The sequence below is a fragment of the Mustela nivalis genome, assembly GCF_964662115.1.
Source record: "Mustela nivalis genome assembly, chromosome: 5".
Taxonomy (NCBI): domain Eukaryota; kingdom Metazoa; phylum Chordata; class Mammalia; order Carnivora; family Mustelidae; genus Mustela; species Mustela nivalis.
The window spans coordinates 45,547,578-45,791,370 of NC_139024.1; the positions used below are offsets into that span (position 1 = coordinate 45,547,578).

The 243,793-nt window shown below is 37.6% G+C and overlaps 2 protein-coding genes, 1 long non-coding RNA gene and 1 pseudogene across 5 annotated transcripts; 2 read left to right on the forward strand and 2 right to left on the reverse strand.

Moving 5' to 3' along the window:
* Nucleotides 1–17,519: 17,519 nt before the first annotated feature.
* Nucleotides 17,520–63,639, reverse strand: LOC309865405 (chromobox protein homolog 3-like). 2 transcript variants are annotated; one of them, XM_082731708.1, is made up of 5 exons: nucleotides 63,182–63,639; nucleotides 57,175–57,221; nucleotides 36,797–36,946; nucleotides 23,137–23,251; nucleotides 17,520–18,256 (listed from the first exon to the last, which is right to left on the reverse strand). In XM_082731708.1, exon 5 carries the CDS (start codon nucleotides 18,144–18,146, stop codon nucleotides 17,778–17,780), a length of 369 nt encoding a protein of 122 aa, XP_082587834.1. In that variant the 5' UTR covers nucleotides 18,147–18,256; nucleotides 23,137–23,251; nucleotides 36,797–36,946; nucleotides 57,175–57,221; nucleotides 63,182–63,639; the 3' UTR covers nucleotides 17,520–17,777. The 2 variants fall into 2 exon arrangements, with proteins under 2 accessions (XP_082587834.1, XP_082587835.1); XM_082731709.1 differs by lacking the exons at nucleotides 36,797–36,946; nucleotides 57,175–57,221 and having other exon boundaries at nucleotides 18,148–18,256.
* On the forward strand, nucleotides 49,421–58,417 carry LOC309865133 (acyl-protein thioesterase 1 pseudogene; annotated as a pseudogene). Its single transcript has 3 exons — nucleotides 49,421–49,486; nucleotides 51,105–51,179; nucleotides 57,756–58,417. The product of its transcript is annotated as an acyl-protein thioesterase 1 pseudogene (transcript).
* Nucleotides 58,546–62,279, reverse strand: LOC309865407. Its single transcript, XR_014312074.1, has 3 exons — nucleotides 62,192–62,279; nucleotides 59,618–59,777; nucleotides 58,546–58,783 (listed from the first exon to the last, which is right to left on the reverse strand). It is a non-coding gene; the product is annotated as an uncharacterized lncRNA (long non-coding RNA).
* On the forward strand, nucleotides 62,164–243,296 carry ME1 (malic enzyme 1). Its single transcript, XM_082731694.1, has 14 exons — nucleotides 62,164–62,825; nucleotides 85,863–85,996; nucleotides 90,375–90,524; nucleotides 127,727–127,802; nucleotides 133,208–133,369; nucleotides 149,491–149,594; nucleotides 195,997–196,106; nucleotides 210,052–210,149; nucleotides 212,349–212,462; nucleotides 225,148–225,253; nucleotides 226,348–226,490; nucleotides 229,408–229,581; nucleotides 237,248–237,346; nucleotides 241,696–243,296. Exons 1-14 carry the CDS (start codon nucleotides 62,514–62,516, stop codon nucleotides 241,864–241,866), a joined length of 1,953 nt encoding a protein of 650 aa, XP_082587820.1. The 5' UTR covers nucleotides 62,164–62,513; the 3' UTR covers nucleotides 241,867–243,296.
* Nucleotides 243,297–243,793: the final 497 nt, after the last annotated feature.

Here is a 243,793-nt window from a genome sequence, read left to right on the forward strand (position 1 = left end):
TTTCTCCCCCCTATTTTAGCCATTCTATTATATTAACTTGGGATGTGTTGATGATCTAGGGAATGAATCACTAACTCAAAAACCTTGTGCACCAAAATTCACAGTCATATTTCGTAACTTTATGCTTCTGCATTGTGATTATAAATTTTGCTATGTGAAACTCTGGCTTCCCACTACAGAGCATGTGGTCCATATGTATAGATATGTATGTGTACGTGTGTGTGAGTGCGTATGTGTGTTTGCATATGTGCATGTGTTGTGTGTATGTGTGTGCATGGACATATGTGTGTGTACGTGCCTGCCTTTAGAGTGTGCCATGTGAATGTTGCCTGAAGTCCTAAGTAAAGAACTTTAATAGCATATTTCATAACTTCATTATATCTCTTCATTAATTTCTCAGTACAGTGAAGTAATCTGTTAAATGACAGCGTAATGGCCTATCCAAAGAAATGGTTCTGTCAAACCATTTTAACTTATAGGTCAAAATTTAACTCAGGTGTTTGAAGAAAATAGTTGTATCTTCGTAAAATATCTCCAGGGGCAGATATGAGTGATGTCCTAATTTAATTCAGTATATAGTGCCAAAAAAATCTTGTGAAATTCATGAAAGCCATGGCACGGTGACATGTCTGCCACCCCTGTCACCAGAGAAACATAGACTTGTTTCATTTTTTTGTGGAATTTTTCTTTTTTCACTGATTTCTTTTTTTTTTTTTTCAAAGATTTTGTTTATTTATTTGACAGACAGAGATCACAAGGAGGCAGAGAGGCAGGCAGAGAGAGAGGGGAAGCAGGCTCCCTGCTGAGCAGAGGCCCAATTCGGGGCTCAATCCCAGGACCCTGACACCATGACCTGAGCCAAAGGCAGAGGCTTTAACCCACTGAGCCACCCAGGTGCCCCTTTTCACTGATTTCTTAAGAAAACACCTTCCTCTCCCTCTGGTGATGTGGACAAACTTTGTTTGGAATGCTTCAGGGGGAGAGAGACTTTAGGAAAGGTTTGGGGCAGGCAGCCTAGAGGAACTCGGGGACTGACACTGTCGAGGCTGGCAGCACTCAGGTCTGACGCAAGGCTGTGCATGTGTGGAGACTGTGTTTAACCAAGGGTTTGTTTGCCGAAATGGTGAAACTAAACTTTGGGGAATTTTGAGAAATAATTTGTGAAACATAATTGTAACGAAGGTCTATTTGTTGTGGCTGAGGTCTTCTTTAGCAGCAGGAGTTACAGTCATTTCTTTTACCTTGATTTGGCACTGTGAGATAGACAAAAATATATATGCATTTAATAGTTGAATCCATGATTTTTTTTAAAAGGTTTTATTTATTTGATAGAGAGAGACACAGCAAGAGAGGGAACACAAGAAGGGAGAGTGGGAGAGGGAGAAGCAGACTCCCTGCTGAGCAGGGAGCTCGACATGGGGCTCGATCCCAGGACACTGGGATCATGACCTGAGCCAAAGGCAGATGCTTAACGACTGAGCCACCCAGGTGTCCCAAATCCACGATTTTTAAATACGTGTAGTGCTAGGTATTCTGCCTGGTCCCATGGGTAATCTGAAAGGTCAGAGTCCAAATGAGTGCTGCCAAAGACACGGTTAAGTTGAAGGAGCTACAATATGAACACAAATAATTGTAGGGTAGGGTAGGAACTGACATGAACCTGAATTTCTGGAAAAGATTATTTTCATCAGAGGCTAGGATAGGTCAAAGAATGCTTCGAGAAGGAGGTGATATTGAGATGTACCTAAAGGATCAGTGGAATCTGACAGGTACTATCAAGTTTGATAGAATTGGATGGCATTGAAGGTATCATCAGAGGTAGACACATGGCCAAAGGTATAGTGATGGGTTTAGGGAAAAAAAGAACAATTCTGTTTTGTTGGTACATAAGGTAGTAAGAGAATAGGGAAGTAGTAAGAGAAACTCAGAAAAGAGAAGATAGACCACACCAAAGTATGTTAAATGCCAAGCTCTCATTATTACTAATTAAGCAATCAATTTTTTCTAATTTCCTTTATAATATGTTCAAAATAGGAATAACTGCTATGCAGAAATTCAGAAGAATAAAAATTACATGGTCTGTATGTGCACAGGAAATAAAATACAGTTCCCCCCAATTTAAATTATCTCTGTTCTTTTCAACTTTATAAACATTCCGTTTTTTAAAAATGCTTTGTTTATACCTATATTCAGTTATTGTTCTATTTAACTTTGTATTTATATTAGATTTATATTTACCTATCATTTACAATTGCATTAATTGGAAAGCTGGTTCAAATAGCAAAATAGTTTTCTGTTGATCTGCCTGTGGCTGCCTTTGTCAGTAACACGTGCCTGTGGTAGCTCTTACTGACTGAACTTCAGTCGGCCAAGATCACAGAGATTTCCATGGCCCTTGTTTTCTTCCCCCAAGTCTTAAGCATTCGGGACTTCATGAGCCAGATATACTAGCCCATCTTTAACATTAAACTTCAAGGACAAACATGTCTACCACTTGGCAATTCCCCTCGTGTTGACGTTCTATTCTATGTTCTCCCTCCATAATTCAGTCTGTGGTAGGTGGAATTTGGTTCTCTAAATCCATAACTCCTGGTACACATGCACTCTCTTCCAGTGATTGAATAAAGCCCTAATCTAGGTTTCACTAGAAAAGAATTCTGCAGTTGTAATATAAGGTCCCAAATCAGCTGACCCTAAAATGGAAAGATTGTCTGAGTGGGCCTGACCTAATCATATCCATCCTTTAGATCTGGCTCTAGAGGTAAGAGAAGAAGTCAGATTTAAAATACAAGAGGAATTTAACAGGGGAGAAAATCTCAGTTGGTGGCTTTGAAAACAGAGGGGGTGATGTGGCATGGAATACAGGTGGTCTCTAGGAGCCAAGAGTAGCCCCCTGGCTGGTAGCCAGCAAGGGAAAAGGGGACCTCTGTCCTGCAACCTGAATGAGCTTAGAAGAGAATTCTTCCCCAGAGCCTCCAGACATGAACTCCGTCTAACCAACACTTTGATCTTAGCCTTTGAGATCCTGAGCAGAGAACCCAGCCATCCTATGCCTAGACTTCTGACCCAGAAGACTATGAGCTATGGGTGCTGTTTAATGGGTGTTTAATGAAATGGGTGTTGCTTAATTGGGGGACTTTAATTTTTTAATATATATCTTATTGAAGTATAATTAACATACAGTCTTATGTTAGTTTCAGATGGACAATATAATGATTCAACAATTCTATATATCACTCAGTACTCACCATACACATAGTCACCACTTGTCACCAATGTCACTACAATATTATTGACTATATTCCCTATGCTGTACTTTTCATTCCTGTGACTTATTAATTTTAAAAGTGGAAATTGGTACCTCTTAATTCCCATAATCTATTTCATCCAACCGACACCAACCTCCCCTCTGGCAACACTGGTTTGTTCTTCACATTTAAGAGTCAGGTTTTTGTTTGTTTGTTGTCTCTTTGTTTGTGTATTTGTTTTATATTTTAGATGCCGCATATAAGTAAAATAATATGGTGTTTGTCTTTTTCTGTTGGACTTATTTCACTCAACTTAGTGTCCTTTAGATCCACCCATGTTTTTTCAAATGGTAAGATCTCATCCTTTATAATGGCTGAATAATATTCCTAATCTAATATAGAGGTGTATCTATACCTCATCTTCTTTATCTCTTCATCTTTTGATGGACACTCAGGTTACTTCCTTATCTTAACTATTGTAAGTAATGTTGCAATAAACCCCTATAAAAATACAAGTGAGTATATTTTTGAATTTGTATTTTTGTTTTCTTTGGGTAAATATCCAGCAGTAGAATTACTGGATCATACAGTAATCCTGTTTTTAATTTTTTGAGGAATGTCCATACTATGATCCACATTCCCTCCAACAGTGCATGAGGGCTCCTCTTTCTCCATGTCCTCTCCAACACTTGTTATTTCTTGTCTTTTTGATTCTAGCCATTCTGACAGGGGTAAGGTGATATCTTCTTGTGTTCGGACCTGTAGAACTGGGAGCTAATAAATTGGTGTTGTTTTCAACTGCTAAGTTTGTGATAATTTATTATGCAGAAAAGTGGCCCATTTTCCCTGTATCTTCACCTCCTTCTTTGTAGGTACTATTCTCAGAGATAAACAACTTGCTTCCAGACATGTTCATTTTTTATTTTTTTTAAAAGATTTTATTTATTTATTTGACAGAGAGAGAGATCACAAGTAGGCAGAGAGGCAGGCAGAGAGAGAGAGAGGAGGAAGCAGGCTCCCTGCTGAGCAGAGAGCCCAATACAGGACTCAATCCCAGGACCTTGAGATCATGACCTGAGTCCAAGGCAGTGGCTTAACCCACTGAGCCACCCAGGTGCCCCAGACATGTTCATTTTTATCAGGAATATTTTATGGGTATATTTTTTGACTAATGTATCCCCAGCAAAGTATAGTCAGGTTTCTAAATTTTTCCTATTTTTTTTCAAAAGTTCAAAAACATTTCAAGCACAGGAAAAAAGTCTAGAGAATCTAGTAAACCACTTTGTATGCATGATCAGGGTTAAGAAATAAAATATTACTGCCCCATATAAAAACCATGTGTACTCTCCCCAGAGTCCTATTCTCCTCACTTCAGTTACTCACCATCTTTAATTTGATGTTTCTCATTCCACATGTGTTTTTATACTTTTTAAAAACATATATGTATCCATAAATAATATATAATATACTTTTTTGTGTGATTTTTATCTTTACATAAATGACATCATGTTGTCTGTTACTTTCTGCAAACTGGTTTTTGTTTTGTTTTGTTTTGTTTACTCAATATTATGTTTTTGTTAACAGTTTTATTTTATTTTGGTAGCTAATATTCCTGGTTGAAAGCTAGACAGTCCCTCACCCAGGAATTTATAAAGATATTGGAAAGAGTGACACACAGACACCAATGGATATGAAATAAAGCTTATTACTCACACAGAAAGGGCAAAAGGAGTCCCTAAGGAGAAGGGGTCAGGTTCAGTCAGAAGTGAAGAAAGAATGAAGCCAAAAAAATGGATTGGGCTCTTATGCTGGGTAGGAGATGAGACTAGGGAAGAGTTCTTTTGTACAGGCTGAGCTTTGGAAGATCTGAACTGCCCACTGTGCAAAGGGTGAGAGTGGTGTGCTCTAGCTATCTTATCTAGGTTGCCTAGATATGGCACAGACAGAGAAGAGGCATGAGGATCTAAGGGCTGTCAATAGTCAGCCATCAAAAACAGAGGAAGCCTCCACCTCCAGCTCCTGGGTCACCCAAGTTGGTTGGGCCTCCCACTCTTGGTTTTGGCTGGAGTTATGAACCCAGGGTCGTGGGATTGAACCCTGCTGCAAGCTTCTTGGTGGAGTCTGCTTATCCCCACCCCACCCCTCTCTGCTCCTTCCCCTTTTCACATACACACACTCTCACTCTCTCGCTAAAATAAATAAATAAATAAATTTTTAAAATAGAGTAAGCCTTTTTCTTACAGCCATGCTGGGAAATAAAGTTTTTTTTTTTTTTTAAGATTTTATTTATTTGACAGAGAGAGGTCACAAGTAGAGAGAGAGAGGAAGGAGCAGGCTCCCTCCTAGCAGAGAGCCCGATGTGGGACTCGATCCCAGGACCCTGAGATCCTGACCTGAGCTGAAGGCAGAGGTTTAACCCACTGAGCCACCCAGGCAGCCCAGGAAATACAGTTGTACTTAGCTCATTTTCACTGTGTATTTTGTGATTATATCACCATTTATCAGCTCCTCTGTTCATGAATATTTAGGTTATAAAACTTAAAGACTTTTCTATTTATTTATTTGATAGAGAGATAGGGAGAGAAAAAACAAGTGGGGGATGGGGAGAGCAGCAGAGACAGAGGGAGAAGCTGACTCCCCTCTCAGCAGGGACCCCGTCACGGGGTTCCATCCTAGGATCCCAGGATCATGACCTGAACCAAGGACAGACACTCAGCCGACTGAGCCACTTAGGCACCCCTGAATACTTAGGATTTTTTCTAATCCTTAGCTATCTCAAACAAAGCTGCAGAGAATACTTTTTTAATTTTTTTTTACACGAGTCCAGGTATATAGGAGAATTTCTGGGTCATAGGGAAGGCATATTTTCAACTTCTCAAGATACACTCAATTGCTCTCTGAAGTGGCTCTGCAAGGTAGCATTCTTGTTACTTGTGTATGAAGTGCTTGCTTCTTCACATCCTTCCTAATATTTGATATTGTCAGACTTTTAAATTTGTGCAATAGGTGTGAAATAGAAGCTAATTTTTTATTTGCATTTCTTATTTACCAATTACCAATAAGATTAGACATCTTTTCCTATATTGTTCATTCAAATTTCTTATTCTATATATTGACCATCTGTCCTGCCTTTGATCTTTTTTCTATTAGAATATATTTTTAAATTTTATCTGTAGAACTGCTTTTACATGTTTTCACTACTAGTCCTTTATTCTATGCTTTGTAAATAAATTCCTTCACTTTGGGGTTTATCTTGATTTCATTTATAGTGTCTTTTGGTATACAGAATTTTAAAATTTTAATTTAGCCTAATTTATTCATCTTCTTCCTTATGATGTGTAATTTTTAAATCTTATCTAAACCGTCCTTTCCTAACCTAGACTCATAAAGACATTTTTCTATATTTTCTTCTAAAAGTTTTTAAAATTTTTCTGTCCACATTTATATTTTTATTCACCTGAAATTTGTTTTGAGGAAAAATATGAAGTAGAGATTGAGTTTTTTTTCTCTCTCAGTATGGAAAACTAGCTATTCCTGTCCTATCCCCACTTATTTGCAATACCTCCTCTGTTTCATAACAAGCTTCCATATGGAAGTGGAACTATTTATAGGCCTTCCATCAATCTGTTTTATCCCTGAGCTAGTCTTACCTTGTATTAAACTACACTACCCTAAGTACAGTAGCTTTAGAAAGGAAGATTCATGATTTATTTTGAAGAGTGAATCCCCTTGTTCTTCAAAATTATTTTGGCAATTCCTGGTCCTTTATTCATTCAAATGGACTCAAGAATAAGGCTGGTTAACTTTTATCAGAAAAGTCTGTTGGACTTTGGATTTGGGGAGAACAGATGTCTTTATGTTATTGAGACTTCCATCTGTGAACATTTCTTTCTTTATTATCTTTCAAAAGTTTTCTTTTTATTTTTCTGTTATAAAAGCCTTCTACACTTGTTAAAGATTTATTTCTAGATACCATACATGTCTTGTTGTTATATATGTTATATATGTTATTATAAATAACATCTTTAAAATTATATTTTTGAACTATTTGTCATTGGTTTGGAGAGATGTAGTTGGTTTGCATAACCATTTATCTCTTTGTTCCTTTGGATATTTTTGTGTAGAAAATCATATAAGTTGAAAATAATTACAGATTTTGACTTTTTTTGAATCCTTATATCCAATTATACAATATTACTGTATAATATCATTATAACAATATAATATACAATATTACTTAACTATTCAATATTACTATACAATATTACTATATAATATATTACTATATATATTACTGTATAATAAGATATTAACTATATTATACAATATAATAAAATATTACTATGTATAGAACATTACTATATATAATTGTATATATACACTATACAATATTACTATATATATTACTATATAATATAGTATATTGTAGGGTATATTATATACAATATAAGAGTACTATACAATATTACTATATACACTATTATTATTGTGATACAATATTACTATATATAATATAATATACAATATTAACTATATAATATTACTATATATAATATTACTATAATTATACAATATTACTTAAGTATATACTATTACTATACATACTTAACTATACAATATTACTATATATAATAAAGTATATGGTAGAGTATAATATATGATATCAATGTATATACACAGTTGGCTCTTGAACAACATGGATTTGAACTGCATGAGTCCACTTATGTGCAAATTTTTTCCAATAAATATATTATAGTACTTTAAACATGGTTTCTCTTTTTAATGGTTTTCTTTTAATATTTCCTCTAGCTTTATTATAAGAATACAGTATATAATACATATAACATACAAAATATGTGTTATTTGATGTTTTATGTTATTCATAGTGCTTCCAATCAACAGTAGATTATTAGTACTTAAGTTTCGAAGGAGTCAAAAGTTAACGCAGATTTTCAACTACATGGGGATCAACACCCCTGACCTCCATGCTGTTCAAGAGTCAACTACATATAGTATAGACTTAGTATACCCATATGTATGTGCTATTACTATATTATAGCTATATTATATGATAATATGTTATTATATAATATGCCACTTTTATAATTATATATACTAATTATCTAATGTAAATATATCATATAACTATAATAACACCCTGACATTCTTGCTGACAGATCCTATAGGAAGAAAAGATGTTTAACATATAAAGGACTCCCTGATTATTTTTTAGTGAGAAATCCAGGAACTGATTAAGTAGCTCCATTCAATAGTTCACTATGAGAATTAGGCCTGTAAATCCTTTCCAATATTTGCCTGAAATAAAATTGAATATAATGTTTATCAGGATCCATTAGCTTAGGCTCTGCACTTAAAGTCAGTTCTCCAGAAATGGTAATAATTTGTACTTCTCCAATGAACTTTGTTGTTAAGTGTTCCTCAGAACCAAAGACATAACGTTAAGTATAAAGGGATAGTACATTATTCTGTTCAGTCTTCCGTAACAAAATACCAAAGACTGGGTGGCTTAAACAAAACACCACAGACGTTGGTGACTTGAACAATAGAAATTTATTATCCCACACTTCTGGAGGCTAGGAATCCTGCACTGAGGTCCACAGGGTCAGCTTCTGGTGAGGGCCCTCCTCTTGGCTTGTGGATGGCCACTTTCTTGCTGTGCCCTTGCATCATGGAGAGACAGTAAGCTCTAGCTTCTCTTCTCAAAAGGATGCTAATTCTTTCAGATCAGGGCCCCATCCTTAAGACCTCATTTAACTTTTAATTACTTCCTTACTTGACATGCAGTCCTATGGGGGTTAGGCCTTCCACAAATTTTAAGGGGGTAAATTGGTCCTTTCCATTCCCTTTGTAAAAGATGTACATACTTATGACCTGACAACTCATGGCTAGACGCTCATGGCTAGAAGCCTACTCACTAATAGGCCCCACACTACTATTCTCATGTGGTGAATGATGAGCGTCTTAAGAGTCAGTTGTGTTGGGGGCACCTGGGTGGCTCAGTCAATTAAGCATGTCAGAGCCCCGAGTCAGGCTCTCTGCTCAGTGGGGAGCCTGCTTCTCCCTCTGCTGCTCCCCCTGTTTGTGTGTGCTCTCTCTTTGTGTCAGATAAGTAAAATTTTTTTTAAACCTTAAAAAAAAATTTGTGTTGATTCCCAAACTTGTTAATACCTGTTGAACTTGTTATTTTAATTATATTATTTAATCTGCAAACTAATAAGTACAAAAGTGAAAAGAAGTTACTGTAAAAACTCAACTGTCCATTCCTGGAAAGATTCAATAGTTTTAAAAATGTGGTGAAAATACTTGACAAAACAATTATAAAAGATTAGAAAACACTAAAAGTCCAGAATCTGCACCAAGGGTGTTTCAGAAGTGGCTTTAGTTCTCATTCCACTTTCAAGCAACTGAGAGTGGACAGTGTGAAAAATGCAGTATGCGTGTTGTTTGTGTAAATCTGTGGTCCTGGTATCCCTCACATCAGCAGATTCAAAGAACAGATTTCAGTAAGGGCTGACAAGTCATGTGCATTTATATATTTTATGATAAAATAAAATGAGGAGACATGTTTTTATGATTTTGAACTGCCTTTAGCAACCAATTGCTTTTCCTAATCACACCAGTAGAACTCCTCTTTTACTTGTGACACCTGAGTGGCTCAGTAGATTAAGTATCTGCCTGCAGCTCAGGTCATGATCCCAGGGTCCTGGGATTGAGTCTTGCATTGAGCTCTTTGCTCACAGAGGAGTCTGCTTTTCCCTCTGTCTGCTGCTTCCCATGCTTGTAGTCTCTTGCTCTCTTTCTCTCTCTGGCAAAAAAAATACGTAAAATAAAAAAATAATAAAAAATACGTAAAATAACAACAACAAAATGTCTCTTATACTGCTGATCAGGGCTAGATTGGAGCATGATTAGTTCACTAGTGACTGACTCAGAGTAAGCCACAGACTTCAGCACTGTGTCTCTTGCTGGTGTATCTCAATGGCCAGCCACTGACCTGTATACACAGAGAAGGCACATGCACACCAACAGTCAGAAGGCTGTGCTTGTCAATCATGCCATTAATTTTCTTTTCTGAAGATTTTTTATTTATTTATTTGGCTGACAGAGAAAGAGAGCACAAGCAGAGGGAACAGGAAAGGGAGAGGGAGAAGCAGGCCCCCTCCCGAGCAGGGAGCCCACTGGGGGGCTTGACCCAGGACTCTGGGATCATGACCTGAGCCGAAGGCAGCTGCCTAACTGAGCCACCCAGGAGCCCCAGTCATGCCATTAATTTTTGAAACAAGAAGGTAACGTGGTGAGCCTGCTGGCAGATACTGCTCCATAGAACCCCGGAACAAATAACACCAGGGAAAAGTCATCTCTAGGGTATTGCTTTTCCCTTGAGCTATAGTGATGGAAAGAACATTAATTTCTTAACCCTTGCACCTGTGGTGTGTCGCGTGCAGCATGACGGCAAATACTGACAGTGCTTTAGAGGAACACACTATCTTTCATCCAGGAAGTTCATAGTTTTTAACAGATACTTGCCTTCGAGGACGAAGGGGTAAATAGGAGCGAGTTCACATTTTCATTTTCAAAAGAGACATTACACTCAAGAGAAGCTCAACTGTTGACTCAGATCCTCTTGTGATTCTCCCAGTTCCCATCTTACCGAATCTCTTCCAGCAGGCCCGCAGAGTCCGAAAACTCTTGGCGTGGTCAGGGTCCCCACGCCCTATTTGTGACCCTCCACGTGTCAGCCGCCTGAGCTCTCCCTTTGGAGACAATGTTAAACAGCTGTTGGAGCAATGCCTCTCGGGCTATGTCACTACTCCCATGCCTTCCCGGCACAACTGGCAGTTAATCCAAACAGGGCAGAGGTTGTGAGAGTGGGGAGAGCCGCTTGAGCTCAACTCTGACACAGCAATGGTGGCCTTGAACTATGAACTGCTGACCATAATGTTTCCAGACTTTGTGGTGTTACCAGCATCACAGTGACAAATACATTAAGTTGACTGAAAGGGCTCTTTGAATTCTCACCAGAATGGGCAAGTTATATGCAAGAGGGCATGATATGAATTTATGCTCATTAAGGTTAATCTCTGTGACTAGCTCCATTGGATTGTCTAAGTGAAAATGACATGGGCTAATAGCAGGCATAATGAGAGGGAGCGGAAGACAGCGCTGAGAACTTTCTAAATCAGCGTGAAGACAGTGGTAGAATAGAAGATTCTTGGAGCTGGGAGAAAACACTGGAATCCATTTAGTCCAATGGCTTATTTTACAGATTAAGAAATAGCCAACATGTTTCTCATTAGGAATACCACTGGCATTTGGGTGGGACAATTCTTTGCTCTGAGAGGGCATTCTACACATTGTGGGATGTTCATCATCCCTGGCACTTGTCCACTAAATGCCAGTCACCCCTACAGTCATTGTGACAACAAAATGCCCCCACAACCTTCCCAATGTGTCTAAGGGAGTTGTACCTCTCCCTGTTGAAAACCTCTGAGCCACGGTGCTCATAAACAGCCAGGAAGCATGTGGTAATACAAATGATTCACTGATAATGCTTTTTAAAATTTAATGAGTGTGAGAATCAACCAGAAATCTGGTTAAAAACGCAGAGCTGGATTCAACAGTTCTGGGATGGAGCTAGGATTCTGCATTTCTAACCACCTCATAGGTGATGCTAGATCGTTAGGTGATGCTAGATCGTTAGTTCCTGGATCCTGCTTTGAGTAACAATGAACCAGGGATCTAATTAAGAGCATGTCTGAACTGTCTTGGTGTTTTTACTGGTTCATTTCACACCCGGAGTTGTGGCTAAGGAATGCCCCCAAAGGGTATCTGCTCTTCGTATGGGCTTTTCAGGAGATCTGCTCTGGCTTTGCCCTAGAGACTTAGGAACTCTACCTTCATTTGCTCTTCTCCTGGGTGACCTGATGGCAGATTGTCTTTGCCTCCCTGCACAGCAGCCTTTAGACTGTCTTTTCGTTTCCGGAGCCCGACTTTCTGTAAGACACTCTTTTATAGTCCCATGCCCTCATTCATTCAGCTGAGGCTCCTAGAAGCCCTGGTGAGACCAAAACCATGGCCCCTGCTTGCTAAATGAGCTGGCAGAGGTGAATGGGGCCTAGGAGCACCTCTGAACTGTCACTTATATTGGTGACAGAGCTGGCCAGAGTCAGTATTTCCTAACTCCTGGCTTAGAGATCCTCCCCAGTAGCCTCTGTTCTTATTTCCTTTCTAATCCTATCATTAAGTGAAACTATGTATCACACAGTGCATGTATTTAACTTATTAGGAAACTGCCACCCACTGTACTGTGATAACAGGGCTTCTCATAGGTCAGTTTCCTGGTTGAGGCTCAAGTAGGGAAACACTCTTGCAACAGGTAACAAATGGCATTGCTGAAAAATAAGTTCTGGTGGGCACTGTTGTCATTTTCTTTTTCCATTCCTGCCATTTCTGTGCCTCAAAAGGCAATCCACATGACATATGGGAGAGAATATTTGCAAGTTATGTATTTGATAAGGAATTGACATCCAGAATACATAAAGAACTCCTACAACTCAACAACAAAGAAACCAAGTCAATTTAGAAAATGGGCAAAGGTCTTGAATAGGTATTTCTCAAAATATAGACAAATGGCCAAGAAGCACATGAAAAGATGCTGCAAGTATTAAGGACATGTAAATCAAAACTGCAATGAGGGACACCTGGGTGGCTCAGTGCATTAAAGCCTCTGCTTTCAGCTTAGGTCATGATCCCAGAGTCCTGGGATCGAGCCCCACATTGGGCTCTCTGCTCAGCAGGGAGCCTGCTTCTTCCTCTCTCTCTGTCTGCCTCTCTAGCCTACTTGTGATCTCTCTCTGTCAAATAAATAAATAAAATCTTTAAAAAAAAAAAAAACCTGCAATGAGCAGGCGCCTGGGTGTCTCAGTCATTAAGCATCTGCCTTAAGCTCAGGTCATAATCCAGGGTCCTGTTAGGCAGGAAGCCTGCTTCTTCCTCTCCCACTTCCCCTGCCCCTGCTTTGTTCCCTCTCTTGCTGTCTCTCTCTCTCTCTGTCAAATAAATAAAAATCTTTAAAAACAAAACAAAACTGCAATGAGCTACCACCTCACACCTATCAGGAAGATGACTGGGTTAGCTTGCTGGGGCTACAGCAACCATATGCCACAGACTGGGGGACTTAGACAGCAGAAACATATTTTCACATGGTTCTGGAAGCTAGATGTTCCGTTTCTTCTAAAGCCGGACTCTCCCCTTGGCTTGCAGGTGACAGCCTTTCCCCTGTGTGCTCACGTAGCCCTTCCTCTGTGTGCACATACCCCTGGTTTCTCTCCGGATAACCTAATCTCTTCTTATAAGGACACTAGGCAGATCGGATTAGGGCTAACCCTTGTGACCTCATTTTAATTTAATTACGCCTTAAAGGCCTTATCTAAAAATATGGTTACATGGTGATTTACTGGGGATTGGAATTTGAACATATGAATTTTTTTTAAAGACTCTCTTTAAAAATCCCCCCCCCCCCAGGGAGGGGGGAGAAGAGAGTGAGAGAATGCTCAAGTGGGGGGAGGGGCAGAGCAAGGAGCCCAATGTGGGACTCAATCCCAGGACCCTGGGATCATGACCTGAGCTGAAGGCAGAGCTTAACTGATGGAGCCATATAGGCGCCCGAACATACCAATTTTGGGAGGACATAATTCAGTCCATAATGGCTACTACCAGAAAAACAGAAAATAACACGTGTCAGTGAGACTGTGGGGAAATGGGAGCCCTTGTGCACAGCTGATGAAAATGGAAAACGATGCAACTGCTGTGGAAAGCAGTACAGCAGTCTTCAAAAAATTAAAAATAGAATTATCGTCTGATTGAGCAACTCCATTTCTGGATATATACCCCAAAGAGTTGAAAGCAGGAGCTTAAAGAGATGCATGTGCACACATGTTCACAACAGCACTATTCACAATATTCGAAAGGTGGAAGCCATCCAAGTGTCCATCGAGGGGTGAACGGGTAAAGGCAATGTGGTGTATATGCACAATGGAATATTATTCAGCCTTAAAAAAAATTCAGCAAGAAATTCTGACACATATTACAATATGGATGAAGCTTGAGGACATCAGGCAGTCACAAAAAGACAAATACTGTATGATTCCACTTATATGAAGCAGTCAAATTCATAAAGATGGAAAGTAACATGGAGTTGCCAGGGGCAGGTGAGGGAGCCGAGACCAGGGAGCTGTGTTCAATGAGTACAGAGTTTCTATTCTACATGATGAATGAGTTCTGGAGGTTGGTGGCAAAACAATGCAAATCTATTTAGTTAAGATGGGAAATCTTATGTTGTGTATATTTTACTACAGTTAAAAATAAAACAAACAGGGGCACCTGGGTGGCTCAGTGGATTAAAGCCTCTGCCTTCAGCTTGGGTCATGATCCCAGGGTCCTGGGATCGAGCCCCACATTGGGCGCTCTGCTCAGCAGGGAGCCTGCTTCCCCCTCTCTCTCTGCCTGACTCTCTGCCTACTTGTGATCTCTGTCTATCAAATAAATAAATAAAATCTAAAAAAAAAAATTAAAAAAAAAACCAACAAAAAACAGCTTTGGCAATGATAGGAGAGGAAAGCCATCAGAAAATGGGTGAGGGGGCACCTGGTGGGCTCAGTTGGTGGTGCATGAGACTCTTGGTCTCAGGGTTGTGAGTGTGAGTCCCACATTGCATGCAGAGATTACATAAGAATAAAAAAATTGTAAAAAAAAAAAAAAAAAAGAAGAAGTAGAAGAAGGGCACCTGCGTGGTGTAGTTGGTTAAGCATCTGACTCTTTATTTTGGCTCAGGTCATGATCTCAGGGTTGTGAGATGGAGCCCCATGTCACACTCTGCACACAGTGTGGAGCCTGCTTGAGATGCTCTCACCTGGTCCCTCTGCCCCTCAAGATCAGGGTGTGTGTGTCTCTCTCTCTCTTTCTCTCAAATAAATAAATAAATCTTTTTTAAAAAATAAAAAGTAAATGGCTGAGGAGCTAAATGAAAAATTTAAATCCTTATAAAACCATTTCATTACTAAATGGAGATGCTTTCAATGACTTAATTTTGCTGATACAAACCTGTTAATTGTTCCTTTTTGGTTGCGCAGAAATCTGCTGCAAGGCAGGAATGGACTTGGTCAATCCTGACCTCTTCCCCAGACTTTGCTCAGGAGGTCATGCAGCATAATGCTTAGGATTAGACGCTGCTCTCAGTCAGCAGTGACAAGCATTCCTGAGGACTCAGGAGCTCCTCTTGTCCCTGCTGCACAACTGCAGAATTCTCTTTAGGGCAAAACAAAGAGTTTTGTCCAGCTGTGCTTAAACTGTAATGAGAACAGCATAGAGATGTCAACTTGCAAGCTGTTTGATCCGGAGAAGGTTATACTGGTGGTAGCTGTCAACACACTAACTCATAGCTCTAATACTAGAATTGTTTGTTGCCTAACAAGCCATCATCTTTGACATCCACCGGAAACTGAAGTCATTGCTTGTGTAAGGCCATGGGGAAGTAGGAAATGCAAAACCCTTACAAAATTGCTTTACATTCCGAGTAGACTGATTTTTTTCTTTGGGATTTGGCTGATATTCACACCATTTGCCATTTGCCCGTACTATGTGATAGACAATCTATAATCTCCTCCAAGACATAAATGAGAGAGTATGGAATTCACTTTAATTGCATGCTATTCACTTTTAATTAATTAATTAAATTTTATAGGTATGATCAATAAGGCTTTTTCTGAGGGACAAAGTTCTTTTATAATCACCATAATGAATGTTAGCATTTATGAAGAATCTGAAAGAGATGACCAAGTTCAGAATGAGGACAAGAGAAATTTATTTAAATGACAAAAATTTGACACCCTTATAGGTGTTGCTATGTTTTTTTTTCATTTACTCATTTATTGCTTTTTTCATTCTTCACATATTTTAAAGGAATATAAAACTACTTATTGACCATTGTTTACCAGTATTTACAATAAAGTAAACAATATACAGTTGGATACCATTTTGATTACAAAGTTATTGTTTTTCCTGGTTTCTGCTGAACCAGTAAGTAACCCAAATACTGAAAAGATTGAGCCTACATGTCAAGAATGAATTGGGGTAAAGAAAAAATATGCAGGTTAAGAATTTGGATTACAGAAGTCTGTCCACCCATTTATTCCAGCAGGTGCTAAACTGCCAACATCTCTAACCATCTGATTATGATTAGTTTCCATGAACAAAGTCTTAGTTCATGAATCATGAGGTTTTAGTCAATACAGCTCAGAGATTTCAACTTTTTTTTTTTAAGATTTTATTTATTTATTTGACACAGAGAGAGATATCACAAGCAGGCAGAAAGGCAGGCAGAAAGATAGGGAGAAACAGGCTCCCCACAGGACAGAGAGCCCAACATAGAGCTCCATCCCAGGACCCTGAGACCATGACCTGAATTGAAGGCAAGGGTCAACGCTCTGAGCCACCGAGGTGCCCCGAGATTTCACCTTCTTGCAAAGGAATGGTTCACTAGAAGGAACCTTTAAATGTCCATTTAACTAAAGTTTTGCTTACCTAATTAAAACACATGACCAGTCTAGTTTTGTCATTTGGGTGGGAAGGTTGTTGGTGGTGATAAAATTTTCCTTTTAGGGATCTTTAAATACACTTGCATTTATATGACTGTAGATAAGGATATGGATGCTGATATGGCTGTTTTTAAATTATCCAATTTAAATTATTTACATTATATTTAAATTGTCCAATTAATTACAAAATTTGAAAGATTAAGGCTTCAGGAAAAACTTCAGTTTAAATTTAAGTGATTTACTTCTTAAATAGCTGAAAATGATAGCTTCCTGGAACATGGGCTTATCCATGGTTATAAAATGCTGGTTTTGTTTTGGTGAATGTTAAAAGCAAAAACCAAAAACCACTTATATATGTATTTTAAGTATACATACAAAAAAAAACCCTAAATAAATAAAGAACCCAGAATGGTCCTTAGGCATATAGGAGTTAAACACAAATTCTGACTGAGTAATGACTATGAAGATTTCCCCCAACATTTAGAGAAGGTGTTTTCTAATGCAGGGGGATAGTATACCATGGTCTCAAATATTCTTTTCTGATAAAGGAAGCAACTACAGAAAGCTCTTATTTCTTCAAAGTAACCAATGCTATAGATGCAAAAACACCAACAACTCCCCCAATACTACTTCAAAACAAACATATCAAACTTGATTTTCATTAGAATGTTATTTCTTCACACTAATAAATCAAAAAACAAAGACCCAGATTATAGATAGATAGATATAGGTATAGATATAGATATATATCATCTTCTGGACAAGAATGCCAAGTAAATCTCTCTTCACAAAAAGCAATTACAATCTGAGGACACTTCATATTTGCCTCTTTTGCCAGCACCAAGTGTGCATCATCTGACTCTTTCCATTTCATGAGAAACATTAATTTCTCTCTGTCTGTGGCACCAGTTATTCACTCAGGATCAAGACCTCTGGCAAAGCCTTTTGATATCAGCAGCATCTCTGTTCTTTGATTTGCTATCATCAGATTCACTGTCAGATAGAGATTTTCTTTTTTACCATTTTTTTCTTTACCAGCTTTTTGAGAATTAAGAAATGCTTCAATGAACTCTGGACAATCTAAATTTTCTTCAGGCTCCCAAGCATTGTCAGCATCTGTAAATCCCAACCACTTTAGGAAATAATCCACCTTCCCATTCACTACATGTTGGTCCGGTCCTTTTTCCACCATAAATTCTTCAGGCTCTGCCTCTTCTACATTTTTACTTTTTCCATTCTGTTTCTTTCCCATATTTTGCAATGTAGTTTTATTGGAGGCCATTTTTTATAGCAGAATGAAGAGCTATTATTCACCACCTCCGAGCTGCTCCAGGTCCTGGGTCTGCGGCATCTCGGGCCCTGGGTGCCTCAAGCTCCAACCACCTCAAATATCTTTTTTTAAAAAAATTAACATTTAATTAACATATAACAAACATATTATTTGCTACAGGTCTGTGAATCATCAGGCTTACACATTTCACAGCACTCACCATAGCACATAACTCCCCTAACATCCATAACCCAGCCGCCCTATCCCTACCCATTGCCCCCACAGCAACATTCAGTTGGTTTCATGAGATTAAGAGTCCCTTACAGTTTTTCTCCTTCCCCAGTCCCATCTTGTTTCATTTGTTCCTTCTAGTTGCCCCATGACCCCCTGCCCTGCCTCTCAAATTCCTCACATCAGAGAGATCATATGATAAGTGTCTTTCTCTGATTAACTTATTTTGCTTAGCATGATAAACTCAAGTCCCATCCACATCGCCACAAATGGCAAGACTTCGGAGTATTTTCATGGCTGCATAGTATTCCATTGTATATATATATACCACTTCTTCTTTATCCATTCATCAGTTCATGGACATCTAGGTTCTTTCCATAGTTTGGCTATTGCGAACATTGTTGCTACAAACATTCAGGTGCACATGCCTCTTCAGATCACTACATTTGTATCTTTACAGTAAATACCCAGTAGTGTGATTGCTTGGTCATAAGGTAGCTCTATTTTCAACTTTTTGAGGAACCTCCATGCTGTTTTCCAGAATGGCTGCACCAGCTTGCATTCCCACCAACAGTGTAGGAGGGTTCCCCTTTCTCCGCATCCCATCCAACATCTGTCGTTCCCTGACTTGTTAATTTTAGCCATTCTGACTTGTGTGAGGTGGTATCTCATGGTGGTTTTGATTTGTATTTCCCTGATGCCGAGTGATACTGAGCACTTTTTCATGTGTCTCTTGGCCATCTGGATGTCTTCTTTGCAGAAATGTCTGTTTATGTCTTCTTCCCATTTCTTGATTGGATTATTTGTTCTTTGGGTGTTGAGTTTGATAAGTTCTTTATAGATTTTGGATACTAGCCCTTTTTCTGACATGTCATTTGCAAATATTTTCTCCCATTCTGTCAGTTGTCTTTTTGTTTTGTTTTTGTTTTTTGTTTATTTGTTTTTTTGTTTTTGTTTGTTTGTTTGTTTGTTTTTTGATTTTCAAAAGCTTTTGATCTTGATGAAGTCCCAGTAGTTCATTTTAGCCCTTGTTTCCCTTGACTTTGGAGATATTTCTAGGAAGAAGTTGCTATGGCTGAGGTCGAAGTGATTGCTGCCTGTGTTCTCCTCAAGGATTTTGTTGGATTCCTTTCTCACATTGAGGTCTTTCATCCATTTTGAGTCTATTTTTGTGTGTGGTATAAGGAAATGGTCCAATTTCATTCTTCTGCATGTGGCTGTTCAATATGCCCAACACTATTTGTTAAAGAGACTGTCTTTTTTCCATTGGACATTCTTTCCTACTTCGTTGAGAATTAGTTGACCATAGTGTTGAGGGTCTGTTTCAGGTCTCTCTATTCTGTTCTACTTATCTAAGTGTCTACGTTTGTGGTAGTATGATACTGTCTTGATGATTACAGCTTTATAATAGAACTTGAAGTCTGGAATTGTGACACCGCCAACTTTGGTTTTCTTTTTCAACATTCCTCTGGCTATTTGGGGTCTTTCCTGGTTCCATATAAATTTTAGGAGTAATTGTTCCATTTCTTTGAAAAAAATGAATGGTATTTTGACAGGAATTGTGTTAAATGTGTAGATTGCTTTAGGTAGCCTAGATATTTTCACAATATTTATTCTTCCAATCCATGAGCATGGAATGTTTCTCCATTTCTTTATGTCTTCCTCAATTTCTTTCATGAGTACTTTATAGTTTTCTGAGTAGAGATTCTTTGCCTCTTTAGGTTTATTCCTAGGTATCTTATGGTTTCAGGTGCAATTGTAAATGGGATTGACTCCTTAATTTCTCTTTCTTCTGTCTTGCTGTTGGTATATAGAAATGCAACTGATTTCTGTGCACTGATTTTATATTCTGACAATTTACTAAATTCCTGTATGAGTTCTAGGAGTTTTGGAGTGAAGTCTTTTGGGTTTTCCACATAAAGTATCATATCATCTGCAAAGAGTGAGAGTTTGACTTCTTTGCCAATTCGGATGACTTTAATTTCTTTTTGTTGTCTGATTGCTGAGGCTAAGACTTCTAGTACTATGTCGAATAGCAGTGGTGACAGTGGACAGCCCTGCCATGTTCCAGACCTTAGGGAAATAGCCCTCAGTTTTTCCCCCATTGAGAATGATATTCACTGTAGGTTTTTCATAGATGGCTTTGATGATATTGAGGTATGTACCCTCTATCCCTACACTGTGAAGAGTTTTGATCAAGAAAGGATGCTGTACTTTATCAAATGCTTTTTCAGCATCTATTGAAAGTATCATATGGTTGTTGTTTTTTCTTGCATTAATGTAGTGTATCACATTGATTGATTTGCAGATGTTGAACCAAACTTGCAGCCCAGGAATAAATCCCAATTGGTTGTGGTGAATAATCCTTTTAATGTACTGTTGGATCCTATTGGCTAGAATTTTGGTGAGAATTTTTGCATGTCCATCAAGGATATTGGTCTGTAATTCTCCTTTTTGATGGGGTCTTTGTCTGATTTTGGGCCTTATAAAATGCTGGCCTTATAAAATGAATTAGGAAGATTTCCTTCCATTTCTATTTTTTTAAACAGTTTCAGGAGAATAGGTATAAATTCTTCTTTAAATGTTTGGTAAAACTCCCCTGGGAATCCGTCTGGCCCTGGGTTCTTGTTTGTTGGGGGAATTTGATGACTGTTTCAATCTCCTTACTGGCTATGGTTCTGTTCAGGTTTCCTATTTCTTCCTGGTTCAGTTTTGGCAGTTTGTATGTCTCTAGGAATGCATCCAGTTCTTCCAGATTGTCAAATTTGCTGGTGTACAGTTGCTCGTAAATGTTCTTATAAAGGTTTGTATTTCTTTGGTGTTGGTTGTGATCTCTCCTTTTTCATCCATGATTTTATTAATTTGGGTCTTGTCTCATTTATTTTTGATAAGTCTGGCCAGGGGTTTATCAATCTTATTAATTCTCTTAAACAACCCAACTCCTTGTTTCATTGATTTGTTCTACTGTTCTTTTGGTTTTGATTTCATTGATTTCTGCTCTGATTTTTATGATTTCTCTTCTCCTGCTAGGTTTAGGGTTTCTTTGCTGTTCTTTCTTCAGCTCCTTTAGGTGTAGGGTTAGGTTGTTTACTTGAGACATTTCTTGTTTCTTTTCTTCTTCTTTTTTTTTTTTTTTTTTTTAGATTTTATTTATTTATTATTTATTTGACAGACAGAGATCACAAGCAGGCAGAGAGAGAGGAGAAAGCAGGCTCCCCACGGAGCAGAGAGCCCAATGTGGGGCTCGATCCCAGGACCCTGGGATCATGACCTGAGCTGAAGGCAGAGGCTTTAACCCACTGAGCCACCCAGGTGCCCCCCTTTTTTGTTTCTTGAGAAAGGCTTGTATTGCTATATACTTTCCTCTCAGCCTTTGCCATGGCCCCAAATTTTGAACAGTTGTGTTTTAATTTTCATTTATTTCCATGATTTTTTAAAATTCTTCTTTAATTTCCCGGTTGACCCATTTATTCTTTAGTAGGATGCTCTTTAGCCTCCAGGTATTTGAGTTCTTTCCAACTTTCCTCTTGTGATTGAGGTCAAGTTTCAGATTGTTGTGGTCTGAAAATATGCTGGGAATGATCCTAATCTTTTGGTATTGGTTGAGAACTGATTTGTGACCCAGGATGTGATCTATTCTGGAGAATGTTCCATGTGCACTAGAGAAGAATGTTGTTTTGGGATGGAATGTCCTAAATATATCTGTGATGTCCATCTGGCCCTGTGTGTCATTTAAGGCCTTTATTTCCTTGTTGATCTTTTGCTTAGATATTCTGTCCATTTCAGTGAGGGGGGTGTTAAAGTCCCTTATTATTTATTGTATTATTGTTGATGTGTTTCTTTGATTTTGTTAATAATTGGTTTATATAGTTGGCTGCTCCCATGTTAGGGGCATAGATATTTAAAATTGTTAGATCTTCTTGTTGGATATACCCTTTAAGTATGATATACTGTCCTTCCTCATCTCTTATTATGGTCTTTGGCTTAAAATCTAATTGATTTGATATAAGGATTGCCACCCCAACTTTCTTTTGACGTCCATTAGCATGATAAATAGTTTTTCATCTCCTCACTTTAAATCTAGGTCTAAAATGAGTTTCTTGCAGACAGCATATTGATGGGTCTTGCTTTTTTATCCATTCTGATACCTTGTGTCTAAATGGGGCCTTTAGCCCATTTACATTTAGGGTAACTTTTGAAAGACAGGAATTTAGTGTCATTGTATTGCCTGTAAGGTGACTGTTACTGTATATTGTCTCTTCCTTTCTGGTCTGCTACTTTTAGGCTCTCTCTTTCCTTGGAGGACTGCTTTCAATATTTCCTATAGGGCTGTCTTGGGTGTTTGCAAATCCCTTTAGTTTTTGTTTGTCCTGGAAGCTTTTATCTCTCTATTTTCAGTGACAGCCCAGCTCATTTAGTGTTCTGAATATATCATGCCAGTCCTTTCTGGCCTGCCAGGTTAGTGGATAAGTCTGCTGCCAATCTAATATTTCTACCATTGTATGTTACAGACCTCTTGTCCCAAGCTGCTTTCAGGATTTTCTCTTTGCCACTGAGACTTGTAACTTTTACTATTAGATGATGGGGTTTGGACCCATTTTATTGATTCTAAGGGGGTTCTCTTTGCCTCCTGGATTTTGATACTTGTTCCCTTCACCAAATTAGGGAAATTCTCTGCTATAATTGCTCCAATATACCTTCTGTCCCCCTCTCTCTTCTTCTTCTGGGATCCCAATTATTTAATATTGTTTTATCTTATGGTATCACTTACCTCTCGAATTCTCCCCTCGTGGTCCAGTAGTGGTTTGTCTCTTTTTTGCTCAGCTTCTTTATTCTCTGCCATTTGGTCTTCTATATCACTAATTCTGTCTTCTGCCTCTTTTATCCTAACAGTGAGAGCATCCATTTTTTATTGCACTTCATTAATAGCTTTTTCTATTTCAACTTGGTTAGATTTTAGTTCTTTCATTTTTCCAGAAAGGGATTTTATTTCTCCAGAAAGGGATTCTCTAATATCTTCCATGCTTTTTCTGAGTTAGTACCTTGATAATTGTCATTCTGAACTCTAGTTCTGACAAATACTAATGTCTGTATTGATTAGGTCCCTAGCCATCAGTACTGCCTGAGTGGTGAGTTGTTCTGCCTTGTAATTTTACCCAGATACAAATAGATGAATGTGTCACTATGTTTTAAAGCAGTTATTTCAAATGTTCTTTAGCAATTTAGTGTCAAGAAGGTTATCCCCTTTAGCAGAATACAATTTGTGCATAAAAAACAAAATGCAGTTTGATTACTGGCCTTTAAGAGAGACACATAAATATGCTTGACCATTTACAGATAACAGTAACTGTAAAGTAAGGGTCTAGATTCATTTTATGTGATAAATGATTAACGAACCTAAGAATACTACTTAGAGAAAATCTGAGAGATAGGATTTCCATTTTTAAAATATTTGCAGAGAGTCTCCTGGGTGGCTCAGTCATTAAGCATCTGCCTTCGGCAAAGGTCATGATGCCAGAGTCCTGGGATCAAGCCCCTCGTTGGGCTCTCTGCTCAGTGGGAAGCCTGCTTCTCCCTCTTCCACTCACCCTGCTTGTGTTTCTTTTCTTGCCATGTCTCTTTCTGTCAAATAAACAAATAAAATCATAAAAAATAAAATAAAATATTTGCAGAGTTACTGGGTAAAAGATAAGATATATTTGGGGCCCTGGGTGACTCAGTCGGTTAAGTGCCTGACTCTTAATTTCGGCTCAGATCATGATCTCAGGGTCCTGGGATTGAGCCCAGCACAGGGCTCTGCACTCAGGGGAGGCTGCTTGGGATTCTCACTCTTTCTCTCTCTGCTCCTCTCCCCATTCATGCTCTCTTGCTCATAAAAATAAATAAATAAAATTTTTTTTTAAAAAATGGTAAGTTATATTTCCATGGCATAGGGGTGGGGGCAGGGGCAGGGGCAGAAATATGATCACTAGATTAAAAGGAGAGTGGTATATTGAGTATGTTAATATTTTGGTTAATATAAAGCTAAATGTTTCTACAGCCAGTAGGATTTGTAAGTCAAATACGAACATCTACAAAACAATTTCGTTTTTTTTCTACATTTACCAGATGTTTATCTCAAGTTTCCAATTGCAGGGAAAAGGTCCTATCAGTGTAAACTAGGTCAGTTCAAGATTCCCCAGAAGGGGGGCCTTTTCCCCTCTGCAAACACACCAGGCTGTGCAGCATAGCATAGTGCTTAGATAGAAGCCACCAGCTGTGTGTGCCAAGCTGCAGAACCTGTGTGACTATGCTGGGGGTTGGGGGAGGACGCCAGGTGGGTAGGCCTTGGGGACACTCAGCCACACACTTTAGCTTTTTCTTTAACCCCACCTCTTGCCTCCCTCAGTTCAGAGGATCATTATGTATTCTGAGGATGGGAGGAGGCAGGGTAAGCAGGAATTGGGTCACTTATGCATCCAGGTCCTTCTTGAAGAACTGAAAAAATAAATAAAATAGAATAAATAAAATAAAATAATTTGACAGTTTGAAGTGTTGTTTTATCAGAGGTAATGGAAGGTTTAGACTGCAGTTCGAGTGGCCAAATGACTGAGAGTCATGGAGTGAGAGAAATGAGAGGAGAAGCCTTCATGCTGGGCAGTAGCATTTCACCTTACCATTTACAGATGCTCGGTATTGCTGAACATTGCTCACACTTCACATTGAGCGCTCATGACTCATAAGGAGAAAAACAATTTAACTGCGTTTTATAGAGCTTGAAAGTGAGATTTGCAAGATTTACCTCTCCAATAACACAGTTTTATTTTTTATTTTTTAAAGGCTTTATTTATTTATTTGACAGAGAGATAGGGAGAGAGCACAAGTAGGCAAAGGGGCAGGCAGAGGGAGAGGGAGAAGGAGGCTCCCTAGTGAGCAGGGAGCCCCATACAGGGCTTGACCCCAGGACCCTGGGATCATGACCTGAGCAGAAGGCAGACAGTTACCCGACTGAGCTACCCAGGCGCCCTTCCAAAAACACAGTTTTAAAGAATAAAAACTGATATATGAAACCATAACTGATCCAAAGCGTGTGAGTTCTTATTTTTAGTTCTACTCGGTGCCAGACGCTGCTGTACATACCAGGAATACACCAGCTTTAAACGACAACAGCGCTCCCTGAGAATAGACCGAGTTTGAGAATTGAACATTCTTTTTCACTGGAGGCATTTCATCAAGACTAGAAGACCGTGTTGCCGGGATAGTTTCTACTGAAGAGTAATCTGTAGCATTCATTTCAAATAAATAGAACATTAAAGCTTGAAGAAAATAATAATTTCATCCAACCACCCCACAAATGAAAAAGCATAATTTTTTACTCTAATTCCACAAAATGCTTATTAAACTCTGGCTGCACAGTAATATTTATGGAGCTGCTGTCACACACAGAAGGCCACAGAAACTGGGCATGGGTATGCTGAGGCTTGACCTAAAGCCAAGGAGAAAGGCACCTTTCCTAAATTACATCTCCCATACCTGAACAGGGTTAGCAGAATTCTAGAGTGGTCTGACCTGCTGCAGGACAATATACAATCTCATAAAAAGAAGAATTTATTGAAACATATGAGCAGTGGGGATTGGGTATAAGCAGTTATGGCCAAACTGCCTACTGGTTGAGAGGGGCCCAGCCTGATGATCTTTGGGGATGTGTCGGGAAAGGCTTGTTCAATCACGCTGTGATCATGAATGGCGCCGTGAGCCATAGCCTTGGGTGGCCGGTGGGAGCCATTCTGTGTGGAGCTCTTATGCTCCACCCTACTATTTCCATAAGTGAGTGAGGGTGTGGAGTCACTGCATTTACTAGTGTTGATGATGCATAACTCAGGAATGCACCAGGAGATGATGGTTGGCACTTCTGGTCTCCACCTCTTTACCAGGGAGTGCACTGTTTTCAACTTGCAAAATTAATATACACTTTGAGGATTCTGACACCATAAAACATAATGGCAAAGTCTCTCTGTCTTCCCCCATGATATTTTTGGATGTGCCTATGGGTACATTTAACATATAGCATACAAAATGCCCATTTGCAAGACATGGCAACAACTACTATTAAGTGTAACAAATAACACAGACAACTGTATTTCTTCTTCTTCTGCCCATTTGGCTACAATATTCCCACTTTTTGTTCTGTTTTGTGCTCCTCAAATCCTAAAGGTGATGTTCAAATAGCTGAGTACCCCCCCCTTTTTTAAAGATTTTATTTTTTTGTTTGACTCACAGAGAGAGAGAGAGAGAGAGAGAGAGCACTCAAGCAGGGGGAGCCCAGGTAGAGGGAGAAGCAAACTCCATGTTGAGCAGGCAGCCAAGTTCAGGACTTGATCCCAGAAGCTCAGGATCATGACCAGAGCCGAAGGCAAATGCTTAACCAACTGGCCACCCACGGACCCTAAATAGATGAGTTCTAAATATACAGCTCACACTTGAACCCTTGCTGACTCCTAGATGCATATATGCAATGCCTGATTGGTATTTCCTTTTAAAGTTGACTCTTATCTACTTCCCCAAACCTATTTTCCCTCAACATTTCCCTCAAGCTGTAAATGTGCCTTTCTTAATTTCTCATTTTCCAATATCTAATCTATTCAAAAATGAGCTCCCCTCTCAAATACATCCTTAATCTGTTTGTGTCTTTTTGCTCTCTGCTGCTGCCACCATACCGGCCTGGTAAAAACTACCATTACATATGCTCCAGATTTTGCGAAAACCTTCAAAATTGCTCTCCTACGTCCACTCTTCCTGTCTACCATTCTTTTTCACAACAACCAAAATCATTGAAGAGAAAAAATATATAAGGTTTAAAATGTTCTCGAGATCATCCCCCATGTAAAATCTTTCGTGAGGGAGCCTGGGTGGCTCAGTTGTCTAAGCATCTGCCTTCAGCTCAGGTCATGATCCCAGAGTCCTGGATGGAGCCCCGAGTTGGGCTCCTTGCTCAGCAGGGGTTTGTTTCTTCCTCTACCTCTCCTCCTGCTCATGCTCTCTCTCTCACACACTCTCTCAAATAAATAAATAAAATATTTAAAATAAAATAAAAATAAAGTCCTTCATGAGTTTCCATTACACATAGAATAAAATCCAAGCTCCTCATCACTGTCTGTAAGATCCTATGTAACCTGGCTGTCCATCTCAGCCCCATTTCAGACCATTCCCTGCTCTCACATTATGCTCCAGCCACTCTTCTCTGTTCTGCCGACTCACCAAAACTATTTTCACATCAAGACATTTGCACATGTGCCCTCTGTCCAAAATGCCCTTTCCCCTGATCTTTGTAGGACCTTAGGACCACTCAGGTCTGTTTAAATGTCTGCTCAGAAGGTTCCCTGATCTTCACATTTAAAGCAGATTTCCCCCAGCCCATCATACTCTATCACCTTATCTTGTTTGGATTATCCTATAGCAATTTTCTATAAAATTCTAAAAAATTTCTAAAAAAAATTTTCAACTAAAATGGTCTTACTTGTTTTCTAAGTTATAGTCTGTCTCCCACTATTAAAGCATGAACCCCCTAAAAGTAGTGGTCTATCTGTCTTATTCACCACTGTATCCTCAGTGCCTGAAACAGAGACATGAGAGTATGTGGTAGGCACACAATGAATATTTGTTGAAAGATCTGGCTTTTCCTTAGAGCATGAAGCATGTTTCAAGGTAAAATATCTAGGCGGGGTATAAAGTCCATTTGCTTACTTATGATAAAAGATGCAACCCAAAGATTCAGAGACCACCTAGTTTGCTTTTCTAATTAACTCCTTTCTCAGGCTCATTAACATGAATTAAATTTCTGCCTCTTGGACATGAGCGATAATAGACATTGCCAGTTCATCGAGTCTGACCCCTGCTTTTCACAAAAGGCATAAGCCTAGACTATTGGGTATTTTTAAAATAGTAAAAAATTAACGTGTCATTTTATTCTTGGAGAACACTGGTGTCATTGGAGGAACTCTTTATGAATTCTTACAGTCACTGACAAAGTCTCCTTCCTTGCCTAAACTTTCATTAGACTCCTCTGAGTACGGTTCCTAACTAGGCCTCAACCTTTGCCTCTAGAGAACTTGTTGCTTTCAACACAAATGACTTCACCCACCTCCCACATTAAGACTTGAACAAACACAAATATAGTTTTTAGTAGCTCAAATCTGTGTTCGTAGCATGAGGACCCAAGGCCCCTCAAAATGCCGTGCCTGAGAAAACTCAGCATTGCCTAAAGAATTTATTGTTTGTTCTAGACAAAACCTGCCTATAAGCCCCTGACCTCCCTTTTCTTGGAATATTTACTTTAGAAAATACGTGATTGTAAATCTTTTCTCTGTCCTTCAGATTGTGTATTCTACAATCCAGGAATGCCTTTCTCAAGGATATGGGACCATCCTTTTGAAATGTAATCATCAAGAAAGATAGGGTTTTTATCTCCTAGGCTCTGTGGGGGAGTATAACTTCGACCCCCGTTAGCAGACACAGATGGGCTCACCACACTGACCACCCACCTCCCAACACACTGTGTCCTGCAATTCTTTCTTTCTTTCTTTTTCTTTTTCTTTTTCTTTTTTTTTTTTAAACACTCGGGACTTAAAAAGCCTCCTGCCTTCAGTTTGCAGAACTTACCTCAGTTCTATACTGAAGTCTCTCCCATGCTGCAGTAGCTTGGGTAAAATCTGTCTTGCTTCTTTAATAAGAGTCCGGTGAATGGTTTCTCTTTAACATCACGAGCCAGCCAGCACTATGTTTGACGTGTTTGGTTCCATCTCAGTGTAGGAGATTTCTCATAGATGGTGTACTACATCTAGCCAGCATTTTCAGCGCCCCAAGATGATATTCTTCAGGAATAGTTCTTTTTTTCCCCTTAAGTCTTTAATTCCAGTTAGCTAACATACAATGTAATATTAGTTTTAGGTGTACAATACAGTGATTCAACACTTCCATATATCACCCAGTGTTTATCACAGCAGGAGCACTCCTTAACCCCCATCACCCATTTAACCCATACCCCCACCCACCTCCCCTCTGCTAACCATCAGTTAGTTCTCTCTAGTTAAGAGTCTGTTTGTTGGTTTTCATCTCTCTCTTTTTTTTCCCCTTTGCTCATTTGTTTTCTTTCTTAAATTCTACATGTGAGTGAAATCATATGGTGTTTGTCTTTCTCTGAATGACTTATTTCCTTTTGCATACTTTCTAGTTCTTTCATGTCATCACAAATGGTAAGATTTCATTCTTTCACATGGCTGAGTAACATTCCATTTGTGTGTGTGTGTGTCATTTTTTTATCCATTCATCAGTTTAGGGACACTTGGGCTGCTTCCACATCTTGGCTCTTGTAAATAATGCTGTAGTAAACAGGTGCATGTATTCGTTTGAATTAGTGTTCTTGAATTCTTTGGGTAAATACCCACTACTGTAATTGTTGGATCATATGATAGTTCTATTTTTAACTTCTTTTTTCCATTATCTCCATACTGCTTTCCAGAGTGGCTGTAGCAATTTGCATTCCCACCAACAATACACAAGGGTTCCTGTTTCTCTCCATCCTTGCCAATAATTGTGTTGTTGATTTTAGCCATTTTGACAGGTGTAAGGTGATTTCTCATTGTAGTTTTGATTTGCATTTCCCTAAGGATGAATTATGTTGAGTATCTTTTCATGTGTCTGTTGGTCGACTGTATGTCTTCTTTGGAGAAATGTCTATTGATGTGTTCTGCCCTTTTTAAGTTGGATTATTTGGCTTTTGGTGTTGAGTCTTAGAAGTTCTTTATATATCTCAGATACTGACCCTTTACTGGATATGTCATTTGCAAATACTTCCTCCCATCCCATAGGTTGTCTTTTAGCTTCATTGTTTGTTTCCTTCACTGTGCAGAAGCTGTGTATTTTGAGGAAGTCCCAATGGTTTTTTGTTTGTTTGTTTGTTTCTTTTCCCTTGCCTCAGAGGACCCATCTAGAAAGAAGTTGCTATGGCTGATGTCAAAGAAGCTATTGACTGTGTTCTTTTCTAGGATCAGGAGTGTTTCTTAACCCTGTCTTCACTGTGATAGGAAATGGGCTCAAGAAATGTCCTAGGGATGGATCTTTATCTTAAAATTTAAAAAAAAAAAAAAAAAGTAGATTTAGGCCCTGAAGTAATGCCCCGACACCTACATTTCCAAGCCTGTCTGTATCACCTGAATTCAAGCCACCCTGAATTCCTTTTATTATCTTATTTTAGTCTTGCAGTCTTGACTGATTGTGGGAACTACAAGTTCAGCAGATAGTTGGTTATTGGGCCTGGGCTCATGGGATGGATCTGAGCTTGGAGACCCAGAACTAAAGTACTCAACGTTCAGCTGTATATTGAGTAGAGAAGATTACCCACCAAGAATGGGTTAACTGAGAAGAGAGCTAAGGACAGAACCTCTTAGGAAACACCAGTGTGTTCACAAAGGGTGGAGGACCTTACTGCCCAGCTTTTACATATCCGAGCACATATAGAAAATAACATTTGCATGGCACATTGCGGGCAAGTTGTAAGAGATTTAAGGGTTTCTATATGGGCTTGGTAAAATTTTTCATTACTTTCTGTATTCATTTCCTAGGACAGCACAAAAAGTATTGCAGACCAGGTGGCTTTAAACAATAGAGATGTATTGTTTCAGTTCTGGAGACTTTCCGTCCAAAATCAAGATATTGGGAGAGTTGTGATCCTTTTGAAACATGTAGGGGAAATCCTTCCTTGCGTCTTGTGGCTTGCCAGCAATCTTTGTCTTTCTTTGGCTTGCAATGGTATAACTCCAATATCTGCCCTTGTCGTTACATGGCATTCTTCCTTTGAGTCTCCTCTGTCTTCAGTAACCATCTTCTTGCAAGGACACCCGTCATATCGAATCAAAGAGACCACTCTACTCCTGTATGACCTCAACTTCATTAATTGCATCTGTCATGACCCTATTTCCCCATAAGATCATAATCTGAGGCACTGGTGGTTAGGACTTCAACATATCTTTTTTTGGGGGGGGGCAGCACAATGCATTCCAGAATAATTTCTTTTTATTCCATAACTACAATAAGAAAATTAAAAGTATGGGTGCTGGGGCGCCTGGGTGGTTCAGTGGGTTAAAGCCTCTGCCTTCGGCTCAGGTCGTGATCCCAGGGCCCTGGGATCGAGCCCCACATCAGGCTCTCTTTTCCGTGGGGAGCCTGCTTCCTCCTCTCTCTCTGCCTGCCTCTCTGCCTACTTATGATCTCTGTCTGTCCAATAAATAAATAAAATCTTTAAAAAAAAAAGTATGGGTGCTAAATATTGAATTTATATAGTATTGCAACTGACTTTCTAATATCGGATTTTATGTTTGCAATGGAATGGATAAACTTTCTAATAATGTATAATCCCTTCAGATTATTTTTCTCTTCCAAACCCTTCAATTATTTTTCTCTTCCAAATTTCTTTGAATGAAGCTATGAACAGGAGAATATGCAACATGATTCAGAACACAGCATAGCAGGACATAGATAAGGTGATCATTTCAGATAAGACGATCATTTCTCGACATCTTGGGGAAAGAGGTGATCTGTATTTCTTCATAAACACTGTTTTAAAGATGTAACTCATATGATTCTCCAGGAGCTGGAGCCCAAGAGAATGCATTGGGGACCTATCATCATCTGATGGGACATCAGAGGCAGTCTCTAGGGAGAGTTAGGGAGTCAGAGGCTGTAGGAGCGTCTGCCTCTGCCAGGAATGTCAGGCAGTGACAAGCAGCCATGGAAGGCAAGAGGGAATGGCAGCAATGTCTGGTAGCTCTTTTAGCATCTTCATCACAAATATTCAGTGGGATTTAGGTGGTGGCATTGCCACTGGGGCCTGAGAGGCAGAGGGAGACTTCTCCTCCGTGGGGCAGAGAGTGCACCTCTCTGCTTGAAGAGGGAGAGGAGGGCCACTGGGAAGCTAGGAGTGAGGGAGCAAAGGACTTTCACTGACTTGGTGACCTCCGCTGGGCCACAGCTAGGCATTAAGAACAGGTCAAACCCAACCACTTTCAGGAGGAGACGGGGCCTGATCATTGATAGGTTTTAGAAGTTTAAAGCTTTTCTCTACCAAAGTAGCATCCCAGGAAATTACTGAGCTGGAGTAGGAGGTCTTATCAAAAGTATTTTTGCAGGGTGCTTGTGTGGCCCAGTGGGTTAAAGCCTCTGCCTTCAGCTCAGGTCATGATCCCGGGGTCCTGGGATTGAGCCTCACACTGGGCTCTCTGCTCTGTGGAGAGCCTGCTTCCTCTTCTCTCTCTGCCTACTTGTGATTTCTATCTGTCGAATAAATAAATAAAATCTTTAAAAAAAAAAAAAAGAAGAAAGAAAGTGTTTTTGCAACCAATTTAGCACTGCTGCTCTAGGCCAGGATCTTGTTCTTGGAATCCATGGTCCTCGTGACCAGCAGAGTTCTGTTGGAGCTAAACACTGTGGGTGCCATGATTGGGGGCACATTGGCTTGAGAATCAAAGTAGTGAAAAGGTAGACAGAGGTGTTACAGGCTTTAAGGCCTCTCAGCTGGTATATGAGGGAGTCGGGTTCTAGATGCCCACATGCCCTGTCATCTTAAAACAGATGTGGCTATTTTCTTCTGTTCAGAGAAGATTGATTCTCAGATTCTTGATCATCAACATTGGTGAGAAATTTACTTAAATAATTAAAAAAAAAGTAAGGGGGAGCATGTGTAGCTCAGTGGGTTTAGTGTCCAACTCTTGATTTTGGCTCAGGTCAAGATCTCAAGGTCATTAGACTAAGCTCCACACTCAGTGGGGTGTCTGCTTCTCTCCCTCTTCCTCTCCCTTTGGCCCTCCCTTGTTGGCATGTGCATGCTCTCTCTATTTCTTTCTCTAAGATAAATCTTTAAAAAAAGAGAACATTTTTATAAGCACTCAGAAGTTTATGATGTTTAAAACTATATTTAAAGGTATTATCACTCATTTTTTATTGACAAATATAATAGTACATTTCCTGTAAAGATGAGAATGTATTTTGAATCCAATCAAATTTTCTCTTTTCTAGAAAAAAAAAATTTTTTTTAATTTGAGAGAGAGAGAGAGTTCATGAGGAGAGGGAGGGGGAGAGGGAGAGACAGAAAGAGAGAGAATCTCAAGCAGACTCCCTACTGACCATGGAGTCTGACATGAGGCTCAATCTCACAGCCCTGAGATCATGACCTGAGCCAAAGTCAAGAGTCAGTTGCTTAACCACCTGAGCCACCCCAGTGCCCCCCACTCAAGTTTTCTCTTGAATGCATTGTAAGGATAGTTGTCCTGCAACTACCTTGGAGACTACTGGAAGTGTAGGTGGCACTATATATTTGAAGACAGAAGTTGGTCCTTTGCTGCTCCAATGGGAGGGAACCACTTCTACCTTCTCCACCATTATCGTGTTCTACTCTTTTTGGCCTTGCCAACCTAAATAAAGTGACAAACTGAGGCAAGCTAAAAAATGTCAAAAAGGTAAGTTTTTAGGACACAGCAGAGGAATTGCAGTTCAGGACATGTAAATGGTGAAATGGTAAAATGGTAAAAGGCAAGTCCCTTGAGGGTTTGGGGAGGACTGCATTTATGGGCAGGAATGTAAAGAGAAGAGAGCTCAGTTAGAGTCTGTGGAAACCAAAACCAAGTGGAGACCAACTTTGAAAATTCCCGAGAAGACAGAATCAGTCCAGTCACAGAAACAGCTCAAGTCAGCTTATTTTGTGAGACCAGCCTGAGCCGGGTCATTTCTTACCGATGCCTCCCGAAGCCATAACTGGAACTTCCCAAAGTTGATATAGGCAATCCCTGACTAATTCCCTGTCATTTAAGAAAATTCCAATATTATCAGTGTTCTATGAATCAGGCATTTATAGGAAATCGATATCCCAGTCCTTAAGTTTAATATTCCTGCAGACACATGTATGAGATTTTCCCATTTTATATCCTTCAGTTCTATTTTAGACTAAAATTCCTTCTCATGCTATTAAAGTCTATGTGCAACTTGTCCTTTACTTGAGCTACTCAATAGAGCAGTGAGTTCTGTGTGTTGTGGAAAGGAGACACACTTTCTGAAAGGCAGAGAGAGACCATATCTTACAACTTTTACAGTTTATTGTTATAATTGTTCTATTTTATTATTAGTTATTGTTGTTCCTCTCTTTACTGTGCCTAATTTATGAATTAAACTTTATCATATGGGGAAAAATTATATAGAGAGAGTTTGATACTACCTATAGTTTCAGGCATCCTTTGAGGGTCTTAGAACGTATCCACCATGGATAAGTGGGGGCACTACTGTAGGTTGCTGGAACCCAGCTCTACCATTTTAAGCCTAGATGAGGTTTACTTCAGTGTTCAGCCAGAGAAGGAGCATGTTCTAGAGAAAGTGTTCCTAGATAAAAAACTTGCTTTCCTTTCCCATCATATTTTCATGGTAGAGCAGTTAAACTGGGAAATAGACATGTGTAGATTTGAAGTGGTGTCAGGCAAAGCTACATGTAATTACAGTTCTATATCCTTAAATCCTGGAATTGAACCTACCTTTGAAATCAAACCATTTCACTTTGTTCACAGAACTATACGATTACAACTATGTGGACCATTTAATAGTTGGTTTATCTTAAGAAAACATCAAAAACTATTTTTGAATGACTATTTCCACTTTCCAAAAACTGATGTCAGAGTAAAAATGACACCAAGTTAATGTAACTGTCCCTCAGAACAATGTACTGCTTAAAATATAATCTACAAGAAATTATACTAGTTACCAAACATGCTTAGATACAGCCTTAAGAAGAACATGTACTGGCAACAGGCCTCTGGGGGGGAGGACGATATAGGTCCTTGAAGCCAAGCAGCTGGGAATGCCCGGCTTGCTCAGGATGGAGCCCCGCCTGCTTCATTTTCCCGTTATCTCCCCTTGCCCAGAGAGCATCAGCAGTTAGTTAGACAATCCTTTTGTTTGGGTTTTCTCACTGTAGGTCATGTACTAGTGACCAGACGTATCTTGCCTTTCTTCCTACGCATCTACAAGACTCATGGTCACTGTGTAACCTATTCCAGCTTCTCTGTTGGTTGTTAATCACTTTCTAATAAATATGAGACTGAGGAGTTGTTCAGGGTGACAGTCTTTTCTATTGTCGTCCCCTGCCCCCATTCTCTTGCAGCTGATTTCTTTGTGCCTCATTCTTCTCCCGTGTGCTGTCAGGAGGTGGCAGTTAAGTAGGCAAGAAAGACTTTACTCACGCCTGTTGCATTAGGGGAGAGATGTCAGAACTAACTCGGAACTAAAATTCACTGAAGCAGAAAATGTAGGGCTTTTTAAATGCTGGGGTTAGGTAGTGGGAAAGTACTAAAAAACATTTGGGTGGGGATCCATAGGCCATCAGTTTGCTATTTGGCTTTATCCAAAACAATAATAAACTCGTAAACTCGTAATTCTGTAACCTGGAGAAAGGTGCCCATTGAAGTTAGGCTTTGACCCTCCCACTGGAACTGGAAGAGAGGGGTGCTAACTTCTTTGATGATTAATATTTCAAAGAGTTGGCTCCCAAGTCATCGAGAAAGATATTCCTGGGTTGCAAAACCAGGAGAATGCTCTTAAAAGATCTGCCTCAAAGGCTCAATGAAATCATTTACAATTATAAGTTTTCTAAAGAAAATGAGCTAAGAGAAAGGAAGTCAGGGGCTCCAGTGTGAGGAAGAAGACTATCTGAAGATTAGTCAGGCTGAGGAGAAAGGTTAACGGCCATCTCTGTTGTTGGTCACATGATGAATTTTCTTTTTTTTTTTTTTTAAAGATTTTATTTGTTTATTTGACAGACAGAGATCACAAGTAGGCAGAGTGGCAGGGAGAGAGAGAGAGAGGGAAGCAGGCTCCCTGCTGAGCAGAGAGCCTGATGCGGGACTCCATCCCAGTACCCTGAGATCATGACCTGAGCCGAAGGCAGCGGCTTAACCCACTGAGCCACCCAGGCCCCCACATGATGAATTTTCATTTAAAATTGAAATAATATTTGCTCAATCTATTTACTCAGTAGTATGTCAAACTCTATTTTTTGTTTTGTGGAATGAAAGTGCCATCTATTTTAACTTTTGCAAACCTTATGGGGAGAACATTCTGCATAGACTAGAACATTCTGCAATGAGGGGAATGTTCTATAATGCGTGCTGTCCAATCCAGCAGCCACTAGCCCTATGTGCCTACTAAGCACTTGACATGTAGCTAGTGACCCTGTGGGACTGAATTTTTAATTTTAGTTGATTAAATTTAAATAATCACATGTGGCTAGTGGCTGCCATATTGGACAATGCATCCTCCAAATCTATCTCACAATCAGTTTTTCTGCTTCTGTCTTTAAATCGCTTCATCAAATGTAGTGTCTATGACCTGGGCTATCAGTGGAGCACAGGAATACTTACATTCAGTCCGCAGGATGGTGGTGAGAATTAAGATATTGTATGTAAAGTGCCTTCAAAATGCTTCCTACAAAAGAGATAGCCAACAATGCTGGTTTCCTTTTCAGCCTCCTTCAGGGGAGCACAAAATCACTGTGGCAGGGTCTTTACAGTCTAGAACACAATAAACAATAGGGCCTTGGTTAGGTGGATGTTTAGGAACAGATGTGCTCATGTTCCTTGTTTCAAGGCAAAAAGAACTCTTGCTCTTCTGAGATGCACAAGAAGTTAGTTAATCTTGAACACAGTCACCTTCTTTATATTGACTTCAATAAAAAAGTCAGATGTTAAAATCAGAAATTGCAAGCATTTGGGTTACTCTCAATATTGATTTAATATTAATCATCTATTGCATGATATTGATGCACTCTTTCCCATGGAATATTGAAATAAACAAAAGCTAGGTAAAGACTAAATCAGAACATACATTGTCTGAAGTTTCCTCTGATCCAAATAAATGATTTTATATTATATAGATTACATATATATGTGTGTGTTTTTAAAAGAATGTATCTCTTCTACGGACAGTGCATTATACCTTAAAAAATGTGGGATACACAGAAGAGGAAAGGAAAAAAAGCATATATAATGGAGGAAAGAGAATAAATTTGGCAAACAAGTATCAGCAGAGTATGAAGATCTTGGCTACTGCAATTAGCCTTACTCTAAAGGGCAGTTACTATAGCCTAAACCATCAGGAATTCTATTACCAAGCTGTAGATACAAGGCTGGTTTCTCCCAGATACTTTTCTCTCCTATGTGTGATGTGTCCTCCTCTGTTGGTCACTGTCATGTATTGTCACTTGTGTTCAATAGTGTCGTCCCAAATTTCCCTTGGGAATTGTACAGTGATAAGTTGTCCCTAAGAGATGGTAATATTTTTATAACTTGATCGGTGTATTTATATGAAAGAATAATTATTTTGAATAAACTACATTTACCCTTCTGATTCAAGAGTTTGGAATGTTCCATTCAACCAAAAGCAGAATAATGGAGCATCTGATCTCAGATCCCACCACACTGACATGTAAGAATAAATGAATTTAGTAGTTTATTTCAGTGATTTAAATATGCAGATGTCATATACTGCCTTTTTATTCTGAATCTTAATGCCAAGCAGGTATGATCCATTACTCAAGAGCTTAAAGAGTTTCTTTGTTTAAGCAAAATTTACTTAACACAATACAATTTTATACAATATAGAAATGATGAGGCCTGGCTACATATCTCTAAAATAAGTGCTAATAATCCATTTAAGATATTTAGTTTACAAAATAATTATATTTAGGTCACAGAATAAGACACAGCTACAGATGTTCCTCAATTTACAGTGGGATTACATCCCAATAAACCTGCCATCAACTGAAAATATAATAATTTGAAAGTGCATTTAATACAACCTAACCTACTGAACATCCTCACTTAGCCCAGCCTCCCTTAAACTGCTACAAACACTTACATTAGCCTATAGTTGGGCAAAATCATCTAATACAAATCCTATTTTGTGATGAGGTGTTGAATATCTCATGTAATTCACAGAATACTGTACTGAAAGTGAAAAACAATGGTTGTGTGGGTACAGAACGCTTGTCAGCGGATTGGTTATGTTCGCCTGTGATCACGTGGCTGACTAGGAGCCCAGCGGCCCCTGAGCAGGGTCACAATAGAGAATGTGCCACACATCACGAGCCCAGGAAAAGATCAAAAATCAGAATTCTAAGTAGTTTTTACTGAATGTGTATTGCTCTGGTGTCATTGCAAAGTCAAAAAATTGGAAGTCAAATCATCATCAGTCAAGGACCTGTGTGTGCATAACAATGATTCCTTTGCTAGATAAACAGGAAGGAAGGAAACTAAATTTGCCTGGTAAGTTTCCTGTGCTAGGTGCTAGGTCCTATTTTGTGAAGACATTTCTAGTTCCCATCTACCCTGTGCTGAATTCCCTTGACATAACATAACATAAAGTCACCTTTATGTTGTGATGACTGATTAAAAATACTAATATTTTATATTCTACAAATATATAACTTGATTTCACTTTCAATTTCTATACCAATTAAAAAGCAAATTAGTTTCTCACAGATAGCTACTGAACTCAGCATAGACTTTTATGCACATTATCTAGGAATATCCTTATTTATAAGCATTAGAAAGCTAAACAAAAAAAATTAGCAAAGATTGGGAAGTGCTTAAGATTTCAGAAAAAAATTCTGTGACAATGTTAGTCCCTTATAATAATTTAGAAGCCTTGATATATTGTTAACCTCTGATTCATAGATAATCCTTTTGCAGAATATCTTTTGTCCACATATCTAAATGTAACTCCTCTCAACCTGAGTTAATCAATCAATCAAGTAATTAATTAATTGTTCACCAGTATCTGATTTACATTAACCCCTTAAAAGAAACTTCAGGATTTGATTTTTAAAAATTATTTTTTTTGTAATTTCATTTTTTTCAGTGTTCCAAGATTCATTGTTTATGCACCAGACAGAACTCCATGCAATATGTGACCTCCTTAATACCTACCACCAAGCTCACCCAACTCCCCCAATCCCCTTCCCCTCCCAAACCCTCAGTTTGTTTCTCAGAGTCCACAGTCTCTCATGGTTTGTCTCTCCCTCCAATTTCCCCCAATTCACTTTTCTTCTCTACCTCCCAGTGTTTTCCGTGCTATTCCTTATGCTCCACAAGTAAGTGAAACCATATGATAATTGACTCTCTCTGCTTGACTTATTTTACTCAGCGTAATCTCTTCCAGACCTATCTATGTTGATACTAAAGTCGGGTATTCATTCTTTCTGATGGAGGCATAATATTCCATTGTATATATGGACCATATCTTCTTTAACCATTTGTTTGTTGAAGGGCATTTTGACTCTTTCCACAGTTTGATGACTGTGACCATTGCTGCTATGAACACTGGGGTACAGATGGCCCTTCTGTTCACTACATCTGTATCTTTGGGGTAAATACGCAGTAGCACAATTACAGGGTCTTAGGGTAGCTCTAATTTTAATTTCTTATGGAATCTCCACACTGTTTTAAAGTGGCTGTACCAACTTGCATTCCCACCAACAGAGTAAGAGGGTTCCCCTTTCTCCACATCCTCTCCAACATTTGTTGTTTTCTGTCTTATTGATTTTGGCCTTTTTAACTGGTATAAGGTGGTATCTCAATGTGGCTTTGATTTTGATATCCCTGATGGCTAAAGATGACCAAGACCTGATGGATTCCCTGGAGAATTCTACCAAACATTCAAAGAAATATTGAAATATATTTTCATGAAGAAATATATTTTCATGAAGCTGTTTAAAAAAATAGAAACAGAAGGAAGACTTCCAGATTCTTTCTATGAAACCGGCATTACCCTGATCCCCAAACCAGGCAAAGACAGCAACAAAAAGAAGAATTTCAGACCAATATCCCTGATAAATATGGGTGCTAAGATTCTCAACAAGATCCTAGCTAATAGGATCCAATGTACATTAAAAAGATTATCCAGGGGTGCCTGGGTGGCTCAGTGGGTTAGGCCTCTGCCTTTGGCTCAGGTCATGGTCTCAGGGTCCTGGGATTGAGCCCCACATCCGGCTCTCTGCTCAGCAGGGAGCCTGCTTCCCCTTCTCTCTTTCTGCCTGCCTCTATGCCTACTTGTGATCTCTCTCTCTCTCTCTCTGTCAAATAAATAAATAAAATCTGAAAAAAATAAAAATAAAAAAGATTATCCACCATGACCAGCTGGGATTTATCCCTGGGATGCAAGGGTGGTTTAACATTTGCAAATCAATCAATGTGATAGAACAAATCAATAAGAGAAGAGAGAAGAACCACATGGTCCTCTCAATTGATGCAGAAAAAGCATTTGAAAAGATACAGCAGCCATTCCTAATTAAAATGCTTCAAAGTTTAGGGATAGAGGGAACATTCCTCAACTTCATAAAATCTGTCTATGAAAAACACACAGTGAATATCATTCTCAATGGGGAAAAGTTGACAGCTTTTCCTTTGAGATCAGGAACACGACAAGGATGTCCACTCTTGCCACTGTTGTTCAACATAGTATTAGAAGTCCTAGCAACAGAAATCAGACAACAAAAAGAAATTTTAAAAGGTATTCAAACTGGCAAGGAAGAAGTCAAATTCTCTCTCTTCACAGATGACATGAAACTTTATATGGAAAACCCAAAATACTTCACCCCCAAACTACTAGAACTCATACAGCAATTCAGTAATGTGGCAGGACACAAAATCAATGTGGAGAAATCAGTTGCTTTCTTATACACTAACAATGAAAATACAGAAAGGGAAATGAGAGAATTGATTCCATTTACCGTAGCACCAAGAACCATAAGATACCTGGGAATAAATCTAACAAAAGAGGTAAAGGATCTGTACTCGAGGAACTACAGAACAATCATGAAAGAAATTGAAGAAGACACAAAAAGATGGAAGAGCATTCCATGCTCATGGATTAGAAAAGTAAACATTGTTAAAATGTCTATACTGCATAGAGACATCTATACTTTCAATGACATCCTGATTGAAATTCCACTGCATTTTTCAAAGAGCTGGAACAAACAGTCCTAAAAATTGTATGGAACCAGAAGAGACCCTGAATTGCTAAGGAAATGTTGAAAAAGAAAAACAAAACTGGGGGCATCGTGTTGCCTGATTTCAAGCTTTACTACAAAGCTATGATTACCAAGACAGCATGGTACTGGCACAAAAACAGATACATAGACCAGTGGAACAAAGTAGAGCCTAGATATGGACCTGCAACTCTATGGTCAAATAATCTTCGACAAAGCAAGAAAGAATATACAGTGGAAAAAAGACAGTCTCTTTAATAAATGGTGCTGGGAAAATTGGACAGCTATGTGTAGAAGAATGAAACTTGACCATTATCTTACACTATACACAAAGATAAACTCAAAATGGATAAAAAATATCAATGTGAGGCAGGAAGCTATCAAAATCCTAAAGGAGAACATAGGCAGTAACATCTTGGACATTGGCCACAGACAGCTCTTTCAAGACATGTCTCCATCAGCAAAGAAAACAAAAGTGAAAATGAACTTTTGGGACTTCCTCAAGATCAAAAACTGCACAACAAAGGAAACAGTCAGCAAAACAAAGAGACATCCCACGGAATGGGAGAAGATAGCCGCAAAATACACTACAAAGGGCTGATATCCTAGATCTCAACACACTCAACAGATCTCAACAGAACTCAAGAGATCTCAACATTTCAACATACAAACTCAACACACACAAAACAGATAGTCACGTCAAAAAACGGGCAGAAGACATGAACAGACACTTCTCCAAAGAAGACTTGCAAATGGCTACCAGACACATGAAAAAATGTTCGGGGAGGTTCAAATAAAAGAAGATTCTGAATATATTCAAGGTGTAAGGTAACAAGTAGCTCCTATAGAACGTATTCTCATTTGGAGGTGATTTGTATCAGCTAATCCTATCATGGCTAATACTATAATAGTTGGACTAATGCGTTCCAAGAATGACGTCTGGCACATTGCCAATATTCTTTTTTCTTTGTTTGACTCCTTTCACAGTTCATGATATGAACTTTGCTTAGACATTCATATGGAACAATTACCACCACAATCATTGTACAATTTGCTTTCTTCATTGAAAACTTTCCATTTTATAGTTTTGAGGTTTTCGTTTTTATTTTCACTTGCAGATTATAGGAGCAATTGCATTTGCAAACGGGTATATTTCTGTGTGCACTTTCCAAGGCATTCAGCTAGGATTAAGGGATAACGTCTCAGCAATTGTGTGAGTTCACATTCTTGGGTTCCAAGCAATAGTTTCAGAAAAGTTTTCTTTTCTTTTTTGTGATTGCCACATAAAGAAATCCTATTACAGAATCAATTCCTGTCATGAATGGGCTGATTCTATCATAGAATCACAGAATTTTAGAGTTGGATCTAGTCCAGCATCTCACTCAGTTCAAGAATCCATATCTAGCATAATTTAGCACCCTTGATAAATGACCATCTAGCCTTGGCTCAAGTGAGGGAAAGTTCATCTCCATAAAATCCCCCAAATCTTGCTCTGTTTATGGCATAGTACAAATCCCACTGCATTTAGAAACAGGCTGGATTATAATCCCAGTTCAAGCAAGCTGAGGTAGGGCAAAGTTACTTATCTTCTCTGAGCTTTTTTACTTCCTTGCCTATTTCTGTCCTGTAAGTGCTCAAAGGATAGCTAATGATAAACTATGAACATAAAACGAGTTAATATAAAATATGCTTTGTGACTGATACCCCCACCTCTGCTTTTTCTGTCTCCACAGAAAGAAAATTCTTTTTTTCTGGTAAGCCCCAAACTGCCTCTCCATAAGTTAATTCATTCAATAAAGAGTTATAGGAACACTGTCAAGGTACTGTATATAACTGTGAACAAGGTAGAAGGAACCACATTCTCAAGGAAGCTATATTCCAGTGAGAAAACACAGTCCAACAGTCAATAAGTAAATGAATTAAGTTTAAAGGGAAAAAAATCAAATGAATAGAAAGCAATAACATGTTTTACAGAAAATTAAAATAGGGTAACATACTCATTACTAGGTGGCTACTTCAGCCAAGACATTGCTGAGGAAATCTCATTTATGCTGAAATCTGAATGACAATTATACCTCTTGATCCTCCTCATGCTTTCTGGAGCAGCCCACTTAAAAAGAAAGAAAGAAAGAAAAAACCCTTTCAAATTGTTGAAGACAGCTAGAATATCTTCCCTTAGAATTTTTTTTAAAGATAAACATCACCAGTCCCTCCAACTATTTCTTATATCCCATGATTTAAAAAAAAATTTTTTTAACAGGGAAGACTCTGGGTTTATCAAGACTGTCTTTAAATGTGCATGTAGAATGAAAACGATTCTCTAGATGTAGCCTGAAACAAGGGAAATAGAATCCCTTCATCTGGATTCTATGTTTCACCAGTGGTACACAAGCTTGCATTAGCTTTTTTTTTTTTTTTTTTTTTTTTTGTAGCAACTATAGCAAAATGCTGACTTAATTGTCATCAATGAGAAGCGCCTGGTCTTTTCCATAGGATCTCCTCTTTGAACACTGCCTCTTCCCTCAGTGTGCACACTGGTTTCTCTACCAGAGCTTCCCATTTCCTTTTGCTACCATTTATCTTGTTCATTTCAACCTAATTCTTCCAGACTGCAGCGAGTTTTTGAATCTTAGAACTCTCTTCTACCTATTAACTCTTCTTTTAATCTCTATGTCGGTCATCAATTTAGTTAATATGTTGCTAGACCTATCAAATAGATGTTTGGCAAAGGCAAAGCTATTTCAGAGCCATGTTAAATTATTTGAGAAATACAATTTGCCCCTGGGAAGGAAAAGTCACATTACTATCGGTAATTTCCTCTGGTGCTTTCTAAATTATCTGTAGTAAGCATGACCTATTTTTAGAATCAGAATAAAAAGCTATAAATAAAAGACATATCCCATTATTTTTCAAAAGGTGTGCCTTCACATTTTCATCTAAAAAGCTGATGAGTGTTAAAGAATATAGAAAATGATAGAGCCCAGTGACATTCAATTAGAGATTTCCCTCTAAGCTGATTCAAGGCTGTTGATTTACCATCAGGGTTGTTAATTTAATCCAACTCTTCCTGAGCAATAATAACATATGTGTAGTTTTTTCTGTCTTTTTTTTTTTTTTTAAAGATTTTATTTATTTATTTATTTGGCACAGAGGGTGAGAGAGAGATTCAGCACAAGCAGGGGGAGCAACAGAGGGAGAGAGAGAGAGGCTCCCTGCTCAGATCGCTGGACCATGGGATCATGCCTTGAGCCAAAGAAAAACGCTTAATCGACTGAGCCACCCAGGTGCCCCATTTGAATAGTTTATTAGTGTGGTGTGCTAACAACAGAACAATCCAGAAGAAGGCAGGCCTTTGATTCTAAGTCCTCCTATTTGTTACATTCTCAAAACACAAGATTGTCTGGTGGAATTTCTCTTCCTACTTCCTGGTTTAAAAGTATTTTTACCAAAAATTCCTAGAAATAATTATTAACTATTTGAGTCAATTAAGCAGAGAAAAAAATAATGTTCTCTTTTGCGCTAGCACATGCTTAAAAAGCTAAACAAAAGAATTGAGAATCAAAAGTTTGAAACTTGAACTAAAACGAATACTCAAAGGGCCAAGAACACATTTCTGAGTGTGGGAAAACATTTGCCTTTGAGAAAAACTTAGAATCAAAAAGCCATTTTGCTGGGTGTGGGCAGATATTAGGCCTTATTCAGAGAAAAGGCTACATGATGTAATTGTTTTGATACAATATACACACAGAACACATTGACCTTGAGAAGTTCAGTTCTATTCAAATTTTTATCTATCTCTTTATTTCCCTGAAGACCTGACATTTGACTCTGATTCTTTTTTTGTAAAAATTATCTTAAAACTTCATCTGTGTTTTTTTTCTAAGACTTGTCAGTAAAACCAGCAAAAGCAGGGGTCATCCCCTTAATAATATGGTTGTCTTCTCCAGCACCCAGATCACTCACTCATTTTAGGGCAAGAACTGAGGGAGAGCATGATGGGTGAGACTGTTGCACAGGCTGGGGTCAGGGAAGATGGGAAGGGCTGAGATAAAGAAGGACTTTTGGTTACTAAAACATAGCAATGGGTTTCTAACCAGTTTTCCTTGGAAAGAATGCATATGGTCTTGATAAATACATTTCTTACCTCCTATCAGGTCTCATATCAATGACACTCATTGATTTTGACTGAAACCTAAGAGAGAAAACTGCCACTCTGTTTTACCACTTAAAACAGAAGTCAGAGAGAGTCCCGGGGCATGCACAATCCCTGTCTCTTCAAGTGTGCCTCCACAAACATTTACTGACCTCCCGCTGAGCCCCCAAGCATTAAGAATTCAGAAATTAATGAAATGTAAGTCTTGCTCTCAAACAGTTCACAATCAAGAAGCAAAGAGATACACTAAAACAGATGCGACTTGGAGGTGAACCCATAAATGCTCCCATTATTTTATGATCACAAAAGGGGAAACCCTAATCCAGCCCTGCGAGATTCCAGAGGAAATTATACCCTCTAAGTCCAGACAATCCACTTCTCAGAGCAGCAAGCTCATTCCTGCCTCCCTAGAGTTTAGCTCTGGGCCTAGCCCATAGTAAGGGCTTAATAAACAACTGCTGGACTGAACTGAGTGTACTTTATTGACATAAAAAGTTTTATGCAAGACTTGAGGGCTGATTTAAGATGAACTATATATTCCCCTTAATGAGTCAGAGGATTCAGGTATATCCTGCTTATTTTTCCCACAGCACTTGTCCTACCCAATATTGTATATATTAGTGTATTTATTGTCTGCCAGTCCCCTACCCTGAAGAATAGAATATGGCAAAAGTGATGTGATGTCACTTCTGAAATTAGGTTATAAAAGACTGACTTCCATTTTGCTCATATTCTCTTTCTAGATCTTCTTGCTTGCTTGTTCTGACAAAGCAGGCTGCTATGATTGCTCTACCCTATGGAAGGCCTCAAAGAGCAAGCTCGGCCCACCAAGAACTGAATCCTGCTAACACCCTCGAGCTTAGCATCTGATTCTCCCAGGGGGTCGAACCTAGAGATGAAAGCAGCCCTGAGGCCACCTTGACCGCATCCTTGTGAGAGGCCCTGAACCAGGGCTACCATCTAAGCTGCCTTTGGATTCTTGACCTACAAAAGCTGTGAGATAAAAATGCTGTTATTTTAACCACTGTTTTGTGGCAATTTCTTACATATTAGTAGATAACAAGTACACCAAGAACTACCTTATCTACTGCCAGGAACACACTGATGTCATAATTTTTTCTTTCTTTCTTTCTTTCTTTCTTTCTTTCTTTCTTAGATAGAGAATACACTCATAAGAGTGTGGGGGAGGGGTAGAGGGAGAAGGAGAGAGAATCTCAAGCAGACTCCACACCAAGAGCAAAGTCCGACCTGGGGCTGGTATCAGGACTCTGAGATTATGCTCTGAGCTGAAAACAAGAGTTGAATGTTAACTGACTGAGCCACCCAGGCACTCCTCCTCTGTGTTTGACATAGATTTCAAAGTGGCTAATTCTAGCAAATTCATAAAACATTATCTCTTCAGAGGTGTGGGAGGCATATGAAAAAGTGGGATCTTTAGGTACCAGAGAATTAATAATTTGTACAGTGTCTCTCTCTTTCTCTCTCTCTCTGCTACTTTTTAATTTTTCAGAAACTACCACAAAGCTTCAACTGTATGGAGCTTTATTCTTATGTCCTTTTACTTTTTCTTTGTGCAGATTTACTTATGAAGAAAATACATAGATTGAAGAAAGATAATTATGAATAAAAAATTTTATAGACGTGGTGTCTCTCCAACATCAGAAGAATTGCAAGAAAAATGATAGAAAACAAAGTGCAGGTAGTTTAATATCTGTATTAAGTAATATATTTTCTACAATTATAGATCAGTTTCTCTGTAGACAGGGCAAGCAAGTTAAAGTATGAATCAAGGTATGAGTCTCTGGGACTTGACCTGTAAAATGTTCAAACATTTATTCTCCCACAGACCTCGAGCAAGGTCTGAACTTCACTCCAAGCCCTTGAGAGCATTTTGATATACTCCTTTTAACACAGTGATTTTTATAGTTTTGCTCTAAACTTGCCCGTGTTTTTCAATGTTTCCTCCCTTTTTGCTCAGCATGATCTTGTCATTTCTAGCTCCTTATTTTTTTCCGTTGCCTCAAAAGTGGATTCTAAAGCATGAAGAAAGAAGTGTGGGGGATTATTCCTGTCTCCGTCTGGTTCTTGTTTACCTGATAAAACTTAATTCCTGCCCGGCCCTTACGCACCATCACAGTAAGGCCGTGGGTGTGTCGGGGGTGGGGGTTGTGTATAATGGTCTCAGGTCTCTCCAAAGCCCATTTGCATTGCAGGACAGGCAGCCGCCACAGTGTAAGGTGAGGAAGAATCCTCGTTTGAAGCTCTGCTGGCCACAGAAGAGAAACACGCTCTGGGGATGGACATGGGGGGCGGGGTGCAGGACAAATGATCTGACTTCTTTCTCCAGTGGATTTTGTGTATGGTTCTAGCAAAGGATATAGATCTCTAAATCTGAAAGCAAACTATTATATGTGAATTTCCTGGGTCAATATAAATTCTCCTCTAACTGGGAAATCTTGAATGATTACATGGATTTGCGTGGAAAACAAGTACTTAAAGACTGGTTATTTGTTCAAAACCCCAGAATGACTTAATAACTTTGCTACCAAATCCATTCAGTGTTTATCCCCTACCCAAAGATTCCCAATTTCCCTTCAGAATTTGGACCATATGTTCAGAAAAATGGTTTGGTCATGCTGTTTCCACTGTGGCAAGATTTATTTTAGTCCTCAAACTTCCCCTTCGGCCTACGTGCTTTCTCTCGGGTCTCTTCATCTGTCATAAATGAATCTCTTGTATAACTCTTCTGAGTACAGACTTTCATATACATATTCTCCCTCACCCATAAACCAGAGCATCTGGAGCTTGGCCACTGCATTAAGAGCTTCAGCTTCAAGCTAGATTTGAAATACCAAGTTTGTGGTGACATCACAGATTGATAGTTGGTGCCTAATGCCGGCTTAGCTGTATTTCTGGCAGGTCACTGGGTGTTAACCACTAGAGCAGCCCATGGAGCTCAGACTACCAAAGTCAATGTACTTTGAGTTGATCTCCAAAACAAGAATATTCTCACTTAAAATTCCACTTGAGTAAAGCAACTCAACCAGGCTAACTCTTCATGTAGGTGATATTTTGGTTCATTTTTAAAAAAATAATACTTGTTTGAGATATGAAGGCTATTTAATATAGTGTCAGAAACTAATGGCAATTTTAAAGCAATGCCCAGCTATTCCTTCCAAGGAGAAGGTTAAGTAGATTTTTGAAACATTATCTTTTCGCAATTGAAAACCTGACTTGGAGATAAATCATATTTAATGTTTATTTTCTCTAATTGTAACATCAACATTTTCAAAATATGTATAAGATACTGGGAAGTGAAAAGCCATATAATATCACAATTTAGAGAATTCCTATTAACATCATGTTATATCTGAAAATCAATGATTTATTAACTAAATTACATGCAAATCTATTCTGAATGAGACTTGAACTTAAATGGTAAATTTTATCATATATTGTTATGAAAAACGGTTATATTTCTAGAAACTTTTTTAGCTTTAATTTTTTTTAAAAGATTTTATTTATTTATTTGACAGAGAGAAATCACAAGCAGGCAGAGAGGCAGGCAGAGAGAGAGAGAGAGGGGAAGCAGGCTCCCTGCTGAGCAGAGAGCCCGATGCGGGACTCGATCCCAGGACTCTGGGATCTTGACCTGAGCCGAAGGCAGCGGCTTAACCCACTGAGCCACCCAGGCGCCCTAGCTTTAAATTTTTAAGTTTAGATTTTTGGGGGGGGGGTTGTTTTTAGTCTGGCTTTTTCGAAGTAAGAAAAGTAGGGTGGATCTGCACAGGTGTTTGGCAGAATAAGACATTATGAAACTCACCCTCCCTGTCTCAGAGTTGCATTATGTTGTTGGCTCCAGAGCCTACTGGCAAACAGCGACAGATTTTAATGCATCCATACAGCAGAAAGGTAATGAGGCAGGATGCCAAGATATCATCTCTAATAACCTTTGGAGCAAAAGGAAAATAATTGAGGTTCCTAAAATTTTACAGCATGTTGCTTTAATTACATACACTCCCCTGGGTATGTTCCGAGTTTTTCAGGTTTTTTTTTTTTTTTTTTCTGAATATGAGAGTAATATATACTCTTTTTACAAATTTTGAACACTACAGAACAATAAAATGAAACAAACCATCAATAACTTTGGAGCACATTTTTTTCCTATTAAAAAAAATTCTCAAAAAAAAAAAGGAGTTTTCTTTAGTCAGTATTTAGTGTCCATTACTGGTTTCAATATGGTATTCCTACTACAGCTAAATCAGTACATGGTTCTAATAAACCTAAATGCCTTTGGTTTCTAATATACAATTCTTTTACTGTTCTTTGTTAACAGTGTATGACTGAATAATCTCCTAACTAAGATAGTGAAGATACTCCAGAATGGTGTATGAGGGCTAATTTAATATTCTGGCTGAGCACTAACACGTATGTTCTGAAGAGTTGCCATTTTTCAAAGTATTAGAAGAAAACATACCATGTTAAAACACATTGAGAACAACTTAGAAAGCACTTGGGAACCTCTTTGTGTTCAGACTCACCAGTGGCTCCAAAATCTGATGCACCAAAGATGTAGTAAGGGATAGGGCCTGAATGTAAACTGAATTATGAAATACCTCTAAATTTTCTGGAATAAATAATAATAATAAATAATAATAAATAAATACATTTATTTATTTACTATAAATAAATAAAATAATAAATAATAATAAATATATAATAATAATAAATAATATAATAAATAAATAAATTTTCTGGCTTTTCTGGAATAAATTTTTCTCAACTTGTTTACCTATGCATATTTTACATTGGTACCGATAATTTGTCTATGTCGAGTGCACCACCCACTGCCTATTTCAGGCAAACTAATGATATACATGTATATAATGATGAGACTAAATGTAAATAGATCTCTTCACCCATGTGTGGTAGATGGTGTTTTCCAAATGGCTGCAGCACATCTCCTATTCCTGAAGCTCTTCTTGCATGTGACTTTGGCCCTCCTCTTTGGCTTTTGTGACTGTCTGGATACAGAGTATGGGACTATGTGACTTCCAAGGCCAGGTAATCAAAAGGAAAGTCGCTTTCTATCCTGTTTTCTGAAATACTTGTTCTGGAAGTCTTCAAGGTCCACAGAAGTCGCTTCACTGTCCTGAGGTGGCCCCGCTGTGTGTGAGGAGCTCCCACCAGCCCGCAGGGAGAGATCTCACACAGAGAGCCTGAGATTACATGAAAAGGGAGGGAGGGAAAGAGAGGAGAGTGGTCCTTCTACAACCCCCAGCCTCTCCAGGGATACTTTTTCCCAGTCTTAGCTCCTTTTTAATTGCCACCACAGGAGACATCCTGAGCCAGCACCAACCAGCTAAGCCCTTCCCCAATTCTGAACGCACAGAATCCACAAGAGATAACAAAACAGTTATCATTTCTTGCTACTAAGTTTTGGAGCAACATGTTACATATCAATCCCCTACTAGAATACCCTACAAGCTTTTCCAAGTTTTTAGTAATGTAATTTCTTTGCTTCTTGTAGAACCTGAACAGTTCTATCACTCCTCCATTTAAGGAAGACGGCTGGACTGGTGCAGGTACAAGGGGCAATTGCGTGGTGAGCTTCACATGCAGACAGTTAATCGAGATGGATAAAAGATGGATAATGGAAGCTATACTGTGATATCTGGGAAAAACAAAACAAACTTCAAGAACTTCTGTGGATTCACCTGTATTTGCAAGCACCTTCATCTCCAAATTTAAAAACACGAGACTGAGGGGCGCCTGGGTGGCTCAGTGGGTTGGGCCTCTGCCTTCGGCTCAGGTCATGATCCCAGGGGCTTGGGATCGAGTCCCGCATCGGGCTCTCTGCTCAGCGGGGAGCCCGATTCTCCTCATCTCTCTCTCTGTCTGTCTCTCTGCCTATTTGTGATCCCTCTCTGTCAAATAAATAAATAAAATCTTTAAAAAAAAATAAAATAAACAAAATAAAATTAAAAAAAACACGAGACTTAAACAAAATAGGCAATTCCAAATAATATTTATTTACTTATGAGAACAAAAAAATGCAAAGAATCTTGTGCATTAGTTAATACCCCAGGATTAGTATTAACATCCGTCAAGTCTCAATTCTCCCAAAACATCTGTTTGCTGAAATTCTAAGTAAAAATCATATTCTTGGGACACTTAATTTCTTCTAGTGATGGTGAATGGATAGGATTTTCCTTTTCTTTTTTATTTTTTTTAAAGATTTTATTTATTTATTTGACAGAGGGAGATCACAAGTAGGCAGAGAGGCAGGCAGAGAGAGGAGGAAGCAGGCTCCCCGCTGAGCAGAGAGCCCAATGCGGGACTCGATCCCAGGACCCTGAGATCATGACCTGAGCTGAAGGCAGCAGCTTAACCCACTGAGCCACCCAGGCGCCCAGTATTTTCTTTTTAAAAGTTCAAGCTAAGTGTATAGTGTGCCTGATTTCTTTATCCTGTTTGCTTTCATTTGAGAAATATTCATGCAGTGTTAGTGCTAGTGAGAATAAATCACCTGAGGAGACAGAGGTGGTAAGTCATACAACACGGGCAAACAAGCTGGAAGGGGAGAAGCTGGAATAGGAGCCTGGGAAGTCTGGTTCCAGTCTATACATCTATATCCCAAACTACTACTTTTTTTTTTTTTTTTAAAGAAAGAAAGAGAGAGAGTGTGTGTGTGTGTGTGTGTGTGTGCACATGTGCACTCCTGTGCACACAAGCAGGAGTGGGGGGGGGCACAGGGAGAAGGAGAGAGAATCTCAAGGAGGCTCAATCCCAGGATCCTGAGATTATGAACTGGGCAGAATCCAAGAGTCAAATGTTCAACCCACTGGGTCACCCAGGTGCCCTCAAGTTACTACTTTTAACCTCTTTGACAGGAACATTAGTTATTACTTGTATGATTACTTGCGTTTCTCCTTTCATATTTGATGGAATATTTCTTTTTTTTTTTTAAGATGTTTATTTATTTGACACAGAGAGAGAGCATAAGCAAGAAGAGCAACATAGGGAGAGGGAGAAGCAGACTTCCTACTGAGTAGTGAGCTCCGTGTGGGACTCGATCTCAGGACCCTGAAATTATGACCTGAGTGAAAGTGAGACTCTCAACCAACTGAGACACTCAGGTGCCCCAATTAATGGAATATTTCTGGAAATACTCCACTGGGAACAAATCTGCTATACACATGTAACCAAAGCCTTATGATGTTATCTGTAGCGACACCTGAAGAAACACTGTCATTCAGAAATATTCTCAAGTACTTACATAAAAAGCAACCCGAGTGTTATGAAAAGATAGAGTTGAAGAAACATTATAAATATTTAAACTAGTCTTCCTGTTACTGATTGCTGAAGTGCACATTAATTTCTTTCACACTTCATGTTTTGTAATTATCAACTTTTTTACTTGTGTACTAGCTGTTTCTCCTCATAAGTCTATCTCTGTTTATCAGTGCCTAGCCTAAGGCTTAGTATATTAAGTGTTCAATAACCATTTTGAATAAATTAAGGGACAAACGACTATGTGAGGGAATATGACAAAAATATGGATACGTATATTTGACCTCTTCAGTCACTTACAACATTGATTTAAGAACCCAAATGCTTTGGATTACATTTGTGCTAATTTGGTAGCCACTAGCCACATGTAGCTATTAAGCATTTGAAATGTGGTCAGCACAAATGAGACCCTCAATTCAACATTCAAAAACATACCAATGCCTAACAGTTACACAAAACTATGCTCTGTAGCATTAACCATTAGGGAAATGCAAATCAAAACCTTATACCTGTTAAAATGGCTATTATCAAAAAGACTAGAAATAACCAGTGTTGGCAAGGATGTGGAGAAAAGGGAATCCTCTTACACTGCTGGTAGGAGTGCAAATTGGTGCAGCCAATGTGGAAAACAGTATGGAGGTTCCTCAAAAAATTAAAAATTAAAAATAGAGCTACCATGATTCAGCAATTCTACTTCTGGATATTTAGTCACAGAAAATGAAAGAGTAACTTGAAAAGCTTTGTGTATCCCTATGTTCATTGCAGCACTGTTTACAATAGTCAAGATATGGAAACAACCTGTCTCCACTGATGGATGAATGGAAAAAGAGAATGTGGTATTCATATGTATGCATATACAGATAAAATGAAATATTTTTCAGCCATTAAAAAGATGAAATCTTGCCATTTGCAACAACATGGATGGCCCTTGAGGACATTATGGTAAGTGAAATACACCAGACAGAGAAAGACAAATACCATATGATCACTTTTATATGTAGAATCATCAATCAATCAATAAAACCAAGCTTATAGATGTAGGCTAGTGGTTGCCAGAGGTTGGAGTATGTTTATGTGTCTGTAGCGGGGGGGAATGGGTGAACTGTTTTTCTTTGTCTTTTAGTTTAAATAAATTTAATTTTTTAAAAAATCACTCCAACAAATGGGTGAGTTGCTCCACTAAAAACTACTTGCAAGGAATGATACAGATTTATTCATGACAATGATGGGAATCGGTTTTTATCTAGATTTATTTGTTAAAAAAACAGATTTTAGAAAGTAGTAAAATTTTAATTCAGTGAAATCAAATGAAAAAATCACTGAACTGGATCTTTTTCATAATAGTTGTGCTTTTAGGTTTAAATAATATAATAATGCAATTCATGAATAGGTACTTTATTGACAGCAGATGTAACTCTACAGGGTACTAAAACGTTATGTAACTACACAATCCAAATGAATATTGATTGGAGAACAGCCTCAACCAAATTTATGTCATTCTAGAGGAATACTGAAAACACAAAATTTTAAAAAACGTTATTTATTTAAGTAATTGTCTACACCCAACATGGGGCTCAAACTCAGTATCTTGAGATCAAGAGTCACACACTCCTCTGATTGAGCCAGTCAGGCGCTCTGAAAACATCAATTTTTCAAGAATGATTTGAAGTCTAACAACTATTTGAAAGGCTGTTTCACCAGTTATTGCAACAATGAAGTTTCTCTCTCCAATTCTAATGACTCATTAGTTATTTCCAGATAAATCTTTTGCCAAAGAGGACATGATCTGTTCCCTTTATGACTTAAAGGAGACGGTCAAATAAAAATTGTACATGTGAAAGAAGTGTGTATATAAGTAAATAGATTGTGAAATAAGTTAGAAAAGTTGCTTAGGTAGCGTTCAGGAACATAAAAGTGTAAAGTTCTGTAGAAAAGACCAAAATATATTAAATTATCACTGTCAGAGAGTTGACATGTTAGTGGTGGTGGCAGTGAGATGACAAATAATAAGTGAATTGCATTTTATATTTAAATGTGAAAAGTTACATGGAGAAAAGTTAAGTAAGGAAGAATGATAGAGAGTAAAGAAGGTTGGAGAAGGAGGGGTAGCAATTGTCCTGTTACGTGGGATGATTGGTGAAGTCCCAGATGACATTTAGGCAAAGACTTGAAGGGACTGCGGGAGCCATGTAGAGATCTGCGTGAAGAGTGTTCCAGTTATAGGGGACAGCAAAAGCAAAGGCCCTGAGGCAGGAATGTGCTTGTCCTGTTGGGGAGGGGGGTGTCAGTGATAATTGGAACAGAGTAAGAAAGGAGGGGAAAGGTAACAAAGCCACAGAGATAGGGGACTGGGGCAGATCATGGTGGTTCTTGTAAGTCATTAATAACTTTGCTTCTATGCATGAGTGGGGTACCATTGGAAAATTTTGAGCAGAGCACTTAAGTTTAGAATTAGTTGTTTTTAAGTTTAGTAGAGAAAATCTGAACTATATTTTACATTTTGAAATATTCCCGTGGTTTTTTTTTTTTTTTTTAAGATTTTATTTATTTATTTGACAGACAGAGATCACAAGTAGGCAGAGAAACAGGCAGAGAGGAAGCAGAGAGGAGGAAGCAGGCCCCCTGCCGAGCAGAGAGCTGGACGTGGGGCTCGATCCCAGGACCCTGAGATCATGACCGGAGCCCCAAAGGCAGAGGATCAATCCACTGAGTCACCCAGGTGGCCCCCATGGTTTCTTTTTTAATGCAAAGATTGTATGAATGTCCTTTATGTAGTGAGATGAAAACAATTATTTAAAACCAAATGTGATTGTAGTTGATTCTGACTTCTAAAGCAAGTTATATAGTTCACATTTGTTGGAAACTAAATCTTTATATTGCTCATCTATTTTCAGAGAGCATATATAGAAGAGAATTCTACTCATGGAATACTGAGACAAATGGAAATTTGTCTGATATTTTATTCAGAAGCATTTTATTTTATTTAGAAACATCTTATTTTTAAAAACTGCCAGGAAGGGTGTCTAATATCTCAGCCGGTTAAGCATCTAACTTCGGCTTGAGTCATGATCTTGGGGTCCTGGGACCTTGTGCCCTGACAAGCAGTCTGCTTATCCTTCTGCCCCTTCCCCAATTGTGTTTCCCACCCCTCTCAAATACAGGAGGTCTTCAAAAACAAAACAAACAAACAAAAAAACTCTGCAGGGAATCACTCTTTGATTCTTTGTATATTTCTGCCAGTATATGTTAAAGGGGGCATTAAGAGGATACCCTAGAAGCATTTGTTGTATTATTCTATGACAAAATGTAATCTGATTTTTAAATCTTTGGCTTGCATCTGAACTTTGGGAAGCACAATGTATTAACAATCTGAAATTGTACAAACAGGTAGATAGTATTAATGACTGACCTTCAGTAAATAGTCTTTTTTTTTTTTTTAAAGATTTTATTTAACTGACAGTGAAAGAGAGAGCAAAAGGGAACACAAGCACAGGGAATAGGAGAGGGAGAAGCAGGCTTCCTGCAGAGTAGGGAACCCAATGTGGGGGCTCGATCCCAGGACCCAGCGATCACAACCTGATCATGACAAAGCAGACACTTAACAACTGAGCCACCCAGGTGCCCCCTTCAGTAAATAGTCTTAACATGTTTTTCACATAGGAAAAAAAAAATTTTTGTTTGGTTTTAATTTAAATATAAAATGTATACTCAATTTAGTCATTGGAAGCTTTTAAGTTATGTTTGCAACAACTTGGGTATTTGTATCTACTATTTCAACTGTAAAATTTTATAAAGTCTAAGTGCAGAACAAGTATTTCTAATACAAATCTGGTGTCCAAATTGGGATGTGCTATAAGTGTAAAATACACTAGATTTCAAAACAGTCCAAAAAAAAAAAAAAGGTAAAACATCTCACTAATAATTTTTATATTGATAACACTGACATAGTATTTTTGATATATCAGGTTAAATAAAATATACTAAAATATATTTCACCTGTTTCTTTTTACTTTTTAAAAAAGATTTTATTTATTTATTTGAGAGAGCTTGAAAGAGAGAACACAATGAGGGGGAGGGAGAGGGGAAGAGAGAGAAGCCAACTCCCCACTGGGCAGGGAGCCTGATGCAAGGCTTGATCCCAGGACTCTGGGATCATGACCTGAGCTGAAGGCAGACACTTAACTGACTGAGTCACCCAGGCACCTCTCTTTTTATGTTGTTGTTGTTGTTTTATAAAAAAGCTTTATTTTAGTAGGGTAGGGGCAGAGGGAAAGGGAGAGAGTGTCCCAAGTGGACTCCATACTCACCGCAGAGCCAGACTTGGGGCTTGATCCCAAGTACCTGAGATCATGACCTAAAATGAAACCAAGAGTCGGGTGCTTAACCAACTGCACCATTCAGATGCCCCTGTCTCCTTTTACTTTAAAAAAAATATGGCTCCCTGCAAAATTTTAAATTATATATGTGGTTCACATTATGTTTCTGTTGGATAACTAATGGTCCTCAAATGTGGTAACTTGACCATCAACATCACCTGGGAACTTGCTAGAAAAACAAATTATAGACCTTACCTCTGAATTACTGAATCAAATATTCTGAGGGTGGGGCCCTGTTTTAACATACCCTCCAACTGATTTTGATCGATGCAAAAGGTTGAGAACCATTATTTTAGGCCAATGGTTCTCACTTTGGCTGCAAACTAGAATCATCTGGGGGAGCTTGGGGCAAAAATTCCTGGTGCTAAAGCTACAATCCCAGACCACTGAAATCAACAACTCTTTGGCCCACTCAAGAGTGTTTTTTTTAAAGCTCTCCAGATGATTCTCAAATGGGATAAAGATTGAAAACCACTGGTCTAGATCCATGATATTCAAACTGTGCTTTCTAGAGGGGACACAGTTCACAGGCTCCACTTTCCTTCTGGCTTCTCACCAGGCAGTACTATCAATGTCCTAAGACTTCCCACCATGGAGATACTGGGCACGGACGGGCAGGAGACCTTGCAGGTATCAGAAGTTCATGTATCAAATCTATTTACCTACATGTGCCCATTATGCCTATTACATTAACTGTGACCATGGCTATGCCTTCTTGGTTTAACATTATTGGGCTCTCACCAGATTCAAAGGAGGGCCAACCTGGAGTTAGCAGAAAATGTGAAAGCTTTGATAGAACAGGAGTGAAGAATGGCATTCCTTTTACCATTATTATTTGGGGAGGATTTTCTCAGGGCAGAGCTTTATTTTTATGTACTGCTGGACCACACAGCAGAAGCTGGCAGCTATCCCTGTACTCACTGACTTCCCCTGTGGGCTTTCATTCCATGGAGTCCTATCAAAGGCTAACAGATATTTTTATTCTTGTGCCATGGAGATTACCACTCTTTGGTTTCCATAATGGTTGGTTCTCTTACTGTTGGAAGGTAAAAAAAAAAAATTGGTAAATCTAACCAATGTAACCTTAAAAACCTATGAAGGCATGATGCATGGTTCATGTCACCAGGAAATGATAGATATCAAGCAATTCATTGATAAATTTTGTCAACCTTAAAAACAAAATTGTTATTTAACCAGTAAAAAAAATTTTTTTATTTAGGAGTAGCAGAGGAATTGCAATTTGGGATTGCAAATTAGGGCAAACCATAAGGCAAGTCCCAAGAAGGAAGGAAAAAGTATCCCTTTATAGAGAAAAGAAGGAAATTGGGAGCGATTGCTTTGAACAAAAGTTTATCTGAGCAGAGGGAGAATTTGAGGTTGCGAGGGCGTCTTATTGGCTAAGGTCATGTGGTTTCTCACTGGCTGGGCTGTTGCTGGGCGAGAGAATCTTCTGCCTTCCCGCTGAGGTATGCTAAGTAAGCTGCTGGAGTGCCACTGAGTGAGAACTCTCCCTTCATTGTCTCCAGACTCCATTTTAACTCTGTAAAAGGTACACCTGCATCACTTCAGCAACGTATAAACATTTTCATGTGCCCCACCTTGAAACTGCTTATGTTAGTAGTGTTAAAATGTTTTTGTAAATACACACCAATGCTACAAACCAACTGTCTCCTCATGGGAAATATATATTTCTAAGTTTCTATACAAGTACTGTATAACATGATCCAGAATATACTAGTGTTAAAGTAAGTGAAACAGCTGGCATCTTTTTCAAATGCACTTCCACAAGATAAAATATTACAACCAAATTATGTCATTGGAAAATTAATAAAATACTTAATGAAAATTTGTTCAGGTATAAATGAGCAGTTAAGAAATAAATGATCTCTACAAGCTGTGGCTTCGTGTATGGATTTATTCCAGAGTCAACATGCAGTGTCTGTACATACATACAAATATGTGTTTTTGTGATTGTAATGATTGTAGTGCATAGTAAGAATGAGGTGATATTATATTATCTCTAATGGGAATAATGCTTTTAGCTGTTAAAGAGTAAGACCACTTTCCTCAGGGAAAAAAAGAAAACCAAACAGCTCTATAGGGCTCCAGACATTCTGGGGCTTTTGCATATAATTTTGCTTAAAGAATAATATAAAGGTACATCTTTTTAAACATTCTAATGAAATGACTCCTACACCCATTTCACTTACAATACTCAGATACCAATAACTTAGAGCCCGGTACATCAGGGACTCCTCAGAAGCAGCTATAAAACCTAGTGAAGGAAACCAGGGTAGGTCACCCCAAAATAAATATTTTGGGGTAGAGGAATCAGGAAACAAAGCTTACTGTTAGTTTCTTCCCATATATTTACCTTTCTAGTTTGCTGCCTTTGAAAGCCTAAAACTGCTTTCCTTCGTGCTGTCATTTCTCTATAAATGTATTGTTCTTTGCTGAAGATCCCATTTAGACCATAGTTTAAAGCTGCTGCTTTGAGTTATTCTTTGCTTTTGGTTTCTTGGGTGTGATGCACACTGCAAACATTAATAAACTTTTTCTTTTGTTGATGTCCTCTTGTTAAAGAGTGCCACTTGAGAACCTAAGTCATATCCTCACTGCAGAATGCAGGCAAAAAGTCAACTCTTTCCTTGGTTGGCAATTACCCTGGGGCTGGCCATCCCAAGGAAGCAACTGCCTACACTAAATTCTCAAATTTTGGGGTCAGCTCTCCCGGTGGACTTTTTCCTAATAGGCTGAACACTGGAAGTCTCAAATTAAAACCTCAAAAGTTTGAAGGTCTTCCCTTCATGCAGAAACACACCAGGCATCTCGAGGTATTCAACTTAAAAATCACTTATTTAACATAGCAGTAACACGCTTTCTGTATGAATAAGGATCATTTACTTGATATCCTATAGCCACATCTTTCTATCAGACTATCTTTATCCTCATGAAAGTAAAACATTTCCAATGCCTATCTTGAAACTTAACATTCGTGGTGTTAAAATGTTTTGCCAATATGTACCAATAATGTAGACTAATCCTTCTTTGTGGGAGCTGTATGTTCTTTTATGTTTACCACAAAAGTAAAACACTTGAAATGCTGTATATGCTATATTTCCTGAATTTTTTAGTACTTAATCTCAATGATATTAGATCAGAAAACTATAATCCTATTTTAATGACTACAGTTCATTGTGCATCAAATTGGGCAAAAAAAAAATTTATTTTGACTGACAGTGTTCTCACCTGTGTAACAGAAACTTACAGGTTCTAATCCCTTAGTTTGTGAATCTCACCCATTCTTAACATTACCAATTATGAGCTGACTGCACAATTGTAGTTTCATAAAAGGAAAATTAAAACAAGTTTTTTTTTTCTCTTTCCCAAAGTTTTGGGTTTGTTTTGCTTTTACATTAAAAGCTAACCTTACAAACAAGTAAAAAGGACTGAAATTTGATGTTGTGGATAGCATGTGCATGGAAAAAGAGCTTCTCAGTTATCTTAGAACTGCACATGAATATACAAAGTGGCTCCCCCAGTTAGGCCCCATACTGTTAACATTCAAGATGACTGGATTTCCTTTCATAAATTCACATCTCCTGTATGTTTACTTCTCTTTAAATGCACTAACAGGATCTTGTAATTCCTTTGTAGTGATGGTGTGGGGGAAGAGCCCGCATACTTTTTGAGCTTCTCCCTATATTTATGTCAGCTTTCCTATCTGTACATCATACATCATAGAAACAGGAATAGACAGTTAACATAGACAGGTAACTTCTATGTGAGGGGCATTGTAATAAGGTTCCAGTGTACTGACATTTTTGTTTCTTCAGCATCTTATGTTGCTTATTAGGCCTGTAATTAAACTGTTTCTGTTTCTGATAAAGCACTCTAATTGTAACATGCCTCAGTTAACTCCCAGGAGTGAGTTTTGTAAAGCATACCTTTTTCTCAGGTCTCCCAGGTAGGGTGAAATATTTATGGATTGTAGCATTTCTGGTGAAAGGGGTTGCTTAAACGCAAGGAATGTTTTTAAAGAACTCTGATGCCAATTGAATGTTCCTCATTAATAAAATGTTCTCCCTTGAAACCAATGATTCTAAGGAATTCAAAAAACAGGCCCAAGAAGCTTCTGGATGGAAGTGTGGCCCAAAAATACAGTTGTAGCAATCTTTCTGATAAGTATCATAAAACATTAGATGGGTGTCTAGTTTATGGCAATATAAAACGAACCCCTAATTAATCCCTAATACTGTCTTTTGTACGATCATGAGGTAGAAATGAATAGGGCAGAAACTAGTGATCCTATTTACCTAGAAAAGAAACTGGGACACAGAAACCTTTAGCGGTTTTTGCGTGTCACAATCTCCTTTTGGCTTGGTTCCAACTGCCCCTCCATTCCTTGAAACTTCAAGTCTAAATGTCAATAATAACAGAATTCCAGTGCTGGAATATCATTTATTCTGACCCTCTCCTTTGACCAAAGAAGAAACTGAAGCCCTTAAAGATTGAGTTACTCATTAATATTCAGAGAGGTTCATTTAACATCCTGATTTCTTAACTTCACAAAATTATATACAAGATCAATGGAACCGTTCAGTGGACCCAGCACATCTTCATCGGAACACACCTTGACTTTTACTTTAATTATATTAAAATAACATTCCCACTGATTATCTACAGACTCCCTCAGTGTCCCGGCTCCACACTCTCCTTTCTCCTAGTTCTACTCCGGCCTCTGGTTTCTGGGTCAAGGTTGGCTCTGTCCGGCCCCTGGGCGCGGCCGGCCTCGGGATGGGGGGCAGAGCTTCGAAGCCCCCCTAACAGAAAGGGACAGAGCGGTCTGAGTCTCATCAGTCGAGGTGTTCCCCAAACCGCCCCCGAGTCCACTTCGTGAGGGGTCGGTCCCATCCCTTGGTCCCGCAGCCGCTGTGACTGCCTGCACCTCTCCATTTCGCTCCTTCCCAGCTTCCCTGGGGGCTCCCGCTAAGGGCTCCCCTCGGCCAGGGGCGACGGTACCCACAAGGCCACCGGGGCGCGCGGGGGGAACCTGGCCTTGCTGCCCGCGTAGGTCCCGGGGGGTAAGAGCGTTCCCCGAACAACGGAGGCACGCCCCACGCAGCGACGGGCGAGGACGATTGCGACCAGAAGCCCTGCGGGTGGAAGGGAGCGACTGCCGCGGCCGCCTCCCCTCGGGCCCCCGCGGCGCCGCCGGAGCCTCGCTCTTCCTCCTCCTCCTCACTCGCCGGCCCGGCTGATCTCCTGCCATGACTCAGCGATTCTCGCAGGCTGCCCCGGCTGGGGACACCGGCTTCTCGCGGGCTCCTCCCGCCGCGTCCACCCCCTCTCGCCACCCACGCCCGCCCCCGACCGCCGGCTCTTTCCCAGCGCGGCCGCCGCCGCCGCCGCAGTCAGCGCGGGCGCTCCAGCAGCATCCACCGCCGCCTGCACCGCGCGCCGCACGCCCCGGCCCGGCCCCGCAGCCCACCCGCGCACCCGCCATGGAGCCCGCAGCACCCCGCCGCCGCCACACCCACCAGCGCGGCTACGCCGTGACGCGGAACCCCCACCTCAACAAGGTGAGCCCGCCGCCCACCTGGCGGCCCAGCGGCCGCTGGCGCTCAGACGCAGGCCCGCGGAGGGTCCCGGGCTCGGCCTCGCCCCTGTGCCGGCGCTCCCGGCACCCGCGGCCCTCCGTGCGCGCGGAATGGAGGGCCCGCCCGGTAGGCGCCGCGCCCCTCAGTGTGATGGGAGCCCGGTGCTGGTGCACCTCGGCATCCCGTTTGGGGGAAGAAGATGTAACTTGTTTACAGTACTTTTTGGCTTCTCGGGAGCCAAGCCGGAGAAAGTAGTATCAGGCGGAGTGCGTGAACTGCTGTTTGGGTGAAGACAGCAGGTGGGCTGCCAGCTCAGCCTGAACGTGCCACCCACTTACCGGTTCCCCTCAGCGTGGCAATTGCTGGAGGCTGCTCTGGAGAGAAGTGGCCCTGCTGGTGCATCCCGGCAGAAATGCGTTCTGAAAGGCTCCGATCCCATTAACAAGCTCGATGTCAGGGCCTCTTGGTTTCTGGAGCGACACGATGAAGAGGCTGGGAATGCGTGGTGGGTGGCTTCAGCCTTGGACACTTTGCGTGGCCTGGTGCAGAATGCTTCCCTAGACACGGGGCTGTGGGTAAAGCCAGTCCTGTTTTTTGAATCTGGCCTTCTGGAAATTAAAACGTTGTTGTTGTTTTAAAGACCTCTTACTAAAACAGGAATTCAGTGGAGTTTAAAGAACCTTTTTCAGATCCTGGTGACATTTCATTTTTCCTCACTGCTTAGGTAGTGTAAACACCCAATATTTCTCTCAAATGAAAAATACCTAATTTATAATTTTGCTTAGGTAGATACTAAACCGTCACACTTATGTTATAGCCAGGTTTGTCTCTAGATTGTTCTTTTTGTGGACCTGTGCTCTTGACCTATCCTTCTTCTTTAGGATATGCGGAATGGCATCAATCGGCACAGAGATCTCTTTAGTCATTTTGGTCATCTCTATAGTAGATGCTCTTTCTCATTAGAAACTGGACCTCAGCTCTTACCTTCTGGTCGCATTGCTGGTGATTTGTTGATCATTATAAATGGCTTGAAGACTTGTGATTCCTTTTAATTAATTGTAGCTAGTGTGAGTTCTTTTTGGTTTCATGGTAACAGGTAACTTTTACAAAATGGGGCTATTCAATATTTGTGGTCATAAAACGTGAAATTTTGATAGTTTCTACTTTTTTTTTTTCTTCAAAAAAAATTTAATTGCTAGCTTGATTTTTCTTTTTATTATTCTGCAGGTTGGGGTCTATTTTCAGTAGATTAAAAAGGTAAAATCTGATGTGACAGAACAGTTTGTGACTTTCATATGTATCTGCTTCCTGTAATTTATGACCAAATAATGGGTTGTCGCCTAAGAAGGACTGCATGAGTGGTATAACCTGTTTGAATTTCCCAAAGTCATGGGCAAGAGTGTTTCGAGTGGGTAGATGGAATAGGCAATCACTGAGCAAGAGTCATTATGCCTTTACTGTTTGCATCAGGAATGTATGTTCTTGAAATCTTTTTGGCTCCTGTTCACTAAGAAGAATTAACTCCTACTTAACAATAATATCACAGAGATCTTCCACCAAGTTGAAGGGTGCATCATATTATGTTAAGAACACATTTTTGAATTTATAACAGAACTTTATTGTCTGCATAGGTGTCGGATTGGATTTAAAAATCTAGTTCACCAACTCTGGGATGATTAAAGAAATAAGCTTTACTTTTCTTACTCAGTTCTAAGGTAGCTGTGTGGCGCCTCATAGAAGTCACAGAATTGCCTTTCATGTACCATTGAAACTATGGCTGTGGGATGTCTTGATCTGCCGTGCACTGAAGATCTCTTGGCTTTAAAGTTTACTGATAACCCAGGAATTTTTATTGATTTTTATGGGAACTTTGGCAAGTAGATCATGCTCTCTAGAACTCCAGCCTGTCATCTGGCTACACGAAGCCGCCTTCAGCCATATTAACACAGACCTTCATCACCTTACCTGTTGGGTAACTGCAGCAGTTTTGCTGGTTTTATTTTCAGTGTTATGGTCTGTCCTACATGTAGATATGAGAAGCATACCTTCGTCAGTTAGTGTTTTCCTCACATTACTCTTCTGTCATCCAGGGAGTTATAATAGTTCCTATTACACTGAATGTAAAATCAGTCTTGTCAGGTTTACTATCTTATCCAAATTGATCTCATTAGTCCCCCAATTAAGTCTTCCACTTGAAATATATTTGCAAAATCTCTAAATGCTTTCCTTTTTGCCTATGTGTAATTTCCTACAATTAAAATAGCATTAGTTGATTAAATAATGATCTCTCTAGGGAGGACTTTCCTAATTGTCTCAGTTCTATTATCATTACTTGACACCTCTATTTATACGTATCCAGTTGTATCATGTCATTTTGTGTTTTTACTGTATTTTATTTATTTTTTCTGACTTTGATTGTCATAGGTCAGGAATCATAGTACAGAATTTTGCTCATTGGGCTTTGAATAAGTGTTTATTTAATGAATGAATGAACCACTTTTATTTCTTTTGTCTTTTAAACAGTACTCAGCTTTTAAAGCAAAAAGCTTAAAAAATATAAAGCAAAAAGCCTTTAGAGTGGTAGTTTGAACATTTTTTTAAGACATTTATCCTGTTTAATATAATTTCTTGGAAGTAAATTGCACTGAATTCTAAAGCTCAGTTGACTCTTTATACATTATATAGTGTATAATGGATACAGAAGAATAGTTGGAATTTGGTTTAAATCTGATCATCCATGAAATTTTAATTACTTGCTACATAACCTTAAGGAGGTGATTAGTCTTGGTAAAATCAAGGTTAACAGTAGGTGTGATCCAAATTAAAAAAAATTAAAAATTATAAAAACTGAAGAGAAATAAGGTTCTTTATTGGTAATATGATTCTTACTATTTGCTTATACTCAAATTACATAATTTCTGGTAGGATTGCATCATAGTATTTGGGAAAGTACCTCACATTTATGAGATTCAGTATCTTTCTGTACATAGCCCTATCTTTGAGGTGCTTTTCTTTGTGTTAAATGTGCTTATCTAATTTAATGTTTAATGTTAATGATTTTTAAGGATACCTTCTGATTTAGATGAGTTGTATTTCACATTTTTTCTCAGGAATTTTCATCTGACTAATAATGTTTCATAAATCACTCTTCAAAATTAAAATTTTACACATGATAAAAATCACTTGTTTTTTATTTCTGAATGTATTCATTTGCTTTGTTTCTCTAGCATTGGTAGAAAATTCTTATTGATAGTTCTATCATAATTGTGCTTATGTGGTTTTCATGTCTTTAAGATTAAATAATAACATGACCTACAAATCAATCTCCAAAAGATACCACTCTGTTATATATTAGGCATTTTAATCCAGTTTAAGTTAGTGACTTATTGAAGTTTGTTTGGCCAGCAATATTAACTTTTAAATCTAAAAAATGAGCTTCTGGGCAAGTGCATTTGTAGATGTTTGTTTCTCGGCATGTCAAGACCTAGTTGGAGGTGTTGTAGGGAAAAGAGAGAAATGTCTCATGACTATGAGGGAAAGATAACTTAAACCTCCTCTTTTTCTTCAGTGTAAACTATACCAGAGTTAATCATCCAGGAATTTTTACCTACCACAGGTAGGTAGGTATTGCCTCAGCAGTATGAAAAACTGATGTATTATTTAATGGAACCCCACCAATATGAATGCCATTGTGATGTGGATGTACCTATATGCCTCCATACCTGTTACTTTGCTGTACCTCAAACAACAGCGGTAGTATAGGGTAGCATAAAATCAAAATACTGTGCTTGAATGAATAGAAAGATGAGTTTCATCTGAGGACTTTTGAGACCGGTGATATGGAGGATAGGAAATACTGAAGATAGTCTGAGATTTTTCATTTTTGTGTTCTAATTTCCTTCTAACTTTTGGGCAAGTATGAGAAATGCAATGTAGTGCAATGAACATTCTAAGACATTGTATCTAGAGGAAAGAATAAGCCCCAACTCTTCCATTTAGCAGTTGTAAGATTTTGAGTGAGCTTTTCTCAACTGGCTTCAGTTACTGTCCTTACAAAATAAAATGATTAACTTCATTCATTACTTTATATTTTTTTATTTAGAAAATATTTGTTCAGAACCCACTATACTAGGTCAGATTCCGGTTCAAAGAATATAGCAATGAAGAAGATTCTTGTTAGTGCACTTACATTTCTGTTGTAATACAGTTTCTACCTTGCCTCTTCACTCAGATATTCAAAAGATTATTGAGATAGTGAATATTAATTTTTTCTAAATTATATATTCTAAAAACAGGAAGTCTTTTAGTCCTATCATTATTAATACATTACTTTTGTATAGAAAGTCTGAGCTCATAGCTGGAGCAATTATAAAGTACTTATTTTTGTAGTGTACTAACCCCCTTCTCTTGAATTTTGGATGATAGGATTGTGTTCCTTCTTTATTTTGTAGTACAAAACAAAAATATATCTTCTCTCTGGGGAAGGAAGATTTATATTTTACCCTCAGATTCATATAATTGAGCTTGACTGACATCACATGACCTTTGCAATCTTTCATACACTTTCACAGAATGCCAGGTATAAAGCATGTATTTGTGAAGAAATAGAAAAAGAAAAGGTTTTTTGCTTTTCAACACTCTATTCAAAGTATGTAAAGGCTTGGAAGTATGAAAGAACTTGACTTGTTAGAGAAAGGTAGAGGTATGCTTTTCTAGTTAAAATTATTGGGAGAAGAGGGAGTGAATTGCAGAGACAGGAAATTTAGAAGTTCCAGTGGTGTGAAACCAGCCTTTACTTGATTCTGTTTGACTTTGGAAAAAATCGTTACTCTGACAAAACAAATATTTGGACTGTTTTCCAATGGTTTTCAAAATTGACATGACCAAATAATGTGAGAGATTCAAGATAGCCCTGATTTGGCCCATTCGTTACTTCATTATTTTATGTTATTGAACTAACTCAACCAACTTTGATAGTATATAGATCCAGAATAAATCGTAAGATATGTTGCAATTAAGTAGAACAAATTTGGAAATGTTTCCAACCTAAGTGATGAGGAAATTTTCTTAGACGTGGACATGGGGCCTAAATATAAAATGTGGATGTTTGTATTCTTAAAATGATATTTAAAATATTTTATGGCGTATATGTTAGTTTGTCCTGTTTTTAGCTTAATGCATATGAAGTAATACATTTTAAACAAAGGATAATTGTTGTTTTAAGTGAATTTAGAGAATTTAAAACGTCAATATTTTCCCTCGGGCCTTAAAAATATATCTAGGTTAGCCACTGATAAACTGTTAAGATATTTGAGGCCTTTGAGACTTAAGAGAAGAAAGAGACAGTATGGCTTTAAGTGTCTATAGTTTAATCTGGTAGCTTGGGAAATCTATATAATAATGAATCCTAGTCTCTAAAAACATGGAAATATAACTATTAGAGCTTTATACTAATAAACCCAACATCTAAAACACTAAGGTTATTTTTTTAATCAGGTAATGTTGAGTGAGACTATCAACAAAGTACTTACATGTTCAGATGAATTTTCATAATTGCATTATGAGTATCCCTGGGGTAGTTAAATTATAAACTGCCTCAGAAAGGCCTGGAAATCTGGAGACTGATGGAATCCCAAGACTCTATTATAAAATCAGGGATAGGCCCCTTAAGCTTAGAATATATTTAATTCAAATATATTTGAATTGTCTCTTCAGAGTCCTCTAAGGTCTTTTAAAACTTTTTTGATTGTGACCCAGAGCATGCATACATGATGTATATATATATAAGTGAATGTTATGAGCTGAATGACTCCCAAGAGTCATGTAGTGAAGTACTTATCCCTGGTATTTCACAATGTAATGGTATTTGGAGCTAAGATCTTTAAGAGGTAATAAGTTAAAACCAGGTCTTTAAGGTGGGCCTTAATTCAATATGGCTGATGTCTTTACAAGAAGAGGAAGGAAGATGTGAACACCAAGAGAAAAGTCAGTGAGAAAAGCCTCAGAATGTAAGCAACCCTACCAACATCTTGATCTTGGACTTCCAGCCTTCAGAACTGTGAGAAAATAAATTTCTGTTGTTTTAGTCACTTAGTCTGATACTTTGTTATGGCGGCCTTAGCAAACTAATACATACATAATTGGAACAAAGTATCATAATACAATACTTTCCTGCCTTTAGTTCATTCTAGTAGTACCTATTCTATTTCAGTTTTTTTTTTTTTTTTTTCTTAATGTGAGGGGTGTGTAGGTGGCTCAATTGGTTGAGCATTCAGCTCTTGGTTACTGTTCAGACTGTGATTTATGGGTGGTGAGATAGAGCCCCATATTGGGCTCCATGCCCCACAGAGTCTGCTTGAGAGTCTCTCCCTCTGCCCCTCCCCCACTTGTGTACACACTCTCTCTCAAATAAATAAATAAAATCTTTTAAATTAAAGTGAATCACAATCCAGAGTTTAAAAAAATTACGCTGCATAACTTCCTTAAGTAGTGCATTCACTACTATTCACTACTGTTATTAGAGAGTAACTTTCTTTTCACTACTATTTTTAGAGATAACTTTCTTTTCTGTGTCTTAGTGTTGCACATATGAGCCTCTAGTTTGCCTTGGTGGTGCTGGCCCAACCTCCTTCTGTTTTTCTATCTACATGTCCAAATTGAGGTAATCTTTTAAACCAATAATCTTGAAATGATGAGAACATTATTGTTATTGATCGTAGCAGATCTTGGTTAGTTAGCACAACAGTAAGTCCTGACTTGGTTGCTCAGAGCCAGGAAAAACAAAACTTGGTTAATGAGCATTTTTGTAAGCATTTAAAATTTTACTTATTCAAAATCCTGTACTTGATTTGTACATTTGATAACTGTAACATAATGGTGACAGAATTGAGAGTAAACATATTGGTCATATTGTTGTGGGGTTGTCAAACCCAATAGTCAAGAAAAAATTCTTGAGACATTTTATAGTGCTGTTTGGTAAATTTATTTGAGTAGCATGGGGACAGGATCCATGAGCAAAAGAGCTGCGCTTTTAATGTATGAAGCTGATGGTTATATGCTTGGTACTCAAGGGATAGGGGATGTGCAAGAAGTATTAAATCATAAATGTCTTCTTTGACTTTCTGCTCATAAAACTACTTTCACAAGATTTCTCTGGTGTTTATCATTTAGTTTGATATTGACTATTGATGAGATAATCCAGGAAGTCATGAGACCTTTTAAGAATGTAGCAACCAAGGGTGCCTGAGTGGCTTAGTCAGTAAAGCATCTGACTCCTGATTGGGCTCAGGTCATGATCTTATGGTTGCCGGAGTGGAGTGCTGCATCAGGCTACGTGCTCAGCAGGGAGTCTGCTTGACATTCTCCCTCTTCTTCTCCCTTTACCCCTCCCCATTGTGCACATGCATGTGCTCTTTTTCTAAAATATTAAAAAAAAAAAAAAAAAAGAAAAAGAATTTAGCCACCAGCATGTTTTTGATCCTTATTGGAACTATCAATGTTCCAATAGCCTCTGGCAGCAGTATAGACTTCTGGGCTAAACATGAATATTTTAATGTTTCTATCCCTCATCAGTATCAGTAAATATAAATGAGAATAATTCACCTATTAATAAATTTATTTTCAGATCATTTCACAAAGTATAAGCAAATGATGCTATAGATGAGAGGTATATTGAAAACAAAATACTATAAAAAGATAAAAATAAAGACATGGAAAATGCAAACAGGGTTATACCTGACATCAGACAATGTAGAATCCATATCAAAAAACAATAAGTGAGACACAATACTCTCTATAATGCTGAAAAGTACAATTTTGAATGAGATTAAAAAGCAATGAATATCTATGCACCAAATAACAGCAACTACCTTCATAAAAAAAGACCCTGCTATAGGACACGCAAAGAGAAATAAACACTAATACTAGCAGACTTTAAAATACTGTTGTCAGTGCAGGACATATCAAAGGGACAAAAACTGTTTCCCTGTAAGAATTCCTTCCTCAAATTTCTTAGGAAATTTGTTTTACCAAATAATGAGAAAATTCACTTGAGAAATTGGGAAAATGGAAAACAGTATTATAACTATCCTTTGAGAATCAAAGCTTAATTAAAACATACAGATATTACTGGTTAGAAAGATCCAATAGTGTAAGTTAAAAGGAAGAGCTGGAAATAGTGACATACAGAGTCACACATTAAAGTTAACATTTCCTAATCTTTACAGGAACATGCAGGTGAGAGATGGTAATGATCTAATCAATTTAGCTTGTAGCTGTTGTCAGTTTCTGATAATAACTCTTTTAGTTTTTGTCTTTAGACCATTTACACTTAATATAATTATTGGTATGTCTAGATTTCTGTTCACCATTTTATTATTACGTATCTGTTTCCTCTGTCTCATTTCTTTATTTCTCCTTTCCTGTCTTCTTTTATATTGTTTGAATATTTATTCCATTTTAATTTATTTTTGAGTTTTTGACAGTATCTATTTCTATAGTCCTTCTTTGGTACTTGTTCTAAGAATTAAGCTATATATAAGTTTTTGGTCTCCTTAAAATGACCATTTACCAGTTCAATTGGAATGTAGAAACTTTATTATCATGTCTTATTACTATCTTCTGATTATGTTATAGTTGTTACTATTAAATCCACTTAAATTGCCATACGTTACATGGAGTTTTTAAAATTGAGATATAATTGACATATAACATTAAATTTGCTTCAAGTATACAACATAATGAGTTGATATTTGTATATATTGGTTAGCTAGACCACAATAGGTCTAGCTAACATCTGTCATATACATAGTTATGAAAAATGTTTTTCTTGTGATAAGATCTTTTAAGACTTACTCTTTTAGCATCTTTAAAATATGCAATACAGTGTTTACAGTATTATTATTATTTTTTAATTGTATTCTTTAGGTTTTATTTTTTGTTTTTTTTTTCTTTTTAAAATTTTTATTATTTTGATTATTATTATTTTTAAAATTAATTTTTTTTCAGCATAACAGTATTCATTGTTTTTGCACCACACCCAGTGCTCCATGTTTACATTATTATTAACTATAGTCACCATGCTGTACATTCATCCCCATGCCTTGTTTATTTTATGATTGAAAGTTTGTGCTTTTTGAATACTTTTACCCATTTCTTCTACCCACCTACTTCCCAGTTCTGCAAACCAGCAGTCTTTTCCCTGTATCCATGAGCTTGTTTTGTTTTGTTTTGTTTTTAGGTTCCACATGTAAGTAAGACCATATATATTTGTTTTTCTCTGACTTTATTTCACTTAGTGTAATGCTTTCAAGATCCATCCAAGTTGTTGCAAATGGTGAGATTCCCTTCTTTTTTATTATGGCTGAATAAGGTTACGTTACATATATATGTGCCACACTTTATTCATTCACCCATTGATGAACATTTGGGTTGTTTCCATATCTTGGCAATTTTAAGTAATGCTTCCGTGAACATGTGGGTGCACATATCCTTTCCATGTGGTGTTTTTGTTTTCTGTAGATAAAAAACCAGAGGTGGAATTGCTAGATCATATGGTAGTTTTATTTTTAATTTCTGTTCCCAATAACAGTGTGGAATAAAGGGTTCCCTTTTTTCCACATCCTCACTAATACTTGTCATTTCTTGTCTTTTTGATAATAGCCATTCTAACAGGTATGATGTGATTTATTGTGCTTTTGATTTGCATTTTCCTGATGATTACTGATACTGAGATTCTGTTCATGTATCTGTTGTCCATCTGTTTATCTTCTTTGGAAGAATGTCTATTCAGATGCTCTGCCCATTTTTTAATTGGTCTGTTTGTTTTGCTATTGAGTTATTATGAAAAAATTTTTGATGTAATAATTTAATGTTTGTTATCTTTGTCATACATATTTTAAGGAATTTAAGAGGGAAAAGGTAACCTGTTACAGTTACCCAGATATTTGCCATTTTAGGTTTTCCTCAGGTATCATTTCTCTTCCATCTAAAGAATTGCCTTTAACAGGACACCTGGGTGGCTCAGTCGGTTAAGTGCCTGACTCTTGGTTTCAGCTCGGTTCCTGATCTCAGTGTAGTGAGACTGAGCCCTGAGTCAGGCTCCATGCTCAGTGCAGTGGAGTCTGCTTCTCCCTCACCCTCTGCTCCTCCCCTGTTCATTTACATGCTGTCTCTTTCTCTAAAATAAATAAATTTTAAAATTGTTTAAAAAAAATTGCCTTTAGCATTTCTTTTAGAGCAGGTTTGCTGAAGACCAGTTGTCTCAGTTTGCCTTCATCTGCTAATGTCTTTATTCCAATTTTGTTTCCAAAGAGTATTTTTACCAGTTGTAGAATTTTGGGTTGGCAGATGTTTACCTGCAACACTTTAAAAAATGTCATTCCTCAGGGCATCTGGGAGGCTTAGTTGGTTAAGGGTCTGCCTTTGGCTCAGGTCATGGTCCTGGGTTCTTGGGGTCCTGGGATCAAGCCCCGCATCAGGCTCCCTGCTCAGAGGGAAGTCTGCTTCTCTCTCTCCCACTGACTCTACCCCGTGCTCCTGTTCTTATTCTCTCTCATATGAATAAATAAGAAATCTCTAAAAAAATTATCATTCCTTTTCCTTCTGACCTCCCTTGTTTCTGGTGAGAAATCTGCAGTCATTCAAATTGTATATTTGCAATGGGTCATTTTTCCTGGCTCCTTTATGTTTTCTTTGTTTCTAGTTTTTGGCATTTTGAAACAATTTTTCTGGATTTAGGTTTTGTTGTTGCTGTTGTTATTGTTTTTAGATTATCTTCTTGGGGTTTGCTGAGCTTCTTGAATTTGTAAGTTTACATCTTTGGCCAAAATTGGTTAAGTGTTTCGCCATTATTTCTCCAAATATTTTTTTCTTTCTCTCCTTTGGCATTGTGTTGATACAAATGTTGGGTTTTTTGTTACGGTCCCAAGGGTCCCTGGACTCTGACTTCTTTTCCTGTTTTTTTCTTTGTTTTTCAGATTGGTTGATCCATCTTCAAGTTCACTGACTCTTTGCTTTTATATCTCCATTCTGTTCTTGAGCTTATCCTATGAATTTATTATTTTAGTTATTGTATTTTTTATTTCTAAAACTTCCATTTGGTTCTTTATAGCATAACTTCTTGGCTAAGATATTCTATTTCCCACCATTTCAGAAGATTTTGCCCTTATGATTTGGGGTATGATTACAAAAACTTTAAATCGTTGTCTGATAACTCTATTCTCTGTATCATTATTGATTTTCTTTTCCTTTGAAAGTAAACATTTTCCTGTTTCGGTGCTGAGTAATTTTTGCATATAACCTATACATACACATATTATGAGATTTTAGGTTTTGGTTAAACCCCAAAGGGAGTACGGTTTTTTTTAATTTTTAATTTTTAATCTGGTTAGATCGGTTCATAAGGTGGACCCATCTTCTGTGGTTTGTGGTTCCAGTATTCCATTTTCAAAGCCACTTTGTAGTGCCATCTGGATCTGTTCCATCATGTGTACTGCCCAGTGGCCAGGCTAGGTTCTGTGCAGTGATTTACACCATAGTTTAGTTTTCAAATCCTTTGTGAGACTATTTAAGATCAGATCTATACATGTGTAGCTCAGAAGTGAGTTCGGGAGTTCATATACAACTTTATGGGATTGCTCTCTTGAATTCCCTTCTTTCTATGATCTTGCTGATACTTTGTCTCCTTGAGGTCCCCCCTTCCAAGCCCACTAGCCAGAAAATTAGGTCTTTAGTTTCCTTGCTCTGCAGTATGCTTTCTTTACCTGCATTTGTACTTAGGGCCAAGTGACTGGAAGACAGAGAAAAATGCAACAGACATTTGATCCATGATTTTAGGACCATTGCTCTTCTGGTTAAAAAGAATGATTTTCCTTTCTTACAATTTAGACATGTGTGGTGATTGTGCCCCTGTCACTGACTATGGGATTCCCGGGGGGCTGGGGCTGGAGAGAATGAAAGATAATAATGGATTTCCCGCTTCTGAGACCTTTGAGATTCTCCTTTCCTGATTCTTGGGCCAGAAAAAGAAAGCTTCTCTTGGCCCTCTTTCTGTCTGAGCTCAGTTTCACTTCTAGCTTTTGTGCTGTGTTTTAAGTCAAGGCCAGTTGATTACAGATGAGGGTGGGGGGAAGCCAGGCTGCACTGAAAGGCAAAACCAGAAAATTCACTGTTGGTTTGGTAATACCTTGGATTCTGGTCTTCTTGCCCATTTTTATGTTGCCATTTAATTTTCAGTCTTCAGGTAGCTGCCCAGTGCATTCTGTACAAGTTTATAGTTGGGTTCTTGGGGAGAAACAAGAAAAAATATGCTTATACCATCTTGCACAGAACCAGAACCCTTAGATTGTTATTTTTAGGATATGAACATGTGAAACTCAGTATAACTTGGTTTTAGGTTTCAGGGGGATAATCAGGGAAACCTCCTCTCAAATATATATTCTCACCCCCCCCCCATTTACTCGGTACATATTTGCTATAGTAATATTAGTAAGAAAGGTTATTCTGTGGGAAATGTTTTATGTAAAAATAAGAACTCAACATAATCTATAAAATTCCTATATTCTAAGGATTTAGAAAAATACTTGGCCTTTTTTTTCTTTTTCAAAATATTTGTTTATTCATTTGAGAGAAAGAGAGCAGGAGGAGGGGCAGAGGGAGAGAGAATGTTCAAGCAGACTGCCTGCTGAGCAAGGAGCTATATGTGGGGCTCAGTCTCAGCACCCTGAGGTCATGACCTGAGCCAAAATTAAGAGTAAGATCTTAACTGACTCAGCTTCCCAAGCACCCCACTTGGCCTTTTTGGTATGATGTGTTTCACTTTCTGTTTCTTTTTATGCTGTGTTGGAGAAAATACTACAGAAATTACAAGGTTCAAAATTCCTCTGGGGAGGTGGCTTATATCATAGCTTTATCTTTTAATGTAGTTGCCCTTGGGACCTGGGACCTGGAGTATAGTTAGTATACTATAAACGTCTGTTGAATGGGTAAATGAGGGGTATTTGTTGAAGTAACTTTTTATACCTCTATTCTGCCTTTCAGAAGTGTCTATAACCTCTCCAAAGATCACATTCTACGTTGTGGGGTGATTATGCTATTGGGTGTGTGTTGGAGAATCTCTTTCCTTTAGTGGGTATAGGGATGATCGGTATATCACTTAGGATCGAGTTTTGATATATATAACAACACCACCAATAAAAACAAATAGTAGTGACTTGGTTAAAATGTAGCTTGTTTTTCTTGGGTGTATGAAGGAAATCAGAGGTAGACATTTAGGCCTGTTTGGTGGGTCACAGGATCCTCAGGAACATTGCTGCTCTTCCGTCTTCAGGAACACTTTATGGTCTTAACTGACAGTTGGTGTATAGATATCATTTGTGTATTCCAAGCTGGCTTCTGGAAGAAATGAGAGAAACACAAGAATGGCCACTTTCCAGTGAGGTCAGCTCTCTTTAAGGGTCCTTCCCCACATCCCACACATCACTTATACTTACATGTCATTGCTCAGAACTCAGTCACAGGGCCTCATCTAACTTTTGGGTAGTTTGGAATTTTAGTTTTTTAGGTCATACATTACTACCCGAAATAATGTTGGGGTCCTGTTGCTGGGAGAGAGAGGGAGAAACAGATGTTATAGTAGGCAATTAGCAGTCTCTGCCATAGCTAGAACTGTCAGAAACATAAGGATAGAGATTTAACAAATGTAAATAAGTACGGTTATATTATTCTTGGAGATGGAGAGAAATGGTTCTTAATAGTTCTTAATATTTTTCATAGCGTTACAGATTGACTGTATAAAATTAAAAATACAACAAGTGAAAAGTTTGTCTTCCTCCCAATTTGGTACCCCAGCTAGTTAGTTCCCCTTCCTACAGGTAACTATGGTTTCTAGTGATTAGATGTTAACATTATGTATTAGAAGTATTGTATAAAGTATATATATATATATATATATATATATATATATATATATATATATTAAAGATTTTATCTATTTATTTGCAAGAGAGAGAGAGAGAGCAAGCACAAGCTGGAGTAACAACAGGCAGAGGGAGAAGCAGGCTTCCCGCCGAGCTGGGAGCCTGATGCGGACAGGATCCCAGGACCTCGGGGTCATGACCTGAGCCGAAGGCAGACGCTTAACCATCTGAGCCACCAGGTGTCCCTAAAGTATATATTTTCAAAGTTAATTTTCTAAGTTAAAATGTTAATTTTTTTAAGATTTTATTTACTCAAGAGAGAGAGGGAGATCATGTGAGAGAAAGCACACAAGCAGGGGGAGGGGCAGAGGGAGAAACAGACTCCCTGCCCGGATCCCAGGACCCTGGGATCAGGGCCTGAGCCGAAGGCAGACACTTAACCCACTGAGCCACTCAGGTGCCCTAAAACACTGTTGGGGTAGGGCATGGATCAGATCCACCCTTGGTGTGGTGGATAGGAGGTGGTGTTATAAAGACAAGTGATGCAGTTGGGAATATGTAAGTGAATCATACAGAGCCATGGAAGACAGATTGAGAATCATGAGCCCAAGCTGAACCTTCTCATCTGCCTGGTACTCAGAAACTGGTTCTGAAGCACTGTTTTCTCTTTCTTTAACAAGCTAGCCTTCATATGGAGATTCCTCAGCATGGTGAATAACAAACACTGTGGGTGAGCACTGCTGACTCACTTGTAATGTTTTCACAAAATGGCATCACCAATCAGGCAAAGAACTGGGTTTTCCCATTACTCTTAGGATCAAGTTTACTACTTTACTTAGCTAACAAGGACTGGCCTGCTCTGGTTCCTGCCTGTCTTCCCAGGGTCATCTTTCATCATTCTTCTCATAGTTTATGTCTCCTTCCCTATACTCTCTCTAAGAAGCCAAGCTCTTCTGCCCTGGGGTTTGTGCCCCTGCTGTTCCCTCCCGCACAATCACCCTGAACCTTTCACCGGGCTCAACTCCTACTCTTTTTCTTGTCCTTCAGATCTCATTTTAATATCACTGCTTAGTGAACTCTTTTCCTTTTAAGGCCCTAAGTTAAGCTAGATAGGACAATTTCACTTTTCTTACCCCTGTACTTATCACCTTGCTATTTTATAATTATTTGTGTAGCTATTCATGTGATATCCTGTTAAGCTCTCGAGATTGTTAGCTTCATGAGACTGTGGACCATATTTGACATATCCCTCTTTCACTGGCTTTTCTTACAGATGTAAACATTCACTCAGCAAATTTGGTGAAAAATATTTGGTGTGAGTGGGATGAATAATTTTATGTGTCATTTTTAGCTAAGCCACTGGGTGTCCAGACAGTTGGTCAAATATTATTCTAGGTTTGTCTGTGAGGGTGTTTCTGGATGAGATTAACATTGGAATTGGTAGACTGAGGAAAGCAGGCTTCCCTTTCTAATGTGGGTGGGCCTCATCCAGTCAGCTGAAAATCTGAATAGAACAAAAAGGCTGAACCTCTAGTGAGGAAAAGGGAACCCCTCTTCAAGCTGGAACCTCAGTTTTTTTCCTACCTTTGGATTTAGACTGAAAAACTGGCTCTTCCTGGCTCTTAAGCCTGTTGGCCTTTGGACTAGAACTATATTGTCAGCTGTCTTGATTTCTCAGGCCTTTGGGTGTGGATTAGAACTACACTATTGGCTCTCCTGGGTCTCCACCTTGCCAACTTCAAATCTGGAGACTTGTCAGCCTTCATATTTGCATGAGCCAATTCCTTATACTAAATTTCTTCATATATGTGATGTTTATACACACACCCTATTCATTCTGTTTTTCTGGAGACCCTTGACCAATAGCAATGATAATTTCCCATAAAGTAACTAAAAGGAGGTAAAACATTTCTAAAAATCTCAACTGTGGATCTGAAGTAAGAAAGCCATCTTGTGGTGTTTCTGGGAATATCATGTTGATATGTGAAATATATATCCCTTGGAAACTGAAGCACTGATCTCTGCAACAGTTCTGTTTTGTTTTGTTTTTAGGTTTTTACTTAAATTCCAATTAGCTAACATACAGTGTAATATTAGTTTCAGGTATACAATATAGTGATTCAGCACTTCCATACAATTCCCAGTGCTCATCACAAGTATCCGTTTAACCCCCATCACCCATCTAGCCCATGCCCCTCCTCTGTCTCCCCTCTGGTAACCATCAGTTTGTTCACCATAGTTAAGAGTCTGTTTCTTGGTTTGCCTCTCTCTTTTTTCCCCTTGCTTTTTTTTTTCCCCTTACATTTTACATATAAGTGAAATCATGTGGAATTTGTCTTTCTTTGACTTATTTCACTTAGCACTATACACTCTAGTCCATCCATGTCATTGCAAATGGCAAGATTTCATTCTTTTTCCATTGTGTATACGCACACACATGCACACACACACACACACACACACACACACATCTTCCTTATTATTAGTTGGTGGACACTTGGACTGTTTTCATAATATGGCTGTTGTAGATAATGCTTCTATAAACATTGGGATGCATGTATTATTTTGAATTAGTATTTTTGTATCCTTTGGGTAAATACCTAGTAGTGCAATTGCTGGATCATAGAGTAGTTCTACTTTTAACTTTTTGAGGAAACTCCGTATTGTTTTCTAGAGTGGCTGCACTACCAACATTCCCAACAAAAGTACACGAAGTTTCCTTTTTCTCCACATTCTCATCAATACCTGTTACTTCCTGTTTTACTGATTTAGCAATTCTGAGAGGTGTGATTTTCATTTGATTATAGTTTTTTTTTTAAGATTTTATTTATTTATTTGACAGATAGAGATCACAAGTAGGCACAGAGGCAGGCAGAGAGAGAGAGAGAAGAGGAAGCAGGCTCCCCGCAGAGCAGACAGCTCGATGTGGGATTCGATCCCAGGACCCTGGGATCATGACCTGAGCCGAAGGCAGAGGCTTAACACTCTGAGCCACCCAGGCACCCTTGATTATAGTTTTGATTTGGATTTCCCTGATGATCAGTGATGTTGAGTATCTTTTCATGTGTCTGTTGGCCATCTGTATGTCTTTGGAAAAACATCTATTCATGTCTTCTGCCCTGAGACCGTGAACTTAGGCGAAACCAAGAGTCTGACACTTAACGGATTGAGCCAACCAGGCACCCCAAGATGCCCACATCTAAAGACTCCTGAATTATATCTACTAATTCCTTGAGTGTCTGTGATTAGGTCCCTGTGTGAGAGTGATACGCATTCAGTAGAAACTGTATTTCAAATTTTGAATTTTGATATTTGATATTTTCTTGGTCTAATGATAATGTACGATCGTCTCTTGTGGTGCTGGGCAGTGGCAGCAGGCTGCAGGTCCTGGTCAGCCACATGAGGAGTTTGTCGGGATGTGACCCCATTGTAAGCTGAGGAAGAGCTGTACATAGAACAGAACTACATGGAAATGGAAAGTTGTTTCAGATTCATATATTCATCCATTTGCTTACTTAAAACTTATTGAGGCCTTGCTCCATTTTGACATTTTATTGGGGGCTATTCAATTGTGAATATCATAGTACCTGTCCTTAAGAAGCCCCTAGACCTTTGGATAAAACAGCCCTTCAGCAGAAATCATGAAGTATGAGAAGTTGCATGATGGAAGTACTTGATGCTTTGGGAGGACATTGGAGGACGCCTCGCCAGTCCAGAGAGGAAGAGGAAGAGGAAGAGGAAGAGGAAGACGACTCTCCAGTCCTCCTCCTTCTCTTTCAGGAATAGGCAAGGGACATTTACAAATTCATGTGTCATTTAATGTTATGCCATCTAATTTCCATACTCTGTAAATTCTTCGACTAGGTCAAAGAATTGAGAAATCAAAGTCGTAATACATTATCTTCTAATCCTGATGTTTCTGGTTCAGTACATGAATAATCACCATACATGGTACCATGGACATATCTAGAATGTTGTAAATGTGCATGTGATTATTAGGGCCTCTGCTGGCGATTAGTATTACCCATTTGGTTTGGATGAGATCTCACTTTTTTTTTAAATCACTTTGTTCATTGGCATTTCAACCAGTCTGCTCACTACAGTCTGCTTACTTAACTGGTACTTTACTGATTTGGTGACTTTGTGAAATTTACCTTAAAACTTCCTTGGGGCCAGGAAGAATTTTAAATCTTTTTTTTTTTTAAGATTTTATTTGAGGGGGAACAGGGCATGCCTGCATGGGGAGAGGGGCAGAGGGAGAGGAGCCTGACACAGGCCTCAGTCCCAGGACTCCCGAAACTCCACCTCAGTCAAAGACAGATGCTTAACCAGCTGAGCCACCCAGATGCCCCAAGAATTGAAAAATCTTATTAATGATTTTAAGAGCTATGTTTGGAAAATGTATTATTAACATTGACGGTTAACAATTTCTCAGCCTTATAAGGAATCTACAAAGACTAGTAATTGCTAAGTTTTAAGTGAGAAATAATTAAACAATTTAATTAAGCCTCTCATCCAATATTTTAAAAATCCATTTGCTCCCTTAGGTAGAGATGCTCTTTCTTTTCATTAATTAAGCAAACATGTCACTTAAACTACAAAATAGTTATACTTGCTAATATCCTATAATACCTAGATGAAATGATTTCTAGGTGTTATGGTTATGAGATTTTGCTCTAAATTTTAGGGCATCTAGGGCCAACTATATATATGTGTGTGTGTATGTGTGTATATATATATGTTTGTATATAATTTAAATTCAATTAATTAACACTTAGAGGTAGAATTTAGCGACTCATCAGTTGCATTTAACACCCAGTGCTGGGGCACCTGGGTGGCTCAGTGGGTTAAGCCTCTGCTTTCAGCTTGGGTCATGATCTCAGGGTCCTGGGATTGAGCCCCGCACCAGGCTCTCTGCTCAGTAGGGAGCCTGCTTCCCCCTCCCTCTGCCTGCCTCTCTGCCTACTTGTGATCTCTCTCTCTGTCAAATAAATAAAAAAAATCTATTAAAAAACAAACACCCAGTGCCCATTATATCAAGTGCCCTCCTCAATGCCTATCACCCATCGCCCAGTTACCCCATTTTCCCCTGCCTCTAACAACCCTCAGTTTGTTTCCTACAATTAAGAGTCTCTTATGGTTTATCTCCCTCTCTGGTTTCATCTTATTTTATTTTTCCCTCCCTTTAAGACCAAGTATATTTTAGATTTATTTTTGTAATCATTACTTCTACCAGTCTAAATTACTCTATATAAACTATGAGTAAAAATTAATTGCTGTGTAATGACACCAAATGTTTTTCTTAAAGAAGCTGTTGTTAATATATTATTAGTTTTAAATAATTGATTTTCTGCCTTACAGGAGACGATCACTAGAGGATTTGGTTGCACAGCTGAATGCATGCAAAATAATCATTTGAAAACTTTACCTTGGAAATGTGTATCCCATCTGGTTGATTGGTTTTTTGAAGAAATGAGGTTACATACCCCAGGAAAGTTCTAGAAGTCATTTTCTATATAGTTAAACAGCTAATTTCAAAGAACAATAATTTGCAGTCTGGAGGACTTAGGGGAAAGAACCCTTCAATATATGTCCATGACAAATTAGAATAACTTCTCTTTCTATAGGCATAGAATATGCACATAAGCTATAAAACAGTTATATTTATAAAACTATAAAACATTTTAAAATATTGACATTTAAAGCTAAAGCTCGCTTTGATCTCTTTATTTCAGAATAATAAATAATAAAAACAAACATTACAATAAAGGCATTTTACAATGAATTATTCATATATAGATTAAAGAATTTTGTGATTTAGGCAGTGTTTTCCTTTTTGCCGTTCCACTTGATTACTTTGAGTCCTTATTCTGGAAAAAAACAAGGCAAATTACTGAAGCTCATTGCAAACATTAAAGATGATTAGTGTGGAATTCAGGTTGTATCTGTTCTGCTTTTATGGTAATCATTTCTGATAAATTACTCAGGACAAAGTTTCTTTCTCAGGTGCAAACACAATTTCTAATATAGGTCTCTTGTTATGCCAGGAATTTTGTTTCCATTTCTGCTCGATAGTCTCAATTTTCTCAAGAAGATATACATAAAGCAATTAGTAGAGCCCAGAAGAATGGTTGTCCTGTGTGCTGTCCTCCGTGGTGAAATAGCATACCATTCTGCTGTCTAGGGATCTAGTCCAAAAGGTTTTGTGAGGAGGAGGGAAAGTGAAAGAAAGATAGAAAATGAGAAAACCAGGGTTGAACCTAGGGTGTACAAGAAAGCTTTTAGGGAATTAGATTTATAGGTGGTCTGGAAACTTAATATATGTACAGAGGTCTAAACTTTAATGACATGAAAGACTCAGAAGGAATCAAATGAAAGTTAGAAGCTGCATGTATATGTTGGATACACTATCCTTTGTTGGGTAACCCCCACCGCATAACTCTAAGGTAAAAATTCTTTGAAACAGATATTTGTCACATCAGCTTTTAATGAGGAAAATGTATTAAGCTAGTGTTTCGCTGTATTAAGCTAGTGTTTAATAAGGAGAATGTATTAAGTTACTGTGTATGATCTCTGCAAAATATATATGAATATATCTGTTAGTATGAAAAAATGAAGGAGCCAGGATTATTAAATATTTCAAGATTCTACTTACTGTTGCTCTGAATACTTTCTGGGGAGCTGCTGGTTGGTAGGAATCACATTGATGTGTCATTATTAAACACTGGTTTAAGTGAAGTCATAATGTATTTGGCATATTTGTATGCCAAATGTAATTTTAAGTTTTCAGGGATTTTAAGATTTAAGTTTGCTTACTCACTGACTTACCTTTTTTTTTTTTTTTTTTAAATTCATAGAGTAGTAATAGGACCCAATAACTTGGCCTAGTTCCCCAGATTTTTAATCCCAAGTTTTTTTTTTTTTTTTTTAATTTTGTTTTTGGTGGTTATTCTTGTTTAACAGTTGAACTGACACTTTATTATGCCATAGACTATAGGCTAACAGTGTGTAGTGTTTGTAGTTACTAACCATCCAAGGATAGCAAAAGATAGCTAGATGGCATTGTTATTTACATGGCAAAAGATACAGGAGACCTGATAGGTCAGATCAACAATGGGAAATTTATGTAAAAAGAAAGACTAATATACCAATAAATGATTAAGTGCCAATATTAAGTGAATGCAGGAGCATATGTTAGTGCTTTTGATAATAAGCCTTATCCTCAGAATATTGATAATTTTGATTATTATTTTGCAGGCAGATTTTTAAGGCATAATATTTAGGAGTTTACTATTTTTTACATATATTCCTGTATTATTGAGATTTTTTACTGGGAACCACCTGTGCTGAGACATTTGGGGACCTTCTGAGAAGTCAAGATTGTAAGCAGTTTCTTGTCCTGGAGGTTCTCAAGCCACTGGTCCCAGCTAGCCCTTGTTGGAATTTAGAGAGCTCCGCCAGGGGTCTCATTTGACTTTCTTCAGACTGCCCCCGACTCAGGAGTTGAATCAAACATAAAGCTTTCCGCCAGTGACATGAATTAATGGGCCTAAACATATAAAAAATTAGAAGAAACAGTCGTTTGTCTGTTGATTGATCTTCTTCACCTACTTTCTGAGGCTGGTTGTGTTGTCTACCTCCAGGATGAGCCAAATTGTCTTTCTCCCAGAGTAATACTCAGGAGTCACTCTTCTGCCATTGCAGGAAGCTTTCAGGGGCAGAGGAGATGGGTGCAGAATCACCCAGTGCAAATTTAGTGAACACGTTGTACCATCCTGGTTGTCTAAGAAGCAACAGGCACGTTTACAGTGAGTGGACACAATCATCATCATGTTGGCACACTATTGCCAGACCGAGGGGAACAGTCGTCAGTCTACTCAGAGACGCACCCGGCTTTGGTAGCTCCAGGGGGAGTCCTCTCCAGGAGAACTGTACATCCTGTTCTCCCAGATTAATGACTACTGAGGTTTTTCTGCTATTACTTCCCTTCATATTATGTTCCAGCAAATTTCTTTGGTCCATTCTGGATATTTTATTCCACCCATCAGTTATATTTCATTGCTTGGTTTCAAGCCTCAGGTTTTATAAAACAGTCAGTGTTCTTGTAAACAAATAACATAGAATAATAACAGGGTTCTAATGGGCATACTGGGTAAGTCTGGAAGGGCTTTAGAGAAGAGGGAGCATTTGAGGTTAGCTTCAAAGGCAAAAAGCAAGGAAAACATTTTTGTCCATGGTGTCATGAAAGAGTAAAAGACTGCTGTATTCATGCAACAGTGAAAAATTTTGTGTAGCTGAGAGTATAATAAGAATAATAGAAGATGGGCGCCCGGGTGGCTCAGTCAGGTAGCATCTGCTGTTGGCTCAGGTCATGATCTGGGGTCCTGGGATCCAGCCCCTCATTGGGCTCCCTGCTCAGCAGGGAGCCTGCTTCTCCCTCTTCCTCTGCCACTCCTGTGCTTGTGCCCTATGCGTGTGCTCTCTCTCTCATGCATGCGCCCTCTCTCAGATAAATAAATAGCTTATTATATTTAGCTTTCGTTTAGAAACGAAAGATAAATAAATAGAATCAGATAAATAAATAGAATCTTAAAAAAAAAGCGTCAATTTGAAAAAAAGAATAGTAGGAGATAATTTGAGAGACAAGTGTTGGAACAGGTGCCTCAATTATATGTAAGGCATTTTTAAATCTATTTTATAGGGGAAGGCACAGCAGGTTATAGGTAACCTACTCATGTTCATAATTTTAAAATCTCTTATAATTCCTATTTATTTATGTATTAGATAACATTATTAATATTTATATCTTTCATTTGCATATCTTTACATCATTTTCTGAATTACTTAATTTCAAAATTGACAATGTGAATGACACAGATCTGAAAATATTATAGTATTCTAATATTGAAAGATGAGAAACTGAGGTATTGAGAGATAACATGATCTCACAATTGAATGGCCATGTTTAGATAATACCATGTATTTTTAATTCTGATTTTTAATTTTTAATTTCATGTATTTGTTGGACTTTATGTGTATGTATATGTATATAGGTTTTGGGTTTTATTCCCTTCAAATTATTGTGTTTTTCTTTTCTCCATAGGACTTGGCTTTTACCCTGGAAGAGAGACAGCAGTTGAATATTCACGGATTGTTGCCACCTTGCTTCATCGGTCAGGACATCCAGGTTCTTAGAGTAATCAAAAATTTTGAGCGTCTGACCTCTGACTTTGACAGGTAACACATTCCTGAAGATGATTTTTATATTTCTCTTAGGCAGTTGTCTAGTTTATTTTTTTAATGGGATGAGAAAGTTAAAATATTTAGTGATTTGGAAAGAGCAGTTAAGTTTGAGAATTTACCTATAAATACTATGTTTTTTTTTTTTTTTGAAGACTCTATTTATTTGAGAGGGAGCATGAGAGAGTGCAAGAGAGAGAGCTAGCATGAGCGGGGTTGGGGGAGAGGGGGAAGCAGGCTCCCCGCTGAGCAGAGAGCCCGATGCGGGGCTCCAAGCTGGGACCCTGGGATCATGACTTGAGCCAAAGGCAGATGCTCAACCATCCGAGCCACCCAGGCAACCCCTTTTTAAGGATTTTATTTTTTTAGAGAGAGAGAGTGAGAGACCGATCACAAGCAGGGGGAGTAAGAGAGGGAGAGGACGAACCGGACTCCCCGCTGAGCAGGGAGCCCAGTGTGGAACTCAGTCCCACGACCTCAGGATCATGACCTTAGCCAGAGGCAGACACTTAACCAACAGAGCCACCCAGGCGCCCCATAAGTACAATGATGTTTTAACAAAAATTTACCCTTGGTAAGAACATTCGAATAATACAACATTTTCATTTCTAAATATATCCTCAAAGAGACTACTTTTCCCTTGTGATCAGATGGTTACTATGAAGGTGAGTTATCAGGAAATGCCCTTTCACACAGAATAAAACAGGACATAGCAGCTTTTAGTCAAGACTTTAGGTTCATTGTAGATAAAAGTACACTTTTCCCACTTCCAAGCTTGGTTCTAACACTACTGCAGATTTGGGTCAGTTAGTTTTAGAACTCAGTTTCTGTGTTTGCACAAAGATGAAGGTAATACTGTTCCCTACCTAGAACTGGGTAGTCTTCAGTTGAAATTCTGGTTGTGTTTCATGAGGGGCCTTAAGCAAACCACCTATTGCAACCATTGCCATGACTGTTGTCTATTGTGCCCTATACTTGTGGTTTGGCCCTTTCCTATTAAGGCACCGAAACTCTCTAAACCTGAGGTTTTTATTGGTGGATTTAAAGAAATAATAGTTATTTCAAAATATTATTGCAAAGTTTGGAAAAGTTAACAAACCCATGCCTAGAAAGTGTTTGTATTAGGGTTTTCCAGAGAAAAAGACCAAAATATACACATATTCTGCTGGTTCTATGTAAAGAGACTGAGTGACTGACTGACTGATTACTTATTTACTTACTTATTTCTAAGGAATTGGCTCACATGATTATGGAGTTTAGGCAAGTCCTAGATCTGTAGGTGGAGTGGCAGGCTGGAAACCAAGGGATGAGTTGCAGTTCCAGTCCAAACGGAGTCCAGTCCAAAGGCATTCCTTTTTGCTGGGGGTTGAAGATTAATAATAAAAATGGAGTGGATGGGGCACCTGGGTGGCTCACTCCGTTGAGCAGCCGACTCTTGGTTTCAGCTCAGGTCATGATCTCAGGGTCGTGGGATTGAGCACCGCATGGGGCTCCTTGCTCAGCTGGCTGTCTGCTTGAGGATTCTTTCCTTCTGCCCTTCTTCCTGCTTGTGTTGTCTCTTCTTCTCTTTGTGTCTCTCTCTCTAAGATAAATAAATAAATCTTTAAATAATACTAATACTGATGATGATGATGGCGATGAAGTAGCAGTCCAACTTGCCTTTGGTAGTCAGGATCAGTCACCCCATCCAGCACAATAACTCTTTTCTTTGCTTGTTGATTCAGAGGCGTATGGTGGCCAAAGTGGCTAACAGCAGTATTCACCTCCAGTTCAGTGGAGTCATTGTCTCCTGGTAGAAACATTCCTCCCTTTGGAACTAAGACTTCTAGGCCATTAGAGCATAAGTTCATGGGGACAGGGAGCAGAAATTTTGCCAGTGGGTCATGGGGGTTATTGGGAGTGGTGCCACTCTGATTTCCACCTCTCAGTTCTGGCTGTAGGAGAAACAGCACCATATAGCGGACACGGATTCTCTGCATATATGGCATCCTGGAGAACCTCACCCCAGCTCTGCAGGTTGCCACCTACTTGGTGCTATTACTGAGACTTCAGAGGGCCATTCTGCTGTTCTGTCAAGCCAGCTGCTTCAGGATGGTGGGAAACATGGTGAATTCCATGAATATGGGCCCACTGAGTTCTTTGGTTAAAAGCAGTATTGTGTGGAATACCATAATGGTGTTTAAGGCACTCGGTAAATCCTTGGACTGTAGTTTTGGCAGAAGTATTGTTTGCAGGGGAAGCAGATCTGTAACCAGAGTAAGTATCTATTCCAGTAAGAACTAACACCACCCCTTACATGAAGGAAGTAGTCTGCCACCAGGTAGATTGCTGATCACCCCCGTGGTGCCTTATCAGGTGTTCAGCACTGGTCTTTTCTTGCAGATGGAGTGTTCAGGAGTGTCTGTAGCGAGGCTGGCTTTGGTGAATGGAAGTCCATGTTGCTGAGCCCATGGATAACCTCCACCCCTGCCATGGCTACCTTTCATTAGTGAAGACAGAGGCAGCTGGGGAAAGAGGCTGACCTGTGCTTAATGTATATGTTTGCTGCTTCTTAAACTCCTTTATGCTCCTTTTCATTTGTTCCATAAGTCTATCCTTCAGACTCTAGTGTTTTTACTTTATATTCTTTTCCTGGGCTGTTTACCTCTACCTCCTAAGAGCTGGTCACATTCATGTTTTACCACAGGCTATTCCTCAAATATTTATTGAGCATCAACTGACTGACTGTCAGGTGCTCTTTAAGATATTGGGGATTATAGACCATGATCTCTGCCTTCATGGAATTTAGGTAAATTATTTTTTAAAAATTATTAAATGCTAAGTAGTAAAACAGTAAGTTAATATGCTAAAAATTGACAGGTGCTGATGAAAAAAAAAAGTAGGGTAAGAAGCGCTGAGAATGCTGAGGGTTGGGATGGTCAGTTTGTGTTGTTATATTGTTATATCAATCAGGAGAAGACTTCATTGAGAAGATGATTCATTAAGGAATCATCAAAGGCAGGGAGGTAATTAACTATGAGGAAATCTGAGGAACAGGTTCTGCAGCTGGTGTGTTCAGGGGTCAGCAGAAAGCTGAATCTGGAGCAGAATGAGGCAGGGGAGAATGGTAGGTTGGGAGGGGAAGTGGGGAAGACAGATTATGAATGGCTTTGAAGGCCTTTAAGGGACTTTGTTGTTATTCTGGATAAAATGGAAACTATTCAAGGTTTTGAACAGAAGATCAACATGATCTGACTTATATTTCAAGACGACTGTCTGCATGTTGAGAATAGAATGTAGGCCAGAAGAATATTTAGGAGACTATCACATTAATCCAGGTAAGAGGTTAGACCCAGGATGGTAGCAATGAAGGTGTTTAGACTTTGGGTATATGTTAAAGGTAAAGCCAACCTAATTTTCTTATATATTAGATATGGAAGTTAGAGAGCTTTCAGAAAAGAGAAGGAAGCAACAAAGAAACAGGAAAGGAATGACCAGTGATACAGAAGGAAAATCAAGAAAAATATGATGGCCCAGAAGACAAGAGGGTATTGAGCTCCAAGGAAGGGCATCTGTGTCAATGTTTTGACAGGTAAAATAAGATGAGGTCTGAGAATTGATTATTGATTTAGGATTGATGATTTCCACATTACTAAATCAGTTTTAACGTGCCTGTCAGTCATCATCTTCCCAAATGTTTAAGGGTTTGGTACAACCCATCTGTTTGCCAAACATTAGAATCCTTGTATCTCTGACTCTCCATTCTGTGCATTTTCAACTATTCCAGGGAATGGAAATCAACTTAAAAAGGCTAGTAAGATTAAGTACAATTTTGCAAGACTATTTTAAGTTGTAGTGAGCAGTTGGGCTTTATTCTATGAATTATCAAAGGTTAAAGGTAACATGGTAAGCTTAATGTTTAGAAAGAGAACTTTGGGTTAGAAATGCCTCTAGAAAGAAAAAGCCCTTTTGATACAATCAATAAGAACTTGCCTACTTTAGTAATTTTTAGGGTTGGTACTAAATTCCTTATTTTCTACTTGTCATTTCCCTTGGTTATTCAGTATTACAAGTTACAGGATAAAGTCTATTTACTTAGTTAAGTTAATGTTTAAATTATATCCCTAGTGGTATTTTCAATTTAAAATAGGGATAAAGTCTTTCCAGGTATTAAATAAAACTGTGTTGTTTTAGCAATGATTTTAAAGTTTGAATGACAGTTGCTCAGGTTTATGGTTCTTCATTCTTTGAGGTGTTTAAGGGTATTTCTAAAGTCTTTTTTGATCAGTTGTTTTCTATGTGATGTAAAAAATACTTTATTGAAAAATGTTTATATTTCTAAGCATCTGTTTCATGACTTTTGGAATATGGATCTCATTATGTCCAATTTCCACAGGTATCTACTTTTAATGGATCTTCAGGACAGAAACGAAAAGCTCTTTTATAGTGTGCTAATGTCTGACATTGAGAAATTCATGCCTATTGTTTATACCCCCACTGTGGGTCTGGCTTGCCAGCAATATAGTTTAGCATTTCGGAAGCCAAGGTATGTAAACTTTCATGTTAAATACCCTTGTGAATTTATTTTTTTGTAAAGTTTTTGCAATAATTTTAAAAAATTGTTGAATGCATTTTAAGTTTGGAAAAACCCAAGTCAAATTTCATTTCAAAGAAGTTCAGATATAAATATATACAAATACTAAAAAAATAATATTTTCTTTCTAGATTTAAGATCATGGAAAAGTATTACAAATCAATTTAGGTTTCCTTTTATAGACAATAACTGAATTTGTTTTTTGTTTGGAAAGAAAGTAATTGATCATTATTAAGCTTGTCTTAGAGTTTTTAATACCATTATGTGTATGTACATTTTAGAAGTTAAAGCAAGGATTCCAAACCTTTCTGAAAAATGAATGTATTTTCTAAATTAAGAGTTGGCATTAAAGTAACTCTTATGTTGATTTTCCTTTAGAAAATAGTAATAGCCTTTAAGGATGTGTTTTTGAAAAAACGGGATGTGTAAAATATAGAATACAGTTTTTCTAAATCCATAGCTTTACTTTGTTAATTACATTACTTTAAATACTTTTGAAACAGGGATCAATTGAAGTAAATATTAATACTTTTCACAGCAACAACAACCAAAGTTCAAGTTGAATATATTTATGTTACTTGTGCTTCTAACTTTAAAGATAAAAAAAGAAATGTTTATAAGTTTATACTGCAAATATAAAAGCCTATTAAAAGTACTGCCATTGAAAAGAGTACTTCAAGGTTAATATCTGAAAGTTAGATTGAATATGTGGATTTCCCATAGATATATTGATGTAGTGGTATTATTTAGCACATTTGTGCCACATTACTCTCTGTATAAACAAAAGAATTAGGCACATCATCCCTTGTATAAAGAAAGTAATTAGATAAATAGCTGTAGATGGTCACTTAAATTACATTTGTAGCACATATCTAGATTGCATTTATAAAACAGTTTTATTAACAGTGAATACATATTTTATTCATAGAGCAAGAGTGAGAATTTAGCTGGTAATTATATTGTGAAGATAATTTTGGGGGGGCAAAAAAGTGTATTTATTTGTTAATCAGACAAATAATACATACTCATTATTGAAAAATTAGAAAATATGAATATACAGAAAGGAGAAATGTTTTAAAAATACCTAATGTCGTCATACAAGAAAAACCTGTAAATTCAAATACATACTCTTTCCATATATAAGTGATCATACTATATACACTCTTTCTTGCCTATTTTCTCTGAGTGATGTCATGAACATCTCTCCATGTCTATAAAGTATATTTCTACATAAGGAATCTTAGTAAAAGCATGAGCATGCAACACTTGGCTGTTAAAAAAATGTAATTTAAGCATTTTTTGAAATTATAACTTTTTGTGAGATCCTGAGAAATGCTAACAACTATAAGAGATGTAGACAAGTATAGCTCAAAGTATTTGGGTTGAAGTTGACATAAAAGTCTCAATGGAAATAATTATTTTTTCAGCATTTACTATGTACTAGATGATTTTTTAAGGGCTTAGGATGTATTGGTATACATGTAAAATCTAAGAGCAGAAGAGATAGGGAAATAAAAAATAAGTGAATTGTCCAGAATTTTCGAAGGTAGTAAATGTTAAAAAGAAAAACTAGAGCAGGAAAGGGGGATTTGGAGTGCCAGTTACTTTGTGGGGGCGGGGGCAGTTGCAATTTTAAATAAAGTTTACAGTATAGGGCTTAATTGGAAATGATACTGCAAGAGTGAGGGAGTGGTAATGTAGATACAAAAGGAACTGTGTGCCAGGCAGGAGGACTAGTCAGTGCCAAAGCCGTAAGGGAGAACATACCTGGGGACAAGGAGCAGCAGAAAGGCCGTGTGCTGGCAGTGTGAGGGAGGGGAGAGAAGTAGGGGAGGTCATTGATGGAAAATAAATGAGAGGGTACAGAACCTGGAGTTTCTTGTAGGCTAAAGAACACTGGTTCTTACTCTTCGTTAAACGGGTAGAAGAATCAGATAGCTTGGTTAGCAGCCTAGTGCAGTAACCCCAGTGAGAGAGGATGGTGTCTCAGATTAGGGCAGCATTGGAATTAGGGGTTATGGAATTATTCTAGACAGATAAAATCACGAGGATTTCCTGTTGAATTGGAGGCTTCCTGGAGCTGGGATTACAAGTATAGTGTCTGGAGTAGATTGCCTGTTTTCTTTTTCCTTTTTTTATGATTTTATTTATTTATTTGAGAGCAAGAGAATCAGGAGAGAGCATGAGAGAGGAGAGGGTCAGAGAGAGAAGCAGACTCCCTGCTGAGCAGGAAGCCTGATGTAGGACTCAATCCCAGGACTCTAAGATCATGACCTGAGCTGAAGGCAGTCCCTCAACCAGCTGAGCCACCCAGGCACCAAGATTGCCTGTTTTCATTGTACTTGGTTTTGCTACTTGTTTTAGTCTTTAATAAATTATTGACCCTTTGTATGCTCCAGTTTCCTCTGTAACATGGGGATTAAGCTACAGCCCACCATCCTTAATCTACATTTTTAAATTTTAAATTTGAAAGCCAAAATATTAAAAAAATTCTCATTTGGAGTAACACCTGATTTGTCTGAACCCATTCAGTGGCAAGTGGAACTAAATTTAGATACGGGTAGCTATAGCATTTAACTGACTTAGTGTCATCTGTTTTTCTTTAGAACAGTTAATGTATTTGATTACACAGGGATTTCCCAAAAATTAAATTAACTGATACATAAAGGGAAAGGAAAGAGGTAGCGTAACATTTATAGCAGAAGATTCACAATGTTGAATGTAGGTGGAGATATTCATCTTATTGGTTCAACTTTTCCACAGTATTTGAAATTTAGGTAAAGGAATGCTTTACTGACAGAAAAAGTAAAGTTCTTAAAACTATTTCTATATGATCTCTTTATGGCAGTTTTTTGTCATGTTGATTTTTTTTTTTAAGATTTTATTTATTTATTTGAGAGAGAGACAGTGAGAGAGAGCATGAGAGGGGAGAAGGTCAGAGGGAGAAGCAGACTCCCCGTGGAGCTGAGCCCAATGTGGGACTTGATCCCGGGACTCCAGGATCATGACCCAAGCTGAAGGCAGTCGCCCAACCAACTGAGCCACCCAGGCAGCCCTGTCTTGTTGATTTTTAATGTGTATATCTTGCTAAACTTCTGATGATTTTGAAGTTTCTTAATAGATTAATTCTCTTGACTTCTCCCATAACTGTAAAAAAAGGAACCTATTTGAAAATACATCATGTGGCATATATATTTATACATTGTATTTAATTGTAAAGGAAATTGTGATTGTGTTTGAGTAATGATGGATATTTCAGACCTTAGCAAGTAGACTATTTTTTAAAGCCGAAATCGAAAAATGTCTATTAAATCTTTCCTGCTGCAACAGCAAGTATTCTAAGACATTCAGAAAATGAACAGGAGTATTATACTTCTTATTACATTTACTTTGTGTATTTGGTGGTAGCAATTAGGAACATAATAAGTGAAAGTTAGGGGATAGTAGTTCAAGTACTGAGCTTAATACCATTGCAAAGGGGTAGAACTTTTGATCTCAGAATTTTAAATATTATCTTTATGATACTGATGCAGACTGCTTGGTTCTGAGGACCCAGAGGGAAGTTTCTACAGGACCAGCCAAGAGGGACCTTAATTTCATGCAGGATAAAAATCAAACTGGAGCCAAGAGGGGGAGAGCAGAGTTTTTTGCAGGTATAGAAAGAGTGTAGATACTGACAGAGCTTCTGGGGGACTGCAAAAGGAAGGAAGAGTGAGTCTTGTCTTTGCCTGGAGCCTGGAATTTTTATTGAGGTTGGTGGTCCGTACACATGTCTTCTTGATAATCTGGGAACAAAGAATAGGATTTAGGTATTCTCCCTAAATCATCTGTGCCCTGCAGCCAAGGGTCTTGTGGAGTCCGTGGTCTTAGAAAATGTTCATGATGACCCTGCCCAGTAGTAACTCCTTCGATGTTATCTATTGTGCTCGAAGAGTCCAAAGAAATCATTAAATAGTTGACCTTTACGTGCAGGACATCTATTCTGTGTTCTATATGACGTGTGTAAGGGCTGAGGTGCATGTCTCAGCAAGAGTGGAAGCAGGAAAAAGAGTGAATAAAGCAATTTTTCATGGGGTTCTTTTAGTTTTCTCTGTCACAATATGATATTTTTCTATGGCTGGATATTTATTTTTCATTTTGAATATGGTATTAAAGTCTGTCTAGGTATCCAAAAATAAATTCTTATATGGATAACTCTTCCAGCATTTTTTTTTCCCCTAAGGTATGATGCTGGAGTATCCATTTATTGGTCTTGGGTGGAATTTCTTTTTTCTTTGCCATAGATACTTTGTGTGGGTTTTTCAAGATGTTGTGGATAATGACTTTTAAGAATGTCCAGTTTGTTTGGATTATCTTCTTCCCATGTACTCATAACATTTTAATTCTTGCAGAATTTCCAGTATTTGAAAGTGCAATATGCTTATGTCAGCACACCTAATTGTGGCTAATTTGTAGGTAGAGGTGTGATTTTTGGAACTAGAGATGATTCTTTTTGTATTTTTGCAGAATGCTGAGCTTACTGTGTTACTTAAATTACTCGTATTCTATAAAACTTATTTTAAGGGAAATTTTTGTGTAAATTGATAGTGCAGATATATATAAAGGGCAACTAAAAGCAGACTTATGTAACTTCTTTGGAAATATTTCTACCTGTTATATTTTACACTATACTTTCCAAGAAACATTTCTCTCTCTCTCATAAGCTCTGATTAGGTACCTATCATTTTACCAGGCTTTTGGCAATTAACCATGTTGCTATTTTTGGTATTTTTAATACTCTATCAAAGTACTCTTGGTCTGATTTTATTTTTCTTATTTATTTTTTACTGAGGTATAATTGACATATAACATATTAGATTCAGTCTTTGTGTATTGTGAAATAATGACCACAGTAAGTCTAGTTAATATCCATCACCATGCCTGGTTACCAGAAATTTTTTTTTACTTTGATGAGAACTTATAAGATTTATTCTCTTAGCAACTTTTGAATGTACATTTTTATTATATGCAGCATTATTTATTACATGCAGTATTATTAACTGTAGTCACTGTGCTGTACATTGTATCCCCATGACTTACTAATTTTATAACTGAAAATTTGTACCTTTTGAACCTCTTCACCCATTTCACCTACTTCACACCCCCCATGTTTGGCAATCACAATCTGCTCTGTGAGCTCAGTTTTGTTTTTTTTTTCTCCTCTTGGTTTCTCTTGTTGGCATTTTACTCTTTATTTAGTCCCAACTAGAGTATAAGCATCTAGAGAAAAGGGATCATCCTTTAAAATTATTCCTGTATTTCCCATGCTTTTAAGCTTAGTGCCTGGTTAGTGCTAAATCAATATATGTTATCTGCTGCCTCATAGAAAGAGTAATAATATTACTCTAGTCAAAACATAAAGTACTGGTATGTTCTTTATTTCTCCTACTATTTAAGCATATTATTCTGAAAGGTAAATTTTCATAAATAATTGATCTGAAAGAAATTGGACTTACACTAAGGAATCAGGCTATGAGGAAGTAAAATTTCAATTACACACAGAAAATACAACTTTAAACTCATATTATGCTCCTTTTAACTACTCATCTTTATCAAGTAGATCACTAATATGACTTTGGCAAAAAGAATAAGCAGTTTGATGACAGTTTTTTAAAAAAAGGCATTTCCAGAGTTTGATCTGATTAGTACCATTAATTGGTTTGCCACAAGGTAGGGTGAAAAAAGCATTCAGTGCTAAAATTAATCAAAGAAAAGTTGTATTACCTGAAATTAAACAGGATTCTTTACTATAAGATTTCTTAGAATAATACCTATCTTACAAGTTTTTGGAGGGGGACAATAGATTTAATATAGGTAATATACCTTGCATAATTCTTGACACAAAGTAGGTGTTCCCAAGTAGTAGCTGGTATTATTATAACTCCCAGGTTTATGGTGACCAAATGGATGATGGTATCATTCACCCAGTTTCAGAATAATGGAATATGTTTGTAAGGGAGATAGAAAATTCTTTTCAGGATGTGTTGAGGGTTTTTTTTTTTTTTTTAAATTTTAAATTAAATTAAATTAATTTATTTGAAAGAGAGAGAACATTAGCAGGGGGGAGGGGTAGAGGGAGAGGGATAAACAGACTCCCCTCCCCACTGAGCATGGAGCCCCATGGAGGGCTCAGCTTTGATTGCAGGATCCTGAGATAATAATTCGAGCCAAAGGCAGATGCTTAACCGATTGAGCCAACTAGGAACCCCAGGACATTTAAGTTTTAAATGTCTGTGTGACTTCCAAGTTGGGTTGTCTGGTAGGCAATTAAATGTATGGACCTGGAACTTAATAGATAATATATGTAAAGCTTCTTTTATTTAAATTCACACATTACAAAAGCTACATAAATGATACCTGTTTTGATTTTGACAATGACTAAATTTAGCAACAAGACTAATGGTCAGAGAGTCAGTCAATAAGATATTCTATATTTTGTTCTTTTTTTTTCCAGAAAAATTTTAGAGAAATGAATAAAAGGAAATGAGATGAACCAAAACAAAATACTAAAATAGTTTTTCTACATTTAGAGTTTGTTTGCATACATATTTCCTTCAGAATTCCAGAAAGGTCTTAGAGTGTTTGTGACTTAAACTGTAAGGACTAAAGCTTTTATTACCCCAAGTGCAGTTTTGTATGAGGATGAATACCTTGTGATATAGAAAGTCATAACCATACCATGATTTGACTGTGATTAGAAATGGAGATTGTTGGGGCACCTGGCTCACTCTGTAGAGCATCTAACTCTGGATCTCAGAGTTGTGAATTCGATCCTCATGTTGGGTGTAGAGATTACTTGCAAAATAAATAAATAAAGGGCGCCTAGGTGGCTCAGTTGGTTAAACCTCCAACTCTTGATCTTCAGGGTCATTAGTTCAAGCCCCATGCTGGGTTCCACACTGGGCGTGGAGCATAATAAACAAGCAAACAAACAATCAAGCAACTGATTAGAAAAAAAGAAATGGCGATTATTTACTCTATGGAAACAGTTTCTGCATTTGTGCCAAAAGTTCAGCAAATTTTGTAGTCTTACAGGGTGAGAGTGTTGCTTTTGTCATTTAATCTGTGAAACAGCAGTAAGAAAAGCTGCTTAAAGGGAATCAATAGAAAAAGAAACCTTCCCAAGGCTAAACACCCCTTTAACCCAGTAATATTCTAATGATATAGTACAGATTTTAATGATAATAACTATTATTGAACAGTTTAGAATGGACACTTTCATGTTGTTTTTAAATTTTCTCATATTAAATCTACCTGATTTTAAACATAATCTATTTTTATAATGTGCTATACAGGTATATGATGGGAATTTCACTCTGCTAAGCTGTAAGTACTTCAGTACCTCAGTATTTATAAATAGAATTTAAGCTGCTTAGGGAAAAGAAACATGGGTTCACAGACAATTCTGATAGCTGTGAAGGAACTGTTGAACTCTTGAAGTAAGGCTGTGGCACCTTTCAGTAGTTTAATGCTGTCTAGTTGTTACTGGACTGTTGTGATGTAAACAGTCAAGTGATCTAGCTTCCAGAAGTTAATAGCTCTCCTGCTCTCCTCCATCACCTCACTCCCCAGGCTACGGGGGTTTCTGGGAAGGAGTGAGAGCAGGTCCTACTCCTCTGAGTCGTCCTGGATAGGACAGCTGCTCAGATGGACCAGGACTATTCTCGATGGATTTGGCTTTCTTTAGTCAAACCACTTTAGACCATTTAGAGATATTTAGGAGACTTTTGAGAACCAGGGAATTAATATTTTTGGCTTTAAGCCCTGGTTTAGTTTGTAACTTCTATTTTTTACTGTATTGAAATTTTCTATATCTCTAGAAACTCAAATAGTTGAAGTTTAAGGGAATAGCTAATTTTTAATGCTTCTAAAAAAGCAATCATTTTAATATATGTTAAAAAACTTTTCACCATTTACCTACAGCAATAAGCCTTTGATCTTGATTTATACTTACTTCAGAATATTCTTATGTTAATTGATTTCATTTCCCTTGAGATAGGCTCAGTATTTGCATCTACTCAACTGTAAAGTATGAGAAAAAGTACTATGTGTTGGAAATTTTTTCTCCCCAAAGATATGAAACAAGTGAGGTGCGGAATGTCTGGACTAGTTCAAGACTCTTGTTACTTCAGCTGATTTCTTGGAGATAATTATTTGCAAAAAGTTGTTTTTTATTTATTATGGAGATGTAGATCTTGTGATTTCTAAAATTAGTAATTCAAGTTAACTTCTTTTTTCTGAGCACACTAAATGCTTCTATTTAGGAAAATGTCTGTGACTTGAGCTGAGTGGAGTGAGGTAGAATATCCTGTATCTTAGTCCTGGAAATACAGTGTGTGCCCAGAAGTAGTTTCAAATCCCAAACTTTCTTCTTTCCTAAGTATTGCCATAATTAGGAAGAATTTGGAGTATGGGAAGAATGTAGGTATGATTCAAACATAAATTCTACGTATCATGATCTAAAGATTATCTGAGCATATGCATAGACATAAATCTCCTTAGCAAGGGCAGTGAAACTTATCTTTTACTGTAAACCTTTAAAAGTGTAAAGTAACAGTTCATCAAGTCTCTGTATTCATGTAGAGACTTTAAGTGTGGAAAACTTGAATGGAAATGTAAGTTTAGGATCCAAAAATAACTCTGCTACCATCTGTGTGGTACATCCAGGTGTTTTGATTTAAATTTCCACACAGCATACAGAGAATTAAGAAAAACTGCCAAGTTTTATCTCCAGTAGTGTTTATGAAAACATATTAATTAGGGCATCATTATGAATTTTTAAGAGGGGTTATAAATCCCCATCTTTATTACTAAGAATAAAGATTTCTTTTCTTTTCTTCTTTTTTTTTTTTCCAAATGGAGGCAGTAGTTCTTTACGTCACATACCCAGATCACATCTGGAATATCGTGTTTAGTTTGGATGCCATACTTTTCAGGGTCGTTGGCAAACAGAAAAGAGTGACCAAAGCAGTGACAGTTGTTGAAAACGTGCTATATATGAAAGGGTTGGAGGAAATAGAAGTAGTTCAGCTAAAAGAAAAGACTTGAAAGGGATATAGCTAAGTCCTCAATTCTTTGATAGATTTACATGTGAGAAAATAAAAGTATATACTTGCATGGTTTAGCCTTCAAGTGTAGAGCTAAAATCAGATGGACATTATTACAGGGGGTACAGATTTAATTTCAATATAGAGGAAGATTTTCTAATAACTAAAACTATATGACATTGGAATAGACTTCCTTACCCTCCCTCATTGGAAATATTCACATGGCTTGGATAATCTCCTGGTCATTTACATTATAAATGACATTCTTGCATTGAGTGTGATTGTAAACTGGTTGAATTCTAAGGTCACTTTTAACTAGAAAATTCAGTGAATGTTTAAAAGAGCAGTTTACAGATGAAGAATTCCAGGTATTTGGGAATATCTCACTCCTCATTTCAAATAACCCTATTTTCTAATTCAAAAAGATTTTAGTGATAATTTTAATCACAATTAGGAATTATTAAAAATAATATATTTTCAAATAAAAACTATTTTAAACAAATTTAAAGTGATTTGATGACACAGCTCACCAAAATTCCTACTCCCTTCCCCAAACACACAAATTACATGTCAGTTTACACAGCTGTATCCTGGCTACAATGTTTTGGTTTCAACATTTCTCCAATTTTGATGGATGAAAAGTTTAATGTTGACATTTTCTTATTTAATTACATCCTTCTGATCTAATCTTTCTTGTAATTTTTTCAGACTATTTGTTTTTCTGTATATTCTTTTAAACTCTCATATATATATATATATATATAGTTGCAGTTTAGCTACTAGAGACATTATTAGTAAAAATTTTCTTTAAGGCGCTGTTTCTGCCTCCCCTACTGGCTCCTTCTGCCCAAATCAGTGTTGAAGGGAAATTGCCCAGTTAGAATTTGCTTGTATTACTCTTTCCAAAATTTCCTATGTGCCTTTAAGGTATGCTTCTGAAATATGAAGATTTGTTTTCATCAGTTTTCTTGACAAAATAATCTATAATTATCATCTAAGAATTCTTTTATATACCTTTAAAAAGGTTGGCTATTGTATGCCTAGGTAGTTTTATAGATTAAATTGAAGTGTTTAGGGGCACCTGGGTGGTACAGTTGGTTGAGCAACAATTCTTGGTTTTAAATCAGATCATGATCTCAGGGTCTTGAGATCCACCCCACGTCCAGCTCTGTGCTCTGTGCAGAGTCTGCTTGAGATTCTCTCTTCCTCTTCCGCTGCCCCTCCCACTTGTGCTCTCTCTCTGTCTCACTCTCAAATAACTAAATAAATCTTTAAAAAATGTATATAACTATTAAGAGGCATAATTGAGGGGCGCCTGGGTGGCTCAGTGGGTTAAAGCCTCTGCCTTCGGCTTAGGTCATGATCCTAGGGTCCTGGGATCAAGCCCCACATCGGGCTCTCTGCTTAGCAGGGAGCCTGCTTTCTCCCCCCTCTCTCTGTCTGCCTCTCTGCCTACTTGTGATCTCTGTCTGTCAAATAAATAAATAAAATCTTAAAAAAAAAAACAAATAAAAAAATAAAAGGCATAATTGAAATAATCAATTTTAGCTCCAAAATTTTACATCCACAGAAGTAAAATTTATAAAATATTTGATAGAATTCCAGATTATTTAATTACGTATGAAATTATTGAATTCTACATTTTTCTAAGAAAAGAAATTTCTCATTTACTAGTGTAAGTCCTAGTCCTAATATGATTGACTCATGGCTGAATAAATGACATTCATAATAATTTGGAGGCTATCATATTTTGTAAAAATAGTGTTACCTTGTGAAGTAAAACATTTTCACTGTGAAATGAGGTAATTTATTTTAAAAGCTGAAAATGTTGTAAGTATATTATTTCTCTCCTGGGAGACGTTAATTTTTATTGATAATTTGCCAAATAAATGCCATCTGTCTGTTGAATTCAGTGTTACCTTAGGATTCTTTCCAGTATTTTCTACCATGGAAAGTACTCTGGATTTTAACTATCAGAACAACATCTATTAATTTCTACTTAATTGGTATGCTCATACTAACTTTAACATGAATAAATGAATAATAGCTTACCTAAAGTTATTTTTATGTACATTTTCATTTCATGTTTATTTGGAAACAGTGGTTAAGTTGTGGTATACAGAGGTGAAATCATTAACCTTTGGTAATTGTTGATTTTTTTCAATCCACTCATTTTGTAATTGAAAACAATCATTCCAAGGAAACTCAGTGATCACCCAGTTTTAAGTACTAGAGCTGGGATGTGAATTTATGTTTTCTACCATTTAGACCTCTGTATTAGAGCTCCCCAGAGCAAGGGGAGTGTGTGTGTGTGTGTATAGTGATTTATTTAATTTAAAGAATTGGCTCACACAATTGTGGGGGCTGGCAAGTCCAAAATCTGCAGGGTAGGCTGATAAGCTAGAGACCCAGGGAAGAGGTGATGCTATAGTCAGATCCAAAAGTAGTCTGCTGGAACTACTTTCTTTGGAGGAGTGAGTCTTTTCTGATCAAGCCTTCAACTGACTGGATGAGGCCTAGCTACATTATGGAGGGTAATCTGCTTAACTCAAAGTCTACTGACTTAAATGTTAATCTCACTTGAAAATTACTTTCATGCACACACACACACACACACACACACACACACATTTTCTTCACAGAAACATTTAGAGTAGTGTTTGACCAAATTTCTGGATACCATGCTTAGCCAAACTGACATAGAAAATTAACTATCACATCCTCCCAGACCAGTGTTGGGTCTTTTTTTTTTTTTTTTTAATCTCAGATTATATTTTTCTACCTGGAACCTGAGCTGTTCAGGGAAGCTGCACTCTTACGTAGTTTCTTAGACTTTTCCTCATTGACTAATATGTGTTGTGACTTTAAAAAGCTAAAGTTATATATTATGTTTGTTAATTAAGATTAACAAGATAAATTAAGATTATTCTCCCAAATACTGTAGCATTTACCTGCAAAGAATTTCATATCTTGCATTCTATAAGATTTTAATCCTAATAGTTCATATGAGTATTGTCAAAATATGGTTTTTCTTTAAAAGTAATTTAAGATTTAAACCTAGTTTTAGAAATTGCCAAATAACATTGTTGATCACTCAGTTCTTCCAAAAGAAGTTCTTGCTACGTTTTCTTCCCCAACTCTGCCCCCTTTCCAAAATCTTTTTGCTGATTCTCTGTGCTCGTTACTTCTTTTCTCCTTCCTTTCTTTGATAGAAATGTAGTGAGTGTGCACTGCATGCCAGACACTTGACTAATAGGGAGTGCAGATAAATAAAAGACATATTTCCTGCCTTTGTGAAATTCACAGGTAACACTCAAGTGAACAAAGAACAACATGCATACAGCTTGTATTATGAAGGATCTGAACAGAAGGCGGTGATAAAGAGTATCCAGGGCATTTCCTTTCATGGTGTATTGAGGGACGTGTGTGAAGAGACACTATGTAAGCTGACTCCTGAAAGGTAGGGAGTTGGCTTATGAAAACCAGGGAGAGAAAAAAAGCATTTGAGGCTGAGTAAGTAGCATGTTCAAAAGGTGTGAAAGTGAAGAGGATGGTTGGAGGTGTGGTTTGAATAAGGCAGGAGTCCCTTGCAGGGCCTCGTGGGACCTGGTAGCATTCCATCATTATTCTTCACGTTGGGAAGCCATTGAAATATTTGCAGACAAGAATGTTAGCATTCGGGGCGCCTGGGTGGCTCAGTGGGTTAAAGCCTCTGCCTTCGGCTCAGGTTGTGATCCCAGGGTCTTGGGATCGAGCCCCGCATCGGGCTCTCTGCTCAGCAGGGGGCCTGCTTCCTCCTCTCTCTCTCTCTCTCTCTCTCTCTCTCTCTCTCTCTCTGCCTGCCTCTCTGACTACTTGTGATCTCTCTGTCAAATAAATAAAATAATAATAAAAAAAAGAATGTTAGCATTCTGTTGTAGTTTTAAAAGATTATCCTGGCTGCCATGTGGATAAATGGTTAGAAATGAGGGGCTGGAATAGAATAGGAAGACCAATAAGACTGTTGTGATATTGCCTCTCCTTCCATCAGTTGTCATTGCTCTGAGTGGACTTGATCCTCTCAAGATATGGAGCAAGGAAATCTAGCAAGTCCCTTAGTCCTGCAGTGATGGCTGTAAGCAAGTGAGGTGATATGGGTATATAACACATGGTGTATTTCAGTGACCCTAACATCATTAGCAGGAGGTAAGAAGATCTGCTGGACATAAGAATTTCCCAAGCATGCAGGCCCAGTACAGTTTATTTTATTTACTACCCAAGTCAGTACTCTTACGATCTTGTCCTTGGTCCACTGCACAAATCCATCCCGAGCCAACTCTTTCTTTCCCTCAAGGAAGAATAGCTAGACAATGTTTATGCGCCATGAAATACTATTCATTTCATTTCTGCAGACCTATTTTTAAAATTAAAATATTATTACTGTAGAGGTGGAGTTCTATAACTGCCTGCACGGCTCAGTCTCAGCTGGCCCTTCTACTCCACAGAGTTTAACTCCAGCTGTGTGCTTGGCTCATCTCACTCTTGTGGTTGTAAGAATGTAAACACTCTGCAGCTTTATCCTCCTTATCATATATTCTTTCCCATGTCCCCTATGAATTCATTGGCTTAACATTTTATTTCCATGATCTAACCCTAATACATTTCCGCTCTTTCACATATTTCCATCTTCATCTGTGCAGCTAAGTACAGTGATCCATCCCACCCACTAAAATCTCTGCGCTAATGCTTTCTTCTTGGAACTGTTTCTCCTTAGCTTAGCATTGTGGTCCCTGGTTTCTTAACCCTGTAAGTTGCAACAGCACGCACTCAGTCACCTAAACCACACACCTCATAGATGGTCGGGAGTTTCTCCCCTTCCTTTTGCTGTTGGAGCCATGCCAGCTTTACCTCTTTATTACCGGCCAAGTCGCTCTTGTCCATTCAATCCTCCTGCTACTCCTTTCGGATCAGGCCCTTCTCATTTCAAAAGAGAGCGAGTTTTCAAAAAGGGACGTCTAATGGTGTCACTTTCCGAACTAAACTCATTGAATGACTCCCCATTTTCACCACCATAAAATCCAAGCTCCTTAGCATGGCTTTCAAGGGTTTTTGTAATCTGGCTCTTTTGCCTATCTCTCTGTCTTCATTGTTTCCCTTTCCTGCTCTTCACACCCTGACCCCCACCTCAAGTCAAGTATCACCCAAGCCCCTGGGTGGCTGCTTTCACACTTTCACACTGACATATAACAACTGAATCTTTTCTGTTTGTCTCTCTTTTGACCATTTCTTTTTCCTTAAGGATAGCAACTGTACCCTTTACCTTTATCCCAGAACCTACCAGAGCTTAGCACAGTCTTTGTTGAGTGCATAAATGGGCAGGTGAGGGAATATACATGTCCAGCCTATAGTGTGGTTTGGACCCGAAGAGGCTTGGTGCTGATCCCTTTCTTGCTTCTTATTAACTGTGTGATCTTGGGTCAGTAACATAAACTCCCTAATCTGTAGTTTCCTTGTTTGTAAAATGAATATTGTGATTATATTTAAATAAGGTGATCTTTTTAAAACCTATTTTGACAGGAAGTGTACGGCAGAAATTAAAAACTGATTTATCTGGGGTGCCTGGGTGGCTCAGTGGGTTAAGCCGCTGCCTTCAGCTCAGGTCATGATCTCAGGGTCCTGGGATCGAGTCCCGCATCGGGCTCTCTGCTCAGCAGGGAGCCTGCTTCCTCCTCTCTCTCTGCCTGCTTCTCTGCCTACTTGTAATCTCTCTCTGTCAAATAAATAAATAAAATCTTAAAAAAAAAAAAACCAAACTGATTTATCTGAAGTTCAGATGTATCTACAGTTTTCAAGTATCTTATGAGGCAAAATTTTATTTTTCTAAGTATTGCAACTTAGTTTAATACTGACTACAATAGCTAACTGGAATATAACTAGTTCTGCTAAACAGTGTGTTTGGATAACTGTAAGAATAAAAATGTATGGGGGTGCCTGGGTGGTTCAGTGGGTTAAGCCTCTGCCTACAGCTCAGGTCATGCTCAGGGTCCTGGGATTGAGCCCCGCATCGGGCTCTTGGCTCAGGGGGGAGCCTGCTTCCTTCTCTCTCTCTGCCTGCCTCTTTGCCTAGTTGTGACTTGCCTGTGAAATGAATAAACTCTTAAAAAAAAAAAAAGAATAGAAAAGTATAGGTATCATGTGAATCATCAACCCAAATTATTTTTAGGGTTAGAAGATTTCAAACAATATACAAATATAAGTTATGTATTATCAATATAATTAATGAAGATATTTCTAAGACACTGGCAAGTAAAGACATAAAAAAATGACCAAGAACATGTTTTTGAGTATTCATAGAACAAAAAGGAAGTGTGTATGTTATTCATCCTAATGGTCAGTATACTACATTAGGTATGCCCAAGGAAATATGAATATTTCTGAAAATAGATAGAAACTGTTAAGTCTAAGCAATAATTGAAAGTATATAAAGTTTCTCAAGGAAGCCCTCACCCAGAAAAATGTCTGTTTAACATTGGGAGTTCTATTTTTTTAACTCAAGGTGAGCTTGAGCTAATTTTTCCAGTAAGGTACATAAGACAGTGATGTCATGTACTTCTTTTTGCAAAGATAATTTCTCTACCAAATTTAGCTTCTAATTTAATATTTTGCTGTTACAAGACATTTCTAATGTGACAAAGCCTTGGATGTGACAATGTGATTTCTTTTTCTTTTATTTCTCATGTAGCAAACAGAGCACAAAGTTCACTAAATAATGTGAAATGTTGTACTAATAAAATTCATTTTATTAGTAACATAAGTAAGGAAGTAATTTGAACACTGTGTATATTAAAGTATGTAACTCACTAACATGAGCAATACCAAGGAGTATTTATATAGAACAGCTTTCTTCTCTTATTTGGAATGAGATACATTCCCCTAACAATAAAAAATACAAAACAATCACAGAGGATAATCTTTTTCGCTCCCTACCCAGAGAAAACCACCAATGACTATGGTGGGAAGAATTCCTTGTGGTTGGAAAACAGATGCATAAGTTGCTGGAAGTCTCATTTATGTATTAAGCTATTAAAAAAATTTTTTTTAATATTTTATTTATTTATTTGAGAGAGAGACAGAGATAGCTACAGAGAACATGAATGGTGAAGAGAGGGAGAAGCAGGCTTGGTGCTCAGCAGGAAGCCCAACATGGGGCTCCACCTCAGGACCCTGGGATCATGACCTGAGCCAAAGGTAGATACTTAACCAACAGAGCCATCCAGGTGTTCCCCCTGAAAGAAACTTTTTATATGAAGGATTTCCCTTGTCCAAGTATCTGCTAACTGCCACCTGGGATTTGTATCAAACCCTTCCCTCTACTCGTATGCCCCCAATCAGTAGATAAATAATTACTGGGTAAAGAATATACCTCCTGGTTTGATATTTTAACAATACAACAAACTATTTTCAATGAAGTGTATTTTTGATTTATTCAACCCGATTTTCAGGCATTCTAAACTTAACATTTTATTCTGTTTTTATTGGGATCCATAAGAAAAAGAAATTCCAAATGGAGAAGAGTCTTCTATATCTTTTTAGCAATACTTTTGATGGAAGCAATGTCTAATATATTGTTCAATGTCCTTTATATAAAGACCATTTGATAAATTCCTCTCAGAATTGAAGAAATGCTTCTTTCCTCTTTCCAGATGCCATGGTATACGTCATTTAATTAGACTTGAGAACTAACTCCCTTTTCACCCTTGGGCTTTGGCTATATTTTGCACTCAATTACAGTAGGTTTTTTTAGACCATTTTCTTTTTCCTGTCTCCCCTCCCCCTCATTATATTCTCTTTAAATGAGTATGTCTTGCAAACCTAGGTTTTAGACAGTCATTAGCCCCCAACTTCCTTCCAGACTAAGTGAAAAGCCTATGTCCTCTATTTAAAAAAATTTTTTATAAAGGCATCTTATTAGGATTTCACATCTCTCCCCTCCAGGGTGGGTGGTTTCCTGCAGCTCAGAGTAAACAGACTACAGCTTGCCAGCCAGTCTTCTGTACTGTTGTACAAGGAGTTCATGGTTTTCCTGAATCTATAATTTGTGTTGGTTACTGCCTCAAACCTTTATTAATTTAGTGAAAACCTTGATCAGTTTGTTGTTTCTGTTTTCTGTTAGTTTAAAATGAAAAACAAAAGACCAGAAATGAAAACCATCATTCTAGCCTTTGTTTTAATGTGTTCAAAGCATCAGTCCCTTTGTTTTTCCAGCTATGAATGTGTGACGTAGTTAATTAGCAAGATCTTGAGAGAGAGCCCGATGGCTGAGATCCCAAAGGCTTCCTACAATTTTCTTTCAAATTATTCTTCATCAACCTGTTGCCTCTCTGTTTTAAAGTAATTTGTTATGTATTTGGGAGCTTAAAAGATTGAATTATTCTGAGTTACCAGTAAACTGCCAAATATTAGTATAAATTTAAAATTCCCAGTAACAATAACTGTGGTAATTTCACCAATGCCAAAGAATTTTCTTTCCTTTTCCGAAGAGGCATGCTTGATGGGAACTTAGCTTTTTTCCTGATACTTCAGGTCATACTGTAAATGGGCCAGTGTATAAACTACACCATTGGGAGAATTCTGCAGCTATTCACAATGTATGGGAAAGGCAAATCCTTAGTAAGAACAATCTAGAAACACTAAAAAATGACTTTCAAAATGTATGTTTCATCTTAAAAACAGTAAAAACTCTTATTTCTTGGATTCTAAGTCATTGCTAATCCCTACCGAAGTACGTTTTCTTGGTTTGCCACTCAACTGATTTAAGAATTTTGCTCAATTCTGTGGCTGGTCATATTCAGGAATAAATGTTACTTAACACTGAACTTTAGGGAACTAATGTGGGAATCTCTGTCAACATCAGTGAAAATTCAACAGCATTGAATTATTGTGCGTCAGTGATCATCTTACTATTTCGTTTACAAACCCCTTGAGAGAATTTTGAAAAATTTTACCCATGCCCTTCTTAACTTGACATCTAAAAACTTACATCATAACTTTGAATACTTGCAAAAAATGCAGTTTCTAACATATTCAAATTATTGATATATTTTTCATGATATATATAGATGTTATTTTTCATTTAAATATATCCAAAGGAATACAGTCTTACATATTCTATTATCTATTTAAAATACATAAAAACAAATGATGTTTTAACAGAAATATTGTAATATCCATTTATCTCCTTGGATTTATATTTTCATTCCACTCCTATTGATGATAATATCCTAGTCTAATACATTTTAATGCTTGAAAGCTTTTATTGATTGTTATACTTCAGTACAATGAAACTATATGTATTAAGTGACATTAATGTTTTTATTCTCTGCAATTAAGTTTCAAGTGTTAAAATTTGTTAGGATTATTACTGGCATACAGGTGATCTAACAATAGATATGTGTATTAAATTTTGATTATTAACATAAAAAATAACTGTTTTGGAAATAAATTATTTAATGAAATGGGGATTTTTTCCCCTCCCGATTTGTTTACATCTAGACATATTAGCTATAGGCAGAAGATAATTCTTGAGATCAGTTTTATTCCTATTTCTTATACTTACGCATGTATGTGCTGCAAAACCTTATTCATGCAAATATATAGACAGGACTGGAGAGAATTTTGTTATAGTAATATCACTTAATTTTTTGAACTCTTTCCAAGTTATGTGCTAAAAATCATATAGAGCTACATCATAAACATTTATTTTGAATGACACACCAAATGACAACCCAATTACTTCCTCCTTCAAGTTGAAAACAAAAAATTAGAAACCATCTAATTTGCAAAATACTTTGTTACCCAGTTGTTGAGATTCACAGTTTTTTTAATTTCTGAGAAGTATCATAGAGTCTTTACCAAGACTTATTATATATATTATATATTACCAAATAGCTGCTAATGTCTGTTACTCTTTACTTGTTAGCATGTTGTCTAACCTGATATATTCAGAAAGCTTTGGGAAAATTGAAACATTAATTTCAATACTTCTTTTACAGTACAGACTTTTTAAATAGAAAATATCTATCTTATTTTTTTGTCACAACCTGGAAGTTGCAGATTTAGCTCATTCATGTAAGGTACTTGCCGTATACCCTTATTGGCCTGAATAGTCCTTTTTATCAAGTCTTTCAGCCGAAGACTTGCCAATTCAAAACATGTGTTAATATTTCTTTTTTTTAATATTATAAAGAACAATGAGAAATAATTTATAGATGGTTGATAATGAAAGTCCTTTCGTCAAGATTAAAATGGTACAGATAATTAAATTGACATCCATTTAGAAAGTAAAATATAAAACAAGATACTGGTATCTCATTCATTCATTATATGGCGAAATAATATACACCTCAATTTATAAGTTTTTATGAAGTAAAGAGTATGAAAGAAAGCATGATATTACTTGGCTAAGAGTGTATGTATGCATGTATTAAAATCTGGTTTTGGGCTTTTAGATATAATTATGTAAGAAATATATGTAAATAATAAATTCAGTAATTTTGTCAGATGTAATGGGAAACATACATAGTGAAAGAATACATATTGCTAAAAATGGGTTAATTTGGTAGATAATAATTTTACCCTTAAGACAAAGACATCAACAATATCTATTTCATTTGTTTGCCTGAGAAAGGCTTCATTTCTTTTACTTTTTTTGATGTATATTTTCACTGGGTATGTAATTTTGGGTTAAGTTTTTGTCCTCCTTTTTGAAACCAGCACTTGGAAAATATTCATCCATTGTTGTATCGAATGCATGGTTACTGATAAGACTGCTATAAACCTTATCTTTGGTTCTTTTGTAAATAATGTGTCTTTCTTTCCACTCTCTTCAAAATTTTCCCATTGTTTTCATTTTCAGCAGTTTGAATATATGTGCATAATGGAGAAAAAAATCTATTTTATATAATAGAATAATAGGGTTAACTGTAATAGGAATAAGTAGGTGATAAATTTGATAAAATTATATAATACCTTATTAAAAGGTACCCAGCATATCCAGAAATATTTAGTAATTTGGGGACGTATTCAGTGTATATTTAAAACAATCAATATTAATAACCATTTACTGCTTCCAGCTGTTTGAAAATTTCTTTCTTTCTAGTAGACATATCCTAACTATTGAGAGTAACTGAAAAGGTTATGCTTCTCCCTAAATATATGAGGGGAAGAAAATGCTTTTTCAGCGTGTGAGTCTTTTGCCCTTTGTTGGTGTCTCCATCAAGACTGAGGCCAGCTCCCACTGATTCACGCTATGCCTTGTCTGAATTACTAACCAAAATACTCTCATTCTAGTGCCACACTTTACTTGTAAGAGAATCACCAGTTCCAGTACAAACCCAAAAGTCTTCTACCTTGAGATAGTGCATTTTGGTAAAATCCAGGATAGGTAACTCAGTGTCTCTCTTTTATAAAATAGAAGGTCTGGTATAAAAGGAAAGAAAAACTGGATATTCTGCATGAGGGGATTAGTCTTTAGAGAACCACACCAGGTTGTATTAGATCAATTATAGGAAACAGAGAAATAGAAGGTAAATATCTGGAAATTGATTCCCTTGAAACTATTCATATATTTGTTCTCCTTATACAAATACTTCTTAGCCACATTTGTCAGTCTTAGGGCTTTAAGAGCAAGTGTTCAAAGGAGACTGGAAACAGAGTTGCTAGTCTGTCTTTCATTCATTCTAGATTTTATTTATTTGAGAGACAGTTGCTAGCTTCTCATGAATTGCTTAGAAATTAGCACAGTGTTACTTTTGGCATATTCTGTTGGTCAAAGCAAATCAAGGAGGGAACATAGATCCCACTTTTCTATGGTAGGAGTGTCAAAGCATCTGTGGCCAACTTTAACCTGCTACTATTTACTGAACGGTCTGTTAGGTCACTGTAGTGAAGTCATGCACAAAACACACATGACAGTTTGCCTGATGAAACAGATGGTGTCGTGGAGGAGATGAGCCCTAAACAAGCAATTTGTGACAAGCACTGTGATGGGAGAGCACACAGTACTAGGGCATTGGAGGAGGGGTCCCTAACACAGATGGAAATGGAATTGAGGCCCAACTCCCAAAGGAAGTAACCTGAGAACTCTATTATGTTAAGTTAATGCTGTTTAATTTTGTCCTTTAATTTTCTGGAAGTCTTATTGAGTGGTGATCATACAGCTTCGGCTTTTTGAAAGCGTATTTCTCACTTACACTTGACTTAAAGGAAACCAGTGACAGATTTCCAGTGATAGTATAAATTTGAATTTGTGAAAGGATGGTCTAAATGTGAGGGAAGATGGTCAGTGTTTGGTTCTTGGAGTAAGACTTGCTTCAGTTTCTTAGGATCCAGCAGTGGCAACCTCCCCTGGAAAATTCTTTGGAAAAGTAGCCTCATATTAAAAGAATTTACTTGAACTATATTTGGCAGTATACCAAGTCTGCCCATGTGGCTTATATTTTTCTGTTGATGAATTTTCTTTCTCTGAAAAGGAAAAAAAAAAAAAAGAGGCTACCTAGGGACAATGCCTGTACACAGCAGTATTTTTCTTTTAGGTTAATAAAGACCTATCCCTGAAATTCTCAGCATATATATATAATGGGTCTCTCAGTTTTCTTTAATATTAGAAAAGGAAATGAGACTAATTGGCTAAATGCTTTGATCACTAATTTTGGGTTTAGATAAAATAGCCTGCAAGAATACTTCCAAAGAAAGTAAAGATTAGCAAAAGGAAACGCTTCTGGATAAAGGCCCGGAGTTAAGGCTGTGGGATTTACTTTATTAGCTATTTGAAAGGAACCCCAAAGCAAAGCTTCAGCTAAGAAGTTGTTGCTATCCAAGAATGCTGTTTATCAGAGAAATGAGAATGAAAGAATTAAACTCTAGTCCATTTATAGCAACAAGATGATTAATAGAGGTTGTTACATTAATGTAGAGATTCCCTAAAGATTTTGGACATGGGATCATGAGCTCAAGTGGGTAAATTTCATGTAAATACTGGGGCAGATCTTAATGGTCTGAATAAAATGTTATATGTGTAGGAGAAGTTGATTTCATTGTTTTCATTGCTGCTATTTGTCCTCTGTGCTTTGACTTCTTGCATGAAATCAGTGGCATAACTGTAGTGCCATCATGGAGTGTCTCTATTATTTCCGTTCTTGGATCCCACTGCAATAGTCAGTTTATACTGGCCTTGGATAGGATTCTCATTCCATAGACATCAAGTAACTGGACGATTTTATTTTTTTTAAGGATTTTTTTCCCCCTTATGTTGCCAAAAAATGTTTGATAGGATATATATTTTTTCCCTTAAAAGTGAGAAGAGTTTTCCCCTTAACTTCTTTGCTACTCTTAGTGATTAGGGAAGGAACTTGAGATACCAACCTAGATGCAAGACTAGGTAATTATTCTATTCTGATAGAATAATTGCTGGTTCAGACAGGGTAAGTAAGATGGATGCTTGGCAGGTAATCAGTGCCATTGCAATTGTTTTTGTGTACAGGAATTTACCGTTTTATGGTCTTTTCTCCATCTTTCTCTGTCTTCATTTTAGCTTCTTCTTAGCTCTGGGTATTTTTAATTTTCTTCATTATAATGTCATATTCAAAGAATTTTAGTCCATCCAGCAGATAATTCTGGTGTCTTTGTTACCACTGTCTCTACTACAAGGGAGTTTAGGAGAAACAAGTATCACATAAGGGACTGAACACAAGGTAGTTAGGGTGACTGGTTTTGTGCCCAGCAGAGATAAATTATAAAATTTATTGTGCCTTTTTTTGCTCGTCATATAGTATCTTGGAATAATAATAGGACAGAACGAGAAAAACCTGGCTATGTTAGCTACTTTATTTCCTTAACTTCCAGTATCACAGAAAATCTTTAAAACTTCTACAATCTTCCTAAGCTTTCCTTTAATATTGAAGAGCTTCTACAAATGCAAGCACGAATGGCTTATGTTTTATCTAAGTTTTTATTTTTATTTTTTTTAATCTAATTATTTATATGAGAGAGAAAGAGTGCTCACAAGTAGGGGAAAGGGCAGAGGAAGAGAACAGCTAAGCCAGCTCCTGCTAAGCACAGAACCCTACACCGGCCTCAATCTCAGGAGCCATGAGATCAGGGCCTGAGATGAAACCAAGAGTTGGATGCTTAACCAACTGAGCCAGCCACGTGCCCCTAAGTTTTTATTTTTGATTGAGGTTTTAAGAAATAGTCATTTATACTTTTTGTAATTATCCTATAATATTTAAGAATTATTACCTTTTTCCTTTATGTCTCCTCTACTGCATCCTTTAAAAACTCATCTTTTGATGGTTTCCTTTTTTAATTTTTTTTTTGAAGATTTTATTTATTTCTCCCCAGACAGAGATCACAAGTAGGCAGAGAGGCAGGCAGAGAGAGAGAGAAGGAAGCAGACTCCCTGCTGAGCAGAGAGCTTGATGAGGGCTCGATCCCAGGACCCTGGGATCATGACCTGAGCCAAAGGCCGAGGCTTTAACCCACTGAACAACCCAGGCGCCCGATGGTTTCCTTTTAAAACATTAAATTCTCTTTGCTGTTCTTTGAAGCTTCTTTAAAAAATTACCCATGATCTGCTTAAATATAATTGTACTAAGGTTGATTTGATTAAAAATATATAGGACTTTGATTTAATAACTGCCAAGTTTTGACCTGTGAAAGGGCATATTTCCTTCTCTGATGTAACTTAATTAGAGCAAAATCCATCGTGTGTGTAGTACTGGGAATATGAACTCCAGCAGCTGGAAGGTCTTGGGGCCCATCTTAGAAATCTGCCTACCACACTGACTTAACCTTCTCAGGAGGATTAAGACTAGAAACAGAACTTTAAACGTTGTCCTCCATAAACAAAACAGATTCACAAGATTATCATTGCACAGCAAAATCAACTAGTTACACCATGAAAAATATCACTCGTGTTATTAAAATTAGGATCTTATGTGATGATGGAAAACCTTACTTTTAGAAGCAGGGTACTCGAGGAAATGGGAAATCTACCTTTCTTTTCTGGCCTCAATTAAAAAGTTTCTTTACTTCTGTAATAGAATTGGTATTCAGTCCCAAAAATGTCACCATCCATTGTCCCTCACACCTTCTGCTGAGTCCCTCTTCATTGATAGGCTCCATCTTATCACAGTTTTGTTTCTGAGTTATCCAGACCGAAGCCTGAACCACTTTTTCATTTTTCTTTTAAAGCTAGTGTGATCCTATAATTCATGATTCTTCCTCAGACCTAGTCGCTCTGGTTCCCTTATTATTTCTCAAGTCCTTTGCCGTCTTGAAGATCTGTTGCTCCTGTATTAACACAGATCTCACATTGCTGATCTCTTGGCCTCTGGGTGTTCCATGTCCTTGAGCTGCGCATTGGCTCTGCTTCTTGCTATATTTTCCCAGGGAGGTCTCCCCTAAATTTTGAGTTCTTCTGTTTCTTGGTCTTGTCGTTTTCAAAAGACCTCCAAAACTACATGGATTGACCTCAGAGCTCCTGAGTCTTCTGCATTCCAGTTTTTCTTTGGTTGGTTGGTTTCTAGCACTTTACCCACCACCATTGGGCCAGCTGGTGCCACAGTCACATCTGAATGACCTTCTTTTCTCCTTTCCTATAGCCTTTCCATAAACTCTCTATTTTCATCTTTTCTTTCTATAAGAAAAGCAGAATTCCTGACTTAAAGAGTTCATGATCTGGTAGAATAGACATATAAGAAAGTGAAAAACTGTATGACAAATCTGATAAATGTTATAATAGAGAAAAACAGCTAGGTTCTATGGATTGCAGAGAGAGTCCAACTTCTCTTGAATGGGGGTCAGGAAATAGTTCCAAGAGGAGGTAACGCTTGAACTGCCTCTGATAAGCAATTAGGAGCTAGCCTGGCAATGAAGAGGAACTGGAGGTACTGGAGGGATGCCTAAATGAATCCCTAAAAGATCATCCAGAGTTGGAAACTAGATAGTTCTCAGGCTGAGTTAGTTGATCAAATGCCAAAAGCAAGGATGGGACCAAAAAGGGAGAGAGATCAGACATTCAGCTGAAGCTGAGGCAAAGGGGACTTCAAAAATTACTCCAAGGCAGGGAGCAAAACAAAGTCCCTAGGCCTTCACTGTACAGTAGATTGAAAAGGGAGCTTTTTTGAACCTGGAGAATGCCAGCATTTAATGAAGAGGACTAAGTAGCTAGAGGGTGACAGCATGAGGATAGACTAGACCAGAGGACAGCAATATTGACACACTAGTCACCAATGAGTAATGGAAGGAAGTTTATTGGTGGATAGCTAGGAGCTGGAAGTCTCTTTCCTCAGAGATTTATGCTGATCTGAGGATAGTGTAGAGGGGTGGGGATGGGGGAATACGCAGTAGATTTAATGGGTAATCTAAGAATAGCCAGTAGAAGATGCTTAAGAAAGTCATGTTGAGTTGTGAGGACCCAGCTGACACTGGAGAGACTGTGAGGTGTTTGTTTTTTTGTTTTTATTAAAGCTTAAAATTCCAGTATAGTTAACATACAGTGTTGTATTAGTTTCAGATGCACAATATAGTGATTCAACAATTCTACATATTACTTAGTGCTTACCCTGATAAGTACCCTTCCCCCCCCCCCCCACCCACCTCTCCTCTGGTAACCATCAGTTTGTTCTCTATAGTTAAGAGTCTGTCTCTTGGTTTGTCTCTCTTGTTTTTACCTTGACTCATTTGTTTGGCTTCTTAAATTCCACGTATGAATGAAATCATATGTTATTTATCTTTCTCTGACTTATTTCACTTAGCATTTTACTCTCTAGCTCCATCCATGTCCAATGAAATGACAAGATTTCACTCTTTTTGTGGCTGAGTAATACTCCATTGTATATACATACCAAGTCCCTTTTATCTGTATGGATGGGAGACCTGAGATTTTAATGACTCGGACACAGCTGAGTGAATGGCCTTTTCTTTCTCCCTCTCTCCCTCCCTCCCTTTCTTCTTTCCTTCTTTTCTTTCTTCCTTTCCTACTTTCTTTTCCTTTTTAAGATTTTATTTATTTATTCATGAGAGACAGAGAGGCAGAGGCAGAAGTAGGGGGAGAAGCAGATTCCCGGCAGAGCAGCGAGTCCAATGAAGGACTCGATCCCAGGACCCAGGATCATGACTGGAGCTGAAGGCAGACATCTGCTCAACCAACTGAGCCACCCAGGCGCCCCAAATGGCCTTTTCAAGCATCATTTTCCTATAGGGCCTGAGGAAAAGAGAAGGCAAATAGATTGATTTAGATTTGGAGGTTTTCCGAAAGGGTGTCATGGAAAGAGAGGAAGGCAAGGTAGTTAAGAATAGTTGGCAGAATGGTTAAAATTTAGTTGAATAAAGAAGGAAATTCAGTCAGAATTGACTGATAAGTTGAAGAAGAAAAAAATAAAAGCAGGTGTCAAAAGACATTAAAGAGGTCAAAGTGTAGTTATAGCAGAAGTGTGATAATTGGAAAAGTATGAGGTGGAATATTAGATATTAGATCCTCATACCACAGATTATATAGTATTTATAGAGTATATACTTCCTGATGAAGTCAGGACTTTGTATGCTTCAAAGAAATGTAAGAAATCTAAAAGAAAAATCACTTGTTTCATTGTATATAAATAGGAAACAACAACAGACAAAAGTGAAAGATAAAAAAATTAGGAAAATAATTTCCACAAGTATGATGAGCTGAGGACATGGAAATACTTCTCTTTTAAAAAAAATTTTTTTTAATTTGGAAGTATTTCTAAGATAAAAATCCTTAATCTATAAAGATGTGCTAGAGGTTGGTATTCTTCCAGCAGCTGAGGATAATTATAGCTTCTTTCTACACATTCATTGCCATTTTCTCATGTTCCTCCAAGGTGACAGCAGCAGTCTGGCCGCCCGCTCCCTCTGCTTCATGGTGCCTCAGTCTGTGATGCAAAGCGTGGGGACCTGGCCTGGAGTGTTGGAGCTTGGGCAGGGTTAAGAACACCCACACAGAAGGGCAGTTTGACTTAGGGTGTGAGAGCCACGCAAATTGAAGGGAGTGTTCCTGTAGGAGGATGGTCCGGTGCTGGGTGTCGGAGCCCCAGTGGATGGAGAGGAAGGCTGCCTACTTCAGAGATGGGATTCTTAGTGAAGTGAGCAGGGCGATTGCACAGGGAGGGGCCAAAACTGGTTTCATCCAAGAGGACAGTAAGTTAATACGTGAAGCATAATGGGACCTGGGTTTCTCACTACAGGAGAAAATTGTTGTAAGTGTGAAACCTGAAGGAGGAACACTAGAATGAACCTTCTGGTGTTGAATTGGAATTGAGGGTATTAGTATGAACATACAGTTTTCAGTGTATAGATAGGTAGGATGGGTAGCTACAGAAATGTATGTGTGTGTGTATGTATGTATATAAACACATACACATATTAAGTTTGTATGTGTATACATGTATTGTTTTTTCTGTCCATTGAGTTGCTGTGGGAGCAGCCATACCCCAGTAACAATGAGCACACCTGACACTAAGTACCATTTGCATCAAAAGGAAACAGAGCTCCTTAGAGAAATGGCTGATTTAGGGCTGTACCAGGATAATTAAAGGGGAGCTTAGGACATCATGTACTGGTAAGGAAGCAAGTGCTCAAAGCGGGGGAGAGGGGGACGTGTCCAAAGGACACAGCAGCCCACTTGAAGGGGTTGCTGCTGGCCACATCTGGGACATTTTGAGCCTCAAATAAATATTTGCTATGGATTAAAACAGATTGAATAAAATAAGAAATTTAAAAAAATAAATAAAATATTTAAAAAATACAGTAAGTCTTGCTCTCATAAATAAATAAATAAGAAACAGGAGGCCACATTGATACAAATAAATACATGGATAAACTGAAAGTGGGGCCAAGGAACAGAGAGTTTTGAAGCATCATATCATAAAATGCTTGTTAATTCCAAAGGGAAAAAAGAGTAACTTTGCAGTGAAAAAGCCAGGAAGACACGACCTTAAACAAGTGATCAGAGTGAATTTCACCAATAATGGGACAAGCCAGGAGCAGCGCTACCAAGAAGGTCAGTGAGAGGAAGCCAGTATCACCTCTGTGAGATTCCTGCAGTGGATGTATGGTCTGAATCTAGTCATGGGGAAATAGCTCACAAACCCAAATAAGAGTGACATTCTAGAAAACACTGACTTGTAAGTTTTAAAGTATTAAGGTCTTGGAATTCATGGAAAGACTGAGGAAATATTCCACATAGAAGAGGACCGAGTAAACAAGACACCTAAGCACAAGAAGGGATTTGGAGCTGGACTTTTCTTATGCAGGACGTCATGGAGACAAATGGTGTAATGTGAATGGTGTCTGAGAATCAGAGGCTAGTAATGTGTCTGTATTAATTTTCTGATTCTAATTATGTAGGAGAATGTTTTGTTTGTAGGAAATGAGCTAAATTCGTGGTGATGAGACATCATGTTGGCTACTTGACCTTCAAATAGTTCAGGAAAAAACAATTCTTAATATACTTAGAAGAAATTGGGGCACCTGGGTGGCTCAATTGTCTATGTATTCAACTTTCAATTTCAGCTCAGGTCATGATCTCGGGGTAGTGGGACTGAGCCCTGTGTCAGGCTCTGCACTGAGCATGAAGCCGCTTTAGATTCTGTCTCTTCCCCCTTGCCCCTTCCCCCCGCTTACATGTGTTCTCTTTCTCTCTCTCAAAACACTCTCTCTCTCTCTCCTAGACTTCTTCTAAGTATTTACTGTGGGAAGATAATATTGATCCATGCCTTCTTAACACTGTCCTTCCTTCCTTGACTTCCCTTGACTTTAGAAACACTGGTTGTCCAGTTAGATCGTTTTCTTTCTCTCATCTGTTCTGTCTTCCCTCCCTCCACCTCCCTCCTTACCTTTTCTTCCTTCCTTCCTTCCTTCCTTTCTTCCTTCCTTTCTTCTTTCAGGACTCTTCTTAGTCATTCTGTTCTTTATATGGATACTAGTTTGTAATGATTTCCCCTTGGCCTTTCCTTCTTTCTTCTTTGGCAATCTATTCTATTCCTTTCAACTCTTAGGCATATGCCTCTTAACTCTGTATCTTTACCCAAGGTAGCTCCTAATTAAACCTACATATTACCTTAACTTAGGTTTTTGTTTGTTTGTTTGTTTGTTTGTTTGTTTGTTTTTTTAAACACTTCTTTCCCTAACAGCTCAGATCTGCTGATAGAATTCAACTTTGGGCTGACTCCTAAGACTCATTAGTGCATACTCATATTTTGTGAAAAATACGGGGTCTAATTTTCTTATTTCAAAAGATCAAAAGATTGTAAAATGAGCTTCTGTATGGAAGAGAGGATTCTTACAGAAAATTGTAGAGTGGTTACCTCCTTCAGGAGCAGGGTCATGAACTAATTTCCAGAAGAAAATACAAGTCTAGGTATAATAGAAGGTTGCATGAAATTTAATTCTGTTTTGATATGAAATAAACTTAATTAGGGATGTTATCTGAGACAACATGAAGAAGTAATATCTCACAAATCTGTTTTGAGAGTGCAATGTATACAATGTTAGAGGTTATGAGAAAAGTTTGAACTATGTTCATGAGAAAATGATTTGTATTTTAAAATTATCTTAGTCCTGACATGAAATAGATATAGAAGCATAAGTATTTTTAATTGGCATGTTTAATATACTTCAAATAAAAATTAAGTATTCTAAACAAATTGACCAACAAGAACATAAATGGAGAAAAAATGTTTATTGACATTCCATTCATTTTTTAAAATGTCATTGATAAATAATCTTCTGAAGTTTTCATTTTATAACTGTAACTCTGTGTATATGTTGAGGATTCATGTTTCATATTTATCTCTATACCAGCAAGTATAAGTCATGTCCTGCTGACTTTTGGGTATCTCATTAGGTTTCTAATCAAGGAGACATTCCATGATGTTTTGCAGATTATTCTCTCAAAATGCTTGACTTCAGTGGGACATCACAGATCCTTCATTTATTGAGCTCTCTGGAAGAGTAAGCACATCAGTGGTGCCTGGGTGGCTCAGTCGGTGTCTGACTCTTGACTCTCTCAGGTCATGATCTCAGGGTTGTGGGATTGAGCCGCTGGGCATGGAGCCTGATTACAACTCTCTTCTCTGTCTCACCTCCTCTCCCACCACCTCCTTCTCTCTCTCCTTCCCTCTCTTTAAAAAAAAAAAAAAAAAAAAAAAAAGTTAAGCACATTAATCACAAATGAATCTCTGCTCAGTGTAAGAGATTACAGGTGACCAAATGTCTCTTACATTTAATTGATATAAGTTTTAATATCATTCATTGTCCTCCTCATTTAAAAAAAAATACTATTTCCTGAGACTAGTGGTGCTTGAAAAGTCTTGGCTAACTAACAAGTTCCCAAGAAATATTATTTAATGGTATATTGCCAAGAACATATTAGATAATTCAACAAAATTGCCTTCTTTAAAAAGTCCAAATATATTTCATTTTAACTTTAGAATAATTTATTGAGTTCTTGTTGGTTGCAGGGATGTGACAGGGATCCAAAAAAAAAAATATGTTACTTTATAGAGCTTATTATCATCTTGGAGAAACAAAATAAATTCATCTTTAAAAAAAAAAAAACCAGGAAAGGATATAATTTAGTGCCAACTTGGTAAATTAATGTTTTTGTTGAGTCAGAAAGTCATAGATAATCTGCCTGTTAACATTTACTATCATAATATAATTTTCAGTTACTTAAGTCAATGTAAGTCTGGGTTTATTTCATGTTTTCTGTACTTTAAAAAAAAATTAATTTTAGAAGCCTTATTTTTAAGTACTAAAGTCAGCATGTATTGTTGGACTCAAACCCAGCACAGTTACAGGCATTGGGGTTCTAAAGGTGAGCAAAATAGACTATTTGCTTAAGGAACTTGTTGCATTGTGTATGTATGTGTACTGGGCAGGGGGTAGGGTAAGATCATTTCAAATAATTGGAAATACTGTGAAGATGATCAAAATGTTAGGGTGAAGGTACTTGAATTGCTGTTATCAGAATGGGGCCTGAATGATGAGAGAAGTTAACCAGTTGGCTAAATTTGGAACCAGTTGGAACTTAACCAGTTGGCTAAGTTTGGAACTCAAAGAAGTGGTCTAGGTTGAAGAGAGAAGTTTGAGAGTTGTCATTATGAGCATGATATTTAAAGCCCTGTCAAACACAGTTGAGAAGTCAAAAAAGATGAGAGTCAAAAGTTGACCTTTGTCTTTAGCAGATGTGAGTCTTCAGTGACTTTGGTAAGAGTTGTTTCTGTGGAGCAGTGAGGGAGAAAAGCCTTATTAAGAGATTGAAGAAAAAATAGGAGGTAAGAAAGTAGAGACAATAAGGAAAAAAATTGTCTTTGAGGGGTTATGTTATGAAGAGAGGAGTAGCAGACAAAATCCAATTTTTACAAAAGATAGATATTATCAGGGCAGGTTTTTATAAGAATAATCCAGTAGAGAAAGTGATGTTATAGCATAGAGATGAGTAATTGTAGGAGTGAAACCTTTGAAAAGCTGACCTGGAATACAGTCTAGAGCACATGTAAGACAGTGGCCTTGATAATAGGAAATTTCTTCCAATACAACATGAGGGAAAGCAGAAATGCAGAGGCAACACAATGGAGAAAAGGTATTCTTTTCAATAAATGGGCTGGAACAACTAGATATACACATACAAAAAGATGAATCTAGGCAGACTTTATATCTCTCACAAAGATCAATTGAAAGTGGATCAGAAACAGAGGGGCCCGGGTGACATAGATGGTTAAATGTCTGACTCTTGATTTCAGCTCAGCTCATAATGTCAGGGTCATGAGATCGAGCCCTGCTTCAGGCTCTGTGGTGAATGTGGAGCCTGCTTAATAATTCTCTCTCTTCCTCTCCCTCACTGCCTTCCATCTTCTGCTCACAGTCATGTTGTCTCCCAGAAAAAAAAGATTACAAACCTAAATGTGAAATGTAAAACTATAAAAGTCCTAGAAAATAACAGAAGATAGTATAGGAGAAAATCTAGATGGCCTTGAATATGGTGATGACTTTTTAGATACAACACCACAGGCATGATCCATTGAAAGAAAGAATGGATAAGCTGGAATTCATTAAAACTTAAAATGTCTGCATTATGAAGGATACTGTCAGGGTTGCCTGGCTGGCTTATTTGGTAGAGCATGTGACTCTTGGCATGGGTTCAAACCCCATACTGGGTATTGAACTTACCTAAAAAGAAAAGGCACGGTCATGAGAATTAAAAGACAAGCCACATACTGGGAAAAAGTATTTGCAAAAGATGTATCTGATAAAGGACTATTATCTAAAATATACAAATAACTTAAAAATCAACAATAAAAAAACAAACCAATTTAAAAATGGGCTTAAAGATCTTCATAGGCACCTCACCAAAGAAGATCTATATTGATGGCAAATAAGCACATGAAAAGATGTTCCACATTGCACATCAGGGAAATACAAACTAAAACAGTACCAAGATACCATTACACAATTATTAGAATGATCAAAATGCAAAACCCTGACACCACCAGGTGTTGGTCAGGATGTGGAACAATAAGAACTCTCATTCATTGCTGGTGAGAATGCAAAATGATACAGCCACTTGTGGATTGAATATTTGGAAGAGTTTGTGAATTCTTACAAAACTAAACCTACTCTTTTTTTTTTTTATAAAGATTTTTTATTTATTCATTTGACAGAGGGAGCACAAGCAGGGGGAGCAGCGGGCAGAGGGAGAGGGGGAAGCAGGCTCTCCATTAAGCAAGGAGCATGATGCGGGGCTTGATCCCAGGACTCTGGGACTGTGACCTGAGCTGAAGGCAGACACCTAACCGACTGAGCTACCCAGGAACCTCAAACTAAACCTACTCTTATCACATGATCCAGTAATTCCATTCCTGGTATTTACCCAAAGGAATTGAAAACTTATGGCCACATAAAAACCTGCACACAAATGTCTTCAACAGCTTTGTCATAATTGCCAAAATTTGTGATCAACCATGATATACTTCAGCAGGTGAATGGGTAAACACAGTGTAGTACATCCAGACAATGGAATATTACTCAGTGCTAAAAAGAAATGAGCTTTGAAGCCATAAAAAGACATGGAGGAAACTTAAATGCATATTACTGTGTGAAAGAAGCCCATCTGAAAAGACCATAAACTGCATGATTTCAACTCTGACATTTTAGATAAGGGAAGTGTGTGGAAACAGTCCAAAGATGAGTGGTTGCTAGGGGCTTGAGAGGGAAGGACAAATAGGTAGAGCAGGGAGATCGTTCCGAGCAGTGAATCTGTTCTGAGTGATACTACAGTTGTGGATACATAGCACTATGAATTTGTCCAGACCGCCAGAATGTACAGCACCAAGAGTGAACCGTACGTTTGGTGCCTGGGTGGCTCAGTGGGTTAAGGCCTCTGCCTTCGGCTCAGGTCGTGATCCCAGGGTCCTGGGATAGAGCCCCATGTCGGGCTCTCTGCTCAGCAAGGAGCCTGCTTTCTCCTCTCTCTCTCTCTGCCTGCTTCTCTGCCTACCTGTGATCTCTGTTAAATAAATAAATAAAATCTTAAAAAAAAAAAAGAAAAAGAGTGACCCATAATATAAACCTTGTGCTCTGGCTGGTAATGATGTGTCCATGCCTGCTGTGGTATGAGGAATGTTGATAATGGGGAAGGCTAGACATGGTGGGGGCAGGAAGTTTATGAGAAATCTCTGAACCTTCTGCTCAATTTTACTGTGAACCTAAAGCTGCTCTAAATAATGAAGTCTATTTAAAAAGATGCAGTTGTATTAATAGAGTTTATATTAGAAAGAGGAAGCAGTTTTCACCCTATTGAGTCTATTCCTGTTTGAAATTAAGATTTGATGATCAATTAAAAAAAAAAGATTTGATGATCAACTGAGTGTGAGAGGGAGATACATGTAGGTGAGGAGAAATGAGGAAGTGTGAAATGGCTTCTCAGAGACTGCTAAGTTGAAGTTGCTAGGAAGTCATAGTGGTAAACTTCGCAAAAGAAGAGTGCCAACGTGGGGGTACATGACTGGCTTAGTCGGAAGCGTGTCCAGCTCTGGATGTCATGAATTCAAGCCGATGTTGGGTGTAGAAATTATTTAAATAACAAAACTTAAAAAAAAGAAGAGAATGAATTTGAGAATTTTGGCCATAGATAGGATGTGAATCTTAACGTTATTTTGTAATTTTTCTATAACAGTACTTTCACCAAACGGAAGCAGGTTGGATGTCTTTTACCTATATTGTGGTCTTGAAATACCATTTTCTACTAAAAGAAACCAGGACTTCTTAGAGAAATGGCTCATTTCAGTCCTGAGGCAGACATTTTCAAGACAACAAGGAACATCTTGTCGTAACAGAGAACAAGGAAGCTGTCAAAAACTATCATCATCCAGTGCCCCTTGTCTCAGTCGGTTAAGCATCTGACGCTTGATCTCTGCTCAGGTCTTAATCTCAGAGTCATGAGTTCAAGCGCTGAATTGGGCAAACCAACTAATTATAGTCATGTCAAAAGGACTCTGAGGCCAACATGTAGAGTCTTCCACTGGTTAAGTATGAGACAATTTAAGTATCAATAAAGAAAATAACTGCAGTGGATTAAAACATATCAGATATGTTTAAACCCATGAGTTCATGTGGATCCAAAACATAGACGCACATAACACATACACAACCCACGCATGCATTTAGACACACACACACACACACACACTTTAGTGGAGACTCTTGAAGGATTCTAGCAAGTGAGCTCTCTTTTTTTTTTTTTTTTTTGAGCTTTATTTTAGAGAGAGAGAAAGAGAGCATTTGAGCAGGGGGAGGGGCAGAGGAAGATGGAGAGAGAGAGAATTTCAAGCAGACTCCCTGCTGAATGTGGAGCCCCATTTGGGGCCCAGTCTCACCACCTTGAGGTCATGACTTGAGCCGAAGTCAAGAGTTAGATGCTTAACCAACTGAGCCACCCAGGTGCCTGACAAGTGAGCTCTTTATTTCAAAAACTGACAAGTAAAGAGAAAGAATCCAGCATTTGTATCAGCTTTATCATTGGGTAACCAAACAATAGGTATGGTGAAATTTCTCTTTAAATAAGAATTTCAGCAAGTAAATTAGGAATAATTGACAGAATTAGAATATTCCATTTTGTAACCCCTAATGAATTAAGGAATTTAGATATTAAGCATTGCCAGTGTTAAAATCACATAAAGGACTACAATATACTGTGACTGAACCAATGTGAGTTCCCTCCTTGTTGAATCAGAAACAGCACCCTGTTGAGTTGACACACAAATTTGTGGTAGATAAGGAGATCACCCGGAATAGCTTCCAAAACCATGACTACCCAAGCAAGGGTGAATGGGTGCCTTTTATTTTGGGGTGGGGTGAATATTTAGATAGGGAAGCTTTATCTTTGAAAGTAGAGGCAGGCAGAAGGTGGCGTTTGTGCCATTAAGGAAACAGGCCTATACACACATTGTACGTTGTGTAAATGAGGCTCGGCTGGTGCCCCTCCTTCAATATAGATTTTAGTATCTATTAACCAGATAAAGATAGTTGTTGATCATTTTAGAATTCACTGCATGTTCCAATGAAAGACCCCCCCCTCGTCGTTAAGTAATTAACTGCTCTTTTGTTGTGTAAAAGTACCCCTCCTCCCCTTGCAATGAAAAGACCCTTCCCTTTCACCATCTGTGCAGATGCAAGTCAGGGGTTAAGTTCAAGGCTGATCTGGCTGGTCTGGGCCAGTTTTGCCAGACCAGTTGCTATGGCTTAAGAGATGGTTTTGCTTTTCATATGCCTAAGAGAGAAGGTGGAAAGAGGAGCTTTAGGAATAATGTGGGACAAAGGTTGGTGAGCACAAGCAGGTGGACAATAAATATCAGGTCTTGGGGTCTAGCTAGTGACAGTACTATACATCTTCTGATAACACCAGACCATGAGGTATCTTGTTAAAAAATGGATATGAATCTGGTTAAGCTTTTAGATTCAATTACCAATTTCTCAAGAAGTAGGGAAGAAAGATTAATCTGTTAATCTATACCATAGGAATGTAATCAGCAAAATCCAGATTATGGGAAGCTTTAGAAGATAAATTGTAGTGTCTAGGGATGGCTTATCATTTGGATGCTAGAACTATAAATCAAATGATGCCGTAAAAGTCAGGACAGCTGTTACTCTTAAGAGGAAGTGGTTTTGATTGGGGGAAACACGTGAAGGGCTTCTGGAATACTGACAAGAGTGTCTGCTTAAATGGGTGTTACATACAAGGGTGGTCGCCTTCTAAAAATTCACTAAGCTGTACTTTGGTTGTGTGTGGTTCTCTGTATTTGAGTTACATTTAGCAAGAGTAAATAGTAAAGTAGAAGTTTTAAATGAGATTAAGATATTACATTTATTTCTCAGTTGAATTTTTAGTTCATTGTTAGACTTTTCCTAGGGAATGGGGGACGGGAGAGGAGCAGTATCAAAGACTTCAGTTGAGTCCAAATGACAGAGTTGCAGAGAACAACTAAGACTGCAAATTAAAGAATTATAACTTGGATGTTTGAACTTAAAAAAAAAAAATCAAGTATGTTTCACACAAAAGGACTGTTGTCACTTAAAGCCATTTCTAACACAGTCTCTCCTCTTCACATTGTGAATACCCAGTAAGTGGAGTATATGAGCCTGTTTATACATGCTTCATGTTTTCTAGGTGCTTTTACATATATTATTTAATAACAAACTAAGTGAATCTATGAGTGGAAATCATGATGCTACTTAAATTCTCTGTAAATAAAAGAGTGAATACTACTTTAATTACAAAATGTTTAAGAATATGTAATATAAGAATGAATTTTTTATAGATGTCAATATAATGTTTAAAGTAATTTCTACCTTATTTATAAGATCCCTAGCTTTTATTTGTTTAAGGGAGTAATTTTCACTAGTTTGATAAAAATGGAGGTGTATTAAACTGATTTGGAAAAAATTTTTTAAAGTTCATGATATTTTGGCAAGTCTGAAGTATATTAAAACTCTTTTTTCTGCCAGAGGTCTCTTCATTAGTATCCATGATCGAGGGCATATTGCTTCAGTTCTTAATGCATGGCCAGAAGACGTCATCAAGGTGAGTCATCTAATTTTTCCACTGTGGCAAATTTGTTCTTTTACCTATTCCATAACATATTAATAATTTTCATGATATTAGATAGCATTTGACGTGGAAATGTTGGGGTTTGGAGCCGACAGACAAGAAAGAATTCTTGAGACATTCCCAGTGTGAAAAGGTGGTTTTATTAAGGCACGGGAACAGGACCAGCACAAAGGACTGCTGCGGGATTCTGAGGAGCAGTTGATGATATACTATGGAGTTGGGGGTGGTAAAGACGAGGGAAGTTTCTTAAAGGATTTTCATATTGCTAAAGAAGACTCGCAGGATCCTGGAGCCCTGGCTATCCTCGGGCTAAGGTGGTGTTTTCCTCTAAGGCATTAACATTGGGATTGGGAGTCCCTGGAGAAATGTCATACTCTGCCTGCCTCAGGTATTTGTCAATGGGCTGCAGGTTATACAGACCTTTAATTTTATATGCATTTCCTTTTTGCCTTTGTTCTTCACATCAGCATTCACTGTCTTTTCTAATTTATCACCTCTTTGATTTTTGCATACTGGGTTAATTTTATTTTGGTACTGATTAAAGACTAAGTTTCCCTATTATTTCTATCTGATTTCTTAGCATTTCTTGGCCCATTGATGAAAAATGTTGAAGTTGCCTGTGAATTTCTTGAAGCAAAGTCCCTTTTCACATTTATTGGCTTTAATCATCTGCTAAGAGGAACACAGACAAAAAAAAAAAAAAAATACATTCATTCACTTCCTTTATCATTATGGCTTTCAGTTGTTCATCTGACTTCCCTCTCCGAATGACCTAATGAAAATAAAACAAGAATAGTATCCAACATTTAGTAGCTTTCTGTATGAGACCCTACTTGGATTGACTCTTGTAATTATCATAATTCAGTGAGGAAAGGAAGGAAGGATGAGCAGTCGTGGCCAGTACTGATGGACTCTGCTCTGTAAGGCTTATGCCAGGCTAACTTGTAAAGCCAGATGTTTTTCAGGATTTCTAATCTTCCCAGATTTCTTTCTTACCAAAGTTGCTTCCTCAGCTTTTCTCCCAGGTAGGCTGCATTAGCCTTGGGTCCTGTCCTCAGAAACTCCCCCAAAGTGAGTTAATTCTGTGTAGTATAAGATGTCTGAGAAGACGCTTACATTTTGACTGGAATCTAGAGAGGATTTTTAAGAATGAGTTGGTATCGGGATTATTTAATAACCATATCATCATAACAGCTAGGCAATACTCAGTCACCTTGTTTTGTGCTCTTCCTGCTAGCTCATATCTGAATATTTGTCTTCATTAGTAGCCTACCTTTATTCTTTCAACTTTTTTTTTAAAAGATTTTATTTATTTATTTGACAGAGAGAGATCACAAGTAGGCAGAGAGGCAGGCAGAGAGAGATAGAGTGAGGAGGAAGCAGGCTCTCTGCTGAGCAGAGAGCCTGATGCGGGACTCGATCCCAGGACCCTGAGATCATGACCTGAGCCGAAGGCAGCAGCTTAACCCACTGAGCCACCCAGGCACTCATATTCTTTCAACTCTTAATGTTGGTCTCTCACTGTTATTCCTGATTCTAACTGTACCTATTATTATTTTAAAAGCCTAGCATAGTATCTGACACATAATAGGCACTTAATGGCAGCTGTTTATTGTAATAGAATACCGAAGAATAAGATGTGGTCTCTACTGTAGTTGAAAGTATACATGAAACAAAGGCAATCTATTAGATGATAAATAATTAAACTGGTATAAATTATAAATGCTGTATTCATTCAGAGAAGGCTAAAATGGTTAAATTTTTATATCAAAATGGGAACTTAAATTTAGTCATTGATAATTAGAATGGGAAGAAGATACTATCCGAATAAGGGCACAGATCAATGTAAGTCCTAGTTCCGGAAGAGAATGGTGTGTGTTTGTGCAGTAAGTGAATTAATTGGCTGGTCTGACTAAGAAGTGTAACTATGGAAATGTAGTGGCATTAAGATGGCTTAAGTAAGAGGTGACCAAATTATTATAAAAGGTCTTGAAGTTCATAAAGAGGGGTTTAGACTTGAAGTAATAGAATGTCCTATTTTCAGATGGGAATGACTTTATGTAGGTAATACTTGAGGAAGGCTCACCAGTGAGAGGAGAAGAGGCAAGAGTTGTTCATCCAAGTGTAGGCCACATCAGAAAGGCCCTGGGGAAGGAAAAGAAGGCATGAAGACAGGACACATGGTGAGGGTGTCTGTGTACATTCAGGAGAACCCCTGTCTACTCATGCAGAGTTACTAGTGAGCTAATACCCAGGTAATAATTGATGCAGTAGGAGGAAGATGGAATTTCTGAAATGCGAACATCATTGAGAGAATTATGATTGTCTTACTGAGATAATCCTCCTGTTGTAACTTCATTATTGTGTAGAAGATATGCAAATGCTTGATTTTCCTTAAGTGGGATATGAAGTAGGTTAAAACAAAAGCTAAAGGAATGTCAATTTAATGATAAACTGTGTAGATGACACATTATTTTTCAGAAGATTCCTTCACTATTAAAATCTACACCTTAGTGTTGAAATGTTTGTGAATTAATGTTACAAATGTGCATTTGTAACAAGGCATAAGCAGATCAAATAGAAAACGCCTCAAAACAGAGTTTAAAAATTACTCAGGGGCACCTGGGTGGCTAGTTGGTTGAGTGTCCAACTCAGTTTCTGCTCAGGTGATCCTGAGATGGAGCCCCATGTCGGGCTCCTTGGTGGTCGTGGAGCCTGCTTGGGATTCTCTCTCTCCTCTCTTTGTGCTCCTCCCCTCCTCATGCTCTCTCTTTCAAATAAATGAGCAAATCTTTAGAAAAACTTACTCAACTAACACCTATCTACATGCCCATGGCATATTTATGTAATAAAATTAATAGCTTAGGGGCGCCTGGGTGGCTCAGTGGGTTAAATCCTCTGCCTTCAGCTCGGGTCATGATCTCAGGTCCTGGGATCGAGCCCTGCATCGGGCTCTCTGCTCAGCAGGGAGCCTGCTTCCTCCTGTCTCTCTGCCTGCCTCTCTGCCGGCTTGTGATCTCTCTCTCTCTGTGTCAAATAAATAAATAAAATCTTTAAAAAAAAATTAATAGCTTAGGATGAGAGGAGAGCTTAAGGAATAAAATTTATGAAGAAAAGAAGAAAAATAACATTTTTCCTTGACTTTATATAAAAGACATAGATTATTTTAGCTTAGTTGTATTATCAAAAATAAGTGAAAATATTGTTATTTGCAACCCTTTTTCAAAAATGTTGAAATGGATGAAAATCACAAGTAGCAACTCCCTGGGTCTAAATATCTTTAATGAACCTGGAAAACATTACATAAATTACTACTCAGATCATACCTAATTTATATGGCAATGTTGCTCTCCTTATAAAATATCTTTTAAAATATTTTTAAAATATTTGCAGACCAACTAGACTTTACCTGTTTAAAGGACACATACATAAAAGTATATAGTATCAGTAATAGATAAAAGTACCTCTGTGACAGTGTGATAAATAAATGTCAAAAATGTATTTGGAGTAGCTAGACTTTGAAAAATTAGTTTTAGGGGGCACCTGGGTGGCTCAATGGGTTAAAGCCTCTGACTTCGGCTCAGGTCATAATCCTAGGGTCCTGGGATCGAGCCCCACATCGGGCTCTCTGCTCGATGGGGAGCCTGCTTCTCCCTCTCTCTCTCTGCCTGCCTCTCTACCTACTTGTGATCCATGTCTGTCAAATAAATAAAATCTTTAAAAAAAAATAGTTTTAGTTTAAAAAGCAAGGTTACAATTTTCTGTAGTATTTGTTTATCTTTCTTATCTTAAATCAGAGCCAACTATACCAGCGGTATCGAGTTGCCTTCTTCAAAACAGCATAACCTATTGATCCTTTGCAATTAGACGTGGAAAATTTGATATAGGCCAGATTTATGGGATATGCAAAAATAATTTTTGCCCACTTCTCAAATGTATTTATTTTTAAGGTAGTTCTTTAAGAGCTGCATAATATAGATAAACAGAAAATTAAAAGATCTCAAAAGTATATTTAAAATATGTTCTGCACTGTGGCATAGTGGAAAAACATTGTATGAGGAGTTGTGTATACAGTTTCCCATTCTTTGGTATTAACCAGGTCGCCTTAGACAATTTCAGTTCTCTAATCTTCAGTTTCCTAATCTATAAAATAAGAGGGAATGACTGAATATACTCTAAATTTCCCTTCTAAAATACCATGACTCTGCATAATGCTCTTGATGGTAATAGTAGTCTTGATAGCTACAATTTGTTGAAAATTTGTAATGTACCAGGTATTATGTACTTTGTATATCATATTCCTCATTTATTGAACAACAGATTTATGCAACTAACTAATGTTTATTCATTGTTTACTATGTTCAAATGCTGTGCATGGTGTTGGTGCACAGTAGTGAATAAAATAGAGTCGGTTCCTATTTTCATGCTGTTCTTCTGAAAAGTACCTTTATTTATTCCTATTTTACAAATAAGGAAAAGAAGATTTAATTCATCTGTTTATTTAAGGTCAAATGACTGACATTTTCCCAAGGTTTTATGGAAAAGATGAGTGTAGGAGTTTTGGGAAAATCTACTAAATTGTGTTTCACAAGATTGGTTTGGCTTAAATTCATATAATGTCCATGAATCACAGAACAAGGATGTTAAGTGCGTTAATTAAATGCATTAATTCAGATATCAGTTAACTCAGATATCAAATAAAATAGAAATAAAATCTCCCCATGATTAAAATGAATGGCTCATAGATATTCAGGGTGATTGGAAAGAACCTAAACAAAATTCATTTAAGCCTAGTGGAAAATTATCAGGTAAGAGCAGTAGCAAACTGTACTTCATAAATTTCAAAAATGGTAGACAATATCTAGTGGTTACAGGAGTTAAAGAGGATGGATCAACATTGTTGTGAAAATAGGAGGATGGTGCCAAGATGCGTAAACTAAACATCAGAGCACTTGGGAACTACTTAGCAACTATGTATTTTTTAATTAGGGCGCTCCCAGAATTCTGCTCAAGGTGGATGGGACTGGTTTCTCTTTAGTTCCCACTTTGAGGTCCTATTTCCTTGTACTCTTCCCGCTTGCCGCGATGTTATTTGAATCTTTATGTGCATACCATCTCTTCTTTCTTCACTGACTAAAGTAATCATATATATGTATTTAAAAAAAAAAAAAGACTTAAAAATATATATCAACTTTATTTCTTCTCTCCACTCTTTGACAGTTAAGATCATATGAAATCTCTTAGATGTATATTCAATCTATGTTTTTTGACAGCTTAATATTTCATTACATAAGTGTTAATTTCAGAAGCAGAGGCAAGGGAATGTGCCCCTGGATTTGTAAACATCTTTTAATGGATGCTTTTTCTTTCTCTTCTAGGCCATCGTGGTGACTGATGGAGAGCGTATTCTTGGCTTGGGAGACCTTGGCTGTAATGGGATGGGCATCCCTGTGGGCAAGCTGGCACTGTATACAGCCTGCGGAGGGATGAATCCTCAAGAATGTCTGCCTGTTACTCTGGATGTGGGAACAGAAAATGAGGTAAACAATTTAAGTCTGTAAGACAGCTGGACACCTTAAAAAAATAGCACCAGCTCTTGTATTTTGAGCTTATTTTCCAGGAACTTCATGACATTCATTCTTTTCTGTCTGGTTCCTTTCTCCCTCCTCAAACTCATTCCCCAAACAGTATAAGAAAATTATTCTTTCTCTTCCTTTTTTTCCCCTTTCTCTAAAGTGTGATCAGTCTTTCACCAGCTTGTTTAGTGTTTTATCCTTTGAAAAACATTCACACCATTATTCTATAGAGTGTATGTTTTGCTTTAGGAGATCGTAGATTCTTTTTAAAAATTATTGTTTTGGTACTATGTAGGAATTAATCCCTAAGGACTTACTAAATTTAATCAGTATGAAATCTTGTTCTAAAAGTCTGTTTTAAACCTGTGGTAAATGATTTGGAATTTATTTTTGTTTTTTATTTATTTTTAAAGTTTGTTTATTTTATAGAGAGCAACAGGGAAGGGGCATAGAGAGAGGGAGACAAGCAGACTTCATGCTTACCGGGGAGCCTGATGGAGGACTCAATCCCAGGACCCTGGGATTATGACCTGAGCCCAAATCGAGAGTTGGATGCCTAACTGACTAAGCCCCCCATGTGCCCCTTGATGATTTGGAATTTATTGTTTCTCATTCCTGCATCAGTATTTTAGAATCTTAAAGTTGTATATCAGTACATATTTTTGCTCATTCTTTATTGCTAATATTTGGGTTCAGTTAATGGTGATAGACCCTAGAAATTAAAGGTAGAATATGTACAGATTTTATAGTCATTTTCTGTGTTCCCCTTTAAAGCAGTCAACCCATTAATAGTATAATATTAACTTGAACATTTTTGATATTCATTAATAAAGTTATAATATTTAACTTCCTATATATGTGAGTACTTATTTACCTTCATAAAGGAAACATTTTATGAAAGCACACTGCTTATCTGATATTTTCCTTTTTGATACTAATAGAAATGACTTAAAAATGATCCAAGCTGACTTTTTAGAACAATCATCCTAAAATAATATATATACATAGAACTTTGGATTTTCTTTTTATTTCTTCATTTATTTAAAAAATATTCTTCTGTGGTAAATAACAGTGACAGCAAATAAAGTTTAAAATTACAAAATCTGGAGACACTTGGGTAGCTCACCACTTAAGTGTCTGCCTTCATCTCCGGTCATGATCCTGGAGTCCCAGGATCGAACCTGACATTGGGCTCCCTACTAGTGGAGAGTCTGCTTCTCCCTCTCCTTCTGCCACTCTCCCCACTTGTGTTCTCTCTCACACTCTCTCTTGCTCTCTCAAATAAATAAATAAAATCTTAAAATTACAAATTATCTGTAGAACATCTTAGGAATTCCAGGGGAAGATGAAGAGGAGTAAGGAGTGATGAGAAAGGCATGTAAAAGTGTAAGAATTCACTTCTAAATTTGGATTTTTGTTTTGTTTTTTTAAAGATTTTTATTATTTTTTTAAAGTAATCTCCACACCCAGTGTGGGGTTGAAACCACGACCCTGAAATAAAGAGTCCCTTGCTCCACTGACTAAGCCAGCCAGGCACCCCTAAACTTGGGTCTTTTATTGTCAGTGTAATGTGGACATGAAGTTATACACTAAAGATTAAGCCATAACACCAGGACTCTTGCACTGATAGGTTGTATTAGTTATATGAAATACTTTATTTCATGGAAGGAGGTCTTAAAATTCTCAAATTGGTCAGTTATCTTGAGTTTTTTCACATTAATTCCTAGTATTCCTAATATCCCTTTCCTCTTTTGGCATCCAGTGCTTTTTATTTTACTCCATTTCTGCCCAGCGTCCTGCCCCCTCAGCCTACTGAATCCATGTCCACTGATCCTTCATCAAATTTCTTGCTTTGCCTTGCTGTAGATCTTGCTTTCTTTTGCTCTTCTCTCATTAAGCATGACTGGTACTTACTACATTGGAAAAATTTTCAAGTTACTAAATTAGAACATAATCTGATAATTTAAATGAATATGTTATTCAAATGCTGTGTGTTATTTCTAGACATTTTTACTTATTGCTAGTGGACTGTAGGAGATATTAGGGGAAAATGAATAGTGGAATTTTAACTCTTTGATGGGTCACTAAGAATATGTTTTTAGCCTGAGAGACCTTTCCAAAACTCTTCAAATTCTGTTATATAGATTTACTTGACTTAGACAAATATTGAGCACCTACTGTCTGTTAAGGTTTAAGCAAAACCTAGATAATAATGGAGTCAATAATTTAAGATCTTGCCAGCAAGATGTTCTGAAGCCAGAAAAGAAGATACATATGTAACTAGTTTCAAAATACATTAAATGCTTAGATAGGGACATTTGGCAAACCATTAAGAACAGTCAACAAGCCATTTCTCTGCCAGTTACAATATATTGTTGTCTCTGTATTGCTGTTATCTGCTTATAACTCCCATTTTTCTATAAATCATATTTAGTAATGGTGAAATTGTATGTTAATATATGACCAGCTAGAAGTCCCTATTTTAAGAAGAGTAAATTATTTGTTCCTTTTAAAAAGATAACTTAGTTGTATGTGGAGTTGGCCACACTACAAAGTCCCCACATCTGTCTTTACTTCTGACACCAACTACAGGTTTGGGGGGAGATTCCCCAAAGCTGACCCTCAGGCTTGATAATTCACTAAAAGGAATCATAGACCCAACTTTTGTAGCAACATGGACGGGACGGGATTATGCTGAGTGAAATAAGTCAAGCAGAGAGAGTCAATTATCATATGGTTTCACTTATTTGTGGAGCATAACAAATAGCATGGAGGACATGGGGAGTTAGAGAGGAGAAGGCTGTTGGGGTAAATTGGAAGGGGAGGTGAATCATGAGAGACTATGGACTCTGAAAAACAATCTGAGGGATTTGAAGTGGCGGGGAAGGGGGGGCGGGAGGTCGGGGTACCAGGTGGTGGGTATTATAGAGGGCACGGATTGCATGCAGCACTGGGTGTGGTGAAAAAATAATGATACTGTTATGCTGAAAATAAACAAATGAAAAAAAAAAAAGGAATCTTAGATCTCAATGAAAGCTATTATAATCACAGTTATGGTACATTAAAGGGACAGGATACACATTAAAATCACCCAAAGGGGGGTACCTGGGTGGCTCAGTGGGTTGAGCCTCTGCTTTCAGCTCGGGTCATGGTCTCAGGGTCCTGGGATCCAGCCCCACATGGGGCTCTCTGCTCAGTGGGGAGCCTGCTTTCCCCTCTATCTCTGCTTGCCTCTCTGCCTACTTATGATCTCTCTTTCTGTGTCAAATAAATAAAAAAATATTTTTTAAAAAATAAAAAATTAAAAAAAAAAATCACCCAAAGGAAGAAATGCTTAGGGGAAAGTCTGAGAGGGTTCCAAGTGTGAAGCTTCTGTTTTCCTCTCTGTGGACTCAGGGGCAAGTTATCCTGTGGGGTTAATGTGTGAGGTTGATATGTACCCTCATTGATCAGAGTTTTTATTGGGGCTCCATTATCTAGGCATGATTAATTGATTGATTACCCATATGAACTCAAGTACCAGTTTGGCTGATTACATTTGATCTGGGGTGAGGGGCTTTGGTGATTACATTTGAACCAAAGCCCCTCACCCCAGATCACATGGTTAGTGTCTCTTGGGGCTCCCAGGCTGTGAGGTAAAATGGTCAGGCTCTATCCAAAATGGCTAAATGCTTGTGAACCAGGTCACCAGATTTATGCAAGCATTAGACTGAAATATAAGAGACAAACACACAAAAGGGAAAATAGGTCTAAATTTTAATGTTAAATAGAATGCAGTTTTTAACTCATAAAAGATTATGAATTTGATCCTTCAAACTTTTAAGGAATATAATGTGTTCCAGAGCATATGTTCCAGGGCATATGAAAATTCACACCTGCACGTCTCATTTTATGAAAAGAACATAACCTTGATATTCAAACCTGCTAAAAAAAACAAACAAACACATAATAAGAAACTGCTAATTTGTCTCACATTTACCCATGTTCCTACCTTTACCACTTTATAGATGTGTAATCTTGAAAAAATTACTTAACTCTTCTGTGCCTCAGTTTCCTTATGTAAAACAAGTACCTACCTTACAAAGTTGCCATGAGTTAATGCTCTTAGAGTGTTTGTGATTGTGATTGACATTTTGTAAACATTCAGTAAATGTTAGCTTTTATGCACATAGATGTGGAAGCAAAGTCCTTCATAAAATACTGGCAAACTGAATCTTGCAGAATACTTTTAATGTCAAAAACTATTCAAACCATCAGCAACATCACAATTAATAGTGGTTCTTTTTTTTTTTCTTTCTTTCTTAAAGATTTAGGTATTGAGAGAGAAAGAGTGTACATTCAGGAGTGGAGGGAGGGGCAGAGTGAGAGGGAGAGAGAATCTCTAAACAGATTTCTTGCTGAGTACGGAGCCTGAAATGGGGCTCAATCCCATGAAACAGACCATGACCTGAGCCAAAACCAAGAGTCTGATGTTTAACAGACTGTAACACCCAGGTACCCCTAGAGGCATTGTTTTAAAAAGTTATCAAGACATTTGTTATCACTATTCTCATTGTTCAGGAAGTGCTAGCCTTTGCAATAGAACAAGAAAAACAAATGGGATACTTGACTGGAAAGATCAGTTATCATTATTTATAGGTAACATGTTTATTGATGAAACCCAAGAAAATCAAGTAAAAATTGTGACCAAATTAGAGCTCTTAGTAAGGTGATTGCTTTTGGGACACACATATCAACTGTATTCTATTAACAATAATATCAGGAAGAATAGAAGCCATTTAGATTCTAAATTAACTTTTATATTGCCTAAAATAGATAGAAATGCTCCAACACATGACTTTCTTTTTCTCTTGTGAGCTATTGGAATTCAAAGTATGTTAGAACATGGTAACTTATAAGCAGTCTAACCTAAATTTTTATGTTTATAATTCTTAGTTAATACATAAGGGAGAATAGAAAAATATTTAGAGATGAGTTGTTAACACTTAATATCCTTCTTCAATTCATTCTGACACTTTATTCTTCTTATTTTGTACTGCTGCTTTACTAAAAGTCAAAGAAAATTTAATTCAATAAAATATGACTAAGTGTAAAATGTAATGGAGTTTTTATTTGCTACTTTATGTTCCATTTTCATATGTGGAAAACTGCTCTCAGTAAAAACATTACTGTGGTTTAAAAAAAAATTTTTTTTTCCTCCTGTGGTAAAACCTTTTAATCTCATCTCTTTTGTGAATCTCTCTCCAATTTACCTCCTGATAAAAATATAAAAACAAATTGATAACATTGCTTATTTTCTTATCCAGAATACTCTAGATCTCTTTTTTTGTAAGTTAGAAACACTTTCCTCTTTTATCATAAATACCTATAGAGGAGAAATTAGGAGCCAATTGATAGGGCATTCTTCACTTGCTATAAGATCACACTTGCCTGACTTCTTTAATCTCTGCAGCTCTCACCTAAGGAATCTAAAGGAGGTTTAAAGAACAAAGACACTGATTGGGCCCCTGGCTGGCTCAGTCAGTAGTGCTTGTGGCTCTTGATCTTGGGGTTTTAAGTTCAAGTCCCACATTGAGTGTAGAGATTACTTAAAAATAAAATCTTTAAAAAAAAAAAAAAAAGGTGGGGGGTGCCTGGGTGGCTCAGTGGGTTAAAGCCTCTGTCTTCGGCTCAGGTCATGATCCCAGGGTCCTGGGGTCGAGCCCCACATCTGGCTCTCTGCTCAGCAGGGGGCCTGCTTCCTCCTCTCTCTCTGCCTGCCTCTCTGCCTACTTGTGATCTCTGTCTGTCAAATAAATAAATAAAATCTTAAAAAAAAAAAAAAGCCAAAGACAATGAAACCACGCCATAAAAGTGGTTGGCTAAAAAATACTCTTATTCTTTAGGTTAATAAAACAAAGCATTTATTAGGTAGGATATTTGTGTTTCCATCTTTTTTTTTTTTTTAAGATTTTATTTATTTATTTGACAGGCAGAGATCACAAGTAGGCAGAGACATCATCTGTTATTTCACAGTTCACATTTTCTTTGTTACTTGTGAAACTGTAGCTGTATACAATTTACTTCTGTTACCTGAAGTAAATTTTCTTCAGTTATCTTTTAAGAGTATACCATATTCAGTTTCTTTTAAAATCACTGTTGCAAAATCTTTTCATAGCTATTATGTTTATTATTTGTCTGCTTTTCTTTTATAAGTGACAAATATCAAAGTTTGATATTTGATTAAAAATGTTAGTAGGTGTTCCTTATGTTTGCTACATGCTGCTTTAGGTTTTATTAAAACCTAGCAGTCTTAAAGACTGCTTCATGTGCTTCATGTATTACGTGGTGTCTTAGTTTCGTCGGGCTGTGGTAACAGTACTACAGACTGGGTGGTTCAAGAGGATAGATATCCAAGATCAGGGTGTCCAAGGGATTAATTTTTTCTAAGGTCTCTCTCCTTGACTTTTCTTCCTCTGGTTTTCCTTCAGTGTCTTCATATGGTCTTTCCTCTGTTTGTAATTTTTTCTTAAGAGAACACTAGTTACATTGGATTAGGACCTGCCCTTATGACCTCATTTAACTTAATTGCCTCTTTAAAGACTGTTTGCAAATACAGTCATATTCTGAGGTTTTGGGAGTTAGGACCTCAACATATGACTTTGGTGAGGACCCAATTTGGGCCATAACATTTGGTTAATGCTCAAGAGGGCATGGGCAGTTGTTTTTGCATAGTTATTCTTCATTTATTAAATCAGTGTTCCAGGTCTCAGATATCTGATTCTGGTTTTATGTTTAGTCTGACCTTTAGTTCATGTATACAGTGTTTTTAGATCTAGAATCCTTGCTGGAACTTGAACTCACAAAGTTGAAGCCTCCTACCATTTAGAAAGTTCACTCTTATGTTCCAGAAAATACCCTTTATATTTGGCATGAACTGGCTATGATGGAGAGAAACTGAAGAAAAGAAAAACCTGATAGACTTTCTGTCACATATAGCTGCCATATGTCAGAGACTAGTGTTGGCACTAAAATGTGGCCCGTGTGAGTTTTCTATTGCTACCATAAAAAATTATGACAAACTCAGTGGCTTTAAACAACACAAATATATTACATTATAGTTCTAAAGGTCACAAGTCTGACACAAGTCTCAAACGGCTAAAATCATGAAAGGTGCCCACAGGGTTGTGTTTCACAGCCTGTCTTTTCCAGCTTCTGGAGACCCTCCTCTGTTCTTTGGTTCATGGTGCTTTTTTCCATTTTCAAGCCAGCAGTGTAGTGTCTTTCTGGCTCTACTTCTGTCGTCACAGCTCTTTCTTTGAGTACAGCCAGGAAAGACTTTTCCCTCTCAAGGACTCACCCTTAATCACATCTGCAGTCTCTTTTGCCACATAAGGTAACATATTTACAAGTTAAAAGGATGGGGGAAGTCATTATTCTGCTTACCATGGAGTCCCAGCTAGAATGTCATGACGTGCCCTCCCCCTCCTCACACATGTGCCCTCCCCATCCTCTCACACATGTGTCCTCCCACTCCTCTCACATGTGTGCCCTCCCCCTCCTCACACACGTGCCCTCCCCTGCTCCTACACGCGTGCCCTCCCCTCCTCTCACACAGTTGCCTTCCCCCTCCTCTCACACACATGCCCTCCCCCTCCTCACACGTGTGCCCTCCCCATCCTCTCACACATGTGCCCTCCCACTCCTCTCACATGTGTGCCCTCCCCCTCCTCACACACGTGCCCTCCCCTGCTCTTACACGCGTGCCCTCCCCTCCTCTCACACAGTTGCCTTCCCTCCTCACACACGCGTGCCCTCCCCTCCTCTCACACAGTTGCCTTCCCCCTCCTCTCACACGCGTGCCCTCCCCCTCCTCACACGTGTGCCCTCCCCATCCTCTCACACATGTGCCTTCCCACTCCTCTCACATGCGTGCCCTCCCCCTCCTCACACACATGTGCCCTCTCCCTCCTCTCACACGCGTGCCCTCCCCTCCTCTCACATGTGTGCCCTCCCCTCCTCACATGTGTGCCCCCTGTCCTCTCACATGCGTGCCCTCCCCCCACCTCACACAGGTGTGCCCTCCCCCTCCTCTCACACGTGTGCCCTCCCCTCCTCTCACATGTGCCCTCTCCCTCCTCTCACACGCGTGCCCTCCCCTCCTCTCACATGTGTGCCCTCCCCTCCTCACATGTGTGCCCCCCATCCTCTCACATGCGTGCCCTCCCCCACCTCTCACACACGTGCCCTCCCCCTCCTCTCACATGTGTGCCCTCCCCTCCTCTCACATGTGTGCCCTCCCCTCCTCACACACATGTGCCCTCCCCCTCCTCTCACACGTGTGCCCTCCCCTCCTCTCACACAGTTGCCTTCCCCCTCCTCTCGCACATATGCCCTCCCCCTCCTCACACACGTGCCCCCCCTCCTCTCACACGCGTGCCCTCCCCTCTCACACAGTTGCCTTCCCCCTCCTCTCACACACATGCCCTCCCCCTCCTCACACACATGCCCCCCATCCTCTCACATGCGTGCCCTCCCCCTCCTCTCACACGTGTGCCCTCCCCTCCTCTCACACAGTTGCCTTCCCCCTCCTCTCGCACATATGCCCTCCCCCTCCTCACACACGTGCCCCCCCTCCTCTCACACGCGTGCCCTCCCCTCTCACACAGTTGCCTTCCCCCTCCTCTCACACACATGCCCTCCCCCCCACACACACATGCCCCCCATCCTCTCACATGCGTGCCCTCCCCCTCCTCTCATACACGTGCCCTCCCCCTCCTCACACACGTGTGCCCTCCCCCTCCTCTCACACGTGTGCCCTCCCCCTCCTCTCACACACTTCTTTTCTGTCTTTTTCCTTTCACAGTATGGAATTTCTTGTCATTGCAGACAAGTGATCCTGCACTGGAATGAGCACTAGTCATTTCATAAAGCCAGAGGAGAAAAGATTACTTAGATTCCAGGCTTTCAGCTTAGAGTGTCGTGTGTTTTTTCTTCTTTATCTATTTTTATCTCACCTTCTCTAAATTAGGTGATAATGGATCATATCAAGAATTTCTTTGTTTTTTGAAATACTACACCAATGCTTTGGGAACAAGGTGGGGTCTTTCTTCAGTTTGGCTTTACATGCACTGAAACTATCCAGAAGTCCTTGGAATTTGTGGTGTATTTTAGGAATACCCATTATATAAACTAAAGTAGACAAGGTATTTACCTGAGACAGGAACCTTTTGGGAAGTAGAATACTTTTATTTTAACTTAATAATATAAATTTGAAATTACTCGTTCTCAATATATGTTCACTTTAGAATCACCAGGGGCATGTGTTAAAAATACCAAATCCTGGGCCTTGCTCCAGACTTACTGAATCACAGTCAAATTTTAATCATTTTTATTTCTACCACTTTTTAACATTCATGCTAGCTCATATGCTTGCTGACATTTAAAGTGTTGATTTTATGCAATATTTAAAATTTTATGCCTCAGACTCTTGGCTAAATGTTGGCAGTTAGTTTCCTTTTATTTATTTATTTATTTATTTGACAGAGAGAGAGAGAGAGAGAATGGAAGGGAGAGAGAGTCTGAGGCATACTCCACACTGAGCACAGAGCCTGACACAGGACTCAGTCCCATGATTGTAAGATCATGATCTTAGCTGAAGCCAAGAGTCAGATGCTTAACCACCACCCAAGCAGTTAGTTTCCTTAATTGTATTGATTATATGAGCCAGAAAAATAGCCAAAATTATATATCCTTTACAGAACCTGATTTAAAAAAAAAAAAAAAGATTTTATTTATTTATTTGAGACCGATGCGGGGCTCAATCCCAGGACCCTGGGATCATGACCTGAGCTGAAGGCAGAGGCTTAACCCATTGAGCCACCCAGGCGCCCCTCAGAACCTGTTATTTTCATTTGAAAATGAGTAAATGGCAATGAAGAAGATGATCATCTATATATTATAAATAAAATTTTAAAGTAAATGCTGAAGTGGGGAATATTCATAACATTATGGCAGATAAACAATAATGTTCTTAATATTCAGAGAACATTTTCAAGACAGTAAGAAAAGTCAAATATGAAATATAAAATTGCCTAAGGGCATAAGGGCACAGATAATTTACAAATGAAGAAATAAAAATGGTCAATAAACATAATAAACATCCAAAAGTGTTAAAAGAGAAATACAGGTGAATGCTGCTTGACATTTTGTATATGAAAATATATGTATTTATTTTTATATATCTAACATTTGCATATTATATATTTATGTGTATATTTCATATACATCTACACATATATATGGAAAGATACTTTTACTTGATGTTGCAACAAAATAGATACACAGATGTTTCCTGACTTATGATGGTTTGACTTCTGATTTTTGGACTTGACAAAGGTGCCAAAACGATACGCATTCAGTAGAAACCATACTTCAGATTTTGAATTTTGATCTTTTTTCAGGCTGTGGTATGTGGTATGATCTCACTCGTGATGCTGGTTAAAGGCAACAAGTTACTGGTCAGCCATGTGGTCAGGAGGTTAAACAGCCACTACACTTACAACCATCCTGTATCCAGACAACCATCCTGTTTTTCAGTATACTAGTCAAGAAATTACATGAGATACCAGCGTGTTATTAAAAATGGGCTTTTTGTCGATGATTGTGCCCAAGTGTAGCCCAATATAAGTGTTCTGAGCACATTTAAGGGAGGCTCGACTAAGATATGATGTTCATTAAGTGAGGTGTATTAAATGCATTTTTAACCTGAAGTGTTTTCAGTTTATGATGGGCTTATTGGGATGTAATTCTATTGTTAAGTTCAGGAAGATTTATACTTAGATGTCCCTAGGTTGAGAGATTAATTTGTTCATCCTCTCTAGGAGGGTAGAGTTTTAATACAGTTTGCAAGCTTTTAAAATGTTCATCTAGTGACATGAAAACTTTCTAAATATATTGCTCTGTGAAAAGGGTTATAAAACAGTCTATGATATTGTTGCACATTTAGAAGATAGTATTCTGGGCGCCTGGGTGGCTCAGTGGGTTAGGCCGCTGCCTTCGGCTCAGGTCATGATCTCAGGGTCCTGGGATCGAGTCCCGCATCGGGCTCTCTGCTCAGCAGGGAGCCTGCTTCCTCCTCTCTCTCTCTGCCTGCCTCTCAGTGTACTTGTAATTTCTCTCTGTCAAATAAATAAATAAAATAAAAAAAAAAGAAGATAGTATTCTGCATGCATAAACATAGGGAAAAGGACCTAGAAGAATATTTATCAAGATGCTAATAGCGGGTAGAGATTACTGGTATTCTTTGTTTTTAATTTTACTTTTCAGTCCTCTCAAATTTTCTGATAGGTAATATTGCTTTTTTGATGATAAAGAAGACCTTAAAATATTTTTTAAAAATTTTCCTGACTACCAAAATTTTGTTATTTATTTTATTTTTTTAATTTTATTTTTCATTTGAGAGAGAGAATGAGAGACACAGAGAGAGCATGAGATGGGGGAGGGTCAGAGGGAAAAGCAGATATACTTCTGATCCCCAGGACTGTTGTAGGACTCAATCCTGGGACTCCAGGATCATGAGCTGAGCAGAAGGCAGTCGGTTAAGCAACTGAGCCACCCAGGCACCCAAATTTTTGTAATTTATTGAAAAAAGCTGAATACAGAATATTTAGGGTATTCTGACAAAGTCAGTACAGGACACAGGATAAAAATCATTAAATTCAGGACATGTCCCTGTATATAGAATGCCTGGCAACCCTAAACATACACCAAGGTGTATTTAGGAATGAAAAATAAATTACTTTTTTTCATTTTGTTTTCTTTCTTTCTTATTTATTTATTTATTTATTGCTTTTTTTTTCATTTGTAAGAAAATATTTTTTAATTCTCAAACTGGATTAGAAAGGTAGGAATGTGAAAAAGGAGCAAGGTGAGAGTTGATAATGATTTCTATTAGCATTAAATAAATAAATACTTCAAATAAAAGTTTCCAAGATTCCAAAATTGAGCTATTGCTAATCATAAGTAATGACCTTCACCAATGTATTCCCCCCTTATCTCCTTTTTGGAACTCTTCTATTGCTATATATTTTTGTCTTTTACTATTTTTTCCCTACTCTTTTTCCTTCTTTCATGCTTGTAAATCTTTAGTGACACCACGTATATTGTATGTGACAATTGTTGCTAAAAGAAGTCCAACTTTTTTTTAAGTCCTTGCTTAATTTCAAGTCTTTCATTTATTTTCCAACAAAGATCCCTTAAATGTGTACTTGAGAAGTTTTTAATCCGATGAATTAGTATCACTTCTGTGCCAGGCTATTTGGTGGATGGAGCCATTATCAAAACTGGGTAATCTTGTTAAATTGCTTTTTGTAGATACTAATTTTTTTGGTCAGTAAGATTTCCAAGAATGCCCTCATTATTCAAGGCTTAATTATCGTGAAATTTTTAAAAGACAGTAAGTTTGGCAGGGACATTGTGACTGAAAGAATTTTATAACTTCCTGATTTAATTCAAAGATAACAAGATAAAGTGTTCATAAATCCTCATAATTGACTCTTCATTGTTGTCAGACTTCTTAATGATACACACTTTAATTATTAGCATGGGAAAGAATGAGAGAAAAGGCAAAACACATTATCATCTTTTCTCAATTATGTCCTTTGTCTAATTCATACTGTAGAAATCCAAATACATTCCAGATGTGGAGAAAGTGTTCTTATTCTGGGAGCCATTGGTAGCTCATTGGTGCTTCAACCCCATATGTTCAGCAGCCTGCCAGTGGACTGTTTTCAGGCCTCACAAAACAGCTGGGCTTTACAACAGCACTGTTTTGGATTTTACATTTCATCTGAAATACATTTATATGATTAAATATGTTAACTTACAGCTAGCTGGAAAGCCTTAACTCATTGCTATGCAGTATATTATAAGTGGGATGACCCACTTATATTGGGTCTCTATACTGAGTCTATTGGCCAAACCGTTGAAAGAGGATGCTATTAATAATTATACCAGGACAATAGGTATGAACTGGGCTGTAATTTCTATTGACTCTAGGCAAATCCCAACTCAGATCATTTAAATGGTTTAACCTTTTAACATTACAAGACCTGCAAAAACATATCATTTTTCCATAGCAAACCACCCCCAAAATTAGTGACTTAAAACAGTTATTGTTTTATTAATGTTTATGATTCACTAGGATGGCTAGGAAGGCCAGGATGCTTGGCACAGCCTTTCTCCATCGTCCTTCACAAATTGTTCACAGTCCACATGTAAAATATGCACATCTCCATCCTAGGTTCCCAGAAGTTTCATCACACTAATAACAGAGTTCAGGGTCCTGTCATCTAAATAAGTTCTAGATGCAAATGAAGCTTCTTGTGATCTGCCCGTTGGTGTGGCTCCTCATTGTAGTTCGATGGAGAGACAGGGATGGAATAATCATAATCCACACTTCAATTTGAAATGGATGAATGGAAATCATATTGCCCTCAGTGGTTCATGGCAATTCTGAATTGCCCCTGAACTCAAGTTGCCAGGCCACCTACCCTGAAGGCACGGGATATTTTTTAAATGGGGCCTCGTTCTGTTTCCTTAGAATGGTTCTGTAGTTCGTTGTTCTTTTAGGCCTTTGAGTCTACTCTCTGAGCTCCTGGGTCTGTCCTTTGAGATATCTCTCCTTTTCCATAAGAAATGGTGGTGTTGGCGCTCAACAGCTTTCTCTGTCTGCTTTCCGCCTGTGGAATGTCGGGGGCGCAGATAAGAATGTTCATTTTGAAGTGTCTGTCCCAAATCATCCAAATAGTACAGCACCCTTAAATTTTTCTTAAGCTTTCTATGTATCAGACTAATGTTTACGCTGTTAGAGGAAGGACTTACTCATCATTCTTTTTAGAACAGACCTCCCTATATTGACTAGCATGTCCGTGTGTGCAGAACCAGCTCTTTTTAGCAAACCAGGATGGTTTTTTGGGCTCCACTTTAAATCCACTTTAATGATTTAAAGTAAGTTTCACAAAACTTGTTACAACCACACACTTGATTTTTGACGCCAGACCTTATTTTACTTTGGAAATTCTTTACAAGCAAGTCCTGTGCCTTCCATGTTCTCTTTAAATTTTGCTCACAAGCTGAACATTTTCTTCTTCATCTCATCCCCTGTTTTAACTTTAATATACTATGGCAAGTCAGTTTACATATTTGGCATTCTGCCTGGATATCTCTTTCACCAGATTCACAATTCTTTAGGTATATTGTTTTTTCAGGTCACTGAAGATGACAGTGTGTCTATTACATGACATAGACTGTAATTTTTTTTTTCTGGCCCATAGAAACAGTTTGTCTTTTAAAACTTCATTCAGCAATATTTTGTAGTTTCCACTCTATAATACTTACACATATTTTCTGAAATATGTCCTTGTGAATTCTATGTTTTGGAATGATATTGTAAATGGAGTTGTATATTTTATTTCATTTTCAACTGCTCATTGCTAGTATATAGAGATATAGTTGATTTGTATATATTGGTCTTAGAGCCCATGATTGTGTTAAATTCACATATTTTTTCTAGTGGATTATTTTGTATGTAGATTTCTAAATATTTTTCATGTTCATGATCATGCATATACAAATAAAAAGTTTACTTTCTTCTTTCTAATACATATTCTTGTATTTTCTTTTTCTTGCCTTATTGTAATGGCTAGGTTCTCCAATGTCATGTTGAATAGAAGTGGCAAGAGTAGATATCCTTGGGATGCCTGGGTGGCTCAGTCATTAAGCATCTGCCTTTCCTCAGGTCATGATCCCAGGGTCCTGGGACCAAGTCCCGCATTGGGCTTCTTGCTCAGTGGGGATTCTTCTTCTCCCTCTGCCTGCCATTCCCCCAACTTGTGCACTCTCTCCCTCTGACAAATAAATAAATAAAATCTTTTTTTTTAAAAAAGAGTAGATATTCTTGTCTTGTTTCCAGTTTAGGGAAATAGCATTCAATCTTTCACTGTGAAATATGTTGTTAGCTCTGGGTTTTTCTCAGATGCCCGCTATTAGGTTGAGGAAGTTCATTTCTACTCCTAGTTTACTGGGAGCTTTTGTTATGTATTTTATAGTATATAAATTATACCATATACTAAAACTTGTAAGAGCAATGTCTTATATCTATCAGTTTTAGAAAAAACTTGAACTTTGTAAAGTTTTAAAAGTTTAAGAAAACTTTAGTTAAGGCTAAAAATTTATTTTAAACATCAGCCAGCTAATATACTAAAGGTATAAAAAATGTTTTTGATTTTTGCTTTCAGAAACAAAGCAAATCTAAGAAAAGAATTGGTATCTTTTCACTTCCTAAACTAATATAATATTTCAAAACTCAGTATTACTTTTCTATGTGAAAAACTTTGCTTGTAAAATGAGAATTGAACTCTTCTAATTAGCACCACTAAAAGATTTTAATTCCTTTTATTTCTGCCAGATAAAACAGAATGTTTTAATGTTTAAGGATTCTTTTTCCTGGGTGGCTCAGTGGGTTAAAGCCTCTGCCTTCGGCTCAGGTCGTGATCCCAGGGTCCTGGGATCAAGCCCCGCATCGGGCTCTCTGCTCAGCCAGGGAGCCTGCTTCCTCCTCTCTCTCTCTGCCTGCCTCTCTGCCTACTTGTAATCTCTGTCTGTCAAATAAATAAATAAAATCTTTAAAAAAAATTCTTTTTCCTATTTGACATATACTCTGGACATATTCTGTGTAATACAAAATAATACTGTAGTAGTAATTCTCACTTAGTATTGCAAGATTTTTTTTCCATTTCTGTACATCAGTAGATGAGGAAACTGAGCTCAGAAAGTGTGAATGAGGGGCACCTGGGTGGCTCAGTGGGTTAAGCCGCTGCCTTCGGCTCAGGTCATGATCTCAGGGTCCTGGGATCGAGTCCCACATTGGGCTCTCTGCTCAGCAGGGAGCTTGCTTCCCTTCCTCTCTCTCTGCCTGCCTCTCTGTCTACTTGTGATCTCTCTCTATATATATCAAATAAATAAATAAAATCTTTAAAAAAAAAAAAAGAAAGTGTGAATGACATCCCTATCGTTTCTATATCTGTGGTAACTTTTTTTAATAGGATTTACTCAAAGATCCATTGTACATTGGGCTACGGCAGAGAAGAGTGAGAGGTCCTGAATATGATGAATTTTTGGATGAATTCATGGAGGCAGTTTCTTCCAAGTATGTATAATCTTTATTTTATTTATATTTGAATTGAATTTCAAAAATTTCAAGATAACCGAACATAATGAACTATAGAAGGTATCCAAGCTTGGTGTAGTATATTTAGTAATTAGAAGTGATTTATATGAAATGCATACACACACAGTCTTAATTATTAGTGACCTAAAGATAGAGTCATGCATCTATCTCAAAAAATGTTGTCTTTGTTGCTGTTCCTGAAGATACTTTTATGAAAATGTTTAGATTGTGTGGTTATTGAAACACATGATTATGGTGAATGAGACACTGGTCACTGACCAAATTACCTGAGCAAGCTATTTTATGATTGGCAGTCTGTACTTTGTTTCTGGCTGCTAATAAAATGTGGTTTCCAGTCATCTTTGTGGGTATATCTGACCCTTTTGTGGTAGGTAGTGGGGATTGAGTGTGAGTTCGTATAATTCACAAGTCCAGAATGATGTTTAAGAACCAGGACATCCAATCACAATTCATGAGTCTCCGATTAAGTCTATACTATTTGACTAAAATGCATTACTCTATTACATCTATTTTAAGTAACATTTAATTGTGGGCCAAGTGCTACTATGAAGTTTTCCAATTTTTTTTTTCTTTCAGCAAAGAGACTTCCATACGTTAGTAAAGTATTCTGAGAGAATTTTGTCACAGTAATGGGACAGCCATCCCATTTGTTATTGTGCAGCCACAGAAACCATGGGTTATTTTAAAACCTATATGTTGCCTTGGTTTTTCATAGAAATAAACTCATCAGTAGAATCAGCTGTAACTAGAGACATAGTTTGGTTTTTTTTTTTTATTATTATAAGGTTTAATTTTAAGAAGTTGTATGCAACAGCAGAAAGTGCTTTCGTCAGCTTGCACAATATTTAGAATGCGTTGACTCTCTCATTGCCTAAGGTTTCAAGGCAGAGTATATTTGCCAGTTAGTATGGGCTACTTTTTAAAAACATAGGCCTGATTTATTTATTATTGTTATTAGCTTATTTGGTTAAGCTGTACTTATTCATAGAAACAGTTGAGGAACTGTACAGTTTAACCTCAAGATTGCATGGTACAGTTAATTGCTAGTAGTTTCTTATATAAAATGTAATGTTTTGAAATTACCCATAACTTTTTAGATAGCAGTGTTAATTGGGAGATTATGTAGAGAACATTGCGATGTTATGTAAAATAAAAGGGAAATGCAGGTCTTATCATGTTTGTCTTTATTGTCTATTTGTGTAATTTAGAGTCTATATATACAACTTCAGTATACTTTCAAAGAAGCTGTTAAACAAGTTTATGAACAGTTTGTATGGCTTATATACTTAAGTGTTGATGAAATGAAAAGAAAATAATTCCATTTGGAATCAATGAAAAGCTTTCCTCAGAAAATGAGATTTGAGCTAATTTTGAATGCTCTGTGTCAATACAGAGTCAGTAAAAGCTTTTTTTTTTTTCAAATAGTGTATTGAAGGATTACCCAAGATCTTTGATAAAGAAGTGATGATTGACAAAATCAGTAATTTTAAATGCAGAGTATACCTATACATCAGGAGTTCTACCATAGATTCTTCCCAGAGAAGATTCACAAAGACTTTCCAAAGTAGTTTCTAGCATGCTGCTGCTTTGGGAAAAGTTTTGTAGAAGTGACACCTAACATTACCCAATTAAATTGGGAAGTGGTCCTGAAGATAAGCCCAAGATTATTTAAAAAGAAAATGTAACCTAAATTCAAGGTGAAAAATGACTGTTGCAAGTTGAGTTACTCAGGAATCCCATTCTAAGATGGCATTAAGGAGTGCCCTTAGAATGAACCCCTTTGGAAGGTGGGGGGACAGAAGGGATGGATAAAGGGAGAAGGATAAGGTAGATGATGGTAGTGGATAAAGTGAGAAGTTGGGCTTTAGCATAGAACCACCAACAGCCTTGGACAATTTCATTAGAATCATTCCTGTGTGCCAGTTAGGTACTTAAGGGGAAACTACTTTCTGCCTCTCTCTACCGCACCATACTTTGCTGCTGTTTTTACTTACTGCATTCGCAGGGTTGGGTGGGGCAGTTTCAGATTCTTCCTCTTAACTTTCTTCATAATTATACTCTTTACCTCATAGGCCACGGACTTGATATGGGTGTTGTGGCAGTTACTAATAGTGTTAGTCTATTCCGATCATACATTTGGGGACTGAGAAAATCACCAGGTCAGTCTGTGGTGCTAATGAATGGGACCCGTTATGAGCTAGACCTTGGCCAAGGCTCCATTTATTACTGACTTCCAAATGCCTTTACTCTAATGAGGAGGGTGATGGCATATAGAGGCTTTTGGTCTTCTGGTATCATTGTCAACTCTGTGGCCTTGAAATGTTTGGGTATTCCCTGCCCCCAGAGCATAGTTACCTGAATAAAGAGCTGTAGGTCCCACTGGAGAACGTTTGAGGGAATTATTACCCCGTATTCTTACCATGGTGTTGCAGTTTCTTTCCTTCTGGATTTTTGGCTTCTTACATTAGAGGGTTCTGAGTCCAAAAATTCGCTGAGGCATGGTAGTTGAAAAAGATATGGTGACTTCCTTGGGCCAACTTCCCTCAGATTTGTTCATTCATTCTTGATTTATTTTGATTGTACACATTCACTGGTAGACTTGTCAGCTGTCTGTTTTGTACCTGGGGATGCTGTATCCTTTAAACTACCTCAATAATTCTCTGTGTGTCAGCCCCCCACTATGATAATTGGGTTCTTATGATAATTGGGTTCTCCTGGCTTCTCATGGCTTCTGATCCTCATCTGGACCTATCATCCCCATTGCTATCAATGAGCCCAGTTCTAGAACAGCATTCCCTTCTGTCAGTTCTGGCTTTCAGAAAGGAATCGCCACAGAATTTGCTAATATGGATATCTTCTCACTGATATCTTCCTTATGGCTTTGGTAAATGGTGTGGTAAATGGTGTGGTTCCTGGGTCCTCAGGGAGAACATAATATCTGATGGGTTTTCTGGCCTTACATAGCACTTGTATTCTAGAATGTGCTCTCAGAGCTTTGTGATCCCCTCTTCTGCCATCTGCCATAGCATTTCTGGCATTTCAACAGCATTTAATAGGAGCCATTACTTTCCCCATGTTTCCAGGAACCACTCTAACAAGTCAGTTTATGCCATCTGAGATTCTTACCGGTTGTAAATCCTATAGTTCAGGAGAGTATCTCAAATCAATAAACTTTTTCTTATCTAACTAATGGTTAAATTCTAACCTCTTTGAGCAAACACACTCAGAAATTAATCACATATATACTCTTCTGGTTAATATAAACCAGCTAGATCTCGCAGTTCCTTTGTAGAATATCCTCTTTCTTTCTTTCTTTGTTAGGCCTAATATGTCCTAGGTGGGTTATATTGTGACATAACCCTTGTTATGGGCCTGTGGGTCTGGAGACGAGGTGAAGGTAGATGAAAGTTAGGGTGGTACATGTTGTCTGAGGAGGGAGAAGCTTCTGTGTATAGGATTCCCAAGGAGGAAAGGGCAGACCATTTTTGTGGCTTCAGAAAGTTTTAGGGAATCTGGGAATTCAAGATTTTGGGAGGCATCAAACCAAATATCTCCTGTGTCAGGTTCCAACCAGGATCCTGACTTAGCAGGCCTGCCTTGCTGAAGTTTGTGAGTATTTGAATACTGTGATGATTAATCTTTATTCGTGGTTATTAGCTCTCTCCACCCAGAAGCTGTAGAATCTGAGAGCATTTTTATATCTACTTGGGAGGTCCTCTGGTTTTTACATTGATGATTGCTTGTCCTCAACTTTTTGTGATCTTTTCCTGTTGTCCATATAGTTAGTATTTCTGCTGTATTTCTCAAACACCTCACACATCATTCTAGCTAAAGAGTTCCCTTCTGCAGATATACTGTCTGACCCTACTATGGTGAGAGTTTGAGCAGTTGGACTGTCCCCTGTGCCGGGCATTCTCTCTGCTCCACCTCCCACCAGGAACAGGGTCCACGTCACCAGCCAGGCAGTGAATGATCCAGCTGCGGAGCCCCATCCTATCACCAGCTTTCTCAGACCAGTCCCAGTGCTGTCACAGATGAGATTATTTGAGAGGCAGATTCTGCACGAATTTTAGTGTTCAAGAGGTTTATAAGACATGCCCTAGAGATCAACCCCTAACGAAGGGGTACAAGGAGGCAGGAATGTGCAGAGGGGTGAAGGCCCAATGACACTTTCCACATACCCCATGGGGAGCTACAGTGGCTTTTCAGATGTGTCCCCAGTTGGGCTGGGGTGGCCAAGCCTTTATAATCCTGAATTGTTTGGTCCTTGGATGTGGGTCAGGCTGAGAAAAGAGTATGACCTGTGATATAGTGCTCTCTGCAGTGGACACAGTCCCTGGGATAGCAGTGGAGGATCTCAGTGCCATGTCATGGTGGTCAGTACAAGGACATTTAGGTAAAGGTAAAAATTAAGAAGAAAAGTTTCAAGGTTGTGATTATGGTGTATCTTGAAATCTGTTAACTACACCATTTCTGATATTCCTTTTTTTTTTTTTAAGATTTATTTATTTGTCGGGGGGGGGGCATGAATGGGGGAGCAGCAGGCAGAGGGAGAAGCAAGTTCCCTGCTGAGCAAGGAACCCTAATGCGAGACTCGATCCCAGGACCCTGGGGTCATGACCTGAGCCAAAGGCAGATGCTTAACCAACTGAGCCACCACACGTCCCTCTAATATTCTGTTATCAAGCCATATGACAGACAAATGCTAGACTCTGCAAAATATTTTTGGTTTAGAAAAATTGGCCAGTGCAGCAAACCACTGAGTTGCCTTAGCTACCTGTGCCCTAACAGGATCTAGATTTCTCTAGTACAAATGTCTTGTCAAATGACTTAGTCTGTCTTTCTTATTGTTTTGATTCATTTTTTTTAAAAGATATCATTTATTTATTTGAGAGAGAGAAAGTATGAGAAGGGGGAGGGTCAGAGGGAGAAGCAGACTCTCCACCAAGCAGGGAGGCCAATGCGGGACTCGATGCTGGGACTCCAGGATCATGACCTGAGCCAAAGGCAGTCGCCTAACCAACTGAGCCATCCAGGTGCCCTGTTTTGATTCATTTTTATTTGTTAAAAGTCAAGCACTGTGTTTGGTTCTGGGGATATAGGGATGAATAAGACAAAAATAATCCTTTTCATATAGCTTGTTCTTTGCTAGAATAGACAACAAATAAACAAGTGAATAATAAAATGAAACAATGAAATCATAATAAATATAACAGAGACAAATTGCTGTCTAAGAATAATATGTGACTTAATTTATGTAAATCTGGTGAATATTATTGTTATCTCTTTTTTTGAGCACAGACTTTACTTTTCTTCTGTTTACTTTATTAATTGATATGGTTATCTCTTTTATGAAGTTTATTGCCAAAATCCTTACACTTTTTCAGTAATGATGCTTTTTTTTTTTTTAAGATTTTATTTATTTATTTGACAGAGAGAGATCACAGTAGGAGAGAGGAAGGGAAGAGATCACAGAGAGAGGAAAGGAAGCAGGCCCCCTGCTGAGCAGAGAGCCCGATGTGGGACTCGATCCCAGGACCCTGAGATCATGACCTGAGCCGAAGGCAGCGGCTTAACCCACTGAGCCACCCAGGCGCCCCAGTAATGATGCTTTTGACAATTAACATGAACTCTTTGATTATACCTAGGTAAATTAATAAACAGTGGGAAAACTGAATTCAGAAAGCACTGATTAATTAGACTAGATATTAATTAGCATCTCCAGTGGAATACTACAGATCTGTTTTCCTGGAACTTGCGTTTTCAACAGTTTTATCAAATGGGCCTCGTATTTCTACATCTTATAGGTTAAGAAAATAATCCTAAGGAAAGAAAAAGAAAATAATCCTAAATAAGGAATGAATTTTATGCCCAAATAGGTTCACTGAGCATTTTTATTACATGATTTTCCAGAATAGGCCCCTCTCTTCGGTTTTCTTCTACTTCAGTGATTGCTCTAATACACTTTCTTCAACTTATTTATTCTCATCCCCCTAAGCTCTCTACTTCAGAGTGCTTCAGGTCTGAAACTTGAAACCCTGTTCTTTACTCTGTGTCCCCACTTCCTCGGGGACATCATCTAGTCATTCATCCTTTTTTTTTTTTTTTTGAAAAATTTTCAATTGTTTTAATTATTGAAGTATAGTTGACATACAATATTATGTTAGTTTCATTTTTTTAAGTAAGTTACATACAGTGTTCTATTAGTTACATACAGTGTTCTATTAGTTTCGGGTGTACAGTGTAGTGGGTCAACAATTCTATACATTACTCAGTGCTAACCGTGGTAAGTATACTCTTAGTCCTCACCACCCATTCACCCTCCTCCCCTCTGGTAACCATCAGTTTGTTCTCTATAGTTCAGAGTCTGCTTCTTGATTTGTCTCTTTCTGTCTTTTTTATTCCTTTGCTCATTTTTTTGTTTCTTAAATTCCACACATTTGTCTTTCTCTGACTGACTTATTTCACTTACCATTAAACTCTCTATCTCCATCCATGTAGTTGCAAATGGCAAGATTTCATTGTTTTTCGTGGCTGAAAAATATTCTTCTGTGTATATAGATACTACATCTTTATTCATTTATCAGTCGATGGACACTTGGGCTGCCCAATGCACTTTGGGTATTTTTTTTTTTTTTAATATTTTTTACTTGAGAGAGAGAGAGAAAACACACAAGTGGAAGGGGCAGAGGAAGAGAGAGAGAATCTCAGGCAGACTCTGTGCCAAGTGCAGAGCCCAATGCAGGGCTCAGTCTAACCACCATGAGATCCTGACCTGAGATGAAACCAAGAGTCAGATACTTAACCCAGTGTGCTACCCAGGTGTCCCATAGTTTGGCCTTTATAAATAATGCTGCAATAAATATGGGAGGACATGTATCCCTTTGAATTAATTTTTTTGTATTTTTGGATAAATACACGATAGTATAATTACTGGATCATGGGATAATTCTATTTTTAACATTTTTGAGTTTCAGGTGGACAACACAATGATTCAACAATTCTATACATTACACAGTTCTCACCATGGTGAGCGTCATCACCATCTTCACTATACAAAGTTATTATAATTTTATTGACTATTTTCTCAATGCTGTACTTTTCATCCTGGTGACTTTTTTATCTTATAACTGGAAGTTCCTACCTCTTAATCCCCTTTACATGCTTCACCCATCCCCATATCCCCCTCTTGTCTGGCAACCACCAGTTCGTTTTCTGAGCTATTTCTGTTTTTGTTGTTGCTATTGTTTTGGTTGTGTGTTCAGTTTTTTTAAAAAATTAAAGCATGGTTGACTTACAATGTTACATTAGTTTCAGATGTACCACATAGCATTTCAACAACTCTATACATTATGCTATGCTCATCACAGTCACGATCTGTCACCATCCACTATTATACTACCATCAACTGTATTGCTTATGTTGTACTTTTTGTCCCTGTGACTTACACAGTCAGTAGCTGGAAGCCTGCATCTCTCCTTCTCCTTCTCCTTTTTTGCCCCTCCCTCCACCCCCTTCTCTTCTTGGGAACTACCAGTTTGTTCTCTGTATGTATGGGACTGTTCCTGCTTTTTTTGTTTTTTGTTTGCTTTTTAGGTTTCCCATATAAGTGAAATCATATAGTATTTGTCTTTCTCTGTCTGTCTTATTTCATTTAGCCTAATACTCTCTAGGTCCATTCATATTCTCACAGTTGGCAAGATCTCATTCTTTTTATGGCTGAGTAATATTCCATTGTGTACATACACCACATCTTCTTTACCTATTCATCTATCAATGGGCACTTGGGTTGCTTCCATATCTTGGCTATTGTAAATAATGCACAGTGATCATAGGAGTAAATATATCTTTTCAAATTAGTGTTTTCATATTCTTTAAATATCCATAGGTTGAATAGCTGGATTATATTCTAGATGTATTCCTAAATTTTTGAGAAATCTATACTGTTTTCCAGTATGGCTACAGCAATTTACATTCCCTGTTTTCCACATCTTCTCTAAGACTTGTCTTTTTTTGCGGGGGGGGAGGGGGGTGATTGTCATTCTAATGGGTGTGAGGTGGTAGCTCATTTCCCAGATGATCAGTGATTTTTGAACATCTTTTCATGTATCTGTTTGCCATCTGTATGTCTTCTTTGGAACAAGGTCAATTCAGATCTTCTGCCCATTTCTAATCAGATTGTTTGATTGTTTTTTTTAATTGTTGACTGTATGAATTCTTTGTTTATTTTGGATATTAATCTCATCAGATTTATGATTTTCAATTTTTTTTTCTCATTCAGTAGGTTGACTTTTTGTTTTTATTGTGGGTTTCTTTCATAAACTTTTTAGTTTGATATAGTCCCAATTATTTATTTTGACTTTTGTTTTCCTTGCCTTTGGAGTCAGATCCAGAAACAGATTGCTAAGACCATTGTCAAGGGGTTTACTGCATATGTCTTCTAGGAATTTTAAATTTCAGGTCTTACATTCAAGTCTTTAATCCATTTTAAGTTAATTTTTATGGATTTTGTGTAATAGCGTTCTAGTTTCATTTCTCTTCTTTTTTTTCTTTCTTTGTTTTTTTGGCACATGACTGTTTGTCTATCTTCCCAGCACCCCTTATCGAAGAGACTATGCTTTATTTTATGCTCTTGGTTCCTTTGCCGTAAGTTGTCTGTTAAGTGTGCATTTATTTCTGGGTTCTTGATTCTGTTCTATTGATCTGTATGTCAGTTTTTATGCCAGTACAACCTTGTAGTATAGTTTAAATCGGGGAGCATGATACCTCCGGCATTGTTTTTATTTCCCAGCATTGCTTTGCTTATTTGGGATTTCTTGTGGTTCTATACAAATTTTAGAATTACTTTTTTTAGTTCAATGATAGATGGCATTGGAATTTTCATAGAGATTGCATTGAATCTGTAAATTGCCTTGGGTATTATGGACATTTAATTTCTTAAATTCCACATATGAGTGAAATCATGTGGTATTTGTCTTTCTCTGACTTATTTCACCTAGCATAATACACCCTAGTTCTATCCACGTTGTTCAAATGGCAAGAGTTCATTTTTTAAAATTTCCATTGTGTATATATACTACATATTCTTCATCCATTCATCTGTCAATGGACATCTGGGCTCTTTCCATATTTTGGCAGTTGTGGACATTGCTGTTATAAACATTGGGGGACACGTGCCCCTTTGAATAACTGTTTTGTATCCTCTGGATGAATACCTAGGAGTGTAATTGCTGGGCCATAGGGTAGTTCTACTTTTAACTTTTTGAGGAACCTCCATACTGTTTTCCAGAGTAGCTGCACCAGCTTGCATTCCCACCAACAGTGTAAGAGGGTTCCCCTTTCTCCTTGCCAACATCTTTTGTTTCCTGAGTTGTTAATTTTAGCCATTTTGACTGGTGTGTGGTAGTATCTCGTTCTGGCTTTGATTTGTATTTCCCTGATGCCAAGTAATGTTGAGGTTTTTTTTTCTTTTTCTTTCGTTTCTTTTCTTTCTTTCTTTCTTTTCTTTCTTTCTTTCTTTTTTTTTTAATGTCTGTTAGCCATTTGGATGTCTTCTTTAGAGAAATGTGTGTTCATGTCTTTTGTTCATTTCTTGACTGGATTTTTTTGTTCTTTGGGTATTGAGTTTGATGGGTTCTTTATAGATCTTGGATACTAGCCCTTTATTTGATAGTCATTTGCAACTATCTTCTCCTGTTCCTTTTAGTTTTGTTGATTGTTTCCTCTGTTGTGCAAAAGTTTTTTATCCTGATGAAGTCCCAATAGTTCATTTTTGCCTCTGGAGACACTTCAACAAGAAGCTGCTGTGGCCAAGATCACAGAGGTTACTGCCTGTGTTTTCCTTTAGGATTTTCATGGATTCCTGTCTCACATATAGGTCCTTCATCCTTTTTGAATTTATTTTTGTGTATGATGTAAGAAAGTGGTCCAGTTTCCTTCTTTTGCATATAGCTGTCTGTCCAATTTTCCCAGCACTATTTGTTGAAGAGATAATCTTTTTTTCATTAGATATTCTTTCTTGTGTTCTTGAAGATTAGTTGACCATAGAGTTGAGGGTCCTCTTCTGGGTTCTCTCTTCTGTTCCATTGATCTTTGTGTCTGTTATTGTGCCAGTACCATACTGTTTTGATTTTTACAACTTGAAGTAATACAGCTTGAAGTCTGGAATTCTGATACCTCCAGCTTTAATTTTCTTTTTCATCAGTACTTTTGCTATTCATGGTCTTTTCTGGTTTCATACAAATTTTAGAATTGTTTGCTCCAGCTCTGTGCAAAATGCTGGTATCATTATATGTGCAGAATGCTTTGGGTAGTATAGACATTTTAACAATATTTGTTCTTGTGCAATCAATGAGCATGGAATGTTCTTCCGGTTGTATACTTACTCAATTTCTTTCATAAGTGTTCTATAGTTTTCAGAGCATGAATATCTTTCATTCATGAGCATGAATATCTTTCCATTTATTTTGGTCTTCTTCGGTTTTCTTTTTTCCTTCTTCTTCTTCAGTTTCTCTCATCAGTGTCTTAGAGTCTTCAGTGTGCAAGGCTTTCATTTCCTTGGTTAAATTTATTACTAGATTTTTTTTTTTTAAGATGCAATTTTAAATGAGATTGTTTTCTTAATTTCTCCTCTGGTAGTTTATTATAGTATATAAACACCACAGATTTCTGTATATGTCTTATATCTTATAACAGTTTTGTATTCTACAACAATTTTTTGGTAAAGAATTTATGGTTTCTGCATATAGTATTACAGCATGTACAAATAGAGATGGTTTTATTTCATTCCTTTCCAATTTTCAAGTCTGTTGTGGCTAGAACTTTACAATACTATGTTGAATGTAAGTGGTAAGAGTGGCCATCCTTGTCTCATTCCTGATTTTAGAGGAAAAGCTTTCAGCTTTTTGCCATTAAGTGTTATTCATTGTGGGTTTGTCATATATAGCCTTTATTATGTTGAACTGTATTCTATCTATATTCATTTTGTTGAGAATTTTTATCATAATTGATGTTGAATTTTGTCAAATGCTTTTTCTCCATCTGGGGTGATTGTATGATTTTTACTCTTCATTTTGTTAATGCTCTGTGTCACTTTGATTTGCAGATGTTGAACCCTTTTTGCATCCCTGGAGTAAATCCCACTTGATTATGCTGTATAATTCTTTTAATGTTTTGTTGAAATTGATTTGCTAATATTTGTTGACAATTTTTGCCTCTATGCTCATCAAGAATGTTGTCTGAAATTTCCCTTTTTCTGTGGTGTCCTTATCTGGTTTTGGTTTTAAGATAGTGATGGTCTTGTAAAATGAGTTTTGAAGTGTTTAGTTCTCTTCAGTTTGTTTTGGAAGAGTTTAGAAGGATAGATATTAACTCTTTTTTGAATATTTGGTAGAATTAACGAGTGAAACTGTCTGATCCTGGGCTTTTCTTTCTTGGGAGGTTTCTGATTACTGATTCAGTCTTCTTACTAGAAATTGGTTTATTCAGATTTTATATTTCTTTATGATTCTGTCTTGGAAAATTGTGCATTTCTGGAAATTTAGCCGTTTGTTCTAATTTGTCCAATCTGTTGTGTAATTATTTATTGTAGTCTCTTATAATACTTTGTATTTCTGTAATTGCTTTTTCATTTCTAATTTTATGTGAGCCCCCCCCCTTTTTTCTTGGATTGTCTAGCTAAAAGTTTGTCAGTATTGTTTATCCTTTCAAAGAATCAGCTCTTATTTCATTGACCATTTTTATTGAATTTTTCATCTCTGTTTCACTTATTTCTGTTCTGATCTTTAGTGTTTTGTTCCCTCTCCTAACTTTAGGCTTCATTTGTTCTTTTGCTAATTCCTTTAAGTGTGAAGTTAAATATTTATTTGAGAGTTTTCTTGTTTCTTTAGGTAAACCTGTATCACTATGAACTTCCTTCTTACAACTACTTTTGCTGCATCCATAGATTTTGGTATATTGTGTTTCTGATTTCATTTGTGTCTAGCTATTTCCTGATTTTTCCTTTGATTTCTATGATGGCCCATTGGTTTTTCAGTAACATGTTGTTTAATCTTCACATATAGTTTTTCCAGTTTTCTCCTTGTAATTGATTTTTAGTTTATACCATTGTAGTTAGAAAAGATGCTTGATATAATTTCAGTCTTCTCAAATTTATTGAGACTTGTTTTGTGACAGTACATATGATCTCCCCTGGAGAATGTTCCACAAGCACTTCAGAAAAATATGTGTATTTTTCCTGCTTTTAAATGGAATATTCTGGATATATCTATGAAGTTCATCTGGTCTAATGTGTCATTTAAGGCCATTGTTTCCTTACTAATTTTTTGTGTGGCTGATCTCTCCATTGATGTAAGGGGGATGTTAAAAGCCGTTACTATTATTGTATTGCTGTCAATTTCTTCCTTTAGCTTTGATAGTATCTGCTATATATGTTTTGGTGCTCCTATGTTGGGTGCATATGTATTTATAAATGTTGTATCTTCTTGCCAGATTGACTCCTGTATCATTATGTAATGTTCTTCTTTGTCCTTTATTACATTGTTTAAGTCTGTTTTCTCTGAGTATAGCTACACCAGCTTTATTTTTATTTCCATTTGCATGGAATATCTATCTCTCTCCCTTCCCTTTCAATCTATGTGTATCCTTACTTCTGAAGTTAGTTTCTTGTAGCCAGAATATAGATGCATTTTGTTTTTGCATTCATTGGGCCACTCTGTCTTTTGATTAGAGAATTTATTTCACTTTTATTTAGAGTAATTATTGATAGGTATTTACTTATTTCCAATTTGTTGTTTTCTGGCTGTTTTTGTTGTTCCTCTCTATTCTCTTTCTCCTTCCTTATTTGATGGTTTTCTTTATTGTTATTTTCAGACTTCTTTGTCACTTTCTCTTATGTATTTATTGCAAGTTTTTGCCTTGTGATTACTGTGAGATTTGCATATAACATTCTATGTTTATAGTGGTTGATAAAACATTTAATTGATAAAACATTAAATTTGAACACATTCTAAAACTTAACATTTTTACACCCCCCCCCATATAGTAGCCTCTTTTCCCTGAATCAGTTGTTCCTGAATGTTAATAAGACACGTAATGACTGCTTCAACTCAGCTGCCTTAAATTCTCTATATTAGAATTGGTGATTATTAACTATATGAGAAAAATAACTGTACCTCAAGTATTAGGGGTGCTTGGGTGGCTCAGTGAGTTAAAGCCTCTGCCTTTGGCTCAGGTCATGATCCCAGGGTCCTGGGATCGAGCCCTGCTTCAGGCTCTCTGCTTAGTGGGGAGCCTGCTTCCTCCTCTCTCTCTCTCTCTGCCTGCCTCTCTGCCTACTTGTGATCTCTGCCTATCAAATAAATAAAATCTTTAAAAAAAAATAAAATGCTAGTGTTAAATTTTTTAATGAAAGAAATAAAACTATTCATCAAGAACTCCTTTTATTTTTATTTTTTCCTTTTTCACTTTAAATGATCAAAATTAAAAGTCAGTTGGATACACTAGGAATGGACGCAGTAATGATTAGTATAATATTTAGATGACTTTCCCCAACTTTGGCTGCCATCGCAAATTTTATTATGATTTGTCATGTAATATTTAAGAGAAATAATGTTAGTCTGAAACCATACCATATGCCATATACTGCAGGGTATGATGATGATGTTTTCATAAAGTGATGCTTTTTTTTTTTCACTCATTCAGTATAAAAATAAAGCCTCTGTGTGTCATTCACACTATTCAGACTGTTGAGAGAAGGTATTAATTTGGTCAAATTTCTTGAAAGTCATATATCAGATTTCAAAGGAACAAGATATATAGCCCCTGATTATCATGGCCAGATTTACTAAATTTATTTTATTATTATTTATAATATTTTTTTCTCTTTAAAGAAGTCATCAGAAATACAAGTTTATATGCTCTTTGCCCTTACACAAGATTGCAATTTGATAGTTCCTTCACCATGCTACACTAAATTTTTGACATTAACATACATTCCTATTGTTTGTCTTTCTGCTATTTCTGCTGCACTGAATTTCATGGCTAACTTTCTTTGCCGCCTTCTTCCACCTGTTCCAGTCATTGCCTTTAATGCCTGATACGTGTTTTCATTGAATGGATATATTTATAACTTAGATGATTTTATCTATAAATCTGTGAGGACTTTTGGATTCCATCCATCATTTTAATCAGCATAACTTACTTTGGTTTTCATAAGAAATTTAATGAAAACATATGACTCTGTGGGACACCATCTGCTATTTTTCTCTGCGGTCCAAAGGTGATGTAAACCAAAAAAAAAAAAAAAAAAAATCAAATGGAAAGAATGTCTGTCAATATGAGAAAAATCAGCAACCATGTTACTTACCAAGGAACATGACTCAAATCAAATTTATGACTCAGAGTTTTTTTTTTCCACTTTTCCATACAAAGAAAGATCAGATTGACAATTTAACCAAAGCCATATTTTTCTTAAAAATTCTATTTCTAGGGGTGGCTGGGTGGATCATTTGGTTAAGCGTCTGACTCTTTATTTCAGCTCAGGTCATGATCGCGGGGTTGTGAGACTGAGCTCCATGTTGAGGGCGAATTGCTTGGAATTTTCTCTCTTTTTCTCCTTTTGCTCCTCCTTCCCCCATTTGTACTCTCTCTAAAAAAAGAAAAGAAAGAAAGAAAGAAAGAAAGAAAGAAAGAAAGAAAGAAAGAAAGAAAGAAAGAAAGAAAGAAAGAAAGAAAGAAAAGGAAGAAAAGAAAGAAAAATTTATTTTAAAAATTCTGTGTTTTTATATCTTACTCTCTATTTTTTTCAAGTGAATGAAGAAAGTAGGTCATATAAGAATTAGAAATCAGCCAGTAGGGGCGCCTGGGTGGCTCAGTGGGTTAAAGCCTCTGCCTTCGGCTCAGGTCATGATCCCAGGGTCCTGAGATCGAGCCCCGCATCGGGCTCTCTGCTCAGCGGGAAGCCTGCTTGCCTTCCTCTCTCTCTGCATGCCTCTCTGCCTACTTGTGTCTACTACTACTGTCTGTCCAATGGATAAATAAAATCTTTAAAAAAAGAAAAAAGAAATCTGCCAGTATGCTTTATGTGTATGTATGTAAGAGTATGTACATAGATTTATATTTCTTCAGAGATTTAAGGTGGATATTTTGTTAGTTTTGCATCTTTGCCTGTATTTTGGCCCACCCTTAGAAGAGCCTATTTGATTTTGAGGAACAAGTCAAATTTACTATGTCTTGCTGAACATGGTTTACAGCATTTTCCTTTTAGATGCTTTCCTTGCCTAATCATTTTTATTCAAATCATTGATTCTAGTCGCATTAATTCCAGCATTCCTTTAATATAAGTGTAATGTTTTACATGATTTTATTCTATTTGGTTGAGTCTAATGACTGTATTATTCTACTGTGCCCTGTTTTTCTTACTAGAATGCAAATTATGTCAGAAAAAGAACTTTATTATCAATATTTTCTGAATATCCCACAATATACTCTACCACATATGGTTATAAAGTAACTGCTTTTGAAAAAGCATGCCTTAAATATTGAATCCAACTTGAATGAAGCTACAGCGACGTGTACAAAGGAAAGGTGGTTCACTAATGTAAGCTAGAGAAACACACAATTTCCCAAATAAAGTGATTCTGCTTTTGTGTAAACTAAAGATTTTAGTTGCATAAATACAAGTATATTTTAGATATTAAAGTTTTTCTAAAGATGAAAAATATTTTAATAAATTCCTAGTGTATCCATCATTATTTTTTTTCAAGTTTTTATTTAAATTACAGTTAATTAACAAATAGTGTAATATTAGTTTCAGGTGTAGAATTTAGTGATTCAGCACTTACATACAACACCCAGTGCTCATCACAAGTGCCCTCCTTAATCCCCATCACTTATTTATCCCATCTCCCTGCTCACGTCCCTTCCAGTAACCATCAATTTTGTTTTCTGTAATTAAAAATCTGTTTCCTGATTGGCTTTCTTTTTTTTATCCCCCTGTGTTCATCTGTTTTGTTTCTTGAATTCCACATTAGAATGAAGTGATACAGTATTTGTCTTTCTCTGACTGAACTTATTTCACTTAGTGTAATACTCTGTCGTTCCTTCCACATCTTTACAAATAGCAAGAGTTCATTCCTTTTTTATGGCTGAGTAATATTCCACTGTGTGTGTGTACCACATCTTCTTTATCCATTCATCAGTCTATGGATAGACTGTGTAGAAATTTGAATGGAGGAAAGGTTCAGTCATACTGAGCACATGTTGGAGTGATTTGCCTGGAATAGGTTCACAGCCTCATGGCATGACATTTTACTTTAGTGGCTTGAAATCTGACTCATCAGGAAGTTTAGAAACCTGGTTTTGTCAGCCTACACAGACCATGTCTCAGGGACAAGTGGTAAGTTAAAACCTGGGTTTTGAAATCGATCCTCAGCTCCATCAACTATTACATTTGCAACCTTGGAAAAGTTACTGACCTTCCCTATGGCATAATTCCTTTTCTTGAAAAATGTGAAAAATAGTAACTGCCCCTACTTCACAGGGGTGATGTGATGATTGAGACGAAACATTAAAAAAATCCAAAATTACTTTTATTAAGTGCTATACATAGTAATTTTAATTTTTCCCCCTAGGAAGCATGATTAAGGCTAATTATTTAGCCATAAACTTATAATAAAAGTTATAGGTTGAGAAATTTGGCTTAATATTAGATGGAACACTTAATGGTTGGAATTATAATTATAATGTATATAAAAATACTAACTAAAGCCCTTGTACATAAAATTCACTCACTAGTTGTTGCTCTTAGTCATTTTTATTGTTAATATTTGTGACCTTTCTGTCACTCTAAGTCTGCGGGGAGATATGCTTAATACATAAATATTTCTGCCTTAAGTGGAGGATGGAAGAACTAAATAGTCTCTGAAATGAAATAAACTGTAGGATTCTAAGAAAATATTAAAGAAGCTGTATTTTCTTTCTCAACATTCAGGGCTGATCTGTATCATAAAATTCAGCAGTTCACTGATCATTGTTATCATTATGAGTCAGTTGGAAATGTTTGATCATCACATTATATAATTATGCCTGACTCAGAGGAACAAGCTTCTCATTCAATGTTTTAAACTATTTTGTTTTACATAAACTTTAACTTTCTCTTGCATTCTTCAGTTTATTTCATTAGGAGCTCAAGAAATAGATGGCAAGGTGATGGATTCAAGAGAAAATATTTCACAAATAGTTTTTATTTGCCTTACATTATATTCCCTATGCTATATATTAATTTATAGTCAGCTTCAAAGTATGTTTATAATATAAAATAAAAATAAATATAATAAAAATGATACAAAGGTACTAAAAACTATTGAATTAATTTTGCAAAGACTGAAATGAGGCTGGGGCATTTATCAGCCATTTATGCCAATCGACTAGACCAGTCTTTCTTTCTTTCTTTCTTTCTTTCTTTCTTTCTTTCTTTCTTTCTTTCTTTCTTTCTTTCTTTCTTTCTCTGTCTTTCAGACATCTATATCTGTGTCATCTGATTATACCCCAAAGAAAATTGAAATACTTTCTTCTTCTGGAGTATCTTTTATGACCCCCTCCAATGTTTTCCTGTGCACTTACCTCAAGAACAGATTCATTACTAAATCCATCCAGAGAGTTCCTCTGTTATGTCCTTGATCCATGTCCTGACTCCATTTGCATAGCTAAACTTCCCTAGACCTTTATCACCATCTCAGAACCCTTCAGTAACTTCTCATTGTCTTTTGTATTATATTAGTAAGTTTTCATGAACTTATCTTTATCCTTTTATAACTGATTTTTATCTTCTACATAAAAAATCCCTTCCTGATCTGGCCCATGCACTTCACTTTCCTTTCTTACCACATATTCTTTGCACCACTCATGAAGAACCAGTTTTGGGGGCACCTGGGTGGCTCAGTCACTTAAGCATCAGACTCTTGGTTTCAGCTCAGGTCATGATTTCAGGGTCATAAGATCAAGCCCCATGTAGGGTTCTGCGCTCAGCAGGCAGTCTGCTTGAGATTCTCTTTCTCCTTCTCCCTCTGCCCCTACTCAACTCCTCATTCGTGCACTCTTTCTTTCTAATATAAAATAAGTCATTAAAAAGAAAAATTTTAGCTGCCTGTGCATGTCACTGTCTGTCACACTTCTGTGTACATACTGCTTCATGCCCCATTGTTTCTGCTAATATAATTCAGCTTAAATGTCCAGACTCTCCCAGTCTAAAGACACTTCCTGTATGGTTCCTGAGCATGGAAGCACTATAATAGCATGTATCACACCAAATTTAATTACATTTCTTCACCTGAGTTGGCACTAAATCTTGAGGATCCCAGAAGTCAAGTATTAGGTCTTTTTTCTTTTTCTTTAGAACAACTATCATAATACATAATAGATGCTCAACAAATGGTTGTCGATTGAGAGCCCAGGTAAAATCTTCTGTTCTGGAATGTCAGAGATGTCTTATCTGAAGACTGCATAACCTTAAGGGAATGTATATTGGATGATTATTTGAAACTGATTCTGAATTATGTAAGGAAATATGGCTTCGTAGAGTAAAACTAACAATTCTTCATCAATGAGTGAAACAGAATGATTTTGTATTTGTTCAATGTTTTTGGACAAACTTTAGTATTGTTTGTGTATTTCAAGGTAATAGGATTTTTACATAGGAAATGAAAGTTTAGCTTTATGTATGTCACATACTTAATGTGTGATGTATGTAATTAGCAAGCATTTATGTTGTTTTTCAATTACAAACAGTTAAAGATGTAACGACTATTAATCTTTAAACTTTTTTATTTTAATTAATTAAGCTATGGATTACTGTAATATTTGGATTACCCCAGACCTGTAGTCTGTGCTCAGTGGAATTTGCAACTATTATAAATCTCACATGGCCTCAGAGAATCAAAATGCTGCAAGTAAATGCATGAGAAGACTTAAAATGTTTAGTCCATTCTAGTGGTGTTTGTGTTAAAAGTGGCCCTGGAGAATTTGTGTGGGGGAGATGTTATTTAGAAATAGGAATTTGTTAAAAGAGAGATTAAGGAGTTACCCTAGAACGAGGGCAAATGCAGTGAAGCAGCTGGCCTGCAAGCAGATGTAGTTTGACCTCTCTTTCCACCTCCCATTGACTCCCTTATCCTATCCCACATGTACACATGGTGGATTTACCTGGAAAAAAATCATTTCCATTCAGTTTAGGTTGAAAAGCTAGGCACTGAATATGCAGTTTCAGTAAAACATACTTAAAGAAAATTCTTCCCATAAGAAATTGTGTGTGAGTATATTCATGTGAAGTATCTAAGGCAGTCAGAATCATAGGACTAGAAAGGAGAAAGGAAATTGCTAGGGCACCCCGGGGGCTCAGTCAGTTAAGCGCTGGACTCTGGATTTCGGCTCAGGTTTTGATCTCAGGGTTGTAAGACAGAGCCCCAACTTTGGCTCTGGCTGGGCGCAGAGCATGCTTAAGATTCTCTCTCCCTCTGCCCCTCCCCTACCTCACGTGCTAGCATGAGCTCTCTTCCTCACTGGAGGAAAAAAAAGGAAGTAGAGAGATGATGCCAAAGTCTGGGGAAAAGAATGTGGGGGAATTAGTATTTCACGTGGGATATTTATAGACACAGAGAACACCTTTAGGCTATAAGGGAACTTTTAATATAAATATGCATTTTCCAGAAATATTTTATACTTTGTAAGGACTAAATATCCTCGGAATAGTTACCCTGCCTGCTCCTCTGTTTATCAGTTGATTGTATTTTTCTCCTAAATGCTATAAAATACCAAAGAATTTGTTTTTAAGTGTACCTTTTACACTCTGCTGAGCACTCATATGTATTAGGTATTAAAAGTCATATTTTCTTCTAACTTAGAAATTATCAGAAGGTGACCTGATTTGAATGTATTGTTTGTTTTCTTGACATTTAAAAATAGCTCTTTAAAGACAGGGATGCATCTGCATTCAAATCTTATTATGCATTTGAATCTTAAAAAGTTAAAGAATGGGGGCGCCTGGGTGGCTCAGTTGGTTGGACGACTGCCTTCAGCTCAGGTCATGATCCTGGAGTCCCGGGATTGAGTCCCACATCGGGCTCCCAGCTCCATGGGGAGTCTGCTTCTCCCTCTGACCTTCTCCTCGCTCATGTTCTCTCTCACTGTCTCTGTCTCAAATAAATAAATAAAATATTTTTTTAAAAAAAAGTTAAAGAATGATTTTTACTGTTGCCATCAAGAGAAAGATGAGCAATTAAAGAGTTTTTCCTTAGTTTGGTTATGACATGTGAAAAAACAAAAACAAAACCCAGATGTCTTCCATCAGTATTAGTAAGAGTAAAAATAGCCTCAACAGCTAGCATATTTTAAAGGCATATGTTAGGCTCTAAGTGCCTTTACATTCTCTTAATTTCATAACCAGCCCTATGAGACTCTTACAATTTATCCATTTTTATGGATAAATTTACATTTTATTCATTTTACATTTTATCCATTTTATTACTTTTTTTTTCCCCGATAAGAAACAGAGACATAAAGAGATTAAGTAAATTTCAGTAACTACCCAACTAGAAAGTGACTGGACTGAGATTCAGATCCACACAGTCTGGCTCTAGAGCCCAGGCTCTTAATCATTGCATGACATTCCTCTCCGGATCTAAAGGAATGTTATCCATATATATCACATGCAAATGACATGCATCTGTAGGACAGACATCTTATAAATGCAGTTTTTGGTATAATGGTGAAAATAGAAATGACAACAACTGTGAGCTTTCTGCTAAATTTTAAACTGGTAGCTGTGAAGATAAGCAGTACCCTAACAACTGTGAAAAAGCAGTTGTGGAAAGCTAGGTAATTTGGTTGAAAACTATAAATTTCTCTCTCTCCCTAAATGTTATAATTCCCTGAACAAACCAAACAGTGTGGTGATGTTTTGTGGGATTTGGGTTATAAACAGATAGGAAATCTATGTGAATTCAGTGGCGGTTTCATTCAGTGGGCATCCCAAATCTTGCTGTTTCTTATACACTTCAGGTGCGCTCCCACCTCGGGATCTTTGCCCTTGCTGTTCTCTTGAAGCTGTGTGCCTTTCTCTGTCCCTTGCCCTCCCCTCCTTCAAGTCTTTCCTCATTTATCAATTCAGTGAAGCTGTCCTTGCATCATTCTGTCTTCAATAGCACCTCTCCATTCGGGCTGGCTTTCTCTGTCTCCCTGCTCTATTTGTTTTTCTCTGTGCTAATTATCACCTCATAACATGTATATAATTCACTTATTATTTGTTGTCTATCTCCCACAAATGTGATGCATCCTCTGTGAGGACAAGGATTTCCTCACTGCTATATCCTCAGAGCCTGGCTGCTAGGAATCACTCAGGAAATATTTGTTGAGTGCATTCAGTTTATTTCTGATGTCAAAATATTTCACAATAAGATTTATCTGGTCTGAATGGATAAAGAATATGTGAGATACATACACATTACTCAGCCATCATACTATTACTCAGCCATCAGAAAGTATAAATACTTACCATTTACATTGATGTGGATGGATCTGGTGGGGATTATGCTGAGCGAAATAAGTCAGTCAGACAAAGACAATTATCATACAGTTTCACTCCTATGTGTAATATAAGAAACAGCGCAGAGGATCATGGGGTAAGGGAGGGAAAACTGAATGGGAAGTCATTAGAGAACAGAGAAAAACCATGAGAGACTCTTAATTATATGAAACAAACAGTTGCTGGAGGGGAAGTGATGGGGGAACGGGGTAACTGGGTGATGGGCATTAAGGAGGGCATGTGATGTGATGAACACCAGGTGTCATACCTCACTGATAAATTATTGAACTCTACATCTGAAACTAATGATGTATATTGGCTAACTGAATCTATTTTAAAAAAAGGGAAAAAAAGATTTATCTGGTAGTTAACTAGAATTAAAATATTCATGCTTCTTTTGCAACTAAAGAACAAAATTGAGAAAACCAAACCATTTGGTTTTGAATAGTCCCTATCATTTAGCAAGACTAAACTTTTAGATATCTGTTATACTATGATTGTTAAGGTTGTTGTGTTAGTTTTATAATGTATTCTATCCCTGTTTCTAATCTTTCATTCTAATGTCAAGAAAAGACAAAACAAGCAGATATATACCATAATTATGCATATTAAATGGTAAACACAGAGTAAATAGGTTTCTTCTGAAATTATATTCTGCCCCACAAGGAGATTTCATCCAGCTAAAGCCCTGGAAGTCATCACATTGTTTTGGCCTTTTTTCCTAAATTTTATCTTAATTGAGGTTGATGTTTATATGTCACTTTGGTAAGAATTCATGTGGCTTTTTTGGTAAAAACTGAAAAAGAATGGAAGTTCTGTTTTTCTTTGGAATACCCTTATGCCTCTGATGTGCATTGGTTGCATTAGATGTTGGTTTATTAGCTATTAGCTATTAGCTATGTGTTATTTTTCAGTGAGGAAGGAAGTCATTGTCTGAAACTGTAAATGCTATCCTGCAGAGGTAAAAAATTTTCTCTGACATCTTTCAAATAGAAGGATAGCCACTTTAACTTGATAGTTTCACTGATTTTTGGCAATATAATGCTGTATGTAGGAAAAGAACATGTTGTAGGCGAACAGGACGTAATGTGAATGTGCTTTGGTGTGGGTTCACAGTCATACCAATAATTTTTATAGCTGTCTAAGTTTTACTTCCCTTTGGGTATGCTATATTGATCTAAGGGAACACAAATAAATGATAGGGTAAGGGGAACAACAAAAACAAAAACGTTATCAACCAGTAAACCGAGAAATTTGCCTGGTCTTCTAGAGCTAGTCCCCAGTCATGTCTGTGATCCCTGTAAACTTAGTTGAAGAAAATTTTTAGGGTACTTTGAATTATATATTCATTGAACAAACACATTGAGTGTCTTTATGTGCCAAGCATTCATTCTGGTAAATGCTCTTAAGGAACTCAGTGTAACTGGGGAGAGAGATAAATAAATAGACATTTTAAATAAGCCTCCAGTGGAAATGAGTGTAGGGTGCTGTAAGAGAACATAGTGTACCTAATAAATAATGTGGGGGAGATGAGTTGTCAGAGAGGTCCTATTTCACTTGTCTCTTCTGGCTTTTGTTGAAGGAATAGTTTAGTATTAACTGTTCTTTTTCTTAAGTGCCAAACCATATGAAATTAAAATTAAGGGCATATTTTGATTGCTTTGTACATTTTGATTCACCATCATCCCTAGATATTTTGAAAAGTTATAATCAGTTTCCATGATATTGGCTTTAATCACAGGGAGAGGCTGCCTAAATATGCAAGCATATCTGAAAAGCTTTCAAAGTATTTTTTCACAAGTGACTGTTTTTATGTTTAAGGACTCAGACACCTAGTCTCACCAACTTTTAATATGCCAGATATAAGATTTTTCCCAGAGTGCCTGGGTGGCTCAGTGGGTTAGGCTGCTGCCTTCGGCTCGGTCATGGTCTCAGGGTCCTGGGATCGAGTCCCACATTGGGCTCTCTGCTCAGCAGGGAGCCTGCTTCCTCCTCTCTCTCTCTCTGCTTGCCTCTCTGCCTACTTGTGATCTCTCTCTGGCAAATAAATTTAAAAAAAAAAATCTTTTAAAAAAAAAAAGAAAAGATTTTTCCCAGGCATAGTCTTAAATACTTGTGTAGAGTTAGACTTTGGAAATACAAAACAAGGGCGCCTGGGTGGCTCAGTGGGTTAAGTTGCTGCCTTCGGCTCAGGTCATGATCTCAGGGTCCTGGGATCGAGTCCCGCATCAGGCTTTCTGCTCAGTGGGGTGCCTGCTTCCTCCTCTCTCTCTCTGCCTGCCTCTCTGCCTACTTGTGATCTCTCTCTGCCAAATAAATAAGTAAAATCTTAAAAAAAAAAAAAAAGAAATACAAAACAATATGGGAGACTTCATCTTATTTCTAAGATGGATGTTAAACCAAGTTGACAAAATAACATTCAAAAAAATTTTTGTTGCCCCTCAGTAGGTATCAAATATTCTTCTTTTTAACATCAATTCACTTATTTATTCAATAACTGTTGAGTGTATGCTGTATGCCAGATAGTGTTCTAGACACTGGAGATAGAGATCTATCTTTACTACTAGTATTATTAGACATGTCTGTAGAGAGTTCTTTCGTATTCAATGAATACCCAGTTATATGTTCATGGGGAGGCAAGGGCCAAACTTCCACGGGTTTGGTCAGTGTGGTTGTTGGATCTTTTATTGTGTGCAGCTCTTTTTGTTTGTTTCCTTAACATATTCACCATCTTGCTGAAAGATGAACAGGAAAAAGATAGAGCAATTGGAGGATCCAAAACTGGAAATACACAGAACTCCTAAAGACCTATGTAACAGGTACTGTAAGTAAAGGCAGGCCAAGGGGTTCATTAATATAAGAAACAATCTGACCCTATGTTCATTTTCTTTTTCTTTTCTTTTTTTTAAAGATTTTATTTATTTATTTGACAGAGAGAAATCACAAGTAGATGGAGAGGCAGACAGAGAGAGAGAGAGGGAAGCAGGCTCCCTGCTGAGCAGAGAGCCCGATACGGGACTCGATCGCAGGACCCCCGAGATCATGACCTGAGCCGAAGGCAGCGGCTTAACCCACTGAGCCACCCAGGCGCCCCCTATGTTCATTTTCTATTCAGTAGTGTATCACATATACTTCTTTGAAGAAAAAAAAAAAAACTTAGAGTGGTTGCCTTAGAGTTTGTAATATACATTTACAACTAATACAAGTCTACTTTCAAGTAACACTATTATCACTTCATGGACACTCTAGGAGTGTTAAAACACAATAGTCTCAATTCCTTCCTCCTGTCCCTTATAACAGTGCTGTTACTTATCTCCCTTGTCCATACCCATTATTACCATAATTATTTTGAACAAACTGTTATCAATTAGCTAAATTAAGATAGAAAAGTAATGTTCCTCCTTTCTTTATGTAGATCTGAATTTCTGACCTATATCATTTTCTTCTTGCTGAGGAACTTCTTTTAATATTGCTTGCAAGGTAGGTTTACTGGCCCAAATTTCTTCAATTTGTCTGAGGAAGTCTTTATTTCTTCTTTACTTTTGGAGGATAATTTTGCTGGATACAGAATTCTAGATGGTGTTTTTTTTTTTTTTTCTTTAAACATTGTAAGTATCTCTCTGTACTTTCTTCTTGTTTACATGGTTTCTGAGGAGAAGTCCGATGTATCATTAACTTTCTTCTTCTGTAGATAAGGTGTTTTTGCCCCTCAGGTTTATTTCATAGTTTTCTCTTCATCTTTGATTTTCTGCAGTTTGTGTAGTTATATCTGAAACATACCAATTGTTTTTTGTTTTTTGGTTTTTTTCGGTGGAGCAATAGGGTATCTATCCTGCTTAGTAGCCCTCTGAATTTCCTAGATCCGTGGTTTGGCATGTGTCAATAATTTTGTAAAATTCTTAGCATTATTACTTCAAATCTTTCTTCTGTTCCTTTCTTTCTTCTCCTTTTAGTATACACATTAGACATACATTATATCTTTTGTCCCACAGTTCTTGAGTATCCTATTCTTTTTCTCTCTTTGCATTTTTGTTTTAGAAGTTTTTGTTGACATCTTTGAGTTCACTAAATTTTTTCCTCCTGTATCTGGTTTACTAACAAGCCCATCAAATACAATATTGATTTCTGTGACTATGATTTTGATTTTTCAGAGTTCTTGATTTTCTTAGAGTTTCCATTTCTCTCCTACATCACCCTTATGTTCTTGCATGTTATCCTCTTTTTTTATTGTATTTTTTTAAAGATTTTATTTATTTATTTGACAGCAAGAGGGAGAGCACAAGCTGAGGGAGGAGCAGCAGAGAGAGAGGGAGAAGCAGGCTCCTCACTGAGCAGGGAGCCCGATGTGGGACTCGATCCCATGACCCCATGACCCCGGGATTATGGCCTGAGCCGAAGGCAGTCACTTCAACTGAGCCATTCGGGTGCCCTCTATTGGATTTTTTAGCATGTTCATCTTAGTTATTTTAAATTCCTGGTCTGACTATTCCAAAATCTCTCTCATGTCTAATTCTAGGTCTGATGACTGCTTTGTCTTTTCAGACTGTATTTTTTACCTCTTTAGGATGCCTTGTGATTTTTTGTTGAAAGCTGGTTATGATATATGGAGTAAAAGAAACTAAGTAGACAGGCCTTTAGTTGTACGGGTTTTGTTCTCTGGCTTGGAGTTAGGTTGGTTAGAGTCCGCTGTAGCTGTGGTGTTAGAGGCAAAATTTTCTCAGTGTCCTTGTTTTTGTCTCTGTTGCTCTTTCTGGATTTTCCTGCATCCTTCTTAAATAGAGTCTGAGGCTTGCAGTTCTTTTACCTGTCATCTCCTGTAATACCGGAGCCCTGCTGATGTGTTTATAAAATGTTGGGGGAGGGGAGGCATGATCCAGTCCTTTGTTTAGGTCTCAGTCTTTAGTGAGCCTAAGATGGGTAACCCCCTTCCCCCATTTTGAAGGCTAGCAGTGCTCTTTTTTAAGGAGAACAGAAACTTTGGGATTATTTCAAAATGGTTATTTTGCCTTCCTTCTGCTGTAAGCGTAAAGGAATTTCTCTGATCTTCACCGTGAGAACCTGGTAAGGTTCCTGGAGGATAAAACTGGAAGGGTCACACCTCCCCCCCCCCCCAAATCATGGGTGGGCTCCCTGGGTGTTTTTAACCCTCAAGTTAGTCTTCACTGAGCAGCCAGCAATTCTTCAATTAGAGTTCAAAGAATTGGCTCCAGTGTCAGGGTGGCTCCTGGCCTTCTGCTCCCAGTAAACTATATGAGTATCTGTATTTGGCTTTTTGTCTCTTCAATTTTGCAGGCAGCATGATTGGTCTAAAAAGAGTTGTTAATTTTGAGTTTGTTCAGCTTTTTCTTGTTGTGATGACTGTAGTATCAGCTTCCAATCTGTTTGCATGTTAGACCAGAAACCTTGACCCTAGCTTCAGAAGTCTGGGATGCAGATAGCAGGAGGTCCAAGAAGATAAGGACCCTTTGCAGCACACTGAGTTGAATTACAAATTTTATTTTTGTTCTATAGTGCGAACTATTGAACTTTCCTTAGCACATCCTGTGTGAATCCTTTCCCCATGTTGTATTATCTTGAATTCCATAGTGTTCTAACTGTTCTGCCATAAGCCCAACTAAACCTCTGATCTTCCATGACCTCTGATTATCCATGACCCAGACCTAGCATACTTGTGGTGGGTAACGTGCGCACTGTTTTTCAGGTATATTTACTGCAAATGTAGAATTGTTGGCTGATTCTGAGTAGAGACTGAGAGTTCAGACTCAAAAGGCACTGAGTTTCACACACTATAAAAAAAAAGTATGGTAGTAAGTGATTGGCATTACATATCTTATTTCTTAAATACAAGAATATAACTATTTTGTTTATAAAAGATAATATAATGGATATCTAAGTGACTTGCTTATTTTAATTATGGAGTTCACAAACTATATTTAAAGTTACATTTGCTGTATTTGTTATATTGCTGTATTTTCTTATAAAGGAATGCTATCATTCCTCTCAAGTATTTCTTTGAGGTGGGATTAAGTTTATTTCAAAACAGATGACTGTCTTTATAGATCTTAGATATCAGCCCTTTGTAGGTAATGTCATTTGCGAATATATTCTCCCATTCCATGGGTTGCCTCTTTGTTTTGTTGACTGTTTCCTTTGCTGTGCAGAAGCTTTTGATCTTGATGAAGTCCCAAAAGTTCATTTTTGCTTTTGTTTCCTTTGCCTTTGGAGACATGTCTTGAAAGAAGTTGCTGTGTCTGATGTCAAAGAGTGTCTTAAGACAATGTACTGGAATTCAGTCTAAAAATCTTTAACAGTTTATCCTAGACCTAGAGAACTATAGCACGTAAGTTACTGTCTCTTTTCCCCTGGCAATTTGTTACTAGAGATAGAACTTTTTGCAATCAAGAAATTAATAAAAACACACTTTCCATCCATTCTTCCACAATACTGCAGGAGAATAGAAATTTAAAAATCAGGGAGTAAACATAAAATAATTTTATATTCTCCCTTTCCATATGTCAGTGTTAGCAGATTATTGGGTATTAGCCCAGCAGAGGGAAGGAGCCAAATGTTGGAAAGGTAGCAGTGAGGCTAAACGATGAGTTTCAGGAAAGAGGGACTAACAGGGTCCAACACAAAAGTGAATCAAGCAACATAAGGATTTAAAAATTGCAGTTGAAAATGCAACCTTTTTTCATTAAGAAAATAGGGTACTTGACTTAAGGGGTTAACAGGCACTTAACTAAATAAGGTCACAAAGGCACACTTGTGGATACAGTTAAAAGGCTTGGCAGAATCACTATATCGTACACCTGAAACTAATATTACGCTGTACTTTAACTAGCTGGAATTGAAATAAAAACTTGGGGAAAAAAAAACAACAACAATGGGGTGGAGGGGGGAGCCTCAGCGGAGTAAGACTTAACTAAAGCAACAGAGATAGTGTCTGTAACTCATTTCTTAACACATAACATGAAATACATCTTGTTGTTGGCAGAAAGAATCTCCTTTCAAAAATGGTAGTAATTTTACCTGATTTGGCACTCTAAAATCAATCATCTGCATCTATTAGTATAATTATATTTAAAGAGCTTAAGGGAAAACCAACCTCTGCCTTTTTTTTAGGTAAAAAATACTTTGCCATAGAAGAAAAACTTGTTTGCAGTCATGAGATGTTGTTTTTGGTCACAGGAAAAGACTTAACTTTTAGGGGTTTTTGTTGAAAATAAGTTTTGAGTTGAGACGTTTGATTATTTTATAACTTTTTAAATATTTTGTTAAAAGTTGATAACAGTGGAAAACTTGGAAAGCAGTCTTTAAACCAAGGCTCTTGTGACTCTGAGCTGGAGAAAATATCATTTTTCTATAATATGTTTAGTCACTGTTTATATTGAACTGGAGTCTTGGAGAAGATTTGCTCTTGGGAATATTAAAACCTTCTTATTTTGTGTATCTTCTTAAAAGGGGTCACTTGAAATTCCCATTTTAGAAACTAATATTGCAGCTTTTGCCTTTATTCCAAGGAGCTATTAGTTGCTTTTATGGAATTAATCCAAATCTATAAACAGATTAATTCTATAAACAGATAAATAAATATGAATATAAATTCTAGATATATAGAACTATAGATATATAAAAATATGCATATATAAACTCATTTGCATATAGCCATAGACATGGTAAGTATTTGCATGCTAAGTCAGTAGAGACTATGTATGTATTTTGTAGATACATATGTATGTCATCTGTTTTAAAGGAAAGCTTCATCTTGGCTTTAGTTGTGTGAACCTAATCCTCAGATTTAGGAAGCCAGTCAGAGTAAGTAGTTGAGTTCATTTCCAATTACCCCTAAAAGGAGCAAAACACAGCTTCCCTGATACATAGAACCTCGGGATTATTTGAAAGCACAATATGGAAATCTCCCCAGCTTTAATCCTGGTATCCTTTGTTTCACTTTCTCTTACTTCAGATGGTTTTTAGAAATCTGTCACATACTTTTTTTTTTCAAAGATTTTATTTATTTTTTATTTGACAGAGAGAGATCACAAGTAGGCAGAGAGGCAGGCAGAGAGAGAGAGAGAAGCAGGCTCCCTGCTGAGCAGAGATCCTGATGCGGCACTCGATCCCAGGACCTTGAGATCATGACCTGAGCTGAAAGCAATGGCCTAACCCACTGAGCCACCCAGGCGCCCCTGTCACATACTTCTGTGTTAAGGCCTTGGATATTGTGTTTGGATACAATTAAGGGGTGTTAAACACAGACTATCTTCTACAAAACTTGAAATTGGTACCTTTTAAAATGTAATACACAGCGATGTAAACTGTAAGGTTTCATATTATGTTTCAAGAAAAAATCCTTCTCTCAGTTAGAAGAGATGTTTGTTTGATTCATGATCGTGTTAAGACTTTCCTGTGCTATGGTTTCAAAGGAGAGTTCATGGATTTGTTTATTCATTCATTTGGTGGTGGAGTATCAGGAATACTTCATATTCGTGTCTTTTAGGTCCTTTAGCCTACCCTGATGAGTTGGTTTAATGATGTGCCCATTTTTAAATGTTGTCCCTACTGTCTTACATTCAGATTATGAAGTTGAAAACTTTCCCTTGAAGTCATAATTTTCATATTGCCTTTACATTGCTTGGTATGTGAAGAATTTGGAGTGTCCCACAGTTGATAATTTACTTACAACCAGCATCACTCCAAATTTTTAATCTCCTCTATTGAAAAATTCCTTCTTAACTGGGGATTTGAAAATATAAACCTTCCTTCTTTTTCCAGATACCACAGAATCCACAAAATGTTATTGTTATCAGCTTATGGGAAAACAAAGTGACTAATACAGCTTGAATGAGAAAGAAGAGCGGGGATTTCTTTACTCCACATATGCTTATGATTTAAGCTTTGCTAGCTTTCCCTAAACCAGTTGCGGCCTCCCAGTGACTCAGTTGTAGCCGCATTGCCCTGCTCAGCTGCTGGGCACTTCTCTCGTGAAATGACAGGACCAGCCCTCAGAACAGAAAACAGGGTGAATTCATGAAACCATGTCTATAAACTATATTTGACTTTTAAAATTTTGATCCCTCTTGAGTTTTGGGAAACTTTGTGAAGTTTCTTACTGTTTAATAAATTCAACTTTGAAAAGGAGCTATACCAATAAATAATCCCAAGAGAGGAATAGCTTCAAATCACAAGCCGATTCCTCCTTGAGATGTTTTTATTTTGTATTACCAGAAAGTGGAAAGTCCTTTCCTGAAATTTTGTGTAGGGGTCCCCTGTTAGACTTATATTTTACTACTTAGCTCAACCACAAATCTCCCTTCATTTGAAATTAAGTCAATTTTTATCTTTAATGATACATATACCTCCTTTTGAATGAAATTTTTTTTCTCCAAAAAATGCCATCCTTATTCTAGTATAGAATAATAACTACTGCTTATAGGTTTTGATCTTTGTTATAAACTGTTGACCAATTTAAGGGCTTGCTTAACCCTGTCTTAACAGTTGCACATGCTTAGTCTTTCATTACTGTTTACAACTCTTTTTGGGCTGTGAAAGGGTATTTTCTAGTTAAATAAGAATGATTAATTCACATGTTATGCAGCCTCTTCTCAAAGATTATCAGCTCACAATAGTATTTTTAGAGTTCTGAGAACTCAAATGCTGAATGAAGGAGCCCTATTTTTTTTTGTTTGTTTTGTCTAGTGTTTCTCAAAATCACTTGCTCAAGGATTGCTATTTTTGCAAAATCCTAGTCAACATACTGTAGCACATGGTTCTGAAAAATCCAATTTCTTAGATGTTTCTAATCACTAAATAAAGTGGTGATCACTTTACTCAGAGGAAAGTTTAATGATTAAATAGGATTTGTCCTGCATAAAGATCAGGCCTTTTTTTGGGGGGGGGGGGGAGGTGGTTTAGAGGGAAGAGAAATTTTGATCATTGCTCATTTACCCAGAAACCTGGAACCTGATCTGTTCTGAAGTTTCGCTAACAATTAAAAAAGAAATGAAAGTGGTAATGAAGAAGATGAGCTAAATGACGGTATGTAAAAGCAGATACAGTCTGATAAGAAATATATTTTAATAACATATATGTCTTAGAAACTCAATAGAGATTTATTATACAAGTCAATTGAAAGATGGTAATATTACTCATTTTACTGATAAGATAGTACAAATCTTTGTCACTTTCCACCACTTGCTTCAGCAGTATTTTCCAATATACTATCCTGGTGTTTTTTCCATTGGGTGGAATGGGATATATGATCTATTTTCACAAATGCATTACAGAGGTCTATAGGCCCAGACCTCTGGGTATATATTTCATATGGGGTTTTGGAATAATACAGAGGTTATTTTTCTTGCTATGGAGAAATACAGAATTTTGGAATGAGACAGAAAATACATTTCACAAAGTTAATGAAGACTTTTATTTTTATAAGCATCTACTTATTCTGGAAGTTTATATTTGGCCAAGCTCCCTAGTTTTAAAACTGAAGATAGGGAATAGAATCTGATTACAATTAATTCTTGACTGGGTCATTCTTAAAGACTTAATTGTCTTCTAAATTCTTATTAACCTAGTCTCAGGGGACAAGAGTTTAGGGAGAATGCATTAATTGCTTACCTTTCTTGATCTTTCTGCATAGATAAATTAATTTGGGACTATAATTACTCTAGATTTTAGAAAAATTATTGATTAAAAAAGAGGGACTGGTGGATATTTCTGAGGAAATAATTTCAGGAAAAAATCAATTTAAAAAAGAATACTAATTCTGACTTCTACATTATCTTAGGAAATATTTATGATATTATTTGACTGATTCTTAATATCACCCCTAAAGGAAACTAATAGAACAGTCTCAATATTTGTAGACTATAAAATCTGAAAGTATAACTTAGTTTATAAAAGGCATTTTATCACACCTCCCCAAGGATATTTCTTGAGTGTTATAGTTAGCATTTTTTAATGTTACCTGTATTTGTAATTTATTATGAGCAAAAAAAAAAAAAAAATCAAAACAAATGGTAGAGGAACATGTTTTAGAATATAGATTTATCATTGACAACGATAATCAGATGGGAACTATTTATCACTGATATTTTATTTGAGATTACCCTGTCTTTACTCACGTGTAATAACACTTACCTCAGTACACACACATATCCAAGGAAAGGACCCATAAATATTCTCAGGTCATTGTTTACTTAGTTATGGTTTTAGATACCCTCAAGCTTAATCACAACTCTTGTGATAAATAAGGAAATCACATTGGACAAATAAAAACTGATACTTACTGAGTGCTTCTTATGTGCCCGAGGTTGTTCCAAGGGCTTATATTAATTTAATTCCTTCAGACCTGTAAGGCAGGTACTATTACTATTCCCATTTCAGAGATGAGGAAACTGAGGTACAGAGTATTTAAATAACCTGCCCAACTTCTAGAGGTAATAAGCATTGTGATTCAGGAAAGGCTCGAGCTCTTATCTATACATTACATCAGTTTATATTTTCTGTGAAGCAGTTCTTGAGATGGTGTTGAAGTGTGAGAAGTATATTAGGGGTAATGCCTGTGACACATTAACGAGAAGGGAGGATTAGGCAGGAAAAAAGCCTTCAGAGCATAATGAACATCTGGGAAGCAGAATTGGGCAGAGAGCACCTTGGACTGTAATATATATCTGATGGAGTCTCAGCCAACCTAATATGGAGCTCTAGAGCCCAAAGTGTTTGTTAGATGAGTTCACCTTGAATATAAATGCCCTGGCCCCAGCATTCCTGCTGTGCTCCGTCATTGACTGGGGACCCCCTGGGAAGAGTGTGGCTGTGGATGGAATGCTGCCTCTCTCGGATCTTAAACCACTGTGGTAGAGGCAGCTGTCTAGCTGCACTCTTAGGCAAGGGCAGTCCAAGCAGCCTCTTTGCTTGGCTACCCAGCACCACACTGCCATTGCCCAGAAATCAAGTACCAACCACATTGCCTCCATCAGAGTGGCAGCAGTGTTTAAGTCAAATGTGTGTGAGCCTGCGGATGAATACTTGCACTGCTTTCAGGGGTGCTAACTTGTAAAACACTTGGGAGGTTTAATTAGGATTCTCATAACCTACTGTATGGCATTTGTAGCCCAGAGAAACTAGTTCTCAAGGAGCCATGCTCAGAAATGTTCAGAGCAGCATTGTTTCTAGTAGTGAAAAATGGAAAGTATTTTAAATGTCCATCAACAGGAGAATAGATAAATTGTGTCATGTATATAACATACAGTATTGTACAGCACATTAAAATGGACTGAACTAGTGCTTCATATGTCTACGTGAATATATTTAAAAATTACAGGATTGGGGGAAAAATTGCAAAAGATGACAGTTCAATCCACTTACCCTGAGCTGTTAATAATTAAGATGTCATTTCATAAGACTCAGATACCATTCAACACCCATCAGATGTATATACAGTTATTCATGTGCATAAAACTTGAGAATAAAGTCAGGTTTGCTTTTGGGTAGCATACATTTGTAGTAAAATTATAACATGTACAGAAATATTAAGTCAAATTTAAGAGGATGGTTTCCTGAAGGAAGTGGAATCGAGGAGGGGTGGAAGGAGTTTCAAGTGATATATGGCCCTGTTTTTGGTCTGAAATAAATATGACATAATGTCAGCATTTCACAAAATTGTGTAGGGAGCACATGGATGTTAGCTAATATTATTCTCTCGTGCTTTTCTCTATGATTAAATTAGTCTTTCAAAGTATAAATAGGTATTTAGTAGTGAAACAACAGGTGCATATCTAAAAGTTATTCATTTGGAGGCATCCTATTTATAGATCCCAAAATAAAATAATATATTCCAGGAAGTTCTATACCATTTCTCTGAAATCCTTTGTTAAAAGGTTTTATGAGGTAAAGTAGACTTGAGAAAGAACCAAGCCAGGGGTATCACAATCCCAGAATTTAGGATATACTACAAAACTAGAGTGACCACAACGCAGAGTACTAACCACTATACGATCACGGCCAAACTAGAGTGACCAAAACAGTATGCTACTCACACCAATACAGACACATAAATCAGTGAAACAGAATAGGGAGCCCAGAAATGAATGCACACACATATGGTCAGTTGTTTGTGACAAAGGAGGCAAGAACATGCAATGGAGGAAGACAGTCTTTTTACTCAATGGTGTTGGGAAAACTGGACCACTTTCTTATACCATACCCAGAAATTAACTCAAAATGGCTTAAAAATCTGGCATCTGGGTGGCTCAGTTGGTTAAGCATCTGACTTCAGCTCAAATCATGATTTCAGTGTCCTGGGATCAAGCCCCTTTGTCAGGCTCCAGGCTCTGTGCTCAATAAGGAGTGTGCTTTTCTCTCTCCCTGTACCCCAGCTCATGTGCCCATGCTGTCCCTTTCCTTCTCTCTATTAAACTCTTGAAAAAATGGATTGAAGACCTAAATGTGAAATTTGATACCATGAAACTCCTAAAAGAAAACATAGGCTATAATTTCTTGGACATTGGCCTTTTTAACAGCTTATTTATGGATATGTCTCCTGAGGTAAGGGAAACAAAAGAAAAACAAACTATTGGACTACACCAAAATTAAAAAACACAAACACAAACTTTTCTACAGCAGAGGAAACCATCAACTAAGCAAAATGGCAACCTACTGAATGGGAGGAAATACTTGCAAATGATATACTTGAGAAGGGGTTAATGTCCAAAATATAGAAAGAACTTATACAACTCAACACCAAAAAGAAAACAATTCTATTAGAAAATGAGCAGACAGTGGATTAAGCCGCTGCCTTCGGCTCAGGTCATGATCTCAGGGTCCTGGGGTCGAGTCCCGCATCGGGCTCTCTGCTCAGCAGGGAGCCTGCTTCCCTCTCTCTCTCTCTGGCTGCCTCTCTGTCTACTTGTGATTTCTCTCTGTCAAATAAATAAATCTTTAAAAAAAAAAAAAAGAAAATGAGCAGAGATCTGAATAGACTTTTTTTCCTAAGAAGACGTACAGATGGCCAACAGATACACAGAAAGGTGTCCAACCTCACTCATTATCAGGGAAATGCGAATCAAAACTGCAGGGAGGTATCACCTCACACCTGTCAGGATGGTTCCTAACAAAAAGACAGGAAATAGTGAGAGCAAAATGATTGGATTTTTATTTTCTTACTTTCACAAATCAGATTGGTAACAGAGTCAGATTTTTTCAAAAACTGAATATTTTACATACTAGTAGGTGGCCTGGGTTGTTAATTTGACCTCTGTTGAGTATATTTTTCCAATTCTTTTTATAGATTTAGAATTGCCAAAGAAGTTCTCAGAAGAGTAGTGGAAAGACTGAGAATGTGAGTTAAGAGATTAGGTTAATAAGTGAAAAGGCAGAGCTTAAATCCAGGTAGTTTCTAAGCTCATTGGGTTATTCAATTCATTTTAAGTGTTCTTTTCAATAAGTATTATTTTAGGCACAGAAATTACTTGTCTTGGCTTATATTTCTCAGTGATACCAGGATAAAATTAGTAGTTTACAAATCGTAAATTTACTTCCACATACCCAGTAAACTACCTAAAATTATCCTTCTAACACAAAGATAGCTTTGCTAATCAGATTTTGGAAATCTGTCAGTTTGTCAGAGACAGAGTTGCATTCTTGAAAATTTAGACTGAACTATAAGTGTACTTGTTAATTCAAGAAAGTATCACCGTCATTTAAAAATGGTTTAATGTAAAAAGAAGTTAAAACTATTTTAGCACGAGGTTATATTTTGTTCCTAAGAATTGTTTAAAATTAGGGATTCTACAATAGAATTCTAATTTTGGTATGTTAGATTGAATCAGTTCAACCACTTATTAAGGTATTTTATTTTTTTATTTTTTATTTTTTTTTAAAGATTTTATTTATTTATTTGACAGACAGAGATCACAAGTAGGCAGAGAGGCAGGCAGAGAGAGAGAGAGAGAGAGAAAGAGGGAAGCAGGCTTCCTGCGGAGCAGAGAGCCCGATGCGGGGCTCGATTCCAGGACCCTGAGATCATGACCCGAGCCGAAGGCAGCAGCCCAAACCACTGAGCCACCCAGGCGCCCCAAGGTATTTTAAAGAGAAAAAAAGCATTGACAGGGCAGGTAAATGTACCCATACAGATGCCAGTAGATATAGTTTTAAACTAGTTTGGGTTTAAAAGACCCTCAGTGCCACTGGAGCATAAGATGGCTTAGTTCTTAAGGCCCCCAGGGAAGAAAAGAGCTTATTAATAAAACAGGGAACATGATATTTTGGTATTTTTATTGGTATTAGGCAATAATACTCCTATAAGAAATACCACTAATATAGAATTATAAATAGAATAAATTTAGAACACATTATTGGTAAGTGGGCTGTAGTTATAGAAGATGGTTCATGTTCAAACTTTGACATTACCCCAGATGATTGTGCCAAAGAGGCCAGATTTGTCATTTACATTGGATTTGTGCCCCCAGCTATTTCTAAATGTACAGTTCTCCGATTTGTATTGAATATTATGTGTAGGTTTCTGTTATTCAGTGGCACAAGAATGTATATCGTCTTTCAGTGTTTTTATTTTGAGTAGTTATACATGCAGTCTTTCATTTTTTACTTTGATTTTAACGTTTCATTATAGAATAATGTGTTGTGTGTTTTTTTTTTTTTTAACAAAGCTGGATCTGAATGAATAGTATCTCTTTCCAAACTAATACCCTAGAACTCTGTAAATAATTAGTGTTAACAGTATTTTTGGAATGCCTCTTTGAAGATTATCTTTAGAACCTATAGCAAATCTTTTAAATATCACAATGATAACAATTTAAGAAAAATTCTTTGAGGCTGATATTGTTTTTTGGGAATAGTCAGAATGAGGGTATTTATCCAAGTCAGTATGTGGATCTAGTTCTTATTTCGCAAAGTATTTGTTCAAATCCACTACCTACAAGATAGAACTTGAAAACAGTGGAACTGGTTATAATAGATTTACTAGATTTTTAGTGGACTTTACTATCTACTGTCATCCTAAGCACCAAGTACTTGACTTCTCTCTCTTTTTCTTAGGGCCAGTACTCACTGGTGTATCTGTTCCTGTGATCATGAGTGTTATGCAACATTTCTGGGCATTGCTTATTGCTAAATGGTGTCTGAGGATCTTTCTAGTTTGAAAATCTTATGCCTCTAATCACCTGCAGCAAAATAGCATACAGTTCTTTTTCTGCTCAAAACTTGATCCCTAGTGTTTTGTGGAAGTCGTTGACTTTTAGAAATAAACAGTTTGATTTAGATGAAATTGAAAAGGAGATATAGCCAGATTTTGTGATTCAAACTACAGAAGTAAAGGACACAATTGAGGTTGGGAATAAGGTATTTACCAAAACTTGCATTTGAGACCTTTGATTCTCTATGTTAAATCTGCAGATGGAGTTTTTAAAAACATTTTCTAAATTTCTGTGAGTGAATTCTGGCCAAAAGAAATGATGCAGGCTAGAAGTGGAAAGTCACAGTACAGTGGTTCGCAGAAGCGCAGATCGGTCCTTTAGAGCCAAAACCGTCCTGAGCATTTCAGCCTATGTGGGTGCTGCCCTCGAACTGGAGAGACCCGGATGCAACCTGCCCCTTCCTGTGTCCCCAGCTCTCCACACTCCACCTTTGCAGTCCATCACGTGACCTCTAGACATAATTCTTAGAAAATCTTGTTCCATGTCATCGTTATTACTGGTTTCCTCTTAAAGTAGAAACTGTTACAATGTAAAAGTAACATGCCCTTTGTCTAGTTCGATATACTCCTTCACATACTTGATGCTTTTCCATACTTCAAGCTTTACGTTTCACGTCCACTAAACCAAACTCCCAACACTCCCGTCCCTCTCACACCTTTCCACTGTCTTGGTAATAAAAGGCTCCCTTTTGTCCTCACTTCCTCACTGGATGATCCCTTTCCCTTCTTGCTTCAAGGCAACATGGCTCCCATGTAAGACTCCCACTTTTCATGTAGTGCTTTCAAACAGTGATGCTTATTGGTCCACACAACATTTTAGGGTTGGGAGATGAGATAAGTGTCTTCTCTCCTCTGTCCCTTTCAGACTACCAACCCTCTGTCCTTACGTAACCCTCCTCCCTCACATGCTTCTTTGAGGTTTATGTCAAGTAGGTTATCATCTCTCTCGCTTCTCCCAAGACTCCTAACTACTCTTAAAAGTCTTGTTCTTAGCCCCGTTTAACTTTCATGTCAATGACCTTTCTTATATATTGGCCTTTTTTATTCTTAAGATTTTCATTTCTAATGGCCTTTAGTGCCACATCACTTGAGATGCACTCTCATGGCCGTTGTCATGGGCCTTATCTTTCCCTGCAGCTGTTCAAACTCTAAAATACTAAAGTCATCCATCTTAATATCCCCGACAGCTTCCTCTCCTTACATATCTCTGTGGCTGCTCAAATGCAGCCTACCCAAAGCTGAACTCATGATCTTCCTTATCAAACCTGCTTCTTCTCCTGAGATTTCCTTTTTTTTTTTTTTAATATAAGCCGTCCTTTACCAAGTTGCCCAAGCTATAAATTTGGAATTCTCGATTTCTTTTCGCTCACCATCTGCTTCTCTTCACTTGATACTGTTAATTCTGTGTCATAAATGTTTCTCAAATCCATCTACTTGTCCCTGCCCTTATTCTCATTTCCAAGTGCAGGGCTGGGTCTCTGCAACAGCCTCCTAAGTAAGCTTCCTGCTTTAGTCCTGCCCCTCTGATATCCATTCTTCACCCTGATCACACCATGAGTCTGAAGTGGAAATTATCATGTCATACTCCAATTTAACGTCCACTCTTAGGGTCAAGTATAAACCCCTAATCCTGGTTAGAGGCCCTGCATAATCTGGCCCTGTTTACCTCTTTAGTCTTATCTCTTTCTCTATAAACACTGTGATTCAATCATTTAGTTTACTTCAGCTCCTCAATATGACACTGATTTATTTAACTCTGGGCCTTTGGGTATGCTCTCTCTGCCTCCCAAATTCTTCCTCTTTCTCTTAACTTGGCAAGTTCCTACTAATCCTTCAGGCTCTAGCTTCCTCTAGAAAGCCTCTCCTAAGCCCCTTAATTCTAGATGGGAGCCCCTGCTCTGCATTTTGGTGCCTTAAATTTCCTCTATTATAGCTCTTATGAAACTGCATTGTAATCTCCCATTTACTGTATCCTCCACAAAGTTATAAACTCTGTGAGGGGCAAGAATGTATCAATAGCACTTCAAGTAATTCCTGACTCCTGGTTGGCACTCGGTATGTTATTTGATAGATGAATAAATAAGGGAAGGAAGGATAAGGTTTGGTTTTGAGAATAGCAGAGATAAGGTTAGACAGTATCTCATCACATAGTACCTGTTTAAAATGCCATGACAAATTTTTTTTTTTTTTTTTTTTTTTAGCGTGTAAGTGATTGCAGTGGGAAAGAAAATAAAAGCAAGAGGAGACTAATCAGGAGATTGTAGTACTGTTGCAATCCTATGGTCCAAAGAGCCAGAACTTGAATTGAGGCACTTAGAACAGAAAGCATAAAAATTACTATTAGAGAAAGGAGAAGGCATAACAGATGTTGACCACTGGGATGCGAGGTGGAAGGCAAAATAGAAAATGCCCTTAGTGCTTTTGGCATTGGTGGTACCAATGATACAAATAGGGAAAGTTTGGGTAGTAAGTTTTGTAAGGAAAAGTTTAGAATTTTTAGGAGCTTTATATATACATATTAAAATCATAAAGGAAAAAGTGTACTGATTTTGGAGGCAAGAAGTAACTTTTAAAATGCTTTTCAATAAAATACACTAAGTGGAGGGGCACCTGGGTGGCTCAGTGGGTAAAAGCCTCTGCTTTCGGCTCAGGTCATGATCCCAGGGTCCTGGGGTCGAGCCCCACATTGGGCTCTCTGCTCAGCAGGGAGCCTGCCTCCCTCCTCTCTCTCTCTGCCTGCCTCTCTGTCTACTTGTGAGCTCTCTCTGTCAAATAAATAAATAATATCTTTAAAAAAATACTAAGCGGAAATTGTAGTTATAAATGCAGCTTTGCAATTTGTTGAATTTTAAGGAACTCACAGTCTCACAAACTGCTATTTTTGGGGGGAAGCAGTTGACACCTAAACAAAATGACTCAGTTTTGCTTGTGATTCTTGGTTGGCCTTGACATAAAAGAGTTGCAATTTTCTTTGATGCCATGGAAAATTTTACAGAAATCCATTACAGAGTAAGAATGGTTGACAATATATAAAAATGTTATCTTAAACATTTATTTCTCATTTAAAGAAAAAAAGACCCATAATATAACATTTCTCCAAGTCTTTTTTAACTGTCATTTGACAAGAGAGAATTGGAGCTTCTTTGAAAGATCAGCAACAGAGATAAAGATTTAGAAGTCCTTTGTCTAAAGATGACTCATGATTCGCTAAGAACTGGTGAACTTGGTAAGGGGAAAACTGTAGAGGGAAAAGAACGAAAGAATGGATGATTACTGTTGAATCTTTGTAATCTCCACTCTCACGGAGAATAATTAAGAAGTCTCGGCAAAGTATGATAGAAGGGGTGACAAAAGAAATGAGAGGAATATCTAAATGTGATGCAGTGATACAGATGTAAAGATAGCAGGAAGTGGAGCTGCAGTGCATTACCGTGAACCAACAAGGAAGTGAACAATTTTCTGTTCTAAATTCTTACCTGCAAGGAAGAATTACACTTGGATGGTTCTTGGCCAGAGGGAACCTCAGTAAACTTCAAATTACTTATCCTAGATTTCTAGAATATTCATATTCTGAAACTCAGCCCCCAGTACTGATCTTCTGAAGTCCCTCAAACAGGCATCCTCCATGTTCTCCAACACAAACTTTGAAACCTCTGTGATTTTACTCCCCACCCAACTCTTTTCCTCATTGAAATCCTAGCCAAGGGCCCAGCTGAAGCCTCCTCTAATTCATGCTGTCTTCCCTAAATCCAATAATGGTTTCTTTTGTACTCCTGATTTTCCTTTTAACCTGAACCTTTAAATTTTTGCTTATATCCTTTGTCTTCACAGTGAGACTGGAAGCGTTTAAAATACCAGATCCATGGGTCCTAGTGCTGCTTAATTCTTTGAGCACCCTCAGATCTCAATTACATTATTAAAAATGAATAATTGTAATAAATTATCTTTAAGTACCCATCAGAGTTAAAGTAACTCAGATCTTCAGTACCGTATAGTGCCATATATACAGTTACTCCTCAAAGAATGACACTGTATCTCTTGGGGAAACTCAAAATGTGCTTGGCTGACCTGGATACAGTGAATTCTTAAAAGTTCATAATCAAAGAAAGACTCATTGTTTTCACCAATATCTGTATTATATGCTTTCTATAATGACAATGCCTAGTATATTGAATACATACAAATGCTATCTTGCTAGTTTTGTAAAATTATAACTCCTTTATTTTATCACTGCCATCCTTTTATTTGTAAATATACTATTCGCTTCATTGACTTAATCATGACCTTGGTGCTCTGTGGAAGCCAGTATAGATAGTATTTAAAACCATGGGCCCTACCACGTATTGGCAGTAATGCACTCAGCTATGGCCCTGAATCTCTCTGAGCTTCAGTTTCTTCATCTGTAAAAGGGGTAATAACTACCTTCCTCTTCGGGTTGATGAAAGAATTTAAATGACATAATCTGTGCAGCAAGCAGAGCACAGTGCCTGGCCCTCACTAGTGCTAGATAGGTCAGCTATGATCAATCACAATAACAAGGTTTTCTGTGATTTAACAATGCCACAAGAGAAAATTTGCAGTTTTCACAGGTTAATTTTATGGGCGGTATTTCTGTTAACTTTTAAAACCATTTACACCCACTGTTTTATGTGATATTTTGATCATAAAATAGTAGGTTCTTTTCATAGTTATGTAGAATTGAATTGGCTAAGTTCCTTGTGTTCCACTACTTATAATTTCATAGCGACAAGGTTGGTTCAACGGGGAACAAAATATCTCCTGCATGGTTTTCTTTTATTATATGATGCAGGATGCTATATTACAAAATAAATCTGTATCTAAATCTTTAAGAGTCCAATCAGAGTTAACTACCAGGTAGAGAAAAGTCATGAAATTAAAACAGACACACAATATTCTCCAGGGGATAATTCTAAAATAAACATTTGTAAATGTTGAAGTATCCTGCGTAGGATTTTATTCCCTATGGATGGTTACTCCTAGATTTTACTTAGAAAACATTATAAACTTGTAGCCTGACCACATTGTGTCCTAAACACTGAAGGCAAACCATATTGTGGGGATTTCATTTTAACCACAGAGAAACTGTATAAAGTCCAAAACCTCAGGACCCGAGTAAGTAGTGGGTCCAGGAATAGAACTGAGAAGGCTCTGATTCGTCTTCACATACTGAAACCACAAGGTTCTGCTGCTTCTGAACATAATGACAGATCATCTGGTGCTGCTAGACATGGGTACCTGACCCATGAGGAGCAAGCTGTATGAGGACTCTGTCTATAAGCGTGCAGCCTTTACTTTCTGTGTGGAAAGCAGAGGAGGAGGGAAGGAGCCATCACAAGCACCAGATGGTTGTCAACTGATACTCGAGTTCGGGGGTAACCAGTTGCTAACACAAAGTGTGCTGCTTTGCTGAGGTTGTAAAAGGAAAGTAGTGATTTCTAACCAGAGAAATGCTTTTACCAGTTCTTAAAAACATTTTAGTAATTTCTAATAAAGCTACCTGAAGAGTTCACTAGAATGGCATCATACACATAAGGAGCATTGAAACGTGATGTTCCTTTCAAGATTTGACTCCACTCCCACCTTTTCCTTTTAAATTTTTGCTCCCTTTGCCTTTAGTTGATTTCCAGAGCCCTGAAATGGTTGTTCTGAAGGATTTGTTCTGCTCTACTGTTGCTATTTGGGGAAAAGTTTTCCCGGTCTCCTCCCTCTGTCAGGCTTATTCCTCTTTACTATTTTATATGGACAAAAGTTCCTTGTTATTATATTTTACTGTTTTAATTTATCATAGACTTTTTGCAGGATTATTTTCTTTTTTTGTGTGAAATACACCTTTGGAAAGTTGCCTTAGTTGAAGTCCTTTGATTTCTATTTATCTGAAGATGTCTTTGTTTCAACCCTACTTTAAAAAAATGCTTTATTTTCATTTTTTCTTTTTCAAAGTATAGTTGAATCACAACCTTACACTTGAAGAGTAGCTTTGGTAAACATACGATTTTAAGATGACAGTTATTTTCCTCTAGGTCTTTGAAGATCCCCACTGACCATTGCTTCTACTGTTGTTATTAAGTAAAAAATATTTCATGATTATAGGGTACTCACGTGTCAGTCTTCACACACTGAGAACTTACATTTATCACTTAATTCTGATAAACATATGACACTGTGCCATTGTTATTCTCATTTCACTAAGTATTTAAGAGATTTAAAAACTATAGTAATTAAAACAGGGACTTTTTTTTTCTGGATAAAGAGATCAGCACACTAATCATTACCACTGAGCTATTTTTACGAGGCAGTTTCAACACGCTCTGCCTGTTTTCTCCTATGTAAGATAACAGTACTACTGCCTGTGCCATGGGGTGATTGTAAAGAATAAGCAAGTGTATACAGACACATGTGTATTATTGAAAAGTGAAAGAATATTTGTTGCCACTAGCAATAGTAGAATAAAAGAGGAAAAGCACAGAAACCAAACCTAATATGTAACAGAATATAGTATCTGGTCACAGGTGATGAGAGGAAATGATGGACTCATGCTGGAATAGTTGCATGAATTTTCTTTTTTCTTAAATTTCTATTCCCTAGGTGGCGCCTGGGTGGCTCAGTGGGTTAAGCCGCTGCCTTTTGCTCAGGTCATGATCTCAGAGTCCTGGGATCGAGCCCCACATTGGGCTCTCTGCTCAGCAGGGAGCCTGCTTCCTCCTCTCTCTCTGCCTGCCTCTCTGACTGCTTGTGATCTCTGTCTGTCAAATAAATAAATAAAATCTTTTAAAAAAAAATTTCTATTCCCTAGACTTCTGGGATGTCATACTTCTCTGTGCCTTCTTCTAAACATGGAATCATTTCTTCTTTCTCCTTGGTGACATCCTCGGCACTTAAGCATCCGTGTTTCCTACTACTCTGTCCTTGGCTACTGTACATAGGTGTGTGTGCATCCGAATAGAATCTCAATCATGTTCACGGTTTTAATTACCAACTATATATACTGACTCGTAAATATATAAAACAGAAATTCTGATTATCTTTTTTGTAAAAAATGAAATCAAAACAATACCAGATATAGAGATTATTTCCTAAATTGATAATATCACTAGAAGGAATTTTTTGTTAATATTTAAATAAATGTTTGTGGAGAAGACCACAATAAGCATAATATTAAGGACAGCAACTATAAATAAAAAGTGAAAGCTCTGACTATATAAAAATTTAGAATTTCTTTTGTAAAAACAAATAAGAATACTGTACATGATTAATGGCGCAGTATACTAGAGTAGGGAAACCATATGCATGTGTAGGAGACAAGGGAAAGAGGGAAAAATTTAAAAGGATTGGGAAACATTAGGAGTAACCATTGGGTGTAATGGAAGTGGATGCTGACCCGGAACAAGTAAGAGGAATCCCACATCGAGCAGCAGTGAGAGTCTAGCTCAGGCGGAGACCATAAATCTGTAATGGTTATATGGCTTTCTCCAGCAATGCTTAGAATCTTGGCTTATCAGTAATGTTCATTTCTTTTGCCTTGGTTAGGTTATGTGGGTGGAAACCATACATATGAAGAGTCAGACAAGTAAGCTGTTCATATCAGAAATAAAAATCTGCCCAATATATTTCAAAGCTCAGCACCCTGCAGTGTTTGGCCATTGCTGTAGAATAAAAACCAGAATCCTAGGCTTGAATTTTAAGGTTTCCAATATAAAAATCTAACCTTTTCTTTCAGTATACCCTTACAAGTATCTCCACATGATAGCCAATTAGGATTTCTTGCTGGTTTTTTGGGGGTTTGTTTTTGTTTTGTTTTTAGGCTTCCTATTTTATTTTTTTTCCTTGCTGTTTTTTGAAAAATGTATTCTTTCTCAGTTCTCACCTCAATTATGTTGCTTCTGGTATTTACCTGGCTTGTAAAAACCTACATCTCTATTTTTGAAATCATAGCTATTCCTTAAAATTCAGTTCATTTATTACATGGTCTGTGACCCCAGTCAGAAGTGATACCTGTTCTCTCAACATCTACAATTCCTTGTTTATACAACTTTTACATTACTTTTCATTTATTTTAAAATATTTTTGTTTCTACTAAATTTTAAATTCTTTGATGGTAGGGACCATATTTTTGTCATTTTATTTCACAGAGCCAACACAGTGCTTTTCCTGTAGTAAGTGTACAGTGAATATTTGCTGAACAGACATTGTGTAACATACTTATACTAAGTAACAAGATAGGACCTTTAAAAGAAAATGTTTGTTTCTCCAAGTAACAAACTGAAGGTTTTAGAGAGAAGGGGGGTGGCGTATGGGTTGGCCTGGTGGTGGGTATTAAGGAGGGCACGGGTTGTGTGGAGCACTGGGTGTTATACATAAACAATGAATCATGGAACACTACATCAAAAACTAATGATGTACTGTATGGTGACTGACATAACATAATAAAAATAAAATAAATAAATAAAATGTTTTAGTCTTTTCTGTAGGCTAATTTTAAAGGTTTATTTTTGTATGCTATTTCATGAACTTCTTCTCATGCGAATGGTTTTTTTGTCTTGTAGGTATGGAATGAATTGCCTTATTCAGTTTGAAGATTTTGCCAATATAAATGCCTTTCGTCTCCTGAAGAAATATCAAAACCAGTACTGCACGTTCAATGATGATATTCAAGGTAAGCTGGATAGGAAAGGAAGTGAAGATACAAGACAGAAGGGCCCATGTGCTCCCATTAAGTTAAAGAATAGGTATAATGGGAACAGTTGAATAAACTGGAATGGTGGGAGATTGGAAACTATGAGTGAGGTATTCTAATGTAGTATTTCCATGAAGGATTAGATCTGAGTGATGGGAAGCACCAACGTGGAACTTTGGAGGAGGACAGCCCAAGTGAAATAAGGTGAATGCTATTGGAAATGAGGTGGTTAAAGAAAAGCTTAAATGTAAGACGAGGATGATGTTTCTCTATTCAGAGAGTTTGTGTTGTGTACAAACACTTGTTTGTGAAAAGACCCTATGTACTAAAATATACTTTACAGATATAATTTTAAAAATTCACTGTGCTTAAAATCTGTTGTGTGACATAGCTAGATAAATATGATGTGTTTAATGCAATAAGCCTCTGTACCTTTTGGGGCGCGCTAAAGTAATTGGTCGAATCTTTCTTTTTCCCAGATCCTTTGCGATCTTAATCACATTGTTACTTTAGTGCCATTTTCATGACAAAGATGCTTTACATTCTTTCAACTTTGTTTTCTCCCTGTGTTATTAAATTTCTTTTTGAGTATTTATTCATAAGAAGTGAATATTTGGAGGATTTCAGAAGGGAAGTAAGGAGTCTAATTTTCCAGAGCTATGGCCCTAACTTGAAGATACAGGTATTATAGCGTGCCTTCCATGCTGCAAACATAGATTTTGTAGATCAGTGTCTGAGTCACTTACAGTTCATTTTGCAGTAGTCTCTCAAATCCTCACATTAGGGGCACCTGGCTGGGTGCCAGGTATAGATCATGCGACTTGATCTCAAAGTTTTAAGTTCAAGTCCTATGTTGGGTGTAGAGATTACTTAAAAATAATATCTTAAAAATTTTTAAATAAAATAGCCACATCAACTATTGAACAAACTGTCCTTTCTTTAATATTCTTATCTTTTGATTTTGTGGCTCCCACAGAAATGTCCATATAGACGTTAAAGACCAATATTACATACTTTTGAATGATTATGCCGAATTAGTAGGCATCAGAGTTCAGTTTAAGACAAAGAATGTTAAATCCAAATCATCAAACAGAATGAGCATTTGGGAACTAGGGTCAGAGCTCCTATCAACTAGGACAAAGAATTTAGAGGTCAAGGCCTGGGCTACATCTGAATTAAAGTCAGGAGTACAGGAAATCTGAGGCAGATGCTAAGCCAAGTCCAAGAACACTACAAGAGAAGTTGCCCTGGAGGACCCGTGGCAGAATGCTCCCCGCTCCACCCAACGGGTCACCACAGTGGAGGCATTAAATAATTTAAGATTTCACCCCAGCTAACCTGTCCTAAAGCACAATCTGCATATTACCTATTTACACATAGAATTTAAGAGTTACTGCCTTAGCCAACAAAAAGACAAATTTGCGAAAAATGGGCCCAATCTCTGACTAGAGAAAACTTTTGGCAAGTTAGTGGGATTCTGATTAGAAATGACCAGACCATTTTGTGCATTTCTCCATGCCAAAATAGTGTCCCTAGTGACACTTTTCCCCCATATGTTTCCATTTTACCTTTTTAACCTTATGTTTTTACCATTTTGCCCACAATGTAATACTTTCCCCATTGTGGGCATAGAAATTGCTTTTTGGGGCCAAGGAAAATAATTATGTAGCTATTACTGCTTTACCATGTAAATAAATGTTTCACACTGAACCCTTGGGAGAACTTTTTTCTTTTCTTTTTTGAACATTTATGTTATTTAAAGATAGTTTATGAAAAGTATTTGATTTTAAAAATACTTAAAATTCTACATTACTGATCTAAAATAATTTTAAACGATAGAGATTTTGGTCTTGGGTAGAGATTTGGACTTTAATGCATTCTAACTATAAATTATATTTAACTGGAAAAATGTGCTGGTTAAATCTATTAAGAAATTGGACACTACGGGGCTTCTGAATGGCTCAGTCATTAAGTGTCTGCCTTCAGCTCAGGTCATGATCCCAGGATCCTGGGAGGGAGTCCCACATTGGGCTCTCTGCTCAGCAAGAAGCCTGTTTCTCTTTCTCTTGCTCCTCCTGCTTGTGTTCCCTACTTTGCTATGTCTCTGTCAAATAAACAAAATCTTAAAAAGAAAAAAAAATAGGAAAGAAATTGAACATTTAATAATATATTCAGGAGACTATCAGAATTTAGCCAGTTCAGATGAAAATAGTGTCTCATCGTTTGGTCATTTAAAGTCAATTATAGGGACGCCTAGGTGGCTCAGCTGGTTAAGCAGCTGCCTTTGGCTCAGGTCATGATCCCAGCGTCCTGGGATCGAGCCCCACATCGGGCTCCTTGCTTGGCAGGGAGCCTGCTTCTCCCTCTGCCTCAGCCTGCCATTCTGTCTGCCTGTGCTCGCTCTCTCTCCCTCTCTCTCTCTCTGATAAATAAATAAAATCTTATAAATAAATAAATAAAATCAATTATAAAGAGTTGTTGTTCTCATAATGACCTCTCTGGAATGGTTGTTTTCTACCATGACATTGTAAATATTTTATGTAGAAGTTTTAGCCATAATAAACTAGTTTGATTGTTAGGATTTTTTTAAAAATAAGGTAAATACTGCCCAATCTTGTACTAAATGCTTTGGTCATTGAAAAGATAAAAATCAGACATGGTAAGAACAGACTTTGCACAAAAGGAGACCACTGGCCAGAAAACCTGCTTCAAAGTTCAATGCCGTTAAGTTCTAAAAAGCTTATGAAATGGCAAATGAGAAACTGATTTTCTCTATCAAAATGTCCAAAATTTTTATTATAATCCCAGTGTTAGTGATACTGTAAGAAGATATGCACTCTTATATACTGATGGAAATATAAAGTGGTGCAACTCTTGGGGAGGCAGGTTATATCAAAAACCTTAAAGGGGCGCCTGGGTGGCTAAGTGGGTTAAGCCGCTGCCTTCGGCTCAGGTCATGATCTCAGGGTCCTGGGATCGAGTCCCGTATCGGGCTCTCTGCTCAGCAGGGAGCCTGCTTCCCTCTCTCTCTCTGCCTGCCTCTCTGACTACTTGTGATTTCTCTCTGTCAAATAAATAAATAAAATCTTAAAAAAAAAATCAAAAACCTTAAAACATACAGTTCTTTGAGCCAGCAGTTTTCTTTTTAGAAATTTATCCTGAGCAGATAAAGGTGTGTAAAGCAAATGTGCAAGGGCATTTATTTGTTTATTTTAAATATGCATTTACTTTTTAAATTGAGATAACTAACATATCACGTTGTATTGGTTTTAGGTGTCCAGCATAATGAGTTATATATGTATATAGTACAAAATGATTACCATAGTAAGTTAACATCCATCATCACCACATATGGTTACAGGTTTTTTTTCTTGTGATGAGAACTTTTAAAATGGGCTCTTGGCAACTTTGAAATGTACAATATGATGTTGTTAACTGTAGTCACCATGCTGTGCATTACATCTGCAGGACTTACTTAGAAGTTTGTACCTTTTGACAACCTTCATGCTGTTTTTCCACCCTCCCCACTCCTACCCCCAACCTCAGGCAATCACCATTCTCTTCTCCTTATCTGTGAATTGTTTTTGTTTGCTTGTTTTAGAGTCCACATATAAGTGAGCTCCTATAGTAGTTCTCTTTCTCCATCTGACTTACTTCATTTAGCATAATGATCTCAAGATTCATTCCTCTTGTCACAAATATGAGGATTTCCTTCTTTTCTTACGGCTGAATAATACTCCATTGGGTGTGTGCGTGTCTCTGTTTGTTTCACATTTTCTTTATGCATTCATCCATCGATGGACATCCACATTGTTTCCATGTCTTGGCAATTGTAAATAATACTTCACTGAACATGAGGGTCCGATATCTTCCAGATAGTGATTTCATTTCCTTTAGATGAATACCCAGAAGAGAAATTGCTGGTTCATATGGTAGTTTTATTTTTAATTTTTGAAGAATCTCCATAGTTTTTTTCATAGTGGCCGCAGCAGTTTACTTTTCTGCTAGCAGAGCACGTGGGTTCCCTTTCTCCACATACTTGCCAACTCTTGTTACTTCTTGTCTTTGGTAATAGCCGTTCTAGGACACAAGGTGATATCTCATATGGTTTTGATCTGCATTTCCCTGATGATGAGTGATGTTGAGTACCTTTTCATTTACCTGTTTGCTATTTATATATCTTCTTTGGAGAAATGTCTGTTTAGATAAGGATATTTATTTTTATTAATTTTAAAACTTATTAATTTTATTATTGCTAACATTATTTATTTATTATTAACATTATTACTGAATGTTTTTTCAATTAATTATACTCTGATCATAAATGATCTTTTTTAATGTGTATATATTCTTGAGATTCAAAACAAATATTTTAAAAGAATGATATACTTAATAAAATCGACACAAGTGTTTTACTTTAAATTATTATAATAAAAAGACATTTAGAAGACAAAGACATTTAGAAGGTACTTGTCTCATTGTAGAAAACACAGGCTTTAAGCACTATAAGTAACTTCTCAAACTCATTGCCAGAATTAAAATTTCACATCACAAAAATGTTAATACCAAATATTAACATACTTAGGTTGAACAATAAATAAAACCCTAATTTTTTTTAAGCAAAAAATCAAGAACTAATGAAGGAACAATAGGAAGTTAACGTTCATTTCAAAAGGAAAGGCACATCCAAACAAAACAGTAAAGCTGGTTTGTAAAAGGCAGCATTATATTCTTACTGTTGTTGATCAGTCGAATGCAGTAAACTAGTCTGGAAGAGCCTAAACTGTGGCAGTAATAGTTGTAAAGCAGGGCTGATACGAAGCCCCCCCTTTAATGGAGTGTTTTGTTCCTGATGTAGATGGCTCCCAGAAGTGTGCACTAAATGTACAACTACAGAAGTGTCCCAAGCTTCTGCATTCTGACACACAGGTTTCACTTTGTGCAGTCGTGGGTCATCTGGAAGCCCTCAGGCCTTGGCTATCTCTTGGAGGTGGCTCATACTGGGTAATGCTGCTCTCCACACCACAGGGACCAGTCAAAGGCTGAGCATGGTCCCACTCAGGATTAGGAGGTATGCCTGTAAGAAACGATGCCTGCCCTGTGTGTTTTGCTCCCAAGCTGGAAGAGAACCTGCTCCCTTCGGCCCCCATGGCCACCATCCACATGATGCCTAGGCTAGTCTTTAGCAAGAGAAGATAAGACCCGGAGATGCCAGAGCAAACTGCATGATCACCATCGACAAAGTCATCAGGATGGTGAGCTCCGACACCCCACAAAAGTGGGAAACAGGTGAAGACCTACATATGGATTCCAGGAAAATGATAACCAAGAAGTCACAAATAGGCTCAATTTAAGACAGGGTCTCCTTGGTAACCACGTGGCCTTGGGAAGAGATGAGCCCTCTGGCCAGGGAGCAGCCCAGCTCCATGGAGACATCCAACAGCTCCGTGACTGTTAACATTAAAATAATGGAAGCAGAGATTCCTGAGATATGAATTTTTTTATGCCCTTTGCTTTCTTTACACAGCTTTAGATAATATGGTGCTATGAGGTAAGTCTGTATGAGAATTTTATAGTAGAAAAGCAGCATGCACAGCCGGCTCCAAGTAAGGACAACATTCCTGTGGTAACTGTGTTCTGTACCAAGTGGTGCAGTGCTGGGTTGTTGCATCTCTGGGCTTGGTCAGAGTACAGGGGTTGTTCTGGCAGTCCATCACATGCGAACACCCACAGCATATTCCTTTTCTCATTCTGTGAGATTTTACTTGGACTTGGCCTCTTCCCCCACCCTCAGAACTGCCTCAGAATTGACCCCTTCTTTGACCGATGTATTGTCATCAAAAGTGTGTTCTTCCATATCTCAGAACAATATGCTGCCTTTCTCCCGTCTTCAAAGAACATCATCAAGCATGGATCAACTTCTGTTTTGATGTTGTGTATTTTCCACTTCTCTGATTGCCTTTTTCAGTTGATAAAGAGCCATAGTCTTTTAGCAAAGAAGCCCAGAAGAACCAGACATGGGCAAACTTGCTATATCCCTTTCCAGGTGGCAGGTGATAGGGCTGCTTCCCAGAGCAGGGAAAGAGGATTGTGTTGGATTAGAGCAGGGCCCTGGCCACACATTGCCCTCTCTGGAACGCATTGCCCTCTCTGGAATGCATTCTCTATTATAATGTTATTTTTATTTATTTTTAAAGATTTTATTTATTTAACAGAGAGAGATCACAAGTAGGAAGAGAGGCAGGCAGAGAGAGAGGGGGAAGCAGGCTCCCTGCTGAGCAGAGAGCCCAATGTGGGACTCGATCCCAGGACCCCGAGATCATGACCTGAGCTGAAGACAGAGGCTTAACCCTCTGAACCACCCAGGCGCCCCAAAGAGAATTTTTTTTTAAGATTTTATTTGTTTATTTATTTGTCAGAGAGAGAGAGAGAGAGAAAGCACAAGCAGGCATGTAATGTTATTTTTAATAGCAAAAAAATAATAGCAAAATACATACAGAAAGTGTGTTAAAACAGTAGGCATGACATGAGATTTTTTTTACAAATTAAAATTTTCTTTAGTTTGCATTATCAAATATAGAGAGCAGTTGTAAGAATATTCATCAGAATGTTGAAAATGTTTTGACTTAGGCATTAGAATTATAGGTGATCTTTTTAGTCTTTGTCCATTTGGATTTTAATGGTTTAATGCATTTGTTACAATGTACTTATGGATAAATTTTTCAAGTGTAAAAAGACAGCACTTTTTACTGAGTTGTTGAGCTGTAACACAAAGATACCTAAAATATAATCTTTTCATTACTTAATCCCCAAAACCTATTGTTTCTATTAGTGTTCTTTTCAAAGTGGTACTGTTACTAGTTTATGTTGTAATTTGGTATTTGCTGTCATCTCTTAGAAGAGATGTTGTTCATGTCACCACTTAATTATGTGAAAGAATATTAGATATAACTGTATCATACAAGATAAGTTATACAGAAAAAAACAGTATTCTGATGACACTCTTTCCTCTTATTTGTAGACTCTAAGTTAATACTTAGTTGATATAACATTATTATTCCAAAGCACTTTATTTTGTATGTAGACACCATAATTACATTCCCCTGCATTTCTGTTATGATGTCTTTATGCTAGAAGACAAAAATCTATTTGGACTATTTTCTTTCTTTTTTTTTGGACTATTTTCTTATATTAGAATTTATTTTGTCATATTTATTTAAAAAAAGAGGCACAGGAATTATAATGTAGGACTATTTTGTCACAATCTTCTTACTAAAGAATTTAATTGAGCAGAATTTTTAAAACATTACTTCGCTTTCCTAATAGTGAAGCCAGACCAATTAAGAAAAGCTCATTAGAATTAGTAGATAGCTTCTTTTCTTGTGTCTTCAGCCTCTTTTTCTCTGCTGCTGTATTCCCATTATCCTATATCATGCTTAAATTGCTTTAATTCTGGAAATAATTCCCTTGACCCTAAATTCTTTCCTCCAACAATCCTTGTCATTCTTCTCATAAAAACATAAAAATAAAATATTTTTTGTTGGCCCCATTTCCCCTCCCACTCCCATCTCCTCATTCATTCTTTTATCTACGCTCTTCCAAGGGCTACTCCACACCTGCTATTTCTGTTCTTCTTTTATTTATTCCTCAGCACACTGCCCTCCAGCTTCGGCTCTAGCATATTGAATTAAAATAGCTCTCTGAAAGGTCACCAGGAGAGAATCACCAGACCCAGTAGTTATTTGCCATTTTCTTTCTTGATTGACCTTTCTCTGTTTATCACTACTTCTTCCCTTTGATTCCATGGTACCATACTTTTCTTGCTTCTCCTACCTCTTTGACCATTTTTTACTTAGCCATCTTCCCCTATATCACATTCTTCTGCTTATTCCTTAAATGTTTTTCTTCATTTGGGTTCTCTCCTTTAGCCACTCACCGAATAGTGTTATCAACCCACATGACCTAAATACAACTACAGGTTTTTAAATTCCAGATCTTTATCTCTTTATCTCTGACCGGGATTTCTAGGCTGAGTTCCAGACATGTATATCTAACTACCTTCTTGGCACTGCCCCCTGAGCAGCACATAGACAGAAGGGACAGAGCTCATAAGTTCAAAAATTGAACTCCTGTTTTCCTTGCAAACTTTTTCCTAGTCATCCAAACAAGAAAATGTATAATAATTCTTGACTTTTTCCTCACCCAATTTATGCATTTAATCACTAAGACCTGTTGATTTTTATCTCTTAAATATTTCCTCCCTCTTAACTTGCTTCCCTCTTCGGTTGTTGCAATATCCTCTCAGTAATTGCAATGACTTCCTAACTTACCTACATACCACCAGCCTCCAACTCTCAAATCTACTCCCCACACTGTTCTCTGAATTTAGAATCTTTCAGCAGCCAGCTGTTACCTGTAATAAATTATAATTATTTAATTTTATAATTATAAAGCTTATAATTTTAGTTTTATTTATGTATATACTTTTATGTATATAAAAATATATATATATTGGGACGCCTGAGTGGCTCAGTTGGTTAAGCAGCTGCCTTCAGCTCAGGTCATGATCCCAGCGTCCTGGGATCGAGTCCCACATCGGGCTCCTTGCTCGGCAGGGAGCCTGCTTCTCCCTCTGCCTCTGCCTGCCAATCTGTCTGCCTGTGCTCGCTCTCTCTCCCTCTCTCTGACAAATAAATTAAAAAAAAAAAAATCTAAAAAAAAAAAAAAATATATATATATATATATATATAACAGTAACTATATATATATATATATATATATAGTTACTGTTAGTATGTAGTAGAAGTCCCTGCATGATCTTTTCCCAACTCTTCTCCAGTATCAACAACACTCTAATACCTACAGTTTTACATGTGTTCTGTGTTCTCCCTCCTGTTACATTCTGGGAGGTTTGGTATACAAATGGAGCTTGTATTCTGGGTCTTTACTGACCCAATACTTAATTTGAGTGAGCCATTTCTTTCAGGAAATCCTCTGTATCAGTCTCTGGTTTTGGGGGGATTTTTTGTTGTTGTTGTTTTCTCTTACACCGCTCAGATTCCACAGAAAAGATTTTTTTCAGTCTCTCTCTTGATATTAGCTTTCTTTTCTTTTTTCTTTTTTTTCTAGATTTTATTTATTTATTTGAGAGAGAGAGAGAGAACAAGCAGGGTGAGGAGCAGAGGGAGAAGCAGATGCCCCGAAGAGCAAGGAACCCATTGAAGGGCTCAAACCCAGGAGTCTGGGATCCTGACCTGAGCCCAAAGCAGATGCTTAACCAACTGATTGAGCCACCCAGGTGCCCCTGATAGTAGCTTTCTGCTAGAATGAGCTTTTGCCATTATTCTTTGAGCCAAGTAGGGGAAGATTGGGGGTCCACCATATTGAGTGTATAAACTTGCATTTAATCTCTTTTTCAAGTATGGCATCCTTGCACCCAATTATTCCCGATGCCTTACACTTATGCCTGTTGTCTTAAAATCCAGATGTCCTTTCTAGAAAATAAATTTCCCAGTTTTTTAAATAAACCTCCAGAGTGTGGAGGGTCAGCCGTCTGCTAGAAGGTGAGGAAAATGAATCTGGGTTATAATTACTTCTCACCAGATTTTTGAGCAGCCCCCTGGTTTTCACCTCTTCTTCATCTACACTTTCAGAGGTGCTTGGTGCCTCCTATAGCCAGGCCTTTTGAGAGTTCTGCTTTCTTAATCCAATTGCTGCTTAGCATTCCCCATGGCTGCCAAGAAGTCAGCTTTTTCACATCTAATGTCTGTTGCCATTTGCCCATCTGCCTTCTAGCTTCTAAAATGCTATCCTCTTCTGGCTCCTTTATGGGTTTTTTTTGTTTTGTTTTGTTTTGTTTTGGTAATCTTCATTCTGTGTTTTAGTAAAGTTTATTGGGGGGAGGGAAAACTAAATTGTGTGTCCGGTCCCTCATTTTGACCAGTCCTCCCTGCCTCCACGTCTTTGCATATGCTCACCCTACCAGAGGTCCTGGACCTCTTCTGTTAATCCTTTGATACCATGCTCGGGTGACATGTACTTCTAATACTGTGGCCCCTGATTCAACAAAATTACTCCTGCTCCCCTTGCTTCTAGTTCTGTCTGATCTATTTAGTTAGCAGCACATGAGGATTATAATTATTTGATTACATGTAAGTCTCCTTTGCTAGTTATACATAGTCATTCCAATCAGATTTAACAAATTGCTGCATTAGTAGAGGTCATTCTTTGATCAGTGTTAAATAATAAGTACTCTAAAAGTCATAGCACGAAGAAACTTCAGCTTGCCTCTGTCTGCTTTCCTAAAACTTTATCTTTCAATCTCAAAACAAAAATTACTTTGAAACAATTTATTGTGAAACTTGCATTTTTATAGAATATTGTTTTGCCACATTTATTTCCTTGACTGTAGATTTAAATTTTAAATCAAAGTCGTACCAGGAAGTAGGACTAGGACATGTGCAAGAATCATGCTCAAATTAACTTTTTGGTAGTGCTAAAAATATCTTTTTGATTTTTATTAACTAATTCTATGGAGAGAAGTTTATGTCTTCATGAGATGTTATGGAATATACATTTAAATAGAAGCCTCTGACATCCAATGTAGACAGAGATTTACTTTCTCTAATTTGAGGAAATGTGTACAGACTTAAAGCATCTTGGCTTTTAATGCAGAATGATCCAGCGTAACCATATAAAGATGTCACCACATTATAGTTTGGATCTCCTGAAATATTTTACTCTGTTCTTAAATGCCCAGTTCTATTTAAAATCAAAATGATAATACACAGTGATTGCTGATAATACTTTACCTTTGGTTCTTCAGCTGGATAGATTTTATGGTTCTGGTAGAACTTATTGAGACCCTTAAGATGATAGCATCTTAAGGTTGGAAGAGAGCTTAGAGTCCCCCAAATCCAAACTTCAGGCCGGTTTACTTCAAAAAGCCTGAGGTTGAAATAGCTTGAGCTAATCTAGTGACCGGATGCTCATACCTTTCTAAAATCCTCTTTTCTTCTGTTTAACTGCTCTTGTGAGTCTGTCTTAATATAAGTGACAAACCATTCTGATCCTGTTTCTGCATAGATCAGCCATTGTTTTACACAGGCTCTCATTTATTTATTACTATTTTTTTGCATATAGTTGACATATAGTGTTGTGAATGTCAGGTGTACAACAGAGTGGTTCAATAACCCTGTATCTTACACCGTGATCACCACAAGTGTAGCCACCATCTATCACCACACAACACTGTTCCATTACTATTGATTATTTCTTACACTGTGCCTTTTATCCCTGTGACTTACTCATTCTATAACCGGAAGCCTATATCTCCTACTGCCGTCCCCCCATTTTGCCCATCCTTCCTCTCTGGCAACCATTAGTTTGTTAATTCTCTGTATTTATAGATTAGTTCTGCTTTTTCTTTGTTTATTCATTCTGTTTAAAGTTTTTATTTATTTATTTAATACAGAGAGAGCGAGAGGGAGAGAGAGCGAGAGCACGCACAAGCAAGGGGAGCGAGAAGCAGGCAGAGGGAGAAATAGATTCACAGGGAGCCCAACGTGGGGCGTGATCCCAAGACCCTGGAATCATGACCTGAGCTGAAGGCATGCTTAACTGACTGAGCCACCAGGCGCCCCTATTCATTTATTTTTTTAGATGCCACACATAAATATTGGTCTTTCTCTGTCTGACTTTCTTCACTTAGCCTAATGTCTTGTAGGTCCATATATGTCGTAAATGGCAAGATCTCATTATGGCATTGTGTGTGTGTGTGTGTGTGTGTGTGTGTGTACATACACACAGCGCATCATCTTTATCTATTCACCTCTCAGTGGACACTTTGGCTGCTTCCGTATCTTAGCTATTGTAAATAATGCTGCAGTAAACGTAGGGGTGCATATATCTTTTTGAATTAGTGTTTTCATTTGTTTGCCGATATATCCAATAAGGGGTTAACATCCAAAATATGGAAAGAACTTATACAACTCAACACCAAAAAACAAATAATCTAATTAGAAATAGGCAGAGGATCTGACTATGCATCTTTGCAAAGAAGACACAGATGGCCAACAGATACATGAAAAGATGTTCAACATCACTCATCATTAGGGAAATGCAAATCAAAGCACACCTTACGTCTGTCAGATTGGATAAAATAAAATAAAATAAAAATAAAAAAGACAAGAAATAACAAGTGTTGGCAAATATGTGAAGAAAAAGGAGCCCTTAGGCACTGTTGCTGGGAATACAAATTGGCATGCCATTGGGGAAAACAATATGGAAATTCCCCCAAAACTTAAAAATAGAAATACCATATCATTCAATAATTCCACTGCTAGGTATTTCCCAAAAGAAAACAGGCTTTCATTTTAAATAATGTATAGAAGAGTAGCTTCTACATAATGCATATGACTCGCCACGGTTCATAATTTATTATAATGCTGGCTCAAAATTGCAAGCATTTTATTTTCATATTTTACATTGTTTCTAAATTTAAAAAATGCAAGCGACACACAGGTCTTCAGTAATTATCATTTATCATGATCTTATTTATGACCACCACATTCTACAAGAAAGAAACAACGAACCAAAAGATTGAAAGGAACAAACATACCGATGGGAAAATGCTCATTCATCTTCGGCACTTGGCGTATATAACACTTCATCATTGTGTTGTTCATCAAACTATTCTGAGTCTATTTTTTTTTAAACCAAATATGAGTGTTTAAAGTTTAACTAAGCTTTGCTACCTAGGTGAGGGATCTAGGAACCATTATAGGTTCCTGGCGTTTTTTTTTTTTTTTTTTTTTTTGAGGAGTAAAATGTAGATGCAGCTGGAAAGTACTGCAGGAGGGTACAAAGTTTTATTTCAGACATGAGCCAATAAAGTTCAGCTATATAATTATGTTTAAAAGCAAGAAAACCATTCTGTGGTCTATGAAAGCTTATATGTCCAAGTAATAAAAGTAGAACTGGAAGTTTCTATGAACCTGGGCCATGATAAGGAAAAACTATCTTTATGTAGGTAAATTTTACACTAATTTTGTCTAGCCCCTTTGGGACCCACCCCTGATTATTATAGGTAGGAAGCCAATTAAAAGATGCATAACACCAGATTTTAATAGCTATTAACTGTCACTTTTTCAGATCATCGATTAAAAGGTTAAATACCAGATTGTATTGAAAACATCATTATGACCACCACTAATATCAGCAAACATTTACTGCGTGCTCGCTTTGTATAGAGGGATCAGTAATAGGTTTCTGAGTCCCTAGAGTAATTAGGTGGAAGAATATAATAGCACTTAGTACTGTTTTATCTCACACAGTACAACTATTTTACAAATGAGGGAACTGGTATACAAAATAATTTCTCTAGGGGCACCTGGGTGGCCCCAGTTAAGCATCTGGCCTTCGGGCTTAGGTCATGATCCTGGGGTCCTAGGATTGAGCCCTGGTGGTTGGTTGGGCTCTCAGCAGGGAGTCTGCTACTCCCTCTCTCTCTGCCCCTCCCCCTGGCTTGTGCTCTCTCCCTCTCACTCATTCTCTCTCAAATAAATGAATAAAACCTTAAAAAAAATTTTTTTCTCTAAATTCATCCGCCTAGTAAACAGGCTGAGCTGGAATCCACATAAGAATGCAAACCCCATGCTCTTATTCATTAAATCACCACATTAAGTCACAGAATCTTTTTGGAAAGTGATCAGGAATAGTAGTGGGTTGCTATCCTAAAATACTGATGTCAGTAGCCTGAGAATTTCACCTCCCCTCTAAGCACGGGGTCAGCCAACCGCAGATTCCCTTTCTGTACCAGTTACCCTGTTGTGCGACGGGTTCACGATGTGAATAAAGATTCCAGGTGTCAAGTTTGGCAGGATCTGATTCAGGTTTACTCAAGGCTATTTCTTACCTGTTTCAGGAACAGCGTCTGTGGCAGTAGCTGGCATCCTTGCGGCTCTTCGAATAACCAAGAACAAATTGTCTGATCAAACAGTACTGTTTCAAGGAGCTGGAGAGGTACCTGCTTATCCAAGACTTACATTTCCTTAAATTAATGAATAGAGTTTATCTTAATTATTCATTAATTAGAAGTTTGACATATCTTTCAGATTTTTAGTGTTTTGCAACTATAGGTTTGTTTGTTTGTTTTTAAGATTTTATTTATTTATTTGACAGACAGAGATCACAAGTAGGCAGAGAGGTAGGCAGAGAGAGGGGAAGAAGGCTCCCTCCTGAGCAGAGACCCCGATTCAGGGCTCGATCCCAGGACCCTGGGATCATGACCTGAGCTGAAAGCAGAGGCTTTAACCCACTGAGCTACCCAGATGCCCCCAGCTATAGGTTTTTTCGAAAGATTCCCCAGTTAAGTATTAAGGCATATTCATTTGTCTTAGGAGGCTTTAGTATAGAAGTATAGTGATACTTTCCACAATCTTAAATTTCTAGAGATTATCAAAACAAAAGACCACGCCATGGCGTGGTCTTTTATTTTGCATATTTTGCAGGAACAAAAAGTTTACATTTTGTGATTATGTATAAAAGCCTGTAAGTAGGGGCACCTGGGTGATTGAGTGGGTTAAGCCTCTGCCTTTGGCTCAGGTCATGAACTCAGGGTCCTGGGATCAAGTCCTGCATTGGGCTCTCTGCTCAGTAGGGAGCCTGCTTCCCCCTCGCTCTCTCTCTGCCTGCCTCTCTGCCAACTTGTGATCTCTGTCAGATAAATAAATAAAACCTTAAAAAAAAAAAAAGCCTGGAAGTATTTAAGATATTATATCTGACACTTTTAGTATCCTCTGGAGGCACCTATGAGAGTTTTCTTAATTTGACTCACAAGCCAGTGTGCACATATATAACTACATACAAGTTTTTAAGAAAAAAATATTTGAATTGGAGACTTGTTGTGCATTGTTCCCATGCAAAAGAAGCAAAACATTTACAATTGCTGGAAGGAGATGGCAGGGAGGCAAAAGTGGACTGTTTTTTGTTCTCTTTTGTTATGAGTTAATCATTTGAAAGAAGAAAACTAGACTCCAGTGATAATTCACCCCCTAAAATAGAAATTAAAATGTCAATTGAGTTTGAGCTTCTTGTGAGAAAGCTGCCCAAATCTGTTTAGAATTATAGAATGTAATGAATGGAGAAATACTTTTGTGGTTATATAAGAAGCTTCAGATTTTTAAATTAAATATGATTAAATGTATTATACTGGTAGAAATTGTGTATATTGTGTTGGTTTTGATTTAGTTCTTAAAATGAAATATGCAAAGCTAAATCTTAAATGCCAAGATATACATGTCAAAGTATTCAGAACGTAAATTACAAGTTCATTTTCACATCAAAATAAAAATCAAGGCTAAATTACATCTTATTAAAATTCGAGGGGTTTTTTTGTTTACTTTTTTGTTGTTTGTTTGTTTTTGAGTTTTTTATTTGTGTGGCTGTTACATGCTGTATTTACTTTTAGTCAACTTATTTGAGTTCAAATTCTTTGAATTTCCAAAGGGTTTTTGATGAATGGTACAGGCCACTTCTTGATACTCAGAAGGGCAGAGGTATTCATGGTTGGATGATTCAAAACTGGTGCTTGTTTGTCCCTGAAAAGGTTTTGGATATTCACAGATTATCACAAAATTTATCAAATACCAAAGAAGTTGATTCCTTTAATCTTGCAAGAGATTTCACAGTACTTTCTTTGTCCAAATTAACAGAATAAATAAATGCTTGGGGACAGAGAATTTATGTGTTTTATTCTGTTGCCTAATTGGTCAAGTTCCCATCCAAATGACCAGGCTTCATTCTTCAAATTCAATTAGAGGAGCTGGAGCCCAACAATAAACAATACAGTCCAATAAGCAAGGCTGACCAGGCCATTCTTTTAAGCTCAATATTTTCTCATTAGAGCAAATCTTAATTGCATTAACAGGATTAAAGTAATGACAGTCAAGGATATCACTGGTTTATCTGTAGCTAAAGAGCAAACCACATAATAGTGGTTCTGTTGTGATAAGAAGAGTAAAAAATTGTTCATTAGCTTACTCCAAAATGTGACAAAAACACTTTGCTCTCAGTATAAATGAAGGAATATAGCTTTTTAAGTCAGTGGAACCATTTTGTTCTTTCTTATTAACAAAGATAAAATGGAGGGAAATGTAACTCTTGGTAAGTTATTATGTGGAACAACTTTTCCAAGTTTTGTTTTCATAATGTCCTTCTCAGGCTGCCTTAGGGATTGCACACCTGATTGTAATGGCCATGCAAAAAGAAGGTTTACCAAAAGAGGAAGCCATGAAGAAGATATGGTTGGTTGACTCAAAAGGATTAATAGTTAAGGTAAGAATTTGACATTTCCAACTGAAGAAAAATGAATGTGCTATTCTGGGTGCCCATCTCAAAGATTATCACTACTTCCACTCATCTTACCCCTAACACTGTGTTAAAAGACTAGCCATTTTACATGAATGTCCATGTCATACAATGATATTGATACTCTTCTGGAAAAAAAAAGACCAGCTTGGCTACAGAAGCAGCCTGTGAAGTATGAGGGCCCCTTACAATTCTATAGGTTGGCAGTGCATTTGAATTAGTTTCCAGATGAGGCAGTTTGTTGCTGAAACACCTAGGTTAGCTCCTTTTATTAAGGGCTGTCTGTCAAATTGCACACTAGCTAGGAAAAAAAAAAAAGAACAGATGATGAAATAGCTACTCTTTTGCCTGCTACTTTCTCTGGAATAAATTCTTGAGGGTTTGAATGGGAATTCTGAGAATGATTTTAATAAGTGGGCTGTTCAGTGTTAACTACAAGGTGGTTTCCCAGCTCTAATAAAGATAACAGGACCTACTTCCTAGGTTATTGTGAGAACCAAGTAAGACTAGGTAGGTTGACCATATTGCTACATAGTTATACGGCATTCATATTACTTATACACTAATATTACTTCTAGTTATAAGGCATTAATATTACTGCACATTAAGTGCTCTTCCTTAAACTGCCAGAAAAAAAACTCGAATTCCCTTTCTGTCTGAAGGTGAATATGTAAAATAACCAGTGATCAGCATAGACTTCTGGAATTTAGTATAGAAGCAAATGTGAAGGTGTACAAACTTTCTGGAAAACTGGCTTTTGTGTATCCAAGACCTTTAAAAGTTTATGCTTCTGAGCCAATAGTTTCCATTGTAAGAATATATTTTTTTAAGATTTCATTTATTTATTTATTTGACAGGTAGAGATCACAAGTAGGCAGAGAGGCAGAGAGAGAGAGAGAGAGGGAAGCAGGCTCCCTGCTGAGCAGAGAGCCCGATGCAGGGCCCGATCCCGAGATCATGACCTGGGCCGAAGGCAGTCGCTTAACCCACTAAGCCACCCAGGCGCCCCATAAGAATATATTTTATAGAGAGAGATGTACACAATGTTTTGTGTTTTTTTCTTTTCATTTTTGAAGTTTTCATTTAAATTCTAGTTAGTTAACACTCAATGTAATAGTAGTTTTGGGTGTACAGTGTAGTGATTCAACACTTACATATACCTTTACTCATCACAAGTACACTCCGGAATCCCCATTATCCGTATCACCCATCCCTCACCCACCTCCCCTGTAGTAGCCATCAGTTTGTTCTCTGTAGTTAAGAGTCTCTTTCTTGGTTTGCTTCTCTGTCTCTTTTTTTTTTCCTTAAATTTCTCTTTTTTGTTTCTTAAATTACACACGAGTGAAATCATATGGTATTTGTCTTTCTCCAACTTACTTATTTTACTTAGCATAATAACTGTTTAGCTCCATCCATGTTGTTGCAAATGGTAAGATTTCATCCTTTCTAATGGCTGAATATTCCATTCCATATGCATATACATACATTTTTTTAAAGAACTATGACATTAAAGACTTACTAATATAATGTTAGATGAAAGAAGGAAAACACCATGTTATATCTTATTATTTTATATTTTAAAAATTGAGTTGTAGGGTCTCTTGCATGGCTCAGGTGGTTAAGCAGCTGTCTCTCGATTTCAGCTTAGGTCATATCTTAGGGATTGAGCCCCATGTCAGTCTCCATGCTCAGTGGGGAGTCTGCTTCAGATTTTGTCTCTCCCTTTTCCTTTGCCCTTTCCCTACCTCTGCTTGCATGTGTGCATACTCTCTCTCTCTAATAAATAATAAATCTAAAAAACATTGAGTTGCATATACAATTATGGAAGTAAATGTATAAAATATGTATTAGCTTAAAACATATTATTTTAATGCCTTTCTGTATATTCCAAATTCTCCTAAGCAATTATGTTCTTTTAAAGCTAGAAAAAAGGTTTTAAACTAATATAGACAAATTTTGCCTTAATAAAGAGTATATGCATAACTTTTTGTGGCAAATGAGTATAAGAAAGTAAGATAAGACAGGCAGTACTTTCACAATATCTCCCGAGAATCAAATAATAATCATTTTATTAATTTTATTAACTTGAAATGTCATTTTTTATAATATAAGAAAAACATAAAGTTTAAAATTTTTTGACTTAAAAACTGCTATAGCTTTGAAGAATCGTCATAAATAGAGAAAGTTATACATTTTGAGCACACAACTTATATCATGATCATGAAATGAGATTTGCTGAATGAAATTGCCTCTTGGTCAGGCATCGTACTAGACTCTAGGACTTAGTAAATCCCTTGGTCTCAGGAGGCCCACAAACTAGTGGGAAGAAATCAATCTGAAAGTTACGTCTCTATATGAAAGTGTTAGAGAAATACATTCTTGCTACCAGGGGTGCCCTGGAAATGAAGTTCCCAGCTGCACTGATGAGAAGAATGGACCTGCAGAGGAGGGTTCCTAGAAAAGGTGTTTCTTCACCTCAGTTTGAAAGGAAGAGTTAGGAGTTCTTGAGTCTCCACAGATGTTTTAAATGTCTTCTATCTGGAAGTGAGACAAGGGAAGTATTATGGAAATTTCACTAGGAGATCTTGGCTGAACCTGTGATCATGTCTTTCATCTCTCTGTGTCTTCAAAGCCTTGCATAGTGTCTAGCACATAATTGGCAAATACATATTTTGTTAATAAATGATTGATGAATGGCCTTCCAGGCAGAGGAAGAGTATTTGCTAAAGAGGATATTTCACTATAAAAGACATTCAGGGCTTAGATTTGAAGGGAAGCAGATGACTGACCGGTGACAAAGGCTCTTCTAAATCCTGACAATGAACAATTGAAGAAACTTATGCAGAGGGGGTTAGTGTCTTGTCACTGTAGGCATTGTGGAGGATGGATTGAAATGAGGGCAAACGGAGTAAAGGAAACTAGTTACAAAGCTGTTGTAGTAATAAAAATTCATCGGTGCCTGAAATAAAGCAGTGATTATGGGGGGTAAGTGAAAGACATTTTATTCAGTAGATGTTTAGTAAACAGGATTGGCATACTTAGCAACCACTAAATATGGAGGGAGGAATAGGGTAGGGTGGTATAGACAGGAATCTAGCAGGACTCCTTGGGTGTCTGGATAAATGATGTGGTTATTACTATAGAAAAGGAATAACGAAGAGATCATGTTTAAGAGAAAGATAATGTGGAGTGCCTGGGTGGCTCAGTGGGTTAAGCCGCTGCCTTCAGCTCGGGTCATGATCTCAGGGTCTTTGGATGGAGTCCCACGTCGGGCTCTCTGCTCAGCAGGGGGCCTGCTTCACTTCCTCTCTATCTGCCTGCTTCTCTGCCTGCTTGTGATCTCTCTCTGTCAAATAAATAAATAAAATCTTTAAAAAAAAAAAGAAAGATAATGTCATTCAGCTTGGACATAGCAAGTTAGGGTTAAAGTTACCTTTGCTGATCTCATGGAGATGTCCCCGTGGCAATCAGAGACAGACACTCAGGATAAGGGTCTCGGCTTCTGCAGATAGAGATTTTGGAAATATCTGCATGTAAAAAGTTGGAGCCATGGAAAAAAAGATATACAAATTACATTGTATTTAGGGATGTAATACATGTAAATATCTAAAAAAAAAAAAAGTGGAAGTCTGTGGCTGTGGATTTCTTTTGTGATTTCTAATGACATTTTTATGTGAAATCTTTATAGAAAATATACAGATTTTTTTAGCATCTCAAATAATTTTAGTATAGATTTACTAAAGTGAGACTCCAAATTCTGTGGATTACAATACTTGGAATAACTGTGAAGTTTGTTGCCTAGACCTAATCAGTCACTCTTACCTCATGTCTTTTACTTGCCAGAATAAAGAACTGCATATATTCTGCTTGCCAAGATAAAGTTACATGTTAAAAGATTGTTATATATTTAACAGCTTATGTGCTATTTAATATAAAAGAAGCATGAAGCTTCAATTAACCACTTTTTCTTTCAAGTTTTTAAAAAGTCAAAATTATTATGTTGATCTTTGTTATAGAACTAGTAAGTCTGAGGATAACTTATAAATTAGTGTAATCTTGCTTTCAGATTTACATGATTTTTTGTTTTTTGTCCTTTATCCTTAGTACTTTCACAACCTCTCCTAAAAACCAATAAGCATCATTTTATTAATTTTATTTATTTGTCATGTAATTTTTTATAATACATAACATAGAATAAACTCCTTCACTTTTTAAAGACAGAAAACCAGAAACTAAAAAGTATACTGTGTGGTTCCCTCATTTATGGAGTTCTGTCATCATCAGACAAGGTGATAATTATTCTGGCAGTGAAATGGCATTGGCAGTCTGCAAGGAGGGCCCCGTGTACAGATGCAGAGAGGGGCCAAGTTCAACTCTGATAAACTGATCACCTGACAGCAGACCTGGCCAGTGCAATGGGGCAAAATATCCAAGCAGGCATGGATTCTAAGAGAAGGCAAACGAAAACCCTTGTGGAAGAAGTCTTCTAGTGCCTGTGTGTAGGAAGGAATAAATATTTATCAGTAACAATCCATAGTTAATTTTTTCTATCTATCGTGGGCCATGAAATGCTAACCCCAAATATTGAGGTCTTTGCTACCTATCCTTTCCACCCGCACCAGAACATCTGTACTTTTGAAAAAGGTAGTAATTCAGTATGATTTAGCTATATCTTCTCTCCTCTCCTAAGAATCAGCACAAAATAAGGGGTAGGGGAGATTGAAGAAATAATAACACTCAAAAAAAAAAAATCTCAGCTATCCATAATACATTTGGTGTAATTAAAGACTCTTTAAAAAAACACACACAGGATTTGGGATTTCTACAATAAGAAATGCCCATGTTCACTTTGCTAAAAGAAGGCAAAAAGTGTTTGAGTAAGGGATCCCGGAAGTGGGAATGAATAGACAAGAAATCTTCTATATCCATCTCCAACGGACAGGAGTAGCATAAAGAATATGGACTCCAAATCAGATTTTGAAAGAAGGAGGAAAATGAGCCATTGGTTCGGAAAATAGAAGTCTGAAGGTGTAGGCAGTTGCCTTAATACCGCCAGACCTAGAGGTCCCATTCTAGAATTTTCTTCATCTAAACCAGCTCTTCAAATAGACTTTGAAAATGGTACAGCAGTTACTTGAGAGACCTTGCTTTTTGTCTTTTGATTCTTCTGTTTTTGGCAAGTAGAGGCTTTCAGTGGTGCTCGTATTCCATTTCATGATTCCTGGCCTTCCTAAGTCACCCGAAAGAATCAAGCCTTTGGGGGAGAGGTTGTGGGTAATCTGTGTTTCTTACTGGGTAGATGTCTTCTGGTCAAGATCTGGCTTCAGCTGGCTGGGCGCTGCCTGTGCTGTTGCTGTGATTCAGAAAGCAAAGTGTTCATGCTGAAATCATACACCTTTGCCTTTCATACAATGGTTATCCATCTTCTTTGTAATTTGCTTCTCATTCCAGGAAATTCAGGAGATTTAAACATTAAATATTTTTCATTGTATGTAAAGTTGTCAGTCAAAAAAAGCAGTACTAGAAATTTGTGAATAATAATTGGTTGTTCTACAGCTTTTCTTCTTTAGTAAAAGAAAAAGCATTTTGTATGTTTTTGAAATATATCACATATCTTTTTAAAATGCATCTGGTAGAAATCTGATAAATCAGTTGGTGCAGTGATTCTCAAAACTGGACATCATCTTAGTCGCCTGGGAGACTTAAAAAAAAAAAAAAAATCACAGATTCCAGAGCCTCCTCCTGGACTTAAATTAGAATATCTGAAAGCAGGGCTCAGGAATCTCTTTCCTGAGGTAAGTCTGGTGCTCTGGAAAGTTCAGATCTGGCTCACTTTCATCACATTGTCCTCACCACTAATCCAAACTGTTTGTATAGATGGAGAAATCAACATCCATGGAAGTCTCAAAGGACATGCCCTAGGTCATGCGTGAAGGGAAGAGCCTGGGGCTGCGATCCGGAGCCTTAGTCCCATGTTTTCTCTCTAGCATTTGTGGATGGCGTTTTTCTGTGTCTCACTGGGGAGCTTTTATTTACTTTTCTGAATATCATGAGAAGTTTTCAGGAGTAACATAAATTTATTTGCTGTCGACTATTAGAATGCATTCTGCTACTAGTGATTTATTCATGTCCCTAGCCAATAAAATTTATCACAAATTAATGCTATATTTATAGCAATCAATGAAAATGAATAGATTTCCATTTTTAGAGAGATCATGTGTGAACTTATTTTAAACTGTATACCAGAAGCATTTTGGATGTATTCGCCTTGTCATGTAGTTTGTCAGTAAGTTGAATGGTCAAGAACTGGTTGTTTTCTCAGACTAGGAACACCAGATGCCCTCAGCAAGCCTTCACTGTGATTCTTCTCTTGATTCTTCTACCTCTTGCTTTGGGCCAGGCCATTTTTCCATGGATTGTGTGGAATCTTACTGTTTGGCTAGCCTAAGCACTTTTTAAAATAAACAAAGCAGTGGCATGTTTTCCTCTTTTTTAGTCTTTCCTATTTCTATTGATAGTTCTGGAAATCTTCCCGATGTTCCTTTCCCCTACCATCCTTTCTGTGGGGTTTCTCCTTTCTACTTGAAGTAAACCACAGGGGAAGACTGATCATATTTTACTGCTATTAAAGAAGAAAACATGAGAGTAGAATGCAATAATAGAACATTTAAAGCCAGATCTAGGAAGTGTGGTCTTCCTTGGCCATATTCAACACTGGTTATTCCAGTGCAGTTTTCAGTTCTGTGGTATCCAGAGGGGAATAAGAGCATATGAGAGTTCAGTTGAGCCACTAACTGTGATAGGGAAGAGAGATGGGTTCAAGTAAAAAAGTAGATTAAAAACATCAGGGTTCCTCCCTTGGGAAAGGAGACAGTGTGATTCAGTATCTGTTTTCAAATATACAAAATGCTATTTTTTTAAAGATTTTATTTATATATTTGAGGGAGAGAGAGACAGAGGGAGGGAGAGCACAAGTGAGGGGAGGAGCAAAGGGAAAGGGACAAGCAGGCTCCGTGCTGGGCATCAGAGTTCAGTGTGGGCTCAGCCACAGGACCCTGAAACCATGACTAAAGCTGAAACCAAGAGTTAGATGCTTAACAGCCTGAGCCACCCAGCGCCGCCCCTACGCAGAAGATTATTTACAGCCAATGATACAAAATTGAAAAAAAAATGAATTGTATTAAAATGCAGTGAGCCAAGAATTTGGGAATAAAAAACAACAATTGTTTAAGTATAGAGAAGTGGTAGAATTTACTTTGCTATGAATCTGGAAAAATTTCTTGATTTTAATGTTTTGCTCATTGGCCTTCCCAGAAGATAAGGGTTTGTCAAGGCAGTTTCTTTCTGACTGTATATGTGCTATTTTCAGATCTGAAATGAAGAGACTTCTAGCCTAAAGGTACGGATTGGTTAGATTTTAAGTTAAATTGTTATACAAAGAGACCCCAAAATATGGTACCTTGAGTTGAAATTTATCTCTTTGTCACTTAATAGTATGTAGGTAGGCAGAAAAGGGGCATCTGTGTGTCTATCATCTATCCCTGGGTACAGAGAAGCTTTCCAGGTCTCACTGTTCCAGCCAGCCAGGGAGAGAGGGTGGGGAATGGATGGGGCTGGGATTGGGGGCGGGGCAAGACGGGGACAGGGTAGCTGGGTCAGAAGTTGTACACATCACTTTGACTCTGTCCTTTTGACCAGAGAAAGTCTCAAGGCACTCTAGGCTGCAAGGAGTCTAGAAAAGAGCATCCACCTGGGTAGTAATGTGATTGGCTAAAACTGGGAAGTTTTATTATCAAAAAGGAGTGAATGAAAAAAATGCTGTTTTTTTTTAAAGAGAGATTGTACACCTAAAAATTTAAGATTTCATATTGTGTTTTCACAACAATATAATTAAAACAACAACAACAGGAGAACATGAGGTACCTGGCTGGCTCAGTCAGAACAACATGCAACTCTTGATCTTGGGGTTGTAAATTTGAGCCCCATACTGAGCAGAGATTACAAAAATAGAACTTAAAAAAAATTTAAAAAGGAGAGCATGACTATTGGTGGACAATTAGGATTCTCTACCATAGATGAAAAGGGTTTCAGGATTTGGATATAAAATTGACCTTTTCAGGGGGTGCCTGTCTGGCTCAGTCAGTGGAGAATGTGACTTTTGATCTAGGGTGTGTAAGTTCAAACCCCACAATGGAGGTAGAAATTACTTAAAAACAAAATCTTAAAAGAAAAAGTAATATGACATTTTCAGATACTATAGTAAATTTATTGAATTATATTTGCATAATGCTTACATTTTGTCAGGTGGAAAACAGAAAAGACCAGTAGGCAAACCCTGTGATACACTGTCTTCTCTCTGAGTTATGCATTTTCCCAGCAGCCCTGAAGATTACACAACATTGTGTTGCGGTGACTCTATTCAGTTTGGAGTAGTTTGAATAATTATCCTGAGATCTTTTTCTGTTAGAGAACATAGCACACATTAAAGTTCCCTTGTCCATAAAAACATTGTGAAATACAAATCTCTAAACCTTAGAAGAAGTAGACACATGGGGCGCCTTCGTGGCTCAGTCCATTAAGTGTCTGCTTTCAGCTCAGGTCATGATCCCAGAACCTTGGGATTGAGCCCAAGTTGGGATTCCTGCTCAGCAGGAAGCCTGTTCTCCTCCCCCCTGGCCCCCACTCATTTGCTCTCTCTCTCAAGTAAATCAATAAAATCTTTAAGGAAAACCAAAGAGGAAGTAGACACAGGCTCAGTGTTCAGGAATAGCTGTAATGCGTATCTGCATTAGTGAGGAAACTGCTGTTAACTGCGGGCTGGAGAATCAGTCTCTGCCAAAACAGGAAAGCTGCCAAATATGGTGGCCGCTACCACCACCATTACTTGGGCCTCACATGTGGGTGTTGGGCTAGACACTAGAGACTCCTGCTTTTGCCTGAAAACGAACAAGCACTACCATAGGCTTGGGGAAGAGCCATATGCCCACTGCTTCATGATGTGCATTGTCTCCCTCAAGGTCCTTTGAAGGTACCTCAGCTTGGTGACCGCTGTGTTGAAAGTAGAAGCTCTAGCTGCAAGACCTCATTTAGCCCTTTAGCCTCAGATGTGCAGGAACCATGCTAGAAACAATGTGGAGTTCCATAGCATTTGCCATGTCTAGCCTCGGGTAGATATTAGTCTAATATCTTTATACTTAAAATTGAGTATATGCATTTCTGGGAAAGAGCAATAACGCAAAACACATTGTATTTAGTTTAGAATGCTGGAAGCTAAAAGTTATTATTCCCCGGAAATATGTCTCCCCAAGCTGCAACTTTATTTAGTATCTGTCCTAGAAATTTTCATTGTCGTGAGAACAAAAATAGTCATGAATTTTAGCTTATACTATTTCCAGAAATAGTTCAGAAATAATTTAGTTAAATACTATAACTCTCAAATGGTTCCAAGTTCTTATTCCTATCCAAGACCAGAATTTTTCTTTCTTTTCCGATAATGCAAGATTTTTTTTTTAAAGATTTTATTCATTTATTTGACAGAGAGCTAACGAGAGCAGGAACACAAGCAAGGGGAGTGGGAGAGGGAAAGTCGGCTTCCTGTGGAGAAAGGAGCCTGATGCGGGGCTGGATCCCAAGACCCTGGGATCAGGACCGGAGCCGAAGGCAGATGCCTAACAACTGAGCCACCCGGGTGCCCCACAAGATTATTTTCTTGGCCAAATAAGTAAGCAGTAATAAGAGCATTGAGGTTCAGATAGATTGTAAAAGCATTACTTTAATTAAATCATTTGAGGAAAAGGAACCTCTTATCCCCAAAACAACAGATAAGAACAATGAGTAAAAAGAAATGATGGAGTGTATAATTGAAGTTAAAACTATCCCCTGAATCCAAAAAAATTATCCCCTGTCTCACTCAGCTGTTGCTGAGTTATCAAAAGCCACAAAAAAATCAGTGACATGCAACAATAAGGATTTATTTCTCACATACCTAAGGGCTAGGTGGAGTAGCTCTGATAATGTTGGCCGGGTGGCTCTAAGTCATAGGTTGGGTGCAGGTCTTTTTCACAAGGTTTTCATCCTTGATGAACCAGACGGCTAGCCAGGTGGCATACTTTTAAAGCACAAATAGCAAAGGTATGAGAGAATAAGCAGAAACAACAATTAATCTTAAGGCCTAAGCTTGGAATTGGCACACTCTCATTTCAGCATCCATTTTATTGACCAAAGAAATTGCATATTCAAGTCCAAAGACAAGGGCTTGGAAAGTATAACTGCCTTTTGTGGAAGGAACTGTCAAGTTACAGTGCAAAGAACACTGACACAGGAAATGGATGATGAGGAATTGGGATCTGAGTCAAAGTCTGAATTATCAAAATATTTGGAGGGAGTTCTGAGGTACTCCCAAATGCCTTTTTTTTTTTTAATCATTTGTGACTAATAAATTATCCTTAAACCTGGACTTTGTTTATATGTTAGGATAATATTGAATTAATCTCTGTAATTGAGATATGTAAATGAAATAGATTTCCTGGCTGAGAAGCTAAGAGAGATGAGGATAAGAGCCCCAGGTAGCCCCTCCCTGCAATTTGGTGAGAGTCATAAAGATTTCAGTATTGTACATTCCTTTATATTATTAAAAGGGAATTTTTTAAAAAATCACGTCTCGGGGTGCCTGGGTGGCTTTGTGGGTTAAGCTTCTGCCTTCGGCTCAGGTCATGATCTCAGGGTCCTGGGATCGAGTCCTGCATCGGGCTCTCTGCTCAGCAGGGAGCCTGCTTCCCTCTCTCTCTCTCTCTGCCTGCCTCTCTGCCTACCTGTGATCTCTCTCTCTGTCAAATAAATAAAAAAATAAAAATTTAAGAAAGTGTTATTTACAGTAGCCAAGACAGGAAGCAACCCAAGTGTCCATTAACAAATGAATGAATAGATTGGAAAAAAAATGACATACACATAAAATGAAATATTATCTTTGCAATAATTTTAATTATGACTGCAACTAACATTGAGCTCTTGTTAAAAACTGGTGCATGCGCACACACGCGCGCACACACACACACACACACACACACACACACACAGTAAAACCTGGCATAATCCCAAGTACCTTTTTTATTTTAAGATTCTAAAAATTTATTTATTGTAGGGAGGGAGAATGCGCAGGGGAAGGGGCAAAGGTTGAGGGAGAAGAAGTGGGAAAGAATCCCAAGCAGAATCCACGTGTATTTTAAAAACAGAAATAGAGGCCTCTGGGGGGCTCAGTTAGTTAAGCATCCAGCTCTTCATTTCAACTGAGGTTATGATCCTCAGAGTGTGGGATCCATATGGGGACTCCTCAGTGGGGAGTCTGCTTCTCTTTCTGCCTCTTCCCTCTGCCCCTTCCCCTACTCACACACACACTCTCTTTTTCTAAAATAAATAAATCTTTAAAAACAGAAATAAAATGGTCATAACCTTTCAAAACAAGAAATTTGTACCATCTTCAGGGGTAACAATTTATAAGCAATCGGACATACACCATTTAAGAACAAATGTACTAAAACAAACATACCATTTGTAAAGCTTTTTCTCTAGGACTGTACTGTGCTGTATGTATTATTAGAAAGACTGAGTTTCAGCATCTGCCCTGGGCAAGTCCCTTAACATCTCAGAGCCTCTGTCTTCTCATGTAAAATGACTCTAATTACTTGCCCTACTTCTTCCTGTTTTGTTTTTTTTTTCTTCAAGATTTATTTATTTGAGAGAGAGAGAGAGAGAGAGTGCACATGTCTGCAAGCAAGGCAGAGGCAGGGCCGGGGTGGGGCCGGCGGCAAAGGGAAAGAATCCCAAGCAGACTCCCAACTGAGCACAGAGCCCACAAGGGGCTCCATCTCACGACCCTGAGATCATGACCTGAGCCAAAGTCAAGAGTCTGACTCTCAGCTGACCAAGCCACCCAGGCGCCCTGTAGTTGCCCTGCTTTTTAAAATTGTTGAGGGGATTATATGAAATACATGACAACAACTTTTAAGTCTTAAAGCTCCATGTAACATTAGGCGGGGCTTTATTATTTTAAGTCAAAATCCTAAAAATTTGCAGCTAGAAAATTATAACCAGATGTTTCCTAGATATAATACATGACACATTTGTAAACAAAACATTAAGATAAAAATATGCAAAGCTAGTTCTTGTTCAGAAAAATCAAACTATGGTATAAATACGGCATCAAGTTCTATTTTTACTCAATGGTACGCAATTTGGAAGTACTGTGGCTGAAGCCAGCTCTGCATTCTAAGACACTGTTATTTAACACAAATAAAGTTTAGTACATGATATTTAAGTGACATTGCACATTGCCATTTGTTAGTGCTGGTTTCTCACAAATGTCTGAAGAATTAAGATTTTTAATATTAAATAAAAGTCCAGAAAGGGAAACACTTAAGTTTTTTCACTGTTACATCCCCATTTCCTAAAACATTTTCTGAGACACAGTATTTGTTGAAAACTGAATGAAAGAATACTCTGATAATTGGAGAAGAGAGTGTAAGAGCAGCTATAACACATGGTACATGAAAATGTTAATAAGCCCAAATACCGGTAATATGTGTAATATTCTGACATTTCTTTGGCTCACATATGTTTGGCAGATTTAACATTTCTTTTTATTTGCTTTACTTAGGGAAGAGCTGCCCTAACACAAGAGAAGGAGGAATTTGCCCATGAACATGAAGAAATGAAGAACCTGGAAGCCATTGTTCAAGAAATAAAACCAACTGCCCTCATAGGTAAACTTCTCCCTCTTTTCAGTAAAGCCCACCCTGACCCCATTTTGGCCTGATTCATTTTCCTACTGATTTTTAAGGTATAATTTAACTTTTTTGAGATTTTGTCATTTGGAATTCACCAACACAATTACACATTCACTGAATCATTAGTACTCCAGGGACACCTAGATTTGTAAATTTAATATGTACCGTCTTCTCAGTCTTACCAATTCCAGCCCCAGTGGGGGCTCCCTCTGCTAACTCGGTCAACCTCTTGATCTTTGGCATAATCAACTCTTCACCAGGCTTGATTACTCCAGATAGACAGTAGTTCTCAAATGGGAGTGATGCCAAAGAAACATTTGGCATTGTCTGGAGATGTTTTTGGTTGTCACAACTTCGGAGGGGTTGAAGGTAAGGTGGTCAGGGCTACTGACATCTAGCAGATAGAGACCGGGGGTTGCTGCTCAATATCCTAAATACACAGGAAAGCCCTGCCCCCCCACCCCCACAAAGCATTATTCAACTGGACTCTCCTTGAAGACAGGGACCATACTTATATTCCTCATAACACTTAACACAGGAGCTTACATAGTGCATGTGCACATAAGATCTTAAATATAGTCAAATTTAATGTGGCTAAAAAACTCAGCCATAGTTATAAAACTTTATGCCTTATTTTGTGTATATATAATGTTAGTCTTTACTTTGTATCATACTTCATTCCTAGAAGCTCTTGTAAAACAGGTCACAGTATCGAGAATAATGATGTTGATCATAATAAAAGCGAATACTCTATAATAGAAACTGTAATAAGCCTTTATTGCTAATTTTTATAAAATACTATATTTGGAATATTATTTTTTTCCATTTCCATTATGCTAATTGCTTTATTCTTCTGTTAGGATTCTTTCACTGAGTGATACTTAAATTTTACAATTGAATTGGATGATTATCTTAAATGTTAGCACTGGTTTATAAAGCATAATTAGCCTGTATTTTGTTTAAGATCTATTAGAAAGTGACCTGACATGTCTCATTGTTTTGAGGGCAGGGACTTCTTAGATTAATTAACCAATGGTAGTCTATTCACTGGTTTCTCGTTTCTACATTAGGAGTTGCTGCAATTGGTGGTGCATTCTCAGAACAGATTCTCAAAGATATGGCTGCCTTCAATGAACGGCCCATTATTTTTGCTTTGAGTAATCCAACTAGCAAAGCAGAATGTACTGCAGAGCAGTGCTATAAACTAACCAAGGTAAAGCAAAAGTATAACTGATTTCTACCCTCCCCTCCCCATCCCCCAGCTCCGCCAGTGCTGGTGCAGACTGATATTTTAATAACCTAATTCTTATTCCTTGTAGGGGAGCCAAGGATATCTAAGGTTCTTACCACTTAATCTTTAAAAATGAAACAGCCACGATTGAAAGAAAAGTGAACAAGTCAGAATGGATAAGAGCTATTTCCTTTTCTAGAATGTGGTTGTACAAATCCTCCTCTTTGGTAAAACAAAATAAACTTTGCAGTGTTTATTGACAGTTTTCCTCAAGTGATTTGGAAGTATCTAAGATTGAAGTATGAAAGCTAAAAAGGAAAAAGTTTGATTCTAGATGCTTATGAAAATAACTCTCAGTGAGCTATTTCTGAACATTGAAGCATACAGTATAGAACCACAGTCTTATTTTTGCTTTGCTAAATCCTGGGTTTGAATTGGACACCATGGATGGTACGTTTGGGCGGCTATTTTGACATCCAGTCAGGTTGCAATAGGAGTCCTCAGAGCTTCAGTACTTCACTGCTCTTAAAAAATAGCTTATTTTATACTATGTTTGTATTAATATATACCTGACTGATAGGTTGACAAGAGCTTTCTTCCCTTTAAAGACTTGAAAATGTCATTACCACAAAATAGTGGTTGAGTCATATATATCTAGCACATTTATTTTGGAAATAAATCCAAAATGAACTGGAGAAGGTAAACATGACGCAAAGTTAAGTCACTGCACAAATTAGTACTTGATGGCTCTGCTTCTTTAATATTATAACCTTAAATGCTCAGTACTAGAATTATTGAAATTGTTGGCAAGGAGCTACTCTGTTGCTTATCTTTCTTATTTGGGATGGCATTCAGTCTCCTCAGTAATTTTAATTTTCAACCCATCTCTAGACTGGGGAATTTGCAGGGCATCACCTCGGTAGTCCTTCAGTCTTTACAAGGGAAAACAAATTCCTCTGGGCAATAAAATTTTAGCATGGTGCATTGCACATAGTAGGCATATAATAAGTGTTTATGTAGTGATTTTGCCGTATATCTCAGTAGGTGTGAAGAATTTAGAGACCAGTAATAGACACAAACACAATTAACCAAATTTATATAATTGTAGTTTTAAATCTGAATGCGTCTAATATAAAGGGTCTAAACTCTTTCTTATCCTCTTAATGTTCTATGTTATTAAAAAACAAGGAAATAAAATTGAAAGTCATTTTGAGGCTAAAAATTTAAATACTGGTTCAGCCAAAGGGCACAAGCAAAGACGAGTAAAGATTCAGGCACAGGTGAGGTGAGGTTAACCACAGGACAGGTTAAAAATATAAAATAAAGAAAGATTATTGAATCCTGAAAAACTATAATCCAACATATTTAGAGAGATTTTCTTCCCCATATTAACAATCCACATACATAAGAGTGCTTAGCTGTCATTTACTGAATGTCGTTCCTCCCTAAAATGATGATTCTAAAAGAGTAGGCAGGCACTGAAGGCAGGGAGAGAGATGATGTTATAGGTCTTTTTCTCAGATACAGTTTTTGAAGATATATAATCTATATATCAAGTAATAAGTTATATTAGAGTTTCTTTTAATAAAATATTTTATCGCTAAACAGAGCAAAATGTATCAGACTTGTCTGAAAACAGAACCTAATGTTCTCTAAAATGTAAGTGTTCTACAAACATCTAGATGAGAATTTGTTTTCTTTCTTATATGTTTTCATCTTTTTATACCCTAATGAAGATTGAATCATACAACTTTACCTGTATACAAAAGGTATATTATGATCTTTGTTAAAAATGAATATTAAGTTAATACTATTAACATTTTAATGGATTTAGACTCTAAATAGGGATGAAAGTTATAGCCCAGTCTGTGATCATTGAGATGATGTCTTGGGGATTTGGTGCTATGGACTTCTCAAATGGATTTCTTAGATTATGATACTTTATTTGTCAAGGGTTTCCTATACCTTCTTTAGAAGCCTGACTGTTCTCAGCTATATGTCTACCCTCATCTTTGCAGATTAGTGTCTTCCTTCCTTTTGAGAGAGGGAGAGAGAAAACACATGAGTAGGGGGGAGAGGGAGAGGGGGAGAGAGAATCCCAAGCAGACTCCATACCCAGTGCAGGACAATCATGGGGCTCGATCTCGCAACCTTGAGATCATGACCTGAGCTGAAAGCAGGAGCTGGATGTTTAACTGATGGGGCCACCCGGATGCCCCTCTTCCTTTGTGATTAGCAGTATGGAATTGCAGCACCTGGTAGACCCTAAGTCACTGCCATCTGGAGCGTGCGATACAGGAGGTTTCTCCAAAACAGTGTGACAAAATATGCTGATTAGAGAAAATATGATAATTTTTGACAATTATTGATAATCTAACCTTCCTTTTATTTGCTTATTCCATTTGTGCCAATAAATTTGTTTCCTACATGATTTTCTATATAATTCTTTACAACATAGGAAAACATAAAATTTGTCCAAGTGATTATGTTGAAATGTGTAGATCCTTAAACTCTAACCTAAAATGTCATTCTTTCCAATGCTCTAATGTTAACCTATCATTTTTTTTTTTTTATCCTCAGAAGTCTATAATCTGAAGCCCCTATAGAATGGTTGCTAGGCTTGCAAGTTGGACCCCTGCAGAGAAGAGAGTGGCGATCTCAGGGTATCCTGTGCTTTGCACACTTCTCTGAGGAGAGTGAGACAGAGAACAGAAATAATCGCCCACTCCAGAACTTACTGCAAACATCAGAAAAACTTGCCCGGACTTATTAGAGAGTCAATGAAAATTAGTCTTCTTTTAAGCACTCAGTACTTTAACTATGGAGTAGTTCTGTTATGATACATTCGTTTTAAAATATCACACTTCTTTTTAAAGTTAGTCGTGTGTCTGTGTTGTAGGGGCGTGCGATCTTTGCCAGTGGCAGTCCTTTTGATCCAGTCACTCTTCCAAATGGACGGACCCTGTATCCTGGCCAAGGAAACAATTCCTATGTGTTTCCTGGAGTGGCTCTTGGTGTCGTGGCTTGTGGACTGAGACATATCACGGATAAGATTTTTCTCACAACGGCTGAGGTATTGTAAAATACTCTACATTCACCAAGGCTGTATAACACCAGACAAGCTCAGTGTAGGCGGTTTAATGATTTCTTTATATAACATCTCAGCTCACCCCTATAAGGTGCAAAGTCAAAAGGGGAAGAAAATCTCTCCTAGTGAACAATAAGGGGTGGGTAGCTGGTTCATACTGAGTCACTAAATAGAAGGTAGAAAACTGTTCTGATCTCTTACGAGGAACCCTTTTTTGTCTTCACACTTCCAGTCGAATTCTTTGACAGTAGTGAAACAATTAAAAATACCGTTTCCACATCATAATGGAATGATAAGTATTTCTGCGTTTCTCCAGAACTTCCTAAATAACAACATTTTGAAGGTTGAAAATGAAAGTCTTATTTGGCATAGTGAAAAAGTATTTATCACTGAGGTTCAGGGCAGAAAATAGGAACTAATATTTTAAGCAGCAAGAAAATTAAAACAGGGAATTAGTATTTATTAAGTCATAAAAGGACAGATGTGTGTTTGAGTGTGGACCTTCAGGAAAGATTCTCAGAATATCACATAGCAGCCCCAACAGGGAATGTTAAGCTATTCCTAGGAACTGAAGGATCTAAAATTTACCCTAGCTGCCAGCTAACAAGTTCTCCTGCCACAGTTTCATAGATGTTGGCACAAAAGCCTTGAGTCAGAGACCAAAGACTTTATTACTTAAGGCACAAGAGGTACAATAGATAACCTTCAGGTTCCCATCACTTCCCCTTTCCCCCCAAGCTTCAGGGTGATGGTATAACGATGGGGCAAATATTTGTAAAATCATGAGCTTTTGATAATCAGAATGTTCATCTGGTTGATACCATGTTTGAACAGGATGCAATTCATGAATGGGAAATTTGAATTTCCTCTAAAATTAAACCACTGGACAACATTATACCTAAACTGAATTAAATAAAAATTGGTTAAAATTCAAGTATTTTCATCTTGCAAACATGCTGTTTTTTCTGTTTGAAGGGGAGCTCTAGGAAAATAGATGGAGTCTTATGCTATTGATGTGATCCAAGGATTATAATCCCAGTGCTTAGCAATTGTCCTCATTCTGTGAGAACAGGTGTCTGAAGGCTATAATGTTCTGCTCCTTTCTTTTTCTTCACTGTGCTAAAACCATGACAGCTGATGTCTCAGAGTTTATTTAACTCAAAAAATCTTGTTAAACATAAGTAGATGTCTAATTACTCAGAAAGATTTTGAAAGCTGTTTATACATTAAAGAAAATGTAATCGTTGTTCTAGGTAACTGTCACATCAAAGGGGGAAAGATCTTTTACTCATTGTAGCCCATGTTTGCTTTCCCAAATAACTCCAGCACCATCTAGTGACAAGGCTCATGAAAAAAAAAATTCTTTTATTTTCTATCCAGGCAAAGAAATAATCACTACATAAAAACGTTGAAGAAAAAAAAAATGTAATGTCTATAGTCTTGTTCTTATCATAGATAGTGATCTCTCTGGTGAAATCATTTTAGCTGTTCCCCTGATTTTCTCTCAGGCTTCATCACAACATTCCTGATTTTCATACCACCTCATTGTTTGTCTTCTTTCCTGTCCTTTTAACTAAGAGCTTTTCTCTAGCATCCTTTTTTTTTTTTTTTTGGTCCTTTTTTCTTTCCTTTTTATTATGCTTTCGGGGATCTCAACCATTCTTTTGTTTCCATTATCTTAATTCTAAAAGTGGCCAAGTCCTGTGCCTTGGTGGCTCAGTGGTTAAGCCTCTGCCTTCGGCTCAGGTCACGATCTCAGGGTCCTGGGATCGAGTCCCACATCGCATCATCGGGCTCTCTGCTCAGCACGGAGCCTGCTTCCCTTCCTCTCTCTCTGCCTGCCTCTCTGCCTGCTTGTGATCTCTCTCTGTCAAGTAAGTAAATAAAATCTTTAAAAAAATAAAAATAAAAAATAAATAAAAATAAAAGTGGCCAAATCTATGTATCTCTGGTTTTATCTTTTCCCATGTCTCCAGTTACCTGATGGATATTTTCACAGAAATGACCTGCTCCTTAAACACAAGATGCATAAAACCTTCTCACCCTCTCTCACTTTCAATATTTGCATTGCTATTAGTAACACCCTTTTCTAAGGAGACACTAAAGCTTAGAAAATCCTGACATTCTTCCATTCTCACTGATCCCAAAGCTTCAAACACAGCATGCATACATACACCTGTATAGCTGCTCTATTACCCTGCCTGGAAAACTCTGAGAACTGTTTTTCACCTATCTAAGCCTATCCTTCTCTGCTTAGGTTCCATCTCACACCTGAATCCTTCTGTGACCACTGTGGCTCATCTTGATCTTTTTCCTTAGCCATGGCTGTCTTTATCAAACACTTTGATACTGAGTTTAATTTCTACTTGTATTATGCTCTTGAGAGCTTTATGTTTTAAACAGTTAAGTGTTGCCTTACAATTACATTGTAAATTATCTTCTTTAAAGACAGTCTTTCATATACTTCTTTCAAAACACCATTAGCACCTAACACAATGCTAAAGCACATACTAGAAACTTAGTAAATACTTACTGAATGGAGCTAAATAGAGCTAGTTATATATCTTAGCAAGAAGAATAAATGCAACACCCCAGATGCTCACTGCTAGAGGGCCCAAAGAGGGAAGTCCTTGTCTAGATTATATTTTGTAGTTAACAAAGTTTACATGTAGGAGATCTAGGTGAATCTTTTTGTTTGGCAATCCAAAATTTATTAGCTTGGGATTATTGCTGGAATATTAGTTGGTTCTTTTATGGAACTAGAAAGTGCATGGATCAGTATCAATCCTGAAGATTTTCTGAGCATTTTTTTACACAAAGAGATTTCTGGCTTTCCTGGTACTCTGGCAGCCTTCTGGACCTCTGATAAGAGCACTTAGTTCTCCCCTGGGTTAGCCCTCCTGGCCCTGCATTGTCTGTATAGCAGCCTGGGAACAGACTTTGCACCTCCTGTCCACACCTGAGATGCAAGCCTCGGTCACCTACCCTCACATTACTCCTCCTGAGCCATCTGCTCAGCACTTGCCTCATCCCATTCCCTTCCTGGTGTCCAGAGGACACTAAAGATTGACCCCCATAGACAATAGCATCTGGAGGAAATGGATTCATTTCAGTCTCTGGATAATTGAAAATCCAACTGCTGTAACATTGCCAAAATGAAACGAAGAGAAATCATTTGAAAGTGCACCCAGTGAGTTAGAGAACACTAATGGCATATCAAGAGCCCCAAATAATTTTTGAGTGAATGAGCTAATAGGTGATAGTGACACTAAGACTCTTGTAAACTCTCTCCTTTTCCCCAAGTCAGTCCCTTCCATTTTATTGGTTTGGTTCCTAACAGTAGGCTTCCATGGTCACCTGTTGCTGCTTGACCTTGTTTCACATTTTTTTGGCTCCCTCTCTGTATGACAGGCAGCCATGAAAAGCAAAGACTTCACTGATTTTTCTTGACTCAGCCATCTTCTAACTGTCCTCAATCTCTTTAAAATGATACTGTGTAACATTCTTGAGAAGAAACAATGTTGGATACCAGCATATGCCAATGGTGAGAGGAGCATTATACATATTATCTCCTAGAAATAATTTGCAGTTGGTTGGTTATATAACTTGCCTCCAAATCAAAAAGCTAATAAGCTAGCAGTATGTTGTAGAGCTAGATCTGACCCTAAAAAGCTATTTTACTTCCATTCTGCCGTGCTGGTCGCCATCTGTTTTTTTTTTTTTTTTTAAGTGAAATAGCTAATTTGATTGAACACTTACTTCCCCAGACAATGTGGTAAATTCTTTACTGGTGCTGATTTCATTTAACCCCCTGAATTAGGAATTGTTACTAGTCTTCTATCACCAAAGAAGAAACTAGGCATAGAAAGGTTAATTAACTTGCCTGAATTCAATTCAAATTGCTAGAATTTGTATATGGACCTACTTCCCATCAGAGCCTGAGCTTTCAACCACTGTGCTAATCTATCCTTTCAAGATTGCGCTACTCATTTTTTTTTCCCTTGCCGGTTAAATAACAATACTGGATCCCCATGCAAGTTTTTGCTTTAACATCAAAGAAATGCCAACTGATTTAAATCTGCTAAAAATCCTTTATAGAAAAACAAGAAGTAACAAGATTTTGTAAGCAGCCTATATTCTATAGGGAATCAACATAAAATGGTTTTATTTTGTCCCACTCATTGTTTGGAATAATTCTTTATCAAGTCTCTCTCTTCTTTCCCTTAATGGCATCTCAGTCACATTCAGTTCTGTTTCGATCCACTCATACTTTTAACGAGTATTAATTAAGTACCACTATGTGCTAGGCGTTATTCTGGGTGCCGGGGATACCTCAGTGAACAAGGAACAGTGATTAAACATCTGTCCGGTTCAGAATTTGTATCCAGTTCAGATATCGGGTCCTCTCTCTCCAGTACAAGAAGCCTGCAGCAGCATCTGACAGAGGGCCCTCTTCGCTTTTACTGGCCCCCCACCCCAGCACCATGAGGGGCTTGGGGGGAAAGAGTGTGGCCAGGCTCTGAAAAACCTTCTCCCCCTTCTCATCAAGGCCTATTCCCTCAAACGTATTGGAAACAGGAAAGAGGGGTGTGGAAGAGGGTAAACATGTCTTTTATTAACTCTCCATTTTGTTAGGCCATCAGGCCATTTGAGGCAGGGGCCAGCATCTCGCTTTCTTGTAGGGCATGTATACAGGAGTTTAAAGGACACTCTGGGGCATGAACCCGAGAGATTGGGCTCCAGCTCAGCCTCCCTCCCCTCCCTCGGCTTTCCCAGCCTGTTGGGTTGTCCTCTGCAGTGGTCACTCAGCCGTGGAAGCACATGCCTTCCAGGGGTACAAGCTGTTCCCCAGCAAGCCCCCTCCCCGTTCTCTTTGCCTCTACTTATATCCACATGTCTGTAACTGCTCCTCCGGCTGAGTAGGGAACAGAATGCCAGTGCCGCCTCCTTGAAGGCACCTCAAGCCTTCAAGAGGAGGCAGCATGCAGCCAAGAAGGGGAGAAAAGCCGCTGCTTTACCCACAAGGCCAAATCGTGATTCAAGCGACTGTCCCTGATCCTCCCCATATCAGCATCTGGGAAGGGCTGGCTGTGTTTGTGGGGGTGGCATGATTCCATCCCCTCTTAGGTTCTGAGGGAGGTGACAGTCCCCACTGATTTGGTGGCTTCATTATAATGTCAAATACGTCATCCTCTTTGCACTAGATTTGGGGGCCCTGATCACCAAATTTGGGGCAAAGGAAAAGTTCTACTCAACATCCTGTTTCAAAGACAAGAAATAAATGAGTTAAACAGTGTCTTTATTATAAAATTCTTTATGATCAACTTGTGTCAATATAATTATACTTTTTAATATTTTGCATAATATGTGATGTTATATTAAACAATAGTTATACTAGTAACTTCATCTCGCTTTCCTTCACCCCACACCCCTGCCTAAATATCCTTGCTCAGAAGTCCTCAGTCACTCATAGGATTTCACCAGAACTCCTTAATTTGGCATTGACTGTGCTCCAATCCTTACTGTCTTTATGGACCCCCTCTCTCCTGATCCGGACACACGGGGCTGACTGTGTCCCGCTCATCTATCTCTGCCTTAGGTCTGAATCTTCTTTCTGGAGGGCCCACCCCTTCCCTGTTGGTCTAACTTCTAGTTCTCCTTCAGTCCCATACGCAAGCTCCCTCCAGTGTTCCTCTGGATTTCGTAACACTCACATTTCACCTTTAGCCCAGGCTTTCCTTTCTCAACATTTTCTTTCTCCTTCACTCAACTGTAAGTCTCAAAGGCAGGAACTGCTTTTGGTGTTGTGCTCACTCATGTCTTTCATACTTGCTGATGGAATAAACAATTGCAGAAATAATGTCATGATTAAAACAATCTAAAACATATTAAGAGATACAGAAAAATAAGTGTGTGATTATTCAAAATGTTTCAAATGAGTAAGATTTTCTCCTTCCTCTCTGCATCCTCAGGTCTATTAAATAATAGACCCACTGGTTTAGACTTGCCAACTGAAATACCTAATCAAAGATTTAGAGCTGGAAGGAACTCCAAGGTTGCTGAGTCTACCTCTGTGCCCCAGAAGCTTTAGCAAAGAACTTAGGATATAGAAATTTATTGTTGAACCATTTGAGAGCAACTTACAATATTATGTCCCTTTATCCCTAGATATTTGAGGACATTTTTTAATGTGATCTCTGCACCATCTTTCAATTTAGGAACTTTAACACTGATGTAATATTATTATCTAATGCACAGTCCAGAATCAAATTTTGCCAATTATCCACAAAAAAAGGCCTTTATAGCCTCTAAACTAATCCTTTAATCTGCAAGAATTTTTTAGTCTTTCCTTTACGGTGCTGACATTTTGGAACATACAGGCCAGTTGTTTTTTACAATGTTCCTCATTTTGGGTTTATCTGATTGTTTCCTCATGATTGAATTCAAGGTATGCGGTTTTGTTAGGAGTACTAAATGCCTAATAATGGCATCCTTCTCAGTGCATCACATCAGGAGGCATCTAATGTCAATCCGTCTCATTAAAAAATATATTTTATTGAGGTATAATTGACTTACAAAAAGCAATACATATTTAATTTACAACTTGATAAGTTTGGAGATAAATTATCTATACCTTTGAAATGATCACCAAAGTGTATGCCATAAATAATATATCCATCACCACTGAAAGCCCTTCCCTATTCTCTTTATTATTATTTTGTGTGGTGGGTGTGGGTGTGAGAGAGAGAGAGAGCTTGAGAAAGGGAGATAAGAGCACTTACTGCAAGATCTACTCTCTTAGCAAATGTTTAAGTATATGCCATTTGATTTAGAAAAAGGGAAGGGTCTGGGGATACCAAATGCTGAGGCCAGTTGGGTGATTTGGATAATTCAGAATCTGGGTAAATCGAAATCCTCCTTGAGTGTGACTCCAACATGGCTTTCTCAGCCTCCTGCTCTACCTCTTGTGCCAGAGTATAGGAAGAGAGGAAGAAATAGAACAAGACAAAATCGGAGAGCGAGACAAACCATAAGAGACTCTTAATCATAGGCAACAAACTGAGGGCTGCTGGAGGGGAGGGAGGTGGAGGGAGGGGTCACTGGATGATGGACATTAAGGAGGACACGTGATGTCATGAGCACTGGGTATGTTATTTAAGACTGATGAATCACTGAAGTCTACCTCTGAAACCAAGAATACATTATATGTTAATTAATTGAATTTAAAAGTAAATTAATTAACTAGTTAACTTAAAAGGAATATGTGAGCCAGGAGAAGCAGCATGATCAGCCTTGGCCCCCTTACACCTGTACTGTTAGGGTCCTTCTCCCTCCCTTCTGTCATCCTGCTCTGCCTTCCTTGACCCTCTCCCCCGTTCCTCTACTATATGAGAAGGAAAAGCTTCCAGCACTTCATGGCACAGTAGAAAAGGAACTGGAGTAAGAGACAATGCAGAGTCCATTCCCGTCTTTACTAATGATGTGATCCCACCAATCCCCAAGTCTCTCTGGAGTCAGCTCTACCCCTGACAAAGGGAGAGACGAAATTAGATGATCACATTAATGTGACCCACATCTATACCTCACTACATGTGACTATTCATTTACTTACACTTAAGTAAAACATGTTTTGTCTTTCTTTTTTCGAAAGGTTATAGCCCAGGAAGTATCGGATAAACACTTGGAAGAAGGCCGGCTTTATCCTCCTTTGAACACCATTAGAGATGTTTCTCTGAAAATTGCAGCAAAGGTAAAACCACTCTCGTTCAGGTCTCATTATTTTTCCTTCCTTCTATTGCTAAATATGCATTTTTAGGTACTTCCTTTGTTGGGTCCCCAAATAATGGGACCGTGGTCAAAGGAGTGAGACTGATACAAAGCGAAGGTCAAGCAAAGCTTTATTTCGTGGCAAGCATCAAGAATCAAGCCGATCGGGCGCCTGGGTGGCTCAGTGGGTTAAGCCGCTGCCTTCGGCTCAGGTCATGATCTCAGGGTCCTGGGATCGAGCCCCACATTGGGCTCTCTGCTCAGCAGGGAGCCTGCTTCCTCCTCTCTCTCTGCCTGCCTCTCTGCCTGCTTGTGATCTCTCTCTGTCAAATAAATAAAATCTTAAAAAAAAAAAAAAAGAATCAAGCTGATCGTCACTGGCCCTACTCATCATTGCATGTGGGCTGTTATCTCCACCTGACCAGACCTGCCCTTGTATTTGGGCTTTGTTACTTGGGACTGGTTTCCCAGACTTGCTTTTAAGTAAGTTCCCTGGGGGGTGGAGGGCAGGGTCCATTTACAGTTTTACCGCATAAACAATATAATGGTTATTCAACTGGGGGTGGGGCGGCTCTGGCAGAATAGGTCCTTACACCTTGAGATTTACATTTGTATCAGCTTATTTTGTCAGAAATGAGACACAGTGCTTCAGCAGAGTGTAGTAACTACAATTCATCCCTAGGAATTGACAAATTGGGCTGAATCATTAATTGCCCTATCATTCCTTTTCTCTTCCATAATCCTAATAAGTTAGTAGGGTTTCATTTCAGTTAGGTTTCCCCACTTCATCTTTTTTTTCTGCTTAGTGTTTTCCCTATTACATTTGCGATAGTGTCCAAAATACTGCAGATGTGGTAGAGTAATATTTAGACCCCGAGTCCCCTGTCTTGTCGATGTAGTCGGCATCTTCAAGATCACAACTGATAATACTGGGCAGGGCAGGGTTGGGCAGGGGACGCAGAACAATGAGGGCAAACAAAGCTGTTGGGCTGACAGATGAGCTGTTGGAACAATTAGCCAAGAAGAACCTAAACTCAGAGAAATTTTCTTTAATTGAGATGAGTGAGAAATGGACTTTTTTTTTTTTTCAGCATAAATGTGTTAGCCTACTGGGGTTGCCATATCAAAAGCCATAGACCCGATGGCTCAAACAAGAGTTTGAAGGCTAGAAATCTAGGATGGGGGACTGGAGGCTGGATTTTCTCAAAGGGCTCTCCCCTTGGCTTGTAGATGACTGCCTCCTCACTGTCCTCATGCAGCCTTTTCTTTGTTATAAACATCCCTGGTTCTCTTGGTACGAGAGACATACCCTTCCTGTAAGATCACTACTCAGTTTGGGTCCGGGCCCACCAACCAGCTTCAGTTTAATTTAATTACCTCTTCAAAGGCCCGGTCTCCAAAGAGAATCACACTCCGGGGTACTGGGGATTAGTACAGATGAATTTTGGGTGGCAGAGGTCAGCCCGTAATGTTTATATTTGTATGTTTTATGATTAAACTAGGGTTTCTCAACCTCAGCACTATGCACATATTGGCTGGATGACTCTGTTGTGGGGGTTTTCCTGGATGTTATGGAATGTTTAGCACATCTGGCCTCTACCCATTATATGCCAGCAGCCTCTGCCCCATTGTGACATCCAAAAATGTCTCCAGACATTGCCAGGTGTCACCTCAGGAGCAAAATTGCTTTTGGTTGAAAATCAAAACCATTAACAAATTTATCAAAGCAATACCATATTTAGGACTCCCATAGCATTATTTGTCTCGTTGACTGAGGGAGGGAGCATGCTTCAAAAACACATAATGCTTCCAAAACCTATAGATGATCTGCTTGATTATGATTCCACAAAAGAGTATCCTATTTTCTACTATTTATATCTCCTAGTTTTTAAGGAGTTTGGATTGTTAATGTTCTGGACAACACATTATCATTTTTAAGTTCAATTTGAAGATTTAAATGAGAAGGTATTAGCTTTTGATTGGAGGAGAAAGTACAAATGCACCCTTTTCTGAGCCTCAGGGGGAGTTTAGAAAGATTCAGATATTAAACCTAGAATAATGGGAAAATAATGTCTCTGCAGAGTGCAGAGACAGAAACTGGGAAGTCAGGACAAAGAATCAAGTGGAAGGAGGAAGATGGGCTCAGGGGACCACAGGCTTGAGGTTTCAGAGCACATTCGTATATAATCCCTACAGTTCCAGCAAGTTGATGAAAATGACTGAAGCTTAAAGAGACACTAGATAATAAAGGTGTGGGCAGTATTTCCATATGGTTATGGGGGAAGGGCCAGGAGTAGTTGGGGCGACCAAGACAGCAAGAATCAAGAATAGAATGTGGTTTGTCACTCTCTCCAGAAGACAGAGGCAAGAAGCCAGTGATGAGAAGTCAGGATTTTAACAGACTCAGAAAGAAGCAGTGTGTCAGAAATTAGATAAGACACAGTGTCATGATGGTAGTGGAAATTACGATAGACACAGCTGTGGTAGTGAGAAACCCGGGTGAACTTTTAGTGCGTACGAAGTTACCAGAACCTTTTACAAAAGTGATTTCAGTAGCACAGAAGTTAAGTCTGGGGAGAATGAGGAAAACTGGAGAATCCAAGCTGCATTGACAAGGAGAAAGTGAAGACTTCACTGAGAGAGATCATTGATACAGTATGTCCTGGGAGCAGAAAGAGGAGGGAACACAGTCTGTGTCAGGAATGCAACAATGGGTTTCATCATAAACTCAATGCAGCCATTGCAAAAAGCACCAGAGGCCCCCGGGGTAATGGAGATGTTCAGAAGCTGGGTGTGGTAACAGTTGCACAACTCTGCCCATTTAAAAATAATTTAATTGTACACTTAAAATGTTTGGATTTTGTAGTCAGTGAATTATACCTCAAAAAGGCTGTTAAAAAGTAATAACAACACACTATAGATACTTTAGGAAAAAGAGAAGAAACTACCCAATTCTCTATTTTTCTAACGTAAGCTGTTTTATCGTTTGTATTCACCTCAAATCTTTTTTCTTTTGCATGACTTTCTTTGCTAATGTCATCCTAATCATGGTGTATACATCTATTTCATGTTTTTCACAAACATTTCTCCATAATATGGCACAGTCTTTGTAACCATAATTTTTCACAAATGCATAATTTTGCATTGAGAAGAGATACTTAATCATTCCAATAATCTTCAAAATCAGACTTATCCAAATAACTCTTTCTTTTTTTAACAACTGGGGTGAATTAAAGACATGTATAGAGTGATTAATTTTGACAAAAAGGAGAATCCATTCTTTTCAAAGAAAGGAAGAATGAAGGATTAAAGATACAGAGGACAGGGGCGCCTGGGTGGCTCAGTGGTTAAGCCGCTGCCTTCGGCTCAGGTCATGATCTCAGGGTCCTGGGATCGAGTCCCTCATCGGGCTCTCTGCTCAGCAGGGAGCCTGCTTCCTCCTCTCTCTCTCTCTGCCTGCCTCTCTGCCTACTTGTGATTTCTCTCTGTCAAATAAATAAATAAAATCTTTAAAAAAAAATAAATTAAAAAAAAAAAAGATAGAGAGGACATAGTTTGAGTTGTTCCAAGGGGAAATAGAGATTGTTTTCTCAGATTAGCTGGAATGTTCTCATTCCAGTGGTAACAGTCAAATGTAGATTTGACAGAGGAAGGTTTGAAATTGCCTTGTGGGAACTAGGAGAGAAAGGGTTTTTGTTTGTTAAAGAAAGGAATAAAGGCATAATGTGTGACCCCGTGGACCCAGATAGGGTTAGGAAAAGTATGGCATGGTATGGTGCAGCCATGAAGGAAGAAAGCCAGCACTAAGGGTTGTCCAGACCCAGGACTAGAATAGCGAGTGTGACAGCAGGACAGGGAAAGATACTGTGATCCTGGCGAGGAGCATTGAAACTGACCGCAGAGTCCAGCTGCTTAGGTGAGCAGGGATGAATAAGGACATTTTGTAGGCGGCTGTGTTCAGCATAGGGATTGCTGAAACTGCACATTGAGTTCAAACTAAGCAGGAATAAATACCTTTAGTTCAAGTTAATTATCATTCAGGTCTTGTTGAGTCTTTCACCACTGGGTTATCTGTGAAGATCTGTTCTGATCACATTTGATACATCTCTTCTATGCTTGCTTTCCATTGTTTATATCATATTTTCCTCCTGCTGTATGACTTAAAATTGCATTTTCATTTTAGACCTTCTTTATGTATGTGTGCTTTTATTATAATCTAACTTAATTTTTTTAAATAGACATGAATTAATTTTTTGAAACAGATAAAAACTGACATGTGCTCACCATCAACTCTGTTCATTAAAGTAATTAATACTCTTTTTTTATTCCTAGATTGTGAAAGATGCTTACCAAGAAAAGACAGCCACAGTTTATCCTGAACCCCCAAACAAGGAAGACTTTGTCCGCTCTCAGATGTATAATACTGATTATGACCAGATTCTACCTGATTGTTATTCTTGGCCTAAAGAGGCCCAGAAAATACAGACCAAACTTGACCAGTAGCATAATAACTGACATTTCTAATTCTGTTAATGAGATCTTAAAGTCTTTCATAATTTTTAAAGATTGGGATCTTTTGTAATAACTCATTAGACTAAGAATTTTACTTTAACAATAAAAGTTCATGGAAGGATATTAAAATACTTTAGGGTAAATATCACACTAGATAATCTTGCTTCATTTACTTTCTTGTTATTTATGGTTTCTCTCTTAATTATTTTGCCCAAGTTCTCTTTAAAAGCTATTGTACCTACTACTGAGAAACACACCATTTTTATATTGGGAACTAATGGAAAGACCAAAATAGTAATAAATTGATATACTCAACATTAAAATCCATAGTTCTTTTGTTGACTGTTTCATTAAAAATCTACCTTTTTTTTTTAATATATAAAGACAAATGAATTTAGGCATAGGTGAACTTTTGCTAAAAACAGAAACAGCACTTACTTTGTTGCCTAGAGAAAAATAACTTCTCAGGTATTTTTATTCCAATCCTAGATTATAATAGTTCTTTTAGCTCAACTGAACTCCAACATTTTTAAGAAAGATCACTGTTGTTTACAATGCCTTGTGCAGCCTTAGATTTTAATATTCTTGCTCCATTGTTACATATTCTTATCACCTCGGTCCTCAGTCAGATATCCCTTCTGAAAGCACCTTTCTTCTTCCGCTGACTGAATCCTGTCCCCTGTGCTATTGCTGCCAGGCACTTGCAGATAGTGATCCCCGTCCTTAGGTTGGTATTCTCAGTTCAGCATAGCTGTGGAAAGAGCTGAGTTGAGGGAGCAGATAATCTCCTTGAGAAAGGGCTGCCTGTGGAGCCGACCTCTTAGGGCAGAGAATTCCAGAGTTAGGAGTGAGAGCGTGGTTCCCAGACAAGCTGGATTCTCACATGAGTGACCTGCCCTCGTGTTTCCTTGATTAGCTCAGATAATGAGGAGCTCACTCTGAGTTTGGAGGAAATTTTGTAACCAGTTCCCCAACACCAGAAATTATCTTGGCATCAGGCATTGAGATATTCTAATTACAATCAGTAGTTATAGGCCAGAAATTAATATTAAACAAACAGAAACAATTTTAAAATCCTTAAGCTCAGGTGCAATAACATTTGCTATTTATTTGTAGAACTATTTGAAGGATTTTGTGAAGTACTTTGTGAAGTAAAGCTTTTAAAAAGTGTAAGATGATATTCAAGGAAAAACTATAGTATAAAATGATTTTTTGAAGGTTGACGGTTACGTAGATTGTTTTAGATGTGAATAGAAGGGGTGGGAGTATTTCTGAAAGTAACATTTAGTGAAGAGTTTCCTCAATATAGTTACTTTGAAAAGATCCAGAATGCTGATTTCTTGTCTGTTTCATGTTGTCTTGTAGCTCTAACTTAAATGTATTACCTATGCAAAGATTGATTAAAGCATAGAAAAAGTGAATGAATAGAATTATGATTGTCTTTTTCCCTTAAAATCTTGTTATATTTTAAAATGATAATGCTGTGGGTGCCTGGGTGGCTCAGTGGATTAAAGCCTCTGCCTTCGGCTCAGGTCATGATCTCAGAGTCCTGGGATCGAGCCCCACATTGGGCTCTCTGCTCAGCGGGGAGCCTGCTTCCTCCTTTCTCTCTGCCTGCCTCTCTGCCTACTTGTAATCTCTGTCTGTCAAATAAATAAATAAAATCTTAAAAAAAATTTTTTTTAAATGATAATGCTGAATCTCTACAGTCATGTGACAGGGCATACATTTTAAAACTATTCAAAAATTTCAGCATGACCTTCATTTAATGCATGTGTTGTCATACTTGCTGTATACTGTAATAAATGAACTACTTTCTTATCCTCAGAGAAAGGTAATGAAATAAGCATTGGATGATTACTTACCAGGTTTCAAGTCTTCTGTATTTGCTGTATTTACTGTATTCTGTTTCCTGTAG

Excerpts from the sequence above, each read along its gene's own strand:
- LOC309865405 (XM_082731708.1), bottom strand. The coding sequence starts at position 18,146 with ATGGCCTCCAATAAAACTACATTGCAAAATATGGGAAAGAAACAGAAT.
- ME1 (XM_082731694.1), top strand. The coding sequence starts at position 62,514 with ATGACTCAGCGATTCTCGCAGGCTGCCCCGGCTGGGGACACCGGCTTC. Across the intron at positions 127,803-133,207 it reads GGCCAGAAGACGTCATCAAG|GCCATCGTGGTGACTGATGG; the intron begins GTGAGTCATCTA and ends TTTCTCTTCTAG. Across the intron at positions 226,491-229,407 it reads AGTGCTATAAACTAACCAAG|GGGCGTGCGATCTTTGCCAG; the intron begins GTAAAGCAAAAG and ends TCTGTGTTGTAG.